Here is a 288,358-nt window from a genome sequence, read left to right on the forward strand (position 1 = left end):
GGCCGGCTTCCGCCACCGGTTGGGAGGGTCTCGGGAAGTACGGGCGTACAGCCAATCAGCTGTTCGGTGGGATGGCTGCTAGGTGGTCAGCGTCGCAGGAGTCGTCGCAGGATGTGTGGCGGCCATGTTGGATCGGATAAGGGAGCCTTGCTGTAATAGAGAATTACACTTCTCACTCGTGCAGGCTTGCAGATCGTGACGGTCAATGCTGCTAATCTTGGGAGGCAAGACAGCCTGCAGGCAGTGGTTCAGCCCGCGCTGAAATCAAGTTGCCTTAGAATACACGGATCGAGTAGGGGAGGGCTCCTGCCCTGCCCTGGTCGGCAGTGAGATGGGAAATCAGCTGCAGACAGGGCCCTTATGTTCACGGCCCTTTTGGTGTAACGGCCGGCTTCCGCCTCCGGTCGGGAGGGTCTCGGGAAGTAGGGGCGTACAGCCAATCAGCTGTTCGGCGGGATGGCTGCTAGGCGGTCAGCGTCGCAGGAGTCGTCGCAGGATGTGTGGCAGCCATGTTGGAGCGGATAAGGGAGCCTTGCTGTAATGTGAGAATTACACTTCTCACTCGTGCAGGCTTGCAGATCGTGACGGTCAATGCTGCTAATCTTGGGAGGCAAGACAGCCTGCAGGCAGTGGTTCAGCCCGCGCTGAAATCAAGTTGCCTTAGAATACACGGATCGAGTAGGGGAGGGCTCCTGCCCTGCCCTGGTCGGCGGTGAGATGGGAAATCAGTTGCAGACAGGGCCCTTATGTTCACAGCCCTTTTGGTGTAACGGCCGGCTTCCGCCTCCAGTCGGGAGGGTCTCGGGAAGTAGGGGCATACAGCCAATCAGCTGTTCGGCGGGATGTGTATGTGTCGCTGTGTGATGTGTTTGTCATGTGGGTGTTGTATCTATCTTGCATTGTGTTGGCTATGCTGACATATTCGGAGTTATCCAGTATACATGTGGCTTCTGGCGTATGTTCCACTATTCTCTGGCATAATGTCAGAGTCTGGATGTCTGGCATGTAATGTGCACATGTCGATGGCATGCTTTCCGCCTTCACTTTCCCTTTCCTGGCCATGTGTTATGGGCATTTCTGTGGATGTGTTTAGTAAATTGTGAGCTTGTCAGTGGGCGTGCTCCTATTTTTGGTTGGTGGGAGTGACCTTTCATTTGGGGGGTGTCAATGGGTGTATTTGTGTTTTGTTGGGCTTGTCAGGGACGTTGTGAATCACAATGAGTGTGAAGCCCAAAGAGTGTAATTATGAAGGAATTTACTAAGCGAACACGGATCTTGGGAGAGATGTGTGTGGAGTGTCATAAGTTAAACCATGATGTTGGTGGTTTAAGTGTGGTCCATGATGCTGGTAAGTTTGTTGATTTGCACGGTAACAGCAGGATTGTTTGGCAAAAGTGTGTGGGTGCACGGGAAAAACATGTTTGACTTAAGTTTTCCTTGATGCATTTGGTAGGAAACGCACCCTTACTATTAAATATTGGGGTACGAAAAAAAGGTAAAATAAATATGGCAACAACTCTACCAATGGTTAACATGTTTAAAAGCTAACGATAAACATTACCAAGATGCAAATATCAAACATTTGAATTTAAACCTTGAAGGTATGAATGAAAGGTAAGGGCAGTTTGAAATAGTAAAGCTAGAAAGTAGAGAAAACTTGAATGAACAATATACGGTCCACCCTTTACATTCTAAAGAGATGTGAGGTGAATCCATGGAATTATTTCAAATCAAACAAGAAAATGGCACATTTCTAAGCTTATGGGATACATACATAGAAGACAGCTGCTTTGCTCAATTGTTTCCCACAGGAGAGGGAGGAAGATTAGATGATAGACCCATACACATATATGCCTCTGAATATAAGACAGTTAACATGCATTCATTCATTCAATTGATCCTCGATTGAGAATTAATCATGAATAAATGTTTCACTTACTCTATGAAAGTGAATTATCCACATTATGTTAATGAGTTAGTCATATGCTTAATACAAGAAAACATTATCATTACATGACAGCATCTACACTAATTCAAAATTTGAATCAAAACATCAAGTCTTAGAAAATATAATACAAACATTTTACCAAATAAATGAGAAACAAGAGAATATTAGTATAAGCATTTATCAGAATGAAAGTATATGTTGCATAACCTTGGACTACCAACATGATTTGCAACTTTTTGTTGCACTGAATATGCAGGGTAAGTAAAAATTGACTTTTTAAAAGAAGCAAATGCACACCTTGATATTACCAACGCTTTCACTCCAAATTAACTTTGTGTTCTTGATTCAGTGAATGTTTCATGATATTTCAATCATCATTTCCTAGCCATGTTAATCTTTATTTTAAACTCTGACACTCCCCCATTAGGTAAAGACACTCATTAATTTTGGAGGAAACGTATAACTAGCTTGAGGGCAACGTCATATACAAATGATTTTATGGAGTGCATTAAAGATTTGGAGAACATAGTTCCAAAACAGTGAGCAAATCATAGCAAAATATGTTACTTGCACAATTTTAAACCCCAACAAAAACCCTGATTTATTTGACAAAGTAATCCATTTCAAACACTCAAATGCACATCTGGGGCCAGATTACAGAAACTTTGCACAGATATAAGTGTAAAGTTGCACAGTATTAATGTCAGAATACGGCAGTCAGAGACTACACAAATTGGTAGGAAGAATTCATCCACTAGACGACGGAGTCAAAATCAAGCCAATAGTGATTGAGCATGTCTCCTGACAGAATCAGAAGCCTTAAAATGGACACAGCTGCTGACCCATTGGCTAATCTGGTCCAGCTGGTGGCTGACTTGGGTGCTGACATGACAGCGGCACATAATGCCAAACATTGCCGCATTGATGAGATGCAGGCAGGCTTGAGGGCAGGAGGGAATGAGCCTCCGGTCCCAGCCACAGCATCAGGTTCAGGTTTAGCCGGAGCCCAGGCACGACCAGACTCTGTACCTGTGTATATGGCAGCACAATTCGCCATAGCCCCACCTGAAACGTTTTATGGGTGATCCCAAAGCCTATAGAACGTTTATTAATTAATGCAGGTTATATTTTCTGTGCCGACCATCGTCTTTTCCTGACTCTACCACAAAGGCGGCTTTCGTACTGTCTAACTTGGGTGATACGGCTGCAGTCTGGGCTAACCCTTTGTTGGAACAGGGGAGTCCGTTATAATTTGACTTTAACGCGTTGATTAACGCCATGAATTGGGTCTTTGACACCCACTACAAGTCCCAGGCTACAGACCTAGAGCTGCTCAGCTTACAACAGGGAGATGCTCCACTCTTGTCATATCTCGCCAAGTTCAATCAACTAGTCGCCGAGACTGGGTGGCCGGATGAGAAGAAGGCAGCCCTGTTTTACAAGGGCTTGTCGGATTCTCTCAAAGATGTTATTGCTACAATCCCTGTGGTCCCTACCTCTTTTCTGGATTTCCTGGACCTGGTCCTTCAGATCGACGCCCGTAAGGCAGAGAGAAAGGGGGAAAAAAAGAGTTCCGCCATCTGTTCCAACTGCTCTAACAAATCCTGTCTCGGGTAACGGTGGACCTAAGCAGATAGGGGCAGTCAGTGGTCCTTTGTCTACCGAAGAGAAGGAGAACCGCAATAAGAACAACTTATGCTTTTATTGTGGTTCAGCTGGTCATTTCCTGCCATCATGCCCTAAGAAATCTATGAAACAGGGAAATGCCAGAGCCCGGCAATAGAAGGAGTCCCTTTGCCAAGCAGTCCTCTTCGGGGCTTCAGTTTTTCTGTTCCATTCACCGTGAATACCACACTTGTCTATCCAGAAAGAGTTCCTTGGCAATTCAAGGCTGTTGTGGATTCCCGGAGCAACCAGTAATTATACCGATGAACCATATGTCCAGGAGTGGAACATACCACATCTTCCTAAAGAACGACCAGAGGTGGTTAATGCGGTGGATGGTACGACGCTTTTGTCGGGTCTAGTAACGGAGTGTACTGTCGCTTTGGTCATGAGTATTCATGACAGTCACTCCGAGAGCATTACGTTTGATGTTATTTCTGCACCTCAGTTCAGACTCATTTTGGGTTTGCCATGGCTCAGATTGCACAATCTGGACATAGACTGGGTTGCGGGTTCAATGGTCTTTGCCTCACAACATTGCCTATCGCATTGTTCATCATTGAGTCCTACTGTCCTTGTCATGCTTTGATGGACTCTGCCTCCGTGATCAGTGGCATAATCATGGCAACCTTACCTCTGGAATACGCAGAGTAAAAAAGATGTTTTTGATAAGGGAAGGGCCGAGAAGCTTCCTCCTCATCGGCCCTATGATTACCCAACAGATCTTGTGGAGGGCGCCAGGATTCCTTCAGGAAGGATTTATTCCCTCACAAAGAAGGAGGACGCCGTCTTAAAGGAATATCTAGTAGACAAATCCTTGGAATCTGGGTTTATCAGACTGTGCCACTCCCCAGCTGCTTCCCCCTTATTTTTCATACCGAAGAAAGAAGGGGACCTAAGACCCTGTATTGATTATCGGGAGCTTAAACCATTACCCCATACCATTGATTTCGGTATTGTTAGACCAACTGAGCTCATCCGTGGTCTTTACGAAGCTTCATCTCAGGGGTGCTTACAATCTTGTACGGATCAGGAGCGGGGACGAATGGAAAATAGCGTTCAAGACCCGGTACAGTCTTTTTGAATACTTAGTTATGCCGTTCGGACTGTGCAACGCCCCTGCTACTTTTCAGAACTTCATCTTTCAGGATATGATTGATCGTTTTGTGGTTGTCTACTTGGACGATATTCTGATTTATTCCCCATCTTATGACGTCCATGTACAACACGTCTCTGAAGTATTGCAATGTTTACGTGACAACCAGCTATACGTCAAGTAAGAAAAGTGTATCTTTCATGCCTAAGAAGTGGAGTTTTTAGGTCTTGACATCACCAATCAAGGGGTCAAAATGAGTAAAACAAAAGTCAGGGCAGTCTTGGACTGGCCAGTGCCTATGTCTCAGAAAGCCTTGCAGTCCTTTTTAGGATTTGCACATTTCTATAGATGCTTTATTCGATGCTTTTCCACCATTGTTGCCCCTCTCACTGCTTTAACCAGCAATAAGTGTCTCTTTACATGGAACACAGAGGCACAAAAGTCCTTTGACACCCTTACATCAGCATTTACATTGGCTCCGGTGTTACAACACCCCAACGTAGAACAGCATTTTTGTGTTGAGGCCGATGCTTCTGACGTGGCTATAGATGCTGTTTTGTCCCAAACCTGCCTGGATTCCGGTGCTCTCCATCCAGTGGCTTTTCATTCTAGAAAACTCATTCCTTATGAACAAAATCATACCGTCATGGAACGGGAACTTCTGGAGGTTTGGGAGGCCCTTACTGTATGGAGACATCATCTTCGTGGGACAAAAATGCCTGTTCAGCTATACACTGATCATCGAAATCTGTTGGCACTACAATCCCTGAAGTGTACTACGGTGCGGCATGCACAATGGCACAAATTCTTTTAAATGTACAATTTCATGCTTACCTACAGCCCTGGGGCTTTGCACTCTAAGGCTGATGCACTATCAAGAATGTACAGGGATCCAGCACCAAGGGTTCAGAATGGTGGTCTGCTTTTACTAAACCAAGTGGTTTGTGGTTGTACTTTGCAACCCTGATTGAAGAACGCGATCCAACAATGGGTCGCCCATAAAGCAGCAGAACTGGAGGAATATAACATGGACATAGTCCAGTCTTTACCGTATGTCCAGGGTAAAATACCAGATTCCAGTACTCGCTACACTGCTATTTCATGGTGTCATGACTCCACCCTGGCGGGCCATCCCGGCCAAAGGAAGACCTTGGAACTACTCAAGCGGCGGTGCTGGTGGCCTTCTATGTACAGGGATGTAACAGACTATATTGCCTCCTGTTCTATATGTGCACAGTGAGGGACACAATTCACTTCCCGTTTCTGGAGACATCTTACACAGTCCTTGGGCATCCATGAGAGGTATTCCACTGCCTACCATCCACAAACCAATGGTCGAACAGAACGGGTGAATGCTACGATAGAGCAGTATTTGAGATGCCTTATACTGCAACACCAGGAAACATGGCTATCAGTGTTAATAATGGCAGAATATGCCTACAACAACTTGACCCATACATCCACGGGTACCACTCCGTTTTTCACCTTATATAGGCAACACCCACGTACCTTACCTTTGGAACCTAGATCTGTTCCGGACTGTCCTGCAGTACGGGATTGTATACAGGATCTGTCCTCTTTGCACTCCAACGTTCTACACTATCTGACACAGGCTCACTACCAAGCTAAGAAGTAAGCCAATCGGCATCGCAGACAAGCTCCTGTATGCAGCTCTGGAATGCGTGTCCGGTTGTCTACCAAGAATCTCCACATCCCTGGCCGTAAGTATTTGGTACCACGCTTCATAGGTCCTTATGTCATTAGGGAAGTGATTAGTCCATTGGTAATGAAGTTGGATTTGCCCCTATCATGGAAGAAACATCCAGTGTTTCATGTGTCGCTGTTGAAACCTTGCACTGATCAAACTAGACTGCCTACCCATCCGCCTTCTGGGTTGGTGGAAGGGGTGGAAGAGTATGAGATTAATGCAATACTTAGCAAAACCAGAACCATGTATCGCTACACAGTAGGCCCAAATGCACTCCCAGAGGGACAAGAGTCCCAATTGTAATTCACTAAAGCATAGAATGTATTGCCTCATAGAGGTGAGGATAATAAGTAGCTCCAATTTTAACATGGTTTTCACATTCAAAAGGTTAAATCTAAAGCATACACCATCAAAGAATTCTATTAACATTTCATAAAAAGTAATTACACTGGTATTTATTGTTGTTAAAACAAGGTCTCCAGCGTCAATATCAAACATATATTGCATCAAATTGAAGTCATAGACTGTAACAGTGGTCCTACATGTCACGGACTGACTCCATTCATGTTCAAGTACATAAAGCACATAAAGCAATGTCCCAAATGGCTTGGTTAAGTTAAAACACACTGAAATGAACAAGTTGCTCAAGTGTGTCCACAGACTTAAGTGTTTACAGAGATTCACACAAAAAGTCTATCACATTAACTCATGTTATCTTTATCATGTCCAAACCGCTCATTGTCGGTGTTCCTACAACCAACGCGTTTCGATCTGTGATCCATCTTCAGGGTGTGAGCTCAGTGTTCCTAGTCAGTAAGACTTCTTTGGAGAGGCCCTTTAGGGTAATGAGAATAAACATTTAAACACAGGACTAATAGGGTTCTAGATAGTGTGTTTAATGTGGTCCGAGAAGGTACTAACCTCTGTAGTTCTGTAGCAAGGGCCAATTGTAGACCTGTGGGAATTAACAATTATGGTAAGGACCAGAAAGTGCTGACGTGCACCTTAATATATATTGCAGGGCAGACAGAGACTCACCCAGTCTTCAGGACGAAGTTCTGAGAAGCTGGGCACCAGAAAATTGCAGTCCACTAATGCAATACTTGACACCAAGGTATCCTGTGGTGTTCGATTGTTTTTGGTGGACTGGAAGGGGTTTGGTCCCGAGGATCAGACCTGGGGACCTGAGTCTAACGTTCACGCTCCAGCCTTGTTGTCTTGTTTTCTTGCCTCCCGGGGTCTGGGTGTGCCTTTAGGGGAGGATACTGTCAGAATACGGCATTCGACACGACTACACAACAAGAATGGTGGTGCTTTACCTTGTGCACTATTGGGGAAGTGCGGCAAAACAGTCAAACGGCCAGGTGCTTACAGGTGAAGACGTCTGCAAGCCACACGCATTCAGGGCTTCCTTCACCACGGCTCATAGTTCCAGGTGCGTTGGGGGTTGCCATGGGAACGCTGGCACATGACCCGGTTTCAGGCACGTAATTCATTGTGGCCGCGATTACGTGTATCCCGCGTTGCCAGTGCTTTTGAAATAAAGCCTGCCCCCAATAGCCGGCAGTAGCGTTTGGTATTTGGATTTCTTGCCTCATCGACCCTTTTGCCTGTTCCAGGGTCTTGAACTTGCCTTGCCCTGGTCTGCCCCACAACACGTTCACAATTAAGCTCTGGGATTACTTTATCTCCTATGAGTACATATTGGAGCCACCTGTTGGCATACAACAGGTCACATTTTTGTTTGTTTCCCCTTCAGCCTCGGGTGGCCTTGAGACTCTTCGCCCCTTTGCACCTGAAGTACACATATATATTTTATTTATCTTAGTAAACTCATATTGATTTAACATAGTCACCTTATTACCAAACCTCATTTTAAACCCAGTTGTGCCCCCCAACTCCCCTCACTTGTGTTTACATATTATTAAAATAACACATACCCTGAGCACCAAAAAAACATCAGTAATATAACAGACCCTTCATCGTAACATGTATTATAAAAGGTTCTCGCAAAACAAAGACATATTTCCAGAAAACATGTCATCATTTTCCTGATAAAAACAATCTATTTCAAATATTTAAAAAACAAACAATTACAAAACAGATGCATGGTGAGTTAAGGCTACCATGATGTTTGATTCTGACATAACATCTTTTTTTATTTGTAAAAAGAGTACGTTATGTTGTAACCTTGAGTTATGTATTTATTATATTTGTAGACTTAAACTTTTGTGTTGGTTTAACCTTAACTCTTTTGTAATGTGTTTCAAATGATATATACATTATTGACATTACTTTCCTTCTATGCAGCACACCCTTTAGTTATTTTTGAGGTTTCTCAAAGACCTGGCCCCCTGGGAACCTCCCCCTACATACCAAACATAGTAAAAAGAGTTGACCAAGATAATATAATGTGGTGAAATGGGAAAGATGGGATTTTAGCCCAGGTTTCTGTGTGTCCCAGTTTGCAATTTGACAGTAAGCTGCATAGCCTCTCACGCCCTAGTTCGCAATCAATGTACAGAGGTGGAGAGGCTAAATAATTAATTGATGGGGCTTAGCTAGACCTGAGTCAGGGGGGGTTGTCTTCACTCTATGAGTCAAACAAAAGCAGGCACGGCAAAACGCCCATACTGACTTCCTGCCTCCCCACCCCACAACAAAAAACCCACACATGGCATCCTGTCTACTCTTGCGATGCATATTCAAGTCAACTGCCCCCCAAAGCGATTCAAGTTGAGAAAAATATATTAAGGGCATACAGAAATTAGGAAGCACGATGGTGGTGGGGAGGGGGTGAACAATCGATGATACACGGGGGACATAGGGGATTAGAGAGTAGAGGGTTAGGTGTCTTGAGGGTATCCCAGGGAGGGGAGGTACAATAGAAAGGCAAGGGAATATAACTGTTTATATTATGAATGAAGTATGGGAGAGTCAGCACCATTCTGCGGAAGAAATTGTTGAACCACCACCATTTTAAGATAAAGGCCTAGGAAGTCCAGGCCTCAGTACCAGTAATAACGGATCCTGACATTCAGCATCAATACACTTCCCCATCTACGTCCCCAGCTCAGGCAGAAAACTAAAAGGCCTTCACACTGAATAGATCCAACCATCCCATTGTCTTATTTTGCAGGCCATTGCAATCAGAAATTAATGTGAAGAGCCAAGCGAGGGCTGTGCTGCGCCTGTCTCTGAATGACTATCTCCTGGGAGCCAGGGCAGAGTGTAACGCTCACCTGATTCCCGTAGAGGCGCCGGTCTTGACTGGGCGTATACCGTATCTTCAAAGGTGATGTGTAACACACGGCTGGCTCTTTGGGCTGGACCTCTGTGCACTGTATGTCTGACTCGAAGGGTAAAATGTCTGCAGATAGAAAATATGGGATTAAGGAACTGGGTTATTGAATGTCTCTCTCTTCTTCCCTTTCTCTTCTCCTGTAGAACCCCAAAGGTTAACGCTCTCACCTTAGGTAAGTGAACGCTGTGCTCTCCATCTGCCTCGGGGCAGGGTGCTATAACCAGTTTCTTCACTGGATAAGGGGAGCAGGCCTCTTGACTTCAGAGGACTGCTGTCCGTCGTTTACTGCACGAACGGTAAGTTTCGAGTAATTCTAATGTCTTTAAAGTCTTTAGTAATGATGTCTCTTGTTTTGCAGGGTTCCGGCGATGGCGGATGACGGGCTGAAGTGAGTTGAAGATGGAGCCCGTGTGATGAATAGAAGCGCCTGGAAGCACGTAAGTAAGCGCTTGTTGCCTGCTTCACGATGCGCTCTAACTGTCTTTTTATTTTGCAGGTACAAGTTCGGAGCGGCTGCAGGGTGCCGGAATACCCACTGGGTTAGATGTGGAAAGGAGTAATGGCACGTGAGTATTAAAGTTCCCCAATGTCTTTAAACGCACCTTGTTTTGTCTTTCAGATGCGGGATGCAGCGCCGAAGGCCTCCGGAGCGTGCGAAGAGTTGGTAAGCTTTTGTCTTTCAGATGCCGGAATGCAGTGTGAAGACCTCCGGAGCGCACGAAGAGTAGGTAAGCCTTTGTCTTTCAGATGCCGGAATGCAGCGCGAGGCGTTGGTGACAGCCGATGGACCAGGTAAGTGAAGAGCTGTCACTGAAGACCGTAATGCTAACCTGTTCTTTCTTGTCTTTATAGGTGTTGCTGAAGACTGGATTCAGGATGGTAAGCCTTTTTCCTTAGGCCCAGGATCAGATGCAGAAGACACGATGAGCGTTCTGCTGCAGAGGATGCAGAATAACGCAAAGCAAGATTCATCCATCGGGTGTGGTTTAAATAGCCTCCTGTAGTGCTTAGGTGTCTCCTTCCACAGCCACGCCTAGGTAAGAAAAGAGTTCCTGCTTTCCAGAAGAGTTCCAGTGTTCTGAATCTAGGGAGTGGCTCCTGCCCCACCCAACAGGAAAAGTAGTTCCAAACAGAAGAGGATCAGAGGCTCAACTGGCAGGCAAGTAAGCAGCATGGTCTGCTGCAGGTAAGTTCACCCAAGCATTATGAGCCCGGCGCTTCCAGCGCTGGGACTGGGCATATTTATGAGCCTGGTGCCACTGGCGCCAGGACTGGGTCCAAAAGGTCCCAATTGGGACTGGTTGGCACTCGGAACCTGGGTTATGGATCTGCTTCCAAGGGAGTTGGGAAAACCCTGACCTTTTGGAAGCAGAGATCATGACACAGAGGTCCCGAGCCTGCCAAAACAGCCCAGTTCGGATTTATGGCCTTGGTACCCTCATGATACTAGTCACTCTATTATCTATACCAGATGCCCACCATTAGAAATAATAAATCCCTCACAGGTTGACTGATTAGTGAAGTCCTGGCAGAGCCCAGGTGAATTTATAGGGAGGGGGCAGATGCTAAGGCGGGAGCACAAAGCAGGATGTCCTGTGTTTTGTAGTTTGTGGTGCACGGGGTGAGGCTAACAGGCTAGGTCAGTGCAGGGGAGGCATGGTGGGGGTGCCCACGCATCTGGAATCCAAAGAAACACCTCACATTTCGGATGGCCAATTTGACCTAAAGAGTATCCACCAAGGCCATGTCTAACTACCAGCTGCACATCACGGGAGTTGTTGCTGAGGTGAGAGGCATTCTCAATTAGGGAACCAATCTTGTCTCTAGAACCTAAATTGGCAAGACCAAAGACCACATGGAAACAGACTGGCACAAAGAAACCATAACCATTCACTCAGCATCCCATACGGAATGGATAGTAGGTACATAGGGGATGACCAATTAGCTAGTGGAATTAGTACTGTTTTCTGCTTGCATCATGTATGACAACTTCCTTTAAAATGTATTGTCCTGCTTCAAACTAACAAGTGAACTCCATGGCAGTCAGGACTGAATGCCCCTACTGACATGTTATGTTCTTTATACAAGAAATAAAACGTTATTCTTGCATGAGGTGCACCAAGCCTTTTTCCTCAGAGGATTGTCTTCGCTTTGTCTCGTTGCCGTTGGTCTGTCCTACAGAATTTGGAGAGCCCGACGTGATCGCAGATTTTCTGCAGAGACAGAGTATTCCTGGCCGTATATCCGGAAGGACTGAGCCCACCTGCAGCGACCAGTCCCTATGTGCACAACCTGGAGTGGTTTACAGGAGCCGTGTTGCCAGGATTCCTGTCTGTTCTTTGAAGCGAGGCCCTGCTTCCGGATTGTGCAGGCCGTTGAAGGGACCCCATGATGGAGGAACATGCAGAGGTAACTGCACCTTTTGCGGGAGAAAACAACGTGGGAAGGGGTGTAGGGGATTATTATGTTTGTTGAGGAGTGCGAAAGGACGTGGTGATGCAGTGATTGAGGAGCGAATGTGCAGTGGAAAGGCCGCGTGGCATTTTGGTTTTTGTTGTATATATCTATATTTTTTATTATTATGGGTTAAGAAGACGATGGAGTAACGGAATCCGTTCCAATTGGGGAAAGAAGACAGCGCTGTATCTTTAAGGCGAAAAAAGGAAGAAGGGCAGAGGCTGTGTATATTAAGTGGGCCTGTGATATAAAAGGTGGGTGGCACAAGACATAGTAGTTTTTTTGTTGTGTTTTTTATATTGTATTGGTGTGGACCAAGGTTGGTGATGTAGACTTTTTGTGGAGTTGGTGAGGTGAGGGTGGCAGTGATTTACGTAATTGACAGTGGGAGTATGTTTATTCGAACTTTGATTGAGGGAAGAATGAGTGACAGGCCAGGGGGAGGGGGAATGCATAATGGTATTGGGACTGAACGCGATAGGGCGACGGGACGAGAGGGGAGCCACTGGATTGGACCTCAAATCCATTTAACAGGTTTTAGGTTCTTGTTTAATATTTGGTTGACTGGGGCAGCTAAATTGGAGCCGGCAACCCCATTAGAATATATTTGTGCTACCTTACCATTGTATAAAGAGAAGATTTTTTGAAGTACCACAGAGAGTGGGTAGCCGCGACAAGGGGGTTGAGAGGGTTTAAACCATGGCCAGAGCAGGGGACAATTAGGAGGTTTTAAGACGTATGTATACAATTCTGGGGAGGTAGTCATAACATAGAAAAGAAGTGTTGGAATTATGGAAAATGGCAGAGGATTTAGAAGAGGCCCCCCGAGTAAGGTGAAGGCAGTATTGGGATTACCAAACTCATGTGTTCCGATCTCGCCCACCACCCCGTTCACCCAAGAACCCTCAGCTCAGCCTGCGCCAGAATCTATGGGACCATCGCAACTAGGAACACCACAGACCCCATTACAGTGCTACCCCACTCGAGCGGCCTCAGGATACAGGAACCCAGTATATGCCCCCTGGTCTGCCATGGCATCCCCTCCATCATCTGTGCAAGCCCAGTATCAGGACTTCCCAAACCCCATAGGCTCCGCAGCTGTACGGGGGCAAGAACAGGGGAGGCAAGAAAATAAACCACAAAAAGAGTAAGAGGAAGAGTGGAAGAGAACACAGGAGGCGCTGGCATGGTTGGGAATAGACAGGAGGGATGCTGTCGCGACCAGTAGTTCTGGGAGACAAAGGCCTGTGCACCCCAACTCATCTGTGGGGGTCTTGGGGCATGAATGGGACCTTAACCGGATCAATGTCAGGGCAAAACCAGAAAAGGCCACTTGGACCTTGTCCTGGCGTCGCTGGCGCCAGGCTCATGAATGAGCTCAAGAGAGGGCTGAATGGAATAGGCTGTCATAGCCTTTATAACAACCTACCAATAATTGCTGTATTGGTCTATAGTCAGGCATTGTGTGTGTCATTGGGTGTGGAAAGAAGAACGTGCTGCAGGCTATGGGCGTGACAGAGCGTGGATAACTATATACACCCACCAATGCCTTAGGATATGGTTTGTGTTAATCTGCTTTTAGCAGCTTCACGTTCTCCACTGAACTCCTATGACCAGTTCACACCTGGAACAAACCCCAGCAATCTGCTCCTGCCTGGTGAAGACAACAGAGTCAACGGCAAACCTACCTGTGATACTCCCTGTGGCTCTGCAATTCCAGGGCATGCTGCAGTAGGATGCAGTGGATCGCAACATCCATCTTCGCTCTACAGAGCTCCGCGACCCCAGCATTCCAACCACGCTTCGTTCGGCAAGCGGCACCCGGCGGCTGAAAAGGAAAGCAAAACACATCAGGTTAGAAGCAAACTTACCCAGGGGGCTTGTACAGGACGTCGTTGATAGTTACCTTGCTCGCGGCTACCAAGCACGCCCCTCTCCCATCAAGCGCTCTCGAGGGGCTTGTAAAGCGGGCTTTGAACACATGCAAGGGGAGAAATAGCGAGAACGGACATTCACATATACAAGGAAGGTAACGAGGAAAGAACGGACATTGAAACACACAAGGGAAAATAAAACAGAGAGAAGGATTTTTAACATATAAAGGAACAAGGAGAGAACGGACAGTAAAACATACAAAGAAACAAGTGATTGTTCCACAAACCAAAAGGGAAGGATCATTTATAAACTATCAGTGGGAACAGTCCCAGCAAGACGAAGCGCTGTCACAGCTTGACTGGGCAGCTATCGACCTACAGGATCAGTGAAGCAACTGGATCCAGCAGAACATTGCGCCTCTGCTACGGCTAGCAGGATGGAGAACACACCATACAATACATCAAGGTGAGAGTGGCAGATTATAGAGCAACAAGAGAAGTTGCACCTGGAGAAGGGGGTTATAGAGGAAATGTGCCAACCCTCTCAAACCTCATCCTATTTCCTATGTAGGAGCTGATTCAAGGCCAGTCCCCGAGACCAGAATTGCGCTGAACCAGGCCAGCTGACCACTTCACATCCAGCGTTCGATGCCCCCGTGGAGACAAGGTGAGCGGAACAGATGGGCAGAAAGCACATAGCGGGCTGGACGAATGGCGGGCATGGGATATATAGTTCAGGATTCACAGCAATGTACAGCTGACTATCACCTTATTGCAACTGCTAGCTGACAAAGGGTCCAAAATGGACAGAGCAAAGATTAAGTACTGCAAACAGGAGGTGGTATACCTCGGTGAACTTATTTCGGTTTATGGGAGACAGATCACAACGGGACATGCCGCAGCAATGCACAGCACACCCCAGCCAGTGACAGTAAAAGACATGCATACATTCTTGGGATTGTTTAACTATTGCAGGGCATGGATCTTTGACTACTCGAAATACACATGACCGCTGTTACAGGCAATTAAAGACTCCCAGAAAGCAAAGAGCACAATCACATGGACCGAGGACATGCTGGCAAGTTTCAAAGAGTTGAAAACTGTGATTGCCACACCCGCTATCCTAGCTACACCTGACTACACACAAGACTTTAATCTCTTTTCACATTCTGGTGGACAAATGATGACAACTGTACTGACACAAAAGAGGATGATGGGCCATAAACCCTTGGCCTACTACAGTGGCATGTTGACAATTTCCATGTTAGCAAGCACTTGCTGTCATAGCCTTAGCCATAACAAAGTCAGCTACTATTATGATGGGGTGTTCAGTGACGCTGTATACGCAGCATGCAGTATTTGTCATTTTAGAGAGATCTAAATCCACCCTGACTACACAGAGAGCATTGACCTACGAGGTCATATTGTCTAGCCCTAACATCCAGAAAGTACAGTGTAAGACTGTAAACCCAGGCACCTTTATGACAGACGTTCTCATTAACAATGATGATGCGCATGACTATGCCACGTATGAGGGACAAGACGATAACCTACCCAAAGCGCGGGATTGTGCCCTTCGTGAGGGAGAAGTGTTCTTTGTTGACCCTACAGTAACTATTGACCGGGAGACAAGGAAGAGACATACAGGAGCCTTAGTGGTCCATCTAGTAGATGGAGAACATGAAATACTAGTGCAGAAATGGTTACCCATGCATTAGTCAGTGCAAGCAGTTGAGATTATTATCCAGCTAGCGCCTGGATGCCTGAGTGCTTTGGCACACTATAAATACATAGAAATCGAAATTAACAGAAGCTTTGAAGGCATTGCAGGGCTTCCGTATAACTATCTATTTGGACTCGGCATACGTTATAACCACAGTTCACTCAGGATTGTCCCAGTGGAAAAGGAGGGGATTTGGGAGAGCAGCTGTGTTCCCTGTACAACATGCTGCTTTGTTAGAAAGATTGATTTATTCCCTATCGTGGCCCACTCTAGTAGCAGTGTTGAAATGCGCTGCACATACCAATAACACAGACAGAATTTCTCTCCGAAATGCTACAACAGACGCAGCAGCTTATTCTGCAGCCTACCTCCCAGTCGCAGAAAAATCTGAACATCTGGAAATTGCAAACATGCAAGTACAATTACCAGCCCCTTACAGGTTCTTACCTATCAGCCAAATCATTGAGCTGCAGGGTCAGGTCCAACGAGAGGAGAAAGCACTGTGGCAAAGAAGAGGGTCTATGCAGTCCCCCACAGACTTGATATAGAGGCAGGGCACTACAGATAAGGTGGTAATGCCCCATGAATTGGTGATGGCTACATTTGAGCAACTACACTTTACCTCCCATGTGTCAAAACAGCATATTGCTGTGGACATTCAGGAGGATTGGTACGTGCCCAACATTCAGGAACTTTTGAATGCATTTGTCTCAAACTGTACTGTGTGTCAGATTTATTGGGCAAACATTGCAGACACTACGGGGCACATTACCCCGGCCTAGTGGGACATGCCAGGAGCTTCATATCGACTACGCTGACATGGGAGAACAGTGCAACACTTTCCGTTGCTTAATTGTGCTTGTGTGCCCCTTCTCCCGTTGGGTTCAGACCAGTACTTGTGCACATTCTAATCAGAGATGTGTTTCTCTGATGGGGAGTGTGTTAAGATCAGACAATGGCGCACACATCTTCAACAAGCTGTTTAAAGAAATCACAGCTCTATGAGGCATTAGGCATGAATTGTGTTCCATTTTTCACCCTCAAGTCAACAGCGTGGTCGAAAACACGAATGATAGGCCTCCTAAAGGCTAAACTTTCCAAATTGTGCATTACCCTCTAGAAGAATGGGTTCATTGTTTTCCCTTGACCCTCTTGAGCATGAGGACGCAACCCTATAAGGATCACCATTTGTCCCTTCATGAAATAGTGAAACAGAGGCGTATGCATATAACAATATCTCCAATTTGGAGCGCATCTGATGCTCACAGGGCTGTGTCCATCTTGGGGGATGAGTTTAAACAATATTTGCCTGTTTTGATGCAATCAACCAAGCTTATTTCTCAACAGATAGCACCATAGCGATAAGAAGACACCAGCATTGCACCTGAGACTGTGAGCTCACCATCACTGCAGTTGGCCCCGGAGGACCTTGTGTATGTTCAGAACTTTGTCCGCAGGTGGAGTGAGCCACAGTATAATGGTCCATTTACGGTTGTGTATGCCACTCTATTTTCGGTCAAGGTAAAGGAACTGCGATATTGGGTATACCTCTTGGATAGCCGGTGGGCCCCGCATACTACACCGCCTGTGTCTGAAACACCACCAAATTCATGATCACATTCGACTTGACTGTATGAAAAAGTAATAGGTATTGAGAATTACAATCCGCAGTAAATTGTATATGATTTGTTTTTTTGTTTTTTTAAGATTGATAAGTAGGATTTGTTGCTGACTATCAATTTGAGTATATTGTTAAATTTTGCCCTTGCAGAAAATATATGTATATAGACATTTTGTGTTTTTGAATCAAAAATTCTACCTCTTCACTGCAAGATCATCACAGTGCAATCAACAAGTCACCTACCTCATCGATCCACCTTTTCGGAGGGTTAGCTGCTAAAAATGTTTGGGGCCGGTTACAATGTCATTATCACTACACTGTTAGATTTGTACAGCACTTTCCAGAAAACACACATATTTCAATATTCAACCCAAGCGCAGCATTTTCACCACTGTCGCATGAAAATGTATATATTCAAATGTTTATGTTTTTGTTCTCTTCTAGCAGTCATCATTTATATAGGTAGCAATGTTATATGGTTCAGGCATACAAAGGGGGGGTGTAATAGGGGTGGGTGGGTGAATATGGGAGGGAACTCATTTAGGGATTTGGCCATTCAAACTGACAGTTATACAAATGAACTTATGGATGTACAGAAATCCCAAGTGACCAGCACAGTTACATTGAAATGGTCATGCAGAGGAAAGAGGGGGGTGGATGAAAGAAGGGGATATGAATATAAAGGACTTGGCTTAGATACAGTGGCAGATATGAACCATCCAGAATTTAACACTGTGTGATAAAACCATATGCGCTTGGTGGGGATACAGACGGCAAACGGAAGCTGTTATGTCTGCTCCTTGGCCCCCCATGCGTCCGGAGCACCCAAAATGCTAGTACCCCAGGAAACATTATCTCTAAAAGCTCATTGCTTAATCCATCTAGCGCTATATCAGGTTTGTAGCTTGGTCCAGGGTCACAGAGTACAACTTGTGGAAATGGACAGAGAGGAAGCAAAATGCACCAAGAACGCCAAAGACCCACAGTGCAAACCATGCCCACGCTTGAAGATGAAAGGTTTGCTATATGTATCAGACCGATGGCAAGAAGCGGTAGTGAGCTGCTCGGCTGGGGGATAGGTGGGGTTTGATGAAGACGTAATACTGGACGTGAACAAAAATTGCACCACAATATGGGACACTTATGTCCCAAAGTTGACCTGGATTGAGAATAGATAAACCCCTGTGAAAGAACAGTCATCAGAAAGATATCGACTATGTTTTCAAGGGCTCAGCAGCGTTCTAGTGGTAACAAATGATAGGTGCAAAAGACTCGGTACATTCCAGACAAACAAAGGCATTGCAGCATTTATGGACATGTACTGGGTGTGTGGCCAACAGGCATATTTGTACCTCCCATCATCATGGAAGGGCACATGCTCATTGGCGACGCTACATTCTGCTGTACTTGTATACTTGCTCGACCGAGCTAGCCCATGAACTGCCACCTCATCGATGTGCACATCAAAGCCCCCAAGATCCCCACTTCGATGACCATCACCCACCGACTTGAACCACTGCAGCGTCACTCATTGACCCCTCCTGGCAGCTAAATCCCAATTCAACCTGGCCAGCTGCAAAGTGTTCCTGGGACTGCCCCAACCTGCATCCTGAGAGCCACCCTTCTACTGCTCAGAGCACTCGCCTTCGCCCCTACTCAACATCCTCTTACGGCTTGGGCCCATTTGATTCAATATGCCCGAACTGAGCATGACCCGTTCACATCTACGTTCGACCCCAGGTCTGACTTCATCAGCCCGCCAAGAACTGAATTCAGGTACTCTTGATGCTGAACTTCCCCCTCGGTCCACTTGGATCCCAGAGACTGGTTAAGTCACAAAAGTTCCTGTTTTCATTCAAGATATCCTTTTGGTGGCTAGTTATTTACCTACCACCCCTGGAACCATGCTCAGAGTCCTACTTTCTCAAGTCTGTTGCAGCTTCTCTGTTCTTCCATTGCAGTGGTATTTTGTACAGTATTCTATATTCATTCTATGTGCAAATGGTGTGTTTGATTAAAGTATGTATATTGCTATAGTACCTTGATTGGATATTACCTTTCTTTTGGACTGTGATACTGTGTTGTTTGGGTCACTACCGGTTCACCTCCACACCCCTCTTCAGAGCAAAGCCTTCACTCGGCCTACGTTACCACAAAAGGCTAAGTAGGTATATCTCTTAATTATCCCTGATTTACCTTTATGATTGCATTGTGTTTTGGTTTGTAGAAGTGTGAGGGCTGAGTTGGCCATTTTACCCCTACTCATTCTTGTACTCCTGTGGAGCAGAATCCAGTTTGTCACACTGGTGGCAGCGGTGGAATTTGAATGCCTACATCCCAGACAGCCAAAATGGCAGTGTGCAGTTAACGTTAGTTTTTACTGCCAAGGTATTTTGACAACGATGGACCTCGACATGAGCACAGTGCAGTTCTTGCCAGCAAGTGTCTCCCTCATGGCAGTAAGGATAAGAAAGCTGAACCGTTAAAAAGCCTGCAAGATTTTTTAGAAAGCTAGGGGGTGGAAGGTTCTCAGGGGACGAGTTCCGAGCTGGATCCCCTAGCCTTGTTGCCCATGCTCCTATGGGTGTGGAAACTGTTGAGGAGAGCGACAGCAATAGCGCGTCCCAGCATTCCTCCTGCTGGCAGGGCACAGTGGTGTCCCAAGTGTTGTGAGTCTCCCGCAAGTCACATTCATCAGGTAGATTCAACGCTTCTGCCAGACCAGAAGAGATTGTTGTGACACTCAGCACTGATGGGTTCTACCACCTAGAGGCGAGGAGGGTCGCTGTGGAAAAACAAAAGCAAAGGGCTGAGTGGGCAATTTCACCCCTACTCATCCTTGTACTCCTGATGTCCTTCTCCTGCATCACATCTTCAAAGCCCTTATAATAAACTTTCAGACCTACAGTCTCATTTTCCTGGTTCCCTTAACTGAATCCCCTTCTCTTAAACTACCCCCACCCCCTTCTGTTGCCATTATTGGTTAGTCATCAATGTCTTGCTATTCACCCCTTCACTTGCCCCTCAAGCCCATTCCTTTACCCTAACCACCTTCTGTTGCCCTGGCTCACATTTAAATTGTAGACCCATTTAGTTTACTAGTCAGTCTCTGTCATACACGACAAGGAGCTGTGGTCAGGTTATTGCTGGTAATTGTGGTGCTGTTGTCTGCACTTGAACAGTACAGAGCTAAAGACGCCACAGTGAACTGCAGAGCTAAAGACGCCACAGTGAACTGCCTTTCATTGTGCTTCCGAGTTGCACTTTCTTGGAAAGTCGTCTGTGTATTACAGTTCATGGAACCAGAGGAGACTACTAGGGGAGTCTGCCTGGGAATAGGGGTTAAAGGGTGAGCAAGAGTGACCTATTATATTTGTACTCTTGACAAGAAAGATGGGAGAGGTAGAGGGTTTGTGTAGCAGTCTGAGTAACTGTGGTTGTGTCGAGCGTATTTGTGACGGCTGTATCAATGTCAGTCTGTTCCTGCAACGGTGAATATGCTGTTGGTTTGTATCTGTCTTTTATTGTTCACCCACGAGTGTTCCCCACAAGACAAAGAGAAATTGTCAGACTCATTTTGTAGGCTTCTATAAAAGTAAAACCTGAAATGTATATCTGTCTGCACATTTTTAACAGCCGCACATGAAAGTTAGCACCACAAACAGTCTAATACCCATTATTATAACCACCATACAGTAACATCGATGAGTACTATTTGGGGCACTATTAAACCCTTTTCATATTGAACTCACCAGTGAACAAGAAATTCACAACATAGCAGAATCATTCTTAGAAGGTGAAACCAAGGACAAACTCGAATAAGATATAGACACTTCCTCTGCATCAGGAAATAATGATATGCTGCCAAAGATCGACTGGCAAGGGGGGCAAACGGGCAATTGTCCCCAGGCTGGCGTGGCTGTTGCCCCATGGGCCAGAGCTCCAAAATATAAAAAAAAATTGAAAAAGCTGAAGGCCTTCAGAATCTAGCCTGCTACAAGAGAACTGAGTGCTGTAAAGCCTGCACAGATTCTTTGTAAGTGGGGGGGGTGGGCATTCTTCTTGTATTCAGCAGTGCTGTAGATAGGCCTGGGTGGTCCCCACACATGGGCCTCCAATGAGCAAGATGGAAAGGAGTCTAGGCTGCAGTGGCATGTTGATAGCGCCCAGTGGCAATTTATGCATAACCGATTCTGTGTCCATGGATGCTAATGTTGGCACTACTGGTCCCCAAACACCATTGGCTTGTTACAATCCACAGCAGGTTTCACAACAACTACTTGCCAAGGATGCAAGGGTCCATACCTTATTAGAATTTGTCTTCAGTTTAATCCTGTACAATTGCTTCTTCTGTGTGCTCGTGAATTTCTTGATCCCCATTGTGTTCATTTCAAAAGAGTTGAATAACACCCTGAAAACACCCATGGATGTTACTTATATAGTGGTTATGGAAATGGCTGTTGAGCTGTTTGTGCTCCTTACTTTTGGACACAGTTGAAAAACACACATATAACGATGTACTGTTCAGTTATTAATTATTAGAAGGCTACAAACTAAAGGGTTCAGAATTGTACAGATTTTTTAATACCACTGAAGAACGTTACGTTACCAGCTTTGCCAGTGGTATTTGTGAAAATCCACCCTGCTCATTGTTTACCACCAACAGAGGTGGCATTTCTGCAATACCTCCAATGCGATTTCAGAAATATCACCCATGATGGCAGTAATGAAAAAAAAATATTTTCAGCCATTTTCAGCATCAATGTGAAGGGAGAAACGGATTATGTAGAGTAGTGGCTCATATTACTACTGTTGATTTTCTTTATGCATCACTTGTAATCTCATGGTAACTCCATGGGACCAAATGGTAGTAACAGTAACTTTGGTGGTATTCCAGCAAATTTACTGCCAGAATATCACCAAACTCGTACTGAGACCCATTGTTTTGTCCAGAGCGCTCTTCTCTTATATGACCAAAAAAAGACACACATGCACATTCAAGACTAGATTCAGATATATAGATACAAAGTCACATGAACACAGATGCATCCTTCCACCGATACTTTACACTGTCACGAATACACTCAAACACATTACTGCAGTCACAGTAACTGAAAGGTACACACACATTCCACCTTATTTGAAAACCCACATAAATATAATAGGCTGTGCTCGCTCCCTCGCCATCCCCAGGCCCAAAGAGTATTCCCCTTGCAGTTCTCTCTGCTTCTGCAAGTTGAAATATGCAGCCGGCTTTCCAAGAAAGTACATCTTAGAAGCACAAAAAAAGCCATGTTCTGTCGCCATCCTTTGCTCTGCATTGTCCAAGTGTAGACCCCACAGCATCAATTAACAGCAACACCCCGACCATGGCCTCTTGTCATGCCTGGCAGAGGCTGACTGGCAAATCAAGGTGGTCTACTGTCTAACTCTAAGCCCGGGCAATGGAAGGTGGTTAGAGGCAAGGAGTGAACTTGATGTGAAGGGAAACTAAAGGGCATGAGTGGCAAGGAATTGGTGACTGCGCACTGTGGGCAAGTGAAGGAGGTGTGTGCAAGGTAAAGGAAGGGGATTAATTAAAGGATGGAGCAAAAGTAGAACGGAGGTCTGAAAGTTAATTGTAAAAAACATGGGGGCATTCAGAATGTGATGCAAGGGAAGCGCACTGGAGGATGATGGATAAATAAAATAGGGTTAATGAGACAGGTGTACACATCTGGAACAGTAGGTTAGCAAGTTAACTGTTCCTGGGATCTATATCAGACCTGCATTCCACTGCACCAGATTGTGGGACTGGCCTGACACCCTTTCTTTTGTCTATGTGGTGCATGCTTGCTTTATTGGCATTATGTACTTCTCTGATACTTTTTCAGGTTGCTTTATTATGTGACTTGGTGATTTGAATGTACACACAATTGTACAGACTAAGATGATTACAGTAAATGCATTAACCTCAGGATACAGATGATTAATGGGCTACCCCCTTGTAGATACGTTGGTGCTTTGAAAACCAGATTTATTGAACAGTATACTAGTTTAGCCCTTGAAAAACAACTTTTCAGAAAGCATTCTTTTTTTTCTAATATTGAAGATGAAGTCTCCCCTGCTTTCTGAATTGGAAGCTGTGGAACCAGGAAAACAGGGCTCAATTCACACCTTCCACACTGGATACATTATGTGATCCTGAGCAAATCACTTTTCATCACTGTGCCTCATTTTCCTTAACTATCTGTAGATAAAGCCTCACTCATCTGGGTTTATGCTCTATAGTGTTACTCTATAAATAATTATAATTTTAACAATGTATGTTCAGCCTACTGGTGAGGCGGCAGAATGACAGGTGAGGGTCAAATGTTGTGGGAGAGGTGTACACAGGCTGCAGGTGTGGATATGTTGTTGTGGGCTGCGAGGTCGTAAGTCAGGTCTGTGTATTTTGCCATACAGCTCATCTTCGGCTCAGAGAGCAAATCCACACCCTCTGGTTCCCTAATGGCTCTGGTCTACCAATGATTTTTTTTAGCTTTGCCACCTCTTTACATTGTTCTAAAACTAAAGATTGGATGGGGTGGGAGGGGATGTAGTCTGTTGTCAAATTACAAACTGCAACACATTGAAACCTGGGCTCAAATCCCATCTTTCCTATTTCACCAATTATATTATCCTTGTGAAATAGCTTTTCTATGTCTGGTAAGTCGGACAATTTCCAGGGGTCCGGGTCTCTTAAGAAACCACAAACATAACTGAAAATTTGTTGCATAAAAGGACAGTAATGTCAATAATGTCTACAATGTATACTTGAGAATGTGTGGTAGAAGTTGGTATTGAGTTTACTTGTTCTGGAAGTTGGGGCCCCTTTACTGTGGGCTTAGGCCATTGCATTATGGTCCAGAAAAGTAAACGTGCCCCCCAGGTCAAATGTTGCCAGTCTCCCCCTGGTCAAAGAGTGTCATTCTCATGTGTACATTACTTGTGTGTGTGGTTTGAACATGTACCTGCCACCTAGGCTCTTCTCCCTTTCGTTCGTTTGCTCGCTCACTGTGGGGGTCCATGTGTGGGGGGCCCCCAGGCACATTTACATTGTTCAAATCAACATGCGTGCCTCACTACATCTACACAGAAGCCAGGGAGGCTGTGCAGCGCTATGTTCCTTCCAGGCAGACTAGGTTCTGAATGATTTTCTCCTATTTATTTATTTTGCATATTACAGCAGTGGCCCAGGAAGTAACAACCTTGCCAACCTGGAAGAAGGCAATTGCCCGTTTGCACCCCCATCCCGGCCCACCCCTCAAAGAGAGTGCAGCCTATATGGTACACTCAGCCTGCTTGGAGGTCCAGGGTGCCCCTGGAGGAGAGAGCTGTCTTCATGGGGCTTACAGGCTACTGTGGGGGCCCAGGGAACACCTTAGAGAGAGTGCTGTCTTCATGGGGCTTACAGGCTACTGATGGTGCCTCGACATTGCCATCGACATTGCCATGGAGGTTCAGGGAGCACCGCCAGGAGAGCGCTGTCTTCCTGGTGCTCTTTAGCTGTCATGGAGGCTAAGTGAAACCCACGAGGAGAGCAATATCTTCATGGTGCTTCTAGGCTGTTGAGGAGGTCGAGGGAACCCCTGAGGGAGAGCGCTGCCTTGGTGGTGCTTCGAGGCTGCCATAGAGAAGTGCGGTGCTTTGGTGGGGACGATGACAGCCCAGCCATCCTGAAGTAATGTGATGATCGCTGGTTGGTTGTGAAATCCATTGGCGTAGCCACTTTTGGGAGTTTAGTGCTGGATGAGCACGAGTAAAATAAACGATTAACAAACTAACAATAAAGGGGTTCCGCATGTTGGGAGTGAGGTCCATTCATGGCAACATAGCTCCAACATGTGGTTGGAGCCATGTTTGGGGGCTCTGTGCTGGAATATAATGTGCAGCCGCAGGTTATGACTGAGGTGACTTGTTGGAGCAATGTTTGGGGGCTCGGAACTGGAAAGAGAGGGTGCTGAAGTTTAGGACTGACGCGCCTTTGTTTGAGGAATATTTGACGGCGCCTTCCTAATAAATATGGTGGCGTTGCATTTGCTGAGCTATGGTTGGGAGTGCAGGGAAAGGCGACAGATGGCTGGGTGCCCATTGCTGGAATAGAAGGAGGCGCCCAACGCTCTGAGGTGCATTGTTGGAGCTGTGAACGGGTCTCTCTCGTTGCTGTGGTAGACAGTGTGATGTGGGCAGGGTTTCCCTGCTGTCCTCAGGCTCATCGGCGGAGCTATGTTAGGCGGCTCATGGGAGATAGTACACACTGTAGAGCTTCATTGCTTGATACGTGTTTTGGGGGGTCGGTCACGGGTTCGAATGTGTGCTGCAGTTCACAGATGAGACTCCTTGACAAAGCCATGTTAAGCGGTTTAGTTTAGGAACATTGTTAGTGCGGGATTTAACTGTCTAGGAGCTATGCTAGAGATGCGTTTGGTCGCGGCGTATAGGGATAACTCCTGGAGACTACGTTGGTGGGGCACACGATCCAAAGATCCGCAAGTGGGATGGGCGGAATCGTTTATATTGCTACTTACGCTACTCCAGCCTGCCATTACATGGGGTAGTATTATCACTCCCGTTATGCCAGTGCTTACCAGAAGTACAAAGAATCCAGCATAAAGCGATGCATAAAGCCGTATATTATTAATTATAGCAACACTTCCACTCGGCCCCTGCCGCTGCCTGAGAAACCCTCACGGTCACACATTATAATTTTGACGCGTACAGTCGCAGTCACCGAACTGTGCCGCTACTAGCGGGGCTCTTTGGGAACTAGTCTACTTCCTGTGCTCGAGCCTCTTCCCTCCAGTCAACTGCACCAGCGCCGCGTATCTTGGGGTGTAGTATTTTACGTTCGTAGCGCGAGCGTAACCCGCCCGCCAGGGCTCCTCGTGAGAGAGGGAGAGGGGGGGGAGGGGGGTTCTGCTATAAATACTCTGGGTGTGAGGGACGTGGTCTGCCGTCCAGTGCAAGGCTCAGTCGCGAGACGCAACCCGCCACGGCACCGGCACCGCACCGCTCAACCTTCCCACACCTGCGTCTGCTCCAAAGGTGGAAGCAGGAGGGTGCAGCACCTGGCGGGGCCACAAGGGGCTAAACACGGACGCTGGGCTGCACAGGAAAGATTTAAACGTTCAAAACATTGGGATGTTTCGCCTCTAAGACACGAGTGCTTCCTTTATTGTTGCTCCGTTATTCTCAGAGGTGGAGCATCGCCCAGGGACCGGAGGGCATGGCTGAGGTACCCGAAAGGCTGGAAGCGGGGAGTACGCTGCTTTGGGAAGGCGCGGACGTTTGAGAGTCGAAGTTTTCAGGTAGGTTAGGCTGTCTTTTGCATGGTGGGACGCATGTCATTTGAAGGACCCCATCTTCTGTTCAGAAAAATGCCACTGTCAGATTGGATGGGTGTCCCCGTAGGTGAGGGTTCTCCGTGTAAGTGCCGTGCAGGAGTCGAGTGTGTTCCTGTGTATGTTTAGATCATTTATCCAGGTTCCAGTGCTTTAAATGGGGGAAAAAAAGAAATGCAGGTGCTCCCCAAAGTAGGCTTTAAGTGGGTCAGGTCTCAGACCCAGTAAGGTACAAAAACTGCTTTATTGCGTGCGCCCTGCTGGGTCTAGACTAACCAGATCTCACTCTTAGCCGCAACCAGGGTCGTCCTTAGAGGCAGCAGCGCCCTGGGCGAATTGGCGTGCCCCTGGTCAACCAGGGGAGACATGAGGGTGGGGTGGGGGGGGGGGCAAGGCAAGAGCGCCACAATTGTTTTGTCCTTCCCTGCTCCAGCACCTCGCAGGGGTTAATCACTGGAATGGGACGCTCATGCATACTAATGCATGAGCGTCCCATTCCAATGAAAACCTCTTGGCTCCCGCATCGGAGCATGGAGGTAAACAGCCTGTGAATAGGGTGCTATCAGCACCCCATTGTTATTAAATGCGCCCCACCATCGCGGTCGCATTTAATAACATAAGGGCGCCTGTCACGCCTTCTCCCACTATGCCAGCTCGGGAGAGCCCTTGAAAGGCTCCCCGAACTGGCGTGGTGGGGGGCTAATGGTGCCCTGGAAGACGGGTCAGGCCGCACCAGACCAAATTGCGCCCCTCTGCCCCGTTTGTGTGTACCGACTCACTTTCCCGCTCCCTGATGATCTCATCCTTTTGATCACCCCCCACAATGTCCCATGCCCCCCATAATAATATCAAGCGGACACACATTGTGGGTGGAAAGGCCGCAGCTACTTTATTAGGCAAGAGGTAACTTACAGGTGTTGCGCTTTCGGCGGCGCAGCATCGAGGTGCTGCTCTGAGCTGTTGTCCTTCCACATTAGTAACTTTCAACAGATCTCCTGCTGCGACCAGCAGGTTGCTAAAACTCTTATACATTGTTGAGGTGCTTTGACCCCTTACACGGTTCATCATTTCCCAGGTCTCCTGTCCACTTACATAATTCCCCATTGCCCAGGTGTCGAAATCTCACACCTTTTACTCCTATCCCCAGGTGCATTGACCTTACTAATTTCCCAGGTCTCCTGGTCTCCTACACAATTCCCCATTGCCCAGGTGTTTTGAACGCTTACGTCTTACTCCTCTCACAAGGTGCTTCGGCCACTTGCTAATTTCTCCAATCTCTGGACCTCTTGCGCCCTTCACCCGTAGCTAGGTGACTTGACCTTTTACCCAGTGCCCATTTCCCCAAGTTTCTTGTGATTTTACCCAGTTGCTCCTTTCCTGAAGTTCCCCATGTGTCCTGACCTTACCCCCTTAACCTTTCCTTGGTAGCTTGTCATCTTCCCACTTGTTTGCTTCTTCCCCATCGCTCCCCAGGACTGTTGTGGCGTTGGCCCTTTAAGGGTACGCACGCGACGGGGTGACTCCGTGGCGTGCGCTGTTAAATAAACAGGGCGTTCCCGGTGACATCACATTCACCGGGGAGCCCACACTGACAACAACGCTTATCCTCTTCTATGCTTTCCTTACGTCCCTGGGTCTCTCATCTTTGGGTTCCTTCGTTTCTTGACCTCTTCCCGCCTCCCTTGGTTTCCCCTGTTCCCCCCCTCTCTCTTACCCCTTCCCTCGTCTCCTTTGTTTCTGTCCTCTACTTCCTCCCCCGCTGATGTACCCCTTTGCTGTGCCTTTGGACCCTTCTCCAACCTAACTTGTTTCCCTGCACACTTATACCTTTATGCTTGCTAGCCCCTTCCGGTCTATTCCCGCCACTTTACTTGACTTTTTTTCTTACATTTTTTGTTAACCTTTTCAAACCCACCACTTGTCCCGTGGCTATTTGAAGGCTATTCCCCCGCCGCTGTTGATTTTAGTGACTACACAGTCACTTGGTTTCTGGCAGCCCTTCCAGCCTTGATGCACCATGTACCTCCACTGCGAATGTTCTGCTGTAAAATGAAACATATCATTTGAACAATGATCATTCATGGGCGGGCACCCGTTGTCCTCCACTGCATGTCCTGAAAAGAGGGTGCATGCCTGGGTGTGCTGCATTTATAAACCCCTTTATGGGGTTGGGCAAGCCTTTCTTCCCTTCCCATTTGCTGTCTTTTTCTCACCTTGGGCACCCTCTATCCTCCCCTTTCCTGTTGCCTGGTGCCCCCCTCCTGTCTGCCTCGGATGTCCCACCACTGGTTGGGGGCAGGGTCCTCCCCTGGCCTGTTGTGCACCATGGCTAAGGCAGCGTCCACAAAGGCCTCCCATTGCTCTGCGCGTCCCCAGGCAATATGTGGCGGTTTTTTTTCTGAGCTTGGGCCTTGGGACCTTGGCATACTAAAGCATTACAATCAGCAATTCCAATCATTAAATCAGTAAAATGGTTTATTTTAAGTCATTGGCTTGAAATTGTATTCAGTTAGCCTAATGGAGTCACCTCTCAATGACGTCCATCAATCACAGACTGATTTTGCCCAGTTTCGACACCAACATTGTACTGTATAAAAGTTGGCAGGCTTTGAAGGAAAGTAGGGTCATACGATCTATGGTTGTAGGCGACTTGTTCGAAATACAAAGGAGCGAATGCCTTTTTTTCGACACCAAAAGTGCAGAAAAACGTTCCGAATGGTTTTTTTTTTGGTTTTTTTTTTATGGGGCGGGGGTTCCCCCCAAACCCCTTTTCTTTTACAAAAAAATCTTTTATGCATACTAAACTAAAATATATATATAAATAAAAAAACATTCAAACATTTTTTTTTCTGTCCTTTTGGTTTTAAAAAAAAAGGGCATTCGATCCTTTTTTTTTTTTTTTTTTTCGAAACTATGTCTGGACACCACGATCTATGACTAATCTAGGGTGCTTAAAGAGAAGAAACAGTGATAAACTTTGACAATCCCTATTGAAACCTGCTGATGGATACAGGGTGGAAGCATACATGAAACAGTGAGCAGCTCAGAGTACAATTTAGCTTCATTCCCGATCATCCTCATGAGTGGCTCTGCAGACTTTTAGATGTGTAACTTGGCTTCAAACTTGTTCATCCTCGTGAGTGGCTCTGTAGACATTTGGATGTGTAACTTAGCTTCAACCCTGATCGTCCGAAAGTAGATCTGCAGATTTTACTGAGGGCAATGTACCATGCCTACTCCTTGACTGGAAGGCCCATGTTCTTCCCCCTCTGCTAATTGCAGAGAGGAGCACTCTCAGTGCCACTGGCGTGTTAGTAGCCCCCCATGCAATTTTGATTGCTTACAGCACGAAGTGTAAATGCATTGAAATTAATGTTTCAAGCATTCTTTGAACTTTGTAGGGCAATTGCAAATGGCTCCTGCTATGTAGAAGCATGGCATGAGGCATTTCCATGAATTACTATGGAATCCGCCAGTGTTTACCTGTTGCTAAAAGCTGGAGGATTCCATAGGAATCTGCTGCACATATGCTATCATCAGATTCAGGTGCTGATGGATATGCATTTGTTTTTGGAAAAGGTGGAGCGGATGGGGTGGTGGACATTTAGGTTTTGTTCTGGGTACCCACCCGAGCCAGTGAAAATCTTGAAAATCCCTTCAACTGACAAATAAGGTAAAAAACGTGCGAAGTCTTGCACACATGGTTTTTACTCTTCATTTACCGCTCAGGGAGATTAGAGAATGCCCCCTAAAATGTGGCCCAATGTTAGGGAGGATTTTTTTCTCAGCACTCACAATTTTTCCAGATAAGGCGCAGTGATAATAAATGACTTGCCCAGGATCACAAACTTTAAGTGGCAAGCCAGGATTTTTTTCAAACATTTTTTATATAGTTCATTACAAGCTTTTATAAAAGAGAAAATGTACAGTACAAAGAGAATAACCACGCTAAGAAATAAAAGAAAGAAATACTTGTTTCCTTTTTCACAGTCTACTTTGAGCTTCCAGTGATGTAAGGAGTCCGTTTCATTTTGTTTCCTTAATATCCTGTCTAAGCAGGACTATTTTCCAGTGTTTAATACCTCATGCTCGATCAGTCTCTTTTCTAATGCTTCCAAAAAGAACACCAAAGCATATACTAATTTTACATCAGCTCCCTCGAACATCCTTTTCCACCAACATTCTCCGGTCAGGCAGGGTCTTGCTTCTATCACTTTCCCCAATAATGTCGTTCTTAGGTCAGTTAGTTTGGTGCAGTATAGGGTCAGGTGTTTCATGGTCTCGTTTTCTTTTTCACAGAATCTGCATAGGTAGATTGAGTTTGGGATTTGCTGCCGTAGGTTCATGATTTCTTTGGTTTGGAACAAATTCAATCTGAATTTCATGAGGTTCTTCTCATAATGTAACATGGGAATTTTTCCAGGTATTTCAGAGTCGTGCTGAGAGCCCTGGCTTCAATCGGAGCAGAAATCAAGCAACGATGGGCGTTTCGAATATCACAAGTTTCGCACCAGTCGGTTTCCCACAATTTTTTTTCTCACTTTGTCCGGGTTCTGTAGCAGTGTTTCTTTGTCAACATTCAGCTTCTCTAATATATTGACACACCGACTTTCCCATATTTCTTGCATAGGGTCAAGAGCTTTCCTTTCTTGAGTCGTTTTCAAGATGTTAAATTGAGGGAGATCTTCAGTACCAATTATCTTCCTGTATAAGGCCAAAGTATTGCATGCTACCTTAGCGTTGATGGACATCAGACCTAGTTCATATCTTGTGCAAGCGGTGGGGGTCCCTTTTGGGAGGTGCAAGATTCTGTTCAGTACGTATTTTCGCATCACGACCATCTCACATGGGAACACCCCAACATGGTCTCTGCGCCAAAGATTAACGACGGCACGACCTTCGCTTTGTAGTATTCTAGGGGTGGTTTTATGGAAAATTTGCCATATTTTTGTGTATCATGGCAACTTGTACTGCCAGGAGTTTGCATTTTATTTTGATTTTTTTTTTTTTTACCATTGGCTCATCGTTGATGTGCGAGTTGACCAAGACCCCCAGGTACGGTGCCTGACTAACGCAAGTGATTTGTCTACCTCCTATTTCCCACTTGAATTGCTTCTTTTTGGGTGCTTTGGATCCAATTAAGCTTTGAAGAACAAGGATCTCCGTTTTTTTCTGGATTTATCACAAGACCATTTTTGAAGGTGTAAGATTCAAGTGCTCTCAGTTTTCGTTGTAATCCCACTGGCGTCGCATCAATCAGAACGATAGCAGCATACAGAATACGACCAATATGATTTCCATTTATCTTGGGCGGGAAGGCTCTTACCTCTCCTAAATCCCTCTTAACATCAGAGATATAGAAACTGAATAGGGTAGCGCCCAGTGGACAACCCTGCTTCACGCCCCTTGAGGTCTTTATTGCGGGAGACAGGGATCCTTTGTGTTCTAATCTGATTTTGACTGACGTTTCTGAGTAGAGTTCTTGTACTGCTTTCATTAGACTTGGCGGACATTTGTGGTCTGTCATTTTAGTCCAACGCAATTCCCAATCCACACTGTCGAAGGCATGAGCCAAATCGACAAAGGCCATGTATACTTTTTTTTCTTTATTGCCTCCATTTTTAAGATGTTTAATATAAAACAGGTTAAGTGAGCAGCCAACTCCCTTTACGAAGCCCGTTTGACGAATATCCAATGCATCAACTTTGTTAACCATGTTGTTGGACAATTTAACACTTGAGTTGCGAAGATTTTACCAATAACATCTAATAGGGCTATAGGTCTGAAGTTTCTCGGATCGAAGGCCTTTTTCGAAAATGGGCATAATCAAAGCGGTTTTCCAGGTTTGTGGAAGCCTTCCTTCTTTTATGATGTTAAAAAAGAGGATTTAACAAAGTCAGCTCATTTTTCCTGGTTTTGCTTGAGCTATTTAATGTGTGCTTTTTTATGGTTTGGGTTTGAAAAGATTCAATAATAGCTTTTTAATAACGCATTTTAACTTAAGCAAATTCCATAAAACACAAACCTATCATTATTTCAATCATTTTAGACCAATGTCATGAACAAATAGGATTACAGCTTTGTGTCACAAAAAGGAGTATGTTGAAATTAGTTTTTAAATTGTATTCCCAGTGACAGAAAATGCAAAGTAATGTTGTTTGGTGGAGTCTTTACTCCACACAGCATGCAAGGTTATGCTTCCCTCCCATTTATTAACAACACTCCCACCCCATGATACCTCCTCCTAATGGTAAATATTCATTCCCAGGCATTCCTGTGCCTGGGCTAACGACCTCCAATTGTCCTTAATATAATTGTATTAATATAATTGTATTGTTTATTTATAGAGCGCACCGGGCTGTTAAGCAACTGGGCGCTTACAAGAAATAAGTCTTGGGTTACAGGTACATAAATATTTACATTTCTTATGTTACATGGTCACATATTAAACATTAATCATGTTACAAAGTCACATGATTACAGGTAGGATATGTTACAGTTTCAAATATTTTACATTAAATATACAGAGTATTTAGTGGAGCTCTGCCTTTAGCAGTCATTGGTGTGAAGCCAGAGTTTGACATTAGCTTTGAACACATGGAAGGAAGGAGTAGCTCTAAGTGAATCTGGGATGGAGTTCCAAAGATGAGCTGCTAGTACTGGGAAGCTGGATCCTCCAGTTCTTTTCAGTTTGAAGTTGGGAATTTTGATACTATTTGATTGGGCCTTCCTGATGGGACGTTCAGAGGAGTGCTTTGTACATTTCTCTGTGAGGTATGCAGGTGCTTTATTGTTCAAACAGTTGTGTGTAATATTCAGGGTTTTAAGTTTGATACGGTCATTGATGGCCAGCCAGTTAGCGGCTCTTCTTTGATCAGATATGTGTTGCCCTTTGGGAATGCCTAATGCTGTTCTAAGGGCGATGTTCTGCAATGTTTGGAGTTTGCTGGTGTTGTGTTTGCTGGTGCCCAGGTACAGTGCTTTGCAGTAGTCTAATTTAGAGAGTATGAGGGCTCGTGCTATGATGGTGCAGCTGTCTGTAGACAGGTATGGTTTACAGGCGTGAATACGTTTGCAGGTGTAACTAGTTGCTGAGGCAGTAACATTAACTTGCTTGTCAATGGTAAGGGCTGAATCTAAGTAAGGGCTGAATCTAAGTAAAAACCTAAGGTTTTAACTTCTTTGGCTACCTTGATTTTGATGCCATCTATGGTGATGGACAGTTTAGGGCTAGTGAAGTTTTAGTAACTGTCTGCATGAGGTTAATCTGGCACCAGGCTACAACAGGTTACTATAAGATAGTATGGCAAGTAGTCCTATCCAAGTATTGATATTAACAGACTAAGGGCGTACAAAGGTAGTGTGCCATGAGTACCATGAGTATATGGCTCAGCTATTCTGTTTTCGTAGCACTCATTATAATGTCAGGCGGATACAACAAATTACAAAAGAGTAGCAGCCGCTATGCAGGGGTAATGTAGCTGTTTGTGGTGCCTAAAGCTGCCATATCGAGGATAATACATTTGCAATCAAGTGCTGCTGGCAAGCCTGCACATGTAAATTAGTTCAACGAGCCGCTAAAAGAAGGTGGGGGCGGTACAGTTGACAATGAGCATAGTATCAGAGCATAAAGGCATGTTGAGGCAATACAATTCAAGGTTACAGTAGTATAGGAAGGTAAGCAGTGGTGGCTAAGGCATACCAGAGTTACTGCCAGTGTTTTCGGGCTGTAAATAATGATTTGTTGAAACTAAGCGAAGTGCAGGGTAGAAGTTGTGCTTTCCTGCACTTTGCCGTTTCACAGGGCAAAGCTGGGAAGGCAAATGTGTGAGGAATGTTTGGCAACATTATGGAGTACCAGTACTCTCTTCAAACTTGAAGAATCCCGACCCTCAATGCGGCCAAAAATGAGGTGCAGGTACTGAGGGCACTGGCTGGTTGTGTGTGTTGGAGGCTAGACAGTTGATTGGGGTTGCGCCGCCAGGTGTAGGCCTTGCTCGTGGTTGTTTGTTTTGGTCTCCTATTGGCGTATGTAGTTGTGTTTTCTGGCTGCATGTGGATCTCCTGGTTTTGTCTGTGGTCTACTCATGTTGATGTGGGTCTCCCCTGCTAGTCTCCTTGTCTTTCAGAGAAGTCTGTGGATTTATAATTTAGTGTGCGAATGTGCGTGCTCCTCTTCAGTGAAGAGTTCTCTTGCTTGTTTATATCTTGTATGTATGTTTGTTTCCTAGTGGTGGGGGCAGGAGGGGTCAGGGAATTCATGGGTAGACCCTTGCTGCAGGTATGGCTTGACTCATCCCTGGCCTCAGGTTTAGCAGATGTGACCCAGCTGGCTCAGGTACCTCTATTTACTCCTGGTTATGTGTGTGTGATGTGGACAGTGGGGTCTCCTACTGGTGGGGGGTCTCCTGGCTGTATATTGAAGGCCTCCTGGTTGTGTGTGCGAGAGGTAGAGCAGACGGTTGGGGCTCTTGTGGTTTGTGCGTGGGATTGTGTGTTTGTGACAGTGCTTTCCTGGTTGTGCGTGGGGGTCAACTTCTTATGAATACCATGGTTGTATGTGTTCAGTCTATAAGTGTCAAGGAGATTAGTTCTGCACAAGTCTGCTGGTTGTGTGTCTGGGTCACCTGGTTGTTTGTGTGAGTTTCATGCTTTTATGGATTAGTGTTCGAGTCTCCTGTTTGTCTGTGTTCATTTGTGTGTCTCTTCAGTGCATGTGTCTCTTTGTTGTGTGTATTTGTGTGTGCCTATCATGTGTATGTCTAATGTGTGACCATCTCTATTGATTGTGTATATTGATTATGGTCTCTTGGTTGTGCATGTGAAGGTTCTATTAGTTGCCTTTGTTGTCTCCTGGCTGTGTGTGTGTCTGTACATCTTATTGTCTTCAGGGATGTGGCTGTTTGTATGTAATCTGTGTGTGTTCGTTTTTTTGGCTTTTTGTATCCTGGTCTTGTAGTATATGACATGCTATGTTTTATTTAGAGCGCATGCACGCCCCGGGTGGCTTCTTGGCGTCTGCAGCAGAATATTAAGTCCCACAAATGCCCCCTTATAAAAGTGTATCGTTACTGGCAATGCATTCCACAATGCTGCTACCTGCGTAGAGACTCAGCCTCGCATTTCATGCCTCTTAGGCAGAGAGTATGGATTCATTGAGTGTCGCCTGGCTTATAAAGGATGGGGGAATAAGGCCTAACCAATGGAAGCAGAGGATTAGGCCAACCGCCAGCCCAGATGGTGAAGTGAATAGCCAGGAAGGCTACGGCCATTTCTATTCAGATAGTCCAAATGTGCCGTCTGATAGTGAAGTTCCCAACCACTATTATCTCATGAGTATCCAACAAGGAGATGACATAGGTCCAAACACATTCACCGTAGCTGCTGCACCCCCTCACACAGCAGAAACATACCCGAAAACATACATGTTTTTACTGTTCCTTTTTTTCAAACTGTGTAAAAAAAAAAAAAAGTTGTCCAAAAAAAGTGATATTTTCACAATTGCATCAAGTGATATAAAGTTTATTTTTATTTCTTTTGAGCTTTTTGAAAGCCCGATATCTCATTGAAGCTTCCTCAGGGGGTCTGTGAAGGCTAGAGAGCTTAGCAGGTAAAGAATGAGAGTGAATAGGACTGTGCAAAGAGGCGGGGAGCTCTACTTCGTGAATAGGAAGAGTTCCAGAGGAGGTAAGTTTTGATAGTGAAACTTTGACCTCCTGTTATACTGCAAATACTAGACTGGCAATATAGCTACCCATTACGTCTGATTTGATGCTGTTCTAGAACTGGGAGAGACTGGTGCCACGTGCTGCCAGCTCACCAGGGATGTGGGACGTGATCTGTTGTAGGAGCTCGCTATTAGGCCAAAGACAAAGCGCTACACATGGAGGGAATAGCAACACGTTTCAGTCCAACATTTCACTAGCACTCTTCAGGATACAATGTCCTTCACGGACTTCAAATCCCAAAGTTGTATGGAAAACCGGACCAGACCAAGATGCCTGGGACCCTCTCCTTGTTCAATTCATGAAGCGATATCTCTTTCACTCAACGTCCATGCAATCGCTTTTATCATTTCGAATTGCCTCTTCTGAAGCTCGCAACTTCAGGCAATCCCTTGACCCACAAATGCGGGTGGGTGTTATATTACTAAGCTTTTGTACAGGGCAAAATCATTGCTGTAGTCGTTTGAAGGCGCTGACCCTTGGCCATCATGCTTCTTAGTTCTTTCTTATCTGACCTACTTCAGTAATCTCGAGACGGAGCGAAACCCCTGCGGCGGTAAGCCTTGGGTCACGTTGGCTTGCGTGCTGACCTGGAAGGCAAGAGCCCGGGGGTGCGAACAGATAGGCCGCGCCACGATAGACATAGACATATGAAGTGCTCGCTCGGCATCAATGAGCAGAAAGCCGCGGTGAGAGGCGGCAGACGTTGCGATTGCTTGAAGAGTACTACAATAGCTGATAAGGGTGGAAAAGACGGTTGGAGAGTCATGCGGATGCTGAATCGAGACAGTGAGGCCCAACGGAGGCCGCAGAATGTCGGCGCGAGGGGCCATGAGCAAGAACAAGAATAAGCAATCCACAATGGATATTTTTGCCACATTTTCCTGTGGCCATCGCGCCCAAAGGCTCGATGGCACCAGCGGAGGGCACCACAGCGGCTGATAACCATCAGATTTTAGAGGCCATCACGGAGCTGAAAGACTCTTGGGGGGGGGGGGTTGCGATGTCAGAACTGCACACTTCCTTGGAGGCTAAATTAGACGCAGTGGGCATAGAAATCTCCCTGTTGAGGCAAGATGTCAGGGTGCTGGCAGAACGAACAAGCAGCCTGGAAGGTGCGGTGAAAACCAACACGGACACCAGCACTAACAACGCAAATGAGATTCATGTACTCAAACAGGTAGCTAACTTGGAATCTCGAGCGGAGGAAGCAGAAGGGAGAGCGAGGAGGAACAATATTCGCATGGTGGGCTTGCCGGAGGGCGAGGAGGGACAGGACCCGACAGACTACGTCGAGAATCTACGCCTACAAGGAATTGGGGCTGGCAAACTCTCGCAGGGATTCGCAGTGGAGCGTGCACATAGAGCCCTTAAGAGGAAGCCGAGACCAGGGGCCCCTTCCCGGGCGATAATCGCCAAAATATTGAACTACAAAGGCCGCGAGAAAATACTGGAGTACTTCCGAAAAGGTGCAACAATCAAAAGGGCCTCGAGCACTATCACAGCGTATCCGGACTACACTATGTTGGTCCAGAGGCAACGGTACAGCTATGTGGCAATCAAAAGAAGGCTGCGCGCGGCTGGGATAAAATATATGCTTCTGTACCCCGCGAAATTGAAGGTGGTGCACAAGAGCAAAATGTATTTTTTTGACACTCCAGAAGAAGCAACGACGTGGCTGGATCTGCAGGGCTGCCCGGAACGAGACACGGAAGAGACCCAAGAGGGAAGCGATAAGTGACTGGGATACGGTATGCATACTGTTAAGGCATCGAGTGAGCACCCCAGGGGTGCCTAGATGAAGATTAAGAACAATGGGTGCGGCTGTAGGAGGCTGATATTCTGATAAAATACCGCTGATTGTAACGGACTTGAAGGACTGGAATATAGTAGCGTGTACATATATGCAAATTGTATAGCAATGTGTAGTTAACCCAAAGTGACATAGGAGCGGCAGGGCGAAAGCACCCTACCCCCCGAATTATAGTTGTAGTAGTAGGTTGGCCACTAGGGCGGCCTCACCCTGCGGAGCTTCGAGTACAGACGAGAGCCAGAAAGAGCTAGATGCGGGGGAGCCTGAGATCCAGGGATGGAGCTGGGCATCAGTTGGGGGGGTGTGATGTTGGGGAAGGGACGGGAGGTGGGAGGGAGGGGGAACGGGAAGTTTGTGTTTTTTGTTAAAGGGAATTTAGAATGGGATGCAGGCCTATACAGATTGGATTGGAATTCCAAGTCAGAATGCACCTGGGGGAGGAGGAACGGAACTGGTACAGGCCATGGGAGACCTTAAGATACTTACATGGAACGTGCAGGGGCTCAACAGCTACTTAAAAAGGAACAAAGTTATGTTGTACCTGCGCAGGCAGAAAATAGATATTGCATTGCTGCAGGAAACCCACCTTACACGAGAGAGGATGGACACGATCGCTGGGAAGTGGAAAGGAGTGTTGGTGGGCTCATCGTACTCTGCTTATGCAAGAGGAGTGCTTATTTGGGTGGCGCCACATGTCCCTTTTCAGCGATTTCAAGTGGTGGCTGAGACAGACGGGAGGATGGTTATGCTGAGGGGACTGGTGGAGAACAGGGAGATGAGCATTGTTAACATGTATGCCCCGAACCAAAACACAGCGGCGTACATTAGACATTGAGTGCGAATTTGAGCGTATGCGTAGGAAGCGCGATGATCTGGGGAGGGGACTTCAACTGCGTATTGAACCCGAGGGTGGACAGATCGGATGGGAAGATGGATAGACCAGCCCCTGCAGCCAGGGCGTTAGACATTGCTGGATGACTTTGGTGTGGAGCATGCATGGAGAGTGAGGCACCCCCAGGTAAGGCAATGTTCACATTATTCTGCCCCACAGCAGTTATCAACGATGTTGGATTATGTCTTCACATCACCCGAAATGATAGCGGAGATCGCACAAATAAGGCCAGGGTCCTTTCGGACCACTCGCCCCTGATTCTCGCATGGCAATACTGCCCCCCCCCGCCCCCCCGAGAGCGAGGATCCTGACATGGCACCTACAAGCAGAAGCGTTGCGAGACCCCTTTTTTAGGGAGGACCTGAGGGAGGAGATTGTAAATTATTTTGAAACAAATACTGGGAGCGTGGATTCCACGTGAACACTATGGGAGGCCTTTAAAGTTGTCATGAGGAAGGTAGCCATAGCGAAATCCAAGGGCCTACAAGGTGGGGTTTTAGCTGAACTGCAGGAGACGGAAGAAAAATTAGAAGAGGTCTTAAGGGGCGGAGACGATACAGCAGAGAAGCTAGAATTGACACTTAGGCTACAGCAAAAATGTGCAGAATATTGGGAGAGATTATGTAACCTTAATTATAAAAAATACGTAGAGAGACAGCATGCGGGAGGTGATAAACCGGGGAGACTTTTGGCGTAGTTATATAAGAGTGAGACCCTCCAGAGTCACAATCAGGACTATAGAAAGAGAAGACGGTAGCGTAGAGGACACCCAGGAGGGAGTTAATCAAGCGTTTGTGGATTATTATAAGGTATTATACGGAGATGACAGGGAAAGTAGTCGCGCTATGATTGAAGAAACGCTTGAGGACATGGGGTTGCGTTGCCCAAGATAAGCGAGGAGGAGAGAGGAACTAGACACCCCGATCACCTTGGAAGAATTAGGGGAGGTGGTGAGGCAGCTGCCTACTGGTAAAACCCCAGGGACAGATGGACTCTCAAGTGAGTTTTACAAAGTATACATGGAAGAGGTCCCCTCCCCCCACTGTTAGAGATGTTAAACGAAGCGTTTGAGACGGGATGCTTACCGCAGTCACAGAGAGGCCGTCATAATACCGCTCCCCAAACCTAACAAACCTGGGCACAGCTGTGGTTCCTATAGACCCTTGTCAATGCTGAATCAAGACGGCAAGATAACTGCTGTCTTAGCAAATAGACTGAAGAAGGTTATTGGCAAATTAATACACCCGGATCAAACGGGCTATGTCCCTCATAGAAACATTACCAATAATCATAGGGGACTCCAGAGAATCATTGAGTTTGGCAGAGAAAGAGATGAGGAAATGGCAATTGTGTCTTTGGATGCAATCAAGGCCTTTGACTCCGTTAAATGGCCATGGCTGCTTGCAGCCCTGAAGCACTACGGGTTAGGGCCTGGATATGTAAGGTGGGCGAACATTTTATATAGCAAACCTTCTGGCTAGAGTTAGGACAGGATCTGTGATATCGGAAAGGTGGCAGCTCAGCAGGGGTAGTAGACAGGGATGCCTGTGGTCTCCAATGCTCTACATACTGGCCCCGGAACCTCTAGCAATATATCTGAGGCAGCAATATGACACCATAGGCATCGAGGTGAAAGGGGAGCGGCATCTGATCTCCCTATATGCAGATGACATGCTGCTGTACTTGCGATTCCCAGAAGAAAATCTCCAGTACATCCTAGAAGTGCTGGAGAGATATGCTGTGCTGTCCGGTATAGCAGTGAACCCCCAGAAGTCCAGCATGTTCCCACTAGGGGGGTACATGGGGATTCCAGCAGAGCGGCTACCTGTATTGCAAGTGCCGTGGGCGGTTAGCACATTTCGGAACCTGGGGATAGATATATACCACACCGTGGAGGAAGAGCATAGGTGCAATACAGAAGTAGCCACTAAAAAAATTGAGAAGTGCATGCAATTTTGGGCAAAGCTGCCCTTGGCGATGATGGGGCGGGGAGCAATGCTAAAGATGGTGGTCCTGCCAAGGCTCCTACACTACTTCGGGAACATACCGTACCTGATTCCTAAGAAGTTCTTCACCAAATTGAACAGCATGTGTAGGGACATTTTGTGGCATGGCACGCGAAATAGAGTGGCGTTATGGAAGCTACAGAACTTCCATGACAAAGGAGGGATAAAGCTGCCCAACTATGAGACGTACTATGTGGCAATCCAGTTACAGTATGTTGCCAAATGGCTCTCTGACGAAGAGACATCGGAATTTAGGCTGTTTGGGCGTGATTGTGCACCTTTTTATTTGAAAGCGATGATGTGGGTACCCAGGGCGGAAATGGTGGGGCGCACTAAAATGATGCTACTTGGGTGGAAGGTGTGGCGCAGGGCATGTCAAATTATGGAGAACCCGTCTCCATGCTCACCGCAGATACCACTGGTTGCATTGACGGGGGCAGACGCGCAGCTACGAATGATACTCAGGAACCACTGGGAACCGGCTGGGGTGGCAACAATGGGTGATATTTGGTGGGAGGGCTCTAGTATTACTTTTGAGGGGCTGCGGGAAGAAACTGGGTTGCACGAGGGCCAGTATATTACGTATCATAGAGTGGTACAGAGGATTAAGAGAACATGGCCTGAAACTGTGTTGGAGGAAGAATCAGATGCCACCATAGACGTGATATGTGACATAGCTGAGGGGGGTCATGAGATTTCCAGATTGTATGAAATGCTGATGTCTAAAGTGGGGAAGGAGGTCCTGCAGTTGAGACTAGACTGGGAAATGGAGGTTGGAGCCCCGATGGGAGACGGGATGTGGGAACGGGTGCAGGGGTATCATAAGAAGGTGTCTAGAAACGCGAGGCTGAAACAGATTTGGCTGTACATAACGCACAGGGCATATATGACGCCTAGGAGGATATCGAGGTTTGAAAATGCAGGACGGCAAGCATGCCCCAAGTGTGATGAGAACGCGGGCATGGTGCATATGTTCTGGTCATGCCCGATCATAGAGCGTTTCTGGAGGGGAGTGAAAGGGAAACTGGAAGAAAAAGAGGTCAAGATTGTAGTGGATACAGTGTGGGCCTGTCTGCTTGGGGGGGTTCCCCAGACCGCAGAAGCTCAGGCACGTGAGTAAGCTGAGGGATCTGGTTTATGTGCTTGCAAAGAGGAGGATTGCAATGGGATGCAAGTCATGCCATGTGCCAAAGGTAGAGGTGTGGTGGAGAGATTTGCAAAAATGGGCGGAAGCCAAAACCATGGCATGGCAAGAAGCGAGTAGCACAGGGGGGGGAGGAGGAGACTGAGTCCCTGATGGCCTGGAAATCACTGATAGCCGAACTGTTTGGGTCATCAGATGACCCGGAGGAGCTTGTAGAAGAGGAGACGGAACCACAGGATGCGGAAACTGAAGGTTTAACGCAATAGACTCGTAGAGGGGGGTGGGATAAGGGAAGTAGTGGTTAGAAGTTAAGAAAATGTAATGAAACTGTTGGAACAGGCACTGTTCGTTTGTATTGTTTGGTTGTTTTTATAATTCAAGAAAATGTTTTTTTAAAAAAAAATGTTTCGCACTGTCTCCAGCTGTGGGTTGAAAGTAGAGGCGTTGCTAGGGCGGGGGGGAGAGGGGGAGGGGGATATAGCCCCGGGTTTTTTGGTTGTAGCCCCGGATAGAAGTTCAGGAGCTACAACCAAAAGACTAGATGGAGCAACACCCCTGGTTGAAAGCAATCTAATTTCCCTGCATCTGGCTTGGTTTGGTGTTGAATAGAATCCAAGTAGCTTTCCTCTCATCTCAGCTTCCTTGTAGTGCAAAAATCTTCAAGTGGGTTGTGCCGAGTGCCAGCAGTCGTGTGTAGAAACATACGATCTTCCCCACCGAAACAGGTAAGCTTTCATTCAGGAATAGTCATGGAGACATTTTAGTTCGTATTCTGGATGTTCTACAACGAAACGAAGTCTGGAGGCATCTGTTTAGCTGCTTTGATCCTCTTCGTCCTTTTGGCTACTTTCAACACAGTTGACCATCAACTGTTAGTTTCTCATCCCTCACACACAGACACTGGGGGTGGGCCAGCTGGCTCATGACTAGATTCATTTTTCTCTTTACCCAAAAATGGGCTTCTCCAACCTCTGAGGCACCACAGGGGTCTGTCTTATTGCCTCTCTTATGAAATGTTTGTGTTACCCCATTGGTCTTGCTGGTTGAGTGAACGACACTCAGATAAGAAAGCTGGAGCTTTCTCTTAGACAGAGGATGTTTGTATGACTATTTTAGCCTGAAATGTTCCTCCTTTCCATCATGGAGGAATCGGAAACAGAAACCAGCCACAACTTTAGAACAGGCAGCCAAAGGAGTACTTTGTTTTGTTAGGGAACCCGAGAGGCATGCCATCGGAAGCCATAGAGATCATCGAACTAGAGCTGCCGTGGTTGGGGCTGTAGGGCAACTAACCCATTTTAAGCCGCTCTTGATGTGAGTACACTTTGGCCAATGAAAAAGCAGCTCTTTCTTAGCATTGCCATTGAGAATAAGAGACAATAAAATAGTACTGGTAAGGAGCCTTGACTTACGTGTGATAAGAATTCACTGCAGAACCTGGGGCTGACCTTATGTTGGCTCCATACTGAGATTGTTACCAGAGGGGCACTCTCTTAGAAGAAGGAATCCTGGAAGACCCTGAAGGCCCGAGAAGGTTCCTCAGAGCAATCACAGAGAAATCACTATTTCTCTTTAAAATGGAAGTAGCTCTGTTATGAACCCCAACAGGAGATCCAAGTGCTTTACTTGGGAGCTCGGTTTGGTGAGAAAGATGGGCAAAGAAGCCAACGGCTGTACTTGTTTGCATGGGGTTGGCAATGTGGAGTCATCTCTTTTCTTCATGTGCCCCTTTTTATATTTCAAGCTAGCTAAGCTGCTTAGCCCATCGTGGTTGAAGTGCCCCCTTCCACCCTGAAGCTGGCACTCGCATAATCCCAGAAGCTTCAGATACTGGGCTACATTACAGGAACCTGCTTCTTGCACTTGCACTTGCACTGGTGCAAAACATATGTACCACCGCTCCAGTTTCTCTGCAGTTACCAGGCACCATTCAAGCAAGGCCTGGAGATGCAGAGAGCGTTTGATCGCTAAAGGTTAGGAGCAGCTTAAAGGGGCGTTTATTTTTGTTTTGAATCTGTAATGCTTGCATTTTAAGGTAATGTTTTAATTATATGTTTATGAATATGCTGTTGGATTTATTTTGTGCGCAAATATGTTCTAATGCCTAATTGCTAGAGCCTGTGAACTGAAGTGCCTTCGCTAGTGTATCTGGAGCCGTCTCTTGCAACATTAAGGAGTTAACACCTCTATTTAGGACATTGTGAGTTAGTGAAGTGGCTGCCAGTGTTATTTAAAGACTACATAATGTACAGAAGTGTGCTCATTGTAGATCCTGCATCAGAGCAAGGATCCAGAACCGTTGCTTGGATTAGAGCCTCGTATTACACCAGTCGACCGCGGGGAACTAGGGAAGGTGCCACTAGAAGCGATGTGTTTGGTTACAAGACTTACGTTTAAGTTCCTGATCTAGTAGCTGCCGGAAGATATTTCCACATGTTTTACATTTTTTAATACAAAATATGATGATGGAATCATCACACAAAATGTGGACAGGCACTTTCCGAGTTTGTGTAGAACTTGTTAGAATTGTTTGTGGGGCGAAGATGTTTCTCAAATTCGTTTATTACGAACAGCTTTTTTCACAACATGAATCATTGCTTTACTTTCTTTTCAATGCCCTAGTCCTGTTTATTTGCTGGGTCAAAGCATCGCCACGGGACCCTTTCTAGATGGCTCTTAAAGCTTTGTCATATTTGAATGAGCCTGTGAACCACAGGCTGGATGTTTCCAGGTGGGCAGATTTGAGCTGAAATCCAAGAAAGAACACTGTTCAAGATGGTGGAAGCAGATGCATTGCCATCAAAAAGTGGAGGGGACACTAGAGAAAATGCAACAAGGTGAGACTATCTAAACATTTCCATGGATGACTTTGTACCAGATATGCCCCTAGGGTATAGCTTTTTGGGAGAATGTATTCTTTTTAAAAAAAAGGGAAAGCAACGTTCTATAACCTCCCAGAAGGCACTTGAATGGGCACCAAGTTCTGCCTCCTTCGAGCTGGAAATCTCATGTAATGTGTAGCCTTTGCCATGTGTAGGGCCTCTGTTAGTAAGAGTTTCTGTCAATCCATATTTCTCAGAGATATTGTGATGGATCTGTAGTCTAATGTCAGTTGAGAAACCAGGCTGGCAAATTTGTTAGGATAGTGTGGATCAAAAATGGCATGCTGTTAATATATATTCTGAAGGTTGACTAGAGAATGTGTATTGTGCAAGCAAAATCTTGTGTTTATCGAAAGGGTAGCAGGCATGATTACTTTCAAGGATGGTGTCTGGGTGTCTGATTGCTAACCAGCCACCTCTGCCAGAAGCACGTTTTATTTATAAAGATGCTATAATCCTAGAAGATTTGGTATCCAGGAATGATGCAGTCCTTAATGGCCCTGTGTTGACTCAGTGGGTGGATCTCATGGCGAGGGAAGCCCTCCATGGAACCAGTGACAATGGCCTTGGAAGAACGCGGTATTCACCACCTTTACCTCTGTCACCTCTATCACCTTCACCCCCATCAGTTACCTGAGGCCCCCCACACCTCTGTGTCTCAGTAGAATGAAGGATTCCATTCACACAGATCATACTGGGACGAGGAAGAGGGAGGCATACCCACGTGGAGTGCATAACATCACTGACACGAAGGAGATCAGGCAAGGAAGCAAAAGACCATCGCACAACCAACATACGCAGTAAAGTTTGTCAACTTCAGGCATAAAATGCAAGGAAGGGCTGTGTAGAATAAGCCAGCCCTGGAGGAGCAAGGAACCAGATGCTGGTTCTGTGTGCGAGAGACCTGAGGAAAGAGAACCAGATGCTGCCAAGTAGGGATGAGTGCCTCCAACAGTTCAATGGAGAAAGAACCTGTCCGGTGATGGGAAGAAATGAAATCTGAGCAGCGAAGACCAAACAAGAGAAAGACACGCAGCCAAGGATGCAAGAGAAAGGCTGTCGTGTGGAGCTGCCAAGAGCCGGACGCCAAACACTGAAGCAGTTCAGAAGCCCCGCTCCACTCCCAGGACAGACCGGAGACCGCATTGGCAGTACCCTAAGGTAGGGGAACGGTCAGGCTGACTGGTGGGACATGGAGGGCACCAAATGAGATAAGATAACACATAATAATATCACAGGAGACAACAGGGGATAACAAAACAGCATCAGAAGCCGGAACAAACTTTGCAAAGTACCCTATGTGGAACAGAACCTGGCAGGAGAGTACACCAGGTCTGTTCAGTGGGACATTGAGCAAAACCGGGGTAGAGAACAGGCAAACATAGCACAGCATGGTCTGGGATCGATATGAGGTCAGGAGACCTCCAGAGAAGGAAACCACACAGCCCAAGGGTCCCTACGAGATGGAAGGAATCTACATCCAAGGGGCTGGGGTCCCAGAGGTAGTCTGGGAGAGCCTGAGAGAAGATAAAGGGGTCAGGCACCCACAGATTAGAGAAAGAAGATATAGAACAATTCGGGTATAACCAAGGGGGACGTGTGACGCAAATAAAAAGGAAAGAGAGGTGCAAGAAGCTGAACCAAGGGGTCAAGGACCCACTATCAATGGAAGAAAAATGTTTTGGAACTCCAAGATATATAGTCCAGTCTGGCAGGATAGTGCACCACACTTAAAGAAGGGATAGGGAATTTTGACCTTGATATTTGGGAAATCGATTTGTTGAGAACAATGTCTACAGTTAAGTCTGGCAGGATAGACACCCAGACTTAACATAACAAGTGGAAGAGACTCCCCCTTGATACTTGGGAACTGTATTTAAAGGAGTCGATCAATGTGTTTCCTTATCAAGAATGGAACATTATACATCTATATCCAGAATGTGAGAAGCCTCCCTCTGGATGAAGAAGACACCCAGTTTTCCTTAGTTTAGCGTAACAGACGTAAATAGGTTTGGACACAGGATGGTGGACATTTTACTTTACACAACACCCTGTCCGAGTCCTTATGGTTTTTGTTGAGGCAGGACAATCCCTCATAGAAATTGGACATGACAGGTTTTCATGCTCTTTTCTTTTATAATAAAAGTCTTTGTCAACAAGCATGCCACCTGTTAGGGAGAATTCTCATAAATGGTTGATTTCCCTTACCTACTGAGTCCCTCAGCAGCTTTGCTGGTTTTCTAGGACTAATTTCTTTCACCTGGTAAGAGTGTGAGCCTTTTTTCACACTCTTACATGTGTTTTGCTATGTGTATTTCTACTATTTGTGTGATCTTGGGCACTGGAGCCTTACCTAATCCATGGCACCATATTCTTCCATGTGTGTTACACAGCACCTTCAGTGCAGTGCCACAGGGTTGTCTTTTAGATTTCCCACTGACTCCATTTTCTGGTGCTGACTACTGTCCCCCAGAAAAGATAAAGTTGCCATTAACTGTATTTAGTCACTTTTACCACAGACCCAGTACACCCCATCTTCCATGGAATATTGGAAAGGGTTAATTCTTATCCCTTTTTGTCTGAGAGTCTCTTGGAGCTTTGTTTTGCTCCCTTTACATTAAGACCTTTCTACCGCGATTATCTTATATAAACGTGGTAATGTTTTAGGCTATTATATTAGCCTCAAAGATAAACCCGCTTGACCAAATACATTTTATTTTGGCTCCGGCTGGGTTTGTTTGCCATTTCTTTTTGTTAGTCTTTCTCGTGTTTTACTCTGCGCGCCAAATCAGGTTTGGTCCCTTTGTTCATCGCCTTTTTGCAGGCTTCCACACAGAAGCCCTCCTTTTAGGCGCCTGAGAGTCTGGGTAGGCAGGAAGTGAGGGAGGGGTTTTAGTACCCCTGCCATGGGTTCCCTTGGTAACGGAAGTCGCACTCCTGTTTCATTGGCTGGGTGACGGTCCTTGCCAGGACAGCCACCCTGCTGTGTGATTGACAGCCAGGCTGTATGAATGGGGGAAAACTGCATAAAAAGCAGGTCTCTGGGACTGGAAGAGCAGAGTCGCCACTGGAACGAAAGAACCAATGAGGAACTGGCAGAAGAGGACCCCTGCGACAACTGGACCACCCGGTGAAGCCCTGCTGCAGGTCCAAATCTTCAGAATCCGACGACAGAGAAGATCCTCCAGGAAACTTCTTCCCTTGAGCTGGTGGGACCAACCAGTTAACCCAAACTGCAAGCCAGGACCCCTCCTCTGGTCGAATTCGCTGTACAGAGCTACAGTGGGCCGGATAGCCAGGAAGGTCGGACCCTGCTTGGGTTTTAAGGAGCGCACCGTTTATTTGTTGCTTTGCTCTGCTGCTGGTTTCTTCCCTGGGTACTGCAGGACCCTCCAGACTTCCTACTTCTTGTCAGTTCGACAGTCGCTTCAGGAACCGTGTGCCTGCAGGAACTACCAGGAACGTCCGCCTCAGCTATAGCTCCCTCTCCTTTTTAAGGTACTGTGCAAATCCGGTTGTTCGTCTCGTTCAGCCGCGGTGAAAGTATTTTAAATCTTTCTCTAATCTAAGGGCTTGTCCTTCTCTTCTCTTTGAACTAACTTTTCTACCAACCAACCTCGTCCGGAAACCGTGCCACGAACTGTACCGCGAACTACACTGAACTGTATTATCTTGAGCAAAAGACTTTTGAACCATTGACTTTGGCCCTAAGCCTTTTCTATCTGATTTTATCATTGTAGTCTCTCTTGTTCGCTTGCCCTGAGTACTTACCTGTTGGTGTGGATTCATTTCTGTTAACTTCCATCTTTCCCTCCCTTTTAAATTGCTGGAGTGCCATTTTGCTCCCACTTCATTTTGTGAGCTTAACTTGTCTGGAATTTAAGGGAAGTGGTGTGGTGTATTGGGAGTGTGATTTTTAGACTGCTTATAATAGTGTAATGTTATACAACTGAAGAGTGAAATAAATGTATATTCTTTTACTTGAAAACCTTGAGGCAGTGTTTGCCTGAATCATAGTAATTGCTGTCCTTTGTGTAACTCTTTGACACTGATCACTTACTCTTGAGATAAGTCTGGCTGCTCTGCTACTGCTACCACTTTAACTGTGTAGTATAGGCTTGTACCAAAGGTGAAATTGTACTGTCACTTGTAGTCTTAATTGTGTGTGGTGTTCCCAAAGGGTACTGCATATAATTCTGCCTAACACCACCACTGTGTCAGACTCGTACTTCTGCACCCTTACAGTGTTCATGGTGCTGGGATGCATTAGTATGCTGGTGTTTGATGTCTGTTTGGGTCTATATTAAATCACTGCATGTGAGTGGCTAAGTTTGATATGTTGGTGTAGGTAGGCTGATGGGCTGCCCAGTGGGTATCATTGACACATTCCTCCAGTGTGGTAGCGTTGATATCTCAGGAGCGGTGCCGCTTGTGTGACATTTATGTGGTGGTGCCCTCGGGTAAACTGCTTGTGAATAGATGTCCTATGCATCCTGGTATCTCTGGTAACAGACACAGCGATCCAGAGAAGACCTAGGTACCATGGAGCAGTGGGCATCAAGTAGGCAGTGGGTGAGCATGGTTCTAGTGAAGAGTTCGGAGTAGGTATTTTAATGAAAAGCTATATTTATGTTTACGGAAATAGGACACCCATGTGCTGGCCTAGCCATTCTTAATTCAGAACTGCTTTCAAAATGTTAGTCGGCATAATTCAGGGTTTATAAAGATGTTAAGTATGCCCGCACAATAAATTAGGTTCTAGAAAGGAAAGTTGCTGTGAATAATTCCCTCTCAAATTAGAGCCGTAGAATGGTCCACTCTACAACACAAACCGCAGGCCGTATTGGTAGTCTACCCACAAAGAAGCTCGCCCCCACACGCACCTGAACCCGATCACGCCGTTACATACCAAGGCCATTGCCCAATAGATCTGTTTAAGTGAAAGCCAACATCGTTCTGATGTGAGTGTTAGGTTTTGGAATATAGAGGGGTTTGTGTGGTGGCAAGTGCAGAGCATGGTGGAGAAGTGAGGGTGAGTAGACGAAAAAGAGAAGGGGAGGAGAACCTGGCAGTGCAGCAAGGAGGTGAAGAGGAAAGCCGATGAAGGAGGGGAGAGAAGGATAGCATGGCACAGTGGGGAGGTGGTGGAAGAGGGGAGAAGTAGTGCAGAGAGCAAGGAGGCAAAGTGGAGGAGAGGTGGTGAAGGGAAGAAAGATAAGGAAATGAGGAGCACACAGGTGAAGAGTAGAGGAGCACAAGAGAGACAACTGAGTGGAAGGAGGTGAAACGGAGGAAGAGAGGAGAGGAGAGGAGGAAAAGAGATAATGGAAGAAAGGAGGAGGAAACAAGCAGGGGTGTGGAATAAAGGAAGGAGAAGGGCGCTGCAGGAAACAAGATCCTGTGTACTGCCAAAGCTCATACAGTCATGGATTGAGACAGTGAAGACCATACATGCATATCTTGGAGACCTGCACATTGCCACCATTATATGTGCATTTCCCGAAAGACAACCCCCACCAGACAACCTATACCAGATCGGGGTACCTGGTAAGGCAGTCCAGAGGGACCAATGCATGATCCTGACAACTTCAGCAACGCCCAAGAAAGACCCATTGCAGCCCAAGAAAGAAGTGCCCAGCACTATAAATCCCAGAGATAGAGAGTGACTGTTTGCAACCAAGAAGGTGGACTCACATTTGGGGAAAGGGGAATTGAGAACCCTGGTTCTAATAGAAACCTAGAACACAAGAGGGTCTGCCCCTACTCTGTCTGGGACTAGGGCAACAAAGCTAAATACAACAAAGGTGTCCCGACAGGAAGAATGTGAGACTATTGACCGTGAGCTAAATCGCTCTATGTGAATTAATGGAAGTATTGGGTTATGTTATTTTGCATTGCTTACAAGTCCTTATGTTTGTTCTATATCCTATTTGAACAAGGCACACTGTGCTGTATCTCCAAAATGTATCAAATTCACGGTTATTAGATACAATTTCAATTAATCTGGCAAAGACAGACATACACAAATTATTGTACACATAATATGGTGCTGAATGCATGTGTCAAAAGAAAAAAGCATAGCAAAAAACAAAGCTTAAAGGCTGTACAAGGGTACATGGACAAAATTGTCATTCCATCCTGTAGGGAGCATTAGAACTGATACCATTCTCCGATGTAGTATGGATGGAGTGACCAATTCTCAGATGTAGCATGGATGGAATGACAATACATTTCAGTGCAAGAAACACATACTGTTAACAATCTCACTGGAGCATAGCATTTCTACGTTAGCATTCATCGACCACTGTGTTAGTCAGCTGGTTGTATTATGTGTATTAGATATTGGTAAATCTCTAGTTCAAGGAAACCTGGCTGACTTGTGAAACACTAAACTCATCCTTTGAGCTTAGTGAGAACCTGACCCCTGTTATGATGGTATAAAATAAGACCAAAGTGAACTTACCCATGGTCTCCAGTCATCAGATGTGACGGATTTCAAGGAGTAAAGGGTCCAGGTGGGGTCTCTAGGAACGACTTCACATTTGCATGCTTCAAGATCAAAGTACAATATCTAGGAACCAGGCACGGTGATTAAATTGAGCATCAGGAGCAATGTCACATTAGAGCACTGCCTGCATTGGGCATGTGGGACAATCATCATAGCGCACTAATTCAATTGGGATGCGTGGTTCAGTTTCAAATCCTGCTGGGATCACTTATGAGGGCCGAGGTGATATTGGTGTTTGTGTGGCTCTTCTCAAATGAATAAGTGTGATTCTATTCCTTTCTCTGAATCCTACTTGTGCATGGTCCAGGAGGTGGCTGGACTCTACGTTTTCCTTGATATGTATCTATGCATACCTTTCACATCAATAAACCTCGAAAGCTATGTTGGAGATTCGTCGTTAGTTGAGGGCTATTATGGATTTCCACTAGTGTTTTTAGGTTTAATGTAGACCATCTTAAAATATTCTGTACAGTTCCTGTTGCCTGTTTCATGAGTATGCAGTAGGGGCCTGATCTACTGGCAGGTCAGGCCTGCTGGTAGATCTGAGCCCCCACTGGCAAAATGCCAGTGCCGGTAATACCAGCAATTATTCTGCCATGTTTACCGGACTGTCAACCTGGTTGTGAGGCCCTTTGTCTCTTAATTGTGTGATGTAGTGTAAAATTAATTTGTACTGCATCATTTACTACTGTGGTTATCTCGAAGCAAGAAGGCTTGTCCACAGTGCGTATTATGCCCACCCCTGCAGTAAACAGGTCGGTAGAGGTAAAAAGAGAAAAAGGAGGTGACAAATGTGTGTATCTCCTATTTGAATGTATTCTTCTTCTGGTTGTCTCCCCTCTCTCACACCTAATTGCATGTATGTTAGGTCCCAGATTATTAAAAAACCAGGATAGTCCAACTAAAAATACTATATGACCGTGCCTATGGAGGGAGTAACCCTAGGGAAGGATCTAATCGTATCCGTCTAAGCAACTGGGTTTGCCTTAGCCGCGGTGGTGCTGCAGTGTCGGTGAGATGCGCCATCATCCGGCATGGTCAATGGACCTGTTCGAGAGCAGGGGCTGGAGAGCAAGGATTACTAATGGTGGTCAGACAGTGCCTGAAGCCTGTGGGCAAAACACAGAGGAGCTGTGCAGTTTGCAGTATGAGATTTTACATTAGTGTGAGAGGGGTCGGGAAGGAATCCTTTGAGGCATCTTCAGTGTAGTTGAGCGAGGTCATGATCCTGCTAGAGTTTAAATAAATGTGAAATGGCACACTAGCATTTTAAAGCTGTGAATCCTGTCAAGCCAATCTCATGAAGACAGAAGAAAGCTCTCCAATTCCTGTATGCCGATTCAACCGGCGATAATCCACCCATTCAACACAAAAGTCCACATGTTCCCCAAAAACCGGGGCAGGCATTTGAATGTAAAAACATCTTTGAATGGCAGGACAGAGAGGGCAATACCGGGACAGTACCAGCCAAACCATGACTGGAGACCCTAATATATCTTGCTCGGCTGGTTGTGAGTGAGTGTGTGTGTGTGTGTGTGTGTGTTTAGCGCGAGAGAGAAAGAGCAAGATAGTGTGCATACCTCTCTTGGGTGTGTGTGTATGTATGTATGTGTATGTGTGTGTTTGGTAGAGGGATGATGTTTATGTATGCTGGTTCCTTTGTTGTGTGTAGGGGACACTTTGGATGAAGTGTGTGTTTGGGTGTTCTGGTTTTGTAGGTGTGACAACTGGTTTTCGGTGTGAATCTCCTTGTTGTGTTTGTGTCGGTGTGTGTGTGTAGTTTCAATGTTTTTTGTGTCTCCTGATTGCATGTTTTTATATTTATCTAATGGTGTTGGGTGGGTTGGCTGAATTCATCACTCTGTGGATATCTTCGTATTTGTGTGTGTCTCTAGTTGAATGTGTGCACTTTCCTGATAGTAGGAGGGCATGTGTATATGTGCTTTTGTTTGTTGGCATTGTGTGTGGGTCTCTTGTTTGGGTCTGGGGGCCTTCTGGTTTTGTATGTTCTTTGGCTACGGGTCTCCTGAATCTGTGTGTTTTATATATCTCCTGGTTGTGTGGGTTTCAGCCACAAGGGTGCATTTGTGTCCTTAGAGTGTTTGTGTGTCCCATTTTTGTATGTGGAAGTGGCAGTCTCCTTGCTGTGTTTTGTGTATCTTTACAGGTTGTGTGTGTACTGGTGTGTCTGTTTTTGGGGGTAAGGGTGTCGCCACAGTGAGTGTGCTTCCTAATTCTGTGTAGAGAGGCATCTCCTGTTCCCATGTGGGGGAGAGGTCTCCTTATTGTTGGTCTCCTAGTTTTGTGTGTGTCTGGTTCTGTGAGTGAATGAGGCAGTCACCTAGTTGCATGTGTCTGCTGGTTGTGTTTGCAAATTCACTGATGTGTGTTTGGCGGTCTCTTGGTGTGTGTATGAGAGTCTCCTCATCTGATTGCATGGATGTCTTGGCTCTCTGTGTAGGGTTGCCTCGAATGTGGTTTGTGGGGGATGACACATGTCTCCTGGGTTTATGTGTTTTAATTCTGGTTCTCTTTAGATGAGTGTTTCCTATGTGTTTTGGGGCACTATTCCGGGTTGTCTACAGGGGCATCCTGATTTTGTATATAATTCTGGATGTCTTTGTTTTGACTGATGGGTTTTGTTTGTGTGGTTGTGTGCACATGTCTCCTTGTCATGGCTGTCTCTCCCAGTATGTTTGTGTGCTCTCACCCTTTGTTGCTTGTGTCTAAAATAAGTGTGTGTGTTTTTGTGTGTGTGATATGATTTAGAAATAATTCAGATGCTACAAGCTGACCTATATATGTTTCATTAGGACACATGATTAATTGTTTAATCTTCTCCTTAAAGAAGAGAACTGCGAGATGTATTTTTATAAATTTACAAGATGATTAAATGAATCTCAACTTTTTTTTGTACCATTGAGTTACTCCCATTGCTGTAGTATGTTCGCTTTCTATGGGGAACCTAATTTGTTAATGGATATTCTGCCCCGGTTCCCACTGGAGTAGTACAGATGTGCACCCTTATCCCCATTAGACTGTGTATTTAATTCTGATGGCCCAGCCAATCGGACTGCACACAACATTCTGGCCTCCTCATTGCTCTGCCTTTTCTGCCATAGAAATTTCGCCCATCTCCAGTGATGACAATGACGAAGCATGATGAGATGCAAGAGCTGAGGAAGTCATTTATAGGCACCAGTGCTGGCACTCGTATAGGTTCACAGGTTCTAAGTGATACAAAATAGATGAAGGCTAGAGCGTGAAGGGTTCCAGCGCGATAAGTTAATAGATCACCTCACCTGTAATGTCCTTATGTATGTTGAGGTATTTGCCTCGTCCCCTTTCCATGTTGGTGAATGGTTGAAGGCACAGGGTTTTGGTCACGTGCCAAGGCAGGGTTACCGCCAGAAAGTTCTGTTGTGATTAGAGAATAAGAGACAACAACCCTACGTCCCGTCTATGTCTTCGTTGCCTGAATGATATTATTGAAAGTGCTACAGATAGAACACTGGCAACAAGGTTCTTTCGTTCCTTATTCGTGCCGCAGAAGTGAGAATCTTATTTTCACGTGCAACTACACTAGTCATGCATATGCAAAGTGCCCTGCTCAGTGGAACGTCACCTCCGCACATATTGAGGTGTCTGCCTGTGTCGCAGGCATTTGGCGGCCAGCTCCCTGCTTTGATTACCGACCGCATCGCGGTCGAAGTGCGCGCAGAGGATGGCGCTGAATCCCTCCAACTGCTGAAGCCTGCCAATTCACATCTGCTGCTCACCGATCCAGAGCGCTGAAGCAATGTGACCCCACGGTGCCCGGCTGCCAGATCCTCATCTAATATCGTGCCTGCATCATTCGTGGACACATCGATGGGGCTACACAACATTTGACAAAAGGTGAGAGCTACCACGAGTTTGTCTCAAACACTTCCCAGCATGTCTGATGAGGAGTGTGTCGGCAGCTCCACAGCTCAGTCTACATTGTCCCTCTCCCCAAATCTGCGGAACAGAGAGGAGGGAAGCCAGGAATCTCTTCAATTACAGGTGTTCCTACCTTTTGATATGTCTGGCACCACGCTGGAACAGGTGGCTAAAAGAACATTTATATTGATGCTACAGGAGTTCGAGAGGAGCGCCATCTACGAGGGATACTAATGCCTTCCCTATGACCAGTAGTAAGGGAGATTGTATAAATGCCTGAAAGCACCACTATCCCGTTCCAAGTTATCATTGACTCAGTGAATACCTACTTTGCCCCGTTAAGAAATGTAGACCATGAAAGATATTTTACACACATCCATGCTGGAAAAAGGCAAAAACAGTAGACAGTTATGTCATGAGATTACGCAAGAGGGTCAAATATTATGACTTTGAACACTCTTCGACAGATGAAGCATTAAAATCACACGTAATTGCTGGCTGTGAGTCGGCTGAACTTCATAAAAAACAACTGCAAAAGACCAGATCCCTGGAAGAAATCCTGGTGCTTGCAACAGCTGACGTGGCACTCTCGATACAAGGTGAGTCTATGGGTAACATCAAAATCACTGGATCTCCTACTGCATGGCCCGTCTCGCAAATGCGGTCATCTGAAAAGTCTGCCAATGAAGAGCAACGCAAATGTTATCGATGTGGATATATTTTTCGTCATGTAGGTCCTTATCCAGCAATTCGACACTCCTGTGATGGGTGCAGAGGTGAAAACCATTAATCAAGCAGTGTGCAAAAATATAAAATATATTCAAGGGGCGGCTGACCGCATGGAGCCAACCAGGACCACTGAAGGTTCCCAATCCAATAAGTGGAGATCTCCCACTAGCAGGCGAAAATGTTACACAAGTAGGCATTCAGGGTCACCTTGCAGGATCAGGCAGCAGCCAGACAGAAGGGTGTAGAAGGAAAACCAAATGGCCGCTGAATATAGCCCAACATTGTTGCTACAAGTAAATGGCAATGCTCGAGAATTCTTAATTGACATGGTAGCTACAGTTAATGTGATCAATGAGCATGCCTACAGAGGACTCAGTCATAATGGAACACTCCAACCTGCAGAAATAGACATTTACCCCTGTGGTGCCGACACGCCATTAGAGTGCAAGGGCATGTTCAAGGCCACATGCTCCTACAAGGACAAATAATCAAAACTAGCCATATATGTGGTAAAAGGCAAAGTACCGGGAGGCAGTATTCTTAGTTTCAAGTCAGCCATGCAAATGGGGCTGGTTCACGTAATGGACCAGATTATGATGGCATATACCACTGATCCCAAGGATATGATAGTCAAAATATTCTGCGCGCTGTTCACAGGTTTGGGAAAACAGATCGTATGACACATCAATCTGGACATTAAACCCGTTGCACAAAATTATCGAGGGATTCCACTAAACATTCAAAAACAAGTAGAAGATGAAATTCAATTGCTCCTCAGTAAAGACATCATTGAGCACATGACAGGACCCACACCATGGGTGTCTCCCTTGTCCCAGCACCAAAGAAAGAAAACAGAGGAAATATCCGCATGTGTAGATATGAGGGCCCCAAATATGGCCATTGAGAGACAAAGACACCTTTCTCCCAGGATGACTGACATGATGCATCTGCTGCACAGGTCAGAGGTCTTTTCCAAATTAGATTTTAACAAAGGATACCATTAACTTGACCGAAATCATGAATCTTGAGTATATTACCACATTTACTACACATTTTTATTTATTTCAGTATAAAAGACTTTGCTTTGGAGTCTCATCTGCAGCTAAGATTTTTTTAAATGAGATAAACCAAGTGTTTAAGCATATACAACAATGTCTGAACTACGGTGACATCCTGGTCTTCATGGCATTGCATGAGGCACATGATGACACATTGCGTTGAGTATGCATGGTACTGGAGGATGGCAATTTAACATTGAATGTCGCGAAATTAGAATTTTAGCAATTCAAAACTGACACTTTTCGGTCATATTTTCTCAAAGGATGGTTTACAACCTGACCCAGACAAAGTACAAGACCTCATTGCCGCACCAATGCCCACATCGATGTCTGCTGTACAATCTTTTCTGGGCATGGGCAGTTATTGCACAGGGTATATATAAGACTTTGCATCTGTGACCACGCCTCTATTACTTCTCACTGGAAAAGGGCTAGCATTTGCATGGTCTAGGGAGTGCGAGGAAGCATTCCAAGAAATAAAAACTCATCTCGTCTGCTTCCTGCATGGCCTATTCTAACCCGGACTTAGAGGCAGAATTAACCGTTGAGGCAAGCCTGTGTGACTAGGTGCTATTCTGGCTCAATTCAAGCAGGGCTCTTCTTCGCCCCGCCGAATTGTAGCATATGCAAGCCGCAGCATAATGTGCTTTTTTCCTAACATGAAAAAGAAAGACTTGCAGTAGTCTGGGCATGTGAACACTATAATTTATATCTTTATGACCAGAAATGTACCATAATCACAGATCACCAGGAACTTACGACTATTTACGGCAAGCCAAATGCCAAGACGCCTTCATGCATAGCGCGCTGGGGGCATTGACAACAAGAATACTCCTTTGAAATTATTCACTGACCAGGGAAAGACAATAATCAAGCAGACATCTTGTTCCTGCCTGTAAAAGAAGAGACCCGATCAACCAAGGCAGATATTAACTACATCGTAAGCAGTGCCCTGCCCAAGTCGTTAACCATTCCTGAAATTCTCAAAAATATACAACAAGATTCAGTGTTAATGTGTGTCAAGGACATTGTATCATCAGGGAGGTGGCATGAATCATAGAGACGTGAAGAGACTGAAGGTGAACGAAAGCTACTAAAGACATTTCATTTACTGAAGCAGGTGCTGTCTTTCACTCCACAAAGTCTGTTATTTATTGTTTGCTTGTTAGGAGCTTATACAGCAAGTAAAATACCTTTTTAAAGCACCCACAGGCCGAGGGGAGGGAACGAGGGAGTGAAATACATTACAAAACACAATAATTAATAAGAGCAGTGGGGGCAAAAGGAGGAAGGAACAAACAAACCTACTATGCCTTGTGAGTATTCAGAACGTGCAAGTGCAGCAAGAAAAAGGGCAGATGGCGTAAGTGCTGGGGAGTCTGGGCTCATGGGGGAGCACAGATGAAGTGCTTGGATCATTTAGTGCTACATGGCCAGGGGCCACATTAGGAGTAAGTGCAAACCTCCAAGGTGGAGGTTGTGCCAAGGCAAGTGCTGAGGGTAGACGGGAACTAGGCAGTTTAGATTTGGGAGGTCAGGGACCCCAAGGATGCATAAGGTGCCCCAGACACCAATCACAGCAACTGTGGGATTAGCAGAGAAGAGAAGAACGGAAGGAGGAGGTGAAGAGTCTAGAGGAGCTTCCGTAATGTAAGAAAGTCCTGCTCAAGGCGCAGAGGCAGGGGAAGGCTGTTCAATGGGAGGGTGCCAGCTCAGGAAAGCGATTGACCACCTACCCTCTGTTTAGCAAAGCGCTTTACACATAAAGAGTTGGTGCCAGTGGAACAAAGTGGTCTAGTGGGAGCGTATTTAGTAAGATAATGTTGAAGATCGTGTGGTACCCGGGCCCAGACAGCCTTGTGGATGATGCAGGGGGGTATGAATTTAAGTTTTAAAAAGAGCTGTGTGTCTGTGTAAAACTGGAAGTTGGAGGAGAAGGAGATGAGGCGTGCAAGCAGAGCAAGGTAGATGTAAAGAGCCAAGGGGAAGAGGATATAACTGTGGAGAACACCACAGGTGGAGAAGGAAGTAGGAGAGGAAAGGTGCCCCAGATGACTTGGGAAGAGCGGTCAGTAAGGATGAATATCAGCCAGTCCAGTGCCCGTTACGAGATACCAAGGGAATCGTGGAGCCTTTGTATGAGGATGGAATGGTTGACTGTGTCAAAGGCAGAGGAGAGATAGAGAAGGATGAGGACAGCAGGGGAGTTGGAGTGCAGAGATGCAAGCAGTTCTTCACAGGTGTTCAGAAGAGCAGTTTCCGTGCCTCTGGATGCTTGGAATACAGATTGATGGTTGTGGAGACCATCAACAAGTTCAGTGCGTGAGTGAGTTGGCACAATCCCAACTTCTCCACCAGCTTTGCCAGGAAGGGGGTGATGGAAATAGGGTGGTAGTTGGCAGTGCAGGTAGGGTCTGCTGAAGGTTTTTTTCAGGAGAGGGCGCACAAGCGAGTGCTTAAGGGAGGAGGGGAAAGATCCAGTATCAAAAGAGTGATTGCAGAAATCGGTGAGTGCAGGGGCAAGGGAGCCAATGTTATCCTTGATGGTTCTGTTTGAGCAAGGGGAAACCTGTTTAGAAGAGACCTCATGGAGCTGACAACTCTGGTAACTTCTTCAGGTGTGACAGGAGGAAGAAGGAGGGTGAGGGTGCACGGGAGACAAGGTGGTGAGGGAAGGGATCAGATGTAGGCTAGTAAGGAAGTTCTGGAAGTCCTGAGTTTTGGTGGCAAAGTTTGTGGCCAGCGCGATGCAGAGGGCTGGGGAAGGAACTGCACGGGTTAGCTAGTTCCCTGCAGATCTAGAAAAGTTCTGCTGTGTTGATGCACCAGAGACCTGTGCCTGAATGTGGGCTCTTTTCTCTACCAAGCGACCACTACAAGCAAAGGTACGGTTCCCTCAAATTGACACCAAAATACAGAAGATGCTAGAGAACTGTCACATGCAAGGCAGTAGCACCGCGCACATTCCCTGAACCGCTGAAGATGACACCCATGCCATTAAAAGTGTGGGACGAAGTAGCGGTTGACATGTTTGGACCTTTTGCAAACGGGAAAGCGGTATTGGTGATCATGTACGAAATATCTCGATTTCCTGAAGTACATTTAGTTCAATCAACAGCGGCCCATGCTGTCATTTTGGCACTTGACAAGACATTTGCAGACTATGGCATTCCAACCACAGTAAAATCTGACAATGGCCTACCTTTCAGTGGACATGACTTTGCAATGTTTGCTGGACATCTAGGTTTCCAACATCAGAGGGTCACACCCTTGTGGCCTCAGGCTAATGGCACTGTCAAAAGGCTCATGGCCAATCTGAAAAGCACCCTACAAGTGTGCGACATCACAAAAGGATAATTCATGCAAGCTATTTGTACTCTATTAAGAGACTATCGAAACACTCCCCACAGCTCAACAGGAGTGCGTCCTTCAGAACTAATGTTTGACAGGGTCATAAAAACCACACTTCTGCAGGCTCTGAGGTCTGTGTCCATTTCGAATGCAGAATCAAGAGCTCGAAGCAAGGACGAGGCAAGCAATGCAAAAATGGAAGAGTTATGCTGACAGACAGAGAAGGGCCACAAAGCCATAATTGCAAGTAGGGGGATCTGGTTCTAGTACGCCAACTGCAAGGGTGAAGAGGTGTCTGCATTTAACCCTGTGCCTCTGACTGACCGCCATCAAGGACTCCATTGTGTCAGCTGAGAGCCTGTGTGGTAAAATCACCAGAAACTCATCTTTCTTCAAAAGATTGGGAAGCGACGCGTCTGGTGGAGAGGAACATGCTAGCACAGTGAACTCTCCAGACAGCTGCTCTGACTACATGGATGATGACAGACACTGATGACGGTGCCAGTGAGAGCGAAGAACGCATTCTGGTGACTCCAAGCCCATCAAAGAGGGCTGTGCAAAGACCCACTAGACGGATTGAAGAGATGGAGTAATTTGGGTATGCATCATTATAATTGGGGGGGGGGGATGTAATGTCCTCTGTTTGTTTGTAGAGGCATCCGCCTCGTCCCCTTTCCATGTTGGTGAATGGTTGAAGGCACTGGGGTTTGGTCACGTGCCAAGGTGGGGTTATCGCCAGAAAAGTTCAGTTGTGATTAGAGAATAAAGTGACAACAACCCTACATCATGTCTCCGTCTTCATTGCCTGAATGATACTATTGAAAGTGCTGCAGATATAACACTGGCTGGATAACTGCTTGCAATATATTGCTGTTTGTGTGCCCCTGCTGGGATTCATATTGCTCGATCATTGGATTACTCCTTTCTGCATGTCTATCCAATATAGAAGGGTAGGTCTTCGTTTTGTTTATATATAGGCACATTAATGACAAGAGAATTAAACTATCTTTCCTATCCTCAATCTCTGCCATCAAATTATTGCTCGGATTACCATTTATGCTCTTTTGTTGCACTCACATTTGTTGCATTTTTAGACAAATGTTTCTTTCCAGTGGTGGAATTGGGGAGCTATAATAATGTTTTTGTGAACTCTAAATTACTGAGAAGAATTCAATAATAAATATATCTGGGGTTGACTCTACATTGTGTGTGCTGTGTTCCTCATAGCTTGCCCCTTGACTTCCGCTATGAATTTAGATAATTCCTGAAGACCCACATGAAATGAAAAATATTAGATAGTATGAGGCATAATTCATGTTTTGTCTTCCCCAGTGCCAAGATAGTTTGTTCATTTTCAGGGAAGTTGCTGATATGATAACCTAAGAACTACAAGGGAATTATGGATGCCCCACTTGTGTATAAATGTTTCAGGCAGGGTGCGCACAATGTGGATCCTGTTTGTGTCTTGACCTTTGCACCAGCGAGAGCTTTGCCAAGCAATCTTTGTGCAAGGATGTTCAGAGTTCAGGTGTCACACACTAAAACTGTATCCTCTCTCCTACCAGTACAGGGTTATTGATGTCCTCACAGTCAGGGCTGGACTGGGAACTAAAAGAGGCCCTGGAAATAATTACTGCGGACCAAAAGAGGCCCTGGAAATAAAGTTCAAAGTGGCCCCATATGACACATTTTCAGCAAGCCCAATTCTTTTCCTATGAGAACATTTGCAAATACCGCAGAAAAGAGGCCCAGGGTGCAGAGGCCCACCGGGAAATCTCCAGAGTTCCCTAAAGGCCAGTCCACCCCTGCTCACAGTACACTACAAATAACTTCACATGTCACATTTTGGCATCTGAGTGGATGCTGTGGGTCAGCTGCGGGGATGCTGTGGGACAGCCGTAGTGTTCACTCCTTTCCTCTAGAGGACAAACCATGATATAGTTGCACTTATTACTTCCACCGCCACGTAGGCAGAGTGTGTCATATCTGAAGCTTTCCCTTCTTCAACACTAGCGGAAACTCTGTGGCATCCCTGCGGACCTTTTAGCTCCTACCACTAGATGACAGACCATGATAGATCAAGAGTACTCCATGTTTCTGCAGTCCACCATTCCTGCCATAAATCACAGCCCATAGCATATCTGCAGTTATTGCCACTAGAGGGCACATCATGACATCTCATGACTCTAGTAGCATAACTGGAATGTTCAGTCATTGCCACGCAATGATAGTGCAGTTCTTAGTAATAGCTCCTAGAGGACAGTCTATGCCATAAATCCAGTCTTGCTCCTTGCACAGCTGTTGGTATCAATGTTCCTGGTATCTGAATTCTGAATGGCAGCATCAGTTAGCATTGTGTGTTGAATTAAATGTTTTCTTTATCATTTGTTCCAGAGCTCTCTAAATCAATAAAAGGGCAGCAAAGAAATGGAGGGTCAGTTTTCTGGAGCTGGCTATCAAGACCCAAGCTGTCCATGGAACCAGAGCTGTGAGTACAACTACTTTTCCTATGAGGAGGGGAGCGAGGTGAAGCCCGCCAACCAGGCTTTCTTCACGGCTAGACTCTTCATTGGACTGGTGCTTGTGTGCGTGATGATGGTTTGCGGCATTGGTAACCTCATATTCCTTACCACACTGCTCTGCTACAGAAAGCGGTGGAATGTCACCAACCTACTGATTGCCAACCTGGCCATCTCTGACTTCATTGTGGCCATAGTCTGTTGCCCCTTTGAGATGGACTACTATGTGGTGCGGCAGCAGTCCTGGGCTTTTGGCAATGCCCTGTGTGCAGCAGTCACCTATGTGCGCACAGTGTCCCTCTACGTCTCCACCAATGCCCTGCTCGCCATTGCAGTGGACCGGTGAGTGTTTGACAAGTTCAGGAGGTCATGGGGGGATGGGCCGAGGGAACAGGACAGGCACTGCATGTAGCAATGGATAACTCTTGGTAAATCACACAGGACAATGTTATGTGTCTCGGTTGGGTCCTCTATGCATGGTCCTATCCTATCATAAGGTAACATGCTTATCAAGGAGTGGAGAGCCTGTTTATTGTTTCTCCTATGAGAGCAGCGTGGATTAATACCTCCCTGAAAAATAATCTCCAAAAGTTAATTCGAGGGAGAATCTTCAAGGCAGCTTTACGTGGTCCAAGGACACTTGAATTGAATTTGAATTGATTGTTTATTTGGATAGCGCCTATACACAATGTGTTTCAAAGCGCTTCAAGGAAGGAGGGAACATGGGAAAATACAGTTGCATTCTTACAAGTCCTTGAAACAATTCAGAATGTGAAAAATAACTATCCTAATCAGCCTGGCAACATTTCAGATAGTGCAAGGAACAATAAAGGAGGCGGGGAGGGGGTAATGAGACAAAACAAGCGGTTACATTACCATTCCTGATGACAATTGATGAAGTGCCAGAAAATTAACAAGAGGAGGAGGGGGGTCGTGGTGGGGGGTATGGAGTGAAGGAGAAGGAGAGGAACAACACAAGCGACTAACATATTAGGTCTGAAGACGATTCAGAATAGTGCTGGAGGGGGAAGTGGGAGGAAAAGACAAGGAGGGAAGGTGGGGGAGAGACAAACCAGCTGCTATCACGGAGGTCACGAGACAAATGATAGAGTAAGTGCTAATGGACAATAAGAGGGAGGGGAGGAGGAGAGGGAAGGTGGATGAAAAGACAGGCGGCTACAATTACTATGCCTGACGGTAATTGAGGTAGTGCCAGAATTTAACAAGAGGAGGAGAGGGCATGTGGATGAGAAATACAGGCAGCTACAATTACTATGCCTGACGGCAATTGAAGTAGTGCCAGAATTTAAGAAGAGGGAAGGGATGGGGAGGAGGGTTAAGGGGTGAGGGAGGAGGAGGAGGACAAAAAGCGACCAACGTACTAGGCCAGGCGGCCTTTCAGAGTAGTGCTGGAGGGCAGGGGAAGGAGAAGAACAAAAGAGGGGCAGACAGACAGGCAATTATCATACTGGTCAGGAGGCAAGTTTGAAATAGCAAAGTGCTAGAGCATGGAGAGGGGGATAAAGGGAGTGACAACAACATGTCAAGGTTGACCTGAGGCTGGGTGGGGATGCACACAACCATCAAAGGGAGGGAGGAGGGTGGGGGCAAACACAAAGCTTTCATGAGGGTAAGGGGGTGGGTGGAGGGCACACCCACCATCACGAGGGGCAAGGGGGTGGGTGGGGGGCACACACCATCACAAGGGTCAAGGGAGTCGGTGGGGGGCACACACCATCACGGGAGCTTCACCACCTAATGGAAATACCTTCCTCCATGAGATATATGTCCCTCTCGATGGAAGTATTTTTCTCATACGTTTGCCCTAATGAGAACATTTCTTGGACACATTGCATCCATATGAAAGAAGTTGCTCATAATGTGCCAGCCTGTGTCTTCCTAACAAGCAAGTATCATAAGAACATCTCTGTGATGAGACATTCTCTGTACACTGCCCCGAGTGGTCTTGTTTCAAGAATATCCGTTATGAGATGATACCTATAAAGTGCCCTGATTCTCACTTCCGTAATTCCCAGCCAGAACATCTCTGGACAACCCTTTTCCTAAGCCTTACTATGGAAATATTCTTGTCAATGAAACATTGCCCTGGTACAGACTTCTCTACATAGCCTCAAGACATGCCTTTTCTCTGTAGTGAGTCATTTACTTAGCAACCCCCCCCACCCCCACAAACCTGCAAAGACCCTTCTACTTTCCCTCGCATCATTGTCCCCATACTCTAGCCCCAGACCCACCCCGGCCTCACTTCGTCCAGCTTGTGGGTTAGCACGGAACGGAATTTCAAGAAGGACCAACATGGTACTGAGACTAGAGACAGGATTATGCTTCAGTGATGGTTTCAACTCTGCCATCAATTCTCATTAGTCTTCTAGGAATCGGGCATGTTTCTCTCTGGGCAACCTTCACCATTGGTATCCTTCTGGGTGGTAAATTTGCCCCATATGTATAAACCCTGCGCCGTTTATCCCCTCCAAGGAGCTTCGACGTATTGTCGGGGATTCCCCAGGGGGAGAACCATGTGGGGATTTGCAATTTAAGATGATGGTATTTTAATTTCACACCAATGCCTACCTCACATAGAAAATCCTCAGCAACGTTTTGATGTTATGGAGAGGGCAAATCTGCTGTCCATTGACATGTTAACACCACCAAATCACCATGCTGTTCTCAATATGGCACAGGCTTTGCCTGCTGTCCCACTGAACAGCAAAGACCAAATAGATGGATAGAGAGTCCTACAAGTAACCAGGGCAAAATGGAAGGGACACAGGCCAGAAAAAGAGTTGCAAAAACAATGGAGATCCCAACGTGCCTTCATTTTAAATTTCACAGCAAAACAAACATTTTCATGCTTTCTGTTTAACTGGCAGGAAGAAGAGCACAACAAAAAACCTCAGAAGGGCCATTTTGTTCAGGCAACATTTCTCAGTATTATGAACCCACCTGCTAGGCAGTCCCAAGTCTAGTCATAAGTACCCCCACTGCATCATATTCTGCCATCTGCTGACCTAAGGAGCCTAAGATGGCAGGAACATCGACAGTACCTCTGAATGAATACGTAAAGATTCACACACACTGTAAAATATAGTGGGAAAGGAAAGGCATGCAGAAATACAGAATACAAGGAAGCCCTTGTTGGGGAGAATTCTCAGAAATGTGCTTATTTCCCTTCACCACCTTAGAGACCCCCAGCAACTTTGCTGGATTTTAAGGGCTTGTTTTTTTCCCCTCGAGAGAGTGTGAGCCTTTTTCCCACTCTCTCAGGTATTTTGATGTGTGTTTTACTCTTGTGTTCTTTGGCTATGGAGTTTTAGATAACCCCATAGGCATCATCTTTTTATTGTTGTGTCACACAGCACCTTCAGTGCAGTGGCACAGGGGTGTCCTTTGGACTCCCCAACGTTTAAATACCTTCTCTGGGATTAACTACTGTTCCCATAGAATGTAGTTAAATTCACTTACTAAAATTCATAGACCCACCCAGCACAAACTATCTTCCTGTTGAGTGCTGGAGGGGTTACTTAGTATCTAAACACTCTTGTAGCTGTCAAAAGCTACCCTTTTCCATTGGAATGGCTGGTGGCAATGGTTTTATAATGAACTACCATGATTTTTCCCGACCGCAAAACACTGGTAGCTAAAAATCGGGGCCACCATGTTTTTCAATATGGCGCCTAAGATCCCTCTGTAAAAACAGACTGGTCCTCTTTTTTTCGCCGTTTCTTTGTGGAAAGGTCCTTCTGGTGTTTAACTCTGCGTGCCAAACCAGGTTTGGTCCCTTTGTTGGTGAGCCTTTGGCGGGCTTCAGGACTGAAGTCCGCCCATGGCATCTGAGTGTCTGGGGTGGGCAGGAAGTGAGGGAGGTGCAACGCCCTGTGCTTAGTCTCCTAGGAGACCCAAATGCACTCTGGCATGATTGGCTGGCTGACTGTCCGGCAGGACAGCCACCCTTCTGGGTGAGTGGCAGCGAAGCTGGAGTGAATGGGAGAAAACTGTTTAAAAGGCGAATCTCCAGGAATGAAAGGCAGTCGACCACTGGAACAAAAGAACCAAAAACAAGCTGGAAGAGGACGGCTGCTGCAACCACTGGACTGTTGATTTGCCCAGTTAAGCCCTGCTGCAACCCCGAATTGCCAGATCTCCAATTGACAGAGAAGCTCCTTCAAGGACAGCTTCTTGCTTTGAGCTGGTGGAACCAATCAACTCAGCATAGATGCCATTCTCAGAGCTGGTTAAGGTTAACCAGGGGGAAGGACACCAGTTTGTGTTTGGAAGCCACAGCTACTTGAGCTGAAGTGACACCATTTTGTTTGCTCCGACAACGATCCTGTACAGTGCAGGAGTCCCCTGACGTCCTCCCTCTTGTCCCCACGACTGAGGCTCAGGAACAGCGAGACCTGCAGGACCTGCCAGGAACCAACGTCTTCAGCTGCATATTTTTGCTCCACTTTAAGGTACTGTGCCATATGGTTGAGAGATCCCAACTCTCACGGTGGAAGTTTGTGAAACTTTCCCAACTCGCAGGCCTAATCAGCTTGTGACCCGACTCTATCGACTTTGGCCTGGCCTATTGAATTGAACTGACCCTCCTGATACATTGAACCTTTGCATTGTCTGAAAGAAGTGTTTTCTAACCCTTTGCACAAACCTATGGTTTTATTCCCATTGAAAAGTACTCAAGTGCTATTTGGCTCCTTTTTCAGGGGAGCGCAAACTGTCTTTATAACTTAGTTTGTTACTGTAGTATATTGATGTTTTAATATTGAGTTGATTTCTACTAGTGAAAGCTTTCTTAATGACTGTGTAAATAAATGTTTAAGTCTTTTTTTTACCAAGAAACCTTGAGTGTAAGTGTCTACTTGAACCACTGTGGTTGTGATACTTCTGTGTAACTGCTTCTACTGCTCACATTCCCTCTTGAGATTGAGATAAGCCTGGCTGCTCAGCTCGCTACCCAAATTGTGTGGTACAGATTTATACCAAAGGTTTGTATTTGCTTAAACCTTTAGTCCTAATTGTGTGTGGTGTTCCCAGAGGGTACTGCCTGCAATTTTGCCTAACACTGGTGTACAGCGGTGAGGATAAAGCATAGTCGTTACATTGAGAGTGCTACTCTTACCTTTGTTCAAAATAACATTCACAAGGCTAAGCTACACTAGAGAATCAATTGTTTTATAATGCCTAATATGAACACTCCCTTTGGCCTCTGCTGAAGTCTGCCCTACAGGGGCCACCTTCTGCCAGTAAAGACTGCAGCTCAGGATGGTCTGTAGGTTCCAGATCTCCAACGGGGGCAAGGTCCTCTTCCAGCTCTGACCTCAGCAGCTGATTCAACCTTTCCTGGTTGGTTCTCGCACTCGGCCTCAGCTGGTGGAGTAGTCACAGGTGTGTCTTTGTACAGTCTCGGGGATGTCCTTGTTGGTAGCACGGGAGTGCTTTCTGGTTTCTTCATTGAGACCTTGAGTTTCCCCTTTGGCTCTTTCCTTTTTGAAATTGCAGTCAGTAACTCCTGTGGGCTGGATGTTATCGTTTCCTCTATAACAACCTCTGTAGAGACATCTTATGTACTCTCCCTGGCCCTCCTGGTCTGCTCCTGTTTCCTTTTGCTGGGAGGCCTGGGGGTGCTTGATACAACTCCTAGAGTTTTTAAGTCATTCTCCAACATGACTCTCCCATGCACCTCACTCTGCACCCTAACAGGTATCTTTACAGTCATGTCATTGCACTGGATGAGAGCTGGTAATTGTCGAAGCATTTGAGCAGGGCCTCCAGCAAGCTTAGTGAGGTAGTTTGGGGCCTTTGCAACATCCTCTACCTTGAAAACAAATATTCATCCACTACAGTAATGCTGGCCCCAGTGTCTATAATGGCAGGGGTCTCCTGACCATTGACAAGACCACTGCCTTTATAATAATCTTTAGTTTTTTCTGGGATGGAATTATAGTCATATAGATTCTGTTGTTCCCACAGTCCCAAGGACACTAAAGAAACACTGGCTGAGACTTTCATGGGTTCCTCAGCCAGCAGGTGACAGTTTCCACTTGCCATTTGTACTTCTTCGTCTGGGGAGAAGGCTAAGGAGACGGTGTGGATCCCTGAAGGTTTACCCTTGCATCTGGGATCCCCTTTCACACGGTCAGTAGACCCACAAGCATAACATTTTCCAAATGTTTTAACAAATTAGGGTTTCTGCTGACCTCCCTCTGGTTTGGCACCAGCGGTTTCACTAGCCTGATTCTGTTTCCCTGGTGGCTTACCCTTCTTATGTGTGGGGCCCTCTTACAGGCCAAATGGATAAGACCCTTCAAGGTTGTGGGCAAACTTGGAGAGGTCAACTATCTGGTGGACTTGGGCAATCCTAAGGAGGCTCCCATAGTCTTTCACACCAACCGCCTAAAGGCTTATGTCACCAGACAACAAGTAAGAGCTTTGCTTCTCGCTTCAGCTTAAGGGGAGGAAGAGAGTGAACCTCTACCTGATCTCCTCAGGGGATAACCTTAAAATGAGAAAATAGGAGTTAATCTCTCTTCTAACCGGACACTGGAACAACAGGAGGAGTGCAAGTTTCTGTTAAATCAGTTTGCCTCCCTGTTTTCACTATCACCAGGCTTGACCCCTTGGGGCCAGCATGCATGATATTCTCACTGGTTACTGTTTACCTGTTAAAAGCAGAAGTTACAGGATGTCAAATAATGTTAGAACCCACATAAAGGAGGAGGTCAACAAGATGCTTGATCTCGGGGTAATAGAGCCCTCTACAAGTACATGGTCTAGTCCAGTTGTGCTGCTACCAAAAGCAGGAGCCAAGGAGTTAAGATTCTGTGTGGACTGTAGAGCTCTTAATGCAGTCACAAAGACTGATGCACATCCTTTACCTAGGACAGATGACCTGGTGGATAAACTTGGTTCAGCCAAGTACCTCAGTACATTTGACCTAATGTCAGGCTATTGGCAAATAGCCCTGACAGACTATGCCAAGGAGAAAACTGCATTTTCAAACCCAGTAGGCCTCTACCAGTTTAAGGTAATGCCTTTTGGACTAAAGAATGCACCCGCAACATTCCAAAGGATGGTTAATCAAGTTCTGAATGGGATGGAGGACTTCTACATGGCATACTTGGATGACATTGCAGTGACCAGCCATACTTGGAAAGAACATGTTGACCAATTAGGATATGTTTTGCAGGCTCTTGAGCAGGCCCATCTGACCATAAAGGCAAGTAAATGTCAAATTGGTCAGAGCAAAGTGGTCTACCTTGGACATGAGGTAGGAGGAGGCGAAATAAGGCCATTGCCTAGCGAAGTACAAGCTGTACAAGAATGGGCCACCCCTACTACTCGAACCCAAGTGAGAGCCTTCCTAGGTCTCACTGGTTATATTAGGAACTTAATTGAGAACTATGGGTCCATAGCTTCTCCCTTAAATGTAGTATCCTCACCCAAATTTCCTAAAAAGGTCAGATGGAATGAGGAGTGCAGTTAGGCATTTGAAGGTCTTAAAAAAGCTCTTTGTCAAGCTCCAGTCCTAAGAGCTCCTGACTATAGCCAAACCATCATTGTGCAGACAGATGCCTCCAATACAGGTATAGGTGCAGTTTTGAGTCAGCTGAATGAGAAAGGTAGGGAGCATCCAATCTGCTTCATTAGCCGGGAGCTGAAGGAACCATAAACCAGGTGGGCAACCATTGAAAGAGAATGTTTTGCTATTGTGTGGTCACTGAAGAAGTTTAGACCATACTTGTATGGATCTACTTTTGTGATTCAGACTGACCACCAACCCTTGAGATGATTAATTTAGATGAAAGGGGAGAACCCAAAACTATTGAGATGGTCAATCAGCCTCCAAGGGTTTTATTTTACCATTGAACACAAGTCGGGGTGTAAGAACCAAAATGCTGATGGTCTCTCCAGAATGTTTGACCGACTGGAGTAAGGAGATTCATCCAGGGGTGGATTAAATCCACCTGTCCCTTAGTCTGGGAGAGACGAGTGTTGGGGAGAATTCTCACAAATGTGCTTATTTCCCTTCACCTTACAGACCCCCTGCAACTTTGCTGGATTTTGAAGGCTTGTTTTTTTTCCCCTGGAGAGCGTGTGAGCCTTTTTCCCACTCTCTCAAGTATTTTGATGTGTGTTTTACTCTTGTGTTCTTTGGTTATGGAGTTTTAGATAACCCCATAGGCATATTTTTATTGTGGTGTCACAAAGCACCTTTAGTTCAGTGGCATGTGGGTGTACTTTGGACTCCCCAAGGTTTAAAGACCTTCTTTGGGATGAACTACTGTTCCCCAGAGAATGTAAAGTTAAATTGGCTTTACTAGTCTTTTTTAATTCATGGACCCAGCAAAAACTATCTTGCTATAGAGTGCTGGAGGGGTTACTTAGTATCCTCTATGTATAAACACTCTTGTAGCTGTCAAAAGCTACCCCTTTCCATTGAAATGGCTGGTGGCAGTGGTTTTATAACAAACTACCATGATTGTTCCCGACTGTGAACACAGGTAGCTAAAAATCGGGGCTGCCATGTTTTTCAATATGGCGCCCAAGATCCCCCTGTAAAAACAGACTCGGTCATCTTTTTTCCCTGTTTCGTTGGGAAAGGTCCTTCTGGTGTTTTAACCAGGTTTGGTCCCTTTGTTCGTGAGCCATTGGAGGGCTCAGGACTGAAGTCCGCCCATGGCGTCTGAGTGCCTGGGGTGGGCAGGAAGTGAGGGAGGTGCAACTCCCTGTGCTTAGTCTCATAGGAGACCCAAATGCACTCTGGTGTGATTGGCTGGCTGACTGTCCGGCAAGGACAGCCACCCTTCTGGGTGAGTGGCAGCTAGGTTGGAATGAATGGGAGAAAACTGTTTAAAAGGCGAGTCTCAAGGACTGGAAGGCAGAGTAGACTACTGGAACGAAAGAACCGAAGACGAGCTGGAAGAGGACGGCTGCTGCAACCACTGGACCGTTGGTTTGCCCGGTGAAGCCCTGCTGCAACCCGAATTGCCAGATCTCCAATCAACAGAGAAGCTCCTTCAAGGACGGCTTCTTCCTTTGAGTTGGTGGGACCAATCTACTCAGCAAACGCCTGGATACCATTCTCGGAGCTGGTTAAGGTTAACCAGAGGGAAGGACACCAGTTTGTGTTTGGAAGCCACAGCTACTTGAGCTGAAGTGATGGCATTTTGTTTGCGCCGACGACGATCCTGTGCAGTGCAGGAGTCCCCTGACTTCCTCCCTTTTGTCCCCACGACTGAGGCTCAGGAACAGCAAGACCTGCAGGACCTGCCAGGAACCAACTTCTTCAGCTGCATCTTTTTGCTCCATATGGTTGAGAGATCCCAACTCTCGCGGTGGAAGTTCATGAATCTTTCCCAACTCGCAGGCCAATCAGCTTGTGACCCGACATATATCATCTGAACTACTTCTAAAAACTTTACAAAGACTTCTCCATTTGTACCAGAACTGTGCTGTCCTATCCAAGAACACTAGACTATTGACTTTGGCCTGGCCTAGTGAATTGAACTGACCCTCCTGGTACATTGGACCTTTGCATAGTCTGAAAGAAGGGTTTTCTAACCCTTTGTACAAACCTATGCTTTTTATTCCCATTGGAAAGTACTGAAGCGCTATTTTGGCTCCTTTTTCAGGGGAGCGCAAACTGTCTTTATAACTTAGTTTGTTACTGTAGTATATTGATATTTAATATTGAGTTGCTTTCTACTAGTGAAAGATTTCTAAATGACTGTAAATTAATGTTTAAGAATTTTTTTACCAGGAAACCTTGAGTGTAAGTGTCTACTTGAACCACTGTGATTGTGATACTTCTCTGTAACTTCTTCTACTGCTCACATTCCCTCTTGGGATAAGCCTGGCTGCTCAGCTCGCTACCAAAAGTGTGTGGTACAGACGTATACCAAAGGTTGGTTTTTGCTTACACCTGTAGTCCTAGTTGTGTGTGGTGTTCCCAGAGGGTACTGCCTGCAATTTTGCCTAACAGCCCTACATCCTCTCCCCGAAAGCCTACCCAATAGCTTTATAAAGCAACAAAGGAGAGGTGGCTCTCAACACTATTAACTTTGCAATGATTGTTGAACATTAACACTAGCCCCCCGCCCACAGTCCCAGCACATCCCTTTTTCTGTGGATGTGCTTCCCATTGGCACGCCAATGTTGTTGGAATATTATATGTTACGTCTTTATGTGGGGGTAGAAAGTTGTTAGAGCATTCACTGGTGTGGTTTGGTAACACAGTTTAATGTATCATCGGTCTTGGAGCCGTTTGTCTTACACAGAGGGAATAGATATGTATTATCCCTGTGCCAATAGAAGTGGGCTTTGTAATGCACACAGGTTATGTGACTGAAAACTGCAAGCAGTTCCTCAGGGAAAGGAGAGGGGTACGAGGGAGTGTGCTGTTTTCATAATTATGGTGAATGTGGCATAGTGATTAATTATGGTGACTGTGAAGGTACAGACCCCATGGCCCACCGCCACCAAACCAGCACAACTGTAATTGCCAACAGCCTGGAATGCTGTCTCTCAAATGAGCCAGCATCACAGGTACGCAGACCACATCATGACGCATCTTCCTCCCTTAGACAACAACAGTAAATGAATGAGGATTGGCAATAATCAGGAAAAACAAAACATATCCAACTAAAACAAAAACCTATCCAAACTAAAAAGCTTACATCAAGAAGGCTAAACTAGAGCTGAAAACACTCTCTCACACTGCTACCACACATAATCCCTCATCAGCAGGTGGCCTAAAACACCCTCGCCGGGCGACCACCACCGGCAGCTTCCAACTGAACTTCTACTTCACTCAACATCGCCCTTGCACCAGTTCCCACACCATCCACAACAAACCTCTCCTCAGAACGTTGATGTACACACTGTTTCACAGGAAAATCACACGAAATTCCAGGCGAGTCTGGTCACGGATAATGGGGTACAATTTGTTTCCCAGTAGATAAATATTACATTCTTCAAGCACCTGGGATCATCCTACACCTACCATGCATTATTGTGCCACTAGTTTCCCTTAATCTAACTATGAATGTAGCCATGAGTGGCACAGGAGACACTTCTGCCGATAAAGGGTATTAAACGAATGGTCCATATCATCATCATTATACAGTTTCTACTGTGTAGCATGGTAACACTATGCATGCGCGATGATTCTCCTTTTGTAGTGCACACCTAAAAGAATCGCTTCTGGGTGATATCAGGTTTGTTGGCTAAGAAAACAAATGCACGCTTACGTAAAGGGAATTGGTTAGGTTCAGATACGTTGCTCAAGTGGAGAAGCTGGGATGGTAGCCAGTTTTCCTGTCTCCACATTTTGTAATGTAGGCAGCAGGCTACATCTCTTCCCATCCCTTGGTTAGTTTTACATCGAAGTCAAATGCTTTCTGCATAGGTGTCTATCAAATCTGACACCCGTATAATAGTTTCAATAAAGCTGGCTTGCAAAGCAACAATGTAAATTAACCTGATTGTACATACAATATTTTTTATAGATTCACTCAGAGAGCAAAAGGGCACGACAGAGAATTTATATCTACAATCTGAGTACAAGGCAATCCAGCAAAGTATGCAGTTTAAACATGAATCTTTGTCCTCCACAAATTATTGTGCAGTGACCATAACCCACTAACAACCTCACGTTTCATCCACACTCGCTCACCACGTCCTTACCCACTCGCCAACATAGACCAAACCCTCAGAAATCTGCCGCGCTCCAATCAATGTGTAAATCCGTCCACTGGCCAAAACACCCAGATCTTCTCCAGACACTTGAGGTCTTCCATCTGGAAACCAGACACCTGGTGTGCAAACCACAATCCACCCAGAAAACACACCCAGGACACCAGTTGCTCCTGGTTCTACATGCACCAACAATTAAGCACAACCCCTTGTCTAGTCATATATTCCCCTAACTACCACCCCTCCACTATTTTCATTTAAGATGCGTGGCATACATTTGCATAACCTAACTATACACTGTAAAATACAATGAAGGGAAACAACTATGTCCATATCAATGTAAGCAAACTACACTGATTCACTATGAGTAACTATTTGAGAAGTTATAAACTTTGTGGAAAAACACGGTGGGCTGAGGGCCTGCTGGTGAGGTGATTGCTTGTGTGTGTGTGTGTGTGTGTTTGTGTTTGTGTGATGTCGTAGATTTAAATTTTGGTAGGGCAGACATGGACTTTCGTCATTCTTAGACCAATTAAACAATTATCATGTCAATTAATCATAACACCTATGAATGACCTGCAAACAGAGACGTCTTTATGGGAGGGCAAAAGGGGCAATTGCATCTTGGAGGGGGCCCCACAAGGCTGCCTACTCTAAATACATCAGTTCACATTGTTTATCCGACATAAATAGCACATTTCGGGATATTTAAAGGCTTGCTGCTGAGACTCCAATCCTGTTGTATGACTGTTGTTGAAAAGAACATTGTGCTTTGATCCATTCATCATGTAATGCTTTGTGTTCACTGTGATACAAAGACACAATTCTTGTACCATTCTCACCTTTCTGTTGTGATTATATTGATCATGTGCAATAAATAGCCAAAGTTCAAATGCGTATTGATAAATGTGAGTTCTCCAATAGTTAAGAACAGACTAAATCAGTGACTCACCCCCTGAAGTGTGCCCGAAATAAACCTTTAATGAGTTTAGCAATTATTGTATAGAATTCCAGAAAGACGCATTATTTGGTATTCCTACTCTTTCTTATTTAGGGTCAGTGCTGAAAGTGTTCGACTTGTGGCACTCCCATTCTTATTTTTCTTATATAAGGGGCCTGACAAGAAAGCCAGCCATTCCAGAATTAAAGTGCCACGTGGTGCTGGCCACAGCCCAGGAGCTTGCATTAAAAAATAAAATAAAAACACTTTTTTAAAATTTGTTTTTTAGAGGTCGCAAGGGAGACCTCAGAGGTTGCAGTTGCGACCTCTGGCGACCCCTAAATGACATCCTTGGGAGTTCAGCCTTTTTGTTTCTATTGAAAACTAAGGAACATGTGGGTTGTGAACTGTGCGTGCAGGCAAAAGCCAGAGAACTCTTGTGGCATGTTTCAAGAGACAATTTGGGGATGGGGGTAAGGGGGGTTGCGATGCACAAACCAAAGATGGGAAGTAAAGAATACTGCTCTAGGTTGAGTTTTGTTTTCCTGTATTAGTGGTAGGACAGTTAGTATTGTAGCATAGGTCTGGATAGAGGACTGGTTTTGATTTGCGTAAGATATCCTGATGGGCAACTTTTTAAAAACATTTTTAGAATTGAGTACCTTCCTTGCAGCAGTACAGCTAGGTGAGGATTTTTCTTTACCTTAATACAGTGAAATATCATGAATCATGTCTAGTTGTCTGTCTCCTGTGTCTGGCCTATCACAAGACCCTGAGGAGCATTTCCACAAAATGGTGGTTGCCATACGACTGAAGATTTATCTCTTGGGTAGGACCAATTAGGAACCACTCTCCTCGGTCAAAAATCACCACAGTGACCTGTGGATAAGTGCATGAGATCGCTGGGGGGTGTGGGGGGGGGGGGTAGTTCCTCGATGCATTGTGAAGAAACCTGGTTGGCAGGGAGGGTGGGATCTTAGCCAGAGTTGCTGGTCACAGATTGCTCCAGGATGGCGATGTGGTGTGTAGGCTGCCGTGAAGAAATAGGACCTCATTACTGGAGAAGAGATCCACCTTTCGGGTGGCCTGTTTTTGGACTCTGGCGCAAGCTGAGGTGGTAGAAAGGGGGCTTGTGAGGTGTCTTTCACTGAGTCTGTTTGGCGGGGTATCTTGTGGAGCACGTGGGGAAGAAGGTCCCTCATTTACTGGTGAAGGGGAGTGACTAATACTGATATATGGTGTAGATACCATATTCAGTACGTGTCACAGGTACCAGTCCAGGTGAAACCTATAACTGCTACCACCATCCTTCTGGCCCTTCTGGAAAAGCCTAATTTTGGATATTTGCTTGTGCTGAACTGCAAGAGCAAACCTTCCTTGCTCTAGACGCTAGAAGCTAAGCAAATGAGAGAATGGAGGGCAATCAACAAACAGGGAATGCCGTTCTCAAACTTCTCTGTGGCTAAAAGGAATACGTTATTTGAAATTTCACTGCATTGCTGTGTGTGTGTAAGGATTTTCTTACATGCACTTACCTGTAAGAGCCACTATAAACACAAGCACCAATGTGGCAGCAGTGGCAACTGTGGGGAACTGCCCTTTGATACACAAGCTGGTAGCTGGCTGGAAATGCTACTGCGTCACAACAGCGAAACGCATGTTGCACGCAAAGGGCGTCACCACCAACTAGCGAGACGGCGATAGGAGGACTGCCTGATAATCCCTGTTGTGACAGAAGGCGTTCCGGGCAGAGATTCTATAATGAAGTCTTTGGTAAGTGAAGAGGTACCTACTTTTAATCCGAAGCCTGCCCTGGTGCACTCGTACGACATTAGGAAAACCCTCTCTAAATCAAACACTAATTGCAAGAGGACTAGGGGTGAAGAAATTGTGCCCCCTCCCAATTGCAAAATTACCAGGTTCTTCCCCAGTAAACCCACGTCATCTGTGAATGGCTCCGTAGCCAAACGGATTAATACCTTGTTGGAGTGCCTGCGTTCTAAATCAACGGAGTCCATTATTATGGTAGTGGAGGCCGATAATGTTGTTGAAACATGTGATATATTAACCACAGCACCTACACCTACCAATGAGAGAAAACTAGATGAGAAACCCATAGTAAAATGAACAAATAAGGCAGTGTTGGAGGTCCATGAATGTGCTATTGGCATTAGTTGCATAGACTTGGTAGTACATATTGGTCCAGAAGGACAACCTGCTCTCCCATCATACCTCTGCTAAATTCTATTATTATTGATAGCGACAAGGAGGAGGTATCAGATGCAATAAATGTTGCAGATAAGGCTGCAGCTGTTTTGGTGGATCCATAGTTCAATCATGTCACAGAAGAGTTGGCTAGTGTGGCAATGCCCAATCTGCACAATGTGTGACCTTTGGAGTCCGGTATGGAGGAACATTTAATCACACACAATTCATTGCCCTCCACTCTAAAATGTCAAGCTCTGGACTCCTCCTGACCTTATTGGTGAGACATTGTGAAAATATATAGAGAGAAGTAAAGACGCACTCATTTACTCTTTGGATGACTACTAAGCACTCGGGTATTAAACCAGTGTTGTCTAATGTTGTCTGCATTGTTCTTGACCACATTGGGGCCGAGGAGGTTGAAAATGATGACGCTAAGGATAGTAATGAAAATAAAGCAAATCTTTAAACTGTGACGCACCTATCCAGAAGATGCCGGATATACCGGTAGCTAGTGATTCTATCCTTCTCATTTCGACATCGCCAATTATGCCAATGATCGAGAGTATAGTGGTGAATGGCACCAATGACACTAGGAACATTAAGAACTTAAATATCCTGAGTAATCAGACACAAGGCAAAAATAAAGGGAATCGGAAGAGGTGAAAAAACACTGGGAAAACTAAGTAAGTCATTATCTCGGAGTCTAAAAACATGATGCTGGGTCAGGAAGGAATACACAGTATCACTAACAACCAGCATAAAAAGAAAAAAGAAATACTTGCAGAGCAAAAAACTACAGTACACCTACTCAAAATCTGATACAGAACAGCACTCTCACATTAAAGGTGAGTTATACGCTGAACACCATACGAGTGAATTTGGTTCTTCAAAAGAACAAGACAGATATTCGTGAATTAACTAACTCTCCCACCCAGACCACTCATACCACTGAGCAGTGGGACCAACTAGAACCGGAAATGTCCATCGATCTAGAAGGGGTGGACATACTGTTCATGAAGCCAGATGGTGAGGTTCGGCACAGAACTGAACAAGGTGGCCTTCATACATCTGAACAATGCAACATATAATGAATCATTTAGTCATCTAAACATCCTTAAGACCAATTCACTAAGTGATATGGCCTGTTTAGAATATTGGAGGGTCCCTTTAACTAATATACAAAGCAATATGGCCCACTTGGATCATGCAAGTCCTATTTGCTCCCTTGTGGAACGTGTTGGACTCTATAATCTTATGAAAAAGTTGGAAAGGAGAGATCCTAACTCCGAATTGAGCATACAAATCTGGAGTCTTTTCTGTCCTGCTGATAACTGTCTCAAATAGCAGTGCTATTCTAGAATTATTGCATTTAATGTTTCCTTTACATTTCATTAACTCCAGTGATATTCAGCTAGTGGATCAGATGGAAGATGAATTTATGGCTGGGGCCAGGATATATTTCTATTCTGAGACAGAGTGATGCTGCTCTCTTTTACTAATTAATTCTTAAGAATGAGATACAATTGTGGGGTTATTTGTAGGAAGAAGAGGAGTCCTGTACAAGCTCCACAATTGTCCACTGGCCCTTCTATTGTGGTGCTTAACAGGGAAGGGATTAGAAAACCATTCATTAATATGCAGCGCTTTGTGAATTCAATCAAGTTGGATGGCAAAGATTGGTCCTGGTTAGCAGGGGCTCTCCAGCCAAAGACCATTCACAGACCCTAACATGCAGTCAAGTATGCTCTCTTGGAACACGAGAGTGCATTATTTATAGGAGGAGGGGATCTGGAATACGATGGAGGAATATGCTGTTGTTGTGCTACAGGAAACTTGGGCAGCTGATTTACTGGAGTGTGATGGTAGGCATAGTATCCAATCCTTGGTGAACAGGGATGAGTTGGAAGACCTAAGGGAGGGTTACTCTTAAATGTTCCCAACCTACTACACTTGAGCAAAGTCGACTTAAATTCAGAGTTTGTTCTGGTAGGTAGAATTACAGGGAATTGGCTGTGAATTTTCACTAACAACATGGTAATTAACATATATGAACCTCTAGTCCTTGACCACACAGAGGAAATAATATCATGCATCAAGCCTTTGGTGGTGGACTACAGTGGTGTGGGCACTATCCGCATCTTTATCTTGGGGTATCTTAATACTAAAATTCCATGTTGTGCGACTGATGATTATGAACAATTATAGGCATCCCAATTGCTAAGCTAAGAGTGTAATGTGAATGGGATGAAGTGAAACTTTTTCCTAAATAGTCACAGATTTACCATGCTCAATTGTAGATGTAAGGGAGATATCCTGGGTGAATATATGTGAATAAACAAAGAGTGCAACAACTCTTGATTACGGCTTTATACTAGCACGATTTTAAATTTACTCATCCTGGCTCTCACTATTGAGTGTATAGAAGACCGTGACAATTTCTCGCTGATTATTATTTGACGCTCACCGGCTATGGCTATAACCATGGATCAGGCAGGTAGGGTAAGCCTTAAAGCAGGGTTAACCGCATTGTCTGGAAGCCCCATAAGTTTGATGCCGTAGATCACTGTTTTATCAATAAATGTTCTGGGTACATGGATCATTATGGAGTTGGGGAACATAGACATAATAATCATTTCAACTCTAGTACAGATCATGGGGAATTGCAAGAAGGAAGGTTCTCTTTGCTAGATAGCAGTTAGTGCGCCCTTGCTATGAAAGCAGTATTTAGGCTAATAAAAACATTTACTAGTGCATTTGGTAGATATCACGGTTATTGCGACAATACTAAGGAAGCAGAAAATAGGCTGATAAAACATTTACTAATCCATTTGGTAGATGGCATAGTTAAATTAACATTTGTTCGAATGCATCGTTTGAGATGCGTGGCTATGCTGTTTACCGCTTATAGCGCTGCAGTTAGTGCGGCAAAATATGATTAATAAGGGCTTGCTTGCCTCTGTGTGCATGCAAACATACACTGTAGAAAGCTCTATAGTTCAGCAAACATATTATAGCAATAAATGCAATTTAGGTGATAGCGATACAATGAGTGTCCGGAACAACAATGGAACTGAGAGCTTTGCTTTGCTGTGCGGAGGGTGCCGACGTAACACGGTGGCAGTGTCCTGCTGTAGGAGTTAATAAAATCTCAAGGACGGCTGGCAAAGAGATCAGTAAATGCTCGACTAGCTTAACTGCATAGGTACACCTGTACCTGGACTATGCCCCATTGCATGAAATGTTTACACGTAGCAATTATCTGCAATCAATGGGGAGCATTGCCATCTCCTCTAGGGACAGACTTCCCCTACCACTAACTGTCAGTGCGTTTCATGTTACCCTTATCTCAAATAGTCTGCAGTTACTAAACGTATGTGTGCCCATTTTTTCAGCACATCTCATATTAGAGTGAAACCTCTAATACAGCATGTACACCTTGCCTCTCTTCATATGCATGCTAGGCACCGTGCTCACCCTCCTCAACAGCAAACAGAACTCACTCAGACTAGAGCTAGCCAGCCACATCTATGACAGCAATTGCAACCCCAACACCATGAAGTATCTCGCCTATCCCTCCCAATATACCGCACACACAGCCATGCACACACCCCCACATCATTCCAGACAACACAGACTTGGGTCACGCACCCTCCCGCTGATCGTTGCCACAGCTCCTATCCGCATAGCACTTAGAAACTCCCACCGAGGACTTTGGACCTCCTACAGTGCTAACAGCAGATACCACTGCTCCACAGTCAATAACCACACTATTACCAAAGCACATCCACAAATAACCGCCCACAACACCACCAAACAACATTACTCAACATTACAAACAAGCACCTCGCACCCTACAAAAAATAGCACTCAACCTCTGCCTTACAAATGCGCCCTAATCAATGTCTGCTCCCTCAATGCCCATGCGCTAGAAGTGAATGACTTAATCTCTAGCCAAGACTTAGACATAATAGCCATCACGGAAACATGGCTTCACAAAGCCTCCTCCCCGGCTATCGCGCTAACACTTCCTGAAGATTACTCTATCCTGAGTCAGGACAGGCCTGACAAAACAGGAGGGGGGAGTAGCCATAATCTTCAAGGAGCACATCCCCATGAGGCCCATACCCCACCAAAGAGAAGGGAATGTAGACATACTATCAGCTAAATTAGCTCTCTCTCCAAAAAATACCATAAATATCCATGTTATATACCGTCCACCAGGAGCCACCAAAGACTTTAGTGCTTATCTTAACCTTCCATGCGTAGCACCACCATTCTCACCAGACCCCAACGTCCTAGCAGAGTTATTCAAAAATACACTCACTAATGCTATCAACACTATTGCCCCATTAGAAAATAAAAAAGAGAAAAAATCCTTCCACTAAAATTCCTGGTTCACAGAAGAGCTCCAAAATATGCACTTCTAAACGCCAGGCGCTTAAATCATGGCAGACCAACCCTTGTGACATCACCAAAGCTAACTTCCAATCCATTTCCAAAAAGTACAAAGATTCCATATTCATTGCTGAATCACAAGCCTATAACAATCAAATCGCCTCTGCCAATTCTCAAACTAAAGAACTCTTCACTATCTTTAAAGAATTAACCATACCTCCCACATGCTCCGATGAGATCGTTAAAGATGAAGCTTGGTGCAACAGCATACAATCTGTATGCTAAAAAAATTAGATCTCCTCCAACACAAAATATCAGACCATTACAAAGCCTTGCCTAAACAGAATCACCAGGAGCAGAACCGGCCCAAACACATTTCCTAAATTCTCATTCACTGAAATCTCCAAAGTAGATGTTATAGATATCCTCAAACATCTCAAACCTTCACAATGCAAGGGCGATGTATGCCCACCTAAAATCATCAAAGAATGCGCTGAGCAACTTGCGCCTATCATTACCGCCTTCATCAACGCTTCATTCAAAACAGGCATAGTCCCAGACAGCCTAAAAAAAACACTAGATCCCTCTCAACCTAACAACTATCGACCCATAACAACGGTCCCGTTTCTTCTAAAAATACTTGATAAGGCCTCTCACAGACAAATCCAACTGTACCTAGAAACCAACTCTATCCTAGGAAAAAGACAACCTGGTTTCCGCAAAGGACATGGAACCGAAACCGCCCTATTAGAAACCAAATTACTAATATCCTAGACAAAGGCAAGCCTGCCCGTCTCCTGTTCCTTGACGTCTTACCAGAATTTGATCTGGTTGACCACAGCACCCTCACCAATCGCCTCACGCATGCTGCCCACTTCTCCAATCACGCAGCTACCTGGGTCACCTCCTTCTTAGAAAGCAGAGCTATGAAAGTGTTCTCCAACATAGCCAATGCAGAACTCACTATCACACATTGTGGTGTCCCACAAGGCTCCTGTACAGCCCCTACTCTGTACAATCGATTTACAAAGCCTCATTTTGATAAACTGGATGTACTTGGGATCACATACACAAACTATGCTGATGATACCCAAGTGCTCCTTCCCCTCACAGGGATCTATCACCAAGACGCTGCAACCCTTCAGCAAATCTACTCTACTATCCAAGCCTGGATGGCCACGAATGGGCTCTGCCTTAATGGGGACAAAACGGAAATCCTCATTCTTGGCCAAAAGGCTACTTTAGCCAAATTAGGTGCTAGCTATGTCAACTTCCATATCGACAACTGTGTCATTCCAGTTCTTTCCTCTGTCAAAACGCTCGGTATCCACATAGATGCTACACTATCCATGGACAAGCAAGTGAGCGCCATTGTCTTGGCCTCTGCACTGAGTACTAAACTCATCAATGCTATAAAGCCTTTTATAACTAAGGACAACTGTCTCTCTATTGCCAGAGCTACCATAGGAGCCAAATTGGACTATTGCAATGCCCTCCTAGCCGGCACCTCCCAAAAAAACATAGCTAGACTCCAAACCACCCAAAACAATGCTCTTAGAGCAGCTCTTAGTATACCCAAAAGTGAACACATTACACAAGCAAGAAAAACGGCTCACTGGCTCCCAGTCAAAGACCGTATCACTTTAAAAATACTCTCTACCACCCACAAATGCATCAATCTTTCTGCACCTTCATACCTATCAGACACACTATCCAGAACACATTCAACTAGGCCCATCAGACTAGGATACACCAACTAGCTCACAGTGCCTCGAATTAACAGGGCCAAGACAGGAGGAACAGGCTTCCCTCATCTTGCCCCTAAGCTATGGAACGCCCTCCCTACCGCCCTCAGAGCCGAAACGTCTCAACATCTTCCGAAAAAACCTAAAAACTGCCCTCTTCAACTAGCATCCACCACAGCACACCCACCACAGATACCACCCTCCTTTACACATGCTCACGTCCAATATCCTTGGATTGCTTGCCTGTACGCTAACTTGTATTATGTCCTTGTATGCTCCTACGCCATTTTCTTTTTTCCACTGTAACTAGCTCATCATGTCCATTGCGCTTTTCTGTATGTCCTTCTGTAACTAAGCTGAGTAACCACTGTAACAAGCGCCACAATGCTTACAAGCTGCTGTGCGCTTAACAAATGTGAATAAATAAATATGTACTATAGTGATTACTTTTAAATGCTTGAAATAGATCTACTCGTTTTATTACTATGTATAGCATTTTATGCTATGTGGAATGAGTGATTGTATATAAAAAGCCATAATTGGATACAATATATCAATAATAATAATGATAATAAAAACATACTTCAATCAGGTGACAGTAACAATATCATGACCCTCCCACATAGAGTTTCCAAGACTCAGAAGGTGCAAGGAATACTTGTGTTCAGGGCTTTCTATACCCCACGCAAGCTCAGGTACCCCCACACCTCCCTCACAATCCCTATGAATGGTCACTATCTGAATGATACGATCCGGGCTGAGGGTGGTACTCCTCTCACTAAAAAGCTTCCACTTCTTTCTCTTGAGTCTCTTAAAGGTGACCTAAAAGCAATCCTTCGAAAAGAGATGGCTATTCTTCGTTCTGATCTTGGTGCCACCATTGTGGAAAATAAATTGGAGCTAGTGACCATAGTGTACAGGATCTACCAGACCAAATCATCTGTTCCCATTTTGGAGATCAAGAGGCATAGAGTAGTGGACGAGCTGCAAGAAGCAAAATATAATATAACAATATTACATGTTAAATGTAAAGACTAAAAGAACAGATCATGAAGCGGGAACGTAAGAATCCAATTTCTAAAGGAATGCTTGGAGTTGAATAACATGGATGGCTCTCTGAGGAATTTATTGAAGCTGTTACTGAAGGACTAAGCCCCATCTGAGATTGGCAGAGCATGCAGAGTAGGTCCTCATGCAAAGGGTAGCTCTCTCGGCAAGAGACTTTGTAGTGAAGTTACACAACTTTACAATCAAGGAAGGGATCCAATTAGGACTTATTGAATTCAAAGATAGCTCACTACAAATTTACTAAGACCTTTCTCAAGCCACTTTAGCTTGACAGAGATAGCTGAAACCTATAATGGAGGAGCTTGTGAAAAGCCAAGTATTCCAATGAGATAAAAATAGACATAACCGTTTGGACTGCAGTGCAAACTTCAAGAGACAACCAATACTGTGACTTTACCAAAGAAAGGAGCTAAAGTTTAAGGTTTAAAAAATATATATATTTTGTATTTATTAAATGCTATACGCCAAAGCGCTGTACAAATCATCACTTCACAGTACAATAAAATGTTCACAATGAAAATTACCAAAATTAAAGGATATGAGCTTTAAGAGCAGCCCGCAAAAGTGGATACGAAGAAATGGAGCAACGAGAAAGTGGAATCGCTTTACACTGTAATGGATCAAGTATAGAAAAGGCATGAACAAAGGACTGAGCACAAGGTAGGTGAAGGACAGTTAAAAAGAGATTGAAAACAAAGAGGAGAATAGAAAGACAAGAGCAGAAAGACCAAAGATTTGAAAACCAAACAAAATATTTATTTAAGACGAGAATGAAAAGAAAGACAGGTCATAGAAGACTATGCCTATGAAATCGAATCACGAGGCACAAGAGAACAAAGCGGACGAACAGAAGAGTTGAAAAATCAATTTTAAGAGGAGCAAGACAAGAGAAACTAAGACCAAAGAGAACTGAAGAACAGTAAAAAGCTGAGAAAAGACAAAGGAAGAAATTAGTAGCTTAGCCGCATTATAATTCAGATAGGGTCTATCTGTCTTATATTATACAGATGGCTTGACAAGAACCTGAAAGAGAAATATGAAAAAGAAAGTGAAGAATCAAGAAAAAGACCCACATTACGGGCACAAGATGAAATAGAAAGCAAAGAAGGGGGAATGGAAATACAGCTAGGAGGAATTAGGGGCAGGGATAGTAGAGGCAGGAAAGAATAGAACCTTGCTCTTAGAGGAATTAAAAACAAGATGATGATCAGCCATCCAGGAATGAATAGCCAAAAGACAAGATGTTTGTTAGAGTACCATGAATAGTAGAAGAGAAAGATAGAAATAGTTGAGTGTCATCAGCATAAAAATGGCAAGATAACCTGCATGAAGAAATAATAGGAGCAAGTGGATTAGTATATAAAGCAAAAAGACACAAAACCGAGCCTTGAGGTACTCCATGCTGGAGAGAAATGACCACAGAAGATTTACCAGCCCAAGGGATAAAATAAGTGTGATTTTCAAGATGAAATTAAAAGCAGAGAAGAACAGAACCAGAAAACCCAAGGGAGGAAAGTGAAGACAAGTGCAAAGAATTATCAACTGTGTTGAAAACAACAGATCAGTCTAACAAAATAAAGCAGAGTTTTTAGAATTGTGTGCCAAATGTTAAGAATGACAGACTGAAAGTAAGCAGTCTCCATAGAACTATAGGAACAAACCAGATTGGAAACAAGGAAGAATAGAATAAGCAGATATACAAAGTGAAACTTGAGAGTACACTGATGGCTCTAAGAGAAGGAAGAGAATGATCAAACAAAGGCTTTTTCTAGAGGGGAAGATTAGATGCATGCTTAATGGATGTAAGAAAAGTAAAAGAGAAGAGGAAATATTAAAAAGTGAGCTAAGATAAGATGGAAGAAAAGGATAAAACTTGGGTATAAGAGAAGAAGGTATAGGATCAGCTGGAGCTACAGTAGGATGGGTTCTGGCCAGGAGAAGTGCAATGTCGGATACAGGGAGCGGAAGAAAAGAAGATAGAACAGAATAATGAGGCAGAGCAGGAGGCACTGAAGACATGGAAGAAGAGGAACAAAAGTCGAGCGAAGAAGAGAGATCGTAGAAGGAAAAATACTGGGTCAAGCCTGTGGCTGAAAGAGAAGTGAGAGAAGGATCAGGAGTGGGAGGAGAGAGTAAATGAGAAAAGTTTGAAATAAGCAACAGAGTGCAAGGAATGGGAATTTAGAAGATCAGAATAATAATGCTTAGCAGAGAGAAGAGACTCCTATAACGAATGAAAAGAAGCCAGAACAAAATAATCAGTCAGATGAGACTTACAAACCCTGACGTTCCAGTCGGTGAAGAGATTGCTGCATGAAGCGAAGCTGTGGCGTAAGCAGGCTTTGATGGTTTGTGAGTAGATGAAAAGGAAGAAGCTGTGTAAAGACTATAAAGAGAAGGAAATAGAGAAGCGGCGTCCTCTGCTGAGAGAGCCGCAAATGATGGATGAAAAGAGAGCTCCCCAATGCACGAGAAAATAAACAGAGTATTAAATGCAGAAAGATCACAATGATGTTATGTATGAGAAGGAGCAGACAACACTGCGTGCGACTGAGGAAGAGAAAGAATAGAGAATGTAAGAAGAAAATGATAAGAATATACAGGGACCACTGACACAGAAGTGGTCGAGAGTGAGGAAACAAAAAGAAAATCGGAAAGATGAGGAGGAGGAGGAGGAGAAATAGCAGAGCAGAGTGAGGATAGAAGTCTAAAATAAAGAGCAAAGTTACAAAAGTCTAAGTAGAAGAAATATGAAGATTAAAATCACCTAAGAGAACCAAAGAAGAAGAGGAATGAAGAACAAAAGAAAGACCGTCAAGATCCCCACAAAAGGAGCTGATAGCTCCAGAGGGATGATAAATCAATAAAACAGTTCAAGAATAAGGTTTTGGATGAATGGTAAATAATACCAGTACTCTTTCCCCCCACTCCCCATGGCCCAAAGGACAAGGGGGTTATGTAGATATTTAACTGACAGCATGGTCAGATGGGATCCTTGCTCCAACCTTAAAGAGGAAACCAACTCACAGGGCGACGATATATACCAAAAGACCAAGGAAGAGAAATAATATGTAATTGGAAGACAAGGAGTGGCCGACAGACTCAGGAGTATAAAACAATTAGAACAAATGATACCATTCAGCACTCAGTGCGACGGTGGTATTGGGAACTCTTACTCTTTACTCAGATTATTCTTGAGATCAGATGGGGGAGAATTTGTTGGGTTGTATGATGTTGGTATATGGATAAGCAACCCATCTTAAGTTAATGAAACATGACTATGATATATGTTCCTGTCCAATTTGCCTAAGAGCACTCCACTGTTTTGATTTGGAAAATACCCAATAAAGGGTGGAAAGTATACAAGTTTGTAACAAAAGGTATGTATGAAGTTTATGTACAATCTTGAACATGTAAGATAAAAAGAACGTTAGTGAAGTACTTGGTTGACCTTTTCTTTCACAAATTAACTGTTGAGATACTGTGGTGGAGACCTATTTTTAAATTGCATATGGCCCATCACAGTTGGCAATCTGAACATGACCACTTTTTAGGAAGATTTTAAATGTTGCCCATGAAAGGGTTGCAGCAGATAAGTGTGTCCCATTTACCAATTTTTAATGGAATTGCTGCCCCGCTGGGCAGCGCTTATCTGACAATAGGCCTACAAATCACAGCTTCAAGGAAAGCCACAGAATAATTAATTGCCTTTCAGGAGCTATGAGGAACACCAGCCATGACAGCTCTGGTCTCGACACACACATTAAGACCTGACGGCAGTCTCTTAATTTGACAAACTGCATACCCCCCTCCCCTGCTGAGGCTACCCCCTGAAAATGCTAGCCAACTCATAATCACTTCCTAACTATTGTTTAATTTCATCTTTCTCTGTTTTCTAACATGCTAAAATGTGAAGTCTCCTAGTGGCTTCAGAAATATCGGGAGTTATCTGACGCCTTGAATAATTCTTAGGTGGGCTTTTGTCTTGCCATTCGAACCAAGTCCATCTTGGTCTCAGTCCTAAATAGTCTTTGCGGCAGCATTTATTTCTTTACTCCATTCTCCATGCACGTCTAGAGGCTATGGGTATTGGTGCCATGAATTTGAGTTTGTTCTGATAGTTTTTGTTTGGTGGAAGCAACCTATAGCAATGGCACCTTCCTCACCCTACACCCCTTAGTTGGGCAGTTCCACAGGGCTCCACCCTCTACCCCCTAATGTTTAATGAATACATGTGATCTTTGGCACAGTTCATCCACAACCATGGCTTTGATTTTAAATTCTATGCTGGCCATACCCAGATCTGTATTGGTTTGGATCAGGGCCCGAGTATGATACAAACTGATTTTGCAAATTGCCACCTAACAGTGGACTACTGGATAGCCAGTCACTTGCTGAGGTTGGATACTGAAAAGGCAAAGGAGTGGGTGGGGATGAGAGACAGGACGCTGGGGACCTCCATTTCGGCCTTCTGAAATGAGATGGGACTTCCGGTCCTTGAAGGATCAAATGTAAAATCTTCTGTCTGACCCACCAGCACTTCATAGAGCAGGTCCCTCGTTTATAAGGACAAATGTGAACTGCTATATTCCTATAGATCATCTACATTCGCCTAATCAACTTTTTCTGGCTAATCCTAGAATTTGACATCTCTCTTTTTCTGCCATGGGTCCTTCGCTATGAAACAGCATCCTTTCAACTATTTGGAGCATCTGCAATATTCTCTCTTTCCATTGTAAGCTAAAAACCCCAATCTTCCCCAGCAAATGTCCTTATTCCACAAAATATTATTTTTCACCTCCCCAGCCAACACTTTAATATCTGTAGCTGACTGAGTTCTTTATAAAACTGCCTTTGACCATACCCCTCCCCACAGCTGTTATCAGGGATTTCATACAGAGACTACATTTTTTCTTTTTTGTGGCTTTTTGCTGCCTCCCAGTGTAATAAAAATCAATTAAATGCAAGAGTGTCACTTACACAGGTCCCTCCATAACATTGGTCTTGGTCTTGTTTTTCCCACTTCTATAATCTCCTGCAACATACCAGAAAGTGGCCATAGATCTTTCTCTCAGAATATGTTAAATGGTCCACATTTCAGGTGACTCGAAAGGATGGAATATTATTCTTTATTCAGGCAGCCACCTTGTGGAACTCACTTCCACTATTGACCAGCCCTGGTAGACAACCATGTGGCTTTAAAAGAATAAAATTGAAAGCACGCTTCTCACCACCCAGTATTTCCTTCCCAGTTTGACTCCATCTGGAAATTGGATTCCAGTGCAGAGAAACCTTCAGGTAGTCATGGGCTTAATGGGTTGTAAGATTTGTTGCTCTAGATACAATTCTTGATTGAAAGGAGCAAACACGTTTTAGTAATCGTGAATTAGGGAAATGTGACACCATTTCTATATGGCAAGCCAATGTAATCTGTGTAACCCCTGAAGGTGTCTCACCCGCTAGTCCCTGGGGATCTGTTATCCAGGTGACCAGCACACGGGCAGTGCTATAGTTCCTGGGGGTGGACCAGTGCGGGAGGATCACCTGGATGTTGTGGGCTCTTTGGGAAGTGGAAGTGGGACCCCAAAAGGTGAGACATGGTACCCCCATCCTTATGACACGTTTACCCCATCCTACCCTTTAGGATATTTAGAAACTACATTTACCCCACCCTACCCCCCTCTTTTCCTACACAAACACTTTCTCACACTGCGAAAGACAACAGACTAACACCAGAACTGTTTACCTGACATGTCCCAACACAAGGGTCAGGCAGAGTCGGGCAATTGCTGATAACTACACACACCTGACAGCCCTTTCCCTTCCCCACAGGGATAAAAGGCGGAGCACAAGAGCACACTTTGAGCAAAGCCGAGAGCACGAGGAAGCAGCTATTCCGGGCGAGGAGAAAGGCAGTGGAAACGGAAAAGATGACAAGGAGGAAATTGCCCTTACGCTTTTCAACCCAGAGCCGCAAAGCCTTCAATAAAAGAACAGTAAGACCGGGAATTGTAGCTGGCGATTGGTGTGGCAGATGTCAATGGTACACAGGGTCCTCCCGCACTGATAGCCAGGGCGGGGAAGAGAGCTTGCCGCTGTGGTACCGTCCTTTACTCCAACAGAAGAAAAACCAACTTTTTCAGCACAGCCGGTGAGTCAGAGGAAATTCATAGTGGCTCGGCCTGTGTTAAGCTCAAAGTTGCAGTGGCAACATTTGCGTAAAAGAAAAGAAGATAATAATACAAAGGTCTTTTGTGAACAACCGAGGTATTAAGGTTAGAGTGGTCCGGCGCTGCGTGGGTGCTCATTCGAAAGACTAACGAATTCCCCGTCCCTGAACAACGATGTTATGCTGGATTGAGAAAACTACAAGAACCAAGAGGCCCTAGGGGAGGCCAGCGAGAGATGTCAAAGTGGTCATACAAGGGTCAAGTCAAAACCCCTTGTACAGTCGAAAGTCTTTGACACATTGAGAATTGAAAAGCTAAGTGTACTGCATTGTGGTGACAAACGTGAACCCGACTGAGAGATGTCTATAGTGAGTTGTTGGTCTGAGCCCGATTGAGGGAGGCTGACGTTGTGAAGGAGATCGGAGCCCGGCTGAGGGGGTTCCTCGGGTGAGGAGTAATCGCCCGACATGAAGATTAATAGAGGGAACTTTTGTTTGCTGTTTATGATACATTAGGCCCTCTGAAGCAAGAGACTTTGCATAAAAGAGACTTGGACACAGAAGCCCCTGATATTGGAAAAAGGAACTGTAAACTCGGGCTGGAGAAACCCAGTAGTGTGCTGTGCTCGAGAGTCTGGCCTTGTCCCGTGCTTCAAATGTATGGATGGGAGACCCCGACCATAACATCCTGACTTATCATTTGAGAACACGTCTTTCTTTCTTTTTGAACATTATCCCACACTATTTTGCAACATAGCAGTAAGGATTGGCAATAGGTTTTTCTTAGTATAGGCCCTTTTTATTTGACTAGACTCCACTAGGACTGTATTATTTGATGGTCGTAGCTTGCTCCCATCTTAGATTTAGGTTTAGATTATGCATTTATCCCACCCATTTTTAGTGTAATAAAGTCCCTTGAACTCTGATCACTTGGGTCTGTCTTGCTTTGATACCATGCCTTCCTTATATATGTTCGCAGTAGTGGGATGTGACTCAATTGAAACAAATTGGGGAACCCTAGGAATTCAAAAATGCAATCGGGGCTTCTAGCCCCTCTGTTGCCACTAAAGAATCGATAGGTTTTGATATCTGTAGTAGTAGGGAAGCTGTTATTCCCTCTGGGAAAAGAGGAATGATTCCTACCAAATTGGTTTTGATACCCCGTCAAGGGTGTTACATAAGTTTGGCCCCAAAATCTGGCCTAGTGTGGAAGTTCAGTATAGACTTTTAGCAGGCGTCATCGATCCCGACTTCCAGGGAGACGTAAAGGTTCTCTTACAGAATCATGGTGAAATCACATTTTAAGTACATCGTGGGGATCAAATTGCTCAAGGAATTCTGGAAAATGCTCTATTTCCTCAGTTTAAAGAAAGTGAACAGGACGAAACAGAAAGAGGTACGCTAGGCTTTGTGAAAGCTGATAAACCTGTGAACATCTAAGCAAGGAAGGGAGAAGAACCTACGATCTATCCCGATCTAGCCTTCGCCCAGCAAAATGATCCAGCTCTCACTGAAGCTTTTCTGCAAGCTGTGCCTGAAGGAGAAGGTATGAAGAAGAGAAGACCCTTTTTCTTCTTAAAGCGGGGGTTGCTATATAGAAGAGAAGCATCTACAGAAGGCTTAATAAAGACACAGTTAGTAATCCCCAAGATCCACCACAAGGTTGTACTGGAAATTGCACATTCCAGTCTTACCATGGGGGCACTTAGGACAATCCAAAACCCATGCGCACATCAGTGGGACATTTTACTGCCCAGGTATTCACACTGATATAAAGACCTTTATCCAAATGTGTGAGATTTGCCAGAAAACCAGCGCACACATCCCATTACCTGACCCTCTGAATCCTTTACCAATCATTGTGAAATAGTACCACACATCAAATCCTTAAACACCTCCTACCTTATTTCCCCATGGAGATACTAACCGATCAAGGTCTGAATTTTATGAGCAAGCTTATGGCAGAAGTCAAAGAGCTACTCCATAGTACCACCTTACGAACCTCTGTGTACCATCCTCAAACCGATGGCTTAGTAGATAGATTCAATAAAACTCAGAAATTAATCCTACGGAAATTGGTTGATAAGGAAGGGAAAAGACTGGTACTGAATGATCCCTTGGGCACTATTTGCAGTAAGGAAAACCCCTCACGCCTCGAAAGGATTCTCTCCTTTTGAACCAATTCCTGATAGAGAGCCCATAGATCTCCTCGAAATGCTCTGGGAAACCTAGGAAGAACAAGAGGAGGCACCCATTCCCATCTCACAAACGGCTACTAGAATGCAAGAGCATATGTGACTTGTTTGAGATGTAGTCTGTACTCATATGGAAAAGGCCCAGAGCCAACAAAAATCCACTTATGACAAGAAAGTGAGACAAAGATCGTTTTCCATAGGACAGAAAGTACTGATCTGCTTACCCACTTCAGAAAACAAGCTTGCCTTTAAGTGGCATGGGCCCTATGAAATATTAGAACAAACAGGAACCTATACTTTTGAATTAGCCCAACCGGACAGGAAACAAAAAGTCCTTTAATATCACGTAAATCTCCTAAAGGAGTGGAAAGACAATCCTTCAGCCACCCATGTCAAAGTTCTATCCTGTTTGGTTCCAGAAGAAATAGACATATTTGAATGAATTCCTCCAGAGCTATCCAATCAACAACAGGAAGATCTAAAATATGTAGTTATCTCATTTCCCATATGTTTTTAGAAAAAACAGGAAGAATAAAAGGCACCAACCACTATATTAGAACCCCTAAGGTAAAAGTGTTTCATATGAAGCCATATAGACTCTAGGAAGCCCGCAAACAGATATTGGTGGAGGAAGTAAACAAAATGTTGAAGGCCAATATTATCGAGCCTTCTTCGAGCCCATGGTCCTCCCCTATCGTATTGGTCACTAAAACTGATGACTCCTGGAGGTTTTGCATACATTTCCATCAAGTCCATGCAGTCTCTGACTTTGATGCATATCCCAAACCACGCATCAATGACCTAATTGATAAATTCGGATCTGCCACCTTTGTATCCACCCTAGACTGAACAAAAGGGTACTGGCAAGTCCCAGTATACGGGCCAGATAATGAAAAGACAGCATTTTCAACGCCCATACGACTGTTTCAATTCATAGTCCTTCCTTTCGGTGTAAACAGCGCTCCACTCACTTTCCAATGCCTCATGGATAAAATCTTGCAGCCTTGTTCCCATTTCTGTGGAGCTTATATTGACAATATCGTCATTTTATAGTAAAACCTAGGACCATCTCTTTGATTTTTATACTATCAAGTCATCAGAGAGGCTGGCCTAACTGCTAATCCATCTAAATGCAGACTGGCCCAATCAGTCGTAAAATACCTCGGCTTCTTTGTAGGAAATGGGAACGTACAACCCCAACATGAGAATGTGAAAGCCGTCTTAGATACACCATCACCCAAAACCAAAAGGGATCTTGGAGCCTTTCGAGGGTTAATAGGATAATACCATAAATTTATCCCAAACTTTTTGGACAAAACAGCTAGGCTGATAGATAAACTTAGGAACGCTGAACCCCAGAAACTTAATTGGACTGACGAGGATGATATATGCTATAACACCTTGGAAACAAACCCTGTGCCAAAACCTGATCCTAAAGGTAGTAGATTTCTCTAAAGAATAAATTTCATATTGCAAACAGACATCTCCCTTACAGGGTTAGGAGCAGTTCTATCTCAAGTTTGCAATGGGCCAGAACATCCCATCTTTTTTACAAGTCGCAAACTTTTCCCTCGTAAAATAAAATTACTCTGTGCTGGAATTAGAAGCCCTGGCCATCAAGTGGGCCATAATCCACCTTAGATACTTCCTCTTAGGAAGACTACAACCCACATGTCATGCAATGGTTTCTAGACCTGCAACCCTACTGTTTCACTGTGGAACACCGAAAAGGAAAAGACCAGGGGAATGTAGATTTCCTTTCTCGATTCCCCTGTGAAACAGATGCAGCTACATCGCATGGAGGAAGGGTATGTGAGAAACGTGAAGGTGTATCACCCGCTAGTTCCCAGGGATCTGTCATCGAGATGACAGACCAGAACACGACCATCGCTAATGGATCCAGTTCCTGGAGTTGGACCAGTGCAGGAGGATCACATGGATAGGGGGGGTCTACAGGGATTGGATGTGGGACACCGACGGGTGAGATGCGGTACCCCCTTCCTTATAACACCTTTTCCCAATCCTACCGAGTAGGATATTTAAAAGCTCTAGCTCCCCACCCCAACCCCCTGTTTTCCGACAAACAATTTCTCACACGGCGAAAGACAAAGTATTAACACCAGAGCCATTTACCTGACATGTCCCAACACAAGGGTCAGGTATAGTCCGGCAATTGCCGTTATTTACGCACACCTGAAGGCCCTTTCCCTATCCCCACAGGGATAAAAGGCGGGGCACAAGAGTACACTTTGAGCAAGGCCAAAAGCACAAGGAAGCAGCTATTTCGCGACGGCAGTTCAAACGAAGGGGAAAGTAGTAGGAAACGAAGGATGACAAGGAGGGAATTACCCTTGTCCTTTTCAGCCCAGATCTGCTAAGCCGTCCATAAAGCAACAGTAAGACTGGAAATTGCATCTGGCGATTGGTGTGGCAGATGTCAACAGTACAAAGGGCCCTCCCGCACTGATAGCCAGGGCGGGGAAAAGAGCTTGCTGCCGTGGTACCGTCCTTGGCTCCAGCAGAAGAAAAGCCAATGAGTTCAGGACAGCTTGTGAGTCGGAGGAAACTGATAGTTACCCGGACTGTGTTAAGCTCACGGTTGCAGTGGCAACATTTACGTAAAGAAAAGATAATAGACGAAGGTCATTTGTGAACAACTGACTTATTCGGGTTAGAGTGGTCCGGCGCTGTGTGGGCGCTCATTAGAAAGGCTCTAACAAATTCCCTGCTCCTGAACAAGGAATATATGTGGAACTGAGGACACTACAAGAACCAAGAGGCCCCATGGGAGGCCAGTAAGAGATGTCAAAGTGGTCATAGAAGGGTCGAGTCAAAACCTCTTGTACAGTTGAAAGTCTTTGACACGTGGTGAATTAAGTGAACTGCATTGTGATGACAAACGTGAACCCGACTGAGGGATGTCCACAGTAGGTTGTTGGTCTGAACCCGATTGAGGGAGGCTGATGTTGTAAAAGGGTTTGGAGCCCGGCTTAGGGGTTCCTTGGGTGAGGAGTAATCGCCTGACGTGAAGAAATAGAAGGAACTTTTGTTTGTTATCTGTGATACATCAAGCCCCCTGAAGCAAGAGACTTTGCATAAAAGAGACTTGGGCACAGAAGGCCCTGATATTGGAAAAGGAACTGTAAACTCGGGCCAGAGAAGCCCAGAGGTGTGCTGTGCTCAAGAGTCCCGCCTTGTCCCATGCTTCAAACATGGGGAAGGGAGACCCCGGCTATAACATCCTGACTTATCCTTTTGAGAACACTTCTTTATTTCTTTGAACCTTATCCCACACTATTTTGTATTTAGAGGTAAGGACTGTCAATAGGTTTTTCATAGGCCCTTTTTATTTGACTAGACTTTACTAGAACTGTATTATTATTATTTGATGGTCGTAGCTTGCCCCCATCTTAGATTTAGGTTTAGATTAGGCGTTTATCTCACCGATTTTTACAGTTTAATAAACACCCTTGAACTGTAATCACTTGTGTCTGTCTTGCTTTGATACCATGCCTTCCTTGCATCCCCAACAACCAATGAGATATTTTCAGAAAGGGTCATCCCTGGTTAAAACTTGTAACAGAACAACACAGACCCTTTACAATAATTACAAATAATTGCTGTAGATGGAATTATGTCTATAAGCTTATTATTATACACTCAAACAATAAAAACAATGTCTCCTATCACTGTTTCTCTTAAGATATCACTGACTATATATAATGTGTGTTCAATCATCTGCGTCCTATCACTATGACAACGTGTCTACTATCGAACTTCAGCAAAGGTTATAGATTAAAAAAAACACAGGACATTCTTATTGTTAATAGTTGATTGCCACACACAAGTTACTTTATGGGGTGCACATAATTATATATGTTGGTGTATTTTTGTATTTTAAACTAAATACGAAATAAAACTATATTTTTGTAATTGAGATACTTGTATTCACACTGTCAGTTAATCTATTTTTTGTTAAAAATGTATAGGAATATCCGATTTAAAGTTTTTAATAATAAGCTTATAGACAAAATCCTTCTACAGTGTGTAATTGTTTTTAAAGGGTCTGTGTTGTTTTACTATCTGTGTAGCCCCACCTTAGCAAAACTTACCTTCTCTGCAGTTGAGGGTGAGGGAAACAGTTGTCTAAAGTGTAAGACATTTTTATTTGATTCAAAACATTTTATTGGCATTTAAATCAAATGACAAAATTCAAAGCAGTTGTGATACAGCCACTATAGGCCCTCCCAAATCGGAGGATGAGTGTGCCTAGTCAATCTTCTTGTAGACCATCATCCTGATTTTGTATTTTTCTCTGAGACCTGGTTTCAGGCTCACTCGGACCTGTCAGTCATTCAAATTCTGCCTCGCAACAACGAGGTGGTGCGTTGCGACCGTAGTTTGCTGCACTTTGGTGGAAGGGTTGCTGTGATTTTTAATAGTGATTTTAAGGTCTATTCTATTCAATTTAGTCATTCTTTGAAAATGGATGGCATTCTTATTCGTATTATGCTCTCTGCTACCAGCACTCTATTTGCTCTTCTGGTTTTTTGCCCGCCTGGCTTCGACAGCGATTTGTGTGCTGAGTTTCCAGCCCTCGTGGCCACACTGCGGCAGACCTACTCAAATTTGATAATCGTGGGGGATTTCAATCTTCCAATGAATAAACCCAATTGTCAACTGGCCAGTCAATTCTTGGCAACGATGCTGGACCTGGGACTTTCTCAATTGGTCACTTAGCCTACGCCCCCATGGGGTAATCTCGACTTTATCTTTGCCCCCCAGCATCGCTAGCTGTCTTCCCTGCGTTCCCCATTATTTGGTCAGACCATATGGTGATGCCCGTTGCTATGTAGGTCGAGATTTCCTCTCCTCCTCGAACTCGACAGTTTATCATGAAACGCTGCTGCCACTATGTCTCTTCTCTGATTCTTAGCCAGCCACCTGATTCTGAATGGGTGCATTAATACCTCGGACTGCACACTGGCGACTCTGTCTCAGACATTTAAGTTGGTGTCTGACACTCTTGCCCCTCCTAAGCATTGTCTTGTGAAGAATCACCGCTCTGAACTCTGGTTTACAGACTAACATAAAGATCAAAAACGTTGCTGTAGACAGGCTGAAAGAAAATGGAGAATTGGCTATTTACCATCTGACAGAGCCCTCTATAATCTTGCCACTGCTAAATATTAAAGAGCTTTTACAGCGCCCAAACAACTATTCTTCAGAAACAAGATTGAGCAGGCCATTAATCAACCCATACCCTTATTAGAGGCAGTTCCGTCTCTAATGGTACAATCCAAATCTCTACTACTCCTCCCTCATAGGAATTCTGCAACTCCTTGTGTCTATTTTTTGAGAAGATAGCTGCCATTGGTAGTGCGATTTGTAGGATTTGCCCGCAGTCTGCCCAGCCCGGGCCACTGCCCTGTTTATCTTCTAAGTAGGATATAGCCACAGCTAATTGGTCCCCCTTTCCGATCTTTATAGACCAGGACATTCTGGCCACTATTAAATGTTTAAAATCGGCGTCGCCTGGCGACCCTATTCCGCTCTCTACTGTGAAAAATGTCTCGGATACGATTGTTCCGTTGTTGGCTAGGGCAGGTAATGATTCATTCTCTTCAGGAGTTATACCCGAAGATCTTAAACATGCCCTTATAATTCTCCTTCTTAAAAAGCTGTGTCTAGACCCGGCGGTCCTTTCTAACTTCAGCCCTATTTCTTTGCTTCCCTTTTTAATGAAATTACTAGAGTCCCTGGTCTCAGCGCTTCACAGCTCCTTTTTTTTTTTTAATCTTCAGCCTTCTTTGATCCATTTCAATCGGGCTTTCGCCCGGGCAGAGGCACTGGTCTTGGTATCAGTGGTTGACGATCTAATGCAGCTGGTGGACCAGGAGGGGTGGGTTTCCTAATCCTTTTGTATCTGTCAGTGGCCTTTGACACTGTACACCACTACACTCTGGTTTCCTGTCTCTTTTCTGCGGGTCTCTCTGGTCAGATCCTGGCCTGGTTCTCCTCTTTTCTGGCAGGACGGTCACAATCTGTGTCTCTGCCACCCTTTCAATCCCAGCCACTATCCCCCACCCTGTTCAACATTTACTTCCAACCACCTCTTTGCATAATCCACGTGCACGGCTTCCTGTGCTGCTCCTACGCTGACGATACGCAAATGATTGTGCGACTTGATCTAGCTCGGCCAGAGATGGCTAGCCGGCTGAGGAGTTGTCTGGAGGCAGTGGGTGATTGGATGGCCAGGAACTGGCTCAAATTGAACGGTGAGAAAACAGAGGTGCTGGTGGTTGGCACTGTTAATCCCTCTATGTTCTGGACCCCAGAGTTTTGGCCTGGCAGTCTGGGCCCTTTTCCTCTGCTCGCCTCGTTCGTGAAAGATCTAGGCGTCAAGATCATGGCATCCCTGTCCATATCCGAACAGGTGTTGTCTACTTGTCAAAAGGGACATTTCAAGCTGAGGACCCTACGGAAGGTCCTTCCTTATATCCCTTCTAAATGTCTTGGCCCAGTGGTATTTTCTATGGTAATCGGAGGTATTGATTACTGTAACGCGTTGTATCTGGCCCTATGACAATATTTGCTTCACCGTCTATAGCTGCTGCAGAATATGGCTGCAAGAGCAGTGCCCCGCCCCCCATACGGTGCCCATAGGCCGACGCTCATCCGACGGCTCCATTGGCTCCCAGTTGAGCAGCGTGCGAGGTTCAAGTCTCAGTGCCTGGTCCATAGAGCCTTTTTATAAAATGGGGACAGAATATCTTCAGGCGAAATTCTGTCCATACATGCCCCGAGATCGCTACACTCCCAATCCTCAGACCATTCAACTCCCTAGGATCAGACTCTCTCAGGTTGGAGGCTGTGCTTTCTCAGTGGCTGCCACTAGGGCATGGAACTCTCTCCCACTCTGCCTACGTGCCAATGAGTCCTATCTTCCCTTTCAGCAGGCCTTGTAGACTTTTCTTTTCCAGCATTTTGCTCCATCCAGTCTGTCCGTACATTTCTGTGGTTGTAGCACCATGATTCCCTCGGGCGACCGATGCGCTCTACAACTAGGTAAGATAAGATCAGATCAAAAAACAAAAAACAGTCATTACATGAACTGTAAAATACAAAATACTCCCTCGCCCCATCCCTCCTTCCCAGGTGCACGGTATCCAGTAAGTGGCCATGGAGGAATCCAGTATTGGTATGTCTCTGCTAAACTGGGCCCTGATATCCTGTACAGTATCGTAAAGTCCCTTCTGCCCCCCTATGGTCATTCCAGAAGGCACATCACTCGCCATCGAGCGGGACAGAAGTCTCTATTGTGAGTTTGTGTGTAGGCCAAGAGCATTCCCCACCTCTGAAAGAAGGAATTGGGCTGGTTCTCCATACAGTACAACTTTTCAGAAGCTACCATTATGTCATGGCCACTAGTCAAAGGCCACTACCTTTATCACCCAAAGGGTCCAAACAGACCCAGTCCTGGTGCCATTGGCGCCAGGATCATAAAGTGTGCTCTGCACACTGTGTCTAGGGCCCATGCATCCAGGCTGGGCCTTGCCATTAAAAGACATTGGAGGGCATGTGCAGAAGTCTGTGGAAGGAGCAAGGAGGAGCCACAAGGCGGGGCTAAGGGGAGTGGCTGGGGCCAGACTATTTAAGCCAGCCCCACCCGCATGCAAGCGCTTAGTGTTAGTCTGCTTTCTGCAGCATAACGCTAAAGCCATAAAGATGGCCGCCGCACTCTATAGGCGAATTCCAGTGGTGCCTTACCAGGCACACAGCAGCACTCCTGGCCCTGCCTGATTGGCCAGCTGTACTACATCTCCTGCCATTGGTCGCCGGCAGGCGAAGCCGGCCCTCTCTGACCAAGGCCCTCGAGACTAAGGCTGGAGCCTGTTCTCAGCCTGTTACCTGCCGATCCTGCCACCTGCCAGTCCCTCTGGCCTCCCAACACCAGCCTCCTAAGGTAACATCCATCCATGACACCCTATGCCCTTCAGGGTGACTTGAGCGCTCCATGCCTAAATGCAAGACAAAATCCTTTCAAAAGTCACACGCGTGTGCCTATTTAAACCCTCCTTCACCGTGTTTAACCACATTCTATTTTGACTGTTTCACAGCCCAATTACAACATTTCGAATCTAGATGCTATGACAATGTTCTGTGCCTAACTACTTTATGACTCTCTGATTTATATATATATAAAACTCTCTGCCTTTGTCCTGCTGATCTGCCCAATCGCTTTTCTGAATTTAGTGGTTAATAAAACTGCACTGTGCCTCATTGATGCTTTGTTACCCTAATGCAATTCTAGCTGCCACTTCTAACTGCATTGTGACCATCTGCCTTTGTTCTGCTGATCTGCTTACCAATTGCCTCTAGATCTGTTGACCTGTAGCCCAATGTGTCACCGTGCAACATATTTCCATAGCCTCTAAACTCAATGTTGTACTTTATCTCCAAACTCATGTCACGTTTAATCTAAGTGCTATTCTGAATGTAGGTGCTAGGCTGAATCTAGGTGTTATTTTGAACTAAGTGTTACTCTGAACCTAGATATTATTCCCAATCCAGGCGCTATTCTGAATCTATGTGCCACTCTGAACTCATGCGCTACTCCGATCTACTGCTGTGCTAATTTCAAACGCTTGCTATTTTTGATTCCAATTGCTAATCTGCACATCTGCGCTATTCTAAATCTAAGGGCCACTTTGCATGCCTGTATCTGACGATTGTATGGCGATTTTCATATAACCTATACCTGTCAATACTAGGTGCCCTCTGGCACATTTGCATTTTAGTGTGTTTTGGGACAGTCAATTCCAGGTGCCCTCTGGCACATATGCATTTTAGTGTGTTTGGGACAGTTAATTCCAGGTGCCCTCTGGCACATATGCATTTTAGTGTGTTTTGGGACAGTCAATCCTAGGTGCATTTAAGGACAGTCTACTTGCTAGCCATTGTGCCTTAATCTATTGTGTCACTGTGCCTGCCCATTACTCCGCTACTCTGAATCCGACTACTTGCCTCCCCGCCCATCCCGACCCACCGCAACCCACTCTACTGCCATCTAGTCGACCTCACCATACCATATCCAGGTCGTACACTGACCACCCATGGCAAACCTCCTCGTAGCCACTCTCACCTTAACGGCTACACTCGCCTTGCTCCACCACAACAACACCGCCCGCCACAAACCTCGACCACGATCACACCCAACCCAACCCAACATCCTCCATACACCTTGACTATGGGTTTTTTAGAGACCCAACACACTGACCAGCCTAACGGCACCCTCAGCCCCATAGAATGGATTCGCCGATTTGCTGCTCCACCCTCTCCCTGGAACCCATGCACATTGAAAGACAGAAACCTGAGACTCGGCTCTAGGTTCATAACCCCGACGACGCTCACCAAAAACACTCCCCTCTTCCCACGCACAACCAAGCTAACACCGCTCAAATTCTGAACATCACCCAAACAGCCCCCCTGAGCACATCCGAACAGCCGCTGATCAAGGGCGCCCTCATCAATGCCCGCTCCCTGGTCGCCCATGCGCTAGATATCGCTGACTTCATCTCTGCCAACAACCTGCACTTCCTGGCTATCACTGAAACCTGGCATCACTGAAACCTGGCTGCACCAAGCAGCAGGCCCAGCGCTATCCCTCGCCATCCCAGAAGGCTACTCAATACTGAAGAAAGACCGGGACATAGGCAAAGGAGGAGGAGTAGCCTTCATCGCCAAAACATCCCTTGGCCTCAGATTAACCCCACCGCCTAGCTTCCGGTCTGCAGAACTTCTGTCAGCCAAGCTTCAACTCTCAGCTACACAAACCGTACTATTACACCTCCTCTACAGACCCCCAGGCCCCATCACCACATTCGGGGAAGAGATATCTGACCTCTTGACCACCAACACCAAAACAGGATCGCAAATTATCCTCCTTGGCGACCTCAACCTCGGTCTCGGTGACCCAAACGATGCCAATGCACTCTCCCTGGAAAGCACCATCTCCCAACTAAGGTTCAAGCTCAGAATCACAGACCCCACCCACAACAAAGGAAGGACCCTGGACTGGCTAGCGGATCTCAACTGCTCTACGGCCATCACAAAAAACGAGCAAACTGCATGGTCTGACCACCACGCCATCTCCTTCTCCATCCAAGGGAAACCACAACCAAACACTCCTACCCCCATCACCCCCAAGCCCTCACCAGAAATAACCACAACATTACCTTAAAAAACCTCAGCCCACTCTTAGACAACATCCTTACCCCCACAAACCAAGATTTGAGAGCATATCTTCCCGGGTATTCAGAAGAGCAGTTTCCATGCCTCTGGATGGTCTAAAACCAAACTGGTGGTTGTGGAAGGAGTCAACGGATTCAGTGCGGAGGGTAAGCTGGGAAATAGCAAACTTCTCCAGGAGTTTGCCCAGGAAAGGAGTGATAGAGATCAGGCGATAGTTTTCCAGGAGAGGATGCACAAGGGAGTGCTTAAGAGCAGTGGTGGGGAAAACTCCAGTGGCGAAGGAGAGGTTACAGAGGTCAGCCAAGGCTGGAGCAAGAGAGTCAATGTTGTCCTTGATGAATTTGGAGGGACAAGGGTCCACCTGTTTGGAGGAGGCTTTCATAGAGCAGACTTGTCTAGTTACCTCCTCAGGTGTGACAGGGGAGACAGAAGGGAAAAGAAGGGGAGGGGTTGAGGTGGTGAGGAAGAGAGGGAGGATAGGATATCCACTGTTTTTGAGGTGAGTGTGCAGCCAGGGCCGAGCAATGGTGGAGGAGGCTGCGGTAGGGTTAGCTAATTCCTTGCAGACTTTGAAAAGTGTGTCCATGTTATTGGATACCGCAGAGATGCAGGCTTGAATAAAGACTCTTTTCTGGGAGCAGATGCAGAGTCTATACTGCCTTTGGAGGAGGCGGCAGGCCAGTTTGTCAGAGGGTGCAACAGAGGGATCCCATTTACATTTGGCTGCCCGGCACATGTGTTTAACAGAAGCTGATTTGGAGTCATACCAAGAGTTGCACTTTTTGGTAGGCTTCAGTCGTACCCTCATGACAGAGGCAAGAATATAAAGAGTATTGGAAACAGAGAGGTTAAAGTTTGAGAAGGCTGTGGCAAGGTGGGAGTCAGTCGCAGGAGTGGAAGGAGCATAATAGGTGGAGGCAAAGGCATCTACTGAGACTCTTTTCATCGGTTGGATGACCTTGTAGACGGGAGACAGTGCCGAGCTTACCTATGCAAGGGGAGAAGAGAGCTTCAAGTGAGAAGAGAGGAGAAAATGATCAGTCCAGGAGAGAGAAGTAGTGAGAGGGATAGATAGCGGAATATCAGTTGAGAAGAGAGCATCCAAGGTGTGGCCAGCGTTGTGCATTGGGCCAGACGGTAAGATGGAAAGAAAGGGAGAGTCACAAAGGTTGCATAAAGGTCTTAAGGAATCAGGTGAGTCGAGATGGATGTTGGGATCACCCAGTAGGAGGAGATGAGAAGAGGAGAGAGGAGGCCAGGTCAGCCCATTACGAAAGGAAGAGGGAGGGCTGACCAGGTGGCTGATAGAACGTGGCCAGCAGGAGTGAAGAGCTAGGAGAGAGGCAGAGCCTGCATACCAGTCACTCAAAGGATGAGTAGGCCTGAGTGGGAATGACAGACACAGGGATACACTCAGGGAAGATCAATGCTACTCCCCCACCTGGTCTGTTTGGTCTAGGAAGAGAGAGTATTGTGTAGCCTTCTGGGAGAAGTGTGTTCAAACTTGTGACAGAGCAATCCTTGACCCAGGTTTCAGTGATGGCAAGAACATCACAATCCAGGAGTTCAAGGAGGTTGCAGATGTCAGAGGAGTGTTTGACAGCTGAGCGAGTGCTTACCATGGCAATGTGGAGCAGATTGCAATCAGTGAAATACTTACGGGGGGAGTGGGCCCCCCTAAGTGACGATAGAGCCTGAGGGACAGAGGTAGAAGGGGGCAAAGGAGCCAAGGCCGGTAAGGGATCCGGGACCATAATGGGTGAGGAGGGAGCCAGTGCGGGAGGCACCACAGGGGGCAAGGGAGCCCCAGATACAGTGTTGGTGTGTGACTGGTTCATCCAAGAGGAGAAGGCAGACGGGGTTGTCAATGTGTGGGGTGGTGGCAAGAAAGCCATGGCGAGGGTATAAGGGTGGTTAGGAGGTGACAAGGGAGCCAAGGTGGGCACAGCTGGCATGGGAGCCAGGGCGGCTGAAGGAGCTGAAGGAGCTGGTGCAGAAGACAGAGGGAGGTTGATAAAGCGGGGGAGGAGCCGATTAGGGATGTAACGGTATTACGGTATACCGTTAAAGATACCATGAACCACTTAATTGAACAATAATAACCGTCACATTGTTTATACCGGTATACCGTTCATACCGTTAAGCGTGCTTTTCAATCTGATTTGAAAAGGCTGCAGTAAGCAAGTGCTGCACAGTCTTGGTCTTTCACTGTTGGATGTGCCGTCTGCCAATTAGTTTCAGTTGGAGCAGTTTTTAATGCCATTCAATAAACCACACATGCCTGACACAAAATCAATATGTTAGCAATAGGAAGAATAAATACAGTGCCAAGAAGGAAAAGGGTTTCTTTGGGTTGGCGGCTTTGGGGTTTATATATTTATGATGGATAATGTTTTCTAAACATATGACAATGGGGGATTTCCCTAGTTCTATCATTGAATTTACATATAATAAGTCACACTGCAAAATTTACTCATCTCTGTGGGTATTCCCTGCTACCATACCAAAGGGTAACATGACCGTGATTACTGAACACCTTTTGGCCCGCAAGTAAACTAAAGGCTGTAACGTAAAGAGAGAGTGTGTGTGTTTGTGTGTATGTTGGTAGTCCATGGGGTTGCCAGCCACTGCATCGAAATGGACAGTGACCATGTAAGTAATCTGACAGTTGCAGTTAAGAGCTCTAATGGGAGTGGTGTGCTAAGAAATTACCCTTGGAAAATTGGCAGTAGGGGTTTTCGGCCTATCACGATCATGATAGGATGATGAAAAATGTAAAGGTGGACATGACCACACCACAACAGACCATGGAACACCTCACACTATATTTGTGAATGTCGCATTTCTGTTCGTATCAATGCTTTGGGAGCCTAGACTCTCTGCACCCCCTATTCCAGGGTAAAGGGCCTTCCCTCTTTCCTTATGTAGTGCCTGAAATGTCTGGTCTGTTTAATATACCAGGGGACCCCAGGCTCCATCTAGCCCATGTGTCTCTGGAAATATTGTTTTTAACTAAACCCTGTCATGCTTTTCTTCTATTTTTTGACCCACTGCTGAGATCCCACACAGTAACATGTAAAATGTGACTCGGAAGCAATGGGCTTCACAAAATGAACGACTTATCAAAATGCAACACATCACACACATCTATGACTCCAAGAAATCAACAGCCTACAGAAGGACAAACATATGATACATAGATATTAAGACAAAGCTATATTTCACATGGGCCTGCAGTATAAGAATATTGTTACTCTCTTGCCAGCATGCTGCCATTTCTTCCATAAAGCTGTGACCCTGAGGGCAGTTGTCAATTTCATGCATGCCTTTGAGGGACAATGGAGGTCGGGCAGAGTGTGAGATATATGAGCCACAGCGACATTCGGAGGGACCAGTCTGTTGGGAAGTGTCTGGATTTTCCTCGGGCTGAGGCTTAAGGAAAGTAGACATTAAGATGAAGTAGTCCATCCATGAAGCCTATCCCTTGACGTTGACCGGGGTCCGCAGCACCGACCTGGTAGTGATGAACTTTCACATTAAATCAGTAAGAGCATTGCAAAGTCCTCTCCGTTCCTGATTTAAAATGAAAAAACGAAAGGTCTGTCTTAGAAACCCTAAACTGTGCTTCATAAGAGACTGCAGGATGTGGTTTCTAATCAAATTTAGAAGCAAAGCAAGAATATGTCTTGTCAGACACTACAGTCATGTTTGTGTGCCAGAATATGCCTGTCAGACCATCACATGTGCTGTGTAGCCTCTCGCACACCACCTGTGCTGAAATTACACACATGATCATCTTATCTATCCCATTTATCCCTCTTTATCCAAAGTTGCCACTGAGATCAGCTGGAAATTCAGCAGTCGAGGAGCACAGGACACAGCTTAGCCCCAGTCAGACTAGCACGTGGTGTGTTCAGCAGTGTGTTACTTACTTCAACCCAGTGTTGCCACAAACAAAAGGGACTGTCTGAGGCACAGCTGAAGATCTTTGCAGATGTAGAAAGAAAATCCTGCTCAAATACGAGAGTGCAGGTGTCTGTCTCCTTTTGCTAGAGACTCCCACGATTTTAGGGATACTTGGCAGCTCTGTTGACAGAGAAATGTAGGGGGCACTCCATGACACGATATGGAATACATTGCCAGAAAAAAGGGACTAGCCAGAAATGCTGTCTGATGGTAAACACCAAAGCAGTTAGTACTGTGGTAGAGTCCAGATTTTCCATACTTACTTTCAGGAAAGTCATGATTCTATTAAAGACACAGAGGCTCATACTATGCATACTTTTCTTTAGTAAAACTCAAGCAGCAATCTTAAAAAAGACACAAAAATCAAAGAAAAAAACATTTTCTGTGACAATGTAGTCTTTGCAGTTTGAAACGCTATTGCCCTCAGGCATGACACTTGTCCTAATCCATGAATCACAACGTTATGGTCCTATCACCTCACAATTCCTCATCCCCAATTCCTCTTTCTTTTTCACTGTCTCGCTGTAGCTTCCTAATGAATGACTCCATCTCGAACAGGGTATAACTGTAACGCTCACCTGATTCCCACGGAGGCGCAGGTCTGGCTTCGAGTGCTGATGCTTCTTCAATGGTGAAGCGCAGGACTCTGAAGATGGACAGGAAGGGCCCTCAACTCTGGCTTCTCCGGCTCGCAGGAATATTCCCCTGTGCGTGAAAAGGGAGTATTACCTACTGACTGAGTTATGATCAAGCCTCCCACTCTCTTCCAACCCTCCACGATACCCTTCCACGATTCCCCGTGAAGTCTCACCTTGGGGTCAGGAAGGATGACCTCTCCATCCTGCTTCTGATGCAGGGGCGCGTTGAAACCCAGTTACTTCACTGGATTGAGGATTGATGGGAGTTCAGGTAAGCTTGACTATTCAGGTAAGGCTCTGTAAAAGTTCTGTTGCAAGTTCAAAAGTCCAAGCTTAATAATAATGTTCATTGTCTTTTTGCAGCAAGCGCTAATGTTTATGTCCTTTTTTTCCCTTAGGGGCCGGGGTTCGGAATGCTGGAGATATGGCACCGACCCGAAGTGAAACGTGCAGTTCCAGATCCAGTAAATGGCAGGTTAGTTCTGGATGAGCGCTCGGGAACTGACTTTGCATACGCTCATTCAATGTCTTTGTCTTTTTTCCCCATAGGGGCCGGGGTCCGGAAAATGCCTGGAAGCGGCAAGACCCGAAATGAAATGAGGTAAGTCTTATTCCCTTCCTTCTCTCACCTCTTATTCTTGTCTTTTTCTCTAGGCTCTGGGAAGTGGCTGTGTATCTGGATGATCGCTGCTGAAGATGGAGGAACCCAGGAAAGGTAAGTGAAATGCAGCGCTGCAGCGATCGTAACGAAATGCTTTTAAAAATAATGTCTTCCCTTTCAGGATCGTCGGTGATGTCTCTGTGGTGCAGATTTAGCTGGTAAGGTCTCTTGTCTCCCTTTGCAGGTGACCCAGGATGCTGACAGGCGTGGCTGAAGTCCTGAAGCAGGAGCTGACACGGTGAGCGTCCAGCTGCGAGGAGCAGAACAACGCGAAGCGTGAGTTGCTGATCGGGTGTGGTTTAAATAGCTTTGGAAGAAGTCCCAAGTGTGTATCCTTCCTCCGATCAGATATGTATCCTTCCCCGACCACACCTGGGTGGAAAGTAGTCCCACAGGCAAAGTAGTTCCATTCAGGCCTCAAGAGGGCCTGGATGTGGCAGCATGGTCTGCATCAGGTAAGTGCACATGAAAACACTTGCACACATGTATAGCTTCATGAGCCTGGCGCCTAAGGCGTCAGGCCTGCGCCCAAAGGGCCCCAGCTTGGGCCCGCTGGCACTCCCCTGGGGGAAATGATGCCTGCCTCTGGGGTCGCTGGGTCGGACCTGGCTCCTTGGAGGTAGGCATCATGACAATAACGAAGAATGAAACATGCAATGAACAGCCTCCAAATCCGGCAGGGATCCGCCCGGTGTTGTCTGCCTGTTTAGTGACCCCACCTGCTGTCAGGTTCCCTTGGAGGTTCAGCAGATTCCTTCTTAGATAAGGGACTGTAAAATGACTGACGAATGCAACTTGTTATGACATATGATTGATGGAAAATTGATCAGTTAGTTAAAAGAACTTTTAAACAGAAGAGGTGATTGAGCAAACATAAGACTGTCAAGTAAAGTTTAGTCTTTAACGGAAAGTCAATACTGGGATGCTTCAAAGGGTCGTTCATTTTCTATGGGAGCAGAGATAGTGCCTCAGCTTTGAGTCTGTGATAAACCGCAGGAACTCCATTACCTGCTGTGGCCTGGTCTCGGATTTCTCCCAATTGATAAGAAACCCCAGCTTCTCTAGGAGACCTGTCATTGGGACCATTTGCTCTGGCAGCCGCATCAGATCCTGCGCCATGAGACAAATATCCACGATGTATAAAATCAGTCTCACTCCTGAGTAGCTTTGTGAAGCACCACAGTGCTGAAGTTAGTCAGAAAAGGGAGACACATAAACTCCCACCTTTGCCATCACCAGAGGAATTCTATAAATTGCTGGTGCATCTCAGGAATGGGTACTGCTAGATATGCATCCCTCAAATCTAGTGCCCTTTTGGCAAAATGTCCCTGAAGAGATGGATTTCCTCCATCTTGCAGTGTCGGTACAAGAGAAAGGCGTTAAATTGTCTGAGATTATCACCGGCCTGACCTTTTGTTTCTGTTTCACCAATAAGACATTGCTGCGCTGGCCTTATCGCCATTTTCTTTAGAAACTCTCCTACTTCCTTGTCCATGAGGCTTTGTTCCTCCTCTGTGTTAGGTAGAATTCTCAAAATGTGCTAATTTCCCTTACCTTTTGAGACCCCCAGCAACTTTGCTGGATTTCTAGGATTTGATTTTTCTACCTGGGAAGAGTGTGAGCCTTTTTTTCCCCATTCTTTCATGTATTTTGATGCGTGTTTTACTTTTGTGTTCTTTGGTTATGGTGTTTCTTTGTGTCACACAACACCTTCAGTGCAGTGGCATAGGGGTGTCTTTCAGACTCCCCAAGGTTTAAACACTTTCTCTGGGACTGACTACCTTCTCCCAGAGAATGTAAAGTTAAATTGGCTTTCCTAGTCTCTTTATATTTACTGACCCAGCACACGCTATCTTCCTATAGAGTGCTGGAGGGGTTGCCTAGCATCCCCTGAGTCAAAACACTCATGTAACAGTCAAATGTTACCCTTTCCTACTTTAAATGGCTGGTGGCAGTGGTTTAGATCAAACTACCATGATTTTACCCGACCGCAAACAACGGTAGCAAAAAATCGGGTCAGCCATGTTTTTCAAGATGGCACCCAAGACCTATCTGTAAAAACAGACTCTGGTTGACTTTTTTCGCTGTTTCTTTTAGGAAAGGTCCTTCTTGTGTCTAACTCTGTGTGGCAAACCAGGTTTGGTCCCTTTGTTTGTTGGCCTTTGGCGGGTTTCAGTGCTGAAGTGGTGTGGACAGGATGTGAGGGAGGTGCCCGAAACTCTCTGTGCTTAGTCTCCTAGGAGACCTGAATGCACTCTGGCGTGATTGGCTAGCTCGCTGTCCGGCAAGGACAGCCAGCCTGCTGTGTGAGTGACAGCCAGGCTGGAATGAATGGGGGAAAACTGTTTAAAAGCAGGTGTCTGGGACTTGGAAAGCAGAGTCAACCACTGGAACGAAAGAACCGAAGACTAGCTGAAGGAAGAGGACTGCTGCAACTCCTGGACGACCGGTGAAGCCCTGCTGCAGGTCCAAATTGCCTGAAACTCCATCAACAGAGAAGACCTTCAAGGTTAACTTCTTCCCTTGAGTTTGGTGGGACCAACCAATTCACAAGCACCCTGAAAACCGTCCCCTCCTGGTCAAATTTTCTACAGAGTGCTGTGGAAAACCAGATAGCCAGTGGGAAGGATACCAGTTTGTGGTCTTTAAGGAACTCATACCTTAAACCGACATTTATCCAAGCTTGTGGCTAAGGCACTCACACCTTAAACCAACATTTATCCAAGCTTGTGGCCTCTTCCCTGGGCAGTGCAGGAACCTCCCGACGTCCTCCTTCTTGTCCCCACGACTGAAGCACGGGAACAGCGAGGTCTGCTCGAACTGCCAGGAACAACTGCTTCAGCTACAGCTCTTCTTCACTTTAAAGGTTCTGTGCAAAAGCGGTCCAGAAATCTCTTCGACCACAGAGAAAGTTTGTGAAAGTTTCCCCTCTTTGAAGGTTGGTCCTGCCCTAAACATTCGTCTAACTTTTCGCCTAGCCAAATTCTTCTAAGAACCGTGGCAAAGACTTAACCATTATCTACAAGAACTATGCTATCCTATACAAAGACTCTGAACCATTGACTTTGGCCCAGGCCTATCAAATTGAATTGCTGGTTGTAGTTAACTGAAACCCTTTTCCCTACCTATGAATGTATTTGGGCTGCATTTCTTATAACCTTGTGTTTTTACCCCTTTTTAAAGTAACCGAAGTGCCATTTTGCTCCCAATTCAGGGGAGCGGAACTAGTTCAGTAACGTATTGGTTTTGTATTGTGGTGTATTAGTGTATGATATTAAGCTGCTTTTGCTAGTGTAATGTTTTCTAATTGACTGTGTAAATAAATGTATATTCTTTTACCAAGAAACCTTGAGTAAGTGTTTGTTTGAAGCACTGTATTTGTTGGTCCCTTTGTGTAACTTGTTCTACTGTTCACTTCAACTCTTGAGATAAGTCTGACTGCTCAGCCAATGCTACCACATAACTGTGTAGTACAGGCTTGTACCAAAGGTGAAATTGTACTGACAGTTGAAGTCTTAATTGCATGTAGTGTTCCCAAAGGGTACTGCATGTGATTCTGACTAACACTCTGAAATTGCAAAAGGTTGCTGCAGTTTCATTTGTCTGTGCTCTTTAAAAATTACAGACAACACCCCTGCACAGTCTCTACGACCCAAGAGTCCACGGTAAGCTCCTCCCAAGCGCTTAGGTGCATCGCTAGCCTACCACCTATCGCGGAAATTGCATTGCTTGCTGCTGCGCTGTGTGCATACGACTACTCCAACCTGCTGCTGCAGTGCCAGCCCCGATGCCTGCCTCTTCCATGGGAGGGGAAGGAAGGATTCAGCCTTCTGTCTTCCTGCTGTCACCAGCTGTTTCCTCTATAGGGCCTCTGGCCTCCTCAGCGGCTGGCGGGGACGCCTCTGCTTCTGCCGCCCTGGCGGATACACAGGGCACAAGCACTCTTTTTAACGATGTCTGACCTTTGTCCAGAGCAGCAAAGGTGCTAACAAATCTGGACATGTGTTTGACAAAAGCCTCTCCAAACAAAAGTCTTTTACCTGCTGCGGTGGCTTCAGAGGATGCCAACTTCCTAAGTTTCAGGTCGATCTTTACTAAAATCGATTGTCTGCACTCCGCTGCTATCGTACAGTTGGTATTACTTATTAAACAAACTGCTCTTTGTGCCCAATTAGCCAGAATATGCACATCCATAGGCATGGCCTCTTTGGTCTCTTCCACCATTTTAATGATCTTGACCAATGGACCTATGGAATCGGGGAACGTGTCCTAGCATGCTATCCATGAGCGGTCAATGCTCTTTTCAGGTCCTTGGTGTGCTTCGCCATGAATGAGTCCACCTCCAGAGTGTCCGTTACTTTATCCGGCAGAGAAGGTCTGGGATATTGTGCCTTCAATTAGACTCTCGCCTCCTTATTTAGAGGCGCACACAGTCGCTTGCTCAAGTACCTTTTGGCCTTAAGTGGGGGCTTCCCCTCCAAGGATCTCGGGTGGAGTAACAGGTCTGGATGAAAGGGGTCGACCAGGGAGCTATCTCTGCATTTCTAAACGCTCTTATTGTGCCTTTTGCACGGTTCTCCTTCCTGAGGAGTGGCCAAGCTCACAGAAAAGTGAGAACGCTCAGTGCTGCTGGAATCCCATTCAGTGCCCTCTTCGTCTTTCTGTGGGCTAAGGGGTATGCATATCTCTCAACCATATGTTTTGCAAAGGTGGGTGAAATCACCCGATTTTGTTTTTGGCGGGTGAGACGCCCATTTGAATGAATGGGCGCGCAGGAGGCTTGGCGGGTGAGTCAGCCCTTTAGAGTTGAGAGATATCGGTATGTCACCTTGTCCCTTCCATCACACCTTTCCCTTAGCATGCCACTATTTTGTGTGTCCTTTGCATGATTCAGACAGTGGTTTGCCACTGGCCTTATGTTCCTCCTGCCATTGTCTCTTGCAGGCTCTGGGCCTCACAGTTGTCAGCCCTTGCGAAAAGGCGACCCAGCCCAGGAGAAAGTCCAGTTTATAGGATAATGGCCCTACCCCTGCCCATGCTGCTTTTTCCATCAGCTGTCCCTGAGAGGGGTCCTGCAGAATGTGTGAAGACCCTTCTCTGCTTTACTTGCTGTTAGAGGATTCTACTTCTACCCAGGCCATATTGTGTAATGCACAGGAGACAGACAGCTAGCAGCGGCAAGGTGACGCACAGGCTTTTTATTATAAAATTTGATTTATAACATCTCACAATGGTTGTGAGGCTATTTCTTCACTTGTTTAATGTCTTTGAAGTCATTTAAACTGCACATTTTACATCAGCTAGTCCCGAGATTGGTGGTATGCTGGAGTTCCAAGTGCTTTCAACCATTAAATTACTGTAAATTATATTATGAAATATAAGGCAAGAGCCTAAGAGGTGAGATGCCTGAAGTCATTTTGAAGCAATGAAAAAACGGATTTGAAGCAGATATAAGAAATATTTAGGTGCCATGCCATGTTAGAATTGACACTGAAAAGGGACTTGCAGGCCCTGCTTTCTGATTAGGTCATGAGAACTAGCACCAGCAATTTCCCATCTGAACCGTTGGTGCAATGCTACAACTTCTGACTACAGTCCATGAGGTTGTGAGCTCAAGGGAGCTGTTGGAATATAATTACATTTTTTTTTTGATTTATAACATCTCCCAATGTTTGTGAGGCTTTATATTCACTTGTTTAATGTCTTTGAAGGCATTTAAACAGTAAATTTGCCATCAGCTAGTCCCATTGCGGTGACATGCTGTGGCATGCTGGAGTTCCAAGTGCTTTAAACCATTCAATTGCAGTAAGTTAGGAGGTATAAAACAAGAGCCTAATAGGTGAGATGCCTGAAGTAATTTTGAAGCAATGAAAAAACGGATTTGAAGCAGATATGAAGAAATATGTAGGTGGCATGCCACGTTAGAATTGACACTGAAAAGGGACTTGCAGGCCCTGCTTTCTGATTAGGTCATGAGAACTAGCACCAGAAATTTCCCATCTGAACCGTTGGTACAATGGTAGAACTTCTGATTGCAGTCCATGAGGTTGTGAGCTCAATGGAGCTATCAGAATTTAATTTAATTTCGTTTTTTTAAATTTTTTTATTTGATTTATATCATCTCACAATGGTTGTGAGGCTTTATATTCACTTGTTTAATGTCTTTGAAGCAGTGGTCGAAGTGTACGAAAAGAAGTAGTGGAGCTATGTTCTCTACTGGCCTGCACCGCTCCCAACAGACCCCATCGCCGCGCCTCCTCCCATGCACAATAAAAAAATAAAAAAACACATGTGCCTGTTGTTTAAGGGAACGTTCTGTGCAGTGCACTGAAAATGCAAGTTTCAACTTCTTTCTACACTTTTATTTTAAAATGAAACCGTTCCGGAACGGTTTCTTTTTAAAATAAAAGTATAGGAACGGTAAAATATAATTAAAAGGCGTAGAGGAACACCGCTCCCGCCCACTTCGACCACTGCTTTGAAGTCATTTAAACAGTATGTTTGCCATCAGCTAGTCCCGAAATTGGTGACATGCTGGGGCATGATAAGTGCTTAAACTATGCATTTGCTGAAAGTGTTTTAATATAAAACGATCTCACAATGATTGAGAGGGTATTTTTCACTTGTTGAATGTGTTTGAAATCCCTTAAACTGTACATTTTACATCAGCCAGTTCAGAGATTGGTGGCATGCTGTGGCACGCTGTGGCATGTGCCACATGTCACATTTGGCTCCTACCCCTTTGTTATGCTAGAGCTGTATACATAAGACATGACAACAACGCTTTTGGTTTGCAATACCTCAATCGAATGAAAACCGTGCAACAACAGCTGGGGTAACCCTACTTTGCGCGCTACTGTATCCGTGAGACTTGGGATTCTGGGAGGAAAACGTACTTATGTGGCTGCGAGCCAAGCAAAACGGCATCAACGTCTGCACCTTTTCTGCTGTCAACCATGGGACTGGGCTCGCAGTGTTTATGTACATGAACAAGGCAATGTCTAGGTCTCTTTCTAGTTCCCCACTAGTGCAGTGTGATAACTCAGTGGCCATCTTGATATGTGTTTGCGAGTACGTGCAGAACATTATATTTCAATAGTCTTACAGATGGAAAAGAGTGTTTTTTTTGTTGTCTTACTCTACATACATTATATGTATATATAGACATATGTTAACAGTTCACAAATATAACCCTGTGTGTATGTTCGAGTCTGTGTAAGAACTATATAAAAAAGGTTAAAAAAAACATGTTCCTAAGAAAACTGGTTTCTCGGAAAGAAACGCACAGAATAGAGCTCCCTATCACGGCATATCATTTCTTATATATGGTCTATTAGTTTGTTGTTCTCGTCTATGGTAAAGTATGTTCCCTAACCAAGAATATGAAGCAAATAGATCTCTATGGAATTATATGGGAGTACAAGGATTTCACAAATTTTAAAATCACTTGGGCAGTATATGGGATCAAATGCCCCTGTGAACCTCTGTATATTGGAAAGACGAAAAGCGAAATCCACCAAAGGATATGCGAGCACAGATCATGTTTGAAAAATCAAGTCCCAGACGAACCTATGGTTGATCACTTCCAGGCAAAAAAACATAGGCATAATGACTTCAGACTGTACCCTCCCTTTCATGAGGTGGTGATCCAGACATACACTTGAGGAAGCTTGAACAACGGTGGATTCAACATTTGGACATGGTTGTAAAAGGTTTAAACACAGGCATAGAGTGGAACCTGTTCATTCAGTAGTAAACACTGACATAGAGTGGCATTTTGGCCACCTAGAGATGAATAGCTAATATTAAGACAGCTACCAAGTACACAAGGTATTATTGTGACAGATATATATATATATATATATGTGACAATATGTACCTGCTTAGAGTTCAACAAGGCGACACTATGTGTCAAAGACAGAACCTAGTGCAGTGTGCCATGCAATGTGTTGCATACATTCCCCGTGTTCTTTGGGCTGCCTGGGTGCCTTGTTGTGCAATCAATTGATGTTTTATTCATACTGAGAATGTCCCATGATAATGGATTGCAAAATGAAAAGCAAAAATAATTATTGACAAACATCTTCCTGAAAAATATGCCATTATACAAGACGAACACTGTCTCGTGTCATTTACAACATTATATTCTGACCTGTAATACAAACTATTCACCACCTATTGAGACAAATCGGGCCATTCCCAAGCTCTCAAATGTCTTACACTTAGAAATATGAAGCACACATTGATTTTTGTTTTTATAGTTTTATTAAAACCTACACTACATGCTAAAATGCTACCAGTTATTGAAGGTTCTTAGAAGACAATACATATAAACTACATTGTACATTCTGGTCCCTATGCCTCACAAGTTCTAGGCACTTAGATGGTAAGAAATTAAGTGATAACTTGAATTGTGCGCCCTGAGGCCCCTGTGTGTGTGTGGTGCTATACAAGCATTAAATAATAGTCACATCTTTCTTGGCATACAGTATCTCTCTTGTCAGTTACTAGAAACACGAATCAGCAATGAATAGTTACTAAAGGCTCTGTGTTTTCTCAGTTTGAACTGGAATGTTGCTTCTATTCCATATGAGATGTTAACAATATTGCTAGCATGCTGCACTGCCTTAATGTCCTCCGAGTATGTCCTTAACAATATAGGCATGCTACAAATACAAAGATTCCACAAACCTAGACACAATTACACGGAGGAGAAAGGCAAACGATCAGCTACATTTTTGCCTAAATCAAATGCATACATTGTATATGTCAATCCCAAGCAATAACATGTCACTGTACTAATGTAAAAGGGCAGCACCACAGAGAAACAGGCTACCCCGCCCTTAATCACGTGGGTACATGGACTTGCGCTATGGAAAACACTGAAATATATCAATCATCAGTCCACATAGTCCCAGAAATGTAGAAAAAACAATTGAATGATATTCCAAAAAGAAAGACGCATCATTACACAGACCCTAATACACAGTACACCAACATACATCTAGAAAGTGTAATGTCTTCAATTAAACATAAACTATACACAACTAATGTATGACCTAAAATAACCACAATCAATTAAGAACCAACATAACAACTATGTCAAAAGTGTGGGATTTGTATGTGACCGAGTTACCACAGAGAAAATGTATAAATGTATTCGCCCTCAGATGAAAAAATAATAAGAAATGGGGGGAGGGGCAGACTTATCGACAAATGCATTAACCCATTGGTCGACACATAGGCACTCATTACGAGTTCGGCGGAAACTGGCCGAAAAACCGGCAGGTAGCCGTCGGACCTGTAATGAATTACCACTGCCTGACTTGCCGGAATAACCGGGGAATTACAGCTCCGGCGGTCTGGTAACTCAGGCGGCAGCAATTGTTTTTTTTTTTATTTTTAAACCAATTTATTAAATATTAACAGAAGAAATCAGTGTAACAAAGAGATACAATAGACAATTATCCATACAATAATAATGAAAAATATATTGGAAAAAGAAAATAATAATAAAATTCATTACAAAAAATAATATATATATATATTTACTAAAATAATAATAATAAAAATAATTATAATAAATAAATCAATAAAAGGGGGCAGAAAAGGTGTAATGCAAAAGTCAAAAAGCAATAGCAATTCATAACATTGACCTGAAAACAACCTTCTAGAAAACTTTGGCATAGCAACAAACCAAGAAGCAAAAGACATGAACATTATAATGAGTAAATTGAAACATGCATGTCTACTTATCTGAATACAGGTAAACTCGACACAGGAAGCTCCAACGACTGACTAACCCTTATCCAAAAAGGCCTTCCATATTTTATCAAAAATACGTCCTTCCCCATTCACAGAATATATCACATTTTCAATATTGCTCGTGCGATACATCTCCTCCATCCACATGTTCAACGTCGGGTGAACATCTGAATTCCAATTTCTCAGGATCAGTTTTTTCGCCATCATAGCCCCACGTAAAATCCATGTAATCTGATCTTTCCCTAAGTCGTCCAGCATGGTGGATTAACCCAGTATTAGAGTTTCAAAGTCAAATTCCAAATCTGCATTGACAACCTTGTTCATCATATTTGTCACATCCGACCAGAAATTCCTCACCCTGTGACACTCCCATAGCATGTGTTCCATAGTGCCACGAAAGTGACCACATCCCCAACAGCTGTCTGACTCTGTTAAATTTCGTTCCTTAAGTCTTACTGGTGTCCAGAAAACTCTATTCAAGAGCATTACTTGTCTGGATCTCTCTCCAACATTCAGGGACATTCTTTTAATATTCCTACATAAGCCACTCACCTGTCTGCAGTCATCTCTTCTCTCAGATAGCAAGACCATTTGTCCTGGAGCTTCGCATTAGCATTAGTGAAACCACTCAACATTTTATACATTTTAGATGCTGAATGATCACTTCTGCCAATCTGTTGAATATTTAGAGCCAAATCAGAGATAACCAAAGATCGAATGTTCACAGCTCTCCTTAACTTTCTGTATTCGCCATAAGTACCTGTAGGTAAATCAAACTCTAGTTTCAAAATCCGAAATGTTTTCCAAGCGGTCCCATCGAAAAGATCTTCAACTTTAACAATCCCTGCTGCGAACCACTCTGGCCAGAACATGGTCTTATTGTTCAGTTTGATATCCGGGTTCAACCAGATTGATGACATACCCGTTTTACCAGGCATAAACCCGGCAGACTGTTCATATGATCTCCATGTGGTTCTAAGGAAACTTGTTAGAACAGAAACGTTTTCCCGATCTGTCGTGACAGTGGAAAGGAGAGCCCGAGGGCACAAGGGGCCAGCACCCTTTGCCTCAGCCACGGCCCATTCATCTTCCATATCTTCCAAAAAGGGCAGGACATGCCTCAATGAAAATGCTTGATGATATAGTTCGAAATTTGGGACATTCAATCCCCCTCTGTCCTCTTGCAGCTGCAACTTCCAGCGGCATCAATTGTTAATCCCCATTCCCATTGAGTCGTATAGGACTCAATAGGAATGGGGACCATGGAAGCACCGGCACCGTTAAAAATGGTGCCGGTGCTTCCATGAACGTCTGCGGCCGGGTGCCATTCCACCCACCAGGGCACACCTGTCGGGCGGCACGGTACCAAGCCGCAGACTTGTACTTTGCCGGTCGGAAACAACAGTGGCAAAAAGCTTACCGCCACTGTTGTTCCCGGGCCCTCAAAGTTGTAATGAGGGCCATTATGTTTCTAGCTCCTTAGGCAGGCTGTGCCTAGCATCAACGCCCACATTCATTCATCCATCCATCCCAAGAAGCCTTCATTAGGGCAATAAACTAGAGCATGATGTAAGTGTGAATCCCCGTTCCTGAGAATCTGCACAGTAACCAAACGCACAACCTGTTTAAAAAACTGTGACCTACTTGCACAATACTTATACAAGTCAAACATGTATTTCCATAACTTGCCACTAACAACCTTTTGCTGCAGCGTGTATGGGGCAGATCGCTTCATATACTTCCTTTCATGGGCCCAGTCACGTTTGATCGATAAACTTAAAAAAAATATAAGAGCATGGCACCATCTGTAACACCGTGTTTAGTTAAGTGTCTTGTTATCACATACCCAACACCCTTATCCCACTGGGAAGGAATCCTAAGAAAACATCACCAGGCAGAATCTTGACTTTTCCTTGATTCTCATGCACTTTCTACATCTTTAACCAAAAAACGTCTCTTTGTAATGGGATGGTTCGCAAAATCCTGTCAGGCTACCATTACAGTACTCACTGAACAAGTCATTTAAAGATACACATAAAGCAGCTTGCTAGACCGGGTCCGATAGCCATACAAAATGCCTTAAAGCTATGCCTCTTATGTGTAGTCATTCAGTCACTCACTATGTAAAATTTCGAACCCGATGCCTGCAGATGGAGCTCTCATCGTGCACCCTGCTTTCGTGCTGCCGCTGGCCCAACAGACACCACGTTTATGGAAGAAAAATGCTTTTCGGCACCTGCTTCTACCCAACCTCCTATATGTTTACGGACTCACCTACCTGTTTACGGAGTCACCTACCAGACACAATCCCAATAATGAGAGCAGTATCTCTAGCGAAATCACAGAAAGAATATCAGCAAACTTTGGATGGCAGCTGGTTGACTTGTTTCGCACAATTTCCGGCAGAAACCGCCAAAGGGTAAAAAGCGGACACTAGTATTTCCTTTACCCCTTGAGACCCCGTACTGTACGTCACAGGACCAGTAGTATGCCCTCTTGTTTTTTTTCTTCTTCTTCATTTTACATCTTATAAAACTGCAATGTGAGGAAGAAAGCACGCCAGGAAGGATTCAATTGTTGGCTTACTTGCTAATCCTTAAAACGTGGCACTACTATATGCGGTGATTGTGCAAAACCTTTTCTTTTCGAATTTTCATTTGTTTATAATCTACTTGTTGTGCTGCATTTATTTATTAGCATTTTTAAAGCGCACAGCAGCCTTTGGGCATCGTGGGCATCGTGGCGCTGAATCGTGCTATGTGTCCAGCATTACTCTACTCCTATTCCGAGACTTCGCAATAAGAATAGACTTTACTTTTCTTTATCAGATGTCTTTTCACAGGAAAACACCTTCATTCTACTACCGCGAAATTCTACGAGTAATAAAAACAGAAAAAAGACGACTCCATTCGGTGCATATGTATTCGGTGTAAGGAGTCGGCTAGTTCATATGCAATGGCTTAGGCTGGCCAAATGTGGCGCTGAATTCTGAAAAACATGCATGAATGGAGCTATAACATAGCTTCCTTTAGTCTAGCCTTCAACCCTTAAAGATTATATAAGGCTAGTTAATACAAATATGCCTTTTGACCATCCTAAATTCCCCCCAATATTTAGGCACACTTCCATGGATTACATTTTTCTTACTGAGAAATGAGATCAATATAGAAACCGATTCCACTTGATCAATGTGTTCAGCCCCTTCTTAACCGAATCCAGCCAATGTATCAATTTTTGTTTGTTTTAGCAGTAGGTCGCGATCGCCACCCCTTTTCCAGCATTGGATCTTTCATGGATTCACATGCTGTGAATATTCCCCGCTGTGAGGCTGAGAAACACTGGTTACTTTGACGTAGTAATTGTCGACAACTTGAGTATCCCATTGACGTCGTGGGTGTTTTTGGCACCCACCAATGGGACGTCGAATGTATAGCTCCGCCCCAGAAGCTTCCCCTCAGATTTCAACCGTCTTCCATGCTGTTGGGATTGCTTGTGTTTCTGGCCTGAAAGAAAATTACATTTCTTCGAATATTACATTTTTCTTCAAATTTCACCATCCGGTGCAACCAATGTTGAAATACAATTGATTCCAGTTCTAACTATTAAAGTTTCAGGACCTAAAAAGTCCTTATTTAGGCTGCGATACTTGCGGCCTAAAAACTGCTTGAGGGGGACAGGCACACTGAATGTCTTTACTGCCTCTACCCAAACCATTCCGCTGACGGCCGTGACATCTTCCAGGGTTTCTCGCAAAAGACCCTTAAGTACAGAAACCGACGCCTTATCTGGTGGCTCAATGAAGGAGGCTATCTGGCATCTGAGGTTGGCTCGTCACGGAGTGGGAGAGCAACCACTCCCTCTGACAAGAGGTCACCGGCATGACAGAGGTCTAGATCTGAAGAGCCAGTGGCGAAGAAACAAGACAGGTGAGGCAAAATCATCCTTGCGGCACGATAAAGCCAAACACTCTTTCCTTATAAAGAAACCACCAGCTAGTGCTGAACAGTCCCATACTGGGTCCAAACACTCTTCTAGTTGCCAAAATCACTCTTTGACAAATCGAGGGAGAAGGGCTTGTACCCATCGTCAAAATCCGCGGACTCGTCCAGGAGATCTCCTCCGTCGATGGTCAAGCACAGAGCCAAATCGGCTACGAAATCCTCCTTGGTGTCGTCAGTGAAAAAGTCTACCTCGATGAGTGGCAAAAAACACTACTCATTGTCGGAATCTCGAAGCTCCTCCACCGGCCATGAGTCGTCATTGCGACACCTGTCGACGGCCAAATCGGTGTTGAAGTCTACTCCAACGACAGCACCATCGACAACAGCATCCATAATGACGGCGATGGCATCTTCGTCAGGGTCTATGGCTCGTCTCCCGTCGACGACCACTTCGAGCACCACCACCTCATTGACGACCAAAAAGTAGTTGTCTGCAGAAAAGCCTACACGCCCGTCGACCACTATCACTGAGATTTCGGAAGGCAATATATTGTCCCCTAATGGTATTTTTAAACCCCCAACTTGGTCCACAATGCAGCACGACCAGGCTCCCCTGGGTATATCTCCTATGGAGTACCCAGATGTCATGCAAGAAGACATTATGCAGCATGAGATTACATCCGATTTTGAGCCTCCACCAGATGAATGTCCAGGTGTTTTTGAATCCGATCCCGAAGAAGGAACTTCTGATCCTCGTATCCAAGGACCATCTAGCGCGGAAGACACACCATTGAGGTTTCAGAAACCTACTCTGCGTTCAACACTGGCTGGAATAGGCAGTATGCATACACAATACCACCTTATAAGCCCACAATCGCTGCTTTCCCTGCAGGTCCTTACAACTCTGCAGTCTCTGTTGGGACAGCCTGATGCCCGACTTCTGCTTCCTCAAGCTCAAACAATTCAGCCTTATGGAGAACCTCAAGTTACCCCTCTATGAAGAGATCCAACCTATACCGGTAGAAACAAGGGCATACTTCCTAGGATTCAAACACCTCCTAGACCTTCACCTCCATTCAGTCCAGTAGTAGAGAGCAGGAACAGGGGGATTTGTTTAACACACACCAGGACATGGACAAGATCCACTGCCTGCTCGTGTCCACGGAGAGCCGACATGTGGGACCCAGATCCTGACCAAGATGCGCACGGTAGCCCGGCTCAAACTCCGCCTCCGGACGACATCAGGGCGTTGCAATTCCGTGATGTCTAAGGCATGCCAGGAGTTTGGTCGCATTCCAGATGAGGAGAAGAAAGACTGTTTCCTCTTCGACCATATGGGTAAATGCCAGAAGGCAGTCTTTTCCATACCCATCCTGGATCATGTGTGGCAGGAGGGCCTCCGTACTATGAAGCATCCTTTTATAGAGCCGGCGGTTAAAGATAGGCTGGAGAAGAAGTTTAAGGCTCCAGATACTACAGCAAAATGCCTCACCTCGCAACCTGCTCCAGAGACAGTTGTTTCAGTGGCAGCAAGCCATAAGACTCCAACACAGCATAAGTGTGCCACTCCGCCAGACAACAAAAAACGGAAAATGGGTGCCTTTGGAAAAAAGGTTCTCACCATTGTGGCAACAACGGTGAAAGCAGCGAATGCCCTGGCAATAGTTGCTCGATATGATCGAGAGATGTGGCACCGTCTGGCTCCTTCATTGGAACACTTACCGGAACAGCAGAGAAAGAGGCCATGCTGCTGGTGCGGGAAGGGAAGGAAGCCTCGAATCACAGATCAACATCGCTGTAGACCTCGCTGAAACAGGTTTCAACAGATTGGCAATGGCGTAGGCCTTAGACGCCAAACATGGCTCAGTTGCATTGATTTTCGTCAAGAAGTACAACACAAAGTCATTGATATGCCATGTGAATGCGAAAATCATTTTGGAGACAAAATTGATGAGGCCCTTAAAGCCATGAAGGCTGTCTCGGACACGGCTAGGTCACTTACAGCCCTTCAGGGCAGGCCCCTCTTTTCGCTCCTCTCGAGGAGCATCAGGTAATGCAAGATTCTCAGCCTCCAGAGACAACAAGAACTATGGTAGGCCCGGATATTACTCTCAGTGCTAAAAGCGGAATTATCAAACCTCCCAGCGCAACAGAGAATACCATCAAGGGCAAAATAAGACGCAGCAATGACTGCCTCAGGGGCAGTCAGGTGGGAGATAAGTGGCGTTCTACCTCGACGAGTGGAAAAAAATAACGAATGACAGGTTGGTGCTGGATGCAGTCCAGTACAGCCACTTGTTGAAGTTCAAGTGCTCACAAATATTGATGCCTCCCACAAAGGTATCTCATCTGCACCATCACATTTTACAGCATGAGATGCATGAAATGCTAAGAAAGCAAGCCACCGAAAGAGTTCATCCCTCAGCAAGAGAAAAGGGAGTATACTCCAGGTACTTAATCGTCAAAAAACCAGACGGGAAGTGGCACCCTATTCTGGACGGTTGTATTCTAATTGACCTTTTCACAATTGACCTCGGGAGAATTGACCTCGGGAGAATTGAGCTAATTTAGAAGGTCAGTTAGGACATATTTGAGGGGGGAACCCCCCCGCAGCCCCCTACCCAATCCAAAACCCTGCGCAACCCCCATCCAACCCCTTGTATTGATATGATATGATATGGCATTTGTAACGCGCCTATACACAGGTGTTTCAAGGCGCGACGAGGCAGGGAGGGGAGGAACAAGGGGAGACAGACAACGATCCTACTAGGCCAGGTGTCATTCAGATCGCGCAAGTGCAGGGGTGGGGGAGGGGGAAAAGTGCAAGGGGAAGGGGAGGGGGGAAGTGCAGTACGAGGTAAGTGGCGTAAAGTAATAAATAAATAGGGTCAGCTGGTGGCAAGTGCAAGGTAAGTGCAGAACAAGTGCTGGAAAAAGGGGGGGGGCTGTAGGGATACAGAGACAGTCCCGCAGTGCAGAGGGGTTCCAGGGCATCAGTGCAAGTGGAGAGTGGCTGGGCCCAGGACCGAGGCCGTTAAGAGTGGTCCAGTTGCAGAATCAGTGCAGTTTTAGTGAAGAATATTAGCTGTTCAGCAGGGGAGAGGGAGAGAGAAAGCAGAAGCAAAGAGGAAGGTTTTGAGGTGCTTCCGGAACCGGAGATGGTTCTCCTCAAGTTTCAGGGAGGCAGGAAGGCTGTTCCAGAGGGAGGCCCCTGCCGCGGAGAGAGATCTACCCCCAGCTCGTTGCTTCGAGAAGCGGCTGACCCTGAGGGAGTTGGAGGCGGATGAGCGAAGGACTCGGGAAGGAAGATATTTGGGAAGAGAGAGTTGAAGGTATTTAGGACCAAGGCCCCAGAAGGCCTTGTGGACAATGCAGAGGGTTTTGAACTTTATCCTCGCAGCCACTGGGAGCCAGTGTAGAGATTTCAGTCCTGGAGAGATACGGTCCCTGGGCTTGAGGCCAAGGACAAGTCTCGCAGTTCTGTTATTTATATATCCAGTTATATTATTTATAATCCAAAACCAATCCAATACATATATAAAATAATATAAAGGTCAATTGTGCAGAAGGTCAATTAGGACCACTATAATTAGGTCAATTGTGCAAAAGGTCAATTGTAAAAGGTCCATTTGGATAATACCTTCTGGACTCAAAGACTAAACAAGAACAACAAAAAGTCAAAATGGTAATGCTCCAGGAGGCTATAAAAGCTATTCAGCCCCAGGAATACCTTGCGGCCTTAGATCTCAAGTATCCATACTTCCACGTGCAAATACATCAAGGCACCCAAAGTACCTCAGATTCATAGTCAGCGAAAGCCATTCTCAGTTTCGCGTACTGCCTTACGGCCTGAAATCGGCACCCAGAACATTCACAAAGTGCCTGCCACCAGTAACCACCTTCCTCTGAAAACAGGGCCACCACGTCTACCCGTACTTGGACGATTGGCTAGTTCGAGGTTCAACGTGTTAACAAGCCTTGACTTCTCTCAACCAGACAAAAAACGCTGCTCCATCAATTGGGCTTTACAATAAATTATACAAACTCCTGCACAGTTCCCTCAAGGAGTTTGGTTTTCCTGGTCGCTCAATTCCTTACAGGCCAGAGTCTAGTCAGACCTTTGGCGGAAAGAATCAAAAGATTTATAAGACTAGCAAATTCCTTCGCACCAGACAAGCTAGTCATGGTCCGCTCATACATGGCTCTCCTTGGGACCATATTCCTCTTGAATTCCGCTTATTCCCCACTGCTGGCGCACATGCGACCAGTGCAAATGTTTCTGGCTTCCAGATGGTCCCAAACCCAAGGGTCCTGGTCAGACAAAATAACCATCTCCCAGGCTCTGTCAAACACACTGCATGGTGGGCATAACCCTGCAACATCACAAAAAGGAATGCCACCGATAGAGCCTAATTACCATTTTACCATTGTAACCGATGCGGGATAGGGGGCTCATTTGGACAAGCACCAAGTCAATGGCCTCTGGACACGTGAAGAAGCCATCCTCCAAATCAATGTGCTGGAATTACTGGGCTCTAAAATCCTTTCTTCCTCTAATCGAGAATTGTGGTTTGCGTCCTCAATGACAACACGACCACCATGTTTTATCTATGGAAGCAGGGCGAAACGCGATGAAACACCTTGAGCCAGGAAGCACAGACCATCTGGCATTGGGCTATCTGGCACAAAATCCTTCTTCAGATCTTCCACTTGCTGGGGGTGCAGAACAAGCAAGCAGACACCCTCTGCAGGGACTCCTTGTAGACACATAAATGGCAACTGCACATCATCCAGATAGCCAAGATTTTCTCAACGTGGGGTCATCCCCCTCTAGACCTAATCGCCAGCCCCAACAACCAGTGCCAGAAATTTGCCAGGAGGATTCTGCATCCCGACTCTCAGGGGGACGCATTTTCGTTCCCTTGGAACGGCGTGTTTGCTTACGCATTCCCTCAGTTTCCTCTCATCAGTAAAACGATACAGATGATACGTAAAGGTTGTTGCAGAATAATCTTGGTAACTCCATACTGGCCCTGGCAGACCTTGGTCTTGGACCTCCTTCAACTGGCAGCGGACGATCCAATCCATCTAGGATCTCGCGACAATCTTCTGTGCCAGAACAATGGGATGCTCTTTCATCAGGACCCAGGCTCTCTCAAGTTAACAGCGTGGCTCCTGACCACTCTGAATTCGGTCATTTGAATATCCCTCAAGACTGCCGGCGCATTCTAGCAGCAGCTCAAGCTCCTTCTACCAACATTTCCTATAGCCAAAAATGGAAACGATTCTGTGCTTGGTGTGCACAGCAGCCTAACCTGCAGCCGCTAGCTATAACACCTCATCACATCCTTCCTTATCTGCTAAAGTCAGCTACAGAAGGTCTAGTGATCTCTTCCATCAAAGTGCACTTATCGGCAATCTCTAGGTTTACACAGAAAAGAAGATCTTCTCCTCTCTCTACAATGACAGGCTAATCAAACACTTCGTAATAGGACTTTTTCGTACCTTTCCGCGAAAGAAAAAGATTCCACTTGCATTATGCCGGAACCTGGTCCTGGCAGGGCTTATGAAGCCTCCATTCAAACCTTTGTCGACAACCCACATCAAATTTCTAACATCGTAAGTTGCTTTTTAGTGGCCATTGCATCCTCTAGACGTGTTTCGGAGCTGCAAGCTTTGGTTGTAGAGCCTCTGTATCTATGGTTCATGCGAGACAAAGTGGTTCTTTCCATTAATCCTCATTTCATCCCTAAAGTACCTTGAGAGTTTCATTAAAATGCTACCATAACTCTGCCCACATTCTTTCAAAATGCCACTTCACCAGCGGAGAAGGCCCTGCACTCTCTATATGTTAAAAGGTAATTGAATTATTATTTGGATCGCACAAAATCTTTTAGATCGACTAAGCAGTCGCCTTTGGTCCATCCAACAAGGGAAAATCCACATCAAAACAGGGCATTTCAAGATGGGTTTCATCTACAATCTCCTTCTGCCACTCTAAGGCCAATAGGCCGTTACAAATGGTGCCAAGAGCAAATTCCACTAGAGCCAGGGCTGCCTCGGCAGCTCTCTGGTCTGGGGTACCCATGAGAGACATTTGTCAAGCGGCAACATGGGCAGTGCCCCGCATATTTACCAGGCACTACTGCTTACATCAGCAACACACTGATGATGTACAGATGGGACAGACAGTCCTTCAATGGCTGTTCCAGTAAGGTGAGCACTGCAGCTTCCGGAGTTGTTTCCTTTCTCTACTTGCATATGTATTCTTCTCGCATTAATGCAGACAATTTTAAAGTACCTAATTTCTGTTTGCCTGGTTTAACTCCTCCTAACATGTATACTGCTATAAAATCTATTCACAGCATGTGAATCCATGAAAGATCCAATGCAAGAGAAGGGAGTTTCTTACCTGTAGCTCCGTTTCTCCAGCGTTGGTGTCTTTCATGGATTCACATGAGCCCTCCAGCCTACCCCCTACAGGCAAACCTCTTATGACGAATGTCTTTCAGCTGGAGTGGTTGAAATCTGAGAGGAAGTTGCTGGGGCAGAGCTATACACTCCATGTCCCATTGGTTGGTACCAAAAGTACCCATAACGACATTAATGGGACACTCAAGGCGTCAAGTTTTTTCCATAGGAAAATGACTATGTCAAAGTAACCAGGGTTTCCCGGCCTGACGACGGGGAATATTCACAGCATGTGAATCCATAAAAGATTGCAACGCTGGAGAAATGGAGTTACAGGTAAGAAACTACTCCCATTCTAAGCACCTTACAGTTTGAATAGCAAACCACAGGATATCTGTTTAATTATGTGATTTTTCTTTGAAATGTGCAACCATTGGTTTTTCAGTCACCTAATTCTTCAGGCACGAACGAAGTCACATATTCTTATGCAAATCTCTCTTTTCATCTTTCCAACATAAATAAGGCTGCAAGGGCATTTAATGCCGTAGATGGCCCACTTCGTTAAACAATTGGTAAAACTACGGAATTTCCAGGTGAGACCATACAGGTCTATCTCTTTCAAATCCCTTGTGAACGAGCAAACAGAATCTTTTCTGCATCTGAAATGCCCAATCACAGGTGGTAGTGACCATAAGGGCTTGAGTGCTTGTCTGCATTGTCTATTTTTCTTCATATGTATGTACTCTTCATATGTATGTACTAATCTGCCCTTAAGGTTTCTGGGTTGTTTAAATGCGGTGTGTCCAGATGGAAATTTGCCATTTTAATAATATTCCAATTCTGGAGTATAGCCCCTCTAAGGGCGTGGCCGATATGGCTGAACGAGGTAATGCAAGTAATCTTGTCTGCTGATACCTTTGCTTGTTTGGTAAGGAAACTATTTCTGTCCATATTCCATGCACTTTTATGGGCACTGCGTATTACCTGTGCTGGATAGCCTCGTTGTTTCAGTCTTGTACTCAAGATTTTACTGTGGCCATTGAAATCCGTCATAGTGGTACAATTGCAACAGATTATTAGGAATTGCCCGTATGGGAGATTTTCCTTTAGGCTCAATGGGTGAAAACCTTCATAAGCCAATAGTGTATTCTTGCGAGTAGGCTTTCTAAACTAAACAGAGTTGTTCTTAACATGCCCCTGTTTTATATATCTCCAAATCAAGAAAAGGCATGGTTGTCTTGTTAGAGGACATGGTGACATTGATTGATTAATTTTGGTTATTTAGCCAAAAGAGAAAATTTGCTAGAGAGTCTATCAATCCCTGCCAACCATAAAGACAATGGGCCTCATTACGAATGTGGCGGAAAGGCAACAACGGCGCCGGTAGTGCTACCGGCGCCGTTGTTCTCCGCCACATTACAAGTTCTGCTTGCTGGTGCCGGACTGCACGCGTGGTCTGACCAGGCGTGCAGACATGCACCAGCAAGCAGAACTTGTGATTGCACCGGCACTGTTATTAATGCAACCATGCTCCCGACCCCCATTCTGCCCTATTGGGCAGAATGGGCATTGGGAGGCCGGCCATACCGGCACCCGTAAATGGGCAATTACCAGCCCATTCATCTTGTAATGGGCCGGTAATGACCCATTCGCGGGTGCCGGGGCCTCATTACGAGTTTGGCAGTTGCCATGCCCTTAATAAGGGCACAGCTACCGCCAAACTCGTAATGAGGCCCATTGTCAGTGTAACGATGCCAAAACACCATATCTTTAATGAAGGGAATACTCTCACTATTTACTGTCTCTTCTTCCAAAACGTCCATATAAAGGCTTGCTATGCCAGGGGAGAAAGCAGCCCCTATGCTCATCCTATGACATAGATTATAGAAACAACCTTCAAATAGAAAATAATTCTCATTGAGGGCCAACCTTATACACTCAAGAATACATTCTGTTGGAACAGTCGGATCTTGCCTTTTCTACAAATACAGTCGGATCTTGCCTTTTCTACAAATACCTGCGCATCACCTATATACTCACCATCTGAGGGATGCTACTGTATAATTCCTGTACAGCCAAGGTGACTAAAATGACATTGACTTGAGTGAGTGGTCAGTGAAGCCAGGATTTTAATCATTGCAGTCGTGTCTTGTACAAATGGTCTTAAGAAATAATCTGCATAGATCGACAGTCGTTCGAAAATAGAGCCAATAGTAGACACTATAGGTCTTCCGGGGGGACTGGTCTCATTTTTATAAACCTTAGGTAAACGATAAAAGGCAGGGATGGTTGGGTGTTTACTAACCAGAAACATCTTTTCATCGTCGTCGGTCCAATCTTGCATCAATGTATGTGTCATCAGACCTTTGATCTCCTCCAATAGTCTAGCTGTCTGATTGGAATCCAATGCTTTATAAAAAAATGTTGTTCTTGAAGTGTTTTTGTAGCTCTAGTTTATAGGCAGTCCCCGACCACTTCACAATTCCTCGCCCTTTGTCTGTGGGTTTGATTACAAACCCTGGGTGTCATTCCAAATTCGCCAGAGCTGCTCTTTCAGCTTTCGTAAGATTTTCATGATATGGATTCTTTGTTTCAAAAAGTTTGTTAGTCTCTCTAAGGATTTTGTTTTTGAAAGTGATGATTTCAGGGCTGACCATAGACTTTAATGGGATAAAAGTAGATGATGGTTTCAGCCCAGTCACACTTCCCTGGTTCCATGTGGCTCCTGTGTGTAGTCATGAAAGAAATATTTCAGTCTTGATAGCCGGAAGAATTTTCTAAGTACTACTTCAGTTTGGAAGAGATTAGCTGGGGTGCTAGGAATGAAACTCAACCCTTTGCTCAAAATATTCATTTCTTCCTTCATCAAGACATACTAAGATCAAAAATGAGAGGTACCATACAGGGGGTGGCAATTGTGCGTTCCACTGTCTGTTTCTCATTCCATGGTTCCCTTGTTGTCTGAGTCTGCCTCTTTTGCCTCTCCCTCAAAACAATTGTGACTGTTGATACTGAGGGGTGGCATTAGGGATAGAGGGGCCACCATTCGCTGTATCTTAGTCGCTACTATTGGATGTATCTGAAAAAAGTGACACGTCTCTTTGGATACATTTTTGGTTTTTAGTCACAGTTCTATTAATTTGTTTGACATTCTGTTGTTGATAAAAGTCGTGGACTAAATATGGATAAGTCCTCTCTTCTTCATAATTATCAATATCTTTCTTTAGTGTCCATATTTTCTTATCGAGAGTAAACATTTTAAATGTACTAATTTCTTCATTGATTTATTCCAATGTAATCTTGATATCTTGGATTACTGAGCCTTCCTGAATTTTTACTTCCATTAAATCAAGTTCATCTTTTTGTTATTTGGTCTGGTCTCTTCTTCAGCTGTTTCAATAATCAATATAACCCAATCCCTTGAACACATTGCCAACCCCACTGAATTTAACTTTAAATTCAGGATTATCGAGAAACACTTGTGGGATAGTTTTTACTCGTAAGCCTTCCGGGATCATACCTGCGTTCAAATATTCCAACCTCATCTGTCCATGTGACTCAGTCCGGACAAGTTTCTTCTTTTTCTGTGTCATAATATCCAAATCATTAGTCAAGGGGTTGGCCACAGTGGTCACAGGAGTGGGTACCAGCATTGATGGGAGCCCAACAATGTATAAAAATGTTTATCTAAGAACAAAGCAATGTTACCATTCTCTATTGTACATACAATGATACCCAACCAACCAAAAGGGTTGTCCTAGTGTCCTAGTACATGCCGTATACTCTAGGTGCTTCCCAATTTGTTTAACGGGGGCTTGGTTTTCAAAAGTGAAGAAATCATCTAAGAAACATGAACACAGTCTAATTAGACATAAACTATACACAATGAATCTATGACCTAAAACAACCACAATCAATTAAGAACCAACATGACAACTACGTCAAAAGTGAGGGATTAGTAAATGAGACAGTTACCACAGAGGAAATGTACTCGACCTCTATGATCAGTCACATCAATAGATAGAAGTCTTGTGCAAGTAGGTAAGAGTTTTTCTAACAAGTTGTGTGTTTGGTTACAGTGCACATATTGGATGAAGATTCTCAGAAACGGGAAAATCACACGTACATTGCGCTCAAGCTTATTCTCTTGTTGAAGGTTTCTTGGAATTAATCAATCTGCGTGTTGATGCTAGGCACAGCCTACCTAAGGAGCTAGAAACATCAGTCAACCAATGGGTTGATGCATTTGTCGATAAGTCAGCGCGCCATTTTTTATATCTTTCATCAATTGAAGTGGCTGATCATAGAGGGTGAATACATTTTCTCTGTGGTAACTCTGTAAAATGTACTAATCCCACACAGTTGTCATGTTGGTTCTTAATTGATTTTGGTTGTTTTATGTCATACATCAGTTGTGTATAGTTTGTCTAATGGAGACACTAAACGTTCTATATGTATGTTGGTGTTCTGTGTATTATAGTCTGTGTAATGATGTCTTTCATTTTTAAATATAACACATTAAATAGTTTTTTCTACATTTCTCTGTCTATGTGGACTGATGATTGATGTACTTCAATGTTTTCCATAGTGTAAGTCCATGTACCCATGTGATTAAGGGTGGGGTAGCTTGTTTCTCTGTGTTTGTTTCTTAGATGGTTTCTTCCCTTTTGAAATGGGTCCCCCATGATTAAGAAATTAGGAAGCATGCAGGGTATACTGCATAGGGCAGCACCATCCCAAGCATAGGATTACTTAATCGGCTACTACCAGCTTTCTGGGTAAAAATCATCTACTTTCAGAATACAAATTAAGCAGGTCTGTGCAACTCTGACTAATCTCTTCTCTCTCTCTCTCTCTCTCTCTCTCTCTCTCTCTCTCTCTCTCTATATATATATCAAAGGGCCATTTGTGGATATGTGTGTCTGTTCAAAATGTTCAGAATACTTCCCAACATGCTACACACCAGAAATAAGGCATGTGGGTAGATTCCATGGTGTAGACAATGTAAAAAGTATGAAATATACATTTTTCTAATTTTTCTTTTTTTTAAACGCATATATTTTTTAAAGCGGTCTACAATGCTTGGATGTGTGTGTGTGTCTGTTTGAAGTGTTCAGCATACTTACCATTGCATGGGGGTAGGTTTCATGGTGTAGACGGGTTAGGACAGAATTACCTAACCCAAAATTACCAACCTCACCAAAAGACCTAAAACACACACCACAAAAATTTCTAACTACCAAAAGCTGAACCGAAAAAGAAAAAGGGCTGCGGGGGTGCTCCCCGCAACACCCCGCTCACTATACTAAATAGTATAGTGAGCAGGGGTTGTGGGGGTCTCCCCCGCAGCTCACCCTACCGAAGGAAAAAGCAAAAAAAAGCTGGGAGTGCGGGGGACACCCCTGCAGCTCACCCGATCAAAAGTTTAAACAAAATTTAAAAAAGAAAAGAAAAGGACCCTGTGGCGCCGGTTCCCGATCACGGAAGTGAAAGGGAACCGGCGCCGTAGGGGCACAGCGAGTTGGAAGGAAAGGTAAGTAGGGGGCTGGGGGGGGTGTGGGTGTGTTGGGGTATGGGTGGGGGAGTGTGTTTGGGGTTGTTTTAAAATGGATGACGGCATGGGAAAAGTACGAACATTTTTGTAATGCATACATTTCCGATGCAGTAATTTCCATCGCAGGTGAATAACCTGCAGTAAAATCACACAGATCCTTGTAGACGATGTAAAAAATATAAATATACCTTTTTGTCTATTTTTTTTTTAAATAAGAGGTGGAAAGCACGGGTACAACTGATAGTTAAGACTAGAAAAGCAGTCTCTCCGATTCCTCTTAAACAGTTTCTTTTTAAACTACAATTTCTCTCATATAAAATATTTTCAATGTCAGATGCTACATGTTCCATTGAATTTGTGGAGAAACTGTTGCTTATACTCTCATATCATATCCAGACCTGCCCCACTTCAGGCTCTCCCAGGCCAGCTCTCAGTTGTAGAGTGGGCTTGAGCAGAATAACCCCTGCTCCCATGGAGTGAAAGAGTGACTTCACAAGTAATCCTCTTTTTGCACAGCTGCACTAAAGGCTGGTTGTCTACCAACTTCAACCTCGGAATGGCTCCCACTCAGTTGCTTGTCTTCAACAAGTGCCCCATTCTGCTTACAGCTTGTGGTATTGTGCTATCAGTGCGATGGCATGACACGCAAAGGATTCCAGAAAGGGAAGAGAATGAGGAGGATAGATGGTTGGAAGACGGGGACGCAGAGAAGAAGAGCTCGTTATGGGCACTTACACGTTTATACTGTCTTAATAAATAATACTGTTATAATCGTTTGTGTCCACCTGCTTAGAAGCAGGACACTACATAGTGGCGACGGGCGAGGAGCGATGACTCACAGTGCATCCGGTGTAATCGGTGAGCCCTGCTTTGCCAGCCTGACTGCAGTGAAGGTTGAAGGACTGATCGGGAGTGTTGCCGGTGTTGTATGCTATCCTGCGGGCCATGATAGATTGAGGCAGGCAGTGTTCGGCAATCTTGGGAGTTAAGCCCACTTGATGGCTATAGCCATACATGCAGCCCGAAATGAAAAGCTAATGTCATAGCCCGCCCTCCTACATCTCTGTTCCTGGGATTGGCCAGTGATCTGCGTAGCTCCACCCCTGTCATAGAGTGCCCGTAGCAGTTCTCATATTTTCATCTTTTGTAGCGGCCCCTGCGGTCGTGGAGAGAGGAAGGGGAGACTGGGAAAGAGGGGGTTTGAAGAAATTAAGTCGCATGGAGTAGAACCTAGCTCTACACTGCGGGACTGTGGTGGGAATACAGGAGCTCGAGGCACACACGGGACTGAGCAGGAACAAAGGAGGGACCCTTCTGCACCGACATATAATGAAAGCACAGTATTTGAAAGGCTACCGAGGATTACAAAAGCCCTGTACAGTGGTTTAATTGCTGGGATCAAAAAATAATAAAAATCACATAAATGAAAAACATTTTGACTTTTCTGTTTCATGACACCAATGTAACATTGTTTACTCCCCCATGTACGTAGACACATCAACACGGAAGAATGCCATATTAAGAGAGGGCTAATCACCATATTGCTGAAACGAAGCACCTGAATGTTTTATGGAAATGCTTAACTCAAGGTGGCCTGTTTAGGGGGCTTCGTGCATGGACAACATTGTGTGATGAATGTCAATTTAACTATTTCATAACTTTTGTGTGTTTTATCACTGTTCTATAGCCAAAACATTAATAAATGTAAAGAAATATTATACCAAGCAAAAGGAGTGTTTAGCGAACAATGGTTTCACACCTGTCTGTATCAGGCGTGCCTGTAAATAAGTGAACACAAGGTAGGCTGCAGTCTTGTAGCAGGATGGATGCCATACTCCCACTTGTCATGAATCCTCCTTGCATGTTAATTCCACTCTCTTTATCACGGAGAATGGTCATCATGGTTTCCACAGTTATGTTGCCTGTTTGAAAACCATTATAACGCACTTCAGCAGGGCAGTTTCTAATCCATTTGGTGCCCAGAGCGAAACACTAGGAATACACCCCCCGCACATCCCACCCCCCGCGCCAACCCCACCACAACCCGCGCGCCAACCCCACCGCACCCCACGCGCCAACCCCAACGCACCCCACGCGCCAACCCCACTGCACCCCGTGCACCAGCCCCACCGCACCCCGCGCGCCTACCCCACTGCATCGCACCCCACGCCACTCCCAAATTACACCATTAAGGGACTCCTACCCAAAGTCAAACAGTCCGTTACACAAGGAATGAATTGCCATTTGCAACAGTGGGCCACTTTTTCATTGGTGCCCAAGACAATTGTATGCTCTAGTCCCACTTAGGCTGCAGATAATGAGGACTGGGCACACCAAGAGACCATGAATATGGCACAGGATGCAGTATATGCAACCAACAAAGAACACAAGATGCTGAAGGGGGTTTGGAGGCAACCTATGCCAAAAGTGCAATGACAAGGAGACACCCGAACACAATAAACAATCACTTTAAAATTCTTTGAATGGGAATCAAGTGTATGCTTTGATACAGTAAAGTCTGACTGTTGACTTGTTATAAGGAGACATGGAACCAGATTATTTATTTATTTATGCAATGTTTGTCGGATACAGGTATCCGACAAACATTGCATAAATAAATAAATGAACCGGGTCATGGCTTAAAGAATATTTACTCAGCAACACTGATCAAAACTATTATCAGCATAATGAAGTAACTTATCACCAGTGCCATGGAAGTGGTTTAAAGTGGAATTGATATCAAGTTTGGAAAAGAAGTAGCATGAAAGAAATAGCGCTGCTTTAAACTATTATTTTGGGAGAGGCAAAGCTGCCTACAGTGCACGCCCACGCCCCACATTACCTCCCCTCCCATCACAATGTCAGCACGAAACCATTCAGTGACTAATGGCCCATCATGAGCAGTTTCCTGCCTGCATTGTGATGGGAGGGGCTGGTTTTAGCTGCAGGGGGACCTGAAGTGTTTTAATTGTTGTGCTTATGCCCCCACCCCAAGTGGTGCAAAAGTAGTCAGAGGAAGCCTCTGACTTCTGTAATGTCACGTAGTACTTGTGTACTTGTGACATTACAGTCGGAAGGGGCAGCGCTAGTACCTGACCCACAGAACTTTCCCCACGGCAATGCGCCGCCCCACAAACTGGCGGCCGTGACATCTTCCAGGGTTTCTCGCAAAAGACCCTTAAGTACAGAAACCAACGCCTTATCTGGTGGCTCAATGAAGGAGGCTATCTGGCATCTGAGGTTGGCTCGTCACGGAGTGGGAGAGCAACCACTCCCTCTGACAAGAGGTCACCGGCATGACAGAGGTCTAGATCTGAAGAGCCAGTGGCGAAGAAACAAGACAGGTGAGGCAAAATCATCCTTGCGGCACGATAAAGCCAAACACTCTTTCCTTATAAAGAAACCACCAGCTAGTGCTGAACAGTCCCATACTGGGTCCAAACACTCTTCTAGTTGCCAAAATCACTCTTTCACAAATCGAGGGAGAAGGGCTTCTACCCATCGTCAAAATCCGCGGACTCATCCAGGAGATCTCCTCCGTCGATGGTCAAGCACAGAGCCAAATCGGCTACGAAATCCTCCTTGGTGTCGTCAGTGAAAAAGTCTACCTCGATGAGTGGCAAAAAACACTACTCATTGTCGGAATCTCGAAGCTCCTCCACCGGCCATGAGTCGTCATTGCGACACCTGTCGACGGCCAAATCGGTGTTGAAGTCTACTCCAACGACAGCACCATCGACAACAGCATCCATAATGACGGCGATGGCATCTTCGTCAGGGTCTATGGCTCGTCTCCCGTCGACGACCACTTCGAGCACCACCACCTCATTGACGACCAAAAAGTAGTTGTCTGCAGAAAAGCCTACACGCCCGTCGACCACTATCACTGAGATTTCGGAAGGCAATATATTGTCCCCTAATGGTATTTTTAAACCCCCAACTTGGTCCACAATGCAGCACGACCAGGCTCCCCTGGGTATATCTCCTATGGAGTACCCAGATGTCATGCAAGAAGACATTATGCAGCATGAGATTACATCCGATTTTGAGCCTCCACCAGATGAATGTCCAGGTGTTTTTGAATCCGATCCCGAAGAAGGAACTTCTGATCCTCGTATCCAAGGACCATCTAGCGCGGAAGACACACCATTGAGGTTTCAGACACCTACTCTGCGTTCAACACTGGCTGGAATAGGCAGTATGCATACACAATACCACCTTATAAGCCCACAATCGATGGAGCCACCACTGGAACAACCGACGTAAACAACACCCTCGAAGCGTGGAAAGCTCTCCTCCGCGACATACCCTTCTCTGCTGACCACAAGCCCCCCTGAGGTGCCTGCCCACCCTAACACTAAACAACCACGGATCCACCTAGTACCTGAACCCCGAACATTCGCAAGCCCCGGAACCCTGCCTTCACACTCCTTTCCTCCAGAATACCTGCTGAACGAAGACATCCTCACCAAAAGACTGTGCATGTTAGTTGTTAATCTTTGTTGTTACCTGTTTCTTTTACACCTCACTTGGCTAACGGATACCTTTACTAAACGCAGCCTTGAAATGTAACCTTACCAAAAATGCCAATAAAAAGTGTTTTAAAAAAAAATAAGCCCACAATCGCTGCTTTCCCTGCAGGTCCTTACAACTCTGCAGTCTCTGTTGGGACAGCTTGATGCCCGACTTCTGCTTCCTCAAGCTCAAACAATTCAGCCTTATGGAGAACCTCAAGTTACCCCTCTATGAAGAGATCCAACCTATACCGGTAGAAACAAGGGCATACTTCCTAGGATTCAAACACCTCCTAGACCTTCACCTCCATTCAGTCCAGTAGTAGAGAGCAGGAACAGGGGGATTTGTTTAACACACACCAGGACATGGACAAGATCCACTGCCTGCTCGTGTCCACGGAGAGCCGACATGTGGGACCCAGATCCTGACCAAGATGCGCACGGTAGCCCGGCTCAAACTCCGCCTCTGGACGACATCAGGGCGTTGCAATTCCGTGATGTCTAAGGCATGCCAGGAGTTTGGTCGCATTCCAGATGAGGAGAAGAAAGACTGTTTCCTCTTCGACCATATGGGTAAATGCCAGAAGGCAGTCTTTTCCATACCCATCCTGGATCATGTGTGGCAGGAGGGCCTCCGTACTATGAAGCATCCTTTTACAGAGCCGGCGGTTAAAGATAGGCTGGAGAAGAAGTTTAAGGCTCCAGATACTACAGCAAAATGCCTCACCTCGCAACCTGCTCCAGAGACAGTTGTTTCAGTGGCAGCAAGCCATAAGACTCCAACACAGCATAAGTGTGCCACTCCGCCAGACAACAAAAAACGGAAAATGGGTGCCTTTGGAAAAAAGGTTCTCGCCATTGTGGCAACAACGGTGAAAGCAGCGAATGCCCTGGCAATAGTTGCTCGATATGATCGAGAGATGTGGCACCGTCTGGCTCCTTCATTGGAACACTTACCGGAACAGCAGAGAAAGAGGCCATGCTGCTGGTGCGGGAAGGGAAGGAAGCCTCGAATCACAGATCAACATCGCTGTAGACCTCGCTGAAACAGGTTTCGACAGATTGGCAATGGCGTAGTCCTTAGACGCCAAACATGGCTCAGTTGCATTGATTTTCGTCAAGAAGTACAACACAAAGTCATTGATATGCCATGTGAATGCGAAAATCATTTTGGAGACAAAATTGATGAGGCCCTTAAAGCCATGAAGGCTGTCTCGGACACGGCTAGGTCACTTACAGCCCTTCAGGGCAGGCCCCTCTTTTCGCTCCTCTCGAGGAGCATCAGGTAATGCAAGATTCTCAGCCTCCAGAGACAACAAGAACTATGGTAGGCCCGGATATTACTCTCAGTGCTAAAAGCGGAATTATCAAACCTCCCAGCGCAACAGAGAATACCATCAAGGGCAAAATAAGACGCAGCAATGACTGCCTCAGGGGCAGTCAGGTGGGAGATAAGTGGCGTTCTACCTCGACGAGTGGAAAAAAATAACGAATGACAGGTTGGTGCTGGATGCAGTCCAGTACAGCCACTTGTTGAAGTTCAAGTGCTCACAAATATTGATGCCTCCCACAAAGGTATCTCATCTGCACCATCACATTTTACAGCATGAGATGCATGAAATGCTAAGAAAGCAAGCCATCGAAAGAGTTCATCCCTCAGCAAGAGAAAAGGGAGTATACTCCAGGTACTTAATCGTCAAAAAACCAGACGGGAAGTGGCACCCTATTCTGGACGGTTGTATTCTAATTGACCTTTTCACAATTGACCTCGGGAGAATTGACCTCGGGAGAATTGAGCTAATTTAGAAGGTCAGTTAGGACATATATGAGGGGGGAACCCCCCCCGCAGCCCCCTACCCAATCCAAAACCCCGCGCAACCCCCATCCAACCCCTTGTATTGATATGATATGATATGGCATTTGTAACGCGCCTATACACAGGTGTTTCAAGGCGCGACGAGGCAGGGAGGGGAGGAACAAGGGGAGACAGACAACGATCCTACTAGGCCAGGTGTCATTCAGATCGCGCAAGTGCAGGGGTGGGGGAGGGGGAAAAGTGCAAGGGGAAGGGGAGGGGGGAAGTGCAGTACGAGGTAAGTGGCGTAAAGTAATAAATAAATAGGGTCAGCTGGTGGCAAGTGCAAGGTAAGTGCAGAACAAGTGCTGGAAAAAGGGGGGGGGGCTGTAGGGATACAGAGACAGTCCCGCAGTGCAGAGGGGTTCCAGGGCATCAGTGCAAGTGGAGAGTGGCTGGGCCCAGGACCGAGGCCGTTAAGAGTGGTCCAGTTGCAGAATCAGTGCAGTTTCAGTGAAGAATATTAGCTGTTCAGCAGGGGAGAGGGAGAGAGAAAGCAGAAGCAAAGAGGAAGGTTTTGAGGTGCTTCCGGAACCGGAGATGGTTCTCCTCAAGTTTCAGGGAGGCAGGAAGGCTGTTCCAGAGGGAGGCCCCTGCCGCGGAGAGAGATCTACCCCCAGCTCGTTGCTTCGAGAAGCGGCTGACCCTGAGGGAGTTGGAGGCGGATGAGCGAAGGGCTCGGGAAGGAAGATATTTGGGAAGAGAGAGTTGAAGGTATTTAGGACCAAGGCCCCAGAAGGCCTTGTGGACAATGCAGAGGGTTTTGAACTTTATCCTCGCAGCCACTGGGAGCCAGTGTAGAGATTTCAGTCCTGGAGAGATACGGTCCCTGGGCTTGAGGCCAAGGACAAGTCTCGCAGTTCTGTTATGTATATATCCAGTTATATTATTTATAATCCAAAACCAACCCAATACATATATAAAATAATATAAAGGTCAATTGTGCAGAAGGTCAATTAGGACCACTATAATTAGGTCAATTGTGCAAAAGGTCAATTGTAAAAGGTCCATTTGGATAATACCTTCTGGACTCAAAGACTAAACAAGAACAACAAAAAGTCAAAATGGTAATGCTCCAGGAGGCCATAAAAGCTATTCAGCCCCAGGAATACCTTGCGGCCTTAGATCTCAAGTATCCATACTTCCACGTGCAAATACATCAAGGCACCCAAAGTACCTCAGATTCATAGTCAGCGAAAGCCATTCTCAGTTTCGCGTACTGCCTTACGGCCTGAAATCGGCACCCAGAACATTCACAAAGTGCCTGCCACCAGTAACCACCTTCCTCTGAAAACAGGGCCACCACGTCTACCCGTACTTGGACGATTGGCTAGTTCGAGGTTCAACGTGTTAACAAGCCTTGACTTCTCTCAACCAGACAAAAACGCTGCTCCATCAATTGGGCTTTACAATAAATTATACAAACTCCTGCACAGTTCCCTCAAGGAGTTTGGTTTTCCTGGTCGCTCAATTCCTTACAGGCCAGAGTCTAGTCAGACCTTTGGCGGAAAGAATCAAAAGATTTATAAGACTAGCAAATTCCTTCGCACCAGACAAGCTAGTCATGGTCCGCTCATACATGGCTCTCCTTGGGACCATATTCCTCTTGAATTCCGCTTATTCCCCACTGCTGGCTGCACATGCGACCAGTGCAAATGTTTCTGGCTTCCAGATGGTCCCAAACCCAAGGGTCCTGGTCAGACAAAATAACCATCTCCCAGGCTCTGTCAAACACACTGCATGGTGGGCATAACCCTGCAACATCACAAAAAGGAATGCCACCGATAGAGCCTAATTACCATTTTACCATTGTAACCGATGCGGGATAGGGGGCTCATTTGGACAAGCACCAAGTCAATGGCCTCTGGACACGTGAAGAAGCCATCCTCCAAATCAATGTGCTGGAATTACTGGGCTCTAAAATCCTTTCTTCCTCTAATCGAGAATTGTAGTTTGCGTCCTCAATGACAACACGACCACCATGTTTTATCTATGGAAGCAGGGCGAAACGCGTTGAAACACCTTGAGCCAGGAAGCACAGACCATCTGACATTGGGCTATCTGGCACAAAATCCTTCTTCAGATCTTCCACTTGCTGGGGGTGCAGAACAAGCAAGCAGACACCCTCTGCAGGGACTCCTTGTAGACACACGAATGGCAACTGCACATCATCCAGATAGCCAAGATTTTCTCAACGTGGGGTCATCCCCCTCTAGACCTAATCGCCAGCCCCAACAACCAGTGCCAGAAATTTGCCAGGAGGATTCTGCATCCCGACTCTCAGGGGGACGCATTTTCGTTCGCTTGGAACGGCGTGTTTGCTTACGCATTCCCTCAGTTTCCTCTCATCAGTAAAACGATACAGATGATACGTAAAGGTTGTTGCAGAATAATCTTGGTAACTCCATACTGGCCCTGGCAGACCTTGGTCTTGGACCTCCTTCAACTGGCAGCGGACGATCCAATCCATCTAGGATCTCGCGACAATCTTCTGTGCCAGAACAATGGGATGCTCTTTCATCAGGACCCAGGCTCTCTCAAGTTAACAGCGTGGCTCCTGACCACTCTGAATTCGGTCATTTGAATATCCCTCAAGACTGCCGGCGCATTCTAGCAGCAGCTCAAGCTCCTTCTACCAACATTTCCTATAGCCAAAAATGGAAACGATTCTGTGCTTGGTGTGCACAGCAGCCTAACCTGCAGCCGCTAGCTATAACACCTCATCACATCCTTCCTTATCTGCTAAAGTCAGCTACAGAAGGTCTAGTGATCTCTTCCATCAAAGTGCACTTATCGGCAATCTCTAGGTTTACACAGAAAAGAAGATCTTCTCCTCTCTCTACAATGACAGGCTAATCAAACACTTCGTAATAGGACTTTTTCGTACCTTTCCGCGAAAGAAAAAGATTCCACTTGCATGATGCCTGAACCTGGTCCTGGCAGGGCTTATGAAGCCTCCATTCAAACCTTTGTCGACAACCCACATCAAATTTCTAACATCGTAAGTTGCTTTTTAGTGGCCATTGCATCCTCTAGACGTGTTTCGGAGCTGCAAGCTTTGGTTGTAGAGCCTCTGTATCTACGGTTCATGCGAGACAAAGTGGTTCTTTCCATTAATCCTCATTTCATCCCTAAAGTACCTTGAGAGTTTCATTAAAATGCTACCATAACTCTGCCCACATTCTTTCAAAATGCCACTTCACCAGCGGAGAAGGCCCTGCACTCTCTATATGTTAAAAGGTAATTGAATTATTATTTGGATCGCACAAAATCTTTCAGATCGACTAAGCAGTCGCCTTTGGTCCATCCAACAAGGGAAAATCCACATCAAAACAGGGCATTTCAAGATGGGTTTCATCTACAATCTCCTTCTGCCACTCTAAGGCAAATAGGCCGTTACAAATGGTGCCAAGAGCAAATTCCACTAGAGCCAGGGCTGCCTCGGCAGCTCTCTGGTCTGGGGTACCCATGAGAGACATTTGTCAAGCGGCAACATGGGCAGTGCCCCGCATATTTACCAGGCACTACTGCTTACATCAGCAACACACTGATGATGTACAGATGGGATAGACAGTCCTTCAACGGCTGTTCCAGTAAGGTGAGCACTGCAGCTTCCGGAGTTGTTTCCTTTCTCTACTTGCATATGTATTCTTCTCGCATTAATGCAGACAATTTTAAAGTACCTAATTTCTGTTTGCCTGGTTTAACTCCTCCTAACATGTATACTGCTATAAAATCTATTCACAGCATGTGAATCCATGAAAGATCCAATGCAAGAGAAGGGAGTTTCTTACCTGTAGCTCCGTTTCTCCAGCGTTGGTGTCTTTCATGGATTCACATGAGCCCTCCAGCCTACCCCCTACAGGCAAACCTCTTATGGCGAATGTCTTTCAGCTGGAGTGGTTGAAATCTGAGAGGAAGTTGCTGGGGCAGAGCTATACACTCCATGTCCCATTGGTTGGTACCAAAAGTACCCATAACGACATTAATGGGACACTCAAGGCGTCAAGTTTTTTCCATAGGAAAATGACTATGTCAAAGTAACCAGGGTTTCCCGGCCTGACGACGGGGAATATTCACAGCATGTGAATCCATAAAAGATTGCAACGCTGGAGAAATGGAGTTACAGGTAAGAAACTACTCCCATTCTAAGCACCTTACAGTTTGAATAGCAAACCACAGGATATCTGTTTAATTATGTGATTTTTCTTTGAAATGTGCAACCATTGGTTTTTCAGTCACCTAATTCTTCAGGCACGAACGAAGTCACATATTCTTATGCAAATCTCTCTTTTCATCTTTCCAACATAAATAAGGCTGCAAGGGCATTTAATGCCGTAGATGGCCCACTTCGTTAAACAATTGGTAAAACTACGGAATTTCCAGGTGAGACCATACAGGTCTATCTCTTTCAAATCCCTTGTGAACGAGCAAACAGAATCTTTTCTGTATCTGAAATGCCCAATCACAGGTGGTAGTGACCATAAGGGCTTGAGTGCTTGTCTGCATTGTCTATTTTTCTTCATATGTATGTACTCTTCATATGTATGTACTAATCTGCCCTTAAGGTTTCTGGGTTGTTTAAATGCGGTGTGTCCAGATGGAAATTTGCCATTTTAATAATATTCCAATTCTGGAGTATAGCCCCTCTAAGGGCGTGGCCGATATGGCTGAACGAGGTAATGCAAGTAATCTTGTCTGCTGATACCTTTGCTTGTTTGGTAAGGAAACTATTTCTGTCCATATTCCATGCACTTTTATGGGCACTGCGTATTACCTGTGCTGGATAGCCTCGTTGTTTCAGTCTTGTACTCAAGATTTTACTGTGGCCATTGAAATCCGTCATAGTGGTACAATTGCAACAGATTATTAGGAATTGCCCGTATGGGAGATTTTCCTTTAGGCTCAATGGGTGAAAACCTTCATAAGCCAATAGTGTATTCTTGCGAGTAGGCTTTCTAAACAGAGTCGTTCTTAACATGCCCCTGTTTTATATATCTCCAAATCAAGAAAAGGCATGGTTGTCTTGTTAGAGGACATGGTGACATTGATTGATTAATTTTGGTTATTTAGCCAAATGAGAAAATTTGCTAGAGAGTCTATCAATCCCTGCCAACCATAAAGACAATGGGCCTCATTACGAATGTGGCGGAAAGGCAACAACGGCGCCGGTAGTGCTACCGGCGCCGTTGTTCTCCGCCACATTACAAGTTCTGCTTGCTGGTGCCGGACTGCACGCGTGGTCTGACCAGGCGTGCAGACATGCACCAGCAAGCAGAACTTGTGATTGCACCGGCACTGTTATTAATGCAACCATGCTCCCGACCCCCATTCTGCCCTATTGGGCAGAATGGGCATTGGGAGGCCGGCCATACCGGCACCCGTAAATGGGCAATTACCAGCCCATTCATCTTGTAATGGGCCGGTAATGACCCATTCGCGGGTGCCGGGGCCTCATTACGAGTTTGGCAGTTGCCATGCCCTTAATAAGGGCACAGCTACCGCCAAACTCGTAATGAGGCCCATTGTCAGTGTAACGATGCCAAAACACCATATCTTTAATGAAGGGAATACTCTCACTATTTACTGTCTCTTCTTCCAAAACGTCCATATAAAGGCTTGCTATGCCAGGGGAGAAAGCAGCCCCTATGCTCATCCTATGATATAGATTATAGAAACAACCTTCAAATAGAAAATAATTCTCATTGAGGGCCAACCTTATACACTCAAGAATACATTCTGTTGGAACAGTCGGATCTTGCCTTTTCTACAAATACAGTCGGATCTTGCCTTTTCTACAAATACCTGCGCATCACCTATATACTCACCATCTGAGGGATGCTACTGTATAATTCCTGTACAGCCAAGGTGACTAAAATGACATTGACTTGAGTGAGTGGTCAGTGAAGCCAGGATTTTAATCATTGCAGTCGTGTCTTGTACAAATGGTCTTAAGAAATAATCTGCATAGATCGACAGTCGTTCGAAAATAGAGCCAATAGTAGACACTATAGGTCTTCCGGGGGGACTGGTCTCATTTTTATAAACCTTAGGTAAACGATAAAAGGCAGGGATGGTTGGGTGTTTACTAACCAGAAACATCTTTTCATCGTCGTCGGTCCAATCTTGCATCAATGTATGTGTCATCAGACCTTTGATCTCCTCCAATAGTCTAGCTGTCTGATTGGAATCCAATGCTTTATAAAAAAATGTTGTTCTTGAAGTGTTTTTGTAGCTCTAGTTTATAGGCAGTCCCCGACCACTTCACAATTCCTCGCCCTTTGTCTGTGGGTTTGATTACAAACCCTGGGTGTCATTCCAAATTCGCCAGAGCTGCTCTTTCAGCTTTCGTAAGATTTTCATGATATGGATTCTTTGTTTCAAAAAGTTTGTTAGTCTCTCTAAGGATTTTGTTTTTGAAAGTGATGATTTCAGGGCTGACCATAGACTTTAATGGGATAAAAGTAGATGATGGTTTCAGCCCAGTCACACTTCCCTGGTTCCATGTGGCTCCTGTGTGTAGTCATGAAAGAAATATTTCAGTCTTGATAGCCGGAAGAATTTTCTAAGTACTACTTCAGTTTGGAAGAGATTAGCTGGGGTGCTAGGAATGAAACTCAACCCTTTGCTCAAAATATTCATTTCTTCCTTCATCAAGACATACTAAGATCAAAAATGAGAGGTACCATACAGGGGGTGGCAATTGTGCGTTCCACTGTCTGTTTCTCATTCCATGGTTCCCTTGTTGTCTGAGTCTGCCTCTTTTGCCTCTCCCTCAAAACAATTGTGACTGTTGATACTGAGGGGTGGCATTAGGGATAGAGGGGCCACCATTCGCTGTATCTGAGTCGCTACTATTGGATGTATCTGAAAAAAGTGACACGTCTCTTTGGATACATTTTTGGTTTTTAGTCACAGTTCTATTAATTTGGTTGACATTCTGTTGTTGATAAAAGTTGTGGACTAAATATGGATAAGTCCTCTCTTCTTCATAATTATCAATATCTTTCTTTAGTGTCCATATTTTCTTATCGAGAGTAAACATTTTAAATGTACTAATTTCTTCATTGATTTATTCCAATGTAATCTTGATATCTTGGATTACTGAGCCTTCCTGAATTTTTACTTCCATTAAATCAAGTTCATCTTTTTGTTATTTGGTCTGGTCTCTTCTTCAGCTGTTTCAATAATCAATATAACCCAATCCCTTGAACACATTGCCAACCCCACTGAATTTAACTTTAAATTCAGGATTATCGAGAAACACTTGTGGGATAGTTTTTACTCGTAAGCCTTCCGGGATCATTCCTGCGTTCAAATATTCCAACCTCATCTGTCCATGTGACTCAGTCCGGACAAGTTTCTTCTTTTTCTGTGTCATAATATCCAAATCATTAGTCAAGGGGTTGGCCACAGTGGTCACAGGAGTGGGTACCAGCATTGATGGGAGCCCAACAATGTATAAAAATGTTTATCTAAGAACAAAGCAATGTTACCATTCTCTATTGTACATACAATGATACCCAACCAACCAAAAGGGTTGTCCTAGTGTCCTAGTACATGCCGTATACTCTAGGTGCTTCCCAATTTGTTTAAAGGGGGCTTGGTTTTCAAAAGTGAAGAAATCATCTAAGAAACATGAACACAGTCTAATTAGACATAAACTATACACAATGAATCTATGACCTAAAACAACCACAATCAATTAAGAACCAACATGACAACTACGTCAAAAGTGAGGGATTAGTAAATGAGACAGTTACCACAGAGGAAATGTACTCGACCTCTATGATCAGTCACATCAATAGATAGAAGTCTTGTGCAAGTAGGTAAGAGTTTTTCTAACAAGTTGTGTGTTTGGTTACAGTGCACATATTGGATGAAGATTCTCAGAAACGGGAAAATCACACGTACATTGCGCTCAAGCTTATTCTCTTGTTGAAGGTTTCTTGGAATTAATCAATCTGCGTGTTGATGCTAGGCACAGCCTACCTAAGGAGCTAGAAACATCAGTCAACCAATGGGTTGATGCATTTGTCGATAAGTCAGCGCGCCATTTTTTATATCTTTCATCAATTGAAGTGGCTGATCATAGAGGGTGAATACATTTTCTCTGTGGTAACTCTGTAAAATGTACTAATCCCACACAGTTGTCATGTTGGTTCTTAATTGATTTTGGTTGTTTTATGTCATACATCAGTTGTGTATAGTTTGTCTAATGGAGACACTAAACGTTCTATATGTATGTTGGTGTTCTGTGTATTATAGTCTGTGTAATGATGTCTTTCATTTTTAAATATAACACATTAAATAGTTTTTTCTACATTTCTCTGTCTATGTGGACTGATGATTGATGTACTTCAATGTTTTCCATAGTGTAAGTCCATGTACCCATGTGATTAAGGGTGGGGTAGCTTGTTTCTCTGTGTTTGTTTCTTAGATGGTTTCTTCCCTTTTGAAATGGGTCCCCCATGATTAAGAAATTAGGAAGCATGCAGGGTATACTGCAGAGGGCAGCACCATCCCAAGCATAGGATTACTTAATCAGCTACTACCAGCTTTCTGGGTAAAAATCATCTACTTTCAGAATACAAATTAAGCAGGTCTGTGCAACTCTGACTAATCTCTTCTCTCTCTCTCTCTCTCTCTCTCTCTCTCTCTCTCTCTCTCTCTCTCTCTCTCTCTCTCTCTCTCTCTATATCAAAGGGCCATTTGTGGATATGTGTGTCTGTTCAAAATGTTCAGAATACTTCCCAACATGCTACACACCAGAAATAAGGCATGTGGGTAGATTCCATGGTGTAGACAATGTCAAAAGTATGAAATATACATTTTTCTAATTTTTCTTTTTTTTTTAACGCATATATTTTTTAAAGCGGTCTACAATGCTTGGATGTGTGTGTGTGTCTGTTTGAAGTGTTCAGCATACTTACCATTGCATGGGGGTAGGTTTCATGGTGTAGACGGGTTAGGACAGAATTACCTAACCCAAAATTACCAACCTCACCAAAAGACCTAAAACACACACCACAAAAATTTCTAACTACCAAAAGCTGAACCGAAAAAGAAAAAGGGCTGCGGGGGTGCTCCCTGCAACACCCCGCTCACTATACTAAATAGTATAGTGAGCAGGGGTTGTGGGGGTCTCCCCCGCAGCTCACCCTACCGAAGGAAAAAGCAAAAAAAAGCTGGGAGTTCGGGGGACACCCCTGCAGCTCACCCGATCAAAAGTTTAAACAAAATTTAAAAAAGAAAAGAAAAGGACCCTGTGGCGCCGGTTCCCGATCACGGAAGTGAAAGGGAACCGGCGCCGTAGGGGCACAGCGAGTTGGAAGGAAAGGTAAGTAGGGGGCTGGGGGGGGTGTGGGTGTGTTGGGGTATGGGTGGGGGAGTGTGTTTGGGGTTGTTTTAAAATGGATGACGGCATGGGAAAAGTACGAACATTTTTGTAATGCATACATTTCCGATGCAGTAATTTCCATCGCAGGTGAATAACCCGCAGTAAAATCACACAGATCCTTGTAGACGATGTAAAAAATATAAATATACCTTTTTGTCTATTTTTTTTTTAAATAAGAGGTGCAAAGCACGGGTACAACTGATAGTTAAGACTAGAAAAGCAGTCTCTCCGATTCCTCTTAAACAGTTTCTTTTTAAACTACAATTTCTCTCATATAAAATATTTTCCATGTCAGATGCTACATGTTCCATTGAATTTGTGGAGAAACTGTTGCTTATACTCTCATATCATATCCAGACCTGCCCCACTTCAGGCTCTCCCAGGCCAGCTCTCAGTTGTAGAGTGGGCTTGAGCAGAATAACCCCTGCTCCCATGGAGTGAAAGAGTGACTTCACAAGTAATCCTCTTTTTGCACAGCTGCACTAAAGGCTGGTTGTCTACCAACTTCAACCTCGGAATGGCTCCCACTCAGTTGCTTGTCTTCAACAAGTGCCCCATTCTGCTTACAGCTTGTGGTATTGTGCTATCAGTGCGATGGCATGACACGCAAAGGATTCCAGAAAGGGAAGAGAATGAGGAGGATAGATGGTTGGAAGACGGGGACGCAGAGAAGAAGAGCTCGTTATGGGCACTTACACGTTTATACTGTCTTAATAAATAATACTGTTATAATCGTTTGTGTCCACCTGCTTAGAAGCAGGACACTACATAGTGGCGACGGGCGAGGAGCGATGACTCACAGTACATCCGGTGTAATCGGTGAGCCCAGCTTTGCCAGCCGGACTGCAGTGAAGGTTGAAGGACTGATCGGGAGTGTTGCCGGTGTTGTATGCTATCCTGCGGGCCATGATAGATTGAGGCAGGCAGTGTTCGGCAATCTTGGGAGTTAAGCCCACTTGATGGCTATAGCCATACATGCAGCCCGAAATGAAAAGCTAATGTCATAGCCCGCCCTCCTACATCTCTGTTCCTGGGATTGGCCAGTGATCTGCGTAGCTCCACCCCTGTCATAGAGTGCCCGTAGCAGTTCTCATATTTTCCTCTTTTGTAGCGGCCCCTGCGGTCGTGGAGAGAGGAAGGGGAGACTGGGAAAGAGGGGGTTTGAAGAAATTAAGTCGCATGGAGTAGAACCTAGCTCTACACTGCGGGACTGTGGTGGGAATACAGGAGCTCGAGGCACACACGGGACTGAGCAGGAACAAAGGAGGGACCCTTCTGCACCGACATATAATGAAAGCACAGTATTTGAAAGGCTACCGAGGATTACAAAAGCCCTGTACAGTGGTTTAATTGCTGGGATCAAAAAATAATAAAAATCACATAAATGAAAAACATTTTGACTTTTCTGTTTCATGACACCAATGTAACATTGTTTACTCCCCCATGTACGTAGACACATCAACACGGAAGAATGCCATAATAAGAGAGGGCTAATCACCATATTGCTGAAACGAAGCACCTGAATGTTTTATGGAAATGCTTAACTCAAGGTGGCCTGTTTAGGGGGCTTCGTGCATGGACAACATTGTGTGATGAATGTCAATTTAACTATTTCATAACTTTTGTGTGTTTTATCACTGTTCTATAGCCAAAACATTAATAAATGTAAAGAAATATTATACCAAGCAAAAGGAGTGTTTAGCGAACAATGGTTTCACACCTGTCTGTATCAGGCGTGCCTGTAAATAAGTGAACACAAGGTAGGCTGCAGTCTTGTAGCAGGATGGATGCCATACTCCCACTTGTCATGAATCCTCCTTGCATGTTAATTCCACTCTCTTTATCACGGAGAATGGTCATCATGGTTTCCACAGTTATGTTGCCTGTTTGAAAACCATTATAACGCACTTCAGCAGGGCAGTTTCTAATCCATTTGGTGCCCAGAGCGAAACACTAGGAATACACCCCCCGCACATCCCACCTCGCGCGCCAACCCCACCCAAAACCCGCGCGCCAACCCCACCGCACCCCACGCGCCAACCCCAACGCACCCCACGCGCCAACCCCACTGCACCCCGTGCACCAGCCCACCGCACCCCGCGCGCCTACCCCACTGCATCGCACCCCACGCCACTCCCAAATTACACCATTAAGGGACTCCTACCCAAAGTCAAACAGTCCGTTACACAAGGAATGAATTGCCATTTGCAACAGTGGGCCACTTTTTCATTGGTGCCCAAGACAATTGTATGCTCTAGTCCCACTTAGGCTGCAGATAATGAGGACTGGGCACACCAAGAGACCATGAATATGGCACAGGATGCAGTATATGCAACCAACAAAGAACACAAGATGCTGAAGGGGGTTTGGAGGCAACCTATGCCAAAAGTGCAATGACAAGGAGACACCCGAACACAATAAACAATCACTTTAAAATTCTTTGAATGGGAATCAAGTGTATGCTTTGAAACAGTAAAGTCTGACTGTTGACTTGTTATAAGGAGACATGGAACCAGATTATTTATTTATTTATGCAATGTTTGTCGGATACAGGTATCCGACAAACATTGCATAAATAAATAAATGAACCGGGTCATGGCTTAAAGAATATTTACTCAGCAACACTGATCAAAACTATTATCAGCATAATGAAGTAACTTATCACCAGTGCCATGGAAGTGGTTTAAAGTGGAATTGATATCAAGTTTGGAAAAGAAGTAGCATGAAAGAAATAGCGCTGCTTTAAACTATTATTTTGGGAGAGGCAAAGCTGCCTACAGTGCACGCCCACGCCCCACATTACCTCCCCTCCCATCACAATGTCAGCACGAAACCATTCAGTGACTAATGGCCCATCATGAGCAGTTTCCTGCCTGCATTGTGATGGGAGGGGCTGGTTTTAGCTGCAGGGGGACCTGAAGTGTTTTAATTGTTGTGCTTATGCCCCCACCCCAAGTGGTGCAAAAGTAGTCAGAGGAAGCCTCTGACTTCTGTAATGTCACGTAGTACTTGTGTACTTGTGACATTACAGTCGGAAGGGGCAGCGCTAGTACATGACCCACAGAACTTTCCCCACGGCAATGCGCCGCCCCACAAACTGGGGAATTTTATCCCCTCCAGAGGCTCCAGGGTAGCGGAGTAATTGCGAACCCCCCTGGCGATTGCGCCCCGGGCATCTGCCCGCCTCGCCCGGGCCAAGAAACGGGCCTGCACCTCAGGGTTAACCATTTCTCCCAGTGCATGGATTAGCATTCTTTTTTATTTATTTTTACATTTGTGCTTTGGTTTCCAACAAACCTTGCACACGAACATGAATATTTAAAAGTCTCCGATGCACAATTAGACAAACAATACAGGCCATAAATATAAACCATCTCCCCAGATAATACAAAATCATACACAAATATAAACTAGTCAAGTCACACAGCATTCTTGTTAAAGCTCAATTAAACCTACACATTTCACAATATCAGAACAATGAAGTATCTGTTAAGTATAAAAGCAAAATTCTATAACTTTTTTCCCAAACCTTTTATTCAAACAAGGATGCGAGACATACATAGACAGTAAAATATGGCTGAATGCATAATGCACAACATTCCCGGGTCCAACAAGCCATCCCACCACTGAGGCGCTAATGCGAAAATGCATAACCCTGTTAAAATAACAAAGTACCACACCAAGGACATCACATCAGGGAATAGTTTGAAAGTAGAGACGGTTTAAAAGTTAGGGAGGTAAAATTCTGGTAATAGTCAACAAATGGGAGCCAGAAATCTAGATACCAAGGCAGCGCATTGTTTTACACATGCTGTAACTTTTTCTTCAACCAAGATGTCCCATACCTCAATCCACCATTGTGCCAATACTGGCCCCATAGGAGCCTTCCACGATCGTGCTATTGATATTTTAGTTGCTAAAAATTGTTGTGTCGCCGATTTAGGGTACACATCTTCCACTGAGCGACGCGATAGGCCAACTAGTGGAGCCAGGGGTAAGTCCACTGCAGTTCTCTCCTGAATGTGAGACATTACAGCAACCCAAAAAGTGTGGATCACCTGACAGGACCACCACATATGAAAGTAGCTTCCCGAGGCCGCACCCCCTCCAGCAACCCGAATTCAAAGCAGCATTCATTTTATGTAAAGTTAGCAGAGGCCGGTACCATCTGTAGCAAAGTTTATGCATACATTCTCTATTGGTTACACATCTAGAGGAGGTGTGGTTTCTAGCCCAGATCTCTTCCCATAAATCCTCGACAGGAGGTCCCACATCCGCTTTCCAAATGGCAATGTAGGAGGATCTGACGGTTAGTAAGTTGCCTCCCAAAAGTTTTTAAAAGCACGAGATTCTACCCCCATCTATGCCATACTGTTGGGTACATTCCAATACTCTCACCTTCGCGGGTCACCTGGCTCCTCACAGTTGTGAAATCCAGTGCCGAATATGACCATATCTAAATGGTTCGCCTTCGGTTAGAGATAATTGAGTCTTACATTCAGACACGAGAGAGGAGAGCCCTCCTGGTACAGCTGATGCAAGCTATGCAGACCCCCATTATGCCAATTTGAAAAACTATTCCCAAAGAATCCTGGGGAGAATTCTGCATTACCAAAGACTGGAGAGCACGGTCTGAAACCCGATTCACCCACTTCTTCATAAAAGCCACATGCCAGTAATACAGCAAGATCTTTGTCGAGCTCAAGTGTGTGTCAGATCGGGGAGTTTAGTATTGTCGATAAAGGGTAAGAAAGATAACCGGCAGGAGGAGTTGGCTTCCTCAAGAGCTACCCATCTGTGAGGGGACCTCCAAGCCAAAATGTGCGTAACCCGAGCAGCCACATAATTAATACCTGAGAAGGTCCAGAGCCGCCATTGCTCCCCTCCGGGCATCGCTTAAAACCTCAGCTTTTGGAACTCTAGGCTTTTTGCCCACCCAGATAAATTGTAGGACGCTACGCTGCAGCATACTTACTTCAAGGTTGGGTATCTTAACTAGCAAGGCTTGACAAAGATACAAGAATCTGGGTAAAAGATTAATTTTTACTGCAGCGATTCGTCCCATCAGTAATATTTCCTGCTTAATCCAACGTTTAAGATCTTCGGCAAGATCCTTAAGCAACCCTGGGAAGTTTACCCAATATACATCCTGCGGGGAAACAGGAATCCTCACCCCCAGGTACTCAATAGTGTCAGATGCCCACGGAATTCGACAGGTGGATCTCGCAGCGGCAATGACTTGCTTGGGCAATTGCACACTTATGGCAAGGATTTCTAGTAATTGACAGAGAAGCCAGTTCAAATCATCTTAATTCAGACATGACAGCCTCAAGGGAGGTTGGTATATTAGTTAACATGAGCAGGACATCATTGGCATAAAGAGGCATTTTGTGTTGCACCCAAGCTACCTCCATCCCTGTGATCTCCGAGTTGTCTCTGATCCTTTGCGCAAATGGCTCCATTACAAGAGCAAAAATCAAAGGAGACAGTGGACAACCCTGCTTAGTTCCATGAGCGATAGGGACAGGGGCAATTAACCCTTATTCGAGTAAAAGGTCAATGGTAGTTAGCCAACGGGCCAAATCCAAGAGCAAGCAGAACCTCACAAAGGTAGGGCCAGTGCACTCTGTCGAATGCTTTAGTAGCATCCAGTGTGAGTACTCCCAGGGCAAGACTATCCCCTCCTGGCTAGGTCAAGGATATCCAAGACTCATCTGATGTTGTCTTGTGTGCTTCGCTTTGGAATAAACTCAGCCTGATCCGGATTTATCAGTTGGGGTAGAACCGTCCCCAACCTCGAGGCCAACACCTTAGAGTACAACTTGGCATCCAGGTTCAAAGAAATTGGCCTGTACGGGTGACAATCCTGTGTGGGATTCTCCAGCGTAAGTATTAAAATTGCAGTTGACTCCATCGAAGGAGTAACCCTCCCTAAATTCCGGGAACAAGTTGAATAAGTTAGTCAAAGGTTTGAGTAGTTGTGGTTGAAAAATCGTATACACGATGCTGAGAAACCATCCGGACTAGGGGTCCTGTGTTTAAGAGAAACTATTGCTATTGCCACCTCTTCCGTGGTTACAGGAGTGTCTAAGGTCTCCTGACCAGTAGACGAGAGCCTGATTTGGTTGTCTGGCGTAAGTCGCAGAGATGGGGGGGGGGCGGGCCTGCTGCAGATTCTGTGGGTAAATATCATTCAGAAACCTTCCTTTTCGCCGATTCCCTGTACTGAATATTTATGTCTGAGTCTACCAGCACTGCTATAGTATTTGTCGTATGTATGGCCTTCAATTTATGAACCAGAAATATATTCACCATATTACCCATGGCATAATAAGATTGCTTAGCACGAATAATCGATTTGGCCGTATGTCCTGCTAAGTGTGCTTCTAGTTTATTTCGCGCTACCCGTTGGCCCTTCCTGGCCATGACAGAATTGAAATGCTTATGAAGCATTTCTGAAGCACGCATCTCCCCCTAGAGTGCCTACCTTAGGGTTCTATTCCTATAAGTGCAAGCAGTCATGTGAGCAATCAGTTCCCATCTAATCACTGCCTTCAGAGTCGCATACCGTGGGAGTCGGAACGGTATCAGTGCTATTTTCCCTAGAGAAATCAGTTATTGCCTTAGTTATGGAGTCCTTTCAACACCAAATCTGAGAGGGCCGGGTCGTGCAGCTTCCATGGGGGCCTGCTAACGGGGGACAACCTATCAACTGAAAGTGTACACTCAACTGCTGCATGATCTGAGAGTACATGGGTAGCAATGAATACCTCTGATACAAACGGAATCGGAAGGAACAAGTTACTTACCTGTAACTATTGTTCTCCAGAATGGGTCTGGCATGGATTCACATGCTCATGAATATTCCCCATCGTCAGGCCGGGAATCAAAAAGAAAAAACAGTTTCACTTTCACTTACAAACTGTCTTTCTCCGATAAACCAATCACTGAGCTCTGGGTCATACCGCCCCCAGCCAATGACTGCCCTTCTCCCTAAGCCCCTCCTCTGGCAGCCATCTTCAGATTTAATAGCACATAAAGTGGCAGTATGACCAAGAAGAGCCGGAGGGGCAGGAGGGAGGGTTTGCATGTGAATCCATGCCAGACCCATGCTGGAGAACAATAGTTGCAGGTAAGCAACTTGTTCCTTCTGAAGCATGGGGTCTGGCATGGATTCACATGCTCATGAATAAAGAATACATAGCAGTACAACATTACACAACCACAGGAGGTGGCAAGGCTCAACAGAAGCAAATACTCTTCCCTCCGGAACAGGCTCAACTTCAAGCGAACAAGTTGCGTAGCACTGCTTGGCCAACCCTGGACTCCTCTCTGGAATCCCTGTGGACGCAGTAGAATCTTGTGAAGGTGTGCGTGGACCTCCACGTAGCAGCCCTGCAGATGTCCAGCAGGGGCACACCAGACAGGAACGCCGTCGTCGCAGCGATTGCTCTGGTAGAATGGGCTCTCAGACGGCCGGGCAGCGGTTGGTTTGACAACCAGTGACAGTGTGTGATGCAGCCGGAGAGACACCTGGAGATGGAAGCCTTGGACAAGGCCTTCCCATGGTTCACAGGACCAAAGTTCATGAATGGTTGAGATGTCTTCCGGAAACACTTTGTGCGTGCCAAGAACTTCAGCACACAAGCCACATCCAGCCAGTGCAAAGTCCTTTTAGCCGGCGACAAAGGTTTTGGAAAAAACACAGGCAACACCAAAGGCTTGTTGAGGTGGAATTCCGACAGAACCTTTGGCATGAAGGAGGGGTGCATCCGCAGCACCACCGTTGTGTTGTGAAAAGTCAGCTAAGGCTGTTCGCAGGAAAGGACCTGGATCTCACCTACCCTCCTGGCAGAGGTGATGGCCACGAGAAAAGCTGTCTTCCACGAAAGGAACTTGAGGGGCCTGATGCATATGCTTGAAGGGAGCCCCCATGATCCTCGTCAGCACCACGTTGAGTTTACACGCCGGGGTAGGGGCCTTCACCGGCGGTAATGATCGAAACAGTCATTTGAGGAACTCCTTGACTAGACGGTGGGACCAAAGAGAAGACCGTCCTGGAGACCTGGTGTAGCGGGAGATAGCCGCCAGAAGCACCTTGATAGAGGCATGCGTCTGCCCTGCCTTGACCAAGTACAAGTACGGAAGAATCTGCGGAGCTGAGATATTCAGAGGGTTGGTCTTCTGTGTCCGGCACCACGTTGTAAAATGTTTGCACTTGTGCTCGTAGCAATGAAGAGTCGACGACGCTCTGGCCCTGGTAAGGACCTCCCTGCAGTCCGCCGGCAGCTCATACACTCCAAACCCTAAGGCTGCAGGAGCCAAGCCTTCAGGTTCAGCGATCCTGTGTCGTGATGTAGGATTGCGCTTCCTTCTCTGGCGAGCAGATCCAAACCACCGGCAGCTTGACCGGGGGTAACACTGACATGCTGAGAAGATCCGGGTACCAAATCTGACTCGGCCACGCCGGGGCGATGAGGATCATCTTGCATCGCCACCGTTTGAGTTGATTGATGACTCGCAGCAGGAGAGGCAACGGGGAAGGGGAATGACGGCAGAACAGGCCTTCCCACAGAAAGGAAAACGCGTCCCCAATGCTCCTCGGCTGGTGGAACCTTCTGGCGAATCTCTAGCATTTGGAATTCATCGCTGTCGCAAACAGATCAATCTGGGGTCTGCCTCATTTGAGGAAGAGGCTGTTCACTTGATCATGTCGAAGTTCCCACTCGTGGCAAGAGCGGAGCTCCCTGCTGAGGGAGTCGGTGATGGTGTTCTTGACTCCAGCCAGGTGAAAAGGAATGAGGAACATCTCTTGGCTGACGGCCCAGTGCCACAAGTCCTGCGCCTCTCTGGAGAGCGCCGGGTATCTGGTACCTCCTTGCTTCCTGATGTAGAACATCGTGGTGGTATTGTGCGTGAAGACCCTCACCACCTTGCCCTTGAGTGACAGAAGGAACGACTTGAGGACCCAGAACACTGCCCGCAGCTCCAGGACATTGATGTGGAGAGCCCTCTCCTATGGTAGCCACAGGCCTCTGGCGTGGAGACGTCCGGTGTGGGCTCCCCAGCCCTCCAGGGATGCGTCTGTGGTGACTGTCTCTTGGTATGGGGGGCTCTGGAAATCCGTGCCCCCGGCAATGCTGGAGCGCACGTCCCACCACCTTATCGCTCGACGGAACTCCTCGTCGAGAACAATCTTGTCTGCAAAGCTTCCAGACACCTGGATCCACCAAGCGTCCAGGAATTCCTGAAGGGGTCCTATCCGCAACCTGCAGAATCGGATCAGGTTAACGGTGCTGGTAGAGCTGCCGGCGCCGTTAACCCTCTACCGCCTCATTACGAGGTCTGCTTGTGAGTCCCGCTAAGGACGTCTGGTAAAAGCAGGCGTCCTTAGTGGGACCCGCTAGCAGACCAGGATGCTTACAACAGGCCCGTCAATAATGGGCCCGTGGTTAGCATACTCCCTATTCCCATTGAGCCCTATGGGGGCTCAAATGGGAATGGGGATGTACCGGGTCTGGGTTCCTGGAATGGGGGAATACCGGGCCCTCCAAGGTCGGAATGGCCCGGTATTTCCCCATTCCAGGAACCCGGACCCGGTACCCGGTATGGCGGTAGCCATGCCGCTAAAAGCAGCATTGCTACATCCATACTCGTAATGAGGCCCATGTCTTAATCCACTTAATCATATGAGATTGAAATACACCAGTTAAGGTCTAGGAGAGTTCTAACAAAACAGATAGGTCTTCACGGCCTTCCGGAATGCCGGAAAGGTTTTAATCTCATAGATTTCTCTGGGTAGTTTATTCCATGCTCTTGGACCGTAGACGCCGAATCTGCGGTCCCCTTTGCTCATATACCTGGTGTGGTGCATATGAAGCAGATTTTGATCTGCTGAGCGCAATTGTCGGGTAGGAACATGTCTCCTGATTTTATCTGATAGATATCTTGTTCCTGTCTTGTTAACACACCTATAAACCAAGCTGAGTACCTTAAACTCAATTATCTCCTTTACTGCCAGCCAATGTAGGGCTCTTCTTAAGTTAGAGGTTGGAGCTGATTTTTTACCTATATGCCAGCCTAACCGCTGCATTTTGGGCCAGCTGCAGTCTTCGCAACTGATAGGCTGGTATACCCGACAGCAATACATTTCCATAGTCTAACCTCGAGTTGACCAGAGTGCCAATGACTACCGCTCTGTCCTCATTCGCAATGAATGGTAGGATATGTTTCAATAGGCGTAGTGAGTGGAAAGCTGCTTGTACCTTCGCACTAACCTGAGCTCCACTTCCCATGTTATCCTCCCAGACACAGCCTACATTTTTTATTTTCTTGGAGAAATTCAGCTGTGTCCCCAGGAAACATAGGGAGTGTAAATGCTCCCTCTGCAGATTGTGCTTTGAAGCGAATAGAGTCACTTCTGTTTTGCTGGCATTCAGCAGTAGCTGGATCGCACACATCCAAGCCTGTATTTCTTGTAGGCACCGGTCAACTATTTCGTACGTCTCCTCTAGATTCTGTATCCTCAAGAACACCTGCGTATGAGTGAAACTGTATGCCGTGCTTCCTCAGAATGTCCACGAGTAGTTTAACATATAAATTAAAAAGCAGTGGGGAGAGGGATGTCATGAACCATCGGACATGCCCCTTCTGGACCTCCTGGTCCTTGACGCGTCGGGGCTTACACTCTGTACTACTTCCAACATGGCCGTACACACAGAACTCTGCCTACCAGTCTTTACGTCCGAGGCAGCATGTTCTATAAAATGGCCATGCCCCCGCGGCCCAGCGTGTCTCAACGCTACTGTTGCTGTGGCTAGACGTGTGCTCCGAAGTTCGCCTTGCAGAACTCTGTAGTTTCCTGATTCTTGGACCCTCCACTTTCCCTTCTATCCTCCCTCCTCCTATTTAGCCTTCTTCCCGGATTCCGTGCACCCGCCTCCGAGTGCACTTCTCCTTTCCTGGTCTTCCTGGAGTTTCCTCATTATTTCCCAGACGTTAAAGCTGAATGAACACTGGAAGCCGAAGACTGCAGAGCAGGCTTGTACAAGACCCGATCCGTACGGAAGAAAACTCCTCTGGATTCCATCAAGCAGCGAAAGCAGGTGAGAAAGGGGGAAACCTGTGACAAGGGACGATCTCTGCGGGACTCCACAGCTTTGTAATCCTGAATCTAACAAGAAATCTCCAAATCCTACTCTTTGTTCTCTTCTAGAGAGAAAAGATTCAAACCATTGAAGAGCTTGTTTCCCTACTCCACCCACTTCTCTCAGACGTTTCAGCAGGGTCCCATGGACAACCTTATCAAAGACGGCGGACAGGTCCAACATGACCAACAGGGACACGCCCCCCTGATCCGCCGTCTCCAATAGATCGTCCCAGACCGTCAGCAACGCCATCTCCGTCCCAAAACCTGGTCGGAAGCCGGATTGCAGTGTATTGCAGATTCTCCTGATCCAGATGTTCCTGCAGCTGAGCTGTCACAATGTTTTCCAGAATTTTCGATGGCCATGACAATCCTGCCATTGGCCTGTAATTCTGGAAATTCTTAGGGTCTAAATTAGTTTTTTTTTTAGCAGTGGCGTGACCACAGATTTCTTTAGAATCATCGGTACTACCCCTGATGTAAGAGATTTGTTAACAAATTTTGTGATAAATGGGGTAATATCTGGAGCTATTAGTTTAGCTACTGAAGATGGAATAACGAAGAGTACATCATTAGTAGCCTTCAATGCAGAGAGCAAGGTGCAGACCCTTTCCTCGGATACTTTCGTAAACATAAATAGCTTCTGATCTGCCCCAGTGTCTTCATCATGAGATATGCATTCTGGGCTAATCTCCTGTTACTTCCAGATCCTCTTGGGGATGTAATGGTTTAATTTCCATAATCTTTCCTTGTATTAGCTCTATTCTATTTATAAAGTAATTATTAAAAGCATCCGCCTGTGCTTGTGGTGATTCAGATGTTGCTGACGCACACCCAGGATTTGCTAACTGGGAAATAGCAGCGTACAATTCCCGTGGCCTGTTCATGACTTTGTCAATTTTCCCCATTATAAATTTAGCTTTGGCATCAAAAATGGCTTTTCCATATTCTCTTCAGGCGCTCTTGACCTGTTCTAAAATGCTCTCTGTACGATGTCTTCATTTTTTTCTCTAAAGATCTCACCTGTACCCTTTTCTTGGCCAAATCTGGCGAAAACCAGGGGTTACATGGCTTTGTTTTGTTGGAGAGGGGCCTGTACATTACATAGCATAGCCATGATTTACATGCCTTTATTGAAGAACTCCTCACATGGAAGAGCCTCTTCAATCTGTGCCAAAGCATGTTTCAGAGTTTCCCCTGAGATTTTCAATAAATCTTTCAGCTTGCGGAACTCCCCGATCCAATTTTCCGTGTGAACTTCCAGAGTTTTCTTATGCATTCTCATTTCATATACTATGGCATAGTGGTCTGTCCATGATATTGCGATTGTCTCAACATAACAAATTATCTTCCCTCGATATAGCAGGACATCAAGACAATGGTCCTGGCAATGTGAGGGGGATGATGCTAGAAGTTCCAAAGCATGGGCTTCCAGGGTCTCCTTTAATTCTCTCCCATCCCCAGATGTCACCTCCTCAGCCCATATATTGAAGTCCCCCAAACATAACAGCTCGTCATGCTTATTCCCCGTGTCTGCCAGAAATAATTCAAATTTCTCCAGGAAAGCCTGTGCTGGGCCAGGAGGTCGATACCCAAAGAGAATTTTTATAGTTTTATTTGGAGAACACTGAATACAAGCATGCCCCATCTGACTTGATGGTCCGCACCGTGGCAGTCTTCAGTGTCAACAGCCATTGCACCTTGCCCAGCATGGCCACTATCCTCTCTTCCAAGGGGGCGGTCAGGCAGGAGACCAAGTTGAGCCTGGCCCCCAGAAATAGCACGTTCTGCGATAGTATCAAGCAGGATTTTGGATAGTTGACGGAGAAACCTAGATCTGTCAGCAGCTGGACGGTCCTCTCCGTGTGTTGAACTGCCACTTCCCTGGACTTGGCGCGGATGAGTCCGTCATCAAGGTACGTGTACACATGTATCCCTTGTAGGCGCAGATGGGCCGCCACTGGTGCCATGCACTTTTGTGAACACCCTGGGTGCCGAATTCAGTCTGAAGGGAAGGGCCTTGAACTGGTAGTGCCTTCCCTGTACTACGAAGCACAGGACCTTCCGATGCTTCTCGTGAATGGGGATGTGGAAGCATGCATCCTCCAGATCCAGCGACAACAAGAAGTCCCCTTCCTCCAGTTGGCCGAGCACGTGCTGCAACATGACCATCATGAATTTTTGGGACTTGAGGTATTTAAGGCGCCGCAGGTCTAGAATAGGCCTCCAGCCCCCAGTCTTCTTCACCAAGAAGAATCTGCAGTAGACTGCGGAGCCCGCAGTCACATTGGAACCAGCTCTATAGCCCCCTTTTTTAATATGGCCCGTACTTCCCAGTGGAGCGGAGGGATGTGCTGCTCCTGCCGGGCCACCAGTGGTATCCGCGGACACTTCTGCTGGAACTCTAGAGAGTGTCCGTGGGTGGGAGCATCCAGCACCCATCGGTCGGTGGAGATCTTTTCCCACTCGCTGGACCAGGTCAGCCCCTTTTGCCTTCGAGAGGGCGGCCGCCACCAGCTCGATCCTCAGGGGCAGGTCGGACACCTTTCCCTGCGCCTTGGTCTTCTCTGGCTTTTCCCGCAGCTTCCCTGGGTTAACCGATTTCCTCTTCGAGGAGGAGCTGGAGCGATGACTGGCGATGGAGGCAGATGGCGAAGATGAACGTGCGCTGCGTATCGTCGGACCCACTTGTGCGAAAACCCAGACGGAAACGGACTTGCAGTACTTGGCCTGGTCTTGGGCCCCCGCGGATCGAGCACCCTCAAAGGACTTAGAAGTCAGCTCTTTGGACCGGCCGGTCCTGGGTAAGGCATGCCACTGCTTGCCGCACAGGGTAGAGGCCTTGGCGTTAAGCCATGCCGCCAACCTACTGTGACTGTCCTTGATGGTTCGCTTGGAGAACCCAAGGCAGATTTCACAATATGCTTCGCTGTGGTCCGGATGGAGACAGTAGAGGCACTGAGAGTGTTTGTCCTCCACAAACAAGTTCCTCAATCCGCAGCTGGAGCAGAGCTTGAAGAGGGAGCCTCCCTCTTTCTTCTCCTCCGACATGGTCCGGAGTGCGATGTAGGCCCAATGGCGTTCTGGAATCTTCCATGAAACTCTCTACGATTCTTGCCCTTAAGGGGCGTTGAAAGACGCCGACAAACGCATCCCTGCTTGCCGGTCAAAGGAACGAAAGAACACACAGGCTCTATTTGACAAAAATAGAAACCTTTTATGGAAAAAGCGCAAAAACGTAGAAAAGCTCTCTGAGCACAACACGAGGACTCCCAACACTTGAACGTGCGGTACAAATGTGAAGATGGCTGCCAGGGGAGGGGCTTAGGGAGAGGGCAGTCATTGGCTGGGGGCAGTATGACCCAGAGCTCAGTGTTTGGTGTATAGAAGAAAGACAGTTTGTAAGTGCAAGTCAAACAGTTTATTCTTTTACCGAGGATTCCCGGCCTGACAACGGGGAATAGTCACGAGCATGTGAATCCATGCCAGACCCCATGCTGGAGAAAGGGAGATATGAGCCAGAGATTGATCCTTGAGAAAGTCCTATATGCGTGTAAAATGTGTGTTGTCAAGTTCTCCCTTGTGCAATAGCCTCCACAAGTAAACCAGATTAATTTCCCTCAGAACTTTAATTAAAGACTGGGCCAGTTTAAAGTCTGTAGCAGAGGGTGGGTGTGATTAATCATGGGGTCAGGTACTACATTATAATCCCCCTACCCCCACCACCAAGATCACTTGTCCATCTGCAAAAGCAGTCCTTTCCGAAAGAGTCCACCAGGAATCCACCCTGCTTCTCACTGGCAGAATAAAGAGATATGACAGTAAACAGATGACCGCCTAACAAGCCCTTGACCCCCTATAAACCGACCCCCCGGGTCATTCTTCTCTCCCAACTCAACAAAGATCCCTGTTCCACCTTTATTAGTACTGAAATAGGCAAGATATTGTTTAGCAAAGTGTCTATTGCGCAGTCTAAGAAAATCAGTGTGACACAGGTGCGTCTCCTGTAACAAGGCTATGGAACATTCCTGGTCCCTCAATCTCTGCAACACAGATTTAAGGGGGAGTTCAATCCGTGCACATTAAGAGCAAGTTCTTTAACTCTGGCCCAACGGGGAGTCCGCTAACATGACCTCAGTGCTAAGTGGAAATAAGAGATGAGCTTAAACTAAGCAGGTGTCACACTCTACATGTAGCGAACTGATCATGACTCTTACCATCCTGCATCCAATTTTACCTCAACATTTACGAGAACCCTTCCAGAAAAGCCCATCCCACACCCACCAACAAGAAAGACTTGTATAAAAATAAAAACGGTTCAGAAAAGGAGCTATTATCACAGACCGGGGCTATCGCCTGCTGTCGCCAGACCAAAACACAGTTGCAAATCAATAGAGAATATTCATGCCATCGCCAAGTCCATCCGCTCATAGAGTCTATATTGTCCAAACAGTTAAAGTGAGGAGAACCATCTTGAGGAAACTTGTGGAGAACCATCTCCGGTTCCGGAAGCACCTCAAGACCTTCCTCTTTGCTTCTGCCTTTGCCCCCCCTCTCCCCTGCTGATTCTACTCTCCCTCGGCACCATGCACCTGGCCACCCTCTTTCCTCCGGGCCCAGGTACCTGCTCCTCTTGCCACCCGCATGCACTGCCTCCGAGCCACCCCTTGCACTAGGGTCTGTATCTGTACCCATACAGCCCCTACCCCTTTGTTTTGTTCTTCCTGCACTTATCAGACCTACCCAGCCTGCTGCCTTAAAACCAGCACTGCCACTTGCTGGCTGCACTCCCTCTGTTTGTTGCCTTTTTATTTATTAATTTATTTATTATTATTTATGTTTTTCCTCCTTGCTCCGCACTCTCCTTTTTGATCCCCCCTTCCATGCACTTCTCCCTCTCCCCCTCTACCATGCACTTGCGCGTTCTCAATGTCACTGGGCCTAGTAAGATCGTTGTTTTTGTTTCTTCTCTGTTCCCCTTCCCTTGCCGCGCTCTGAAACACTTGTGTATAAGCGCAATAGAAATAAAATATCAATTTCAATTTCAACCAGAACCTATAAAGATAAGTAAAAAAAAAAGCATCCAGAACTACTTCACCTGCGTGGTGCTAATCACCTTCATTTTACTCCTGAGGGGCCCCCAGGGTTTCGCGCCTTACCAGCTCTTGACCACAATCCCCTCTGTGGCTTAGGGACCCAACCTCATGAGGGCCAGATGGCCATGATGACAGTAAATCCTAAGCATCCTTATGTGATGTTATTGCTCAATGTTTCCCCTCCAAAGTGAAGAACAGAGCAGTGGAGAAGCCCCATCTGTAGTGAATACCATCCTCCCTGATCCACACAGTAAGTGGACAAAGCATCCTGCGCCTCTTGATTGTGAAAGTCGCCAGATCCTGGGATATCTGAAGGTCGGCACCCCGAAAAATGAAGGCTGGCCTGCACGTGCCGCTTCCATGATGCGCTGCTTAAACGTGAGGAAATTGACTCTACTGAGAACATCAGGTGGCTGGCTTGATCCGTCCCAGAGAGACCCTCAAAGACTATGGGTATGGTCCAGTTCCACCTTGGCATCCTCAGACAGTCAGAGAGGAGACCGGAAGAGGGTGCAGACCTAATTCAGCAAATCTGAGTCACTTACTGATCTAGGTATGCTGCCTAGCCTGACATTGTTACGTCGTGAATGATTGTCGAAGTCCTGCTTGTGTTCCAGGGCCTCACACCTCGGAAGGCATTGGGAAGCATCGCAAGACTCCAAGGTTTGCTCAGAAAGAGTCCTCAATGTCCCTAATACACTGTTCTGCCTCCGTCACGCGTTTGTCAATTGTCACAACTTTAGAGGAGAGCTCGGCAACACTGTTTTGGAGTGCCCGCTTCAGTTCCCTCAGCAGGTTAGCCAGATCCGTTTTGGTAGTTGGTAGAGCCATGTCCTCTCCCCTCTCCTGGGGACACTGCACCAGCAGGACAGCGTTGTCAATCTTCTTAGGTCTTTCACAGGCATGTACCAAGCACGCAATATCACCATCTGTAGGGGTATTTCCCCTCTTTGCCATCACAGCCTCCAGGTAACACATCCAGGGACCGCAGGTAGCCCCAGCACCAATAAAGAAAGATCAGGCAGTATGTGATCTGTGCACAGGGACTGAGGGCTCTTAACTACAATGCTCGTGAAGAGAGATAAGGCAGCATGTAATCCATGCACAGGGACTCCAACAGATACCACTATCACCCATGTAGTAAGAGTCACCGCACACCCAGGCACCACACACCTAGGACCAACCAAAGCCCTCAAGGAGATGCTATGAGTCAGGCATCTGGCAAGTCCTCGCGGGAAGCCTCCAACTGCCAGAGCACTCACCAGCTGGGCAGAAAGCATGTAATTCAAGGCAGCTCCCAAAGGAAGAGCGGAGAAAGATGCAGAGAAAAAACAACAGGTACCCCAAAGGAAAAGCTCGGTCAGACAGCTTAGTGCAAGTTACAGTCCCAGACCCACGCATCTCTACCCTGGAGAAGAGGGTCAGCTGCTCAGTTTATGGTGAGCAAGGGTTGCAGGCACCATGTTGGAGTTGGTGCGGTCCCCGCTCCGCTGATTCCAGGATTCCCAACCCTGTCCAGCGAGGGCTGCGGGTGCCAAAACTCGGTCCCTGCATGCCTCGAGGCTTCACCTAGCCAGAGTGAGGATTTCTAGGCTCTGGCGACACTTATGACGGCGCCATTAACACTGAAGGCCCGGCGATGTCCGGAGACTGTTAAGGAGGCATCCGTGTGTGGGCCTCCTAAGCCACACCCCCCTCGATAACTTTTAAACATGTTTCACAATGGATATTTAAGAAGCAAATGGTTGTAAATTTGTACCAATAAGCATCTTTTTTTATTTTGGATAGAATCTTATTATTGGTTCACGGTCTGCTACAGAAATAGAGAATTTCACCTTTGGCTCTTACCCACCTTTAAAAACCTCTCCAAACATCAACCATGCCACCCAACGTTGCTAATCCATACAGTGACTAAACCAGTTTCACATTTTAGAAAGAAATCAACACAGAAATTCTCAACACATTAAACAACTATTCCAAGGTCAAAAAGAACTGAATATGAGGTAGAAGGGATTAAGGAAAAAGAGTTATGAAGGAAAAAAAGGCAAGGCACTTAAACCTTTCCTGGAAGAAGAGGAACAACAAAAAGAACAGGAACATAAACATCACTGAAAGCTTTAAGAGATCGTAGAATAGCCATATCCAAGCCTAAAGCCCAGCTGGCATGGATATGAGAACCAGACAATATTACTGCACCCAAGTGAATAAAGGGAACATAATGCTGGCCTGTAAACTATGGGTGGCCAACACTAGGAATAGTATACTGTGAGAGGGCTGGCCAATTACAATGAAGAGGGGAAGCCAATCTAATCCAAATTATTTCTGGGAGTGTGCTCGAGTGCAGTCTACTGCAATATTGTGACTGTCTGTTTCCCTGGGACCTGGTTGCTGGAGGGCTGGTTTTGTAGTCGCACCATCCTTTGAAAACCTCTCGTAGCGCTGAGTCCTGTGCTGGAGTGCGTTAGAGTGCAGGCTGCTGCAGTCCGTAGCGAGAAGCAGCCAGTAGATGAGAGTCAGCGCTGGACCAAAATTGTGGTGAATGCGTGCCCAGACAGTTATATTATGCCATGATCATATGATTTTAGAAGCAAGACGTTAGGAACTCTGTCTAGCAAGGACTCTGTAATTAGAGACTCGAAGCTTAATGACCCAGATCTGGACAACCTGGTTTCTCCCCAAGCACTAAACAGGGAAAGTGTTTTGACTCCAATACTAACAAGCAAGAACGTGGCAGCCAAACTGGCCTGCCTTACCTGCGCTAACGACTCAAGTCTGGGCAACCTGGATCCTATCCAAGCACCAAAGGGGCAATGCTTATTGTTATGATTCAGATGGAGTCATCACTGTTTACCCGCACCTCCAATGTAGCCAGGGGATGGCAGCCGCTACCTGATCCTGACCCTGGGGGCAGCTATATGAGGGAGGATCACATGTGAGGAGACAACTACCAGGGAGATATCATGACTTAATTGACGTGGGTTTTTCCCAGGAGAAATACCCTCTAATGCCCAAGACCTTAATGGCCTATTGCCATTTGTTTGTCCCACCCTTGTAGAGGAAGTAAAGAAACCTCTTCCCAATATTCTTGATGTCAAACTCTGACCTATGACCTGAAGTATAAAAGCTCCAACAAACCCCTTTTGCCTCTTTTGCCTCTGGTGCACCGCTCTTTCGTGTAAAACCATTGAGAGACTATCCAAATACTGTATTTCCAATAACAACCATGGACTTCAACTCCCATAATCACCTAAGTACTGAGACGAGGATGATGAAGGAGTTGGTACAAGGTAACAGGAGCCTGAAGCTCAATGTACATACTAGTTTAACGAAACACCTGTGTGTGACATTTAAAGATGGCAACTGCACAATGGTGTGTGGCAGTTCAGGAGAAGGCGTGAGACCTTCCGCAGAGGCTTGTGAATGCTGGAGACACTAACTGGCGTGGCGGAGCAGTGTTGGTTGGCCTCCAGGACAGAAGGAGGGACCCAGTTCACGAGCAGGATGTGCTGTGGAGACGCAAGAGAGTTCCTGGGTGCTTGGCAGCTCAAAGAGGCAGCATGCTCCGTACTGGGACCTGAAGGGAAGCAGGTGTGTGACAGTGGAGCCGTGAAGGAAGCCGGAAGGACGTCTGCACAGCCCAGAGTCGGAAGCAAGTGGGGGAGCCATGCCACAGAAAAATCTAACAAGACCGGAGATGCTGCAGAGAACCAGCAGAAGCCTGAACAAGACCAGAGATGGCGTAGGGAACCGGTGAGTCAGCCCAAAGCAAGTGGGGACCCTGGGGCATTCCGGCGACCGCACCAACGACATTTTTAATGTTATGAGATTGCCAATACAGAAACCACAAGAAGATTGTTTTGAAAGCAAAAAAGACAAAGTACAGATCCAAACCCCAATAAGTTATGAATGCATGAGATGCAAGTGTAGGGCAAAGTTTGAATGAACATTGAAGCAGACAGATATACCGAGCCAAGAACGAAATAAGCAGTTTTGTTGATACCGAGGAACTGTAAAAACACATAAGAAGCCTTTTGGCAAAAAATACTGAAAGAAAATGCTGAATGCGTGGTTAAGGCACATTTGGCATGGGAAAAATAACAAATTCCCATAATGTCAAACAAAGGGCAGGGTATTGCGCGGGTGTCCCCCGCTTCCCTAACAAGGAAAGCGGAGGAAAAACAAAGTAAAACCCTGCAGCAGAAGTTCCGCCCCACAATGGGGAGGCAGAGCTCACGCAGAGGGAAGAAACAGACGCAGGTAAGTAAAAAAGGTAAGTGAATCCCACCTTACATAGGGTTTAGAGGTGGTGGGTAGCGGGAATGCTGGCAAGGGCGATCTATGTGATTATTGCAACATGCAGTTTTCGAATTTAGAATTTTCGGATTCGAAACTTGCCACGCTGCAATAATCACTAGATCCCACAAGAGGTTCTGGCAAGAAAAGGATACTAGGCACTTGAAAACACATTAGAAGTCCTGGCAAGAGAAGCAAGCCAGGCACTTGAAAAACACTTAAGAAATCCTGGCAATGGAAGGATACCAGGCAATTGAAACACAAGTGGAGTCCTGGCAGGGGAGTATACCAGACAGTTGGAAGTGCATAAAGAGTCCTGGCAGGGGAGTATACCACGCGATTTGCAAAGCTACAAGAAATGCTAAAGAAGGGCAGTGTTTGTTAGACAAATTAGAAACTTGTGTTACAGAAAGTCGGTTACAGAACTTGTTGCCCAACAGGAGTATTGTTAATCAAGGAAAGACACAAAGGAACTGTCAGTAAAGAGACATTGCCATCCCATTTAAGAATCCAGGGGAAGGAAACCACCTTCTGGATCAAAGTTCTTTTCACCTTGGAGAAAATTTTTGCTGGCGTTATTTTAATTTTCATTCATTAACTCTTTTTGCCAATATCAGGTTGAAGACATTTCCTTTCTCACTTTGTTATTTTGTTGGTAGTGTGAGAGTCAGGATAGGACGTTTTGGAAACAAGGACAGCTTTTTAGTTTCTGACACAGACAGTTTGTGGTCTTTAGGTAGGGAAACTCCTCTTTAGAATAGGGCCAGCGAGGCATTTTCCAAACCCATTTTCCTTTAAATACAAGTCTTTAACCAAAAACATGACAACTTTGTGTCTGGTTTCGATACAGATTAGGCAGGGCTGGGAAGCAGACTTTCAAGAGCCACTGTCGGACGCAGCCTGGAGTAGAACCATGAGGTATCATAAGAAAGTATCCAGAAATGCGAAAATAGTTGATCCAATTATATGTTACACACAGAGCATATTTAACTCCGAAGGAAATCGAAAAATTTAGTAAGGCAACAGAACAAACTTGTCCGAAATGTGGCCTGATCAATGCAGATCTGGTACATATGTTCTGGGCCTGCGAGGAAATACGCTGATTTTGGGAAGAAGTGGCCCAGACCTTAACCAGGATTGGCCTATCGTCAGACTCGGTTTCCCCAGGGGCGTGCTTGCTGGGTATGTTTCAGAGACCAAAGCAGGCAAGACACGTCAGCAAATTGAGAGATCTAGCGTACATCTTGGCGAAGCATAGGATTGCAATGGGGTGGAAAGCACACAGCGGCCCAGTCATACGTTTGTGGTTGAGGGACCTCCTGAAATGGTCACTGGCAGAAACAACGGTGTGGCAAGAGGCCTCCACGTCAGGGTCAGGAAGAGCAGGACAGGGACTTAATGGCCTGGAAACATATGATAAAGGAATTGATGCCCTCTGCACAGGGCTGGACTGGGAACTAAAAGAGGCCCTGGAAATAATTACTGGGGGCCAAAAGAGGCCCTGGAAATAAAGTTCAAAGTGGCCCCATATGACACATTTTCAGCAAGCCCAATGCTTTTCCTATGAGAAAATTTGGAAATACCACAAAAAAGAGGCCCAGGGTGCAGAGGCCCACCGGGAAATCTACAGAGTTCCCTATGGGCCAGTCCACCCCTGCCTCTGCACAGGAAGACACTCAGACTCAGACACCCGCACCAACACACAAAGGGGGGAATAGAGATATGGAGAGAAGTTCAAGCAAGCAGCTATATACCTTGGTAGACATTGCAAGTGTAATAGGCGGAGGGGAGGGAGGAAGGGTGTGGGGTGGTTGAACAGACAACAATGTGACGTATCATCGGAAGCTATTAATAAAGTCTGTATGTTATTTTGTTTGGAAACATTTATTAAAATTGTTTTAAAAAAGAAACGTTGTGCCTGGTTTTCATTTCTGACCTCTGTGAGACAGGCATGGTATCATGAGAGAAGCACAGACACAAAGATTCAACTTTATGAAAACATTTATTTTGTAAAGAAAGGGGTTTGGAGACTGCTTACTAGCCTTACGTCTATAATGGGAGTAGTCTCGACCATCAACTAAAATATAAGTCCAAAGTCAGTCAAGTTAGTCAAAACAAAAAGTGTCTGTGTTAAACCTATGCTTGCCCTCACACTCTTTAATACAATAATGTGCATCGGATTGGACTAAATAAAAAGGGTGCTTCAAAGTAAAGGTCAGGATAGTAGTGGAGCTGGTCCAAAGCTCCCTTCCCCAGGTCTTGAGCCACTTGGGATTCAGCATGCGCCCCTTGGCTTTCAAAAGCACTGCATAAATTTCCTTTTACAAAGTTAAAACACTTCTGGTCGCACAAGTTCAAAGTTCATGTGTCACCTCTCCTCAGGAAGTCTGCTACTTCTCATTAATTCACAAGACTTTTTTTTAGTTCACAACAGGTTTGTGTATTGGGGTATCATAGCCTTTTGACAACACCCAGTATTCCTCAGGCCCAGACGGCCTAGCTGGCCCAAGAAAACAAACACCCATCACAGACTTCACTCTGGAGAACAGTGTTGCACTCAACCCCCTCCTGGCTCCTTTAAGATCCGGCTCCCTCGCCACGCTTTAGTTAGCCCTTTTACACCATAGGCTCCCAACGTATCGGCCCTCAGTTCACTCTCAGCAGGTCTCGGGTTCTCTGGGCATCCCAGTTCGCCTGTGCTCTCGTACTCAGACTCCTGTAGCTCAGGCCCCAGCTCACTCATTCTTTTTCTTTGGCTCACTCCTTTTATACACCTGTGGTATGCAAACAGTTCTCAGGTGTGCTCGTTCTGTATTCAGTGCCTGACCTTGCGTGTCCTTCTTAATTGGACATGGATTGTAAATTAAAAAGTGCCTCGGTTGGTTTTCGCTATGTTCTAGCAGAGCGGGGAGTTTTGTCAAAGGGAAAAGTCTGCGGTCATGTATTAGCAGGGAATGTCGGTTAGGGGGCCATTGGAAAAAAGGGTGCACCATGTCTCGGCCTCAGGGAATCCCTCCCCAATCCCAAAGGACCCTCCACCCAGGTGATCCTCCCTCGCTCGTCCACCCCCTGGGTTGGGATACAACAGTGATGGCCCTTCTCTGGCCACCTGTAAAGAAAATTCCCCGGGAATGGGGGGAAGACCAAGTTTTCCACACACCTTACAGTATCGACTCCAAACTTGCTGAGTAACGCCATGGCAGCCAAACAGGCTTGTCTTACCCGTGCTAAGAGACTTGCCTCATTAACTGTCACTGTGACAGTGACGTATTTATTTATTTTTTGACTGTTAGGTGTTTATACAGTAAGGAAATACTGTTTCAAAGCGCCCACAGGGCAGGGAGGGAGCAAGGGTGGGAAATACAATAAAAAAACACAGTATTTAAGAGCAGGGAGGAGGTAGAAAGAACAAACCTACTATGCCTTGTGAGTATTCAGAATGTGCAAGTGCAGCAAAGAAGAGGGAAAAGGGATTTAAGTACTGGGGAGTCCGAGCTCATGGGTGATCCACCAATGAAGTGCTAGGCATGTTGAGTGCTACACGGACTGGGGCCGCAGGAGTGTGAACCTTGTGTGCAGAGTGCTGTGGAGAGACAGGAGCTTGGCAGATTGCTGTGGGAGATCAGGGCCCCAAGGATGCATAAGGGCCCAGGACACCAATCGCAGGAACTGTGACAGCATTGTATGCAAAGATAACTACTTTCTTTGCTTTTGAGAACATTGAGAACCTGCAAGAACCGCATAAATTGGGCTTATTAGTTAACCAAGACCAGGGAGCTCCAAATGAAATTCCGCACGCAGACTTTTCAAGCCTGTGCCAAACGGAGAAGGAGTTTTTAACAAAAACAGAGTCCCTAGTAGAACCCAAGTGCTTTTCTCCAGATTTACTTGTTGGGAATTCTTGTGTTTTGTGCACTTACCTCTGGACTGCAGCAACCACAATCTGTTATTGGCAACTGTTGGTCTGCGCTCCTTGGAATCACCCCCTGGGAAGAGAATGAAATACACTGCAGGAAGCTGAAGCAGCCACCAATTCCATGCATAAGGGCCACACCTTTCAACCTGAGCCAAAGCCAGATCCACACCCTGAACCGGCTAGACAAGGACACATCACTTCCATAGCGAACCTGATCCATGACGACTTGGTCAGCCTGATCCATATCCGTACAGCCATACCCCCCACTTGCTCAAGGTAGTGTCTGTGCTACACTTCATAGCCACGGGCACACACCAACACACTGTGGGTGAACTGCATGGGATATTGCAATCCTGTTTTTTGCGTGTCCTGTTTCAGGTTGGAGACCACATCATCCTACCCAGCACTGCTGACCAGGTCAATGCCACTAAAATTGCCTTCCATGCCCTTGCAGGCATGACTGGATCTCTCTTCTGCCTTTGACATGGTCAACCATGCCATCCTGCTCAACTGTTTCCGTGATAATCTGTGTATCACTGATCAAGCCCTGGCTTGGCTGACCTCTCTCCTCTCCGATCGACACTCCCAGGTCTAACTAGGATCCTTGCTCTCCTCTATCTCTACCAGTGGTGTTCCCCAGTGGTCTAACCTCTCTCCCTGGCTGTTCAATTAATACCTGGCACTTCTTGCCCACCGCATTGCTGCTCTCTGCCCAAACTTTCAGTGCTATATGGATGACACTCATTTCAGGCTCCCTTCTGCCACCTCTTCTCCCTTTCTCATCTCTGACTTTCTGTCCGGTATCCAGGTGTGGTGCGTCGCCAACGACATCTGCCTTAATGCCAGTAAGACGGAGATTCTCCTCATCGGCACACCTGCTCCCTCCTTTACTGTCGCTCTCTGGCCAGCCTCTCTTGGCCCTCTTTCTGCTCCCACCTGTGAGGCTAAAAACCTCGGGGTCATCTTCGACTCCCCACTCTCCTTCTCTCCTGACATCTCTGACATCTCCAAGAAGTCACACTACCAGCTGCACCTCCTCAGAGGTATTCTTCCTTTCCTCTCCTTCCTCCAGAAATTCACTGTCTCTAGAGCTCTGGTTCTCTCTAGGCTGCACTACTGCCTCTTTCTTAATCTGCCTGCTTCTACTCTGCGCCCTCTGCAACTCATCCAGAACAGGACTAAAAGACTTGTCTTTGGCCTCAAGCCCAGGGTTCGTATCTCTCCAGGACTGAAATCTCTGCAATGGCTCCCAGTGGCTGCGAGGATTAAGTTGAAAACCCTCTGCATTGTCCACAAGGCCTTCTGAGGCTTGGGGCCTCAATACCTTCAACTCTCTCTTCCTAAATATCTTCCTTGTCGAGCTCTTCACTCATCCGCCTCAAACTCCCTCAGTGTCAGTCGCTTCTCCAAGCAACGAGTTTGTGGTAAATCTCTTTCTTCGGCTGGGGCCTCCCTCTGGAACAGCCTCCCTGAAACTTGAGGAGAACGATCTCCGGTTCCGGAAGGACCTCAAGACCTTCCTCTTTGATTCTTTTCTCCCCCTTTCCCCTGCTGAACTCCTGACTGAAACTGCATTGGTCACCTGGCTACCCTCTGATCTCGGGCCCAGGTCCCCTCCCCCGCCAGTTGCACACCTGCACTGCCTCCCAGGCAACAGCTGCACTTGGGTGGCTGTTTCTGTATCCCTACAGTCCCCTACAAGCTCTTGACACTTGATGTCTGCACTTACCCCTGCACTTGCCACAAGCTGGCTGCACTTTTACCTTTTTTTTAAATGTAATTGATTTTTTACTGTTGATCCTATGTATTGCACAGCCACCTCCTCCCCCGCACTTTTCCCCTTCCCCCCTCCCCTGCACTTGCGCAATCTCAATGTCACCTGGCCTAGTAAGACCATTGTCTTTGTCTTCCCTTTGTTTCCCCTCCCTTGCCTCATCGCGCCTTGAAACACTTGTGTATAGGCGCGTTATAAATCCCATATTATATCATAGGTGTATTGGACGGAACACATGATGAGCTGGTGGCCAGGCATGCTGTGGAGGCAGTCTACCGGAACAGAAAACTATCACTCACTGAACATACAGATGGTGTGTGATGCCCGCCACCTCATCACCCACTGCTGTGCCAGATAACCTGGTTCAACCCACGACTCCACGGTGCTGTGCAACTCCACGCTGCCTGGGTACATGGCACGTCAGAGTGGACTGTGTAACTGGATGCTGGGTGAATGTTTAATACAAGGGCATGTGCACTGTTGAATTATGGGCACATATAACACCGATCAGCAGTGGCTGTGCGCAGTGTATGCATTCCTTTATTTGTTGTTCAAATATTCTGCGCTCATGCAATTAGCAAAACACCCTGAAAGCGCACAGAGGGCAGACAGGGTGGGTAAAGGGGAAGGGAGACCATGAATTAGAGCAAGGCTCAATAATTGCTACAATAGTACATCAAGTAATGATAAAAAAAGGTAAGGGGAGACAAACCTACTATTGCTAGTGAGTGCATTGAACGTGCAAGTGTAGAGGGGGAAATCAAGGTGCAACACAGTAATAGCATGCGTGAGTGCAAGGGCTTGACAGGTGTGTCTCAATTGAAGAAAATGATCCAGTGCATGCGTAACAACATCCATTCCGTACACCAATACGAAAATCACTACATGTACCAGAATGCACCCAACCAAAGTGACAAAAAGAAGCACAAACACAGTCAAGAAAACCCACACCACCTGATGCAAAGACAGAGAATAGATATGCTCCCACCCACATACCACCATTGGCCTGCACGCCAATTACCCAGGTCCCCTGCCTGTTAGAAGTGCACAATCACATATGCTTCGGATGGGAATTTTAAATGATTCGCAGTACATATCTATGATTTAGTGCCACAGACATAATAGTATTATTGCATTGTAACACAATAATAACACATACATCAGTTCCCTTTGTGTGAGTTGTACTGTACTGAAAGGGTCAGAGGTCATGTTGGCTGCTGCAAAATGGGCCAATTCATGGTCTCCTGTCATGTGAGCCTAGGATGGAAATAGAGTTCAGCTTGGAGTCCTAGAACAACGATAGTGAGAGCCTGCACTCCCATATATTCCCACAAACAAGGATACTTTGCAAGGCCAATTTCTAAAACAATCTTCATGGCAGAAGCCATGGTTGATGAGAGATGCTGGGCTAATTGGGTGGGAAGGTAATGTCCAGTCCACCACCTGGCACCTGGGTTTGAGTTTACGTGCTGCTAAGTGAACCGAATGTTCCAGACATGGCACGAGCGTGCCAACCAATTGTAGAGGGCCATATAGTGAAGGGCCTTATAGTTTGAAGACCAATGATAAACTGTGTACTTTACAAGTTTTAAGAGGTAGGCATAAATTTTCCACCTGACAGTGGGCAGCAAATCCCAATCCTAGTCCCTATGCAATGTATACTTGGTTGTTCCCCTTAAGCCTATCACAGCCTTTGATGGGTTTCCTATTATTTGCCATGCAGTATGACATCACGTCTGACGTATTCTTTGCATATAAGGATGTTTTATGAGAAAATCGTCAAGAGCCTGAACGAACGTCCGTTGATGTCCGTTGTAACCTCCCTGTTTTGGATAATTGTTAATAAAACAGTACCTTTGCCATCTTCCCGAGTTGGTTCCATTATTTGGACTCAGAATTATTCTGCAACCCCATCCATTGCATGCACGTTACTAAGGAGCCATATGCTCACGTGGTAGCAGTGCGGATGGTTGAAAAATATCCAAACTAGTTTGTCTCCAGAGTTTCGGACGATCGGGCATCGTCCGCCATTAGCCGGAAGATCACAGGGTTTCCTGTGGGGAGCGGCGGATAGAATTAAATTTGCAATAGGTGTGTTTGGGCCAAGATATCTTGCACCCCCTCTATCAAAAGGTATCCGGGCGTCCAGGGAGGGGTTAGATTGTGCATCTACATTGATTGGGAACAGGTTAAACATAAAACAGGATAGCCACTTGTGTCAGTGTAAATTAACCACAGGAAGGCAGGGGATGCGAATTACCATAGGTGCATTCAGGCCATGATATCTTGCACCCCCCACAATCAAAAGGTATGGGGGTGTCCAGGGAGGGGCTAGGTGATGCCTCTACATTGGTTAGGACCAGAGTAAACATAAAACAGGATGACCACTTGCACTAGTGTGAATAGCCCCAAGAGAAATGGGGGATGCAAATTACCATAGGTGCATTCAGGCCATGATATCTTGCACCCCCCACAATCAAAAGGCATGGGGGTGTCCAGGGAGGGGTTAGATGGTGCATCTACATTGGTTGGGACCAGATTAAACATAAAACAGGATGACCACTTGTGTCAGTGTAAATTAACCACAGGAAGGCAGGGGATGCGAATTACCATAGGTGTGCTCAGACCATGATATCTTGCACCCCCACAATCAAAAGACATGGGGGTGTCCAGGGATGGGTTAGATGGTGCATCTACATTGGTTGGGACCAGATTAAACATAAAACAGGATGACCACTTGCGTCAGTGTGAGTTAACCCCAGGGAGGTAGGGGATGCGAATTAACATAGATGTGTTCAGGCCATGATATCTTGCACCCCCCCCCACACAATCGAAAGGCATGAGGGTCTCCAGGGAGGGGTTGGATGGTGCATCTACATTGATTGGGACCAGATTAAACATAAAACAGGATGACCACGTGCGCTAGTGTGAGTTAACTCCAGGGAGGTAGGGGATGCAAATTACCATGGGTGCATTCAGGCCATGACATCTTGCACCCCCCACAATCAAAAGGTATGGGGGTGTCCAGGGAGGGGCTAGGTGATGCCTCTACATTGGTTAGGACCAGAGTAAACCTAAAACAGGATGACCACTTGCACTAGTGTGAATAGCCCCAAGAGAAATAGGGGATGCAAAATGCCATAGGTGCATTCAGGCCATGACATCTTGCACCCCCCACAATCAAAAGGTATGGGGGTGTTCCGGGAGGGGTTAAGGGACGCCTCTACATTGGTTAGGACCAGAGTAAACATAAACCAGGATGACCACATGCGCTAGTGTCAATAGCCCCAAGAGAAATAGGGGATGCAAATTACCATAGGTGCATTCAGGCCATGATATCTTGCACCCCCCACAATCAAAAGGCATAGGGGTCTCCAAGGAGGGGCTAGGGGACGCCTCTATATTGGTTAGGACCAGATTAAACATACAGCAGGATGACCACGTGCGCTAGTGTGAGTTAACCCCAGGGAGGTAGGGGATGCAAACTACCATAGGTGCATTCAGGCCATGATATCTTGCACCCCCCACAATCGAAATGTATGGGGGTGTTCCGGGAGGGGTTAGATGGTGCATCTACATTGATTGGGACCAGATTAAACATACAGCAGGATGACCACGTGCGCTACTGTGAGTTAACCCCAGGGAGGTAGGGGATGGGAATTACCAGAGTTATGTTGAGGCCATGATATCTTGCACTCCCCACAATCAAAAGGCATGGGGGCCTCCAGGGAGGAGTTAGATGGTGCATCTACATTGATTGGGACCAGATTAAACATAAAACAGGATGATCACTTGCGATAGTGTGAATTACCCCAAGAGAAATAGGGGATGCAAATTACCATAGGTGCATTCAGGCCATGATATCTTTCACCCCCCACAATCAAAAGGCATGGGGGTCTCCAGGGAGGGGCTAGGGGATGCCTCTATATTGGTTAGGACCAGAGTGAACATAAAACAGGATGACCACTTGCGCTAGTGTGAATTACCCCAAGAGAAATAGGGGATGCAAATGACCATAGGGGCATTCAGGCCATGATATCTTGCACCCCCCACAATCAAAAGGCATTGGGGTCTCCAGGGAGGGGTTAGATGGTGCATCTACATTGGTTGGGACCAGAATAAACATAAAACAGGATGACCACTTGCGTCAGTGTGAGTTAACCCCAGGGAGGTAGGGGATGCAAACTACCATAGGTGCATTCAGGCCATGATATCTTGCACCCCCCACAATTGAAAGGTATGGGGGTGTTCCGGGAGGGGTTAGAGGACGCCTCTACATTGGTTAGGACCAGAGTAATCATAAACCAGGATGACCACTTGCGCTAGTGTCAATAGCCCCAAAGGGGATGCAAATTACCATAGGTGCATTCAGGCCATGATATCTTGCACCCCCCACAATCAAAAGGCATAGGGGTCTCCAGGGGGGGGGGCTAGGGGACGCCTCTATATTGGTTAGGACCAGATTAAACATACAGCAGGATGACCACATGCGCTAGTGTGAGTTAACCCCAGGGAGGTAGGGGATGCGAACTACCATAGGTGCATTCAGGCCATGACATCTTGCACCCTCCACAATCAAAAGGTATGGGGATGTCCAGGGAGGGGTTAGATGGTGCATCTACATTGATTGGGACCATAGTAAACATAAAACAGGATGACCACTTGCACTAGTGTGAATAGCCCCAAGAGAATAGGGGATGCAAATTACCATAGGTGCATTCAGGCCATGATATCTTGCACCCCCCACACTCAAAAGGCTTGGGGGGCTCCAGGGAGGGGTTAGATGGTGCATCTACATTGATTGAGACCAGATTAAACATAAAACAGGATGACCACATGCGCTAGTGTGAGTTAACCCCATGGAGGTAGGGGATGCGAATTACCATAGGTGTGTTCAGGCCATGACATCTTGCACCCCCCACAATCAAAAGGTATGGGGGTGTCCAGGGCGAGGTTAGATGGTGCCTCTACATTGGTTGGGACTAGATTATACATAAAACAGGATGACCACTTGTGTTAGTGTGAATTACCCCGAGAGAAATAGGGGATGTAAATTACCATAGGTGCAATCAGGCCATGATATCTTGCACCCCCCACAATCAAAAGTTATGTGGTGTCCAGGGAGGGGCTAGATGGTACATCTACTTCGTTTGGGACCAGATTAAACATAAAACAGGATGACCACTTTTGTTAGTGTGAGCTAACCGCAGCGAAGCAGGGGATGCAAAATTACCATAAGTGCATTCAGGCCATGATATCTTGCACCCCCACAATCAAAGGGTATGGGGGTGTCCAGGGCGAGGTTAGATGGTGCCTCTACATTGGTTGGGACTAGATTATACATAAAACAGGATGACCACTTGTGTTAGTGTGAATTACCCCGAGAGAAATAGGGGATGTAAATTACCATAGGTGCAATCAGGCCATGATATCTTGCACCCCCCACAATCAAAAGTTATGTGGTGTCCAGGGAGGGGCTAGATGGTACATCTACTTCGTTTGGGACCAGATTAAACATAAAACAGGATGACCACTTTTGTTAGTGTGAGCTAACCGCAGCGAAGCAGGGGATGCAAAATTACCATAAGTGCATTCAGGCCATGATATCTTGCACCCCCACAATCAAAGGGTATGGAGGCATCCAGGGAAGGGCTAGGTGGTGCCTCTACATCATTTGGGACCAGAGTAAACATAAAACAGGATGTGTGTTACAGGTTTTGTGAATTACCATAGTTGCGTTCAGGCCATGATATCATGCACCCCAACAATGAAAAGGTATGGGGGTGTCAAGGGAGGAGATAGGTGGTGCCGATACATTGATAGGGACCAGATTAAACGTAAAACAGGATGACGACTTGTGTCATTGTGAGTTAACCCCAGGGAGACCGGGGATGCAAATTACCATAATACATGTAGGGGGGCTGATGGTGTCTCTCCCAGCATATATATGAGGTAAAAATGGGGTTGAAATAAAAATGTCAACATTTTGGGGGTCATAGTAATTGGGGCACAGTAATCACATAGATCCGTCTTGGAAGCAGACACAGAATTGATCGTTGTAGCTGGAAGGGGAAGGGGATCTTTCGGTTGGAAATGCCCCATTGTATTGTGTGATGGCTGAATGCATGCCGAAGAACAGCACTGCTGAGGAAAAAAGGAAAGGAATTACAAAGACTCTCACTAGTCTGCATTTCATCCCCATACAAACAGCCCAAACTTTAGGTAGGGGGCTTGAGCCTCATTAACCCAGTGGTGTTGTATCCATGACATAGCGCAGCCCATACCAGTCACTTGCAGCAGTGTGTGATAGTGTGCACAGTTTACCAAGCCGCGGGTGAACAGGGAGCTTAACACCAATTACGTAAAATACTGTTGACTTTCCTTCCCAATAACACATGCTGAAGGGAGACCCTACCGTGCACCCCCCTGCATTATGACAGAGTTGTGTGACTGAGCCCCACCTTCCCCTTTATCCTTAAGAGAGGCTCCTGCAGTGATTCCTCGTGCTTTGATGTTGGAATCAAATATAGAAAGGTTCATTATGCCATAAAAAATGTTTAAGCGCCCCATCTACTGTAACAGTACAACCTTTCTTATTATTATACCATTCGAAATAATAACATGTGCGCCCTATCTGCTGTCACAGTACAACCTTTCTTATTTTGACTGTAGTGTGATGTTGGAATAAAATATAGAAAGGTTAATTATGCCATAAAACATGTTTAAGTGCCCCATCTACTGTAACAGTACAACCTTTCTTAGGATTATACCATTTAAAATGATAACATGTGCGCAAATGTACAACTGAGCGAATGCTAGGCTCCCAGACTTTGCACAGTATTCAAAAAACCCCAACATGGGAAGCCGTGTATTATACCATACTGTATGATATTCGGCTTCCCATGACAGAGTGAAGGCCCTGAAACAACGCCCACCTGGTAGCTCTGGCCAATCCCTGAATAGAGATGTTGGAGGGCGGGCTGTAGGCGGGCTATGACATTAGCTTTTCATTTCGGGCTGTATGTATGGCTGTACAGGGCTGGACTGGGAACTAAAAGAGGCCCTGGAAATAAAGTTCAAAGTGGCCCCATATGACACATTTTCAGCAAGCCCAATGCTTTTCCTATGAGAAAATTTGGAAATACCACAAAAAAGAGGCCTAGGGTGCAGAAGCCCACCGGGAAATCTCCAGAGTTCCCTATGGGCCAGTCCACCCCTGTGGCTGTAGCCATCAAGTGGGCGTGACTCCGAAGATTGACGAACAGTGCCTCCCTCAATCTATCATGGCCCGCAGGATAGCATACAACACCGGGCTTGATGTGAACCTTTAGAGGAAAGGGCCCAACTATGTGAGAAGTCATGCAGCAGCTGACATTATGTTTGCATAGACTCTCTTCTTTGTCTCAGTACAAAAAAAACGGTTGGATTGTTTTTGTTTGTTTTGTGTGCCTGAAGAAAAGTGTACAAGAAAAGAACAAAAATCTTGTCCATATTTTTCACATATTCATCACAGTAGTTCATAGTGGTGCAGGAGACATGGCCATTCAGAGTGTACCCCCTCCAGCAATGTTCTTGTCAGAAGTGGGGGAGCCTACAATGCCATGGAAGCAGTGGCTTAAGGTCTTTGAACATTATGCAAATGTGGTTTGTGGCACGAATTATAGGCATAAAGAAAAAAGTCTCTATTCTTACATTGTCTGGGACAAGCAGGTCATGAGAAGTTTGAAGATTTGCCTGATTTGACAGAGGAGTAAAGTGATAATATGAATGAATATGAGAGATCTGTAAAGAAAATGAACAAACATTATGAAAATAAATCGGTACTATTCTGGAACGGTGTAAGTTTGGAAAGAGACTACAATAAGAACCAGAGAGTGTAGAGCAGTATATCTCCGCTCTACGGAAATTAGCGAGGACCTGTACATTTAATCCGCAACTAGAGAAGATGTTACAAGATCAATTCATGTTAGAGTGTAGAAGCAGTAAGGTTAGAGAGGCTATTTATTTATTTATTTTTGTATTTATTGCATTTGATTACACGCCCAAACCCTTGGGTATCACGGCATACATAGATCTTAGTCAAACATCTTGGGTTACATTCATCTTAGTCATCTTAAGCAGTTACAATCCAAGCAGTTACATGCTACTTCAGCCATTACCGGTATATTGAGAGTCTTAGGCAATTACATACATCTTAGGAATGTTGATAAGATTCCTTCGTCTTATTTCTTACATTTTACAAAACATTTTAGGAGACTTAATCAGTTTACATTAAACTAGAAACTCTTGGGCAGTAACAGAAGTGTGGGGGAGACCAGGGAGGTTCCTCAACATGGGGGCTGCATGGGGGTTTGGCAGTATATGGAGTGGTAGGGCAGTCTGTGTTGCGCTTACGTTGCTAGTATTTGTTGAACAACCAGGTTTTTAGTTGTTTCTTAACATTCAGGAAGGAGGTTTTGTTGCTGAGGTGGGTGGGGAGTGAGTTCCAAATGCACGGGGCTGCTATGGGGAAGCGGGTATTGCCTGCTCTGGAAGTAGTGAAGTGTGGGATGTGGAGGAGTGTATTGGTGCTGGATCTCAGTGTTCTGGGTGTGGATTTGCAGGAGATGCTTCGGTTGAGGTAGATTGGGGCTGTGTCAGAGAAAGAATTTATGGGTGATAGTGAGAGTTTTGTGGAGGATTCTCGCTTGTACTGGAAGCCAGTGAGCATCTGGTCTGTGTTGGGAAATGTGTTCTCTTCTGTTAATCCCCAAAGCTGCTCTGAGGGCTTTGTTTTGGAGGAGTTGTAATTTGGATAGTTTTTTTTTGAGGTGCGTAGCAGTAGAACAATGCAATAGTCTAACTTGGTTGGGTAAGGGCCCTAGCAAGGGTCAGGCAGTTATCAGTGGAGAGAAGGAGTCTGATTAGGGTGATGAGCTTGGCAGAATATGCCGTGGAGGAGGCAAGCGCACTAATATGATTATTCATGGTGAGATTGGAGTCGAGATGTACTCCTAAGGTTTTGACTTTGTGCGATATAGTGATGGGGGTGCCGTCAATCACTATGGAAGTGTAGTCAGGTGGAGTTTGCTGAGCCTGGCTGGGGTACCGACTATGAGGATCTCAGTTTTTTTTCTCCGTTTAGACAAAGACTATTGTTAGCCATCCAGTTTTGAATGAGGGGGTAGATTTTGTTGATGCAAGCCGTATCCTGATCAAGGTTGCCTGTGATGGGAATAAGTATTTGCGTGTCATCAGCAAAGTTTGTATAAATTACTCTGATAGCATCTAATGCTGCAAAGAGTAATTTTGTGTAGGCGTTGTAGTGTGTAAGGGAGAGGCAGGATCCTTGTGGTATTCCTAGCTGTACAGGGATAGGATCAGCTGCTTCTTCCCCTAAGGTGACTCTTGAGGTGCGGTCCGAAAGGAAGGATTTTATCCAAGAAGTGGCTTTCTTTGAGAAGTGGAAGTTGGTAGATGGGGTGAGGCATAATTTGTCATGGTCGACTAAATCGAACGCCGCGGAGAGGTCTAGAAGTAGTAGAATGCCCAGTTTACCAAAATCCCTAATAGAGTCCATTTGGTTTTTTAGGTCTAGACAGGCGGGCGGTCTCCGTGCTGTGACTAGGAGAGAAACCTGATTGTCTGTCCCCTAACAAGTGGTTCTGTTCTAGGTGGGTTTGAACTTGGGTATATGCTATTTAGTCTATTATTTTGAGGAGAAATGGCACTGTTGTTATGGGCCTGTAGTTTGTGGGGATTGCTGGGTCAAGTGACGGTTTCTTAAGTAGGGGTGTGACTACTTTAATAGATGCTGGTATTTCACTAGAATTGAAGGACTCATTAACAAATTTGGTAATGATGGGTGATAGAGTGGTGGCGCAGTCTTTGACTACTTTGGCAGGGGAACTGTCGCCTTTACAGTTAGATGGCTTCAGAGATGCTATAGGTTTAAGGACATGGTCATTGGTGACTTGTGTGAAGTGGAATTCAGGTACATTAGATCTTGTGATGTGTGTGACGGATGGGATGGGATAGCAGTGAGCTCTAAGAGGATTTTTTGCGAGGCTATTTTGCTTTGGAGTGTGTTCACTTTGGAGGATAGGGCATCTTGTATGGTGGTACATCAAGCTTTACTAATAGTAATGGGGCTGATGGGTTGGATGGGGGATTCTAATTCCCTGATAATGGTAAATAATTCTTTAGTGTTGCAGGCAGCGTTGGAAATACGGTTATTGAGTGATTCAGCTTTGTGGGAAAGTATGCTGAGTTTGTAGACTTTGGCTAATTGTTGCAGTTTGCTTTTGAGTTCTGGGGAGTTGTTTTTTCTGATTAAATGTTCTAGGGCTCTTTTATTCCTTCTGAGTTCTATAAGTTCATCGTTGAACCAGGGGGAGCTGCGTTTTGGTTTGGGCACTTTGGTTTTAGGAAGGGCTACTTCGTCTTTTGCGAGTTTAAGGCATTGGTGATAGTGGTCTGAGATGCTCTCAGTATTGGCGCTGTTTAATGGTTTGGTGTTTAGCAAATTGTTGAGATGGGGATTTAGATTCTCAGGGTGAGTTTGTGTGCATTTCTAACCTGGATGGGTGCTAGGCTAGGTATTTTAGTTGTTGAGTCTGTGTCTAGGTTAATGTTAAATTTGATGAGGTAGTGGTCCTTCCATTGCATCTTGAGGATGTCTACTATGGTAACTACAGTGTTCAAGGTGAGTATCCAATAGAGCGTTCTACCTTTAGAGTGGTTGGGGGCATTCACTATTTGGGAGAACTGCATCTCACAGAATGCCTTGTGGCAGGCTGTTGCTTTGCTGTCCAGGGGGTCATTGAAGCCTAGGTCGAGGTCTCTAGGAGGATGAACTTGGTTTTGGGCTTGAGCATGGGAGTGATTAGAAGAGGTAAGTCTATGTCTGGGTTGGCAAGGGTACTTGGTGCTCTGTATACTATTAGGAAATTGATTGTTGCCTCAGGGCTAATGGCTAACTTGAGAGCGAGGGCTTCATATCCAGTGGGTGAATCCATTTTACATTCCCTGAACTGTAGAGAGGTTTTGTGGATTATGGCCTCACCTCCACCTATGGCATCTGTGCGGTCTGCTCTGAGCAGGGTGTATTCGGAGGGGACGGCTAGTGTGATCTGTAGCCCTGAGGCACTATGCAGCCATATTTCAGTGAGGACCAGTAAATCAAGTTTGAATTCTAGTATGCAGTTGTGTGTGTCGGTAGCGTGGGCTCCAAAGGATCTGACATTAAGTCAGGCTCCTAACAGTAGTTGGCTGGATTTGGGCTGGCTCGAGGCTGGGGTCCGATGGGTCAGGCGGGAGGTCGCTGTGGTGTTGAGTAGGTTTTTTGTGGTTATATGGGAGATGCTGGGTCGTTGGGCGTTGTTGTCCTTCTGAGACATCTGCGGTGTGGGCGTTCTAGTGGGCTGGATATAGTGAAGGGAGTGCTGGTTTTTAATGTGAGGTTGGTGGTGGTGGGTGCGTGCTGAGAGTCTGCCATTTCTGTTAGAAGCAGTAATGGGTCTTGTTTGGGCTATATTGTGGGGTTCTGGAAGAGAGCCGTGAGTGGTGCGATCTGCCCAATAGTGGCAGGGTTTGAGTTTGGGGTAGGGGTGTGGTTGAGAAGGCTGGAATACTGAGAAGGAATGGCATTGGGCATGGCAAAGGTTGGTGCCTGGGGCAGTAAAGCCAGGCCAAGCCTGTTTTATGACAGGCTGTATCGTTGGTAAGCATGGATGCTGGATGGCCAGGGGTAGTGGTGCTATGAGCAGAAGATGACCTGCATCTAGAGACTGTCCTACATATGGCCAAAGAGGTTGAGCACACCAAAAAACATGTAAGGACACTCGAAGGCAGAGTAAAATAAATTACTGTTAAGGCTGCCACAGACGCTACCCCTGCCCAGCCCTGAGTGGAACCAATTGCTGCTGTCACCAATCAAGCTGTGAGAAGGAGGTGGAATAGCGATAACAGAAAGGGCCTGGGTACAGAATTAAGCAGATGGAGAGGCAGATCGGGTTTAAGGGGACAGGTTTATTTAAGGACATGTTACAGATGTAACAGCCCATCACACTGGGCCAACAGTCCGAGCTGAGAATCATTTGTAGAATCTGTTTTGGCAGAGGACACCTGGCTAGGTGTTGCAGGAATAGGAATGTCTCTTTGAAATGAATTGGAAAATTAATATAGTGATGAAGATGTTGAGGAAGGCAGTTCGGCTTTGGGGAATAAAGAAGACAATTTGGACAGTCCAAAGACTGTGATCCATGTTAACGATGTACCGGTTGTAATGATGGTTGACTCTGAAGCTAAATACTTTCTCATCCTGCAGGCGGAGTGGAAGAAGTTTGGAACCAGGTATTAACATGAAGTATATATGAATCCAAGAGTTTATGGAGGAGTGAAGATGGGCCTCATTGGTTTGTTCAAAGCATCTTTACGCTTCAAAGAAAGAGAAACTATGAGAAGAATTTACATGTCGAAGAAAGGGGCTTCTGTTCTACCTTTTGAATACGAATTTGATAACTGGAAGTCTTAAGCAAGAAGAGTTACTAACCTGGATCAGAATGGACCAACTGTTGTGCTGAAAGAATCCCCCCAAGAGACCTGAGTCCTCCCCGCTGATGTACAGCGCCAAACAACACAGAACCCTCAGGGAAACCCTCTGGGGAAAAAAAACGTGGACGGCCGTGGTCTTCGGTTCAGTCTTGCTGGAGGTCGCATTCAGTGTGATGGCTGAAATTCTGAATAATGGCGACTACCTAGAGTGTAGAAATAGAAACTTAGCGTGTGGGTTTTGAGAGGTGAAGTCCATTAATAAGAAAAGAGAAAGCAAGTATCCATGTATCCCTGCAGGTTGGTATGCAGTGGAATCTGTCTGTGAAGATGGGAGAAGCCAGGTCTATATAGAAGGAAACAGAGAGTAAGGTAGAGATCCTTGGAAGTAAGAAGCAGTGGGGTAAGGAGCTGCCTACATTCGTTTTACGGTATGCATGTCTGAGTGAGGTAATCCCTTCGGGGGTACAGTAGTCGCAAGATAACAAACCCGATTTATAAAATACTGAAGATAGGAAAGTGAATGGAGATTGGTAAAAGATTTCAGTTGAAAGCGTGTTACTATACCTGAGATGCCATATCATTGCCAAGTAGAAGTCTCGTAACTGGGACAATCTCGGATACAGAATCGTGAATGTGGCGGTCGCGGATGCGATCTGAAATGAGATTCTCGCATGAGATAAGTCATAAAAGAGAAAGCATCTATTGAAGTCGAACAGTGTCGTACCGTTGCCGGGTAACGGAATAGCGTTCCCGGAAGAATGCGCCGTGAGCAGGGTTTCGCGAGGAGAGTTTCGTGAGTCCAAGTAGGCGTCCTACATTTGAAAACGCAGAAGTTTAAGCACGGATATGAAGAAACAGAGGATAGATTAGGGTTTGCCTAGTGAGCGAACTTACAGAGTGTTTACATTGGGGAGAAGTGACGCGGGGACTGCAGGGCTCCAAAGACTGATAACTGTTTCCATACTCTGCAGTAGGCGGAGTCCTTCGGGTAAGGTAGCCAGAAGCTAGCATGCTGACAGCGGTCCCAGGCACCATCTTGGAAGGAGTGCAGAAAGACACTCCAATGCGTCCCCAGCGCTTCCAGTGCTGCCAAAGAGACTAAGGCAAGCCTGGATTCGTAACGGCTTCACCATTTCTGAACTGGGTGCAACAGAAGATGCTGAAAGTTAAACTGGATCCAAACGCAGATGATTTGGGGTGGAAGCCTCCGAGAGAAATATCAAAAGGGTTCAGAGTGAAGTATTCAAGGATGAAATAGGTTGTTTAAGGGGCGTCATGCATCGCATAGTGCTTAAACAAGGTTGCAGACAAGTAGTTCAAGAATTGCACAAGGTTCCATTGTCCATGAGAGACAAAGTGCAATTGGAACTAAAATTGCAGGAAGAGCAAGGGATCATAGGGAGCATGAATGCCTCTGTGTGGGTGTCACCTTTGATGGTGGTAAGAAAGAGTTCAGGAAAGGTTAGAGTTTGTGTTGTCTTCTCTGCCCAATATTCAAGAACTGATATCAACGTCCCAGTGAAGGTGTTTTCGACACTTGAGCTCACTTCAGCATGCCCCTAAATCAAATTGCATAAGGAATCCAGGCATTTTACTGCTTTCATAACACTGGAAGTATTATTTCAATACCACACGATGCCATTTTGCCTCAACTCTGCAGCATTGGTATTTAAAAAGATTATGTACTGGATATTTGATGGGGCAGAAGGGGTTGTTTTATTCCAAAATTACATCTTGGTGTATGCAGAAAGCAAGGAGGAACATGGCAAGATATTACAGCATGATGTTGGAATGACATTGAGCAAAGAATAATCAAATATCAACAGGAAAGAAATGGAATATCTGGGCCACGTGATATCCAAGGAAGGTATTTTACAGAGAAAGGATCTGAGTGAGATGAAAGAACACATGGCCACACCACGTTTCAAAGATCTAGTTGGAACATTTTTAGTTATGGCAGAGTACTGTTCAAAGATAATTTGAGGATTTGCAGATTACACCGTAGCCTTAAGAAGAGCAATGAAATGGGCACAATGTTTGCTCGGAATGAAGGTTTGAGGTAGAATTTCATTGCATAAAGAAAGCTTTGGTGAAAGCGCCAACCTTAAAAAACTACAAGAGTGGGAGACGGACAGGAATCACTATGGATGCGAGCAATATTGGACTAGGGGCTATTTTAACACACAGATTAAGGGAAGGAGACTGTAGTAGCATTTGCTTCACGTCTGCTGAAAGTACTGGAGAAGGGGTATACAGCCATTGAAAAGGGAGCTCTAGCCATTAGATGGGCTGCCGACAAGTTCAGAGGTTTTATCTGGTGGACAAGATTTGAAATACACACTGACCACAAACCCTTTGTTGAAGTGTTTACTACAAAAGCTCTAGACAAGGTGTCAGGTAGAATAAGAAGATATTTGTCCAGACTAAAGGAATTGTACTTTACACTAACATACATACCTGGAATAAAAAACTATTTCGCAGATTGCTTGTTTCGGATAACAAGAAATGTAGAAACTAATAACAAATATGATGATCAAGAGGTCATCTTTGAGGTATCCGAATCCTCAATTCCAGAGCAGAAATGGAATGAGGAAATGTTGCAGGATGAGAAATTGGGTCTGGTCATCAAGGACTTAATGGAAGGGGGGTTGTGCAAGAAGACTCTACAAGATTTAGCAATGGAAGCTTTATGACGCATAAGCAATTAACTGTATGTCCAAAAGGGAATGCTAATGAGAGGTAACAAATTGGCGCCAGCCGAAGGTATTGGCCAGTAGTTGATCAATCTTGGTCATGAGTGACATCAAGGAATAGTGAGGACAAAACACAGGATAAGGAAAAGCGATGTGTGGCCAGCGTATGACCCGCACATTGAGAGGATCATGAGGAACTGTATCCTTTGTGCAAAAAGCATCAAGGTTTGAGTGAATGAGAAGCATCCAATGGCTCTCACAGATGTACCAGTGAGACTGTAGGCAAAAGTGGCAATTGATGTGATTGGGCTGATATGGAGTGGTGCTTGTCACACATATTTTGTTATGGTGATAGACTTGTTGACCAGGTGGGTGGAGCTGTTAATGAGGCCACACGTGACTGCTGGAAGTGGGATTGAATTCTTGGAGGAAATATGTGGTCGCAAGGGTTACCCTTATACGATTTTTGCAGATAACTGATCGAAATTCAAGTCAAGAGAAATGGGAGAGTATTTTAAGGCAAGGGCCATTACACATAAGACAAGTGCTATATATCATTCCCAAACTAATGGAGTTGTGGAGAGATTTAATAGGGTTATCAAAGAGTCCATTAGATGGGCTTGGTCTAATGGGTGAGACTGGAAGGATGCTGTAAAGAAGAGGGTTGTGGCTCACAGGTTCAAGCCATATAGTACTACTGGAATTTCCCCTTTTGAGCAGGGGGAGGAAGGCCGTACTAAACTTTTTGTTCCGTTTGGATGGGTGATGTGGCCAGTATGGGGGTGGCTTTGGATGGCATGAGAGAGAACATCAATGAAAGGCAAATGAAAAACAAAGTGTTGTGTGTTGAGAGATGCTTTAAAAAGGCCATACCTCTGCAGGTGGGTCAATGGGCCAGAATCAAGTTGCCTGCTGCTATGAGTCGATGATGGATGTTAGTGGTCAAAGCCGATCTAGGTGAAAGAGGCCTTTAAATATGCAGTGAGAACAGAGGATGGAAGAGTTTGGAATTTAGAGAGGGTGATGATAGCGAATGTAAGGTATGGTGGTGTGGTGTGTGATAGGAGTGAGGTGAGTATGGGTCGAAGAGATGGTGGAGAATTTCCCAGAAGGCCAGCCAAGTGCAGCACATACAGTTTTCTAATAATAATTCGGCTGCAGGTATACCCAACATGTCAGGATAGTCACGCCTGAAAAGCTAGATGCCATTGCAAATCAGTTGGTATAGCTCTACAAGTTCGTCAAACAAGTGAGGGAGGTGAACTAACTAGTGGATAGCTAATGGGTAACGCAACCCCACGGGGTGTTCCACGCTGCCCACAACACCCTCCATCTGTCAGGAGAGCAAGTGAATGCATTTGAGCTACTTGACCATCTGACAATGAGAGATGAGAATGACACCCATGTATAGGAAGTGCAGTTCTTGAAGGTGAGCAGCAGGCCATTTGTTGTCAGATGCTGTACCAGCACTGACCCTAAGATGAGCACGACCCAAGTTTCTATGATGTGAATACCACCTATATGTCAAACAAGTAGTACTGGCTGTCAGGCATGGTAAAAGCCAACTTCAACAAATTCAACTCAATGTTCTCTACAGAACATATATGACCCCGAAGAGAGTCTCCAGCTTTAACAACAAGGCAATACCAAACTGCCCTTGGTGCGGCACCACCCCAGCAGACCTACTGCACATGTTCTGGTCTTGCAACAGGGTGTCGCAATTCTGGTCCAGAATAAAACAAACCTGCACGGAAGCTGGCATCACCAGATACAACTGGGACCCCCAGGAATGCCTCCTCGGAACTTACCCTAGACTGAGCAAGATCAAGCACGTGGTCAAGCTAATGGACATCTCCTGCATCCTAGCTAAAAGAACCATAGCTATGGCTTGGAAATCCAAGCCGGGCCCGAGATACCAACACTGGCTTGGAGAACTAGAGCGTTGGACCACAGCCGAGACCAGGGCCTGGCAAGATGGAGCCACTACTGGGACCGCCGACGTGAACAACACCCTCGAAGCGTGGAGGGCTCTCCTCCGCGACGTACCCTTCTCTGCTGACCACAAGCCCCCCTGAGGTGCCTGTCCACCCCAATTCCAAAACAACCACGGATCCACCCAACATCTGAACCTTGAACAATCGCAAGCCCCTTGCCTTCATACTCCTTTCCTCCAGGATACCTGACGAACGAAGACATCCTCACAAAGAGACTGTGCATGTTTGTTGTTACTTTTTGTTGTTACCTGTTTCTTTCACACCTTATTCGGCTATGAGTACCTTCATTAAATGCAACCTTGAAATGTAACCTTTAAGAAAATGCCAATAAAAAAGTGTTTTAAAAAAAAAGCCAACTTCAAGAGTGAAGCGGAGCGGGTAATGGATCTGGGTGCTATTGGGAAGTCCGTTAGTGCTTCGAGTACCCTTGCTGTGCAGGTTGTTACAAATGGAACCACTGATCAGAAGGTTTGCATCGATTTAGAAAACAACTAATATGTTTAAATAGACTGTCACCAATCAAATACCCTGAGCTGATGAGCTGTTAAAGTCTTTGGGTTACACCAGGTTCGTGAGTGAGCTGGACCGCAAGAGCAGGTACTTCTAGAAAGCACTTAGTGATGGAGGAAAAAAGAGGTCTGCATTTTTAACTTGAGGTAGCCATTTTAGTTTATTTCAAAGCCCCTAGGATTGAAAAAGGACCCTCAATGTTTTGGAGGGTGGCGAAACAGGTTCTAGCTAAACTGGAAGACTATGGAATTACATAAATGGGCTTTACTGCTGTATTCAGATGGTAACTAAACTTGCAACCTCCTAAGCCCATTTGATAGTCTAGAAATACTCCCTGTCTTTAAAGGCCTGTAGGTGATTGGTATAGAAAGGGAATGTGACCTTCTGTAGTCAAAAAGCGTGTGAAAGACCGATCTGGCAAGTCTGGTCTTTCTTGCGAATAAGTAGTTTATAGGAGCATTTTCATTATTCCAGTGACTTATTGATTGAAGTAATAAGGTCCTTTTATAGGGGCACTGCATAATGATGATAGGCCAACAGCAGCTGACAATGAAGCTACTTCCGTCAATACAACCCATGGCTCTAAGCCCCTTATGCATCATATTATACACACACATTCTATAATACTACAACTAAGACGCCCTACCCCCCAACCCTCACTCAAAGAAGAAGCCAACAACAATTGTATGGTTTTACTGGGTTCATTCGAGCCTTTGAGACAATTAAACTAGTCCTGTGTGCTGCTATGGTTGTGCACACCCCATGCATCAGTCCAAATCGATGTCTACAAGACAACATCAATGCGGCACAGGAATCTGGAAGCAATATTAACAGATGGTTTGACCAGAACCTTGCAACTCTGAAGCGCTAGGGCAGAAATGTGTGGTATATGATAGGTTATTTATAATGCGCTTAATACCTAGAGGTTTCTAAGCGCAGACCCAGGAATCGAACCTCTGGTGCACTGTGTCGTCTTGCTTCCAAGGCGAGCCCGATACCCCTGACCTATCCTCCCGAAACTATAAATAGCCAGAGTCCAAAACAGAAACAAATAATATGCAAACTAGTTCTAGCGGAGCCATTACCATTGGAATATTGAAACATGATATGTAATGTTATGTGACTGGAATTTATACCGCACACGGCTGCCATTTGGCATGGGTATGGAGTGATTTTACCGAAATAAAAATAACGAATAACATTTTTATCTATACATTTTTGCTGAAGAAATACTGCATTTGTTTAAATATATATGGGGGTGTGGTAAGGGGTTATAACAGATGGGGCAGGCATTGGGGTAAGATTATAAACAAATGGAAATGGGGGACACCCCCAATTGAAAAAAAAAAGAAATTTATTATGTTTTCAGTAAAAATGTTTAGCTAAAAAAGGTTTCCTTATTTTTTTATCCAGTAAAATCACATGTAACCATTTGCATGGTCTCCTCCAGGTGCCCTGGATGATTTGACAGAGAGGGAGTTGCTGTCTTAGTGGGCAAAGAGGGTACATTCAAGCTAGCTTCACTGCTGTGTTGGTGTGTGCAAACTGTAAGTACCGAGCTCCATTTGTAGACTGCTGTTATTGAAGGAAGCCCTTTGTATCCATGGGTGCTAGGATACATTAGCCAGTGTGGCAGTAGCTAAGTTGTTGAAGAGGTGTAGAGTTCTGTATGATCTCTGTAGGGAGGATTTTTTAATTTGCTGTGTGCGGGGCATTGTTGGTTTGCATGTGGTGTGTTTGAGCATGGAAGAGGAGCTAGTCCTTCCCTCTGAGGAGGACGATGGAATTTGAGAGAGCCCCAGTTCCTCTCCTCATACCCCCTCTTGTACCAGCATGCTGCTATGCAGTGCTCATTCCTCTTACCCAAAGCTTCATGTACAAGATGCTTGACCGTCTCTATTTCTTTTCGTAGAGTTAAAACCAACAAATGGAAAGCAGTCTTTCAAAGCCCCACGATGTCTGCAACCTATCATCAGAGGCCTAGACCCGAATATGGGAATACAACCCTCCAATATCCTGCGCTGCTGGCATCCCACTGATGCAGGAAAAGAAACGGCAGTGGGAGAGAGAGAGAGAGACGGTAGATCAGCCATACCACGGGTGCGGAAGAAGCCGCACAATGCTCTCCAGCGCAGGAAATAAAGGCACCAAACCTGGTCATTCCTTCCCTAGACCCCCAGGAACTTTACAATGGATCTGTACCACTAAAGAGACTGTACCTACCAGGGGGGCGCCCAGAACAAAGCCCCCTAACACTAACCTGAGCATTGAACACTGTGGCCAGTCATCATGGTGCCACAACGTGCCTGCATGGAGAAAAGGAGAGGGGCTTATCCCACTATTGAACAATTTTGCTAATTGTATCCTCCTACCCCTCCCACCCCCTCGTCCCCAAACAGGAAAGATCGTGGTAGATTGAGTAGGGAAAGCAAACCAATGGCAGGAAGTGGAGGGCACAAAATTGACAGGAAGTTGGGGGTTGTTCATGTGAGGTCAGAAGAGGTGGAGGTGGTGTACCAAGAGACCAGCACGGGGTAGAAATGAGCAGTGGATTGTGGAAGCGATTTCTGGAAAAGGTGAGGTATTTTGGTTTGTGGGTTCAACTGGTACTACAGTGTGAGTGGACGTGATTGTGTGGAAGGAGTGAATATGAAGTGCAAGGAACAGAGTGAAAGTGGGGTGTCCAAGCACCAGTTTGTATGAGGGAGTAGTAGTGTGGAGGAGGGAGAAGTAGGGCAGAGGAGTAGGTATTAGTGTGGAGGACAGAGTAGTAGTAAAGAGGAGGGAGGAGTAACACCAAAGGGTGGAGGTGGGGCCTAGAAAGTACAAGAGACATCAGAGGGACCGAGGAGAAGAGGAAGGAGGGAATAAAGGTGGGTGGATGTGGAAAGGGAGTGTAGCAAGAGATAAGGAAGAGGGAAATGAAAGAGAGCACATGATAGGAAAAGAACACATCAAGCAGGGTGTATGCAAGGCACACTCCAATACCCCTTACAACTCTAACAAGTTGGTAGAGTAGAGAAAGCTAGGAAGTCGCAAAGGAAGTTTAATGAAATAAGGCCCTTGGGTTGACATCTGAGCTTATCTAGCATATTAGTGTACTTTTGGTAAACAATCACTATTTACTAACTGGGGACTAGGGACACCTCAGTTAGGTAGTAGGTGCATTTAGACGAGAGAGGGAGGGACAGCCATAGCGCACATTGAAAGTTCAATAAAAGCCCTTGAGCTGAGCCAATAGGTCTGACAAGTAAATCTTGCAAAGGAATATTTAGCAAATCACACAGTAACATTGTGTAAATTGTGCTAAAGCAATCCATGAAGCATAGTCTATATTCCTAGAAATATGTTTAACTATGAGACCGGCAAGCCATCAAGAAAGAGGTTAATGCATTTGTGAAGCATGAAAACCAAGATATTTCCCCAAAAGTCTAGTATATACTAAGTGTGTGATCATATAAGCACACCTTAAGACTGTACTGTAACAAGTGCCTGATGTGCGCTATACAAATGTTAATAAAACAAAAACAAACAAACCTAATGTACACTACATCAACAATATATACAGCCCAGTGTTCCAGCTTTAAACAAGGCTCCCCGTAGACATTTTGAAATGGGCCTGTGTTCTCCTTAAACCAGCCCTGTGTCCTGTGGAGCTGAGGTGTGGAGGGAACAGGGTTTGGATGGTGGCGCAAAAGTTGGAAAGAAGAGACATGGATGGTGATGTAACAGGGGTTGATAAAGATGGAATGGGCCAGGAAACGGAGATATGACCAGATGGTGGTGGTGTGGGATGTGAAGGCATTGGCTTGGATGGTGATGTGTGGGAAAAAAGAGACACATGGAAGGCACTGGAACGCACAGGCGAGGGAAGCACATACCGACTGGATGGTGGAGTTAGGATAGTACAGGCAAATGGGATGGTGTGTGTGTGTTCGCATGGTGGTGGCACTGGGTGGTAGGTTGGCTCGGGAAAGCACTGGGTGGGCAGGATCAATGATGGGGCCAGCACCAGTGTTTGAATGGTCTGATGGGAAGGTGTGACTTGGTGTAGGAGGGTTGTGCTGGCTGGGCCAGGTGAAATGGTGCAGCACAGTATGTGGCATGCTTCATAGCCGGTTCCTTGGGCTGGACCAGTCCTAAATGAGGGTCAGATTAGAGACCATCTTTTGGCCCAGGCTGGTTGTAGCCTCACCAGGCTCACCCAGTTCTAGAGGTGGGTCAAACCACTCAAAGAGCGCTCCTGAGTCCTTGGTCATTAAGATCACTAGGAGGCCCATGGTGGACTATACCCATGTGTGAAATTATGCTGCTTTGAGCATGGTAACCATCAATGTTGTGGTTTACCGTATCGAAAGCAGAGGAGAGGTCAAGAAGAATGAGGACAGAGGGAGAATTAGAATCAAGGTTTGAGAGCAGGTCTTCACAGGTGTTCAGAAAAGCAGTTTCTGTGTCTCTGGATGTTCTAAAGCCAAACCGATGGTCTTGGAGACAACCAACAGATTCAGTGTAGAGGGTAAGTTGAGAGATATGATATGATAGTTTATTTATATAGCGCCTATACACAATGTGTTTCAAAGCGCTCTTTGATAGCCAACCCCTGCAGTTTTCCCAGGAAAGGATTGATGGAGATCGGGTGATAGCCAGAATAGTAGAGTTGGCAGAGTATTTTTTAAGCAGAGGGTGCACAAGGGAGTGCTTGAGGGAAGTGGAGAAGACTCCAGTGGCAAAGGAGAGGTTACAGAGATCTGCCAAGGCTGGAGCCAGTGAGTAAATATTGTCCTTGGTTTTGGAGGGGCAGGGGTCTACCTGTTTGGTAGAAGCTTTCATAGACCGGACTTGTCTAGAGACCTCCTCGGGTGTGACAGGGGAGAGGGAGGAGAGAAGGGGAGTGGTGGGAGCGGCGGAGGGGGTCCAGGAGGTGATGGTGCACGAGTGGGTGCAGAGGAGAGAGAAGACTAGATGTCCTGTGTTTTGGTAGTAAAGTGTGCGGCCAGGGCCAAGCAAAGGGCATGGTGGGGTGCGGTAGAAGAAGAGGCTGCAGTAGGATTGGCCAGTTCCTTACAGACTTAAAGTTTGGCCATGTTGTTGGATGCCACAGAGATGGGGGCTTGAATATGGACTCTTTTCTTGGACCCGATACAGAGTCTATATTGTCTTTGCAGAAGACGGCAGGCCAGCTTGTCAGAGGTGGCGCCTGAAGACCCCCATTTCCGATCCGCTACCCTGCACTTGCGTTTAAGGTCAGCCAGGTCTTACCAGGAGTTGCATTTTTGGGCAGGCTTCAGTCAGACCCTTATGACCGGGGCAAGGATGTCAAGGGTAGTGGAGATGGAAAGGTGAAAGTTAGAGATGGCCATATCAGGGTGGGAGTCAACCGCAAGAGTGGGAGGAGGAGAGTATGTGGAGGCAAAGGCAGCCACTGACACTTTTTTCCTGGGTCCGATGACCTTGAAGGGCAGAGGCAGTGCAGGGTGTGCCACTGCTAAAGGAGAGGGAAGCTTCAAGTGAGAGGAGAGAAGAGAATGATCAGTCCAGGAGACAGGAGTGGTGAGAGGATTAGTGAGAGGAATGTTTGTGGAGAAAAGAGCATCCAAGGTGTGGCCGGCATTGTGCGTCTGACCAGAAGGTAGAATGGAGATCTTCTCCTGGCCTTTCATCTTCCATGCAATATTTCCACCTTTCTCCCACCACCCCTTTTGTTCTTCTTTCTCCTCTTCATATAACATAGGCAGCTGGAGCCTCTACTCAACTGCGTGTATAAGAACTAATGTGTGAGTCAATGTGTATGTATATATATATATATATATATATATATATATATATATATATATATATATATATATTCAACTTTTCCAATTACAGTACCTTGCATGGCGTGCCCAAGGTTCATTACATTCCACCTTACTTGCAAAACCATGCTCTGCCGCAGATGGCTGCCACAGGTTACCCGAATTTGCCTCCAGGTCAGGGCTTGACTTGCCAATCTTAATTTTTTTCTGTGGCAGTGTTCTTTTTTTAAAGGCTAATTCAGCCTAAACTTTCCCCACGACTGTGCTTCTTAACCTTTTTTTTTTAATGACTGTGCCCCTTTAACACTTTTTCCTCTGCGGCAGTGTTGCTTTCCTAAACGGGTGATGTCACTGCTGGACTCTGCCCAGCTCCTATCTACCTGGGTGGAGCCTACGACAACCTGCACACTCCAGCACTGGACCCAGGCCGCATAGGAAGCGCGGCCGGGCTCCAGGTAAGTCTTGCACTACCCTCGCCGTCTGGACTCAGACTGGACCTGATGGTTACCATGCTCAAAGCAGCATAATTTCACACATGGATATAGTACACCATGGGCCTCCTAGTGTTATTAATGACCAAGGATTCACGAGCACTCTTTGAGTGGTTTGACCCATCTCTAGAACTGGGAGAGCCTGGGTGAGGCTAAAGCCAGCCTGGTCCAAAAGAGGGGCTCTAATCCGACCCTCATTTAGTACAGGTCCAGCCCAAGGAACCGGCTGACTCATTAGCCCCATTGTGTCTGCCCTGGACTGGCGTGGTAAAGATTTGCTATGCCTGCTTGTTGGCAAAGCTTTTCTGACTCTCCACCACTCGCACAACTCCAGATTGGCTGAGGCAGGACAGGAAGTCTACAGACCACTCTTAAAGAAAAGAGGCATTTTCTCTTTTTCCACCAGCTTTTATAAAGCCAGATCATTTTGTGGTTGAGGCATATTTTGGCTCATGAATATGACGTGGAGTGTGGAGTAGTGGCAACCTGGGATAGGTTTAGTTTAGCCAGGTAAGTTTGCTGTCCATGTCCACATAGGCTATGAAGCATTCCACAGACTGTGCTGCCCCATTTCGCCTAGCCCAGTCAGCATAAACCTCCCACCCCAAGATACTCCTTCCCATGAGACCATTTAAACACTGGTGCTGGCCCCATAATTGATCCTGGCCATCCAATGCTTCCCCGAGCCTACCCACCGCTGAGTGCCACCACCATGCGAACACACACACACCTTCCCTGTTCCCTGTACTATCCTAACTCCATTATCCAGTCAGTGCTTCCCTCACCTGTGTGTTCCAGTGCCTTCCATGTGCCTTTTTCCCACACGTCACCATCCAAGCCCAATGTCTCCACATCCCAGCTCCACCATCCAGCACCACATCTCCATTCCCTGGCCCATTCCATCTTCATCAACCCCTCTTACATCACCATCCATGTCTCTTCTTTCCAACCTTCGTGCCACCATCCAAACCCTGTTCCCTCCACATCTCAGCTCCACAGGACAGGGCTGGCTTAAGGTGAACACTGGCCCATTTCAAAATGGCTACGGGGGACCCGTGTTTAAAGCTGGAACACTTGGCTGTATATATTTTTGATGTTGTGTACATTAAGGTGTGCTGATATGATCACACACTTTGTATTTAATAGACTCTTTTTGGGGAAATATTTTGTTTTTCATACTTCACATATTTTTTAACCTCTTTCTTGATGTTAATGTTCCACGATATTTGTACTGCGCACTATCACCACCGGAGTGGTCCCCTGGCGCTCTGGTGGCTTTGAAAAGGGAAGCGGGGGTGGGGGGTGAGTTAGTGGGAACGAGCAGGAAAAGTGCAAGAGAGCATTGAAGTGCCGTTGACAGCTGCAGCCCGGTTACAACTGATCACTGGGCTTGGGAGCTTTCCGGTGGGTAGCCGTTGTGTGATGTTGTGCGAGTCTGTGTGGCTTGTTTTGTTGTTACAGTGTAGTGAAGTGTGTACGGTTTTGTGCTATAGGGTTGTGGCTGTGTTTGGTTAGAGTTTGATAGGTGTATGCAGAGGGGTGAGCTGTCATGGCCACAGGGCAAGAACCACAAGCTCCACTACATAAAGGGTCCAGTTGGACCCAGTCCTGGCGCCTTTGGTGCCAGGCTCATGAGAAAGTGTGCTCTGCACACTTTTATTCTGGTTCACGTGCTATTTTCTCCCCTGCAGGGCCTCCATGTGCCTCCAGGTCAGACGTGGCCATAGAAGTGCATTGGGCTGCACATACAGCATCTTCTGGGAGTGGCAGGGTTGGGCCACAAGTCAGAACAAATGGCGTGGCCGGGACCAGGCTATTTAAGCCTGCCCCCGCCCGCATGCAAGCGCTTCGCGTTAGTCTGCTTATAGCAGTGTAACGCTCACCGCCACCTGAAGTGCATATTACCTGATTCCAGCCGCAACCGCATTCGGAGTGCATCCATACCTGATTCCAGCAGCAACCGCAGTCGGAGCACATCTTACCTGATTCCAGCAGCAACCGCAGTCGGAGCGCATCTTTACCTGATTGAAGCAGCAACCGCAGTCAGAGCGCATCCTTACCTGATACCAACTTCCAGCCTCAACACTTACTCGGGGGTCCATCTTCGGCCAGCATCATCGCTGATTCACCCGCCGCCAGATCTTCGGATAACAGGATCCCAGTCTGAATTCGCCAGGCCATTCCTGCAAGAGAAAAGGACAAACAAGGTTAGAAAAACTATAAAGACATTACGCTAAGGTCGCGCTCAAACCAATCCTGTGCTTGACCTAAGAACCAAACTTACTGTGAACTCTCTTTTTCTCCATTGGGGCTCACTTCTTGCACCACAATTCCACTGGGCCTCATATCACCTATTGGGAAAAAGAAAAGACATTACAAGAGATACGGACAATAATCAAGGAAAAAGACATTACAAAAGAACACAGACAATAATCATTATCGAAGGATACTTACCTTTTGAAGTGGTTCAGCCACAGCTGGTCTGGGCTGCCACGCATATGGACCAGTGAAGAAACTCATTCTATCTAAAAGCGCCCCTGCAGTGAGAAGCAGGACGGAAAGCTCGCCATCATAATTAAACAGGTGAGACTATATGGGTAGGCGCATGTTCACCACATTCTGGGAGGAAGGGTTCGAGGGAGACCACAGCCATATCACAGCATTCTCACGGCCTCTCGTATTCTTGCAGGGGCAGTACCAACAACCAGCGCAGTCCACAACACGGGAGCAGGGGAAGAAGCCTGACCAAGGGGAGTCGGTTCCAGGGAGGGCTGCAACCGTGCCCCAACATCCCCGCAGAGACCAGGTGAGCGTAACATGAGATTGTTAGTGAGCTGGTTATTGGCATCGCTGTCTAGATGTGATGTGCTAAATTTCCACATTCTTTCTAGATGTGGCGCGTAAATATCTCTGCATTTCTATCTAGATCCGGTACTGGCTAATATTCACAATCCTTTCTATATATGGCGCCCACCAATATTGATAACTGTAACCAAATGTGGCACTGGCCCATCTTCGAAATCATGTCTATGTTCGAAGCAAGCTAGAATTCGCAATTCTATCTAAATCTGGCCTCGATAGAATTCCTAATGCAGTCTAGATGTGGCACTGGCTAACAATCGCTATTCTATCTAGATGTGGCACTGGCGGACATTCACAATCCTATCTAGTTGTGACGCAGGCTATTGTTCACAATCTTATCTAAGTGTGGTACGTGCTGTCATTCACAGTTCTGTCTGAGTTTGGCGGAGGCTAATATTCACAATTCTATCTAAATGTGGTACTTGCTAGCCTTCCTAATTCTAACTAAGTATGGCATTATTCCATCTGAGTGTGGCACTTGCTAACCTTCATCATTCTATCTAGATGTGAGGCTGGCTAGTGTTCACGATTCCATCTAAGTGTGGCACTTGCTAATATTCATAATCCTATCTAGATGCGACTCCGGCTAATGTTCTCGATTCCATCTCAGTTTGGCATATGCTATCATTCACATTTCATCTAGGTGTGGCACATGCTATCATTCACATTTCCATTTAAGTGTGGCACTTGCTATCATTCACAATTCCATCTAAATGTGGCACTTGCTGACATTCATAATCCTATCTAGATGCGCCTCAGGCTAATGTTCCCAATTCCATCTAGGTGTGGCACATGCTAACAATCATGATTCCAGCTAAGTGTGGCGGATGCTAACATTCACATTTCTATCTAGATGCGACTCAGGCTAATGTTCACAATTCCATCTAGGTGTGGCACTTGCTGACATTCATAATCCTATCTAGATGCGACTCAGGCTAATGTTCACAATTCCATCTAGATGTGGAACATGCTAACAATCACAATTACATCTAAGTTTGGCGCATGCTATCATTCACAATTCCATCTAAGTGTGGCACTTGCTGACATTCATAATCCTATCTAGATTCGACTCAGGCTAATGTTCACAATTCCAACCAATGTGGTACTTACTAACCCTCAAAATTCTATTTAAGTCGCATAACCCACACCACCACCATCTGGCCACATCTCCATTCCCTGGCCCATTCCATCTTTATCAACCCCTCTTACATCACCATCCATGTCTCTTCTTTCCAACCTTCGCGCCACCATCCAAACCCTGTTCCCTCCACATCTCTGCTCCACAGGACACGGGGCTGGCTTACGGAGAACACTTGCGCATTTCAAAATGTCTACGGGGGACCCTTGTTTAAAGCTGGAACACTCCTTGGATTTTCTATGTTTACATCAATGTTTACATTGTCACTTATATACATATTTGCCAACCTCAAGGAGAATGGTTCAACCCTTAGGTTTTCTCTGTTTACACAAATATATCACAGTTCTTTCCTTGGACCTCTGATATCCTTTACAGAAAAGGGTAATGGTTCTTCCCTTGTGATCCACAAAACAAAGTAGGGGGATCTCTTACATTATTCTCTCAGATTTCCACAATTCCTGTAGGCTTGGGGGGGGGATCTCTGCCCTGATTTTTCAATCCCTGGTTTACTCTCCTGCCAGGGTTTTCACATTGCTACTTGGATGTGAGTCCCAGACCTGCTGAGTGCTTGGTTTACTCTCCTGCCAGGGCATTTTAAGTCCACTTATTATTCACATGCAAATGCCAGGTTTACTTATTTTTGCATTTGCTTGACTTCGGCCCACCGACCCTTCTCCAGTTAAGCTTAATGTCCCAATTCCCTTGTAAGGGCTTCTGTCCGCTGCTACTGGTACGCGGTATTCAGCCTGAAGCACCCCATCATCCTGTTCTCCTTCTCTGGGCTTACTACTTGTCTTTGGCAGCTTTGGGGTTCCTCTGCACTCCGTTTGCTGACTGGGAGCACGTCTCGTCGCCTCTTGCTTCCCGCCTTGCCTTCTCCTTCACTTGGGGGTTCCTGCTGCTCCTCTTAGCAGCACTGCAAACACTTCTTGGCCCAACCGCTTGACGCTGTCTTCTCCTTGCTTCAGACTGCTTCACTACCTCCCATGTTCCAACTAGCGTTGGGATGCTCAAGTCTCTCATTCTGCTCAGGTGCTCTGCTTTTGAATGTCCCAGCACCTGTTAGTAGTCTCCAACGACTAGACGGCAGTGTTGGTTTGCCGCTTATGGAGATCTTCATCACTGCATCACTTTCCCTTGTCTCAGTGTTGTAAAAGGGGTGGGGGGCGGGAGTGCATGAGTCTCTGTATCTTTATTGTTGTATACCTCTGTAAAGCGCTCCATTGCTTCTCGAAGCTAGGTCCATGAATACCATAAATATAAAAAGTCTCAGTACTGATTGTTTTAATGTTGTTAAAGGGAGAGGAATATATATGAGTTCCAGCACTTACTGTCCTAATGTTACCAAAGGAAGGGGAACATCCATACGTCCCTGCACTGGTGTCTCAGTATTTTAACAGGGGGGAGGATGGACATAAGTTCCAGGACTTGTTAATATCCTCCCTCGACTAGAACGTGGAGTGGGTTTCTTGCTTCTAGGGATATTAGCTCCTCTATTCCTCTTTCTCCTCTTAGTGGTAAAGGGGGAGACATTCACATGCAGTTGGTGACCAGTAAGTAATGGGGATTCTTTATCTACATCACAATATGCCGTACGGGAAAGGGCTAAAGACAAATACTTGTCATCAAGGAATCCAGGCAAATAATTATTCTGGTCTAATGTTCTTACTCGACTTTCCTGGAGTTTGTCCTCCCCCACAACAACGTCTCTACGTCCTGCCACTACCACCTCAAAACTCTTAAGCGCATTTTTCCATACCTCTCCTTTCCCAACAGACTCTCCGCGGTCCAATCAATTGTTATGTCAAGTCTGGACTATGCTAACCCCCTCTACCTCGGAGTCCATGCGTACCACCGGACTAAACTACAAAGAGCACAAAATGCCGCGGCTAAACTGCTACTAGCACTTGGCCCAAGAGATCGCATCTCCCCAGCTCTCAAAACTCTGCACTGGCTGCCGGTTGCCCGAAGGGTGACCTTCAAAACCTTATGCACCTCCCACCGACCAATACATAAAACCGGACCTCAATACCTTCAGGACAAACTAAAACCCTACCATCCACCACGCACTCTAAGATCAAGCTCGGAGTTGGTTTTTGGTATCACTAGGAGGCCGCCAGTCAGGTTAGGTGGATCATCATTCTCAGCCCTGGCCCCTACTCTGTGGAACTCACTTCCACCCCACATCCGACTCACTGAGGACCTCATGTCTTTCCGCAAATTACTGAAAACGTGGCTCTTCCCCTAAAATTCACTCCTAACTCAAACAGGATAACAGCAACAAAAACAGCAGACCATGATTGCTATATCAAAAATAACAATCCAGCATAGAAACCCTAGCGAGAAAAATCGAAAACTAAAACTGCTAATGTAAATTAAAACGGATATACTGAATAGGGCAAATGAAGTGGATGAGAGGAATGAAGTGGATGAGAGGAATGAAATAGATGCAGTGGGTAAAATGGATGTCGCGGATGAAATGGATGCAGCGGATGAAATAGATGTAGTTGATGTAATGGATAAAGTGGATGGAAGAGATGAAGCAGATGGAACGGATGAAGTGGACGGAACGGGCAGTGGATGGATCAGATGAAATGTATGGATCGGATGAAGTAGGTGGATCGGATGAAGTGGATGGATCAAATGGAGTGGACGGATCGAATGGAATGGCTAGATCCGACAGAGTGGATGGATCAAATGGAACGTATAGAACACATGGAGCGGATGGAATGGATGGAACGGCTAGAGTGGATGGAAGGGATAGAATGGATGGAAGGGCTAGAGTGCATGGAAGAGCTAGAGTGGATGGGACGGCTAGAGTGGATGGCACGGCTAGAGTGGATGGCACGGCTAGAGTGGATGGCACGAAGGGGGTCGATGGAATGGATAGCGTGCATAGAATCAAGGGAGTACATGGAACTGACGGAGTGCATGGAACTGACGGAGTGCATGGAACTGACGGAACGGTTGGATCGGTTGGAACGGATGGAGCGCATGAAACGGATGGAGCGCATGAAACGGGAGGAGCACATGAAACGGATGGAGCGCGTGAAACGGACGGAACTGATGGAGTGGATGGAACTGATGGAGTGGATGGAACGGATGGAGTGGCCTGGAGCGGACGGAGGGCCTGGAACAGACAAGAGTGCCTGGAACAGATAGAGTGCCTGGAATGGATAGAGTGCATGGACATGATAGAGTGCATTGAGTGACAGGAACAAAGGAATCGATGGAATGGATGGAATAGATGGAACGGATGGAGTAGATGGAACGGATGGAGTAGATGTAACAGATAGAACGAATGGAGTGCATAAAACGGAGGGAGCACATGGAACATATGGTGTACATAAAACGGATGGAGTGCATGTGACAGATGGGAGCAGTTGCAACGGATGGAGTAGATGGAATGGATGGAGTAGTTGGAATGGATGGAATAGAAAGAACCGATGGAATAGAATGAACGAAAGGGGTAGAAGGAACGGGTGGAGATGGCGGAAAGGATGGAGATGGCGGAATGGATGGAGTGGGTGGAACGGATAGACTGGAAGGAACAAATGGAGTGAATAGAATAGACGCAGCAGATGTAATAATGGAAAAACTAGTAAACCAAATGATGAACCAGACGAAATGTATGAACAGACGAAGCTGATATATCACATCACCACGCTTATGCTCTCCAATACACCACCATTCAACTAGAACACAGCGATACTATGACACATTCGGTATAGATGTTCTCATACTAACACCCGCCACATACTCCTCATCCTAATTAATCACAGCTGGCTCAGCACACCCTCTAGCCTATGCGTCTCCTCAGGCCTAACACAGCCAAAAATCTGTCTGGATATCAACCCACCAGAATGAGCACATATTCCTGACCTCCCAACCACCACACCTACCGCTAAAAAGCAGCTATCATGCAAGTGCCACACCAGCTGCACACATATCCAGTGCATCCACGCACCTTATGACTCTCTCTACTGACTTGAACTACGGTTCCCGAGGGCGTTCAACCTACCAGCACCTTGAGATCATACCAATGATACATAAGGCGCTACATAAATGCAAAGTAACATAACATAACATAGCCACTTCCAGGGTCAGAGTCAAGTCTGGCCACGTAAGTGCATCTTCCCTCTAGGTAAGCAGTGACGACCTTGCTAGATTCGGCACAATAGCCAACAAGCAAGTTGTCAGTAGGTAGAAGTGGGATAAGATCTGGGTGAGATGTAGAGAGTGCGGGTAGCAAAGTTGAAGACATTGGGGGTCATTACATATTTTCTGGTATCCCGTCGGTTATACCAGTAGGATACGAGAAAATCGACCTACCGTCACCAGCGCCTGATATGCCGGTATTACCGGGATATTCCAGGTGCCAGCAATCTGTGCCGGTAATATTGGCAGTTTTGTGCGGGTGGAGACCTGATTTAAATCCAGCTCTTGGCTGGAGGTGAATCAGTGACCCCCACTGGCCAACCTGTAGTTTGGCGGTGCGGCAAAAGTGCTGGTAACGGAATTAACACCACTTTTACAAACACTTTTTTCGCACCACCAAACCTGTAATGACCCCCTTTGTCTGGATAGAGGAAGGACTACAGAGGAAAGCCAAGGAGTAGGCTTGAGCAGTAGCCAAGTTTGCTGAGCATGAGATTAAAGATTTAGTTTTTTGGATAGTGGTAAGTAAGAAAATGACTAATTTTCCAACTGTCGAGGAGGTTGATACGAGCAGCAGAACAGTGGTAGTGATGAATTGCTGCACTCAGAAATCCCTATAAAAGAGGATCTCAAGATTGCGAGCCTTGGGTGGGATAGCAAGTAGGTCAGGTAGTAACTAGATAGGAGAGGGGAGAGATGGCTTTAGGAGCTTGTACAAATAGGAATTCCATTTGTTCTGCATGAGGCACTGAAGAGCCACCCACTGACGAATTGCAGTGAGATCGTTCACAATCTGTTCCGAGATGGCTGGTGTGAAGGAGGGACGGGAGAAAAATATGTGAGTGTCATCAGCAAAAAGGTGATAGTGAAAGATAAAGGATGAGATAACTCATCCTAGGGCAAAGGTATGGAGGGTGAAGAGCAGATTTCCAAGGTCTGATCCAGGTAGAGGCGATCCTGGCAAGAGAAATTTTGCAACACCCAAGGTCCCGGAGGGGGAGGAGGACAGAGGAGAGGACGACAGTGCCGAAAGCGGCACAAAGGTCCAAAAGGATGTGTATAGAAGAGAGCTTGGAGTGGTGAGCATTGGAGAGAAAGTTGTAGTACTGCATGTGTGCAGTCTCAATGGAGTGTTTACTAGGGGAAGTCAGAGTGGCGTGGATCTGCAAAGCCATTATCCTCAAGGTACTTAGTGTGGCGCTTGAATACTACCCACTCAAGAACTTTTGAATCATGGGGAAGGAGAGAAACTGGGCGATAGTTTTCTGGGATGTTTGGGTCAGTAGAGGGTTTCTTCAATAGGGGTAAGACAGTTGCAGATTTGAAGGAGGCAGGGAAAAGTCCAGCAGAGAGAAAGGGGTTAAGAGTTCAGAGAGATAAGTCACAGTACCTTGTGCCTTAAGTCCTCTGCTCTTATATTTGTTATCACAGAGGGCTTTTTGCGATTTGTAGAGAAGGAGCCAAGTACCCCCACCTTAAGCATCGCTCCCATGTTGCCTATATGTTGGGAACCAGAGTGTGAAACATGTGTAGTACCAGTGAAAATACCAATACCAAGGAGAATCCTGGAAGCAAAGTTCAGATTGAGAAAGCCATACCTGCATACACAACAGTATGATGGCCATTTGAATTAAATACAAGAAGAAGTGAGGGAAATGAGCAAAAGAGCAGACTGGTGACGTCACACTAAGCAAGACTGAAGCACCCAGAAGAGCTGGAGAGACAAGAGAACATAGATATTGTATAAGCATCGAGAAAGTATCAGAGATGAGTAACATTTCGGGATCGGAATGAAGTTGTTTGTTACAGAACTAATGAAGATATCAAGTTATTTTACACGTGTACAGATGCAAAGAAATGCAAGCAGACAAATTATTCTTAAGGCTAGCTATGTAGTGAATAGGCTGCAGCATGCACCTATTACACAGCAACGTTAGTTATGGTTAAGTTGCTAATCCCATAGGAAGAGCACTTTTTGGGCGGCTTATAACTTCGCTCTCCCTGGACGAATCCTCACCAAACTCTGCAAAAAAAACGTATATGGCCCAATCTGAATTTTTGTAAAGTTTGGTGAGGTTTGGTCCGGGGGAGCAAAGTTATAGGCGGGGTCCCAAAATGTCTTTTTTTCCCGTAGACTGAATGGGGAAAAAACTTTGCTCATGCCTACAGCCCAAACCGCTGGACGTATTTTCACCATATTTGCGGCAGGAGCAGCGGCTTGGTCCCGAAAGCGTGCTTTTGTAAATTTGGTAAAAATCCGTCCAGTAGTTTTTTAAAAAAATTATGAAAAAGTAGGTCACAAAAAATTAGTGATATCTATGTCCGCTCCGCGGACACACTTCCCTGTTCGCTGCGCGGACATTGTCCTGATTGGCTAATCGGCTTGCGTCATGTCCGCGGACATGCAACGTGTTCGCTGATTGGTTGGTGAAGAGCGTGAAGTGCGTCAGATTTTTGGAAAAGCCCGCCATCTTGGATTCGCGGACATCTGCCGGTGTCCGCGAACATCACGGTAAAAACATGTTAAACACAACATTGCACTTGTCAAACTTATCAAATAATCTCTCGGGAGGCGAGGGGTGATGAGGATGGGATGGGATATGGCTGCAAGAAGCAAAAAAAAACGGGTGTTTTTTGCCACGAAAGTCCGCGAACGGTTCGGATGTTCGCGAGAAGTTCACAAACACCTCAGCATTACAGGGTTGGTGAAATTAAGTTCTTGGATGGCTTATAACTTTGGCGCCACTTAATGGAACTGCATGAAATTTTGCATGTACATTTCTGAGCTGATTCTGAGTCAGTATGCTGATTGTTGGGATTCTAAATGGGGGAGCAAAATTAGAGGGGGGGCCCAAAATAATATAAAGGCTTATAAATGAGGTGCCATTTGACGAATCTACACTTAATTTGGGAAACTGATAATACATTTAGATATGAATGTTTTTCCGACGTTTGGTGGGATTTTGTGAAGAGGGGGCAAAATTAGAGGGGGGTCCCAAAATAATGTAAAGGCGCATAAAGTGGCCATGTCCACCTGGGACTGGCTTTGTGGTAAGTTATTCGAAATTAGGGTAGTCCTGAAAGGGAAGAAAAATGTGCTTGTGGTAATATGGTCATAGGGTTCTGCAATGGAATGTTCCTTAGAACACTACATTGCGTAATGAAGTATGTAGTTTATTACACATCTCCCGATAATCCCTGATACTTTTTTGCCAACATTACATTCACAAACGCTTGTATGAAAAGTAAATGCACATATCAGTGCATATCATCAATGATATTTGTGATGTCATCTTTGATGTCCTGGGTGTTAGTCTTAGCAGTGCACGGTGGTGGCACACGTTATGGTTGCTTAGCTTACCATAACTGGCGAATTTCAGGGGTTTTTCGATTTTACTTGTAACCATAACGTCCTTTTAACAATGTTTTTTTACTGAATTTCATAGGTTTTTAGTAGTGCAACTTAACCATAACGTCCCTTTAACAAAGTTTTTTCATTGAATATATATTATTTATATATATATATATATATATATATATATGTATATATATATATATATATATATATATACATATATATATATACTATGGACGATTCACTACGCATTTTAGCAGAGCTGGACCAGAAAAAGAAAGGCTTTTAGTGTATCACAGTTGAAAAGCAATTGAATTACAGGAGTGAATCAAAAAAGGGCGAGGCTGGACCAGCCCCAAGAAGCCAAGACCGCTTTGAGCTGGAATGATCAGACAGGAGCTACAAACGTGTAAAAGAACAAACTCCTGTTCAGAAGACGTGTACGAAAATAAGGAAGACGTCAGAGGTTCATTAAATAATAGCATTTTAAATATACCAGAGCTCAAAATCATGGTCTTCAGTCATGTGAATGGGTGAAAATGGACAATCATGATGATCCACACCTACTCAAGGAGACAGAGCATGCCTCTACTCCCTCATATTCTCCAGAGCAAGGAACATTCCCAAGGCCAAGTACAAAGCCTAAATTGATGTGCAGACCACAGAGGTGATGATAGATGATATGCTAATTGGTGGGAAGCTATGGTGAAGACCAACCCACCAGCACCTGGAGACCAGCCTGCATGCTGCTGGCATAGATGGAAAAGTAGTGACGAATGTAAGGGAGCCAACCAATTATAGAGGGCCATGTAGTATAGAGCCCTATAGCTTGTGTAATCAATGGGATGTTGTGTATTCTATGACGTTCATAGTGACCTGTTTATGGGGTGGGCTTAGTTGCCCCACCTGACATTAAAGACCCTATCACTCTCTTAGACTAGTATGGAACGTATACTTAGACCCAATCACTTTTTCCAATAGGTTTTTGTAGTTTGCCACGCAGGTTGACGTTGGCAATGATGAAATTCTAGTATGATAATGCTGTTATTTCATATTATGCTTCTTGAGATCATGCTGTGAGACCTACGTTATAGTCTGTTGTACTCCCTGTTTTCCATAATTGACATTAAAACAGTTGCACTTTGCCAACTTCGTGAGTTAGCCTGATTATTGATATTTGAGTATCTTCTGCTTCCCCAATTTATCTCAAAGTATTGCTACCTCGTCTTAAAGGGCTGGGTCGGTAATCCCAGTTCATGTGGTAGCAGAGAGACGATGGTTAAAGAACCGTCGACATAGTAAGCTTTGGGTTCCCGGTAATATTGGACGTCCTCCGCTATTTAGCTGAAAGGACGTGAAGCTCCCTGCAGATAGAGGAAACTAGCTTAAAGAAAAACTTGCAAGTGTAGGTGGGACGGGTCCCTTGGTTTCTATGGAATGCCCTCCCAATTACTACAGGAAGCTGAGCGGACGGAAGGTTGAAGAGGCTGGTTCAGGAGGCAACGATCCCGAGAGTCGGAAGTCGAAAACGCCAATGGTGAGTAGAACTGAGTAAGGTGGCAAATTGTGAATGGGCAGTGAGTGGAGAGAGTGAAAAGGGGAAATAAGTGACAGAGGGTTCTTGTGGTCAACAACTTGAGATGATGAACGTCAACTTAATAGGTAAACAGCTTGAGATGATGAGTGTCGAGTTATTAAGTAATTGACTTGAGACGAGGATCGTCAAGCAATTGAAAAACTGTCAGACGAGGAGCATCACAGTTCGATTAAGCCCAGTATCCTGCGTCACAGCACGTTTTCAGAAGCAGTCGTATCCAGAGTCCCAATCATGGATGACATAGACTACAGACACATTTAAAGACTGTCTAAAGGGAACAACTCAAACTCTGTAGGAGTATTTTTAGGGGCAACGATAGTCACAAAGAGCATGAATAAAGGAATACGTAGGCCGGCCAAGTCTGTCAGTTTGTCTGTGTGTTTTATGTGTTGTATAATCTATATGTGGTGAAGACATAGCAAATAATATAGGAGACGTGAAAAAGAAAGCATGACGATTTCAAAATTAATTGTTTATGTCTTTAGTTGAACTGATAATGTTTAATGAATAAGTAGACTGAAATAAGAATGTGATATGAAAGGCTTGGAGCTGTAAAGGTTGGTGCATGCTCATATTGTGTTATTTTAGTGAAACATATTTTTAAAGTGTAAAACGTAACAGTGAGTATTGACAGTAAAGTGTGACAAGTCAAAATGGAAGATATTACTCTGCTTATACACCTATGCAAGCAGTTGCCAAAATACGCACCCAAGCTTAAACCGTACAGTGTGGAATGGGTTAAGGGCACGGCAGATAAGATGTTCATGCCAGGCCACAACGGGGATCACTATCAAAAGCAGTTTTGCAACACATGATGACATATTTGCACGCAGCATACACGGGAAAAAAGTTAGAAAAGAGGTTAGAGCTCTGGAAGATGACCAGGAGGAAAGGGAAGAGCCGCGTCCTGAAGACTGGATGCTTAACCAGTGCAAAGAGGGGGGTGAGGAGCCTTCTGCTCCCCCGCCATGCCTGAAATAAATGGCGATAGTACGAAGGATGACAGACTACTCATTAGAGAACTTAAGGCAGCTGGGGAGCAGGTGTAAGTGGATCTAGGTTACCTGGACTAAGCCCTGCCCACCTGGTGCCTTCCTGCTTGCCGCTCCTTTTCACCACTTAGCAAGCCCCGCCCACCTGGTGCCTTCCTGCTTGCTGCTCTTTTCCCTACTTAAGGAGCCCTCCAGCCTCTTTTCCTTTGCAGCTGGGGGTAGGTGTAAGTGGATCTAGGTCACCTGGCCTAAGCCATGCCCACCTGGTGCCTTCCTGCCTGCCGCTCTTTTTCACCACTAAGCAAGCTCTGCCCACCTGGTGTCTTCCTGGTTGCCCCTCCTTTTCACCACTTAGCAAGCCCCGCCCACCTGGTGCCTTCCTGCTTGCCACTCTTTTCCCTACTTAAGGAGCCCTGCAGCCTCTTTTCCTGTGCAGCTGGGGAGCAGGTGTAAGTGGATCTAGGTCACCTGGCCTAAGCCCCACCCACCTGGTGCCTTCCTGCTTGCCGCTCCTTTTCACCACTTAGCAAACCCCGCCCACCTGGTGCCTTCGTGCTTGCCACTCCTTTTCACCACTTAGCAAGCCCCGCCCACCTGGTGCCTTCCTGCGTGCCGCTCTTTTCCCTACTTAAGGAGCCCTCCAGCCTCTTTTCCTTTTCAGCTGGGGAGCAGGTGTAAGTGGATCTAGGTCACCTGGCCTAAGCCCAGCCCACCTGGTGCCTTCCTGCTTGCCGCTCCTTTTCACCACTTAGCAAGCCCCGCCCACCTTGTGCCTTCCTGCTTGCTGCTCTTTTCCCTACTTAAGGAGCCCTCCAGCCTCTTTTCCTTTGCAGCTGGGGAGCAGCTGTAAGTGGATCTAGGTCACCCGGCCTAAGCTCCGCCCACCTTTTTAGCCCTGCCTCTTCCTTCCTGCTCTTAACTCTTAGATAAAGGGCGTCTCTCGCCCGGGTGTCCAAAATGAAGGGCAGTCAAAGAAAAGGGCTATTGCTGTTTGGACCAGGAGGATCCAGGGTCCGACCCCCTGCTGAGACAGCAGGTAAGCATGCACCAACATGTGTTTACACCCTCTGTCCCAACAGGCCAGCCCCCACCCTCTCTGGTCCCCCAGTGTTGTTCCCTTGTGCACCCCACCTTCCTGCACACAGGAGTCTGTCCTGATACATTCTGGTTTCACCATCACCGTCTTGTGGCCATTGCTGGATTTTACTTTTACGGACTTCATTGATTCACGGTGCGTCACCCTTTCTCAACTCTCATGCTGGACTTCCTTTGCATCTTGTACTCATGGTGGCCCTGAATCATGCTGTTCCATCTTCATCTTGTATCCTGACTTGCAACATTATGTGTTACTACTGACTTCTGCAATTGTATTCGCTCTCCTCTCTTGCTTCTCCACTCTTTTTGACTGCTTACTCTCTGTTCTCTCCTCCCCTCCCCTCTCCCTTTTCCTATCTCCTCCCCTCCTCCCCTTACTTTCTTCTATGCACTTACTCTATCAGAATTGTCCCTGGACCTACTATGATAGCAACCTCGCCTGTCGCTCCCCTATTCCCTTACTGTTGCCCCCCCTCCCTCAAGCACTATCTGAAACGTTGTCAGGCCTAGTACGTTAGTCACTTGTCTTGTTCCTCCCCCCCTTTCTGCACCCCTCTCCCTCACCTTTTGTTTTCCTCCAGCTCTACCAGAAATGTCATCAGGCCTAGTACGGTAGTTGCCTGTCTGTTTCCATTTCCTTCCCACTCTCCCCCTCCCTTCCTTATCTATGCCTTAGCAATTGCACTATCTGAAATGTCGTCAGGCCGAGTACGATAGTTAATTTCACATCCTTACTGTTCATGACCTGTAAGAATGTCGTATTTTCCCTTGTTCCCTTCCTTGCCTTGAAGCGCTTTGAAACACATTGTGTATAGGCGCTATATAAATAACTATCATATCATATCATATAGCAATAGGGTACAGTAATCCGACATATGAGTCGCCTGTGCTTAGCGCTTAGTCCAGAGAAGACTCTGGAAAGAAATGTGATCTCTAAAGTCTTACGAGACAAAGAGAGAAGTGATGGACCAAGTACATCCTTAGATATAGGACGGGAATTGAGAGAAAGATCAGGCTGATGAGGTAGCGCTGATACAGAACGAATGGATGGGTGGTCAGATTTTGCTCAAATTTGATGGAAAGAGCATTTAGGAGGTAAGACAAAGGGAAGATTGAGACAAACAAGATGAAAAAGGCAGCTAACGAGAGGAATGATTGAAAGGAGATAAGGCTAGGAGAAAGAATAGACAGACGGGAACAGCTGTATCAAGATGAGCAGCTGAAAAAGGAAAAGGCAGAGGAGCAAAGAAAGTATGATAATAGAGAGAAAGCAATAGAAGAACTAGACAAGCTAGAAAGGAAAAGAGAGGAAGAGCCGAATTTGAGAGATAAAAGAATGAAAAGACGAAGAGACAAATACGTAGGGCAAACAAGAGAAGAGAGGTGAAAAGACCGGAAGAAGAAAGGTTAAGAGCAGAAGCAAGGAAGCGAAGAGAGCTTGATGAAGAAATAGAACGCAAGAGAAGGCAAAGAGCATGCGACATTTATAGCGTAGAAAAACAATTAATGGAGCTTAATCCAGTAGTAACATGGGAGGACATAGAAGAATTCTTCCCGACACATGAGCCAATGCCAATTCCATCTAGAGAAAATCCAGAGGATGAGTTTGATACTAGAAGCATTGGGGACGCAATTGATCATGATATGAAGACTAAGAAAGAACCAAAAGGAAAAGGCAAAAAGGATTGACTCGAAAGCACGCAGTTGCATGACAAGGAAGCAGGATTATACAATTTCGAGCATAAGGTGTTGTCTCTGGACAGGCTAACTCTGAATAGAGATGAAAAAGAGGGAAGTCATACAAGTTGGGGACAGGATATGTCAGACGCGGACAGAGAAATCTTCTGTGGGGAGGAGGGAGATAACTCATGTGGTCCTGAAGGATGTTCTCCGAAGGACAGTGAAGTGAGATGGTCAGATCTAGATGTACCCAAATCTCAGGCATCAGAACATCTGGCTTGGCTAGATCGACCAAAAGGGCGATCCCATAGTGAGAGGGGGGGACTCCCCACCTTATGTGAGCAGGATGAAGGCAGTGCAGAACCATTGTTCCTGCTATGGACAGACAATGAGTTTGGGATCTCGCAGTTTCCTTTGTTAGAGAAAGGAGGAGCCAGACTGCAATATATACCATGGCCACAGTTAGAGAAAATGACACGGGGAAACACGTTAGCTATAGGAGACATTGAAGGTCTTCTAGCTGCTATTCTTGGGGAGAGAACAGACAACATTTGGTTGAGAGCAGGATACTTGAGTGTCACTGCGCAGAATACTTCTCATGATGGAGCACTGTTTAAAAACTGTAGAGCGGCAGTCTGGAAAGCGCTGTCAGTGCAATATCCTGACACGTCAGATATGGGAGCTATAATGGCACAGAAGATGTAGGAAGAGGAGGAGGATCCTCTTGTTTACATTCAAAATGTTCAAGAGCAGTGGGCTTTGGAAACGCGGAAGCTGTGGGGGAAATCTATGCCTGTATTCTACCATATATTATGTCGGGCTGCCAGATCCAGAATAGCTCAGGAAACGGGCAAAACCATGGTCAGAAATACAGCTGACCGTTGCGCATTATTGCAGATTACTGAAAGAAAAATGTGTTCGGAAAGGTGAAGAAGCAAAATTAGTACAAAGGAAATTGTCAAAATACGCCATAGAGAGGGGCGATGTTGACTAACGGAGAAGGGTCAGGGTTTCAGCAAACAGCATGCATGCCACAGGTGAATAACCAAAGGCAGTTTGATCAAGGTAATAATGTCCTTTGTAGATCTAATTAGACCCCAGTCAGGCGTAGGTATAGACCACGTGACCGAATACAAGGAATTTATGGAAATGTACAGAGTCAAGGGAGCGGCCCTGGGAAAACCACAATTCCGGAAACATAAATTCAACAAACAAGTTGCTCAAAAAAAAAGAGAACTATGTAGAATCTGTAGGAGAATAAGAAAAGCTAATCAAGGAAATCAAAATCAACAAATTAAGTTGCAAAAGAACACATATAAAAATTGGTTAAAATCACACAGAATAATAATGGAGCAAAATGATGCTGAAGCAATGCTTAAGACCCTAGCATTAAGGAACTCGAGAGGATTTTGGTCCTTAATTAATGAATTTGAAAACCCGTCGGGGTCTTTGATGAAGAACATGATTAATGAAACCCAGTGGGTCGAACATTATGGTCAACTTTTTGAGAAGAAACTACCAGTTAATAGCCCCAAAATCCCAATATTACAATCATGGGACTTAACTTTTGAATTTGAACATATTAAGAAATGCATTGAAAATTGCAGTTCATCGAGGGCAGCAGGGCCTGATGGCCTGTCAAACTATATGATGAAAAATAACATCGAAGAATGGTCAGAGTTCTGTCACATCTTGTTCCAAAACATAACGCAGAAAGCAAGAATACCCACCACGTGGAAGGAAGGGATCATAGTCCCAATATTTTAAAAAGGGTGCCGAATGGAGCCAACAAATTACAGGCCGATCGCCTTACTCGAGGTGGTGGGAAAAAAATTTGCAAGCCTGCTTTTAAAGCAACTATCCGATTGGATAAAATCAGAAAAGGCCATGGACAAAAGACAAACAGGCTTTGTAAAAGGTGTTGGATGCAGCTTGAATTTGTTTTTGCTTAACATCCTAAAGATAGATGCCATTAGTACAGGTTGAAAAATATATTTGACCTTCGTCGACCTAGCCCCCGGCTTTGATGGCATGGATCGCGAAACACTATGCGCAAAACTACTAAAAGGGGCTGTCCAATAAGCTTAATCTCGGCTATAAAAGAACTGCACTCGCAGACAAAGGTGAGGATCCGCCTGGATAACGATGGTCACCTTTCTGAGGCCATTCCAACGGCGCACGGCGTAAAACAAGGGTGCCCCTTGGGCGCAACGCTGTTCAACTTTTATATCTCCGAAGTTGGAGTCGTGATGCATGCAGTGAGATCTGTACCACCAAAATTGATTGGTAGGCATCTAAGCTGGATACTATATGCGGACGATATAGTCTTATTGGACTTGACCCAAATAGGGCTGCAACGCAAACTAAATGCCCTCAAAACCTATATTGATGAAATAGGACTAGAAATTAACACAGCAAAAATAGAGATTCTGGTCCAAGAGAACCTGATAGGCAGGTCAACCAAAAAGAAGAAATTTCGATGGACCTTGGCAGGTCAACAACTAAGGCAAGTTGATTCCTGTAAATACCTGGGAACATATATCAACGCGAGCATAAGAGATGAACCAATGGTAACCAAAACATTATGCAAATGTAAACAACTGACTGCACAGGCAACTTTAATACAAAAAAGTTACGGAAAATGTTTGTATAAGCTCGTTATAAACTTCTATAAAAGTAAAGTAATTCCAGCGCTTACTTTTGGGGCAGAATGCATGTTCGGTTCTTCAAGTCAAATCTGGTCTCGTTGTGAAAGAATGTTTTGGAAACAAATTCTTCAAATTTCACAAAGTTGTCTGCATGTGTTTTATATGAAGCAACCATGTCAACTCTGAATGCTAGAATAACATGGAACATGCTAACACTGTTTGGCAAAATGCTGGGAAAGTCAATACCTCAATTCGACATATTAACTGAACATGGTCCCAAGGGTAATCAATTGCCACTTCAAAATATGGAGACAAAAATTCAGAGAAATGCTGCGCCACATAGGAAGCAACGAAGAGACGTTAGTAGCCAACCCGAATCTGGTTAAAAGGAAAGTGCTCGAAATGGACTGGATTGAGACTTCCGAGAAGAGAAGATCTCACAAATGTATGGGAGATTCTCCACCTGAAGCAAAAAGATTTAATGAGATGCCACAATATATGGAAGTGTTCCCATGCAAGTTCTTGAGGAGAAGATACCTGAAATTCAGGCTAGACCTCTGAGACAAGAGAAATTCAAAATTATAGAAGGGGTTTGTTAGCAAGTGACTCCAAATGCCAGTTCTGCGGCAAAGAAGAAGAAACCTTGAAACATCTGGTTTTGCTATGCCCTGATCTTACAACACAAAGAACCATATATTTGGCTCAAGAACTGAGAATGGGGACGACATAAACTGCTGACAAATGGTGATCAAGAATGCACTGTAGCACAAACAAGAAACTGTTGATCGCACTTACGTTATTCCTGAAACATCTTGAGATCAGACTGTCTGAAGTTCAGTAACGAATAACTGTTATGAAATAAGTAACTTAACTGTGACATTAGCCATGTCGCCAAAAGCTAGTGTGGTATCAAGAGTTCCAAGTATCTAAATAGTGTGTTAAATGTAGCACTTTTTATAATGTACAATGCTGCAGCTATAGGCGATAGTTTGCTTTTTTGACAAGTATGTTTGTTTTTTTCTTCTTTTTCAAAAGTTTGTAATAAATTAAATGAAAAAAAAATAATAATAATGGATTCATACGAAGGGGTAGGGGAGGCTTCCGAGGAAGAGGCTTCCAGAATAATATGGGACATTTCCAGAATAATCAAGATGGGTTTCAAGACACGCAGAATGATAGTCAAGCCATGACAGGCCCATTGCATGCATGTGTGGGAGACAAGGCTTTGTGCAGAATGGGCAGTTCTCAAGAGAGGGGACCACTCACCCGCCTGCATATAGTCAACAAAGTAGAGGGGGGTTTGCCCAAAATCAGACAGTGCAGCAAGCACAAGCACCGAGAATGCAACAAGATTTGCGAACACAGCAGACAACAATGAATCTGCCACAAGGGCAGTCAAAGCATTCACCCATGCAAATACAGCAGGGCACAAGCACAGGACAGATAATGACTCCTACGATAGGGGGTGTTACTGTTGAGGGAGGGAATCCCTTTACAGGCAAGGGAATAAGCATGTACCCACAATAGGACAGCTCACTAGGTGACTTGATGTGTTCAATGCTATCAGTGACTCCCAATCCTCAAGAGGTACCAAGGGTTGACATCACTATAGGAGGCAAATATTTTTCTTTTTTGGTAGACACGGCGTAACACGCTCATGTACACGAGAGGGGAAATGTACATTTTCTGGGAATCCCATGAATGCTAAAGGTTTCACAGGAGCTAAAAGTAGAATTCATTTCACTGAAAGATTGCCAGTCTCTATAGGAGAATGTGATATGTCTGTGCCATTATTGTATTCAAGGCAGACACCAGTTAATATACTGGGTCGAGATTTAATTACGAAGTTAAACATGATGATTTTGTTTACTGATGAAGGCATAGTGTGTTCAATACCAGGAATGCATTATTTAAACGTGAGTGAGTTTATCATGGCGTTTGCAGGATAAATGGCTAAATGAGAAGTACCGTTAGAGCCAGAGGGCTTTCACTATGGGGTATGCATTTTTTTAACATGGCTACCTGATTTAGTGGTTAAGACTGTGAGAATACCTGATGAGTTTTTATTTAGGCCAAGGATACCTATGGTTGAAGAGGGGGGACAAGTCTTTCCCTTAGAGTTACAAGCAGCTATAGTGCGAGGAGAATTAGCTATGCTTGATGGAGTTGACCATGAAGGCAGACGATGGAGCACAGTGATTGCCACTGGAGAGGGTTACAGATTGACTGACGTCACTGATGAGGACATGTTTAGGGACCACCCGTCAGATGACGAAGTAGTATTTGAAATGAGTATCACTTGTTGGGTAAGGGTAATAAAACGTGAGGTTCCTCAGCAAATGATGTTAGCACGGAAGTAGCCTGAATTTTTTGATGAAGACATGGCGAAAGGGCCACTTTCATTATGGACAACAGGCCCTTATGACATAGGCCTATTGAAAGGGATTGGAGAAGTTAAGATTAAACTGAAACCAGGAGCAATTTTGCCTCGAGCACGACAGTATCCCATGTCTCGAGAGGCAGATGAGTTTATTTTTAAAACAATATCCGCCATGATGGAGCAAGGCATTTTAGTGATGTCAGAGCCACCATGCAATACCGCAGTTTATCTGATTAAGAAATCTAAGGGGGGTTGTGGCATTTAATTCAGGACATGCGCCCAATTAATCAGATTGTAGAGGCCGAGTTTATTTTATATCTTGTGTAAAAAGTCAAAATTTCTTTTTGGCTAAATCAGAATAAAAAAAAAGAGGGGCCACTTTCCTTGCGAACCTCAATGGCAAATCTTTGGCAGCCGCCGCGTTTGCCATTGAGAAAGTTGCCAGCATAGTGATGGTGTGTTCCATGACATTATTTGTTGAACATGCTTTGTTTGCCATTCTGGGAAAACCTAAGAGTACTTTGACGTCTCAAAGGGCTTCTGCCTATGAGGTGGTCATATTGAATCCAGCAATTAAAATAGTCAGATGTAGAATAGTGAACCCTGCCATGTTTGTAGCAGAATCACTGGCATAAGACGAGCATGTACATGATTGCTCATATTATGAGGAATTCTATGATGAGATCCCAGAGGTGAAAGAAAATGCTTTAGCAGCTGGGGAAATCCTTTTTATTGACGATTCTCCTAGAATCGATCAAAATGATGGACAAAGATATACAGGTGCCTCTGTTGTAAAGTACAGGGCCAATGGAGAGTTTGAAGTATTGATAAGTGCACGACTACCATCTCACTTTTCAGCACAGGCTGCAGAACTAGTGGCGCTTATTGTCGTGCTTGAGAAAAACGCAGACCAGGAAGTAACAGTGTACAGTGACTCTGCCTATGTGACGTCGACAGTACACGCAGGGCTAGCACGTTGGAAAAGGAGACGCTACCTCTGAGCGGACAGCACTCCAGTGCAACATGTCACCTTATTGGAAAGACTTATTAGAGCACTGTAACTCCCAGTAGCCATTAAGTGCGCGGCTCACACCAAGAGAGCAGACTTTATCTCACGCGGAAATCAAGCCGCAGACGAGGAAGCAAAACAAATTGCATGTTCAGAAGTTATAATAAATTTTGATACGCCTAATGTGAATGAAAGAATGGTGGGGATGATGCGTGTGGATGACAGTTTCAGTTTGTCTAAAACTCAGTTGATCGAAATTCAAGGGGAAGCACCACAGGATGAGAAAGATCGGTGGACGTGGGGGTGGGGGAGGGTGTTCTTTAACTCCTTCCAAAGCATTGTGGCGACAGGAAAGCACTGGTAAACCAGTGATGCCTGTAGCCTTATTAAGGGTGGTGTTAGAATAGCTGCACAACCCTGTGCATGTCACTAGAGAAAGTCTTGCAGCAACTATTGCAGAGGACTGGTTTGTACCGAACCTGCTAGAACACCTTGCATTTTATGTAGTAAACTGCATAGTATGTCAAAAGTTTACTGCTGAGCACACGCTGCATACAGTTAGAGGAGTCATCCCGTGACCTAATGGTCCTTTTCAGCATTAACACATCGACTATGGCGATATGCTGCAGATCTGTATGTCCCTTTTCAAGGTGGATTGAGGCTGGTCTGTGTACACATCCAGATTCCACCTGTGCAGCAACATTTTTAGTACAAGAAGTGTTTCCTAGATGGGGAATATGTGAAGTATTAAGATCAGATAATGGCCCTCATTTTGTCAGTCTTTGAGCAAATAAGTTTGTTGCTTAGTATAAAGCACAAGTTTTCATCGGCTTATCAACCGCAAGCGAATGGAATCTGTGAGAGACTCAACAGCCTGCTTAAAGAAAGGATAGCCAAATTGAAGCTTACATTGAAGAAAGGATGGTTAATTGCCTGTCCCTCGCATTGTATGCTTTGAGAAATCAACCTGGCTCTGACCATCATCTTACGCCCCATAAAATAGTGACAGGGAGGCAAATGAGGACATCCCTCACTCCTCCATCAAGAACTAGAAGTGATGTCCAGACGACAGCAGAATTGTTAGGAAAGGAGTTACATGCATACTTAACGTGTATGACTACAAGTATCTCTGTCATTTCAGATCAGCTCAAGTGGAAGGGGTGTGGGGCTCAGAACGTAGATGGAGAGACCATACAAGCAAACCTGAAAAATTACGTCTTTCCAAACTTTCCCCAGGAGATAAGATCCTTATAAGAAACTTTCCCAGGAAGTGGCACGAGCCCCAATTTAATGGTCCGTTTGTCGTGGAAGACGTAACGCCATCAGCCATCAAGGTCCAAGGAAGACGCGCGTGGATATTTCTCAGAGACGTAAAGATATACAACGGAGAGTCACCTTCATCCCCACGCCAGTCGGAAGCAAACAACGGAGAAGAACTTCAGCAAAGGCAGACTAGATTCATGACAAGGAGGAAGGACGCAGAGACTGTCCAATAGACAGATAAAGAGTACATTGGAATGTGGTTCTGTCGAGACACTCTTTGAAATTGCTAAACAAGGAGTGGAAGAAGAGTTATTTGTTCTTGAGCCACAGGAGCTTGCTAACATTAGACTGTGAGACATTTAAGTCTTGATCGAGAAGGAAAGATGCCAGATCTAGAGTTCCTTTTCGATGACTAGAAGAGGGAACAGTTCCCCGATTCCTTTCTCACTGAGTTTCTCTTTGGAGGCACCCATGGTAGTGCCTGATGGCCACGTTTATCGGATCGTTATTACTGTTTTTCTCTTCATTCTTCGTGCATACCCTACGCTTGTGGGGAGAGCTACTAGTGTTCATCTGTTCTCGCAGGATCCTAAAAATGGTCCAATCATAAGGAGATTGCTCACAGCTATTATAGAGCAAGTTCTCCAGCTTCCTGAGTACAGTTTGGAAAACACAAATGCCCCTATCTGATGACGGTGCTAATAGACTAGTTGGAATGGTCTTTTGTTTTCTGATTGAAGAACGTCCTCATCTTGTTGGAAGGCAAACTGATGTTTGTACTTTCCTGAGAGATCTGAGAAATCTGGTGGCGCTTAATCAATTGCTACGTGACATCAAGGAGCAAGTACGTTTGTTTTCTGAGAGAATATAAAGAACAACCCTGAATGATTCTTTCGAGGGAAGGTATCCAGAACTTACTTTCCTTGGTCTTTTACTACTTGCTGGAGACTCACCCTCATTTTGTCTGGGGAAAGGACGACTCATTTGTGTGCATCAGGAATCCTGTTAATCATCCTGCAATCAGACAGCTGCTCAAAGAGCTTGTGGAGCAGATCCAGATGTTGCCAGATTATTTCATGATGTTCCCCGAATAAAGTTTGTTTTTTTCCTTCCTTCAAAAAGATTGAGAATGGGCAACAACAATGAGCAAGGGTCTGTTGCTGCATCAGGTGGGCCTATTTGCATGTCATTTATACCTGCATCTTGTTCAGTGTGATCCTTCCCTCGCTTAAATTATGTACTGCCTACTATGTGAACCCTAGTAGAGTAAGTATTCCTGTGTATCTTCCTATGCAGAAGGAGGGTACAGAGGTGGTAACTACAAGACAGCCGAGACCTTATGTAGTTGTCCCTACTCCAGAGGCTATCAAATATTAGGGCTCCTGGTTACAGCCCTACTCTACCCAGGTGGGTTAATGATTAAAACAAACCAATGAACAGGGTCAATGAACCCAGTGCACACTCCCTTAATGATTATCACACAATGGTCAATATTACCAGAACGTACCCATGAACCAAATTTATCTTCCTTTTTTCAATGGTTTAATAAATGACAAAAATTGTGTTTGAGTTAAAACATATTTACAGGAAATTCATCAATTCAAAAAACAGTATCTCCACATGATACATTGGTGTTCAACCAAGATGATTAACTTGTATCACAGGGTTCCATGTGTTAATATCCCTGCAAAAATAGCGCCATACAAAAATATCGCCATATTCTTGGAGCGATATTAAGGCATAGAACCTGCGGGGTACACCCCTGCATTATTTGAAAAGGAAAGGGGGACACCCCCACAAGCCCCACTCCCAAAAACCCCCAAAATGATCCCCCAAAAAATATTGCCTATGGCCGTTCCAGACAACCATATATACAGCGATATTTTTGGTGGGGATAATATGTAGTGATGCCGATCAAAGTACATAACATATACATACCCTTCAATCAGTGGGGATAACATTGAGACAAATGAAAAAAATTCAACAAGGTGTGGTTAATTACAGTTTTCACAGTGTGTGTGTTGGACACTGGTAAAAGGAGTCAATACGACTGTGTTTCGGCCATTTCTAGCTAAACTGTCTAGCTGCAAATTGGTAGGCCTTCATCAGTACGACAAGAGAATTTGTGGTGGGAGGATCCTGTTCGCTCTGTCAAGAGATGGATGGAGACATGTGTGTTAGAAGTGTGTGCTGGGTTCAGGGAGATGATTCTTAAAATGATTCCAACAAAGCAATTAATGCATTACTTAATTTGTAAAAACAATGATCTCACTACTACTAGGGGTAGATCAAAACAAGGTTGTACCATGTTGGTAAGAAGCCATGGCGTAGCCCTATGGCATCTAGACTGGATAGCAGTCCACAAAATGGTGGCTGGCGATTATTAATTAATATTAACATTAATTTGGCATTTATATAGCGCTACGAACCCTCAGGTATCTGAGCGCTGCTTATTATTACCCACGGTGTGTGATGCTCATTTATCGACCTCGGAAGGATGAAAGGCTGAGTTTGGCCCTGCCGGGATTCGAACCTGCATCAGGAGGCTCTGCACAGATGTCAAAGCGAGCACTCCTACTCGCTGTGCCACTTGACCGGCTTGATTATCAATTGTTCTTGCACCCCACGTGAATCTGTTAGTGACAAACAGATGGGTATTGTAAATCTAGGGGTGAGAATATGCCCCCCTTCTGACTGGAGTGTGTATTACCCTTAAACATTTATATCTTAACCTATTATGAACTTGGCTGGAGGCAGATCCTAAGTGTCGTCGCCTCCGCGAGGAAGGGCACTGTCAGGTGGCTGTCGGCAGACATATTTGTAGAAAAAGATATGGGCCCATCAGTAAGATGCGCCAACAGTTAAATATATACCCTTACTTTTACTATCAAGATTATAGAGACCGCTATTTTTGACCGCTCTACAGCTAAAGCCAATGCTTGTGTTGTTACCCAATCTGAATACATTACATTACGGCATTTGTATTGCGCACTGAGGACCCTTGGGCATAAAGGCGCAGACAATTGGAGAGACAATTACAAATAACAGTTGTCACATGATAAATGTGAGAAGAGGCACCAGTAGGGAGCAAGGCGGAAGAGTGGGAATTAATCAAACAGATAGGTCTTTAGCCCATCAGTATCGTCTTGATGCACCAACAGTTAAATATATACCCTTAATTTTGCTGTCGAGATAATAGAGATCGCTTTTGTTCACCCCTCTATAGCTGCAGTCAATGCTGGTGTTGCTACCCAATCTGACTACATCAGTGGACATTTCATGTAACCCACACTTGCCGTGTGCGGACAAGTCAAAATGCATACCTTAAATTGAATGAATCATAATTAGATCATGAGCGTGTCAGGCGAAACTGAAGGGCCTCCGGCTGCCCGCTTCAGAACGCTGTGTGCTTGTTTCCCTGGCCACCAATGCTTTTTGTATCGGCAGCCATCTTGCTGACGTGGCAGTGCCTGCCCTGAACAAAATTCTGAACCTCCTCCATGGAATTAACAGCACTCAATAAGGGGCTGGACTATTTTTTAAATGAACTTGCTGCCACCCAATCCTCTATCTCAATACTGGACTCCAGATCTCTCGCAAATACAGGATGATTTTTGTGTTTTAAAAAATGAATTAAGTTAGTGAATGCATGATTGAAGGAGGTGGAAGAGTGCCTATCATCCACTGAAGACAGACTATAGGGATTTGAGCACATGCAACATAAATGATTCCAAATAGAGGCTGAATTATCAAACTTAGAGGATAGGAATAAAAGAGACAACATTAGAATGTATGCGATTCCAGAAAACTCTGAACAAAATGACCCTATTAAATTCTTATGTGAATACATTCCTAAAGTGTTCAATATTTCTTTCACCCCACCTCTTGGATTTCAAAGAGTGTACAGAATTAAACTGCGGTTCACTAGCAACAGTACCTCTTCCAGACCTTTCATTGACTGTCTTCTACGCCATCAACAGGCACGATTAATTCTTCAGACAGCAAGAAAGCAAACCCCTCTAATGTTTCAAAGTAATAAGATTTATTTTTCTTCAGATTTTTCAGAAAGTACTCAAGACAAAAGAAAAAATGTTTTGCAGTTCAGACCAGCACTGAAAAACCTGGATATTAAAAATGGCCTACTGGAACCGGAATTAATGATCATCAGCCCTCCCCCATGGCATTGCTAGAATAGTCAGATCCCGATGAATTGGACACCCTTATGTCATTTGAATCTCCTAATATTGGTTCTCCTTCTTCAGCGACAGGCTCCATCTTGCAACAACCTCTTGAAGCATCCAGCTCTGTCAACTGCAATAAGTTTAAAACTGGCAAATGTTATCAATCCAGGAATAGGTTGGATCTCAAACCTTCATCAAATTCTTATGATGCCCTTTTTTTATTTTATTTTTATTTTGTTTACATAGTGTGCCGGAGCCCGCAGGCATCAAGGTGCAAAGAAGCAGTAGAGTCAATTTAATTACCGAGGGTCGGGTCAGGAAGTCATTCGAAGAACACTGCTTCATTCGTTTCCTAAATGTCGTTGGGTTTCTCTCTGCGCACAGATCCTTCGGAAGGCTGTTCCATAATCGTGCTGCCAGCACTTAAAACAACCTTCCAAAACCCTTCACCCGTTTGCTCTTCGAGATGGCCAAACGAATAGAGCCACTGAATCTTTTTACTCTCTTAGGGCAGGAGATACTAATAGAATCCTTCAGATATGTCGGTGCATTGCCATAAAGGCATTTGTACACCACAGTGCAAACTTTAAAACGAATCCTGGCCGCCATCCAAATCCAATGTATGTTTTCGCAGTGCGTTGAAATTTGTTCTCTCCTATTGATGTTTTTCGTGATGTGCACTGCATCATTTTGCAAGATTTGAAGTTTTGGAAGGGAGCCCTTACCTGCATCAGCCAATAATGCACTACAACAGTCTATTCGTGGCTATAGTAGTGCAGTTTGCCTCTGAGACGAAAGGTTTCACTAGCCTAAGTAACCCCAGGTGATATTGTTCCTTGCTTGTGATATTATGTATTTGTGCATCTGCATTTAGGAAAGCTTCAAGCACGACTACCAATGTCCTAACCTTCGTGACAGTACGAACTTGATTTAGAAATAAAAAGCTATTTGTCAAGTTTTGAGCGTGCCTGAGCAGAGCCAAAAATTAATAGCTCCGTTTTGGCAGCATTCGGGCACATGCCATTATTGGTCATCCAGCTTTGAATGGTACCATAGATCATCAAGATTTTATGAGAGTCTTTTTCATGGTCACCACTAATATGTATAATCAGCTGAGTGTTTTCAGCATAATTAGAAAATCTAACTCCTAACATAGCTAGGAGATCGCATAGTGGACGACAATATACGTTAAAAAGGGCTGGTGAGAGACATGCGCCCTTTTGAAAACCATACTCTAGCCTCTCTGGTTTAGAGCGGACTTCACCCCAGACAATTTTTGATATTCTGTTTTGCAGGAAAGATTCAGTCCAGAGAGCTGCCTCATCAGAGCAGCCAGCAAGGTTCTTCAAGCGGTCTGAGTCTTCCATGGTCAACAAGGTTGAAGGCTGCAGAGAGATCTAATAATATCAGCAGCCCGACCTTGCTGTTGTCCATAATTTTGAGCATTTCACTCTGTAGGTCCAGAAGGGTACTTTCTGTGCCATGATGCAACCTGCACCCAGACTGTCTGGGGTGGAAGACTTGTGATTTCTCTAGGTGCTCTTGTAGCTGAAGGGTGGCGACTTTATCGACCACTTTCATTAAGAACAACACATTAGTAATGGGTCAATAATTAGTACGGACCTTGTGGTCCAGCCCTGTTTTTTTTTAGTAAAGGAGTCACCGCCATGTTTTTTAGAGTCAGGGATGCAACTATCCCAAAATGTCACATTAGTGAAATGAACTAAAAAAGGGAGAACAATTCCAGGATTATTTTAGAAGTAACAATCTCACCCTAACAGGTCGGGGGCTTCATTTTGCTTAATGCCTTGGCCAAAGTTTCTTCAGAAATCATTTGAAAAGTGAAGATGTGGTTGCAGTCATATTTATTTCTTTGATTTATTTATTGGTCACTTGTTAGGTGCTTATACAATTAGCGAAACTGTTTCAAAGCGCCCACAGGGCAAACAGGGTGGGGGCATGGGAAGGAAAACAATGAATTACAAAAAGGATGAATAATTGAATTAATAGTACAAACAAATAATGAGAGTAAGGGAAGGGGAGACAAACCTACTATGCCTTGTGAGTGTTCAGAACTTGCAAGTGCAGAGGGGGGTGGGGTGAGGGATATGTGCTTTGATGCTCATGGACAAGAGCTCAGGGTAAGTGCTAAGATGAGAAGAACGTAAGTGCAACCACCCATGGGTAGGGTGAGCCCAAGTAAGTGCAGTAGAAAGACAGTGGCTGGGATGAGAGATGTGGGGGGTCAAGGCTCTGAGGACATATGAGGGCCCTGCACATCAGTCACACTGCTGTGTGATTAGCAGGGCAGAGGGGAGTAGAAAGAAGAGGTAAAGAGAAATGTCTTGAGGCTTTTCCGGAACTTAAGGAGGTCATGCTCAAGACGCAGAGGGAGAGGGAGCCTGTTCCACAGTAGGGAGCCAGCCGAGGAAAGTGATCGCTCACCAGCTCTGTTTGGCAAAGCACTTAACACACAGGGAGTTGGTGCCAGAGGAACAGAGGAGTCTAGAAGGTGAGTATTTTGTCAGGAAGCGTTGAAGATAGAGTGGTCCCTGGCCCCAGATAGCCTTGTGAATGATACAGATGGATTTGAATTGAATCCGTGCTGAAACCGGTAGCCAGTGAAGGCTCATTACTACTCTCCAAGGAAGATTCAAACTATGGGTTGGTAAGACTTTCCTTAATTTGGACATGTGCAGCAGTAATCCTATATGCAAATGACTTTTGAATTGGTCTTTGAACTCGAGTGGGTACCTTCCCAAAGAACAGGTCATTTATCTGTGTTCGTTCTTGCAGAGGGGCACCTATGGACTATTTGTTGACTATATCAATTGTAGGCTGTGATGTGTGTGTAGAGTGTTGGGTAGGCCCTTGATAAATATAGAGATACATCTAGATCCCCTATAAAACAAATGGATCCTGATACTGCAGCCTCAAAGAAATAACTAGTTTTTTTATTTTACTGATATTATTACTACCTTTACTTTTAAGTTAGTTTAAATATTTGCTAATATGGTAATTAGGTCTTTTTGTATCTTTTGCCCAAGTCACTCGGTCAGGCACCCGTGGGCTCACAGTAACCGATCTAGTTCTTGCCTATGGCTGCTTCAATTAAATATTTATTTCCTTACATTATCGTGTTACATTCTTACAGCTTACTTACACTATTCTTATTAATTGATATTTACTTCTTGTCTTATTCTATCACTTTTGCCCTTCTTCTTATATGCTCCCTTTGTCATGTTTTTTCCTTGCCTTAAGATATTACTTCTACGTTATACAAACTTTCTTTAATTTTACTCCATGGCATTATATAGTAGCTTAAAATGTACTTGCTTTTGGCGAAATGATATATATACAGTTCATATTGTTTACTTATTTATCACATGATTATACTTTTGCAAGAATGAGTATTAAAATTGGCTCTTGGAATGCAAAGAGTTAAATCATCCTATAAAGAGACAAGGAATTCTGAATCATTTGGGGGAAAGCAAAGTTGATATCGCTTGTATTCAAGAAACTCACCTAGACTCACTTGATGAAAACAATAAATTAAGTACAGTTAGATCCAGTCATACACTTTGTTTTTTTTTTTTCTCCTACGTTACGGAAAAAAGGCTTGGTTAGCATACTTATTAACAGAAGAACCAATGTTCAAGAAATTAAAGAAGAACATGACCCTGCAGGTCATTGGTCAATTATTGAAGCCATTGTTAACAAATGACTGGCCAATATTATCAATATTTATGGACCCAATGCCCCTGATCCTCAATTTTGGATGAACCTGAAATTGAAAATGATTAAATAAGACTATGAATGCTTGATTATTTGTGGTGATTGCAATCAAATCTCTGATTTGGTTCTTGACCGAAAATCAGATACCAAATGTGTTCATTCTAAATCACACAATGGCCCTCATTACAACTCAGGTGTTAAGGGTTTAACGGCGCCGTCGGCGCCGTTAACCCTTAACGCCTGATTACAAGTGTCCCTTTGCGGGTTGGTGTTTAACGCCTGCTTTTAGCAGGCGTTAAAAATCCAACCCGCAAAGGGACTTTGGAGCTAATTACGGCACCGTAATTTACGGTGCCGTAATTAGCGCCTTCCCCATTCCCATTATGCCCTATGGAGGCAAAAATGGGAATGGGGAAGGGCAAATGTTGAATGGGGAATTACCGCCCCACTCACCTTGGAATGGGGCGGTAATTCCGCCATCCACCATGGCGGAATTGTAACCTTAGCGGCCTGGACCATGGTGATAATAGCACCATGGTCCTCCGCCAAGGTTGTAATGAGGGCCAATGTATTAACTTTAAAAATGAACTCAACCTTATTGATACATGGAGTTTTTGTCATCCTGCCATAAAAGAATATACTTTCTACTCTCCACCAGATAGCTCCATATCTAGACTAGATCACATCTTCATTAATACACCACTTGCTCCCACTATAAAAATCTCAGAAATTGGCGCAATTAGTATATCTGATCACGGCCCAGTCTTTACTGTCCTGGAATGGGCTAGTCAACCTAGCTTCTCCTCCGGATGAAGATTTAATTTGTTCTTATTCAGTGATCCCACTTTTCGTCAACAAATCAAATTCTTTTGTGTTGAATTTTTGAATAATAACAAACCACAATACTCCTCTGTACATCAATATTGGGTTGCATTCAAAGCAACTCTGTGTGGCTTTATTATACAATATGTTGCTTCTAAACAAAAGGAAAATGATGAACAAATTACTTGGATCAATTAAATTGCTGGAATTATCATACTTTAAGATACTACGTTCAAATCCCTGTCAGCTAAACGCATTGAATTTAATAAATTGAGTTCCAATAAAGCTTGTTCCTCTCTATTGAGAACTAAAGCCAAATATTATGGAGGATCTAACAAAGCTGGAAAATTGTAAGCTTGTTACCTTAAAAAGAGGAATGAAAAAAGTATTACTTTTATCATTAGTCACTAGTGCTAATCAAATTAACAGCTCATTTTATGATTTTTACTCAGATCTTTACAAATCTGACCATATCATTGATAATGATATTATTAACTTTTTACATAATAATAAGACAGTCCAATTTTGGAATCTCCCATTTCTTTACACAAAATTCAAAAAGCTATTCTTCATCTTAAAATTGTGAAGGCTCCTGGCCCAGACAGGTATCCTATCAATATTTATCGCACTTGTTTTCAGAGATGCTCCCTCCCAAACTTCTTGAATTATTTGATTATCTATTTTCTCAGGGTCATAGTTCAGGAACTTTTGTTTTTCCTAAACCAGATAAAGATCCTTCTTATGTCAAAAATGTTCACCCCATTTCCCTTATTAATTCTGAATCTAAGATTTTCACCAGAATAATTGGCAAAAGATTGGACGAGGTAATCCCTAAATTAATCAATGTAGATCAATCACGCTTCATTAAAGGCAGATTTGATTCTTTAAACTCCAGCGACCTTTTTAATGTCCCTGCTTATGAACAAAGGTCCTCAGATCCTCTTATTCTTCATACACTTGATGCCGAGAAAGCTTTCGATCGTATTTCATGGCCTTTTATGTTTGACTCTTTGAAATGACATGGTTTTAGTCCTACTTTTGCTAAATGTGTTAAACGTCTCCATTCTTCACACTCTACTTGACGTTTTATTAATAATTCTTTCTCTCAATCATGCCCTATTACACGCAGTACTAGACAAGAATGTCCACTTTCCCCATTACTATTTATTGTAGCACTAGAACCCTTGTTACAAGGCATTAACTTTAATGATAATAGTAAAGGCATTATCAGAAAAGATATTTCGCACAAATGTTCTGCCTAGGCTGATAATATTCTTCTGTATATATCTGAACCCTCATCATCTATTCCTGTATTTATGAACATCATTGATAAATTCTCTGAAGTCTCAAGATATAAATTAAATTGGGATAAATCCAAAATGTTGCCATTTACCAATACCTGTTCTGTCTCTGACTTCCTTTATACAGTATGAAATGGTGCACATCTTCCAAAAAATATTTATGCATCCGTATAGCAAAAGATATTTCTTCCACTTTAGCCCTGAATGAAAATATAATTATTTATAAATTAATTCTTTAGCTAATCAATGGTCTCCACTATTTCTTTCTTTGTGAGGACGTCTAAATCAAAAAGACACTTGGTCCTGTTATATCATATTATCGTTCAATGATCCCAGTTATTCTATCCACAACATTCTTTAAAAAAGAAAATGACAAGTCATTATCTAAATTTCTTTGGAATAATGAGACTCCTAAAATAGCTCTTAAACTTAAAACAAATAGACAATGGGGGTGTTAAATTCTCAGATTTTCCCAAGTACCAAATAGATTTTTTTATTACAACAAATGTTTCAACATCATCATAATGAATCACAACTGATGAATGCACCTACTTGGATTCAATTAGAATCTAAGCTTATGGCACCATTATCATGTCCTCACTTCCTTCAGACATCATCTTGGCCAGGTATTAAGAAAAAGCCTCTTTAACATTATATTACAAATGTTTGGAACTATTTATTGAACTGTTTCTTTGTTGTGCAGGATATCACCAATGCCTTTTTATGATTTAACACATTTTTCCCTTTTAAACCCCAACATTCTTTGCTGCAAAGATGGTATACTGCCAGAATTTTTCGGGATAAACACATATTTCATAACTATACAGCTATCCCTTTTCCCCAACTTTGTATATGCTTTAATCGTAATAATACTGATCACAAAAGATATATTTCACTGGTAAATTTAATTACCAAGGCTTTAACTTCTTACCTTCAAAAGGAACCGTCCAAATATATAGAATTATTGATGTACTCTCCATCCACCAAAGCATCTAAACATTACTCCCTTCTCAATCAACCCCCAAAAAATGACCCTCTTAATTCTAAAATTTGTAGACAATTGGAATTATACTGGAACCTACAACCTTCACCAGACATTTGGGTACAAATTTGGAATCAATCTTACTACGTCATTGGCAGCTTATTTTATCTTGCATAGAGCCTATCTCACACCAGTCAGAATACCAACAATTTCTAATACTATTCCTAATTTATGCTGGTTGTGTCAATCCCCATCTGCACATTTTAGTCGTTCTGTATTCAAATCTAAATTTGTTTACTCCTATTGGGAAAGGATTTGGAAATGTTTGCAGCACATGTTTTTATTTCAGGAACCATTGACTTTGGGTAATCTCATGGTTGGTGTTTTGGTTAATCATTTTATGATGTCCATACAATCTCCAGATCTGTTCTGTTTTTTTAATCTATGTTGCTTTTTCACCTTATTGCCTCAAATTGGAAAACTACACAGAAACAGTTTTATAATCTATGGTGGAACTCCATCTGCTCTTTTCACGGAATTGAGAAAATGTATGCATTATCCTGCAGAATTGTACCTGCATTTAACAATAAATTGAATGTTTTCACTGTCTATTTAACATAGAATTATGCGTGACGTTAGGTTATAATATATTCCCTTCTTCTTCCCTATTGTTTTTGTCACTCTTTCTAGTTTGTCTCCCCCTGTGAGTCCTATTTCTCATCCTTAACATTATCAATGTAAATAATTCTATATTGTTAATATAATTTGTTCTAAATTATAAATGGAATAAATACTTACTCTCTAGTATTTTATTACATTAAAAAAAAATCTTCTACGCTATTAAATATTTGTTATCGATATGTATATCCATCAATCTGTTGATCTGTTCATGCATGAAATTCTCAATAAAAAGAATGTTACATAAAAAAAAATACATCCAATCTGGTGGTGGAACATTTCATTTCAAGGGGAAGAGCAGGTGGCGGCCCTACTAAGCACAGTTTTAGAGCTTTTCATTCAATATTTCCACTGTTCCAACCTGGTGTAATCTGCAGTAGGTCCCTAGTGAGCCTTGGCTCCAATTTTGGAGAAAATAAAGTTGCCTTTCATTATCTCGCCCAGACATTTGCCTTTCATGGGTGACCCCACAAGACTTAAAGGCAGGTCATGGTTGTATGCAGTGCTATCAACAAGTCACCAGTCAATCTGCCATGCTTCAATTGTCCAGAATAATTCTCATTCAAAAGTCTCAAACTGTCCAAATGTTGATAATATGCCCCTCATCCTGTGTCACTGATTCTCAGTCTCACCTGTTTCTTTGCTTTTTCAGGTACCTAGTGATTGTTCACCCCCTGAAGCCACGGATGGATGGCCAGACAGCCTGTGGAGTCCTGGCCCTGATTTGGCTCATTGCCTTTCTCATTGCTATCCCCTCAGCCTACTTCACCACTGAGACCATTTTCGACAACTTGCAGGAGAGCAGTAGCAAGGTATTCTGTGGCCAAATCTGGCCAGCTGATCGAATTGTCTTCTACCAGTCTTACTTCCTATTCCTGATGGCAGCAGAGTTTCTAGTACCAGTTCTGGCCATGACCCTCTGCTACATACATATCTGCCGGGAACTATGGTTCAAAGATCTACCCGGTGTACAAACAGAGCAGATCCGAGGCCGGCTGAGGGCACGCCGCAGGACAGTGATGGTTCTGATTGGTGTTCTGTTGGCCTACATCCTCTGCTGGACACCATTCTATGGTTACGCCCTCATCAGGGACTTCTTCCCCACAGTCCTGCTCAGGGAGCGTTACTCCATCACTGCCTATTATATGGTGGAGTGTATTGCCATTAGCAACAGCATGATCAACACCTTCTTCTTTGTTGCCGTAAAGAACAATACAAGGTGGTACATGAAGAAGGTCCTGATCCAGCGATGGAAGAGGAGCTACAGTCCTGACAAGAACATCACAGAACAGGAGCACCAGTCCTCCTTTCCTGCTAGTGTCCAAATGAGCCTGTGATGACCAAACAGAGATAATGGCCGTCCTGCCACAACAGGACAGCAAACCTCAAGAGCGCTGCTCATGTGTCTTTCTGTGCCACCCAATGATTACTAGCACAGACTTTATTTATTGCTTTCTAGCATCCTCGACTGTAACCCTCTCATTCATAACACACATCACCAAGAAGACTCAAACAGCATGGAACAAACTTTCACTCCTCCGCAAAGTCAAGCCTTTCCTCCCCCTGCATGTTTAAGAATAGTTGCCCAAACACTGGTTATCTCCTAAATTGGATGGTGGCAATGCCCTATTCACAGGGGTCCAAGATGCCACTTTAGTCCCTCTGAAAGTGGTACAGCATGCTGTCACCCACAACATCATAGGAGTAAGAAAATTCAACCACATCACCCCCATCCTCGAGGAGCTGCATTGGCTACCCATTCAACCACACATAATGTTCCAGAGAGCATACATCACTTGTAAAGCATTCACAACCAAAACACCACTCTACCAGTTTTGGATGGCCACTAATTCACTTGCCCTCCATTGCTCCTGATTGTGGCATCAAAAATTAGTTTGGGCAGACTAGATCCCGCCTATGCTAACTTCTCAATTGCCTCAAATATTATCCCTGTTATGAAGAAGCTGAAGACCTTGGGAGTCATCTTGGACGACAAACTTTCCATGCGTCCTCACGTAGCCTTCACTGCTCCTCCTGCAGCTTGATCATTAAACAAATTAATTATATTTGTCCTTTTCTTTCAATTAACAACCGTTCCCTGCTTGCAACCACACTTGTCAACTCCATTCTTGACTATTGTAGTAGTCTCCTAGCTGGCATGTTGCAAGCCAATATTCAAACCCTTCAAATCGCACAAAACAATGCAGTCAGTGCCATCCAGGGATTGCCTAAATGTGCCCATGTTCCGGAGGCCAGAAGGTCACTTCTCTGGCTACCTGTCAGGCATAGGATCACCCTCAAGATCCTAACTATGTCCTTTAAATGTAGAGAAAATCTGAGCCCCAGATATCTCACCGATAGAATAAAATCCAAGGTTGGAGATAGGGAGCTTTGCTCTTCCGCCTTTCCTCCAACCAAGGTATATATTGGTGCACTATGGGGGCACTACTTTTAATGTTCAAGCCCCCCTGTTGTGGAATCATCTTCCAGGTCATATTCATATGATTGAAATCCTAGCCCTTTTTAAAAGAGAAATAAAAACCCTTCTCTTCAATCAGAACCCTGACTGATCTAAGCTTTCTCCTTTCTGACTGTTGATGCCTCCTGATTCCTTTGTTTGTCTTTGTCCTTGTTTTTATGTTGCGCTCCGAGGTCTACAGGCATGTGGCGCCTGATAAAAATTTAAATACAATAAATACATGGTGAACAAACTCACCATCATTGGAGGCTAATCCACCACCAGAAGGCACAACATCAACAGACTGGAAACAAAAAACTGCAAGGGGGAAAACAGAGTCATTTCCTGCTGCAAATTAGCAACACAGATGAGACTACCTCTCTTCAATATAAACTTCAAGAAGGACACGAAGATCCTATTCCTCAAGAACATCTTGCAAATCGCTGATCATGCCATTCAACGCTACATCTCCTCATCTGGAGCCCCTTTCACTCCTGGTACTCCTACTCATTCCACTTTCCACTGATACACCCGAACCCTGCCTGTAATCCCCTTGGTGTGTTCCCTATGTACAGAGTGTTGTTGCTTTCCATCTAGGTGTGCCTCTTATAAATTACCTACATACATGCACCATAAAAGGACTCTGATTGTTCGCAATGGTAGCTGGGAATAGCCATGCGAATAGCCATGAGAGCGAAGATCTGAAAGGTTACCTTGAGTGTGTGCATTGTCTGCCCTTACATTCTTTTTTCAGTGTTCGCTTACCAGTAGTATTCCTTGATGTAGTGGTGATCATTCCCTTTCAGCATCAAAGCAATCATGGGGTCATTGACTGTCAAAGTAGGCTGTCCAAATTATTGTAAACAGGAACTTTTGTCATATGTTCCTTCTGGCATCACTGATCTTGTGATCACTGGCCAAGACTTGCAATTACTCTTTCCAAACATTTTCAGAGGCGTTCTGTCCAGTGACCAAGATGAATCTTCCCCTAACAGGCTCTGAGTGAATCTTTCATCCCCAACTATCAATATCTGATCATTCACCAGATATGACCCACTGATTAAAAAATCATATGTGCCAGTGATTCCTCTGAACTCGTCTTAGAGGTAATATAGTATAATCAAGATGTGATAGCCTTCAGCTATATCCCACAAGGTGTGTCCCCCCGCCCGATGACAGGCTTGTTAACTGTCTGCTGAGGATATCTGTGTGAAAACACCAGAAGAGACCGATCTTGGACTGTTTCTTGAAAGGGATACCATAGCACATACTTCCAGATAGCTTACCCATTGGGTGACTTCTAAGATCTTGCTAGGCATACTGGCCTAGCAATAGCCTTGGGTATTTGCAGAGATTATATGTCATTATATGGTCTCCTTGAGTAGATGTTATTGCTTTTTTCTTTTAAGGGGATGTCTCATGGAATAGGCTTCTTTGAGATCTCTCTTGGTTGGAATGTCCTTGGATTATCTCACTTGGAGGGCAAAACCCTGGAAATTCAGCTAAAGCCACCTTAACTTCACACCCCCTGTTGCACAGCCTTTGACATCACAGATGGCATCCCTAATTACATCACTGGTAGAACTCCTGCACATGGACACCGTTTTCTTCCGGTTTATGGATGGTCCTTCACTCACAGACCCTGACCTTGGACAGCCGGTGCTGTCTCTATGCTGGACTCTATGCTTCTCTCCAGGCACCATGCTTTTGTCCATGCTGTGGGACTCATTCTGTCCTCTATTGCCCTTTACCTACCTCTCCTACTCCCTTTAATCTCGCCCTGAGTGGTGGGACACGACTCGTGGCGACACCAAGTCTTCTCTATCTCTCACTCTTTCATACCTATAATTCAGATATAATCTTTTACCAAACTACTACAAATGAAAGCTTCACAAGTAGTGATATGGTGTAGGTGTAGCTGTTGCATATTTTTCACAATGTAGTCATTGTTATAAACTGTTCTAAAATGCTAAAATCCCATATGAAACACCGAACGGTGGTCTACATATGTGAAAGTACCTAGAGTGATCTTATGTCTGATGCAATCAGTAAAATAGTGATGCCATCAGTGAAGTCATACATGATGGTATTAGTGATGTAACCACAATGTGACCACTTCACAGTTAACATTCTTGATGACATCACTTATGACATCGCTAATTATATCATCTATGACATTACTGATCGAATCACTGATTAAATAACAGCTCTAACCGGCCATGACCAGTGGCTATGGCCTTTAGCTGTGCCCACTGCATATTTTAATACATTAAGGGGCCACTAGCCATGGCATTTGACCATGGCTAGTCGCCATGGCCTTCATCACTGCCATCTGTATATTTGACAACATTAACCGGACACTAGCCATAGCCTTTGGTCATGCCCACTGAATATTTAAACACATTAAGGGACCACTAGTCATGGCCTACCTCCATGGCCAGTTGCCACGGCTTTCAGCTGTGCCCACTGTATATTTCTCTGCCACTACCCATGACCTTTGGCCATTGCCAGTGGCCACGCCCTTCGGTTACCCCACCTGTATATTTCAAAACATTAAGGGAAAGTAGCCATGGCCTCCAGGCGTAGCCAGTAGACACAGCCTTCGGCCATGCTCACTGTATATTTTAACACATTAAGGGGTCTCTATGTATGGTTTACAGTGGTCCCTTATTGTGTTAAAATATACAGTGGGCACGGCCAAATGTCACTTAAGCCGTGCACAGTGCATATTGGACAATACTAACCAGCCATTGGACATGGCTTTCGGCCATGGCCAGTTGCCACAGCCTTGGCCATGGCAAAGGCCACATCCTAAATTGTTATTTAGTTAATCAAAGTTTGATTACCTTGATGTAATTAGTGATGTCATATGTGATGTCATCATTGAGGTCATAGGCTGCGCAACAGGGGGTGCATTGTTACATTGGCTTTAGATAAATATCCAGGGTTTTGTTGCAACAAGTTCTCAACTTAACGTCCTTGCAACTAAAGGTTTTCCTTGAATTTCAAGTTTTTTTTATAGCATACTATCAACATTTTCTTTTTTAATATCACTAATACAATTCTTTTCAAATATTATAACTTAGTTACTTTAAAGAAAAAGAATACTTCAAAACAATATACATAGGGGGGCGCTGTTGCGCGGCTCACAAAATGGCCGCAGCCTGAGAGTGCTCCGACAGATATAAAATCCTGCGTTTTGGCCGTATTGCTGTTTATGCAGAGCTGGGAAAATAGCGTTGGAGTGCTCTCTACATACATTGCTGCCAGCCGGAGGCATGAGGAGTGAATGGCACTCGAGATTTTTGGATTTTGCTGCTGCTCGCCCCCTGCCCCACAACGGCCACCATTGCTGCCTGGGACGGAGCTCCATCGCCTCATCTCTGGCCGGGTAAAGTGCCCTGGGGTCTGCCCGCTCCTGGAGTCGGGTGCGAACCATCTTGTTGCTCCCGGGGATGGGCGATCCAGGAACTGTGGCTTACAGCGCTCCCGCTGGATGCGCACCAGCACGCGGGGTGCTTCCTCCTACCCCCGGGCTCCAGCCGAGCGGCCACGCGGTAGTGGGCAACTCGTGGCTGCTTGGTCGGACCGCCTCAGCGGAACTGCACTCCTCTGGACGATGGCAGCTCTGATTCAGCCTGGGCTCTCCCTGCGGGCCTGGGGAGCAGAGGTGGTATGCAGTGGCGGTCCGCTGTGTCAGCATTCTATGAGCGGTAAGTCGAGGGGCTCGGAGGGGGGCGAGACATCGATGTGGGCTGTCTCCTTTACTGGCTGAGGGTCTGGGGGACCGGGACCTCCACTACATACCTGACAGCCCACGCACCCTCTCCCACCTCCCCCTGGCCTCAATGGGCCGCGCGGAGCGGGGTGAGGTGCTGACCTGGTTGCCCCATTGTGCAGGGGCCGCTCACTGCTCCTTCTGCCTCATCTGATGAGTTTGGTGACCCGTGGCCCACAGCGCTCCATTGTAGGCGGGTGCTTGAGGCAGGACCCTCTTCCTGATATCTGGCCCAAAGACTGCGCCTGGATAACGGCCTCAAGGCAGACAACATAGTGGCAACGTGAGCGGTGGGCCACCCTTTACTGCACCTTGGTTGCTCAATAGCAGTGGCGAATTACTTCCATGGTTTGGGCATTTTGTTTCTGCACAACTTGAATGGTGTCCTGTTGGCGCTGGCCCCCCTCCTCTCGGCCGCCACCCCGCTGTAAGTGCCACAAGACTTAGCGGACATAGACGTCTCAGCCAGATAGCTCCTCGGGAACTCAATAACTCCTGTGCTGAACATTCATCTGTGTTAGGCCCTGTAACCCCTCTCTTCGGTCTTGGCTGCCCATGGGGTCATCAGTACTCAATATACAATTAATTTGTGGGGGCACCTAAGGAATGGGGAATCATAAGAGACAATCAAAGATGGACCAATTCGCCTGTTCCGACCCCCCACAGCAAGGTGACGACCCCAGCTCCTCTCAGCTGGCCATTTCGACACTCAATCAAACACTGTTGGTAGCACGGACAGTCTGGGTGCAAAGATAGACGCACTTACTTGTAAAGTGGATGTTTCTGCAATTAAAATTGATAAGCTATGTGGCAGGATGTCTGAAGCGGAACATCGGATTGGGGCTGGTGAGGATAAAATTGCAGAACTACAGCGGGAGGTGGCGTGTTTACAGCAAACGGTCAAAAAGGTGATGGCCAAGAACGATGACCTAGAGGGGAGGTCGAGAAGAAATAACGTTAGGATCACAGGGGTTGCGAAATACACTCCAATAGACAACATGGAGGTGTTTGTGGAAAAACTACTCAGGGAGATTTTGGATAATCCGCCAGTCACAGACTTGTTCATGGTGGAGCCCGCCCACAGGTCCTTGGTGGCTAGACCACCCCGTGGGGCCCCCGAGAGGGCTATAATTGCCTGCATCTTTAATTATCATGATCGGGATATGCTGCTCCGAGCTGCGCGAGACAAGGAGACTCTGAGGTGGGGCTCGGCAACTATCAGATTGTTTCCAGATTTAAGTCAACAAGTGCAGGAGTTACGGAAACCTTTTCAAGTGGCAAAAAATACCCTGAGAAAGAAAAACGTACGGTATTCAATGATGTACCCTGCCAAACTCAGGGTGGTGTATGACGGGAAAACCAAATTCTTCACGTAGCTGGAGTCAGCAGAGAGGTTCGCCTTGGAGATTCCAGACCCGGGGGCTTCACCTTGCCACTCTCCCTAGCCGGATTTAAGGGGCTCGTGCTCTCTTCACATTTGTGGTCCGGGCCCGGATCCCCTTGACCATAGATTGATATGGTCCAGCTCCTTCAAAACAGACAGTAGCACTAAGCTAAACAGTGTATGTGGTAACCGAGCCTCTTGCACAGCGGGCACCGGCCCACTGCCGCCTTATTGGGTTAAAGTGTTAAGTTTGAAGTTCTGAGGGTGTGGGGTGGTTTACGGTGGCCGGTAGGTTGTTGTTTCTGGCGTGGGTGGGGGGTGGATCGGGTTTGTTGCAATTTTGTTGCTGTATCTAGTTTAAGGGGATGGGGTGGGTGGGTTTTTTCTTCTGGGTTTATAATGCTCTATGCGCGTCGTGATCTGGTAAAGTGTCCCTACAGTCTTGCACCAAATGGTACGTACCTCTGTGGCATCAGAGTATCCAATTACGGCCAGCCCAATCATAACGTGAATATCCCCCAGGAGCTTCATGCTTCCATCAATTCTGACATCATTCTACTTACATGGAACATTCGGGGCCTCACTAATGCAAAAAAGACACGCCTTATTTCCAACTACGTGAGAAATCATCATGTTAATATCCTACGCATACAGGAGACCCATCTAGGGAAGGAACACAAACTCCCTGCCCTGACAGGTTGAGGTTGGGGTATCCACAGGTATGGGTCCTCCTACTCTACACACTCCCGGGGTGTTGCAATCTATATACATCGCTCTCTGGAATTTAAATTACACAGACAGGTGTCTGATAGTGAATGCCGGTTCATCTTGTTGGCTGGTGAGATTGCAGCGTGGTCCGTTTTATTCATAAATATTTATGGCCCTAATTATGATTTTCCCGATTTCTTCCAAGCATGTTCGGAATATCTACGAACATTCCCGGGGTATGAAGTGGTTTGAGTGGGAGATTTTAATTTAGCCCTTTCCTCAGCGTTAAACAGATCCACATTGGCGCAGAGGCCATTCACCCGTGAAGCCCAAAAATAGCAGTCCATTGCATCGGATTACTCCCTGTTTGATATTTGGCGTTGGCATCACCCTAACGCTCGGGAATTCACTTTTCACTCTAGTGTACACGGGAGTTCCTCCAGGATTGATTATATCCACATGTCTCTACAACTGGCACGGTTGGCGGATGGGGTGGTGATTTTCCCCCGTACCATATCAGATCACTCTCCAATGTTAGTGAAATTCAAGGGCCCACCTTACCCTCCCAAGCAAGTCCGATGGAGGTTTCGGGCTCGGTCCCTGGAGGACGTGGCATTTCGGGAGGATTTGCGCCAGGCCGTTGCAGAATTCTTCCAGTTGAATGTGTAATCCGTCCCAAGCCCAAGTGTTGTATGGGAAACTTCTAAGGTGTTCTTGTGGGTTTGGTGCATGTCACAAGAGGGGGGGGGTGTCCTGAAAAGTATCTGCAGAGCAATGACACTTGAAGAGAAAGAAATAGAAAATATGGAGGTCCTTCAGGAAAGGACGGACTCCCCCTCGCTTCAAGCCGACCTGTCGGCGAAAAGATGGGAAATCCGCTCGCTAATGGATGGGGAGGAAAGATTTTCAGGTGATCCCGCTGCGGCGGGGAGATATGGGGAGGGGGATCGCCCGAGTAGAACCCTTGCTTGGGCCATTACACAGGAGAACCGCTTGGATCCCATACTAAAAGTGGAACCCCCTGTGGGGGAGCCTACTAGGGACGCAGTGGAGATAAATGGGGTATTTTGCCAATATTATGATAGGTTGTATACTGCCCATAGTACTGCGGGGCATGATGATATTACCCAATACCTCGATAGGATCGCCCTGGGATGGCTTGACCCGGAGATTGGGGTGCTCCTTAATGATCCCCCCACAGAGGATGAACTCTGCAAAGTGATAAAGTCGCTCCCAAACGGTAAGGCCCCGGGAACGGACGGGATTACGGCAGAACTATACAAGGCTTACCCTGATCTGCTTATCCCCCATCTATGCAGTATGTTCGAGGAGGGGGCTTCGTCAGGGGTACTTCACCCGGAATCCACCCGGACTGCCCTGGTTACGGTACTGCTCAAGCCTAATAAAGACCCCAAAAAATGCTAGTTTTATCGACCCTTGTCACTGATAAATACTGACAATACAATCTTCGCGAAATTGCTTGCAGACCAGCTTCTTCCCCACATGGCTGCTTTGATCCTTCCAGACCAGGCGGGATTTATTCCAGGACGATCTACTCAGAATAATCTGCAAAGATTATTCACCCTGATGCAAAATGTGAACACGAACATTCCTATTGCGGTGGTGGCTTTGGACGCGGAGAAGGCGTTTGATTCTGTTGAATTCTGTTCATGGTCCTCCGATGCTCGGGTTTTGGTACCACGTTTCTTCATTGGAACCGGCTTCTCTACTCAGCCCCGCGTATTCTGGTATGCACAAATGGAATCCAGTCTGCTCCTATTCATCCAACTCGAGGCACTAGGGAAGGGTGCCCTTTTTCCCCTCTTTTATTCACCAAGGCCATTGAACCGGTGGCTTGCGCCCTGAGAGAATTTCACTCTCACTGCCGAGTGCCAATTAGCTCACATGTATCTATCGTCTCCCTCTACCCGGATGATATGTTGTTATACATAAAACACCCTCGGACCAACTTGCGCCTCGTGATGGAGGAGATAGCCACATTTGGAGCTTTATCCGGCTTACAAATAAACTGGTCTAAATCTGAGGTGCTTCCGCTCACAACAGGCGTCACCCCGCAGAATGTAGGGAAGGCCTTTGCTTGGTGTTCACAGGGAATCCGCTATCTGGGTATAAGGGTGTCCACTTCCCCTACACACTTGTATGAGGAGAACTATATTACTGCCCTGCAACACTTGGAACACAGAGTAGACACATGGACACGGCTTCCTATTTCCCAAGCGGCCCGCATTTCCCTATCCAAAATGGTTATCCTACCGAAACTATTATACATCTTCAATAACGTCCCAATATGGCCCCCTGTATCCTTTTGGAATTGCATAAAGTCACTGATGTCTAAGTTGATTTGGGCAGGGAATCGACCCTGTATCTCTCTGCGCACGATGTACACCAAGGGGGGTCTGGAGGTCCCCAATCTTTTCCTTTATTATCTCGTAGCTCAGATCCAATACTCAACCTGGTGGTGGTCCCCTACGAATAATTTTCTTCATTCATGCCTCGAGAGGCCGATCGCTCAATCTGACGACCTTAGAGGCCTCTTATGGGCTATTCGGGAGCGGCACTTGAGGGCAGAGATTCAACCTCTGGAAATTACGCTCAAGGCTTGGGATCAATTAGCGAAATGGGCCGGGTTGAGGCCGTGGTACTCTCCCACGATGGACATATATAGGGTTTGCGGTATGAGCACATTTTTATTCAACAGTTTCAGAATCTACAAATCTACACGTTAGGAGATGTGGCACCACATGGCAAATTTATAACTTGGGAGGATCTTAATGCCAGGGGCAACTGGTCCCCAGCCACTCTGCTGCTATACTTCCGCCTCCGTGAGGTATTGAAAACAAGGTTGCCCGACTTCCCAAACGCTCCTGAGGTATCCCCAATATTGGAGTACGTCATAGCTGCGGTATCCCCTAGAAAGGTGATTTGATCCCTATATGGCTTGGCTCGGTTACTTGTGTCCCCTTCCTCATCCCAGTATAGGGTCAAATGGGAAGACGGTATGGCACGTTCACTGTCGGAGGCCTAATGGGGTTCCATTCTTGCCCAGACCAAATCGATCTCCGTCAATAATAGATTTCGCTTGATCCATTTTAAATTTCTACACCAACTGTACTACTCTCCTCTTTCTCTACACAAACTGTTCCCACTTGGGTCCACGAACTGCAAGAGATGTCAACAAACCCCAGCCGATTTCTACCACGTGGCCTGGTCCTGTTCTCATATTCAAACCTTTTGGGTTGCCATTGCAGAAGTTATGGAGAGGATGGTCAAATATCCGATTCCATTTGCTCCTGAGACTTGCTTTTTGGCATTGGTGGAAATGCAGTCATATAGTGAAAAACGCTTGGTTGGCATGGCCTCTGTTGTCGCTAGATCATTAGTGGCACGCACATGCGGCGCGGTTGCAGCTCCTACATTACATCATTGGGTAAATTCTATGTCGATATGTGAACGGAGGGAGACGCAGTACAATCAAACGCTCCCCCAAACAGCAGACCCAGGGACTATTGGTCAACCTTCAGGAGCTACATGTCTAGCGAATCAAACTGCGAGAGCGTCTCCTTGGTACAAGACAATCTGGAGGATACCCCTGCAACACGTCTGGGGTCGTAGGCCCCAGGGACTGGCTAGAGACTTTACTTTGGTCTGGGTTTGTTTTGGGGTTCTACTCTTTATGGTATTTGGCCGGTATGGGTCATGAGACTTTCGTTACGGTAGGGGTACACTGATGCGCTATTGTTGTATGAATGTATAACCTGGAAGGGGTTGGGTGGGAGGGTTGGTGGGGGGGTTGTTGTCCTATGACGGGGCATCGTTAGGTGTTTTTTCTTCATCCTTTGTACTGATTGCATTGCAAAAGTTAATAAAAACAGTTAAAAAAAACAATATACATAGAAAGATGTGTAATTCAAAATTACTTACCCAATTTCTTTAATTGGTGCCTCATTTTGTCTGCATCGGTCACCATAACATCTGTGAAGGACAGTGCAATATACTTTATAATAGAAATACAAAGAAGATGACTGAAGTTTTCTTTTTCTTCATAATAGTACTATATGAATACTGAATGTATTCCGAGTACTTAACCAATTAAAGTTGTGAATATTAATCATTTAATAGAGAAAAATGTGTCATTGGTGAAATAAAACTACTCAGTAGACTAAATTCTATGCATAAATCTCACTTTTACATCTAAACTGCTTTCTATTTATAATATACTTATAATCTAAGTCAATACTATTAAAAGTAATAATTTAATTGTATGATATTTCCTATAAAACATCAGTACTATGTGCAGTAATTATTGCTAAAACATTCATTTAAATCAAACGCAGGCACCAATGAATATATGCACAGTAAGTGAACATATATCTTAAAGTGAAATGTACAACTGTAGTTCAATTGACCTTCCCCCTTCAAGAAAGTGTGCAAGACAAAATAGAAATGGACTATAAAAAAAAGTAATGAACACCAGAAAAATAACCTGAGAGGAAATGTTTCAATAAATATGCTGGGAAAGTATAAAAGGAGCTCATCCTTTAAACTCAGCAATCTGTAGGGAAATATTCCCTGGAAAACAAAATTCCAATATGAGGCAAGTGCTTGTGGTCTTGTGAGTAAGCGTCTGCACTGGGAACATGACAACCTGAGTAAAATACCGGTAGTCAAATACTTGAGCAAGCTTGCCAACCTCAAATAAACCCAAGGGGTTGCGTCCGCCCTCTGAAAATAATAACGCTGTCCACCCACATGTGTCCTTTACTTGTGCCCTGAAAAGCAGCCACAAGGGAGATAACTACACCAGTGTCCAGAATTACAACCTCTCTTGCCACATCCTGGGCAAATACTCATGACTTACTTGCCCTCTCATCATTTCCACTCCTTACCACAATGCCTGGCTTTCAGCAATACTCTGCTTTAGAAAGATAACTTGAAAAGTGTGCATACCAAAGTGTCACTCAAATATATAAATCCTTATAGAACTGTTAGGCAAAAGGTGTACAATTGTGGCATTATCCCCCCCCATCTTGACTGCAAAATGCAAGAAAATTGCACTGGGAACAATATTGGGGCATAAATATATGACAGGACCTGCAGTAGCAGCCCTGTAGTTATGGTTCAATTGCTTAACCCATAGGAAGAGCAATTTTTGGGCGGCTTATAGTTTTGGCGCTGTTCAACGAATTTGCATGAAACTTTGCAAAAATAAGTATATGGCCACCGTCAAAGGAGGACAAAGTTATAGGGGGATTCCAAAACCTTTGAAATCCAAGTAGACATACAAACCACAGGACGGATTTGCACCAAACTTGCAGGAGGAGCGGCAGTCTGTTCTCGAAAGCGAGTTTGCAAATTTGGTGTAAATCCATCCAGTGGATCTGTTTAAAATGGACAAAAAGTAGGTCCAAAAGAATTAGTGATGTGTGCGGACTCACTTCCTGGTTTAGTGTCCGTGGACACCTCTAGGCCAATCAGGGAGCCATGTACCTTTTGCGGACATCGTATGCATCCGCTGATTGGTCAATTAAAAATATGAGGTGCGTCTAAACCTTTGTAATAGACGCCATGTTTGATTCGTGAACTGCGCCCGTAGTCCGCGGACATCGCTGTTAAAACATATTAAAAAACAGAACATTACACTTGTCAAACTAATGAAACAATCTCTAGGGAGGTGAGGGGTGATGAGGATGGGATAGGATGGGATATGTCCAGAAAAAGCCAAAAAGCAGGTGTTTTTTTCTTCGAAGTCCGCAAACATCTCAGATATTCGGAGGCATTGCTGAGATTTTCGTGAACTTGACTATTTCTGCATTATGGGGTCAGAGAAGAACAGTTTTTGTAGGGTTTATACCTTTGGTGCCATTCAATGAAACTATGAAATTTTGTAACATAATTATACGGCCAAAATCGAATCCTTTTGCAAGGTTTGGTGCAGTTTTACCAAGAAGGGGGCAAAATTAGAAAGGGGGTGTCAAATTGTTTGAACTGCTGTGAAGGCATCAGAAAGTAGACACAGAAAACTGAGTTTTGTTTGGGCTACAAACTTTTATTCAAATCAAAAAGATGGTTGGGATAAAGCCTAACTTGCCCTATGCTAAGGTGGGATGTCCCTACCTAACTGAAACTAATGATAGTCTGTGTCAGGAAGTCCAAAGTAAATGTCTGTGTCCAAAACCTATACTTGACCTCACATCTAATTGTACATAATGCGTAGGGATGTTCGCATCAAAATGAGAAGTGTTCACATTAAAGTTCAAAGCTTCTTCCAGCGTTTGGTTGGAAAGGGGTTCTCCCTTGCCCAGGATTCAGGATAGTTCACTTTATCAAAAACGGGGGTTCCCTTCCCCCAACCTTTCAAGTCTCTCAATGTTAAAAACCAACACAATTCCTTTGGATACTTCCCAGCTTTTCAGGCTTCTGTGCCTTTCACCAATTTGACCAATATCACAAAGTTCAGTTTCTTAAGTTAAAAATACACAGGTTTTCCTTGACATTCAATCATAAACTTATAGGGCCCCATTATAAGTCTGGTGGTAACCTTTGCCGCCGGACTGAAACACTGTGTCTGCCACCTGATATTTCGGTCCCACAGGGACATTACAAGTCCCGGTAGCCTGGGATATCATGCAGTGGAAAATGTTAGTCTCCGTTCCCGTGGAGTCCTGCGGGACTCCCCGGGGATGGGGACTCTGAAGCACCGGCACCCTTGCTAATGGTGCCAGTGCTTTCATGACAACTCTGCTTTCCGGGGCCGTTGCGCCCATCAGATCAGACCTGCTGGGCACAGAGGCCCTGGAAAGAAGAGTTGTAGTCTGCCGGTCTGGAAAGGGTGCCAGTATGTTGCTACCAGCACCCTTTTCTCTGGACCAGCAGACTTATCATGAGGCCCACAGAGGTGTTAGGTGGCTTTTACTTTAGATGGGTGTACTCTGTCTAGGCTCAGTTGTCGGACCACACTGTCCACCCATTACAGGTCATGCAGCCAACACAACTTACTTGCTTCTTCTTCACAGTTACACTGCCACTGTTTCAGTTTCACAATGGTATTGGACTTATCCTCTTGCTGCTTTCTCAATACTTGTTTTGCCACCATTTACTTGGTAGATTATCAGATCTTCTCAAAGCTGTTGCCACTGCTTATTCTTTCAAATTACACAGTTCCTTTTATCCTTATGTTACTTGCCAATGCTTGTTCTCTTCAGTTTTAAACAGTCCCGTTCCTTTTTTATCAGGGATCTTCACCAACTGCTTTCAATCGAATTGGTATTCAATCGCACTTGCTTTCTTTTGGTTTGGTATTCAAAATTTGTTTCATTTCACTTCAATTAGTCACACTGAATAAAGCAACCACAAATTCCCAGTTTACTCTCCTGCGAGGAATGTGTACCCTGTTCACAGGAATGTTCACACTTTCCTGGCCTTTCCTTGGCCTTGTCATTTTCATCTTGTTAACAGTTTGTTATTCCCAAAATCCTTTCATCTACTTCTTTCAACCTTCAGGTTATCGTAGTTTGCAATCACATGTATTTTAAGTCGGAACAGCATTCCAATTGCCTACCCGGTCCCTCACTCACGAGCTAGGCAACCTGCATAAACCACACGGCTCACACAACAGCGTCCTGGAGTCATTCAGATGGCTTTGACTCGCTGGGTACACTGTCTCAGGGTGCTGCTCTCCGCATCGTTAGGCTCTCTATGGCTGTCGCTGCTCCCACCTTGGCACTCCTGGCTTCCAGGGTCTCTGCTGCCTCAGGTTAACACAAAGGGAGTCTTCTTGACTCCATCAGTTAGGAAGACCAGCCCTGCCACCGGAGACCTTCCAAATGCTCTCGCCACAATCTGCTTCCGGTGCAACTCGCTTGTGGCGTTTTGGGCATGCATCTCTCATTAGCCTCACCTGAGTGGGCCATTTATACCACTCTCTTGGCCCCATGTGTAGGCAATGTTCCTTTTCTGCATAACTGTCTGGGTAGTCTGCATCCCTCTTCCTCGTCCCAGTACCAATGTGGTGTTTGTGTATGACTGAGTTAAATAAAGGAAGGATACATTACTCTGGATTGTCTCTTCCTCCTCTCAGTACCAGAGTGGTGTGTTTTCAGAGAGTGTTTTCTGGAATAATAGGGAAGAAATTGGTAATACCCTATACAAGCCTGGGTGATATTTGACTCCTTACAAAAGGGAAATGGGGGATACCGCATCTCACCCAAGGGTGCCTCATCCCTACTCCCCAATTCTTTTCCACCCAGGTGGTAATCCCTCGCATATCCACCCCCAGGGTCTGGATCCAAAAGTGACAGCCTTACCCTGGCCACCTGGGAGGATGATATATTGGGGAAAGAAGTGAGGACGCCCTCAGTTTCTTCACACAGCTTATACATTTGGTGCCATTTGACGAAGCTACACAAAGGTTTGCGTGAAAATTATTGAACCAATTTTCAATGTTTGTGCAAAGTTTGAATTAATTTTGTCAAGTGGGGGCTAGGTTATATCACTGTTTTTTCTAACTACATTTTGACACTTTCCAAAAAATACTTGTGAAAGGAGCATTGGCAAGGACCCGAAAACATGGTTTCACAAATGTGGCTGTGTTTTGTTTTTTTAAGTGTCCTAATGTAGGTACACAAAATAGTGATATACTTATGGTGACTGAGGTATAGCCTGTGGCCGGACAACCTGGCCACTGGCCATGGCCACCAGGGACCAGCAATGGGTTGAAGTGGGCATGGCCACCAAGGACCAGCTATGTGGTAAAGGTTTTCAAAATTGGGATAGGTTTGAATGGGAACAATAATTCTGCCCGCGGCTACAGCCAAAAGTGCTGGACGGGATTGCAATAAAGTTGCATAAGGGCAATCGGCAAGAACCTGAAAGCATGCTTTTGCAAATCTGTCCTGCGTTTTATTTTTTCCAAAGTGTCAAAATGTAAGTACAAAAAATAGTGATACAACTATGGTGCCTGGGCAGTGGGCCTTGCCCTCGGCAAGGACAAATGTCTACTCTGATTTGCTTAGTGGGGCATGTGGCAACGCCAAAGCCCATGCCTCCTCATGGATTGTGGAGACTGGCTATGGTTGCAAGCCATGAGCACTGGCCATTGGTCACATTATGGGGATATAGTGGACACTGGGCTAGGATGCAGACTAGGTGTAGTGGATAACGGTGGTGGTTTGGTGAGGATGGGGTTATGGTTGAGCCTCACGTCTTAGGTAATTCAGCCATGACTTGCATCCCCAGCATTCGCAGCTGAAAATGAGACACATCAGTAAGCACTGCAAGAAATATGTTTGGTACAGGAGCTTTATAGTTATTTCATATATGTTAAAAAAGGAATTATTAATAACTTCTATATAGCGCTGTAACATCATGAAACAGTTTCACTAATAAAAACCTATGAAATTCAGTGAAAAAAACGTTGTTAAAGGGACGTTATGTTTAAGTTGCACTAATAAAAACCTAGGAAATTCATTGAAAAAACTGTTGTTAAAATGACATTATGGTAGCAAGGTAAAATCGAAAAACCCAAGAAATTCACCAGTTTGGTAAGCTATGCAACCATAACTCGCGCCACCACCCTGCACTGCTAAGGCTAACACCCAGGACATCAAAGATGACATGACAAATTGCATCACTGATGACATCACATATTTCATCAATTCTGTTAAAAAGTCCCTACGAGGGGTTCTGTTTAGAATGTTGATAGCAACATATTATGGGTGATCGGGAGACCTCTCATGAACTACTCCACAAAATGTACTTATTGAAACAGAAACCTTCTTTTCAAGTGCTGTTGCTAAAACAGCAATCTAATAATGCATACACATAGGCAATGGCTGCAGCATGGACAATTGAAGTAGAGTATTTCGCCAGTAGGATCATACATTCAAGCCTATCAGAATCTGGACTAATGTTAAACTTGGAATTAACAGTTAACAATACAAGAATAACTACACACATGTTAGTACAAAAATTACATATGGAGAGCATCAATGCATACATATCTGAGGCACATACAGAAAAACTCTATTCAGGAGGATAGAACACCATGACCAGAAAATGACACTAAGATTAGAGTTTATCATCATGTATAAAAACAATGAATTGTCTGTCTGAGGCCTGCGTATTGTCCCATTTATGTGCACCGTGAGCTCAGGCCAAACCCCAAGGAAAGTACCTCAAGAATATAGCACACTGTTAAGGTCTACATATAAAGCGCCTTTAGAGTATGTGTATCATGTTTTCAATGCAGTATGACCAGATTAAGTCATATGCTTAAAATTCCCACTGTCACAGAACAAAAACAACTACCCAAATATGTGATGTCATCAATTATGCCATTTTTGATATCAGCTTTGATGGCCTGGGCATTAGCCTTAGCAGTGCATGGTGGTGGCGCACATTATGGTTGCATAGTTTACCATAGATGGCAAATTTCTTTGGTTTTTTCGATTTTACCTTGCTACCATATTGTCCCTTTAACAACGTTTTTTTTCAATGAATTTCTTAAGTTTGTATTAGTACAACTTAAATATAACCTCCCTTTAACAATGTTTTTTCAGTGAGTATATATATATATATATATATATATATATATATATATATATATATAAAACAGAAGGTTATTCTAGTTTGCCTCTCTCGTACAAGCTGGATTTGCAATTATCCATGCTCCTTACCCAGAGGTAGCTGTTCTTTTCATGTGGGCTTCATGGCAGCTTGCCCTTTAGAGTGCAATACTTTCAAGGACTGACAGTAGCACGGTTTAAAACAAAAAAGATTATGCAGTTGCTGTGTGTTTTCTTAGTCTGTTATGAGATATTTAAAATTAAGAAAACACACAGCAGCAGGGACTGTGGACTGTCTCCCATTCGTGCAGTAACTGGGAATGACCCTGCTTAGTTTCAAATCGAGCAAGGGGCCGGCCCCCTCAGGCCATGTTGATCTAAGTGGTCATGTATGAAACATTTGTGTATAGGTGCGTTATAAATGCCATATCATATCATATCATGTAACTTGTGCACATTTATTAAGCAACATGGCCTGAGGGGGCTGGCACCTTCCTCACTTTGAAGCTAAGCATATTTGGTCGGGGTTACTGCATGGATGGGAGTCCTGGATACCTATTTCTAGTGTATTGGCTACAGACCGCCATATTTTGTTTTATAGCAGCAAATATCCGAAAAACATCTGAAAAAGCTAGCACCGATGAGGGCCCCCCAGGTCCTCACCAAATGCCCACCTCATCTGTGCCAGCTCCCCCCACTACCCAGATGGCCTCCTCACCTCCCATGCCCTCTCCCCCACGACACACAGTGTTTCTGTGACGCAGTTTGCTTTGAGATGTTAGCTATTTGCGGCTATACCAGAAGCCAAGGGTATGGGAAAACATTTTGAGCCTTGTGGTAGCTTGGTCCCTAGCCCTCCTACAACTCCCAAATTTCACCTATTGTCCTCTTGCCTCCCCTCAACCTCTACTCCGATGGCATTTGCATGCTCTTTCACCTGCAAATGGCTTTTCTTTTGCATTTAATTTTCTGATACCCTCAGCTGTAACCTAGGGTATAACCACGGTTATCTCTTTCATCGAGAAAACAAAAAGATGTTGGTTGTTTCATTCATACATACCCAGTTTCTTGGCAATTGGCTATCTATTTTGGAGAAGGTGCACCCCCCCTTTCCATCAAATATTATAAAAACTACAGAACAGAATAACCCCAAACCACAAAAGGGCCGCATGTCAATGCTTCATGCCCAAGTTGTTTTGTACTTGGTCCAAATCGGTCCAGCAGTTTGGCTGTGCGGTCTGGGAAAAATTGACCCTTTTTGTCTATGGGAACATTAATGGGGCTAGACTGCAACTTCGTTTTTTTTGTTTGTTTTGTTTTCTTAATAACCTTTCTCATTTTTTAACTAATCATTCCTAGAATTTGCAGTCCGGGGTGGGCATGGGCGTACCTAGTTGTCTTCACAATTTCAACCAAATCTGGCACATGAGTCAAAGGTTATTAGCAATTCATTTTTTCGTGTTTACTATGGGAGTCCGACTCACCTTAACTATAGGGTGTTGACTATTAAGCTGGGCATTTGTCTGCCCCAAACCTTCAGCTCCATGGTACTCCCCCAATCTTAGGTTACTTAAGCAAGCTTCTTGTCAAGCGTAATGCAAATGGCGTGTCACCTTTGACTCTAAATCTAAACCTAAATATAAGCAGGCCCGTCTATGCTACCAGAAGACTATCAGCGGTGCTAAATTGTGGCATTATGCCACCTGTTCATGCCAGGAGCTATTTAAAGTAGTTAAAGAACTCTCTGCGCCCCCTCCTCCTCTGATTGATTTCTCACGTTTTCAGGAGGTTTGTGATTCACTCAGTTCTTTCCTTTCGGACAAGATTGGCAAGATCAGGAGTCTGATTGCTTTCACTGGTCCTACAGTCTCTGTGCTGGGCTCTTCGGTGAAAGCACATATAAACGGCGACTCTTCCTCTTTTGATTTTGAACATGTCACTGATTGTTTTCAAGGTCATTTGTAAATTGAAATCGGCATCCCCTTCTGATCCCATTCCCCTTTATCTTATCCAATCACTCCCTATGAATAGTATTGCATTGCTAACTAGTGCTCTTCAATTCTACTTTTTTAATGGAGTTATTTCTGCCACCTTGAAACATGCTCTGGTCTCGCCTCTTCTGAAAAAACCTCAGCTTAATCCAGCAATTCCAGATAGCTATTGGCCTACCTCACTGCTTCCAGTACCTCGTGAAGCTTATGGAGAGGTTTGTTACCCCTCAATTGTCTAGGTTTCTTGAAGGTGAGGGCCTACTACATCCTTTTCAATCAGGATTTGGGCCTTTAATGGGAACTGAGTCAGTTTTGGTACCTATTCTTGATGACCTGGCTTTGCTTCAGGACCGCAGGGAGTTCAGAGTTTTGATTTTTCTGGATCGCTCTGCGCCATTCGATACGATCGATCATGGAGTTCTTCTCCATCGGCTAGAAGAAATTGAGCTTTTAGGTGCCCCTCTGGCTTGGTTTGCCTCTTTCCTTGCAGACCGCAAGCAGACTGTCTGTTTCTTTTTGTTCTGCACCATCTTCTATCTCATGTGGGGTGCCTCGGGGGTCTTCTGTGTCCGTACTTCTTTTCAACTTGTATCTACAGCCTTTGGCCGACCTCATTTCTTCCCACTGCATTTGTTTCTATACATATGCCGATGATACACAGCTGGTGTTGGGAAGGAAATGAACCTTTCCCACCCCCTTAGGCGTTTTAGAGTGAGGATGATCCCATACGCGATGTACCATTGGGGAAGAGGGCCATGCTAAAAAACCCTGCGCAAACACAATATTGCATGAAATACAAATGTATAGAAGTAGTGCTCGCATATAGAAAGACGCCATTTTTTAGTTATGGTAGATGGATTCAGTCCTGCATGGCCGCGCGATAAACATAGGCTCGATGAAGAAACCTGAACAGGCCCAAGCATTGATGATAGAAGGACCTGCGCTGCTAATTCCCATTGAAACTTCCCCTTGTTCCTTAAACTGTTGCCAATACTTGTAATCACAAAAGGAATGCACCCTGCAAGGCCGCGAGACAGCATCAGGCACCTCACTGTGCACGTTCATCACATCCAGGCCAAATGCAGACCTCCAACCCCCACCCAGCCCACCAGAAGTTATGATACCCACAACTGATATAGCCTGAATTCCGTGATAGTAGATGACCTCAGACCACCACCCATAAACCCAGTAGCCATAAACGATCTGAAAGAACACAGCCATTTCACCTAATTTCATAATGACAGTCTTTGTCATACGAGGTACAGGGTGAAAGAAATTATAGTCCAAAGCGAGGGTGGACACCTTGGGTACAGAGAGTGCGATATGAACTGAGTGAAAATGTGTGGGTCAGCATGATCGTGATCCTCCCCCTGTACCAGTCCCCGAGGTTCTCAGATGCATGCCATAATGATAGAGTAGCATTGTCTTCTAACTAGTTACTTATAAGGAAGATTACATTTATTCCCTCGAGAGAGGAGCCCAGCTGACCCCACTTGATGGAAGACGGACGGACAGGGCTGGGGCCAATCGCAGCCTGGCATCCCCTATGAAGCAGGCCCAAGTATAGGGTCTCAGCAACCAGCCACGCAGGTTTTTACTGCATGTATGACATAGTCATGATGATGTGTTCCCTTATAACCTGCTGCTTGTACCATTTATTGGCAGAACGTTCTCGAGCAGCAGAGTTCTTTGCTTGCATTCTCATTGTTGTGCTATTAAAACTTGTTATCCTTGCAAGAAATCTCTTGGCCTTTTTTCTCTAGCGGGTTGCATTTTTTCTGGCATGCGTGTGTAGGGGCGTGCCTTCATTTGGTGACCCTGACATGATCCCTATGCCCCCGTACCTGCAGAGGTATCCAGGTAGCCTCTCCGGAAGGGCGGTGCCCACATACAGCAACCAGGCCCAAAACCGCATATCCTAGAGTGGCTGTACAGGAGCCATCTTTGCAGAATCCTGTCTGCTCTTTGGAGCAGCGTGCAGCCCCAAGTAGAAGTGCAGGCTGGTGTTGTTGGAACCCACGTGATGGAGGAGTTTGGGTGAACGCGCACACGTGAGTATAGCTTTGCAAGACATAACAAGTAGGGGATAGATGTATGGGAAAGTGTGAAAAGTGTGAACACACTGAGATTGAGATTGGAAGTGTGGCATATGTGTGGCTTGTTTTGTTTTTGTTTTTCATTAACTTTTTAAGGAGAATAATAAGATAAGGAAAACAGAAGTGCAGGGAGCCTCCCCGAGTGAGGGGAGAAGGTGGCGCCACTCATATTGTTTAACGAAGAAGAGAAGAGGAAATACATAGGATCCCTGTATAATTAGAGGGCTTGGGAATAGTAGTGATTGTTATTTTAGCTTGTTATTTTAGTTTGTTTTATTTGTGTATTTTACTGTGTAGGGAGGTGTGTGTGTGCGTGTGTTTGTGTGTGTGTGTATGTGTATACACACTGAAGAAAATTTTAAAAAATTTACATTTTTGGGTGACAAAAAGAGGGAGAAAATTGAATGCATTTTTTGACAATATATACACAATAATTGTTACGCTCACCTGGTTCCCACAGAGGCGTCGATCAGACCCGGACAGCTGCGGTCTCCACCAACGTGATGCGTAGTGCCGAGATGACTGTCTGGACTGGCCCGCCTAATCTCGTCTGCTTGATCCGTAGAAGTATTCTCCTGCAAGTGGAGAAAGGGATTTAGCCACCCGTGGATATGAGTGATAGCTCCCACCCACTGTTCTCGTTCTCCCTTCTTGTCACCTCCGATATCCCCTTTTAGGAACCTCACCTTATGTATTTAAATGATGAGCTCTCCATCCTGTGTGTATTGCAGGGGCGCGTTGATGTCAGTTACTTCACTGGTTTGAAGGCGTGGGAGAGTTCCGGAGAGTATTGACTATGAGGTTCCTGGCAAGGTTCGGTAAGTATCAAGTTCATAGAGTTCGATATGTCCGATGATTCACTCTTGTCCCCCCTTCCGTCCTTGTCTTGCAACTAAGATTGTGAGAAGATATCCCTCGTGGCACTTGGTGGCGCTCAGGTAAGAGTCTGTATTACCCAACGCCGTCCGGTAAATGTTGCTGGTGTTTAACGGGTTGTTTTCTCTCCCATTTGCAGGTGCGGCACATGAAGATATGGAGAGTTATAGAATAATGCCTCCGGTGGTAATCGGGTAAGTCTATGATGATAAGTGTTTTATTTGTTGGTTTTCTTGGCTCACCTTGTTGTTTTCTTTTGTCCCTCAGGTGCCGGAGTTCGGCGAAGAAATGATGGAGGCAGCGCCGAATCGAAAGATGCTGCGAGGACTGGTGAGTATGGCGCGGCGCTGCAGCTGGAGATGCGACGCGTACAGAAATGATGTTCTTTCCAGGTCCGGAGGCGAGATGGATCCGAAATCAGGTGAGGAATTCGAAATAGTTTGTTTTCTAATCTTGTCCTTTTCTTTCCTCTTGATTTTGGGAGCTCCAGATTCGAGGCGGACGTGGCAGAAGACTGGATGCAGACTGCAGGCACGGTGAGCGTTACGCTGCTGGATGCAGAATAACGCAAAGCGTGTGCTGTTATTCGGGCGTGGTTTAAATAGCCTCCAAAGTAGTTCCAGGGAAGAAGTTCCCTAGAACCACGCCCAAGTAAAAAATAGTCCCTGTAGAAAAATAGTCCCATCCAGGCCTCAGGTTGGCTTGGACTCACTAGCAGCATGGTCTGCATCAGGTAAGTAAAGTCTATGAGCCTGGCGCATATGGCGCCAGGACTGATTTCCATGAGAAGCCTGGTGCCTAAGGCGCCAGGACTGAACCCAAACAGCCCCCAGCCGGGGCTGTTGGGGTTTTAATAAGTATCTGGATGCCTGCTCCCGGAGCTGATGGGCTTGGTCCTGATGCCCATCAGGACCATCCTGGGTAGGCATCATGACAATAATATTAATATAGCACAGGCGTAGCACCAGCGAGGGCGCCACCAACCCGAATGTGGGAGGAGAAACGCCCATAGAATACATGTGCAAGGACTTGCCGTTGTACTGCGACAGGATCAAGAAATATCACAACCAGTGGGTGACTGAGACTAGGGGAGGGGGGGATGCCCCGCTCATGGCCAGAGCAGGGCTCCTATGCCAGAAGTTTTCTGGAACACATGTCCATCTTTCTGACAGCAAAATACAAAGGGAAACAATTGCAGAACAGAAGGGAAATATTGAGCCTTTGGATAGTAAAGACGGAGGCTCAAGCGAAGATGGGAAGACATCAGCAGGATACAAGGGACTATTGGCCTCATTACACGGTAGGCGGTAAGGGTTAACGGTCACCGGTAAGGGTACCGGTGACCGTTAACCATTACCGCCTTATTACGCGGTCCCTTTGCGGGTTGGTACTTTAACGACTGCTTTTAGCAGGCGTTAAAAAACGAACCCGCAAAGGGACCTTGGTGCTAATTACGGTGCCGCAATTTGCGGTACCGTAATTAGCGCCTTCCCCATTCCCATTATGCCCTATGGGGGCAAAAATGGGGAAGGGCCTTGGTGAATGGGGAATTACCGCCCCCGCTCACCTTGGAGTAGGGCGGTAATTCCGCCATCCACCAAGGCAGACACGGTAAAATACCAGCGGCAACCATGGCGCTAATAGCGCCATGGTTACTACCTACCGTGTAATGAGGCGCCCGTACCTCTAGCTGCCCATCCCGCAGGGGGATACACAAACCCAACCTTTGTAACAACACCAGCGATCGCCCCTCCACCCCCATATGTCTCCCCTCCAGAGGTCACAGTGCATGCAGACGTTAATCCAAAAGAGTTGAAGATAGAACTGGCATCAACGCACTCAGAACTCGCCAGACTGCGGGCGGCATTTGACATGACTAATGCAGACATACCAGTACAGCAGGGGGCGGATGAGTGGAAGTCAGGGGATTTTTGTATTCAGAATAAACAGTGCGCCCATAAGAACTGTACACCTAGAAAGTGACAGTGAAACAGACAGCTTGGGTTACGAGAATGTTGGTTCCCGTAGGGGAGACAAAGATGGGTGGAGCACGTTCAATGGGGTTGAGGACGATGAGCATGGGGAGGCAGAGCAAGCACTTCAACGCACCCCTACCGTGGAGAGCTTATGGGACGGCAGGTTGAGATACGGGTTTGGACGGATGGCAGTAGCAAGGAAAAAAGGAAGTGCAAAGAAGGGCGGAAGAAGCAAGCTAAAAATGTAAATGCCCTTAATAGACCACACTATGTGCCATGGGCACAGATGGACAGGAACAACCCAATAAAGGCATTTCCGGCCCTCACGGCGGGCGCAGGGATATGAATATATGCATTCGAAAGCAAACGGCGGGAGTACTCCTAGCAATAGGAGACATGAAAAGCTTATTGGTAGCCGCTAACAGAGATCAGGCTGCCGATGTGTGGATAAGGGTGGGGTATCCGGGAGTAACCCTGAACAACGATGCACATGATGGAGCATCCTTCAATAAAATTAGAGCAAAGGTATGGCATGCGTTGCAGTGAGCTTTCCCAGACACATCTGATTTGCAGTCCATTATGCAGTGTGCCATGGTTGATGATGAGGATGCTGCTCAGTTTATTCTTAAGGTCCAAGAGATGTAGAGGGCAGAAATGGGCAATGCCTGGGACCAGTCAATACCCTTCTTTTATTTTATCATCAAACAAGGCCTACCCAAAGAGGTACAAAGGGCACTCCACAAAATTGTGGGGGTCGAGGCGAAGGGGTGGCCGGAAATTCAGAGCATAATAGTGCACCATTGTCGAAGGATAAAAGAGCGTGAGAAAGAAATGCTTCTGAGGTGACAGGCAGAGGAAGTGAAACTGGTACAAAACAAATTAGCTAAAGTAGCTTTGGAGGCGTCAGTATCGACGCCTGCACAGATACAAGTGGCAGGGTGCACTCCTGACTTCACAAACGCCAGAATAGCCGCGATGTGGGCGGAAGAAGGACAAGGGCAGTGGGGCGGAAACCCACAATACCATGGACCACAGGTCGAAGAAGGGCAGCAGCGAGGAAGAGATAAGTTCAGAGGAGCAAGGGGGCTGAGGGGGTTTGAAGGGATGGGACCCCGAGGAGGAGTCTTGTGCAATGTTAGAACTGTGGGAAGTGGGGGCATTTCTCAAGGGAGTGTAAGAGCAGACAAGAAATAGGGTACAGTTATGGCCAACAGAATTACAGCGCACCACCCCAAAGGGCCCCTCAAGGGCCAACTCCCAGAATGACCTCCATACCCTACGAGATACACCAAGCTTATACACAGTTGCCCCCGCAAATACCAGGGCCTCCACCTCCCTCACAGCAGCACCCCAGCATGCAATGCGACAATACCCACCTCACAACAACCTCCAACCGGCAGGAAAAGGAAACCCCTTGAACAGTGCACCCAGTGGCGGAGTGGCCTGGTTGCAAGGCACTACAGTGGTGGGTGGAAACCCGTTATCATTCATGGGGACAAATACCTATCCTGACTAGGATAGCCCACAGAGAGCACTTGCGTGTCCAGTCCTGTCAATGACCCTCAACCCATAAGAGGAACCCTTGGTGTGGGCTGAGATAGGAAACAAACAATTCCTCTTTATGGTCTATTCAGTGATGAGAAATCATGCATCAGTGAAGGTGACTTTCCGTTATCTGGCAAAACTCTCGACATGCAGGGATTCTCTGGGGCAATGCCCATGGTTCCATATACAAAACATCTGGAAGTAAAGGTGGGAGGAAGAGTAATTTGCGTTCCTCTACTGAATTCTGAGATCTCTCCTGTCAACTTGCTTGGCAGGGATCTGCTTAGCAAGTTGAACATGACGATCTAATTTACGGACAGCGGCATTGTCCGCACCACACCAGGGATGTGCGCAATGTGGGCGATGCTCGTAATACATGCCATGACACGTGATGTAGTGGTGCGAGGCATTCCGTTGACCCAGATATGTTCATCTATGGCATAACAGTGCTTGTGCAAGCAGTGCCACACATTTCCAAAGCCTGCTGGAGAGTGGCAACTGATTTTATTTTCTTCCCTGTAGTATCTCCAGAATTGGTAGCAGGCACCATGCTGTCCCTAGACCTACAAGAGTTATTGGTATCTCCTAAAAGAGTAGTTGTTCTCGGAACAGACAGCCAAGGGTGCCAGTGGTGTACTGTATTGTGCATTAATCCCAACGTACCCCTCAAGGCAGTGACAGATGTAGAACCTTTTGAAGACAAGGACAATGACGGGGAGATAACACTTGAAATATGCATCCCCTGCGATATCATGGTGCAGTACAGAAGAGTCCTGTAAAGAAGGAATGGTATCAAACAGTAAGACATACACAAGTGATCACATTTCAAAGGTGTTTATTGAACTTCATTCGGGCTTAAAAAAAAACCTATTTAATCCTAAATCTAAAGATGGGAGCATGCTACGACCATCAAATAATAAAAACGCAGTCCTAGTGGTGTCTTGTCAAAATAAAAGGTCCTATACTAATAAACCTATTGCCAATATTTACTTCTGAATACAAATAGTGTGAGAAACAATGTTATGAAAAAGAAAAGTGTTCAAGAAATTATATGTCAAGATATTCAAGCCGTTTGCTTCCCTTCCCCACATTTTCAGCACGGGACAAGGCGGCACACTCGAGTTTAGCACAGTCTCTGGCTTCTCTAGCACGAGGGTGCAGTTCAAAACTAAAATATCATGGCCTTCTGTGCCAAAGTCTCTTTGCCATTCAAAGTCTCTTTTTCCAGAGGGCCTGATGCAACATGACAAACATCAAAGTTCCTTTCTTCTTAGGATTGCACATGTACAAATTCTCAGGTGATTTTCGCTTCACCCTGGGACCCCCTCAGCCGGGCTCAAACCCACTTTAACACAAAACCTCCTTGGATGATTTTTGCTTCACCCAAGGTCCTCCTCTGCCGGGCTCAGACCAACTTTAACACAAAATCTCCTTGGGTTATTTTTGCTTCACCCCGGGTCCCCCACCGCCAGGCTCAGACCCACTTTAACACAAAGCTTTCAGTTGATCTCCCTGTGCCGGGCTCGGACCAACTTTATCTACTTTGCCACAAACCTTCTTTACTGTATCAACATCGAAGACTTTCGACTGTGCGCAGGATTTAGCTTGACCTGTCGCAGGACCACTTGGATTCACAATTCTCTACAACTCTTTCACTTTTCAGTTGGATACCTTACAGAGACCTTCGATTGAGCACACACACACAGTGCCGGACCACTCTGTCAAAGGTATCGTATCTTGGTTTCAAAGTTTTCAATCACTCACCAGAGTTCAGATCGCATATCGCAGCACCTGGGCATGTGAAGCTTTAATATACTGCTGTTTTTGCCCCCTTCACAAATCTTGGCATTCTGGGCCTCCTCCTTCCCATCGGATCCGATCCAGGACAAGTTCCAGGGTGCCTGCTCCGCTCTGCCCCATGTCCCGAGGCTGGTTCTGTACTCTTATAAGGAAGAAAGTCATCTTTTGGCTCACTTTTCTGAGTCCCCTCAACATTAAAGCAATAGCCATCAACCACTGACAGACTGTCAAAAATGGATGTAGAAGACCATTTAACCCAGGTTGGGAGTAGGAGAGGCAGAGATAAAGGGTGCACACCCTGCACTCCAGGTTTATTTTCAGCTTCCACATATAAAATCCTGACTGAGAAATGCAGGTGATGCGATTCATCACTAGGGTAGGAGTTGGCCACTAAATCCTGGGAATGCCTTTACAGGAGTCCTTATTTCAATCTACACTAAAGTTATCCCCCAAGCATCAGCCTGAGGGCTGCAAAGAGCTCTCCTCTACCCATCTCCTCCCCATAAAGGGAACAGAGTAAATCCTGCAAGCAGGTATCAATTTTGAGCAAAATCAGACATAAAACAAATGACTAATAGATCCCGGGTGGTCCTAAGCAGCACTAGAAGGGGAAATGTATGCAAGGTAGTGTCCAGAGTACATAGACCAAAAGCTCAGAGGGTCATGAACATGTCTTTAATCTAAGAGAGTGGACAAGAAAGGGGTAAGTAAAGAGACAGGAGAGCCTTCAGCTCCACCGCCTGCCTAATGAATTTACATATTTTGCTGGAATGTTATATTGAAAACATTCCCAGGCTAAGCTGATTGTACATCAGAGTCCTAATAATGAACATCAATGGGGGTGCTGTTGCGTGACTTCGAAAATGGCCACTGCCTGACAGGCTCCGTCCAAGGCCGCAATATCCTGCATAATATCGTCTGCTTCTGGACCTAGCTTGACCTCCGGAGGTTGCACATGTCTACATGAACACTGGGGGCCACCTCTGAACCCAAAATCGGTGGTGCTGGTACCCTGGGTGAAGCAGTGTGGGTCCCTGCGTGCAGCGGCATCGCTGATCTGCTGGAGGTGGAGCAGGGGAGGGGTGGCCGCGCTGCTGTGGACGGCGGGCTGGCCTAACGGCCCGCATAGTATGCCGGTGCCTGCCTGCACCTGTAGACATGCATGCACCCTGGTTGCAACGGAAGAAGGAGAGAGCGAGAGGAGGGAAGACCCCTGCCTGGCTCATTGTATATCCCCCACACAAAGATGCTAGCCACCTGGTGACTGCTGGCGACTGCCCGTCCCCCTGCCTGAGCACTGGCGTACCCCACGCCTGGCTCCCGCTGGCACTGACAGCCCCTACTGAGATCGCTGCACAGCCACTGCACAGCCTGCCCCGACACACATGGTGACAGCCCTGCTGCCGGAGCAACTGTGGCCCTCTTCCCCTGGCCCTGGGTGGATCAGACGGATCCTGGTCCCGAAGAGCAACCCTGGGCGACTCATTCACCCCATGGAAACTGTGTGTAGAAATTGCAGAGCCGCCTCCGACCTATCTGGGCCCGGAGGTGGAAGCTGACTTGGCCATTTGAAGACTTCTGCCCCCTCTGCCGGGCCGGGCGGATATGGACCGAGGTAACTGAAGCCCTGGGCCGGCTGGAGTAGGGAACAGCAGGAGTAGACACTGAGCGGGGAACTGCACCATATCCCAAACTCCGACACTGCGGACACTACTGTCAGTCAGAGACCTGCAAGACAAACGCTGGAAGGCAGAATCTGATCTGCTCCTCAGCCCACACTCGGAAGAGGGAACCTCCTATAACATGTCCTGCGAACTGCTGGCCGCTGCCACTCGACTTGGGCCACAAAAGCACACCGGTGAGTGAGGTGCTCAACTCCAGCGCCACACCGTGTTCGTGTGTTTGTCCTCCTGATCTGTGCACAGAGATCGGAGCTCCTACCCCATCCTTCACGCTCACGGGCTGGGAGGCCACCCTGGTGCTGCGCTGGCCTGCACCTCAGCAGCCTTCACTAACTGTCTGGCCACTGTGCGATGGGCGATTCCCCCTGTGGTGCGTGCTGTGTGAGGTGCCCGAGCCCCTGGCACCGGTGAGCAGCATCAAGCGCAATAGAACTGGCACTGGGTGAATCGCACTTGGCGGCTGCAATTGCCCAACATATTCTGGCCTGACCCCGTTCCCCATTACAGCGGGCACACGGATAGAGCTGTGAACGCAACCGACACCAGAACCGACCAGGGTCAACCCGACACGTCTTCATCTGGGAAGGGACCTGCCGGTCGACACAGCCAACCCTGAAATTGCAAGGACCTGCACTAGGCGGCAGCAGTGGGAGCCCTGGTGAGGCCGCGGGTGCACAGGGCACTGCCCAACACATCGGGCACCGGACTTGTCTGAATACCAGTTATAAGTCACTTTCCCTATCCCTCCCGATAGATATTGAGGACTAAGCAACGTGCGCGTGGCTGGTGGTGGGCACTGCTGGCTTTCATGACTTGGGCACTGAAGCTCCAGAGAGCTGTACAGGCTCCAACGGCCATCCGCCTTGAGGCACCAACCAGCGGAGAGCCCCTCGAATGCAAGACCAGCGAAAGACATTCCTAACAGCTAAAACAACTTTGTGCAAAAAGGGAGTTAAATATGCAATGCTTTTTCCCGCCAAGCTTCGAGTTTAGCACAATGGGACCACAGTCTTCTTTACCTCGCCCGAAGCAACGGAGCGCTTCGCATCAAACTTACCTGACCCTGGGGATCGCCCAGGCACTCACAGTGACACTCCAAAGCAAACGTGGTGGCTCAATGGTCCCCACTGTGTTCTTTATCAACGGGTCAAATAAGGCTCCAGAGGCCCCCCGAGCAGGGTCCAGTAGCGACAGCTCGATGGCCGCTGCCATTTGGAGCATACTGGCTGCCTCCAGAGCTCCACTACCCACAGCCACTGCGGATTGTTCTGATTGAAGTATGGGTTTAATTAAGGGTGGGGGGTGGGGTGGGAGCCGGTAGGTTATTGTTTCTGGCGTGGGAGGGAACAGGGAAAGGGGGGGCAATTTGGGGGGGACCAATGAATGAAGGTGTCCTTCATTCATTGGTCTGAATGAAGGACACCTTCGATAACACACAGGTTGCAGTATCACAACACAAACGGGTACATGGGGAATCACAAAGCACAGACTAGGTGCATACCACAGAACGTCACTATTTATGACTCCACCGCAGACGTGACCAATCTAATATTAGGCAGGCGTTCAGGAGCGACCCTGACAACGCTGTCTTGGAATATAAGGGGGCTTACCATTCAAAAGAAATTGCGACTAATTGCAAACTATAGCAGGAACCACGGGGCAAATGTGTTATGCCTGCAAGAGACTCATTTGGTTCGGGGTGCCCCCCTTCCCAGATTACCAGAATGGGCAACCCATTGGTATAACTCCTCCTTTTCCTCGCACTCCAGGGGGGTTGCCATTTACATACACAGCTTGCTGCAATATAGACTACCTGAGCAGATCAAGGACGAGGAAGGGCGATTTATTATGTTAGCGAGAGAGATGCTGGATACTAAATTTCTCCTAATCAATGTTTATGCACCAAACACTGATTCTCCCGAGTTCTTCCACCAATGTGCTAGACACATACACAAGTTCCCGGGTTACGAGATCATATGGGCTGGCGATTTTAATCTCTCCCTTACATTAGATCTAGACAGATCAGCAACTACACAATCGACCCTCCCACAGGCAGTCAAAGCATGGCCCACTATTTCCCAATATCACAATCTAACTGATGTGTGGCAGAGCAAGCACGCGGACACCATGGAATACACATTCTTCTCAGGAGTACACTGCAGCGCTTCTAGAATCGATTATATAATGGCCACCACTTCCATGCTGCAAACTGTCACTGAGATATCTATCCTCCCCCGGACCCTGTCCGATCACTCACATGGCCTGCTTTGTGGTCGCCCCGGGCCCTACTGGTATGCTCTGCTGGCGGCTCAGAGCCACTGCCCTTGAGGACGTGGCATTCTGCTCCGAAATCCAGCAAGATATTAGCTCCTACTTCCAAGCAAATGAAAGGTCAATCCCTGACCAAGGAACAATATGGGAAGCCTTTAAGGTTTATATTAGGGGATGCTGTATTTCAAGGGAGGGGGGAGTGCTGAAGACCATACGCCGAACTATGGGAGGGTTGGAGATTAGAATTTGCAAAGGGGAAAACAGGCAGGGAATACTTGACACACCCGAGCTACTTCGTGAATTGCATGCTCAAAGGGAGGAGCTCTTACAATTGGCTAACAGTGAGGAAAGGTTTATTGGGGACCCAATAATGGCAGGGAAGCACAGGGAAGGAGATCGACCAAGTAGGACCCTGGCCTGGGCTATTCGTAAGGAACGCCCCGCCAACAATATAGCAGAAGTTGGAAGCCCAGACAGCATGCGTATTAAAGACCTACAGAGGATCAACAATACATTTAGGTAGTATTACGAATGGCTATACACAACTCGCCCCACTCCAGGACATGACGAATTGATCCGATATTTAGATGAAGTTGCCCTGGGCTGGCTGGACCAGGACCAAGGGAGTGCTCTCAACGCCCCCATTACGGAAGAGATACGCAATGCAATTAAATTGTTATCTAGTGGGAAGACCCCTGGTATGGATGGCATAACGATAGAATTTTATAAGGCTTATGCCAACTTAGTGATCCCACATCTGATGGCCTTGTATGATAATGCACTGGCCAGCAGTACCCTACCAGAGTCTACCAGATCCGCCCTAGTAACAGTCCTCCTACAACCTGGGAAGGAACCCAAATCGGTATCTTCATATAGGCCCTTATCACTAATAAACACAGACAACAAAAATTAGCGAAAGTGTTCACAAGCCGCATTCTTCCACATATGCCAGCACTGGTTCTCCCTGACCAGGCTGGCTTCATCCCAGGTAGATCCACTCAAAATAATCTTAGGCGCTTATTTACCCGAAAAGGCTTTTGACTCTGTTGAGTGGCCCTTTTTCTTCGAAGTCCTTCGACGGTCTGGGTTTGTGTTTACGTACATCAGCTGGGATAGATTACTATACACAGCTCCGCGAGCGGCTATATACACAAATGGGTCAGTCTTGTCGTACATCCACCCCACTCGTGGTACTCGCCAGAGATGCCCCTTTCCCCGGTCCTCTTTGCCCTAGAGATGGAAACCCTAGCTTGTCATATTCGTGAGTTGCATGCACATTGCGGGATCCGCCTTCATACACATCTCTCCACTGTATCCCTATATGCAGATGACATCCTTTTGTACATTAAACACCCTCGGCGGACCTTAGATCCATTGACAGAGGAAGTGGGCAGATTTGGAGAAAACTCTGAACTGAGGTTCAACTGGGACAAGTCTGAAATCCTTCCCTTAACCAGTGCAGCAGACAGATGTGTGCGACAGGTTTCCGTGGTGCCCACAAGCGATACGCTACCTTGGCATTATGGTCTCCACTACGCACGACGGGCTATAAAAAGACAACTATATGGTCTCTCTAGAAACAATTGAACATAAAATAGAGACTTGGATACAACTCCCAATTATACAAGCAGCCCGTTTCGCCCTGGCCAAGATGGTCATACTCCCCAAACTCCTGTATGTCTATAATAATGTACCAGTATGGCCCCCTCTCACCTACTGGAGTCGTGTACGTAGCATGATGTCCAAACTGGTCTGGGCAGGGAAACAACTCAGGGTAGCCCACGCCACGTTAGTACGTCCCTATCTAATCGGGCAACTGGAATATCCTGATACTATCTGGCTGCCCAACCTCAATATATAGCTGGGTGGAACTCCCCTAGCACCGACCACCCGCACTCCGTACTAGCGAAAGCTATCACCGTTCCTGATGCTCTAATGGGCATGCTCTGGGGAGATAGGAAGGTAGTTCCAAGGGAGAGGTCCAACCCGTAGGAGTAACATGTAAAGCCTGGGAGCGAAGGAATCAACTTCTGGGTACTGCCCCCACCTATCTGCCTAATCTACCATTGTATAACATTACTGGGATCCCACCAGAGATCGTTCAGGGAACACTTTCAAATCGTAGGAGCTCAGACTATGGGAAACCTAGTACAGGATGGGAGATTCATATTATGGGAAGAGCTCTGCACAAGGGGCGCACATAATGCTATAACGATGCTACACTATTACAGGTTGTGCAGTATTTTGAAAACTAAATGGCCCGACTTACTGCAAGCCCCCACCCCTCACCTGGTACAATGTTACGTAACTAGCCCTACTACAACGGGGAGGTTGGTATCCACCATCTGCAAACTGGTTAGATCCGGGAGAGAGCCAAAACATTGCGCTTACAAAATTTAATGGGAAGTCTCCCTGGGTAAAGCTCTAAATGACGACCAATGGAAGCTAATCTGCATGCATACATGATACATATCCCTGAACAGGCGGTACAGACTCATCCACTACAAATGTATACATCAGGTCTATTATTCCCCGTACACCATAAGTAGGTTCTTTCTGGAGAGACCCCCCCACTTGCAAAAGATGCAGCGATGAGCCAGCTGATTTTTACCATCTTGCATGGTACTGTCCGTGCATCAGACTGTACTGGGATGCCATAGCAGATGCAATGCCTGAAATGTTACCATCTGAGAGGTATAACGCATCTGAAGTCTGGCTACTGGCCCTAATCGAGGAGGGAAACTGCACCGAGAAAAAGCTGCTGGGCATGGCTACGGCAGTGGCTAGGTACCTGGGGCAAGATTTTGGGGTAGACTCAACCCCCCTACATTCTCGAGATGGTTGGACAGCATGAAGCTGTGTGAACAAAGAGAGACCAGATATGCTGCCACACGACCGTCCTCCAGCTGCCCTTTTGACTATTGGCACCCCTTTAGAGATCAGAATCCCTGGAATCAACTCTGGGTCGCTAATTGGTACCAAATGGCCTATGCCCGCAGTGATAACCACAGTGGGACAACATAGTTACTGCCACCACGTGTTCCCCAAGTGAGGCCTACAAATCAAGGTTCAAACTTTAATGACTGTTGAAGTTTGGTTTTTTCAACTGTATGAAAGAGTCGACGGGGGGAAAGAGGTGGAGGGGGGGATGGGGATGACCTGTTTGGCTCCCGCCTATATCTATTGTTGGTAAAAAAATAAAGAAAGTTTTAAAAAAAATAACACCAACACCTCCATTTGGTCCTTGTTTTTGGGGTTTGCCTGTCGGGTGGCATTTGCTTCAATCAATAAAGGAGCAGGTCTGAGTACCCAGAGTTCAGAAGGTGAAGGAGCTTAGATAGCATATTCTGCACCATGCACACAGGGTCTGCCCGTTGCCATCAGGCAGAGGCACAGATCTCAGAACCCTCCCATCTGCTGTTCTTGCCAGGAATCCCCATATGCCTAGAGAATGGGATAGAATAATATTACACAAACATTTTGACAGAACGGCCATGCAACCTACTGTGTAGCCAACTGTGTAGTCTCGAGAGGATAGCTCAGCGGCAATGTGATTGCTTTGGAAGCAAGATGACACGGAGCAACACAGGTTCGATCCCGGGTCCGCGCTTAGAAACCTCTGGGTATTAAGCGCATTACAAATAACCTATCATATCATCTCATACCCAACATTCCACAGACACTTTAACAACACTACAAGCTAATACATCTTCAGTGCCAAGGAAAAGTGGGCGTGGCTCCTGGCTTGCAACCAGGCCCCGAAAATCAATGCATCGTCAGTGTCTGGGGAAAAGCAGGGACTGGGCAGGACCTTGTGTCGGGGGTCGCCTCGGAGCTCACCAGGTAAAAATTACAAAAGTAGTCAAAAAGGAGTGTACGCCAGGCAAGAAGTAACAGTTTTATTTCAAGATCCCAGATGCAGCTGGGACAGCTATATTCAAACAGAACACAGAACAGAACTGCATGAAAAAGTACTGTCAAAGAAAGCCCCTAAATTAAGAGTTTTTGTAACCGTCTAAAGTAATTAACACTAGGCATTTAGCAACATCAAAAGTCTCCCCACATGTAGCTCATTGGTTACTGCATATTAGACCCCTATAGATGGACATACATTACTTTCAGTGATTGGGTCCTACAAACCTTGCCACAACATCCCTGGATCCCACTGTGACATCACAGGCCAACCCCCAGTTCCCACATTGTAATGGCAATTCAATGAAACATTTGAGTTGACCAGCAGAACTTCTGTCCCGGTCATATCCTTTCCATTCTCATGAGAAAGAACCTTCCACCATGACACTGCCAGAGCTTGAACCAAAACAAGTCACTGTATAAATGTATCGCATTAACAACTCTTCAACCTTCTTCCCAGGCAGAAATGTGTTCAGGGGCAATTGGAAACCACCATGGGCTTTTTGAAACCGCCAGTAGATCAGGCTTAGTAAATGAAATATACCGAATTATAAAATAGTTGTGTATTCATTGCCTTTCGGCAGGACTTGTGAGCTTTGCTTTGTGACCTCGAAATTAACAAACATTGTTTGCTTCCTAAGATGCCATCCTGGGATCGTGGGATTCGCGATTAGCTACCAGCCGCTGTGGCTTCTAAGCAAACTAATGAAACAAGCACATGTTTCTGCAAAAACATGCTTTGGGGCCTATTTACACGCCTCAGCCTAATACTAATTTTTGTTATAATTTCCTGTCACCCATCTTTATTATCATTATTTCTTTAAGTGTGAAACACTAATATTTTGGGCATTCTCCAGCCTACTTTGAATTTGCAGTGTAGCTATCAAAGAACCCCCCTTCCCCTCAGAGCACTACTCCCGCAGCTGGTAAATATGTGCCTCTTGGACACACTGGAATTGTATTTTTATCACATTATTCCCCCTTTTATTGATCTATCATTAACTAACAATTTTTCCCACTCCCGTTTCCTTTATGCTACTTTATCTTTGGATACACATTTTTGTTCTAACCTTGTCATATCCCCCCCAGCTTCTTCTCAGCCATCTAACGAGTCCCCCACCCACATACACCCCGTTCCATCCGTAAGACATGATATCCAAAATTGCTCATAGTTTTCTAAAGCTTCAGGCTGTGTTGTAACCCACCCATAAATACTGAAAATACTCCAGAAAGCCAGGCGGGCACCCATGTGAAAACACTGTTCAGTCAATTACTTGATTGCACTCCATTAGCATCACTTGTCATTTTTTCGTAGAGCGTCTGTATTTTCTTTATAGCTACTTTCAGTGTTCCATTAGAAGCCTCTCCATCAGGTATCATGGTGCAACAGCTGCTTAAAAAATTTGCACAGACACCACCTTCAATAGCAGTTAAAAGGTCAAGAATGCAGCAGTTCTGGAGAGCCACCAACCGCAGTGCCCTCATTTCTTCCTTTATTGCATTTAGGCCTTTTGCTGGTGAATTGGCCAGCTGCAGCAGCTCATAGGGTGTGAGCTGAAGCCACTTCGCATTGGCTGCGGCCTGCACACCTGGAAGCAGCAAAGACGTGAAAAAGGTTGCAGCCTTGGAGAACAACCGGAACTCATCAGGGATGGTGGGCAAGTTCTTAGCACTCACTCTTTTTTTGTGGAAAAGTTATTGTACTCCTGTTTCTTTCTGTTAGTGATTTCTGTTTTTCACCTAGCTGCGCCACTTTCTGCTGTAGTTTCATGGCAGTGCTATTTCGAGGCACCACTAAGATGGGGCTATGCATGGTGACAATTGCACAAAGCCCACCCCAATGAAGCAGAAGCTAGGCATAGGCCTTCGATCCAGAGGCCGACCACACGTCCATGATGACAGTGGTCCCCGCACTTCTCATCACCTTGGGGAAGCTAGAATTAGTTTCCAGATGGAAAGACCCACTCGACCTGAAACACAGAGGAAACCATGTACAGCTCTTTATGTCAACTGGTTGATGTCTTTCATGTAGCCAAGTTAATGCATGTACGCATTTTCTCCAGATTGCCTTACAGCTGTCATTCACTTGGGCGGCCACTCTTTGTTCACATCCCACCAACCCTTCAGCATGACGTTGCATTATTCCTCCCTCCGATTCGCCTCCATACCATACTGCCCCTTTTATTCTCATTAATGGTCTTCTGTGATACCAGGGAATGCTTTGCCCCATTTATTTTTGTTCGTTCATTTTCAGCTCCCCTTTTTTAGAACCTTCCGTGATTTACTCCACTACCATGTTTTCTTATTTTCAGCCATTCTTGTTAGCTTCACGTAATTGTCTGCATAGACATTTTCCCTTTTATCCACCCACTGTATAGTCACCTTTGCCACTTTGAATAAAACCCTTGTTTTGCAGAGGGATAGGTACATTATGTATCCTGCTTCCTCATAAAACACACCCTAAGGTAGGAAGAATTCTCAAAATGTGCTAATTTCCCTTACCGTTTCAGACCCCCAGCAACTTTGCTGGATTTCTAGGATTTGATTTATTTACCTGGGAAGAGTGTGAGCCTTTTGTGCCACTCTTCCATGTATTTTGAGATGTGTTTTACTTTTGTGTTATTTGGGTATGGAGTTTTAAAACCACATCCTTTTCTGTGTGTCACACAGCACCTTCAGTGCAGTGACACAGGGATGTCTTTCAGACGTCCCAAGGTTTAAATACCTTCTCTGGGACTGACTACTGTCTCGCAGAGCATGTAAAGTTAAATTGACTTTACTAGTCTCTTTAAATGTACATACCCAGCACACACTATCTTCCAATAGAGTGCTGGAGAGGCTGCCTAGCTTCCCCTGAATCAAAACACTCATGTAACAGTCAAATGTTAAATTTTCCTACTTTAAATGGTTGGTGGCAGTGGTTTAGATCAAACTACCATGATTTTTCCCGACTGCTAACAACTGTAGCTAAAAATCGTGTCAGCCATATTTTTCAATATGGCGCCCAAGACCCATCTGGAAAAAACAGACTCTGTTAATCTTTTTTCGCCATTTCTTTTTGGAAAAGTCCTTCTTGTGTTTTTCTCTGCGTGCCAAATCAGGTTTGGTCCCTTTGTTTCGTTGGCCTTTAGCGGGCTTCAGTGCTGTAGCCCTCCTCTGGTGCCTGAGTGTCTGGGGTGGACAGGATTTGAGGGAGGTGCCCGAAACTCCCGGTGCTTAGTCTCCTAGGAGACCTGAATGCACTCTGGTGTGATTGGCCGGCTGGCTGTCCAGCAAGGACAGCCACCCTGCTGTGTGAGTGACAGCCAAGCTGGAATTAATGGGGAAAAACTGTTTAAAAGTAGGTCTCTGGGACTCGGAAAGCAGAGTCGACCACTGGAACGAAAGAACCGAAGACGAGCTGAAGGAATAGGACTGCTGCAAATCCTGGACGACCGGTGAAGCCCTGTTGCAGGTCCGAATGGCCTGAAACTCCATCGACAGAGAAGCCCTTCAAGGTTAAATTGTTCCCTTGAGTTTGGTGGGAACAACCAACTCGCAAGCCACCTGGACACTGTCCCCATCTGGTTGAAATTTTATCAGAGTGCTGTTGAAAACCGGATAGCCAGAGGGAAGGAAACCAGCTCATGGACTTTAAGGCACTCACACCTTTAAACAATGTTTTGCCAAGCTTGTGGCCTCATCCCTGGGCAGTGCAGGAACCTCCCGATGTCCTCCTTCTTGTCCCCATGACTGAAGCTCAGGAACAGCGAGACCTGCTCGAACTGCCAGGAACAACTGCCTCAGCTACAGCTTTTCTTCACTAACAAGGTACTGTGCAAACGCAGTCCAGAAATCTTTTTCAGCCACTGCGAAAGTTCAGGGAACTTTCCCAACTTCGAAGGCTTGTCCTTCCCTAAATATTCGTCTAACCTTTCGCCTAGCCAAATTCTTCTAAATTCTGTGGCAACAACTTTACGTTTACTACCGGAACTGTGCTATCCTATACAAAGACTCTGAACCATTGACTTTGGCCCAGACCTATGAACTGAATTGCTGGTTGGAGTTTACTGAAACCCTTTGCCCTGCCTATGAATGTATTTGGGCTGTCTATTCTTATAACCTTGTCTTTTTACCCCTTTATTAAGTATCTGAAGTGCCATTTTGCTCCCTCTTCAGGGGAGCTAAAGTTGTTCAGTTACTTACTGGTTGTGTATTTGTGGTTTATTAGTGTGTGATACTGAGCTGCTCTTGCTTTTCAAACTGACTGTGTAAATAAATGTATATTCTTTTACCAAGAAACCTTGAGTAAGTGTTTGTTTGAATCACTGTATTAGTTGGTCCTTTGTGTAACTTGTTCTACTGCTCACTCAACTCTTGAGACAAGTCTGGCTGCTCAGCCATCGCTACCACTTTACTGTGTAGTACAGGCTTGTACCAAAGGTGAAATTGTGCTTACACTTGTAGTCTTAATTACATGAAGTGTTCCCAAAGTACTGCATGTGATTCTGCCTAACACTGGTGTACAGCAGTGAGGATAAAGTATACTTGTTACATTTAGAGTGCTACTTTTACCTTTGTTCAAATCATCCTCCCAAGGCTAAGCAACAATAGAGAAGCAATTGTTCTATCATGACTGATATGGAAAGCTACAGACAGGAGACCCTAGTCACTTTAACAGTTGATCAATTGAGAGATATGTGTATAGCTAGGAATCTCACTGTAAAAGGCAAGAAGGTTGAATTGATAGAAAAGTTGTTAGAATACCAAAGAGGAGTGGGTCTGAAATGATGAGGATGATAATAATTCTGAGAGTAACTCAAATGTTATGGATGAGTTAGATGAGGCAGAAGAGTCTCACAATGTAGGCCCTGTTTTACCTCTACCTGCTCACAGGCCTCAATCATTGACCTCAGGGACCCCATCAGGTCCAACATTAAGTCCTGAATTTGTCTCTTTAGAAAGAATGAGGCTTGAGTTAGAGTTTAAAAGAATCCAAGCTCAAACTGAAAGCAAACATCAAGAACTTAAACTCAGAGAAATGGAGTTGAACCATGCATTTGAAATGAAAAAGTTGTGTCTTGAAACTGGTTCTCTCCCAGAGTCTTATAGGTCTTCCAGTCCTAAGAGGCCTCGCATGCCCAAAGATGCAGTAAGTATGTACGAGGTTAAGCTTGATATTTTGGATTGGTTGGCTGCTTTTGAATATTACCATGGGATTCAATATATTACAGGGAATCAGCTGATTCCTTGGCTTTTTTCTAGGCTACCCCCTGTTTCAAACGATGTGGTAAGGGAGTTGGGTGATATAGACAGAAAAGAGTATGAAACTGTGAAGCTAGATTTGATAGCTAGATTTTGGAAGACCCCTTCTCAGTATCCTAAGAGGTTTAGAACCCTCAAAAAGCATGATGGTACCCCTTGGGCCACCTGGGTGAAGAATGTTTGAAAAACTTAGATGGATGGGTTAAGGGTTACAGAGTGAACACTTATGAAGGTATGAGAAGTCTGTTTATGTTGGAATCTATTTATGATGCCTGCTCTCCTGAGCTGAGACAGCACTTGGCTGACTCTAAGGAAATTGATCCAAAGAAGTTATCAAGGGCTGCTGACTTGTGGGTTGCCAACAGGGCTACTCACAAGGATTCTGGGGTAACTCCGAAGAAGGATGAGGGGAAGCAGCACAAGAAAGATACCAAAGAGAATTCTAATACCTCCAATCCAAAATAGGGCCCCATACATAATCAGGATAAGCCAACAGGGAAACCAAATCAGGCTAGTGTACCTTCTGGTGCCAAACCAAAAGGAGGTCAGAACAAACCCTCATTCATAAAGACATTTGGAAAATGTTATGCTTGTGGGTCAACTGACCATGTGAAAGGGATCCCAGATTTAAGGGTAAACCTTCAGGGATCCACTCTGTCTCCTTGGCCTTCTCCTCAGAGGATGATGTGCCAATGGCAAGTTGAAACTTTCACTTACTGGCTGAGGAACCCAAGAAAGTCTCAGCCAGTGTTTCTTTAGTATCCCTGGGTCTATGGGAACAGCAGAATTTAGATGTGTACAATTCTATTCCAGACAATACTAAAGAGTATTATAAAGACAGTGTTCTTGTGAATGGTCAGGAGACCCCTGCCAGCAGAGACACTGGGGCCAGCATAACTGTACCTGATGAATCATTTTTCAAGGTTGGGGATGTTGCTAAGGCACCCAAATTCCTACCTAAGCTTACTGGAGGCCCTGTCCAAATGCTTCCACAGTTACCAGCTCTCATCCAGTGCAATGGCATGACTATCAAGATACCTGTAAGTGTGCAGAGTGAAGTACTTGGGAGAGTCCTGTTGGGGAATGACTTAAAAACTCTTGGAGTTGTGTCAGGCACCCCCAGGCCTCCCAGTAAAAGGACCAGGAGCAGACTAGGAAGGCCAGAGAGAGTACCTTAAAAGGCTCTCAAGAGGAGATTATAGAAGAAAGTATAACTCCCAGTCCACAGGACTTACTGACTGCAATTTCAAAGCGGAAAGAGGAAAAGGGGAAACCTAAAACCTCCCGGAAGAAACCAGCCAGCACTCCTGTGCTACCAACAAGGACATCCCAGAGAGAACTGTCCAAAGTCACACCTGTGATTCCTCCACAAGCTGAGGCTGAGTGTGTGCAACAACCTTGTGTGGTTGAATCAGCTGCTGAGGAATCAGAGCTGGAAGAAGACCTTGCTCCTGTTGGAGATCTGGATCCTGTAGACCATCCTGAGCTGCAGTCTTTACTGGCAGAAGGTGGACCCTGTATTGCAGACTTTAGCACAGGTCAGAGAGAGTGCCTTACTCTTGAAGGTCTTTGCCAACAGGCAGCTTCCCAGCTGGATGGGCAAGAGCCAGGGAAGCATAGATTGTACTGGGAAAATGGCCTCTTCTACAGTGAACCAACCGAGTCTATCCCAGGGAACTACAGTAGACTTGTAGTGCCTCTTGAAAGCAGACTCCAGTTCCTACAGTTAGCCCATGAGATACCTTTAGCTGGTCACAAGTTTTAAGAGGACCAAGGAAAGGCTCTCTTTATATTTCTACTGGCCTAAATTGGGGTCTGATGTAGATAAGTTATGTAGGAGCTGTCACACTTGCCAAACTTCTGGCAAGAGTGGAGCCAAGAATGTGGCACCCTTGATGCCTCTCCCAGTGGTGGGAGTCCCTTTTTAGAGGGTAGGAATCAACATTGTTGGTCCCTTAGACCCTCCAACATCTTCAGGAAACAGGTGTATCCTGGTTTTAGTAGACCATGCTACTAGGTATCCTGAAGCTATACCTATGAGGACTGTTATAACTCGGGCTGTTGCTAAGGCCCTACTTGGTATTTTTACCAGGGTAGGTTTTCCTAAGGAAGTTATCTCTGATAGGGGGTCCAATTTTATGTCCCACTTCATGCAGGCCATGTGGAGAAACTGTGGAGTAACTTACAAGTTCTCAACTGCCTACCATCCTCAGACACATGGATTGGTAGAGAGGTTCAACCGTACAATGAAGAGCATGATAGGTGCTTTAGAGGAACCCCTTAGAAGAAAGTGGGACCTTCTACTGCCATGCTTTCTATTTGGTTATAGAGAAGTCCCTCAGGAGGGCTTTGGATTTAGTCCCTTTGAACTTCTCTATGGCCATCCAGTTCGAGGCCCATTGGCCCTGATTAAGGAGAGGTTGGAGAGTGCTCCTTCCCCCAAGCCAGTGCGAGTCACTGACTATGTGATAGGTCTCCGGAGGAGAATGTCACACATGATGGCAGAAGCATCAGATAACTTGAAAGCAGGTCAGGCTCTGGTAAAGCATTGGCATGACCAGAAGGACAACATGGTTGAGTTTTCTCAAGACCAGCTAGTTCTAGTTATGGTACCTACAAGGCAGAGGGCCTTACAGGACAAACCGATAGGACCCTTCAAGGTTGTGGGTAAACTTGGAGAGGTCAACTATCTGGCGGATTTAGGCAATCCTAAGGAGGCTCCCAGAGTCTTTCACACAACCGTCTAAAAGCTTATGTCTCAAGACCAGAAGTGGGAGCTTTGCTTCTATCTTCAGCTCAAGAGGAGGATGAGAGTGAACCTCTACCAGACCTACTCAGAAGCCAGCCTTTAGATGAGAACACAGAAGGAGTTAATCTCTCTTCTAATTTGACACCTGAACAACAGGATGAGTGCAAGTTTCTGTTAAATCAGTTTGCCTCCCTGTTTTCACTATCACCAGGCTTGACCCCTTGGGGCCAGCATGCTATTCTCACTGATGACTGTTTACCTGTTAAAAGCAGAGGTTACAGGATGTCAGATCATGTCAGATCCCACATAAAGGAGGAGGTCAACAATGCTTGATCTCGAGCTAATAGAGCCCTCTACCAGTCCATGGTCTAGTCCAGTTGTTCTAGTACCAAAGGCAGGATCCAAGGAGTTGAGATTCTGTGTGGACTATAGAGCTCGTAATGCAGTCACCAAGACTGATGCCCACCCTTTACCAAGGACAGATGAACTGGTGGATAAACTTTCTTCAGCCAAATACCTCGGTACATTTGATCTCACTTCAGGCTATTGGCAAATAGCACTGACAGACCATGCCAAGGAGAGAACTGCATTCTCCACTCCAGCAGGCCTCTACCAGTTTAGGGTAATGCCTTTTGGACTAAAGAATGCACCTGACACATTCCAAAGGATGGTTAATCAAGTTCTGAATGGGATGGAGGACTTCTGCATGGCATACTTGGATGACATTGCAGTGTTCAGCCCTACTTGGAAAGAACATTTTGAACGCTTAGGTATGTTTTGCAGGCTCTTGAGCAGGCCCATCTGACCATAAAGACTAGTAAATGTCAAATTGCTCAGAGCAAAGTGGTCTACCTTGGACATGAGGTAGGAGGAGGTGAAATCAGGCCATTGCCTAGCAAAGTACAAGCTGTAAAAAACTGGGCCACCCCTACTACTCAAACCCAAGTGAGAGCCTTCCTATGCCTCAGTGGTTACTATAGGGGCTTCATAGAGAACTATGAGACCATAGCTTCTCCCTTGAATGTGATCTCCTCTCCCAAATTCCCTAAAAAGGTCAGGTGGAATGAGAAGTGCACTCAAGCATTTGAAGGCCTAAAGAAAGCCCTTTGTCAAGATCCAGTCCTGACTACAACCAAACCTTCATTGTGCAGACAGATGCTTCAAATACAGGTATAGGTGTAGTTCTGAGTCAGCTGGACGAGAAAGGTAGGGAGCACCCCATTTGCTTCATCAGCAGGAAGCTGAAGGAACCTGAAACAAGGTGGGCAACCATTGAAAGAGAATGTTTTGGTATTGTGTGGTCACTGAAGACATTTAGACCATACTTGTATGGATCTACTTTTGTGATTCCGACTGACCACCAACCCTTGAGATGGTTGATGCAAATGAAAGGGGAAAACCCTAAACTACTGAGATGGTCAATCAGCCTGCAAGGGTTTGATTTTACCATTGAACACAGGCCTGGGTGTCACCACCAAAATGCTGATGGTCTCTCCAGGATGTTTGACTGACTGGAGTAAGGAGATTCATCCAGGAGTGGATTAAATTCTCCTGTCCCTTAGTCTGGGGGGGACGAGTGTTAGGGAGAATTCTCAAAATGTTCTAATTTCCCTTACCCTTTGAGACCCCCAGGAACTTTGCTGGATTTCTAGGATTTGATCTTTTTTACCTGGAAAGAGTGTGAGCCTTTCTTCCCACTCTTCCATGTATTTTGATGTGTGTTTTACTTTTGTGTTCTTTGGGTATGGAGTTTTAAAACAACTCCATGGGCATCATCCTTTTCTGTGCGTCACACAGCACCTTCAGTGCAGTGACACAGTGATGTCTTTCAGACTTCCCAAGGTTTAAATACCTTCTCTGGGACTGACTACTGTCTCGCAGAGCATGTAAAGTTAAATTGACTTTACTAGTCTCTTTAAATTTAGATACCCAGCACACACTACCTTCCAATAGAGAGTTGGAGCGGGTGCCTAGCTTCACGAGTCAAAACACTCGTGTAACAGTCAAATGTTACCTGTTCCTACTTTAAATGGTTGGTGGGAGTGGTTTAGATCAAACTACCATGATTTTTCCCGACCGCTAACAACGGTAGATAAAAATCGGGTCAGCCATGTTTTTCAATATGGCGCCCAAGACCTATCTATAAAAACAGACTCCGGTCATCTTTTGTCACCATTTCTTTTAGGAAAAGTCCTTCTTGTGTTTTTCTCTGCATGCCAAACCAGGTTTGGTCCCTTTGTTCGTTGGCTTTTGGCGGGTCCGTGGTCTGAACAAAAATTCAATGGCCAATCAAAACAACTTTCCTTCAATTCCTGGTATCTATCCTCATATAAAAACACCTCTATGTGTGGGGACATCCCTCTCATCGTGCTATGGGCATAATATGCCTGTATCAGCACTGCCATTCTAGCTGGCTACATCCCAGGTGTTGTGCACACCACCCCCTTCTCTGAAAATGAAATTGTGTCATTCAGTTTGCTAAGTAAGTCTCTTTTGAATACTATAATGGTGCTACAATATGCTGCATCCCTATTGCTAAGGATACATCTTTAGCGAGAGGAACCTTCAAAATTGTTGCCGAAAAGCCTTGTGGGTCCAAACCCTAGTTGGATAATGGAAATCTCTCTTCTTTTGTGCAGGATCTGGTTGCCCCAGTATCTATGAGAAAGGAAAATCCCCTCTGTTCTATTTGAACTGCTACCTCGGGATCCTCCTCAGGGTCTTCAGTTACTGCTAGGACAGGACACACTTGCACCTCCCGTGGACACCCCTATTGGGAAAATGTGTTCGCAGAAGACGTAAATGGATTGCTGCCCACCACTGTCATTCCTGTGTATTGGGGCACTGCATTTTGTCCCAGTATCGTTACTTTTTCTTGTACTTGTGTCTGTGCTGGTGCCTGGAGTATGTTCACAGTACCTTGTGTCCCCGCCATTTCCCCACCTTGCGCTTGTACTTGTCCCTGTGCTGGTACACTCTGTGTCTGTGCGGGCAGCAATTGTAATTGCTGCTGTGGTATCATTTGCATTTGTTGAGGTTCCTGCGCCTGCGCCTCTATATATGCCTGCTGTTGCTGCCCTGCTTGTGGGCACTTTCGGGCAAACTGACCAAAGTTATAGGCTGCAGCACCAGGGACATTTTTCCCTACAGTGGAGAGTCATAGTTATGTTTCCCCCCCCTCTCCCTGCTAAGGGTAAGATGTGTGCTCCTGGAGGGGAGTCTTTCCTTGGTCACCTGGAATGAACTAATGATTTCACTACAGCTCCCATAATTCTTAGAGACTGCATTAGCAATTTAATTGGATTCACCTGAAGTGAAAGGCAACACAGCCTCCCTGAAGAGTGTTGGGACACGAAAGCGCTAGGAGGAGGAGAACAGCAGCCCAAATGCAGCATAAGGGATCCAGCCCTGTGAATATTTGAAGGAGGAGAACAGCAGTACCAATGCAGCATAAGGGATTTAACCCTGTCAATATTTTTGCAACAATTGGGATCTAACCCTGTGAATATTTTTGCAACAATTGGGATCCAACCCAGTGAATTGGACACTTTGGGATTTAACCCATTTATTCTTTTTCTTTTTTTCAGGTAGTATATTGGCCAGAAATTGGAGTGCGCGCCTCACCGCTCTTTTTTTACATGTAATTTGTGGAGATCCAGACTCCAGAGGCTGCAGCAACGGGGACATTTTTCCCTACAGTGGAGAGTCATAGTTATGGTTCTCCCCCCTCCCCCTGCTAAGGGTAAGATGTGTGCTCCTGGAGGGGAGTCTTTCCTTGGTCACCTGGAATGAACTAATGATTTCACTACAGCTCCCATAATTCCTAGAGACCGCATTAGCAATTTAATTGGATTCACCTGAAGTGAAAGGCAACACAACCTCCCTGAAGAGTGTTGGCACACGAAAGCGCTAGGAGGAGAACAGCAGCACAAATGCAGCATAAGGGATCCAACCCTGTGAATATTTGAAGGAGGAGAACAGCAGTACCAATGCAGCATAAGGGATTTAACCCTGTGATTGGGATCTAACCCTGTGAATATTTTTGCAACAATTGGGATCTAACCAAGTGAATTGGACACTTTGGGATTTAACCCATTTATTCTTTTTCTTTTTTCAGGTAGTATATTGGCCAGGAATTGGACTGCGTGCCTCACCGCTCTCTTTTTTTAAAATGGGTGAACAGTGTAACTTTTTTTTACAGATGGCGGACGCAACCCCTTGGTTTTTTTGGAGGTTGATAAGCTTGTTCAAGTATTTGGCTACCAGGATTTTACTCAGGTTGTCATGTTTGTTTCCAGTGCAGCCGCTTACCCACAAGACCACAAGCACTTGTTTCATATTGGGATTTTATTTTCCAGGCAATATTTATAACAGATTTCTGGGTTTAAAAGGTGAGCACCTTTTATACTTTGCCAGCATATTCATTGGAACATTTCCTCTCTCAGGTTTCTGGTGTTCATTACTTTTTTTTAAAGTCCAATGCTATTTTGTCTTGCGCACCCTAATATTGGCTCTCTTGCCCCTGTTGATTTCTGAAACCACACTTTTGCTACTGGATCTTTCCCCTCCGCCCTCAAGCACTCCCTTGTGCGTCCCGCCTAAAAAAACCTTCTGTAGGCCCATCTTGTCCAGCCAGCTACTGCCCCATATCTATCACCCCTTCCTTGGGAAACTATTGATGAAGCTGGTCTTCCCTCAACTGACCCAGCACACTGAACTTGGTGGTTGCCTCCACGACCATTAATCTGGATTCTGAGCATACAGAGGCACGGAAAGTGCTCTTCTGAACACCCGTGAGGAACTGCTTGCATCTCTTAATTCCAACTCGCCTGCTGTTCTCCTTCTACTTGATCTCTCTTCTGCATTTGATTCAGTTAACCATTCAATCCTCATAAAATGGCTCCACGATACCCTAGGTATCTCGGAGTGGGTGCTGGACTGGCTGACCACCTTCCTCAATGACTGTCTGTCCCCTCTATTTCCACCCGCAGCATCCCCCAGTGCTCCAACCTTTCTCCCTAGCTCTTAAACACCTATCTTGCTCCGCTTGCACACCTCATTTCCACCTTCTCCCCCAACTTCCAGTGTTATGCAGATGACACACAATTATTCTTCAAACTTCCCTCTGTCTCTCTCCTTACTTCCTTCATCATTCCTGACTGCCTATCTGCCATTTAGTCGTGGTGTACTTCCAATGATATCTGCCTCAATGCCAGTAAGACTGAGATCCTTCCTATTGGGATTCCTGCTCCTCTATCTTCCCCTCACCATGGCCATCTTCTCCTTCATCTGAAGCCAAAAACCTTGGAGTCATCTTCGACTCCTCTCTTTCCTTCCTCCCTCACATTCAGGACATTGCCAAGAAGGCCCACTTTCAATTCCACCTCAAAAGAATTCTTTCTTTCCTCATTTTCCCCCAGAAATTCAATGTCTCTAGGTCTCTGGTTCTCACAAGACTAGACCAATGCAATAGCCTTTTCCTTAACCTACCCTCCTCTTCTGTATGACCCCTCTAGCTAATCCAGAATAGGGCTGCGAGACTTATCCTTGACCTCAAGCCCGGGGACCGTATATCTGCAGCCCTAAAACCCTCCACTGGCTCCCGGTTGCTGCAAGGATCAAATTTAAATCCCTCTGCATCATCCATAAGGCTGTCTGGGGCCGGGGACCACGCTATCTACAACTTGCTCTCACTAAATACTCTCCCTCCAAATCTTTACGCTCCTCTGGCACCAACTCTCTGTGTGTAAAGCGCTTTGCTGAACAGCGAGCTGGTGACCGATCTCTTTCCTCAGTAGGCTCCCTCCTATGGAACAGCCTCCCCCTTCCTCTTAGTCTTGAGCCGGACCTCCTCAAATTTCAGAAGCTCCTCAAGATTTTCCTTTTCACCTCCTTCTTCCCTTCCTCCCTTCTCTGCTAAACCCCGCAGTTGCTGAGATTGGTGACCAGGGCCCTTATGTGTCCTCTTGGGCCCTGGCCTTCCACACCCAATCGCCTTCAGCCTCAGTCCGCTCCCAGCACTTGCCTTGGCACCCACTGACCTTGCCACCACAGGCCTGCACTTATTTATTGGCAGCTGATCACTCTCACCTAGGCACTTACAGCTGCTCACTCTCTAGCACTGCCCGCTTGGGACATCTAGTACTTACCCCCCTCCCACTTCCTCATCCCTTCTCTCTCTCTGCCCTTGCATGTTCTGCTCACAAGGCCTAGTAGGCCCGCCTCTATCTTTCATTGTTATAATCTGTTTTTTCATTTCCATGTTCCCTCTCTGTTGCCCTGTGGGCGCTTTGAAAGACTTGATGTATAAGTGCTTTACAAATGCACAATAAATAAATAAATACATAAAAAAGGGGAAGGTCAATTGAACTACATTTGTATATTTCACTTTAAGATAATCACTTAATGTGCCTATATTCATGGGTGCCAACATTTGATTTTCATTATGGGGGCAAAAGTACCGGGCATATGTTTTTCTAATGCGCTGGTA

The 288,358-nt window shown here is 45.5% G+C and overlaps 1 protein-coding gene across 1 annotated transcript; it reads left to right on the top strand.

Annotated features, from left to right (window-relative positions):
- The first annotated feature begins 3,226 nt into the window (after nt 1-3,226).
- LOC138567822 (prokineticin receptor 2-like) lies at nt 3,227-238,419 on the top strand. Its single transcript, XM_069646319.1, has 5 exons — nt 3,227-3,488; nt 11,903-12,130; nt 13,761-14,032; nt 63,203-63,648; nt 237,468-238,419. Exons 1-5 carry the CDS (start codon nt 3,227-3,229, stop codon nt 238,150-238,152), a joined length of 1,893 nt encoding a protein of 630 aa, XP_069502420.1. The 3' UTR covers nt 238,153-238,419.
- Nucleotides 238,420-288,358: the final 49,939 nt, after the last annotated feature.

Source organism: Ambystoma mexicanum, chromosome 2p (genome assembly GCF_040938575.1).
Source record: "Ambystoma mexicanum isolate Mex_15411 chromosome 2p, UKY_AmexF1_1, whole genome shotgun sequence".
Taxonomy (NCBI): Eukaryota; Metazoa; Chordata; class Amphibia; order Caudata; family Ambystomatidae; genus Ambystoma; species Ambystoma mexicanum.

What these genes read in the sequence shown, in the direction of transcription:
- LOC138567822 (XM_069646319.1), top strand. Translation starts at nt 3,227, where the DNA reads ATGAATTGGGTCTTTGACACCCACTACAAGTCCCAGGCTACAGACCTA. An exon ending in AGGAAAGCAAAACACATCAG is followed by an intron (nt 14,033 to 63,202) that starts GTTAGAAGCAAA and finishes AATCAATAAAAG; the next exon opens with GGCAGCAAAGAAATGGAGGG. An exon ending in CTCGCCATTGCAGTGGACCG is followed by an intron (nt 63,649 to 237,467) that starts GTGAGTGTTTGA and finishes TTGCTTTTTCAG; the next exon opens with GTACCTAGTGATTGTTCACC.